Source organism: Eulemur rufifrons, chromosome 3 (genome assembly GCF_041146395.1).
Source record: "Eulemur rufifrons isolate Redbay chromosome 3, OSU_ERuf_1, whole genome shotgun sequence".
Classification (NCBI taxonomy): Eukaryota; Metazoa; Chordata; class Mammalia; order Primates; family Lemuridae; genus Eulemur; species Eulemur rufifrons.
The window spans coordinates 93,294,784-93,583,141 of NC_090985.1; positions in this window are offsets into that span (position 1 = coordinate 93,294,784).

Below are 288,358 nucleotides of genomic sequence, written 5' to 3' on the forward strand. Positions count from 1 at the left end.
GTCATTGTTAAAACAGTAACAATGATTACAATGACTTATGTCCATTGCACTGAAACTCAAAAGAACGGAAGTGACAGGAAAAAAAGCATCACACACATACAAGTAAGCTGTTTTTAAACCTAATAAGTGATAGATGTTGAGCAATAAAACATCATCCACTACTTTAAAGTTTTCACTTTGGAGTTCATTGATTTTGTAGTTTTGTTCATATTTAATTTTTTAATTAAAATATGAGATATAAACACAAGAAAATTTTATTAATTTTTGGTATATATTAAAGTTACATCTGAAAACAAATATTTTAAGTCAAAACTGTAGATCTATTAAAATTAATTTTGTATAAAAGGAAGCTACATATAATATAAGCTGTGTAACTGCTCTGCATGGTTTACCTCCAACAAAGAATTAAGACTTGTCTTGAGAAAGGATGATAGTGCCTATGTGTGGTGAATCAAATATGAGCTAAGAAGATTGAAAACTAAATGGGAGAAAGAAACATTTTCTGTCTTCTAAAATCTGTATCTAATATCATGAAATTTGTTCAGTATCAATGGATATAAGTTGATGTCATATGGAATCATATCATTCTTACAGAAGAGTTTCAGAAAACTACATACAGAGTAAAAATTAACCAAAGCACCTCTTTGGGGGCTAAGTCAGATGAAATTTTACAGTTTTCTCTAATAAACCCTTGAAGTGAAGAGTGCCACCTATTCTCTAGTTTTTGAAATATTCTTTCACTGTTTTAGCCACATGTGAAGACCCAGGTTGTTTAACGGTACTATGGTGATTTTAAGTAATAATAAATAATGTTTCATTTTAGGAGAAATGTTAACTTACAAGTGGAAGTACTTCCCAAGAAGTATTTGGGTGGGAGAATAGAAGCATACAATAAGAATTCTAGAAGAAAATATTGAAAAAACTCTTATAGACATTGGCCTAGGCAAAGAATTTATGAAGACCCAAAGGCAATCACAGCAACAACAAAAATAAATAAATGGGAGCTGATCAATTTAAAAAGCTTCTGTACATCCAAGGAAACTATCATGAGAGCAAACAGACAACCTACAGAATGGGAGAGAATATTCACATGTTACACATCCGATAAAGGGCTGATAACTAGGATCTGCATAGAACTCAGGAAAATCAGCCAGAAAAAAATCAAACAACCCTATCAAAAAGTGGGCAAAGGACATGAACAGGAACTTTTCAAAAGAAGATAGACTAATGGACAACAAACATATGAAAAAATGCTCAACATCTGTAATCATCAGGGAAATGCAAATCAAAACCACAATGAGATATCACTTATCTCCAGTGAGAATGGCCTTTATGAAAACGTCCCAAAACAATAAGTGTTGGCATGGATGTAGAGAGATAGGAATACTCATACAATGATGGTGGGACTGCAAACTAGTACAACCTCTGTGGAAAGCAATATGGAGATACCTCAAAGAGATACAAGTAGAACTACCATTTAATCTAGCAATCCTGTTACTGAGCATTTACCCGAAAGAACAAAAGACATTCTATAAAAAAGACATCTGCACTCAAATGTTTGTAGTAGCACAATTCACAATTGCAAAGATGTGGAAACAATCCAAGTGCCCATCAATACATGAACGGCTTAATAAAATGTGGTACCTGTATACCATGGAGTTCTACTAAGCCACAAAAAACAACGGTGATATAGCACCTCTTGTGCTATCCTGGAGAGAGCTGAAATCCATTCTACTGAGTGAAGTATCCCAAGAATGGAAAAACAAGCACCACATGTACCCACCATCAAATTGGTATTAACTGGTCAACACTTAAGTGCATATATAGTAATAACATTCATTGGGTGTCAGGCAGATGGGAGGAGGGAGGCGGGGATGGGTATATACACAGCTAATGGGTGCAGTGCGCACCATCTGGGGAATGGACATGCTTGAAGCTCTGACTCAGGTGAGGCAAGGGCAATGTACAGAATCTAAACATTTGTACCCCTGTAATATGCTGAAATAAAAAAAAAATAAAAAATAATTTAAAAAAATAAAATAGAAATCAATGTGGTTTTCTGGTTTTAGTGAATAAAAGACTCATTTGTGAAAAATGCCTCCAAGAGTTTTCCAAATTATACAAAACTATAGTCTAGATAAGAGTTTCCAAAATAAATGAAAAAAAAAAGTATCCAACATTTGTGATAGCTTAGATTTTTTAATGGATCATAGAATGTCAAAATTATATTATAGGAAGCCATGCAATTTCAGTAAAGATAGTTTATAATCCTGTTTTAGTCATTGGGAAGTAATTTAATGTACTGAAGTTTCCTTTCTGAAATCAAATTTCAGTTATAATCCAAATTTAGTATAAGTTGTTTTAAAAAAATCTGCTGAGTTTCTTTGTTCATTTGATGCAAGCTAATTTGACTTGAACCAAATATCACTTGAGCTCAGATGATTTCCATCTATTATTTTGAAAAAATATTGGACATGGGTGACAGTAGAGTTTCAGGGAGAATTATTATTAACTTTTACTAGAATCGTTTTTTATTACCAAATGGTATACAAATTATATTACCTGGGAACCAAATTATTTTTAGGGGAATAAACTTTTAATTCATATTCCCATGAAGTAAGAAATTATTTATTTTGAAAAAAACAAGTCTCTAGGGAATGAAGTTGCATAGAAAATAATTCAAGGTGTAAATATAATCTCAGAGCTGGCAGACTGCATTATTTCAAAGGTGGTAAATATCAGTGGTGCCTCAGAACTCGGTAACAGTTATTGGTAATAGATAAGGCAGAGGCTTTTCAGAGTAGGGAAGGGAGGACATCTATCCCAGGGTAGAATTGTAAATGTGAAAAGGAAGAAAGCAAGGGGAAAAAAATAACTTCTTAGTGAGTTTGTGAACTTTACTTTCATTGTAAGTAGCCTTGCCCGGGGCTAGAACCAAACATTTGTGGTTTAAGAATTGATCAAATTTCTCTTGACTTAAAAAAAAAAAAAAAAAAAAAAAATTGTTTCTTTGGAAAAGTCCAGCCAGTCAGGATGAATCTCACATCACCAATCATGAAAGAGTTGGGAACTATAAACATGACTTTTTAAAAATAACTATAGTGAGAAACGGGGAAAGGACACAGCATTTCCTGAATACCACAGATGTGCATTTAATTTTCATTACTTTGGCTATTGAACGTAAATGACATTTTACTCAATTGAATGTATTCAGAGACTTAGAGTTCACCATAACCTTTAAGTAAAGTGAATTATTTTATCTGGGAAACTCAAGAGCAATACGTGGTGAAGTACTGATTTTATTCTCATTCCTATAGGAAAGGGGAAAAAAATCAATTTCCTCACAAGTATTATAGTAACACATCCACCTGGGTTCTTGCTCCCATCTGTGCTTAAGTGAGGTCAAAGAAAAACACTCTTATAATAGTAGAAATACAAACTGAAATTTCACTGGAAGACTTGGGAAATAGGACTCCCTCTATTATTTACAATATCCTTAGGAGTTACAGATACGAGTTTGTCTTCTTTCCAAAAGAGGAGAAGTAGATGAATAAATCTTGTTACAATGCTGATATATAAAGTGCTGAAAGTTCTTCCTGAACTTGTAAGTTCAATCAGGTATGCTTTTGAAGTACTCATACAGAACACGTCACCAAGGAGAAATTCAATTACATGTATGTTAAAATGCTTTAAATCCAAATTTGTTTTTCTTTTTTAGTTTTGTAAACCTATAGGATTGTATAGTTTTGATATTTAGCTCCATATCTCTGAAGAAGATGTCTATATTGCTCATATAAAATTCTTAATTTTTAAACTTTTACATTATTTAGAGATTTTCCATTATGAAAAATGTGAAATTTGCCTATTTTCATTCTTGTGATTCTACCATACACAAATATTTTTTCCATTCCCCATTCTGTGTTATAAACATATAAAATATAATACTATAATATATAATATAAGCTATATATAAAAGTTCATTAATTCAATATTTAGTTTTTATATTATTGGGCCTAATATGTCGGATAGTCTCAGTTGAACGATGCAGTATATACATCATGATTACTTTCCCTTTCCTATATAATTTTTATTTGTTTGGAGGATTGGTAGAATTGTTTTTATATTAGATTAGTTTTCTATGTATCATTCATCCAATCCTAAAGTCCACCAATTGTCTCACTGTCCTCCATATGTTCAGATGTGTCAGGTGGTCTGTCAGTCTCTCCTGCGATCTTCTAACTGACCCTGGATGGACCCAGTTCTCTCCTTGTGTGTTGCACACTTATTATACTGTGTTATTCCTTCACCATTATCCTGGATATCTCCTTTGTTTTGCTCTTGTGTTGAAACTCTGCCTTCCTATAGTTGATGTCTTCCTTCATCTTGGGTCACGCTTTCCTTTTTAAGGAGTACATCCTGCAATAGCTTCTGGAGAAAAGATGCATAAAAAGTAAACTTTTGTGATTTTGCATATCAAAATGGCTTTATTTGATTCTCAGAGGAGTAAGAGCATGTCAATTCTAGGTAAAAATTTATTTCACTGAGAATTTAAGGTATTTATGTAGTTTCTAATGTTGTTGGGGAGAAATTGGAAGCCATACCAATTCCTAACCTTTTTTTAAATGGAAAGTTGTAGTAACTTCTCTTGTCCCTTGTGTTCTGAAATACATGATTATGTATGTTGGTAGGATCCTATTTCCATCTGTTAGGCTAGTGACAGTTGTACAGAGTGTAGATTTTTAATCCAGACCCTGATGTTATTTGATTTGGAAAATATTTGTTGAATTATTTCCCCTTCATGCTTTATTTTGTTTTTATACTGAAAATCATTGATTGGATGTTCAATTTCAGGACTGGATTGGAAATTCAATTTTATTTTATATTATTTTATTTTTATTTTTATTTTAAATTTTAAAACAATCTTTGGTTTACAGAAAAATTGAGAAGATATCACAGAGGGTTCACACATACCCCATACCCAAATTCCCTTATGATTAACATTTTATATTAGTAAATTAATAACTAATAGTACTTTTGTTAGATTCAATGAACAATGGATACATTATTATTAACTACAATCATAATTTATTCAGATTTTTTTTTAGTTTTTATTTAATATCCTTTTTGGTTCCAAGACACCACACTGCATTTAGTTGTCATGTCTCCTTAGCCTTCTCTTGACCGTGACAATTTCTTAGACTTTCCCTGTATTTGCTGACCTTGACCATTTTGAAGAGTTCTGGTCAGGTGTTTCATCATATGTCTGTCAATTGAAATTTATTTGATTCTTTTCTCGTGGTAAGAATGGGTTATGGATTTTGGGGAGGAAAACGGCAGATGTAAAGTGCCCTTTTCAATATGTCATATTAATGGTACCTACTGTCTGTTACTTACTTTCTGATCTAACAAGATGCTCCGGGTCCATCTTGTTTATTTCCTGCCTCAGTCCTTAAATCAGCCATTTCTCCATGGATCTCTGCTTCCTTTTATTGGGGAATAGTTTTAGAAATCAAGATCTAACCACTAGGTATGCTTGTTGGTACTAGAAGTGTCAGTGATTCTAGACCTCTCAAATGACTGAAAAAAGGAAATATGTATATGTATATACTAACCTGTATATATAATCATATCTATATATATTTCTATATGTAAACATTGTATCTTTATTAAGCTAAAAAGGAGTTGATACTGTCTCCAACTGTAACACATTTCCACATAGATCATTCTATCATTCTTTTGCTTAACTGAAACCTACCACTACAACAGTGAGAATCTATTCATTCACTTATTCAATTCTAGTATAAATGAATAGTTGTATCAAAATTGTTAACACATAACCTATAGAAAACAACTTTATCAACTAGAGTACAATGCTTAGTAACAGGTTTTTATTACCTTTAGTCTTACAGACCTTATTCATTTCCAAAGTTACTGAGTTCAGCACTTTTTTCCCTGGCTCCCTTACGTGAGTTTCCCTGCTCCCTTAAGTGTTTCATACATTTTTTAATACAGTTAGATTGTTCTGTCACATTCTGCATTGTATTCTGGAATCTCTGTCCTTCTCAATAATTTTTTTAAAGTTTACATACATTAAGGTTTACTCTTTGTGCTGTAAGATGCTATTGGTTTTGACAAATTGCTTAGTGTCACTTGCTGTCATTCCAGTATCATAGAGAACAATTTCGCTACCCTAAAAAATCCCTTGCATTTTACCTATTCAATCTACTCTCTTTTTTCATTCAAATTTTTGCTCTTACTTTATATTTTTTCTTCAAATTCTCAGGGAGAGTTTCTTAACATCATTTTCTAACACACTGGTATCAATTCTTGATTGCTACATAATACATTATCCCAAAACCTAGCATCTTAAAACATTTATTTTCCCATAATTTCTACAGGTCAGGAGTCTGGTCATGGCTTAGCTAAGTTCTCTGGCTCTAGGTCTCTCATGAGGCCACAGTATGTCAAAGTTCAACTGGGAAAGGTCTGCTTCCTAGCTCACTCAGTTAGTCCTTCATAAGATCCAATTCCTACAGGATATTGAATTGAGGGCCTCTGTTTCTCACAAGCTATTGGCCAGAGACCACTACTGGCATCCAGCCACATGGACCTTTCTGTAGGGAAGCTCATAACACAGCAACTGGCTTAATAAGAGTGAGCAAGTCAAAAGGCAGAAGAGAGAGAATACTAACAACTCAGAAGTAATCTTTTGTAACCTGATCTCAGGAGTGGTATCACATCAGCTTTGCTATATTCTATTGATTGCAAGTTGGTCATTAGTTCCAGCCCATATTCTAGAGAAGAGAATTAAACTGGTATGGGGATAACTGGGAAGCACCTTAGTGGTCTACTAATCACACTGTCTATAGAGTTGTTCATTGCCTGCTTATTTACTTTTTGGTTTTTAATTTCCAAGAGCTCTTTCTAATTCTTGAAATATTATTTTTAATGCAAACTTTTCTTGTTTCAGATGTGAAATAATTCTATCTGATAATATAAGTATTTGTGAAGATTTTATCTCCCTGCATATTCTTTCTTTCTTCAAGGTGATTTTCTCTATTTTGGTTTCTTTCTCTTATTCAGGATAGAAACTTTACTCAGATGTCTGAGATCCTTGGTTGTCTTGTCGTATATATGTGAGTCACCTTTTAGTGAGAATCTCTGACTGTATGGGTGGGACTTAACAATGAGCTTCACTTCATTGTAATCTGACTGAGCTGTTTTGTATGGGGAATCCTGACTTCAGAACCCTTAGCTCCTTTTACTCTTTAGCTGGTGAGATTCCTTAGAGAAGGATATCCCAATATTGCCTGGATGGCAGCAATTCTGCGAGTATTCAGAGAGTTGGGAAAAAGGACTGAGGAATCTCAGTTTTAGTAAATTGTCACTTGTTTCCCTTGTTTTCGTTATGTTACACTTACTTGGGCAACCCGTTGTGTCTCACAGATGGGTCATTGGGGACTGAATATGAGATCTATTTGCATCTTAAACTAACTTTCAGCTAATCTGCTTGTCATTAGCTATATCTTTACTCGCACTTCCAGAGGTACCTTGTGTTGCCAATGCCTATGTTAATTGGGATTCTGTGGTTTAAATATAATTGCTTCTCAGCTTTCCCAATGGCCACTAAGAATTCAGACTTCTTAGGTTTATATAATTAGTTATCACTCATCCATTTGTTTTTCATATTCCAAATGTTATTGTTTCCTTCCCTCTCATTCTGTTGGCTCTGTAGATTATGATTTTTTAAAATTTAGTATACTTGACTTTTAGAGCAGTTTTAGGTTTAAAGAAAAATTAAACAGAAAGTATAGAGTCCCCAACTGCACCCTCTCACTCCTGCCCCCACAATTTCTCCTATTATTAACATCTGGTATTAGTGTGATATCGTCGTTACAATTGTTGAGCTAATATTAATAAACTATTGTTAACTAAATTCTATAGCCTACGTAATAATGTTCACTTTCTGTGCCATACATTCTGTAGGTTTTGTCAGATGTATAATGACATGAATACACCAATATAGTATAGAGAAAAGTTACACTACACTAGAAATTTTCTGTGTCCCATGTAAATATTCCTCCAATCTCCTGGCAACCACTAATCTTTTTACTGTCTCTGAATGTTTTCCACTTCTAGATGTCATATAATTGAAGTCATATAGTACTTAGCCTTTTCAGATTGGCCTCTTTCACTTAGTAATATGCACTTAAGATTTTTTCCATGTCTTTTTTTATAGCTTATTTCTTTTATTTATTTTTATTAATATTATCTTTAATTGACAAGTCATAATTATATACATTTATGGGGTACAATGTGATGTTTTGATACATGTATACAATGTGGAATGATTAAATCAAGCTAATTAACATATTAGCACCTCATCTATCATTTTTATGGTGCGACATTTGAAGTTTACTTGCTTAGTTATTTTGAAATATACAATAAATTATTATTTATGGTAGTTACCCTGCTGTGCAATAGATCTCAAAACTTATTCCTCCTGTCTTTCTGAAACTTTGTAGCCTTTGCCCAACTACCGACTCCTTCCCCAACCTCCCCCAACAAGATTGATGTTGCTGCTTAGTTCAGCTATATCCTTACTCATTTTCTGCCTGCCCTATCTGTCCATTTCTGATAGAGGCATGTTAGAGTTTTCAGCTATCACAGTGGATTCATATATTTCTCCCCGTAGTTCTATCAATTTTTGCCACATGTATTTTGACACATTGTTGTTAGGTAAATACATACTAAAGGTTCTATCTTCTTAGTGAATTGACTTCTTTATCATTGTTTAATGCCCTCTTTATTCTTGATAATTTCCTTGCTCTGAAATCAGCTTTGCCTTAAACAATATAGCTACATCTGCTTTCTTTTGATTAGTGTTAGTGTGGTATGTCTTTTTCCATCCCCTTGTATTTATTTTATCTGTGTCTTTATATTTAAAGTGAAATTTTTATAAACATCATATAGTGGAGTCTTGCTTTTTTTATATCTGTACTATGACAATCTCTGTCTTTTAATAGGTATATTTAGACCCCTTGCATTTAAAGTGATTATAGTTATAGTTGAATTAATATCTACCATATTTGTATTTGTTTTATTCATTGTCATTTTTGTCATATACTCTTTTTCTGTCTTCTCTGGTTTTAATTATTTTATATGATTCCATTTTATCTCCTCTATTTTTCTTTGTCTGAGAAAGTATTCATTTCTCTCTCTCTCTCTTTTTTTTCAATTATTGCAAGGAATTGGCTTACTCAATTGTAAAGACTAGCAAGGCAGGTTCAAATTCCATAGGGCAAGCTGTCAGGAAAGGCAGGTTGGCACTGCCAGTCATATGTTGAGACTGTTATGCACAGGTGGAATTTCTTCTTCTGGGAAGACTCTGTTCTAATCTTAAGGCCGTTCAACTGATTAAATCAGGCCCATCCAGGTTATCTAAAATAATGGTCATTACTAAACGTTAACTGATTATAGACTTTAATCATATCTACAGTATACTTTCACAGCAACACCTAGATCAGTGTTTCATTGAACAACTAGGGACTATGTCTAGAGTTGCCATATGGACTATCTCACATTCTAGATATATCCATTTTCTTCCTTGTGGTGTCATATACCTTGTTCCTTTCCTCCCTGTGTTTCCTATAAATATAGTTTGGCTTTAGAGGATTGATTGGATTTGAATTCAACTATTTTGGCACAAACAGTTCATAGTTGGTACTGTGTGCTTTATATTACATCACATAAGGAGGCCCATAATATCTGTCTCCTTTGGGGTTTGTTTGTTTGTTTGTTTGTTTTTTTTTTGACAGAGTCTCACTCTGTTGCCCGGGCTAGAGTGCCGTGGCATCAGCCTGGCTCACAGCAACCTCAAACTCCTGGGCTCAAGCAATCCTTGTGTCTCAGCCTCTCGAGTAGCTGGGACTACAGGCATGTGCCACCATGCCTGGCTAATTTTTTCTATATATTTTTAGTTGTCTAGCTAATTTCTTTCTATTTTTTCAGTAGAGACGGGGTCTTGCTGTCCATATAATTTCTTTCTATTTTTAGTAGAGACGGGGTCTCGCTCTTGCTCAGGCTGGTCTCGAACTCCTGAGCTCAAACGATCCACCCACCTCGGCCTCCCAGAGTGCTAGGATTACAGGTGCGAGCCACCGCACCCGGCCTGTCTCCTTTACTTTTAAAGGATTATTCTTCTGGACACAGAATTCTAGGTTGGTTTTTTTTTTCTTTCAACACATTAAATATTTTACTCCACTCTCCTCTTGCTTGGATGGTTACTGAAGAGAAGGCTCGTGTAATTCTTATCCTGTTCCCCTTTAGGTAAGATTTTTTTTGTTGTTGCTCTCTTTTTTCTTTTAGATTTTTATCTTTCACTTTTTGTAGTTTAAATATGATATACCAATAACTAGGTGTAGGGGGGTTTTGTTGTTTGTTTGCTTGCTTGCTTTTGGTGTTTATCTGCTTTGGTATTTATTTGCCTAAGCTTCCTGGATCTATAGTTGTTTGTCATTAATTTTGAAAAAATTCTCAGCCACTGTTACCCAAAATATTTTTTGTTACTTTCTTTCTTCTTATTCTGGTATTCCCATTGCAGTTATATTACACTTTTAATCATTTTACACAGCTCTTGGATATTCTATTTCATTTTTTTTCTTTTTTTTCTCTTTGCTTTTCAGTTTGGGAAGTTTCTATGGACATATTTTCAAGCTCACTGTGCTTATCCTCTGCTGTATCTAGTCTATGGATGAGCTCATTAAAGGTATTCTTTATTTCTGTAAATTCATTCTTGGAATTTTCATCTCTCTACTTCCATTACACATGTTGTCAACTTTTTCTTTTAGCACCTGCAACATATTAGTCATAGTTATTTTAAATTCCCAGTCTGGTAATTCCAAAATCACTGACATGTCTGAGAGTGGCTCTGACTCTTGCCTTTTCTCTTCTGACTGGATATTTCTCTTGCCTTTTAGCATCCCTCGTAATTTTTTGATGAAATGTGAGCATGAAGTACTGGATAAAAATTAGGAAAATAGGACTTTAGTATGAAGTTTTACCACTATCTAGCTAGGAGATTGGCTGTAGTTACTGTTTGCTGTCTCTGTAGGTGTCAGAGCATAAATTTTCCTCTAGTGTCTTTGTTTTTGTCTCTCTTGTTATCTTTGGGTTTCCTCAGAGATTCCTTTATGAATAGAGTCTGAAGCTTGCAGTTTTTTCGGTTGCTATTTTACAGGAACTCAACTGATGCGGCAGTAGGCTGTGCGGGGTAGGGGAGGCATTCTATAGTCCTACAATTAGGCCTTAGTCCTTCATTGCACTGGTGGCCCTGAGATGTGACGAACAGAGCTTGTGACCTCAGCTTTATTTCCTCTTAGGTGAGACCGGAAGGGGAGAAAGGGCTGAAGTCTTGTATTTTCCTTCACCCAGGTTGATTAGGCTTTGGTGAAACCAAGTCAATAAGGCTCTGCTACAAGAGTTTTCTTTGAGGAAAGGCTTTGTAAAGGGAACAGAGAACTCTGGGATTATGGAAATAGGTTACTTTCCCCCTGCCACTACTGGAAGCATGGGATGTTTCACCTGGAGAATGTGTTGAGGGTCCTAGAGGTAAAACTCACCTAAGTGTGCCATGTCTGCCACCTGTCAAAATGTGGCCCTTCAAAATTTTTAAACCCTTAACTCTTTGACCCTAAACCCAGCAATTTATCAATTCCAGTTTAAGTGTTCCTATTGGTACACTCTCAAGTTGAGGGCATCTGATGGGCTTTTGCTCCTGGTAAGCAGTGATTCTCTATATTTTGCTGTCTCTCCAATTTTAGTGATGTTGGTTTAATGTGACTTCATTTCTCTGATGGATCTCAGAAGAATTGTTGATTTTCAGTTTGTTCAGGGTGCAGATGACTGTTGAACAATGCAGGGGTTGGGGTACTGACATCCTGTGCAGTAATCCAAGTATAACTTTTGATTATTTTTGTGATATTAAATGATAAAATAGACTATTACCTACATATATACAGGTTTTTTATATGCAGAATGTATATACATTTATATACATTCATGAAATATCTTCTTTTAATATTTCTTGGCTGTGGTTTATCCATGAGTTTTTTCAAAGTGTCTCATATCTTCAAAAAAATTTCCAATATATTTATTGAAAAAAATTCTGCATATAAATGAACTAACACAGTTCAAATTCATGTTCTTCAAGGGTAAACTGCATTTCGTGTTGTAATTTTCATTTTGTTCAGAATGAGAGTGACAACTTCCAAACTCTTTACTTGTCAGACCAGGAAATTGGAAGTTGGCTATGACTTTTTACATATCCTCTCTCTGTTCTTTACTGAAGTTTTCAGAAGAACAAAAGTAAAGGTTATATTCAGTGCACTGTTACTGAAACCCTGCATTCATTTCTTTATATTTCCTTTTATCCCATTCTGATTTCCTCCTTTCTTCTGTCCTTATTTACTTCCTTCCCTTCTTCCTTCTCTCTCTCTCTCTCAGTTTCTGTTGCCAGCACTAGATTGTCTTTAAATAGACAATAATGCCATATTTAAAAAAAGGTACTGGTCCAGTCATAGGTTTCATAGACACCAGAAAATTCTAGAGCTTTGTGGTCTGTTCAGATGCAACATAAAACAAGTAATTCTAGAATATTTTTATTGATATGTTATTTTTTGGCTGCATATTCATTCTATGTGTTAATTTTAATGAACATTTAAATTATACATTTAACTTACTCAATTATGAATGCTTTTATTAAACAAATGTTTGTCAAACAATAAGTGTCTGTTATGGTCTGGAGATACAAATATTAATAATGGATACTTTCTAATTAGTGATACTTAGAATCTTGGAAGGCAGTCATATCCTATACAAACGTAATGAGATGGTGCTGGGATAGGAATGCAAGTAGAGTGTTAAGGATACAGAAGAGAAATGTTCTATTTCTTCCAGAGTTCACAGGGACAGATTTACAAAAATGGAGCCATGTGAACTAGATATGTAATAATGAAGATAAGCTCACCAAATAGACAAGCAGGTCAAGAGCATCTTTTAATGCAAAGAAAAGAAAAATTTAGGAACAGAGTATAAAGAAACATAATGTATTGGAGACAGTTGATTTGTTGGTTTTATTGGTAGAAGGTTGTGGGAAATATCTTAGAATCAGATTATAAATAATTATTTGATATGCCAAGGAGTTTGGACTTTATCATATATGACGTGCAACAGAGAGAGAGTTAAATATGGGCAGTTTTGTTTTTATTGTTGTTTTACATTGTTTTAGAATAGTAGGCCTAGAGGCAATATAGTCACTGGATGGAGAAAGGGAGGAGCAGAGAGGGTGAAGGACATCACTCAGGAGCTATTCATAATTCTGGGTCAAAACTGTGAGAATCTGAACTAAGGCAAAATTTGTGTGTGGTGGTGAAACAACAGAGGGAGGAGCAAGAAGTTAGATCTGAGATACCATTCTCTGGTAAATCAATATGTCCTGGCAGTGAATTTCATGTGGTGGATAAGACAGAGGAGAGATAAGTGAAATCTTCAAAATTTCCAGTTAGCATGTCTAAGTAAGGCCATTAATCAAGATTGAATTAGAAAAGGAGGAAGGTTCAAAGCATTGGATTGGGTGGAAAACTGGGTAAGTTTAGAATATACTAATTATCAAAAGAGGAATGAATGTAACCAATAAATAGCTATAAAAACAGTTTGGAGATGAGGACACATTAAAAAGAAGTATTTCATTTTCCTGTCATTTAGTTCTTGAGCATTTATAGATGCTCAAAGTCAATAGTTGTCCCTAAAGCCATTAAATAAAATGTTTTGGATTTTAATTTCCATCAACTGGGACTCTGTCTTCTTTGGAATGCTAGCTATTAAAGGACACGAGTCTTTTCTTCTTTAGTTTTCTTTCCTCTAGAATCTGGTAAAATGTCTGGCATGAGTAGATAGATGCTCCATAATTATTTGATTAAATTGAGATGTAATATATAAGTTTAGTATCTCTTATCTGAAATGCTTGGGACAAGAAGCATTTCAGATTTCAGATGCTGGAATATTTACATTATACTTACTTGTTCATCCTCCCTAATTCTGAAATCCGAAATCTAAAATGCTTCATTGAGCATTTACTTTGAACACTATGTCAGTGCTCAGAAAGTTTCGGATTTCGGAGCATTTCAAATATTGGATTTTTGGATTATGAACACTCAATCTATAGTTTTAAAACATTTTTCAATGAAAATAGCTATTAATGTTATATTAGTAGAGGGTAGTGCTAGATAATATGGGACATTCCGGGAAATTGATCTATCTGTGTCAGCTAAATACATGAACTTTAAAGTAGTTCTCAATCAGATGACAGTTTACCGTTGCTGCAGACAGGGCACAGTAAAAAGGGTACAGGTCAAAAGTTCCCAAACTGGGCTACTATTGGAATAATACACAAATTGCTTGGAAGTTCATATTACTGCGGTTAGGCCACATAGAATGATCAGAATCACTGGTGGAGCTTGCAGTTTGTAATTCTTACGCAACTAGCCCAAGAATGATCTAGAACTTGAATTCATTTCCTTGAATTAGTTAGGCAATGTGCCATGAATTTCTGGTCAAATATATTTGGCCAATGATGGGTAAAATATTTTTCAACAGGTTTCTTTTCTGTAGGATTTTTTAGTCTTTAAAGTGCTAATATCTTGTAAATCTCCAAAAGTGGGATAGAACACACTGTATTTATGAAGCTTATTTGACCATCCTCCTTTGCAGATTATCTATTGGCATTGGAGTTTTGGAAAAAGTTTTGGATTTGGGGTATTTAGATAGGGATCTAATTACTAGGCCTGATGTCTAATTTCAGAATTATCAGCAAAGTTAATTTGATGTTAAGTCAAAGGAGTTACTGACCCAGAGCATTTTTAAAATTCCTCTCATAGAAGTTGAAATGGATTCCAGTGTTGCTTTTCACCTCAACTTCCAAAATTAAAGAGATCTTCCAAAGTTGGAAAGCAAAACATGTCCTGGGAACCGGGTATTTGGCTCCACACCTGGTTGCCTTAAATACCAGTTTTTGTTCCAAAGTAAGACATTCAGATAGAATCAAAAGAAAATGTTTTACTAGTTTAAAAAATGCATAAATATTTTTACCAGTTTAAAAAACAAAATTCTGTTGTAATAATTATTAGAAAACAGAAAAGTGTAGGTAATTTTAATAAAAAGTGCTTTAGGATCAGTATATAATTATTATAGAAATAAATTTGCTATAAGGGATCTATCATACATGAAGATGACATTTATCACCCAGCACTAGCAGGAAAGATATTTCACACTGGATATTGACAAGTGTTTACCAGTTAAACTAGCATCATAGGAAATAGACACTGTTTTTTTCTTTAGGTTTTATTTGCAGGGGTTGTTTTGGCCATGTTCTGTTTTCTATCAAAATGAAGAAAGTATCACAAACAAATGGTTTATCTTCATATCTTAAGCTATTAGATTATGACCAAATTATCTTCATTACATCCCACTGGGTTCAGCTCTCTGACTAGATGGCCACTATGAAATTAGCAGGAATATGATATTAAAAATAGGTTTATTTACTCATATGAAAAAATGCATTTCCACTCATAGTAAAAATGTTAAATTAATCTGAGGCTCTAATATTATTTGTTATTACTCATAAATAATATCACATTATTATATTCATACATAGAGTAAGAAATTGATTGTATAGGCCTATTTACTCACTAACATCATTAAGATGGCTGACTAGAGGCACCCAGAATTTGCCTTCTCCACAGAGAAAGGTCAAAACAACAAATAGATAACCACACATTGAATACAGTATGTAGGGGAGACACTGGAATTTAGCAAAAAAGTAATGAAGACTCTCTGAAGCATAGAAACTAGTGACAGCTGCATAGAGAGGGAAGCAAAGCGCCCAGCCAGGAGGGGCTCAGAGCCAAGAGGGACTTAGCACTGTGGGGAAAAGGTAAGCAGGTGATCCCCAGCAGGCCACATTTCCACCACAGACAACTGCAATTCTAGCTATAGACAGCCCACTGCCCTTGCAGGCCCTGAGCCCAGGATAGGGAGCTGCCTGGAGTCCACAGGAGTGCATTGTTTCAGAGAGAAAATTCAAGCTGGGTCTTCCCCACCCCCTGGGAAATAGCCTGCCACAGCACAGCACCATTTTGAGAGAGAGCTACCACAAGAGTATAATCTGCCCTGGAACCCAATGACCCATACCTCTCCAAATCCCTGGAGCCCTGCCATCATTCCACCACTTCCATCCAGAGGGCTGCAGCATCAGAACAGCAGCTGGACCCAGCAGTGCAGCCCCAGCCCTGGGGCACAGGGAGTCTAACAAAGTGTGAGGCTGCCCCCAGGACAGAGGTTGCTCTTCCCCAGAATCTCAGAACTGCCTGTCTGGAACCCACCATCATCACTGATAATCCTACATCTTCTACAGTCCATGCACTCATGCATGGCCTTCAGGACCCTGATTACTAGCCTGCCTGGCCCACCACCACTACTGGTGATGTTCCCAGAGAAGGAGTTGCTATGCACCCACATGTGCCCACTCCCCAAGAACCAAGGGCCAGTCTGCCCAGCATCCCCACCTCCAGCAAAGTTGCAGCACAGCCTTCATCAATAACCACAGTCTAAGCCACTGAGGCACTTGCACACACTGCTGATATTGATTACAGCTAAAGAAATCATATGAAGTCTATCCTACTGTGCCCATTCAGAACCAAAGCCAAAGTACCCTACCCAACTGACACTATAGGACACATCTATAGAAAAGTCTTTCCCTATAAAAATTACTCCATAAAATTGGAAGAAGTGATTGGCCCACCAGATGCACAAATATCAACATAGGAATGCAGGAAACATGAAAAAGCAAGAAAACATGACACCTTCAAAGGAACACAATAATTTTCCAGTAACAAAACTTATAGAAAAGGAAATCTATTAAATGCTTAAAAAGAAATCAAAAATTAATGATCTTAAGGGAACTTAGTGAGATATGAAAGAACATAGACAACTCACCAAAATCAAGAACACAATTCATTATTTGAATAAGAAATTTAACAAAAAAGATAGATATCATTTGGTTCTATTTTAATAGAACCAAACAGAAATCATAGTACCAAAAAATTCAATGAGTGAAATAAAAAATACAATTGAGAGCTTCAGCAATAGAGTAGATCAAATGGAAGAAAGAATTTCTGAACACAAAGACATGCCTTTTGAAATAACTCAATCAGATAAAAAAATAAAGAAATAAAGAAAGAGGAAAGTGTAAGAATATATGGAACACTAGTAATTGACTATGGGATTGAGAGAAGGAGAAGACACAGGAAAAAGACATGGAAAACCAATTTAGTTAAATAATAGCTGAAAACTTCCCAAGTTTGGAAAAGATATGAACATCTAGACACAGGCACATTAAAGATACTTAAATAGATACAACCCCAAAAATGTCCTTTTCCAGGCACATTATAGTCAAATTTTCAAAAGTCAAAACAAAGAAGAAATTCTATAAACAGCAAGAGAAAAGTGTCAAGTCACATATAAGGGAATACCCATCAGATTTACAGAAGGTTTCTCAGCAGAAACATTATAGGCCAGGAGATAATAGAATGATATATCCAATGTGCTGGAAGAAAAAACCCTATCAGTCAACAATACTACACTTAGCGAAGCTATCCTTCAGAAAAGAAGAAAAAATAAAATATTTCCCAGAAAAGCAAAAACTGAGGGAATTCATCACCACTAGACCTGCCTTACATGAAATGCTCAAGGAATTCCTCAATATAGAAGCACAAGAATGATATCTATCATCATGAAAACATGAAAAAGTTTAAAATCCACTTGTAAAACAGAAAGAAATAATTATCTGAAAGAAATCAAAAGTTATCACTACAAAAACCACCAAACCGTAAAGATAAACAATAAGAAGGAAAGAAAGAAACAAAAGATATACAAACAACCAGAAAATGATTAACAAAAGGACAGGTAGAAGTCGTCACCTATCAATAACAACTTTGAATGTAATGGCTTAAATTTCTCAATTAAAAAGAGATATAACTGACCAACACTGAAGTGCACATACAGTAGTAACATTCATCGGGTGTCTGACAGATGGGAGGGAGGAGGAGGGGATGGGTATATTCACACCTAATGGGTGTGGTGCACACCATCTAGGAGATGGACATGCTTGAAGCTCTAATTCAGGTGGGGCAAAGGCAATATATGTAACCTAAACATTTGTACCCCTGTGATAAACTGAAATAAAATAAAAGATATAGACTGGCTGAATATAGTAAAAAATAATACACAAGAACCAAATGTATGCTACCTCAAAGAAACTTACTTCACCTATAAAGACATATATGGAATGAACGTGAAAGGATGGCAAAAGGTATTACATGAAAATAAAAACTAAATGGAATCAGGTATAGCTATATTTATATAAATAAAATAGACTATAAGTCAAAAAACACAAAAAGAGACAAAGAAGGTCATTATATAATGATAAAGGAATTAATTCAGTAAGAATATATTAATATAACAATAGGATATATATATATGTGTGTGTGTATATATATATATATATATATACCGAATACCAGAACACCCAATATATAAAGCAAATATTAATAGAACTAAAGGGAGAGATAGACTCCAATACATTAATAATAAGGGACTTTGACATCCTGCTTTTGGCAATGGACAAATAATCCAGTCAGAAAATTAACAGAGAAACATTGTAGTTAAACTATACTCTACATCAAATGTACATAATTCACATTTACAGAATATTTCTTCCAACTGCTGCAGAATATACACTTTTCTCATCAGCACATGTAACATTTTAAGGGAAAAAGTATACGTTAGGCCATAAAACAAGTCTCAATAAACTCAAAAAAGTCAAAATCATGGCAACTATCTCTTCAGACCACAATGGAATAAAACTAGAAATCAATCAAGAGGAACTTTGAAAACCATATAAACACATAAAAATTAAACAACATGCTTCTGAATGACAAATAGATCAGAAAAGTAAAGGAAATAAAAAAAGTTTCTTAAAACAAATAAAAATAGAAACTGATTAGATTGTTTATTTTTGAACTTTCTGTCTTTTGGATGTAGGCATTTTATGGATATAAATTTTCCTCTCAGGACTGCTTTGGCTGTGTCCCACAATCTTTTGATTTCCAACTTGATTTCCTCCTTAACACTATAATTATTCAGCAGAAGTTTGTTTAGTTTCCATGACTTTGTATAGAAATGAGAGTTTCTGTTGGAGTTGATTTCTAATTTTATTCCACTGTGGTCTGAGACGATGCATGGTATAATTTCTATTTTTTAAAATTTTTTGAGATATGCTTTGTGGCCTAGGATATGGTCCATCTTAGAGAATGTCCCATGAGCTGATGAGAAAAATGTATATTCAGTGGTTTTTGGGTAAAATGTTCTATAAGTGTCAGGCCCATTTGTTCTAGAGTTCTGTTTAAGTCCATTGTTTCTTTTTCTTTCTTTTTTTTTTTTATAGATATTTAATGTTTTATTGAATCATTTTCATTAAAGTAAAATTTACATTCAGTAAGCTGCATCCATGTAAAGTATACAATTTGATTAGTGTTTTTTTTTATGGGAAATATTAATGATAAATTATTAAGTGAACAGTGCAAGTTAAAAACAATAGTTTCATATTTTTTACCCCACCCCCCCTTTCCCGAGTCAGCACCTTCAAGTGTTACCACTCCCCAAACGGTGCGCAATGCACTCATTGTGTAGGCATACCCCCATCCCCTCCCCCACCCCCCACCTCAGTCTGATGTCCAATTGGTGTCGTTCCCAGATTTGTATTTAGGTGATGATCAGGGAAACCAATTTTCTGGTGAGTACATGTGATGCTTGTTTTTCCATTCTTGGGATACTTCACTTAATATAATGGGTTCCAACTCTCTCCAGGAGAACCATAGAGATGTCGTATCTTCATCATTCCTTATAGCTGAGTAATATTCCATGGTATACATATACCACAGTTTACTAATCCAATCATGTATTGATGGGCATTTGGGTTGTTTCCACATCTTTGCTATCATGAATTGTGCTGCTATAAACATTTGGGTACATGTGCCTTTGTTACAGAATGACCTTTTTTCCTTTGGGTATATGCCCAGTAATGGGATTGCTGGGTCAAATGGCAGGTCTACTTGAATCTGTTTAAGATACCTCCATAATGCTTTCCACAGGGGTTGCACTAGTTTGCAGTCCCACCAGCAGTGTATTAGTGTTCCTGTCTCTCCACACCCACGCCAACATGTGTTGTTTTGGGTTTTTTTGATAAAGGCCATTCTCACTGGGGTTAAGTGATATCTCATTGTGGTTTTGATTTGCATTTCCCTGATGATTAGAGATGTTGAACACTTTTTCATATGTTTGTTAGCCATTTTTATATCTTCTTTTGAAAAATTTCTATTCATGTCCTTTGCCCACTTTTTGATAGGGTTGCTTGATTTTTTCTTGCTGATTTTCCTGAGTTCTAAATAGATTCTTGTTATCAGTCCTTTATCTGATGTGTAGTATGCAAAAATTTTTTCCCATTCTGTAGGTGGTCTGTTTATTCTCTGGACTGTTTCTTTGGCTGTGCAGAAGCTTTTTAATTTAATCATGTCCCATTCATTTATTTTTGTTGCTGCTGTGATTGCCTTGGGGGTCTTCTTCATAAATTCTTTGCCTAGGCCAATGTCTGTAAGAGTCTTTCCTACATTTTCTTCTAGAATTCTGATTGTATCACGCCTAAGGTTTAAGTCTATTATCCACCGTGATTTGATTTTTGTGAGAGGTGAAAGCTGTGGGTCCTGTTTCAGTCTTCTACAAGTGGCTAACCAATTCTCCCAGCACCATTTGTTGAATAGGGATTCTTGTCCCCAGAGTATATTCTTTCCCACTTTGTCAAAAATTAGGTGACTATATGAGGATGGTTCTATATTTGGATTTTCTGTTGTGTTCCACTGGTCTGTGTCCCTGCACTTGTGCCAATACCAGGCTGTTTTAAGAACCACGGCCTTGTAGTATTGTTTGAGGTCTGGCAAATTAATACCTCCCATTTTGTTTTTGTTGCTTAAAATTGCTTTTGCTATACGGGGTCTTCTTTGATTCCATACAAAGTGTATAATTATTTTCTCTCTGTCTGTAAAGAATGATGTTGGTAATTTAATAGGGATTGCATTGAATCTGTAGATCACTTTGGGTAGTATAGACATTTTAACAATGTTGATTCTTCCGATCCACGAGCATGGTATATTTTTCCATCTATTTGCAAGTTCTGCTATTTCTTTTCTCAGTGTTTCATAGTTTTCCTTATAGAGGTCCTTTACCTCTTTAGTTAGATATATACCTAGATACTTTATTTTCTTTGTTGCTATTTTGAAGGGTATTGAGTCTTTAATTTGGTTTTCCAATTGACTGTTATTGGCATATATAAATGCCTCTGATTTGTGTATATTAATTTTGTAGCCTGAGACTTTGCTGTATTCGTGAATCAATTCCAGGAGTCTCTTGGTTGAATCCTGGGGGTTTTCCAGATATAACATCATATCATCAGCAAAAAGTGAGAGTTTGATCTCTTCCTTCCCTATTTGGACTCCCTTGATTCTGCTCTCTTGCCTGATAGCTCTCGCAAGGACTTCCAATACTATGTTGAAAAGTAATGGAGACAATGGGCAGCCCTGTCTGGTTCCAGTTCTAAGTGGGAGTGCTTTCAGTTTTTCCCCATTCAGTATGATGTTGGCTGTGGGTTTGTCATATATGGCTTGTATCATTTTTAGGTAGGTTCCATCAATGCCTATTTTGTTAAGCGTTTTTATCATAAAAGGGTGTTGAATTTTGTCAAATGCGTTTTCTGCATCTAATGAGAGTATCATATGGTTTTTGTTTTTGCTTCTATTTATGTGGTGAATTACATTTATAGATTTACGTATGTTGAACCACCCCTGCATCTCGGGGATGAAGCCCACTTGGTCGTGGTGGATTACTTTTTTGATAAGTACTTGGATTCGATTTGCTAGTATTTTATTGAAAATTTTTGCATCTATATTCATGAGGGAAATTGGTCTGTAGTTCTCTATTTTTGTTGTGTCCTTTCCAGGTTTCGGTATTAATGTTATATTGGCTTGGTAGAACGTGTTGGGGAGATCTCCATCCTTCTCAATATTGGAGAATAGTTTATGTAGGATGGGCACCAGTTCTTCTTTGTATGTATGGTAAAATTCAGGTGTGAACCCATCTGGACCAGGGCTTTTCTTTTTGGGAAGGTTTTTTATTGCTGTTTCGATTTCAGTTCTTGATATTGGTCTGTTCAGGTACTCTATTTCTTCCTGGTTGAGCCTGGGAAGACTATGTGTTTCTAAAAATTTGTCCATTTCCTCCACGTTCTCCAGTTTGTGTGCATAAAGATTTTTGTAGAATTTATAGACGATATCTTATATCTCTGTGGCATCGGTTGTGATTTCTCCTTTCATGTTCCTAATGGAGGTTATTAGAGATTTTACTTTTGTGCTCTTGGTTAGTCTAGCCAGAGGTGTGTCTATTTTGTTTATCTTTTCAAAGAACCAACTTTTTGTTTTATTAATTTCCCTTATAGTTTCTTTGTTGTCCTTTTCATTTAGTTCTGATTTGATCTTAGTAATTTCTCGCCTTCTGCTGGGTTTGGGATCGTTCTGTTCTTCTTTCTCCAGCTCTTTGAGTCTATTCGTTAGGTTGTCTATTTGCATGTTTTCTGTCTTTTTGATATAGGCATTTATGGATATGAATTTTCCTCTCAGGACTGCTTTAGCTGCATCCCATAGATTTTGATAAGTTGTATCTCCATTGTCATTTAATTCAAAGAAATTTTTGATTTCCATCTTGATTTCTTCTTTTATAGAATAATTATTCAGGAGAAGGTTATTTAGCTTCCATGACTTTGAGTAAGAATGAGGGTTTCTGTTTGTGATCATTGTTACTTTTATTCCGCTGTGATCTGAGAAGATGCATGGTATAATTTCTATTTTTTTGAATTTTTGAAGACATGCTTTATGTCCTAGGACATGGTCAATCTTAGAGAATGTCCCGTGAGCTGATGAGAAGAATGTATATTCTGTGGACTTTGGGTAGAATGTCCTATAGATGTCAGCCATGCCCATTTGTTCTAGCATTCTATTTAGGTCCATTATGTCTTTGTTTATTTTCTGTTTAGAGGATCTGTCCTGTACTGTCAGTGGGGTGTTAAAGTCTCCAGCTATTACAGTATTGTTATCTATCATTTGGTTGAGATCTAGTAGGGTTTGCTTTATGAATCTAGGTGCACCTAGGTTGGGTGCATATATATTGAGTATAGTCATGGCTTCTTGATGAATTGTGCCTTTAATCAGTATGTAGTAGCCATCTTTGTCTTTTATTATTTTTGTTGGTTTGAAAGCTAAGTTATTGGAAATTAAGATTGCCACACCAGCTTTCTTTTGGTTACCATTTGCTTGAAATATCGATTTCCATCCTTTTATTTTCAGTCTAAATGCATCTTTGCAGGTTAGGTGAGTTTCTTGAAGACAGCAGATACTTGGATTGTATTTTTTTATCCATTGGGCCAGTCTATGTCTCTTGAGCGGGGAGTTCAAGCCATTCACATTTATTGAGAAAACTGATAAGTGAGACAGTTTTTTGTTCAGCTTGTTGGGTAGAACTTCATTGTGATGTTTTCTCTCCTGGGCCATTGTGGTATCTGGAATTTGATCTTTAGCTCTTGAGTAGTTTTACATTCGTGGATCCTTCTTGTGCTGATCCGTGTGTAGTTCTCTTTTGAGTACTTCTTGGAGGGCTGGTCTTGTCTTGGTGAATTCCCTCAACCTTTGTTTATCTGAGAATGTCTTGATTTCTCCTTCGTATAGAAAACTTAGCTTAGCTGGGTACAAGATTCTAGGCTGGGCATTATTCTGTTTCAGAAGCGTGAAAATGGGGCCCCAACCTCTTCTTGCTTGTAAGGTTTCAGCTGAGAAATCTGGTGTAATTCTGATGGGTTTTCCTTTGTAAGTTACTTGTTTCTTTCTCCTTACAGCTCGGAGAAGTGACTCTTTAGTGGATATTTTGGTCAGCCTGATGACTATGTGGCGTGGTGTTTTCCTATTTGCTATGAATCTCCCAGGGGTCCTTTGAGCTTCTTGAATCTGTATGTCTAGAGTATTGGCAAGGCCTGGAAAATTTTCCTCGATTATGTCTTCAAATAGCTTGTCCAACCCTTGCTTATTATCTTCTTCACCCTCAAGAATGCCAATAACTCTCAAGTTAGGTTTCTTCACATAATCCCACATTTCTTGAAGACTCAGATCATTTCTCTTACTTTTTCAATCTATCTCTGTGACTGACTTATTTAGTTGGAAGGAGTTATCTTCAATTTCTGAGATTCTTTCCTCTGTTTGATCTACCCTGCTCTTGAGACTTTCCACAGTGTTTTGTAGCTCTCTGAGTGAATTCTTCACTTCTAGGAGTTCAGTTTGGTTTTTCTTCAATATTTCAATTTCTTTAGTGAATTTTTCCTCCAAATCCTGTATTTTTTTTGTGTTTTCCTTGTGTTGTTTATCCATTGAATCTTGTATATTATTCAGCTTGTTTATAATCCATAATTGGACTTCTTCCTGTGACATGTTGGTGTTTTGAGTCTGGTTTGTGTCAAATGGTTGGGAGCTGGTATTTCTCTTTGGGAATGAGCTTTCCATTTGATTCTTTGTCCTCTCCGTGTTTTTTCACTGGGCCCTTCCCATCTAGATTTATCGTTGGATCTTTACTTATAGATTTAGTCTGGTTAACAGGACTCTTTGTGCTCTATTCTTAGGCTGTGAAACAGTCTAGGTATGTTGCTTCTTTTGGCAAGAGGGGGAGACTGTTGTGCATTGTTTAGAGATTTTTCTGTTTCCGTTGGGGGACTGCTTCCGATGGGTCCAATCCTAGAGGATTGGAGTGATCCAAGACCGCTTTGGTGAGTTAGAACACTGTGTTGTGGTCTTTCAGAAGGCAGGCAGGGTCCACACTAATAGTAGACCGAAATTCTCTTTGTTTGTTTGTTTCCCTTTGGTTCTTCCTCTATAGGGGAGGTTTCTGACTCTATCTGCAGGCAAGATACTAGCTATAGGGAGAGGATGGTGACCTCACTTGCTCAGCGCCCCAGTTGCTGTAGCTCCCATGGGCAAAAGTCTGTCTTGGCTCAATGTCCCCAGGGATCAGGTTCCACACTCTCGCTTCTGGAGAAGTATTCAGTGTTTACACTTGGGCGGGGATCCTATATAAGGTCCGTGGACCAGGGGAGAGGGCCGTCCAGGGAGCCTCTTGGTACTCTATTGCTCCACAGTGACTTGGCTGTGGGCCCTAGAATGGCGATAGCGTGCCCGCAGATCTCCGGCCCTGGGGGTGACTGCTCAGGATCCGGTATGTACCAGAGCCAGGGACCTGGCCCGTTCCGAAGCTCACCGTGGGTCCTCAGTTAGAAGGCGAAAAGAGAGGAGAAAGAGAAGAAAAAAAGAAAAAAAAAAAAGAAAAGGAAAGAAAGAAAAGAAAGAGGAGAAAACGAAAGAGAAAAGAAAAAAGAAGAAAAAGAAAGAAAGGAAAAGAAAAAAAAAAAAGAAAAAAAAAGAAAAGAAACGCAAAAAGCCAAACCAAAAAACACCAAAAACGCCAACAAAAATGAACAAAAACAAACTACATAGCACCTCACCACACCGCAAGGCAGAAAGATACACAAATCTGAAGTATATAATTCAGCGACTCAATGTTTTTTTGTTTGTTTGTTTGTTTTACGCCTTAGCACAGCTCCGCCCCTTCACTTCCGCTCGGCTGGGTCCGGAGCGGCCATTAGATGTTTTTGTTTTTACGCCTTAGCACTGCTCCGCCCCTTCACGCCCGCCAGGCTGGGTCCCGGGCGGTTTCGCAGTGGATTTCAAGATGGCGTCTGCGCGCCCGCACAGCTCCAAGGGTGGTGGGGATCCAACCTCCGCGCTCAAAAAGGCGCGGCAGCCAGAGGCCCAGAGGGCAAAGGTGCCCGCCGAGGCTGTCCGGCTCGTGAGCCGCCGGGAAAAAAAAGAAAAAGAAAAGAAAAGGAAAAAAAAAAAAAAAAAACACAAAAACACAAAACCAAAAAAAAACAAACACAAACACAAACACAAACACAAACAAACAAAACCCAGAAGAAATTTACCAAGAATAAAATATACAGTTCGGCGAGCCTATTCTTCTTGTTCGTGTTTTTTTTTTTTTTTATGCCTTAGCGCAGCTCTGCCCCTTCACCCCGAGCACGGCCCCGGCATATCCTGCACTCCTGGCGTTGGTTCAGAGACCAGCGGAGGGCACTGGGCAGAGAGAGCCGCTCGGCACTTTATGGCTCCCGAGCGGTTTTGCCCTCGCTTTCAAGATGGCGCCTGCAGAGCTCCGGGGCTGGAGGAGACCGGCTCCCTGGCAGGCAGAGACCGCCACTGCCCGGGGGCTGGCGAACAAGGACGCGCACTGGGGGTCACCGGCTGGAGAACCGCCGAAAAAGGCAGCACGGGCAGAAAGAGCCGCTGGGCACTTTTTGGCTCCCGAGCGGTTTCGCCCTCGCTTTCAAGATGGCACCTGCCGAGCTCCGGGGCTGGAGGGGGCCGGCTCCCCGGCAGGCAGAGACCGCCACTGCCCAGGGGCTGGCCAGCAAGGACACGCACCAGGGGTGACCGGCTGGAGAACTGCCGAAAAAGGCAGCACGGGGTACGACGCTATTTGCTGTCCGGGAGTCTTTTGTGTTTTTCCGCCCTGGGGCAGATCCGTCCCTCCTCACCAAGCGCTGTCTCAGCTGAGATCCCCCAGGTTCTAAGGTAATTTCGCAAAAAAGCCTCCTGTCTGCAATGCGCCACGTATCCCTCAGTGATTCTGCGCTGGCCTGGGTCAGGGCTCTATTCAATTGGGAGCGGAGGGCAAGCAGCTTTCCCGAGAGGCTGCACCCGCCCCGGCTGGGGGCGGGTGTATCCGACCCGCGCTCCGCTGGCTAGTGTCTGTCCCGCGTTCCCAATTTTCATTCACCTCAGACCTCACTCGCTCTGTTTGTCCCACGCTGATTCTCCGTGGATTCACACCGCTGTTCCTGTGTGGGAGCGGTCCTCTAGCGTTGTGGCAGGTCCGGATCGATGCCTTCCTTCCCGGGAGCGCAGATTCAGGCCGTCACCACCACTCCGCCATCTTTGATTCCCTCATTGTTTCTTTGTTTATTGTCTTTTTGGAGGATTTGTCCTGTTCTGTCAGATGGGGTATTGAAATCTCCGGCTATTACAGTGTTGCCGTTTATCATTTTGTTTAGATCAAGTAGGATTGAGAACCAAATCAAAGACTCAATATCCTTCACAATAGCAACAAAGAAAGTAAAATACTTAGGAATATATTTAACTAAGGAGGTAAAAGACCTCTACAGGAAGAACTATGAAACACTGATGAAGGAAATAGCAGAGGACATAAACAGGTGGAAAAGCATACCATGTTCATGGGTTGGCAGAATTAACATTGTTAAAATGTCTATACAACACAAAGTGATCTACAGATTCAATGCAATCCCTATTAAAACACAGATATCATTTTTCACAGATATAGAAAAAATAATTCTATGCTTTGTATGGAACCATAGAAGACCCCATATAGCAAAAGCAATCTTAAGCAAAAATAACAAATTGGGAGGCATCAATCTACCAGACTTCAAGCTATACTGCAAGGCTATAGTAACTAAAACAGCATGGTACTAGCACAATAACAGGGACATAGACCAATGGAACAGAACTGAGAACCCAGATATAAAACCCTCTTCATATCGCCATCTAATCTTTGAGAACTCAGACAAAAACATACACTAGGGAAAAGAAAGGCATGAAACTATAAGAATTCTAGAAGAAAATGTTGGAAAAACTCTTATAGACATTGGCCTAGGCAAACAATTTATGAGGAAGATCCCAAAGGCAATCACAGCAACAACAAAAATAAATAAATGGACCTGATCAAATTAAAAAGCTTCTGCACAGCCAAGAAAACTATCATGAGAGCAAACAGACAACCTACAGAATGGGAGAAAATATTCACATGTTACACATCCAATAAGGGGCTGATAACTAGAATCTATATAGAACTCAGGAAAATCAGCAAGAAAAAAACCAAACAACCCCATTAAAATGTGGGCAAAGGACATGAACAGAAACTTTTCAAAAGAAGATAGACTAATGGCCAATAAACATATGAAAAAATGCTCAACATCTGTAATCATCAGGGAAATGCAAATCAAAACCACAATGAGATATTACTTATCTCCAGTGAGAATGGCCTTTATGAAAAAGTCCCCAAACAATAAATGTTGGCGTGGATGCGGAGAGATAGGAGCACTCATGCACTGCTGGTGGGACTGCAAACTAGCACAACCTCTGTGGAAAGTAATATGGAGGTTCCTCAAAGAGATACAAGTAGACCTACTATTTGATCCAGCAATCCTATTACTAGGCATCTACCCAAAGAAAAAAAGACATTCTATAAAAAAGATATCTGCACTGAAATGTTTGTAGCAGCACAATTCACAATTGCAAAGATGTGGAAACAACCCAAGTGCTCATCAATACATGAGTGGATTAATAAAATGTGGTATATGTATACCATGGAGTTCTACTAAGCCGCAAAAAACAATGGTGATATAGCACCTCTTGTATTATCATGGGTAGAGCTGGAACCCATTCTACTAAGTGAAGTATCCTGAGAATGGAAAAACCAGCACCACGTGTACTCACCATCAAATTGGTTTTAACTGATCAACACTGAAGTGCACATATAGTAATAACATTCACAGGATGTTGGGTAGATGGGGGGGAAGAGGTGATGGGTATATTCACACCTACTTGGTGCAGTGCACACCGTCTGGGGGATGGACACACTTGAAGCTCTGACTTGGGTGGGGCAAAGGCAATATATGTAACCTAAACATTTGTATCCCTATAATATGCTGAAATTAAAAAAAATTTTTAAAAAAGAAAAATAGGAGATTAAACTCTTAATCAATGAGCTATTGCCAATTTCTTGTGCTAAGGTAAATAGTGTACAATAAATAATTTCATAATTGTAAAACATAATTTAAATCATTTCATAAAAATTTCCATATCAGACAAAAGTATTCTCTCACACTGCATGAAGAATTCTACTAAATGAATCTAAATATTTTCTTTGTGTTTGCCTTAGCATTGGCTATCAGTGGATTTTGTGCAAGTGATTAATAATAGCAACCTAAAGATCCAATCCAATAAATCACCTTCCCACTCCTCTAAGCCTGGTATAAAGATATGGTATTAAATTTGTTATAAAATGTCACTGAAGATATGGAGATTACATTTTATACCATAGCCAAGATTATGAATCTTCACTTGTTTATATCATATTATCTCATTACATAAATCCTTTCAATCTCTATGTAATACTTAAAACAAAATTTTTGATGAAAAAACACATTTAAAAGTGAATAAAATATCATGACTATAAATACTTGCTTTTTGCATATATGGCTTAAACTAGATATTGTCTCCTCTAAAATTGTCCTAACAAATTGGTTCTAAATGTAAGAATATACATGTAAACTTGGTATGTAGAAATAAAATCTTATGGCTGTCATTATTTTTTCTCATCACTCTGTGTTATAAATTTCTAAATGGAAACCATAGGACTTAGATGAGAAAAATGAGTTGCTAGAAATTATGACCACAGGAAAAATGTTAGTAGTTTCATTTTATGTTGTTTTCCCTAGAGGTAACATTTATTTCATAATGAAAATGCATCAGAAGAGCTATAATGTCATCAGAGGTAGGTAAAAGTAACATCTTTATATTGCTGAATATAGTTATTTTATTTTTCACATATAACTTATTTCAAATATATATATTTTCAGTTATCAGCTACTTTAGATGTCAGTTTCAAAAAAAGAAAAATAAAATCGGTGAAGGAGTTAAGCATTATTCTAAATAGTTTAAAAAGCCAAATCAATTATAACTAACATGATAAATCATATTATTCACTGCTGTTTATCTGCATAAAATGTTCAGATTTCCATGTAGAAAATAATGGGCTTTCTCCTTCCCTTTCCTTCCATCTTTCTTCCACCCACTTGTTACAGAAATATAAACAAATTTAAATATTAATAAAATAAAAATCTTTCACATATTGCTTTTTACATAGCAGGTTCTCAATAAATATTTTAAGTGAATGAATGATTAAAAATCAATAACTCCTCTCAATTTGGTGTTTTATATTACTACTGGTATTTTTTAGTATAAACAATCAAGAGATTATTATGGAGTCAAATCTGTATAAAATTATACTATAATATGTAATTATCTCCCCAACCCAGAGAAGAGTGTAAAACATAAATGTTGAAAGTTGAAGGGGAGAGTTAACTGTAATAGTGCGTGGCGTATTGCAAAACCGAGCAAGAGTGAATTCTGTTTATTAAAAGACTAAATTGGACCATGTACACGATTTCTAAGGGATAACAAGGAGGCTAATTTTGTAAGCTGTGTTGTGCTGTGAATTCTGTGTTTAAATCCCTTATTCAACTGTACGCGCCTCTAATCCTTGTTTCGTTTCCATGTTTATAGATTTATTAGTAGACAAAATTATATTTCTCTAGCCTTGCTTTTGCCTGTTCTATGAAAATTCTTACATGACTTTCTATGTTTAAATTGTCTCCTATACCAACTTATCCTGAAAATATCTTCTGCCACCACTGAGGTCCAAAGAAGCTTCCTATTGCCAGGACTAGTTGAGAGTACTACCACCGCGGCTACTGATGTATAACATTTTTCTCAAGACCATTGGTGCATGATGATGAGGGTTCTTTTGTCTGTGCAAATATAAGGATGTCAAGTATCCTTAATTGATGAGGGCATTCCTGTTGCTACAGATTCACAGCAATGTCCCCTATAGGCTGTTACATAGGACAACAAGAATCCTGACATCTGTGTCAAAAGTAGCACATCTATTCACTGCAGTATGATGCCTTCTTTCATTGTTTCTTGTGGGTTTGGGTAAAAATAACTAAATTTCAGTTTTTTTGTGCCTGTTCATTAAATTCCTTTGCTTTATCACTTAGACATGGATCCCTACAGGCGCTAGAGAGTGATACAGAACCGACACTAAGCGACATTTCAGGATTTTCTTGGCTCCATCTTTCTCTGAAACACTTTTATTCAGGCAGTGCCTCAGTCTCTGTAAGTAGAGCCCTAGTGGACCCACGAGACCGGTTCTCCTGACATCTCTGCAGATCCTGAGTCGTACGGTGAGCCGAGATGGCACTCAGTCTGGAGTTACCTGTGATGGATAATGTGCTCTCCCAAATCCAAATCAAATTAAGAAATCTTTCATTGCCATTACTCCCTTTCATTATTAGAAATTATCATACTGCTCTAACTATAAAAGTACAATCACTAAAAACACAATTTAATTTTAAGTAATGGCTAAGCAGAAAAATAGTTTAATATTGCCATTTTGTTCACTTTCATTCATAATTAATCCTATTATAGTTTCTCTCTCCTCTCCCCCCCAAAATTTTTCTGGCTAACAACAAATACTATGGACTAATATCTTTAGCGGGAAAGACTAAAAGTAGTTAAGTTTTGATAAGCACTAATTTTATCAATGCAGTTATTTTGAGCTCAAATTTTTCTGTCTTTATTCTAGCCATTCATCTTTATAGTGTATGCAAACCTAGTCATTAAATTCACATACATGCCTCCTTTTGACATAGTAATGGGTGCAGATTTTTCCACCTGTGATGATGGCAGAGATCCACTGTTTGCCCCTCCACACCCCGTCTCTCCTGTGCTTGCCCCCCTATGGGTGCAAGCTGAACCACATGATTATAGCAAAGAGGTATCCTAGCTAAGGTCCTCCAGGAAAGTTCAGCACATTAGGAGCAGGAAATCAGAGGGAAGGAGGAGGGTGAGGTCAGGATATTTAATTCTTCGGGTTTGCTGCCTGTGTGTTTGCGCCCCGCTGGCTATGTCCCCAGACTAAAGGGATTGCTTCTCTCCACACAGCCTTCTCTACATGACAGTCTCTTGTGGGTCCTTGTAACTTGTGGTTCCCATCCCCTCATCCCTTTGGGCTGATGGTAGGTAATAGCTCCTCTGTTTCCAGCAATGAGGGACTGCGCTGTCCCTGCAGTTCCTCTGTACTCCAGCCACATTTTTTTTTTTTTTTTTTTTGAGACAGAGTCTCGCTCTGTTGCCCAGGCTAGAGTGCCATGGCGTCAGCCCAGCTCACAGCAACCTCAAACTCCTGGGCTCAAGCAATCCTTCTGCCTCAGCCTCCAGAGTAGCTGGGACTACAGGCATGCGCCACCATGCCCAGCTAATTTTTTTCTATAGATATTTTTAGCTGTCCATATAATTTCTTTCTATTTTTGGTAGAGATGGGGTCTCGCTCTTGCTCAGGCTGGTCTCGAACTCCTGACCTTGAGCGATCCTCCTGCCTTGGCCTCTCAGAGTGCTAGGATTACAGGCGTGAGCCACTGCACCCGGCCTCCAGCCACTTTTACAAATAGTCCTTTTATAAATAAATTCTTCTTGAATTATTCTTGGTTGAAGGTGTATTTTCTTCTCGTTGGGACCCAGACTAATACTCTGAGTTAAGGCATAGGGTCTTAACATTAATAACATATTGTTAATCTTATAATTGTTAATTCCTTAATTGATAAATATCTCTCTGAGGCAGACATTAGTCTTTGGAGTTCCTAATCTTTCTATGTACACTAGACATTTAGCCAAGTGATAGAGATTGATCTTATACCAGAAGGAAATAAGATTGTCATTGGAAAAGAAATACAGCTTACAATTTGGTTTCTTAGGCACTGATTAAGGTTTCCCAGTCAGTAGAAATCACATAAGGATACTTTCTGATTTATGACTCTATCATGAGAGAATTCAAATTTAGTAACCACTAATATTCAAGGTAGTGACTTTTTGAAAAATCTCCACTATCAATGACTTCCTTCCTTAGATGTTTCTTGTTTCTCTTCCTAATTTGCATGACAGAAATTTGGCATAATTCTGGACTCCTCCCTCTTTCTCGCAACAGAAATCTAATCAACTATAAAATCCTTTTGATTCCATCTCCTGTTCTGGAATCTACTCTCCAAACCCTCTGCTAACAATCTAGGCTATACTCATCCAGAGTAAATTCTGAAATTGTAAATCTGGTCACCTACCTCTCCTTAATACCATCAATAACTTCTTTGCCTTTAGGATAAAATCCAAACATCATTACTTGGATTATAAGGCTCTCCATGAATTAGTTCATACCTATATCTCAACCTTATTGCTTAAAACTCATATTTTATGTACCAATCATACTGAATTTCTTTATATTTGCTCCCTGCTCCAGGCTATGCTTTCTCGTTAATGTCGGTCTTCACATCTCTTTGCAAAAATCTTCCCACAGGTGACTTCAATACTGTATGTTCCCCTTGTAAAATCCTGAACTATCTTGCCATTGGGACGAATTTAGTTGCATGTCACGGAAGAACTGAAAACCTAAGCAATAATGGCTTACACCAAAAGGGTATTTATGGTTTGCTAGAATGTTCTGAGGTAAACAGTGCCAGTTTGGGCTGCTGGCCCAACCGGGGACCCAGCTCTTTTTTTCCATCTTTTTGCGTCATCAGCATACTGTCTTGCTTCCTGAGGTTTGTTGCCTTGTGGTCACGTGTCACATGCTCTCATTTCTAACATCGAAACCATGAATAACCACATTCAGAAGCAGAATCACATTCAGATGAGCATGAGAAAGAGAATGCTGTCCTCATGCACCTCTCTATTATCAGGGAGAAAATCTTTCCCTAAATCTTCTGCTGGCTTTATCCTTTTTGACCAGAATTGGATGTTTTGTCCACCCTTAAAACAACTGCTTGCATAAGATTGAGGTGATTCACTCATATCAGTCATGATTCACTCTCCGTTTCTAAGCACAGTTAGGCCTGAGTAGAAATGGGGTTCTCCAGCAGGGAAGAGGGAGGAATGGCTGTGCATAAGCAACTGCTGGTGTCTGCAGCCCCTGGTTCCTCTCTGCAGCCCACCTCCTGGTGCTGCATGGTTTACCCCAGGCTCCCGGTGCCCTCAGCCTTCTCCTACTCCGACTCTGTATTCTAGTTAGACTGAACTTCTTTTATTTTCCAGAATGTTCCATGTGCTCTTGGCATCCCAGCCTGCTGTGCCTTAAACCTGGAATGGTATACTTTTTCTCTGCCAATTCCCCTTTGCCTGGCTAATGTCTGTTACAGTTGACCATTGAGCAACATGGGCTTGAAGTATGCGGGTCCACTTATACCTGATATCGGTTTTCTTCCGCCTCTGCCACCCCTGAGACAGCAAGAATAACCCCACGCCTTCCACCTCCTCCTCAGCCTCTCAACGTGAAGATGGTGAGGATGAAGACCTTTATGATGATCCAGTTCCACTTAATAGCACATCTGTTTTCTCTTCCTTATGAATTTCTTAATATTTCTTTTCTCTAGCTTACTTTATTGTAAGAATACAGTATATTGTACATATAACATGCAAAATATCTGTTAGTTGACTGTTTATGCTATACGTAAGGTTTCTAGTCAATAGTAGGCTGTTAGTAGTTAAGTTTTGAGGAACTCAAAAGTTATACTAGGATTTTTGACTGTGTAGGGGGTTGACATCCTGAAGCCCCCATTGTTCAAGGGACAACTGTAATCTTTTAGGTCTCAGCTTTGACATTGTTTGCTCTGTCATGACATTCTCCACCTAGAAACCAAGGGAAATGATTATCCTTGGAGCTAGCAATTCTCCCAATCCTAGGCCCTGCTAGATCACATTGCCTATCCAAATATTTGATGTAACTGATATCCCCTACTTCCTCCCTCATACTTCCTGCAAACTGTGATCCCCTTCATATTTTGTCAGTAAAGAGTTTATCTCAGGGAAGGGATATTGCAGCAGAGAAAAGTCTTTTTCATTTTAAAAGCTTAGTCCCAAGGGAACTCAGAAGACAGAGAATTGAGGCAAGGCTTCTGGTAGCTCCTGTTCCCAGTCCAAAAATGATTCCGTAGATTGCAGTGGGAGGAGAGTCTCAGAGGATGTCTAGAGTGGATGTGTGCCTGCAGAAGGAGTCCGAATGCCAGCAGCAGACAACAGATACTTCACACAGGTCTGAAGAAGAGAGACCTTGCCCAGGTAGACCTCTGAGAGGTGGCAAGGCCTCGGTTTTCCCCTATGCAGGTATGGGAGTAGGAATAGAAATATCCTTGCAATGTTCCTCGCAGAGGGACCTGGAACCTTGCTGGAGTCTGCCCTGCACCCTGTTGCAATGAGAGGATTTGAGTGATTTCTGAGTGTCAGAGATTATCATGGAAGAAAGAGGTTCTGAATTAGTCAATGTTCTTCAGAAAAACCAAATCAATACAATATATCTAGATATATAAGTGAGGATTTGTATGGAAATTGGTTCACATGACTAAGCCATCTGCAAACTGGAGGACCAGAAAATCCAGTGGTGTGATTCAGTCTGAGTTGGAAGACCTGAGAACCAGGGGAGTGGATGGTGTAACTCCCAGTTCAAGGCCAAAGGCCTGGGAAAGAGGGGGTTAGAAGAGAGACATTAGTGTAAATCTTGGAGTCTGTAGTTCAGAAGACCCGGGAAGCCAGCAGAGCACCCATGTCTGGGGCAGAATGGATGTTCCAGCTCCAGAAGAGAGCAAATTCTCCCTTCTGCCATTTTGTTCTAGTCTGACCCTCGGAGAATTGGATGAGACCCACCCACATTGGTGAGGGCTAATCTCTACTCAGTCTACTATTCAAATGCTAATGCCTTCTGGAAATACCCTTGCAGACAAATGTTTACCTGTTAGCTGAGCATCCCTTCACTTGGTCAAATTGATACATAAAATTCACTATCATGAACACAAATGGCTCTACATGACATACGACCAACAAAGAGAGTTCTGTGTACCCGAAGGACAGAGGATCTGACAGGGATTTGTGACCAGGGACAGAGTCCTTGGAGGGCCTGGTGAGAATGGATGAAGGACTGCTTGACAAGAAAAGGACATAAGGACATGTGAGAGAACACTGTTGATCATAGGATACAGCCGATGCCAGAGCTCTCCAGCGTCCCCGGGTACCTCAGGAACTCCTGAGAACACAGATGCATCCCAGAAATAGCAAGGAGGGTGGTAGGGAGTTGCTGCTAAATTGATTACATTTCTATCAACTAATGTAATGGAGATTAAAATAGACATTAATTTATTATGGAAAAAATGTATACTTCCTACATGTTGAAATTCTTTCCCACAATATCTGCCCTCCTTCCTCAGCCACGGGGTCCTTGGGGAAAGTATTGTGCCTTTTGTGTTTACCATTGTAAAACCAAAACCTGGCATGGCCCACAGCAGACAAATGCATGAAAAATACTGAGTGAATGAATCAGCAATAACGTTGCATGGGACTGAGGTAATATTTTAAAAGTCAGAGTGGATTAGATGGGAATAATAAAACTATGGATTAAATCCTCATTTAGTTTAGAAACAATATTGAGATTCCTACCACTATACCTAGTTTTATAACCGAAATACCCTACAAGAAAAAGTCACTTAAATATCAAATGTGCTTGTGTATTTCTATGCAATTCACACTTCATGTGTCAAAGAATATGCAAAACATAGTCAAAAACCCAAGATATGAGTATTATGATGGGGGTTGCACAATCAAGGTAAGCTTTTATGCACATATAGATGCATGTGCATTTTATAAATATATCCATGATACTGGAAATAAGATAATTACACTATATGCATTCATACTTTACTGAATTTGGGCTAGAGAAATATAATTTCAGTAGATGATTAAACTCTGGCTGAAATATCATCATGTTTCCAATAAAAACTGAGCAAATTTCACAGTTTGAAGAGAGTTGCATGTTACAGAAAACTAGTAACCTAATAACCAAGAGCATTGAGGATTCCAGTAAAATAATTCCTTGTTGTAATCATTATGTACCTGACTCTGTGCTTTCTCTTTCTTTACCTTTTACATGGGGCAAAATGAAAATGATAACTTCCTGCTCAAAGTATTCAGAAATAAAAATAACTCAGCAGCTCCAAGCAAACTTGTTTCCAACTTGAAAACATTATATATTTATATTGTTCTTCAAAAAATGAGGAAGGATAACTCAGAAATAGATGGGGAAAAGCAAACAAATAAAAAAGAGGAAGTAATCACACAACATATTACAACTTCCCATACGATGTTAGATTATTGTGGGAGAGCCAGCTGGCGAAATTATTGGTCTTTCACTCTTTCTCTGCTAGTTTCAAATTTGGTTTGTGCCTCTAGGGAAATGAGTTTGAATGTCTCATCTCATTCCTAGAAGCAACAAATCTCAGAGAAAAAAATCTGTTCAATTCTCAGAAGGAGTTTGCACTGACTATGAAGCTAGGAAAACCCACAGTGCCTACAGGAGTTCACTCACCTGTTACCTCGGGGTCTGGCGGGGCCTAGGCCTGTGCTAATGTGGAACTTTCTGGAAGAACTTACTGGCTCCTCAGAACCTCTGCCCCTCCATGTGGATTTCACAGGAGATTTCTCCTTCCGCTGCACTGGCATATGTCCATTTGGTGGTGGCTCTTCTTCCAAATAACTTCTTCCTTTAGGGAGAATTAATGATGTTTGGCAAAACTAAAATAAGATTATGGGATGGGTGCTAGGAAAGAATGCTCATTATTCCTTACACAAGATGGCCATTCTCGTCTTCATCATCACGATGGACAGATGTTGTCAGTTTCTTTTTGGTGATCAACTATTGCTTCATCCTAATAAGGAAATGACTTGGAGCATAATTATATGTCTTTTTTGTGTTCTTTATTTCTCTTAGTAATAAGTATATTAGTCTCATACAAAAGAAAAATCTGTTTAATATTCTTTTTCTGGCATGGAGCTATAAACAAGTACTCTGGTACAACTTAGGAAAGAACTGAGAAAAACTTTTGTGTTTGGGTATCCTAGTATTTCTGAGTCTTTACAGTTCCTCAGACCTTTGCAATTAAGCATAAGCAGCGTATCTTCTAGGTCTTCTCTGAGTGTCCCACGAGCAAGGGGACGTAAGCAATAGGAAATTAATTCTTCCTGTCACGTGTCTAGCCATATTTTATAATGTTATTCCTGCTACTTCATTTAAGTCTATGCAAAGCATCTCTAAAAAAGAAGATACTGTCCCTTCTGCCTCATTTTTCAGCTGAGGAAAAATGATTTTCCCAATTAATGCTCAGTGAGATAAGAACCAGCCTGCCCACTCTGGGGCCAGCCCTCCCTCATGATACCATGCCACGGGCTGGTATTATTTACTTGATTCACGAAAGAAATAAATAATATGTAATATCAGTCATAAAACCCTGCTATTATATAAAACCCAATTGCAGTGATGGCTTACAAGTGCTAAAGTTAATAAAAAGACTTAGAATTGGGTACTGAGAGATGTCTACCTATGTTTGTTTGGAAGCTTGTTGGCCCAGGTCTAGATTTTCAGCCTCAGATTAGAATTGGGGGCTCTTCTCAGTTAGAGATTCAAGAATAGCTGGGCATGGTTGTACCTTTGCTTTCAAAGCAATTATAAAACAAAACAGAACCACTCGGTGGTAATATTTCTTTCTTCAATTATGTAATTAAATTGTTTTTGAAGATTGGCTCACAAAGCCTGGGCTGTTGTCAATTATTTAAGCAACAGTAAGCTCAGAGAAACATGTTTTTGTTAAAAGAAAGAAATATTTCATGTAAATGGAGTATTAGCTGAGCTTTTGAAATGCATAAAATATGTAGAACATTCCATCAAACGGGTCATATTTGAGCCTTGTCATCATCCATATTATCCTTTTATTTTTTTGGCTGATAAACTATTGCTTCATCCTAATAAGGATATGACTTTGAGCATAATGATATGGTTTTTATGTTCTTTATTTTTCTTAGTAATAAGTACATTAGTCTGATATAAAAGAAAAATCTGTTTTATATTCTTTTTCTGGCACAGAGCTATAAACAAGTACAACTTAGAAAGAAAAGAACCGAGCAAAACTTTTGTGTTTTGATATGCTTAATATTTTTGAGTCTTTACATTCCGTTGGACTTTTGTAGTTAAGCATAAGCAGCATATTTTTAGGCCCATAGCATATTTAAACAGCGTACATCCACTCGATCCGTCCTGACCTCGATCCAGCCCCAGGGATTTTGCTTTCTCTCTGTATCTGATAAGCACCGCCAGAAAGGTTATGAAAGATGTCACTGGGCTCACCATCCCCTGAAAGCTCCTTGTTCTCCATCAGCTATGGTACCATCTCAGCCAAAACAGCTTTCAATTCATCAGAACTATTCTTTGTTGGTATTAAAGGCCATCAGGGTCATGCATCGATGAAAGCATTTATAATACAAGTTGAGCATCCCTAACCTGAAAATCTGAAATCTGAAATGCTCCTAAAGCTGAAACTTTTTGAGCATTGACATGATGCCACAAGTGGAAACTTCTACACCTGACCTTATAAAAGGGGTCAAAACATTGATTTGTAGCACATAAATTCAGAGTCAGGAATGATTCTGATGTCAAACAACCACAGATTATCCACATGAGTGGCTGGGATAGTGACACCTTTGCTTTCTGGTGGTTCAGTGTACACACACTGAGTTTCATGTACAAAACTATTCAAATATCGTATAAAATTAACTTTCGGCTATGTGTATAATGTACATAAGAAACGTAAATGCATTTCATGTTTAGACTTGGGTCCCATCCTTAAGATGTCTCATTACGTATATGCAAATATTCCAAAATCTGAAATTCAAAACCCTTCTGGTCCCAACCACTTCAGACAAGGGATATTCAACCCCTAGTCTGCTCACAAACACAGAAATAACATAATGCCCAGGGCACATGCAATTTCTTTTCTCATTACCTTTGTTAACAACTGTGAACATTATTTAAGCTTACCCAGAGTTGTCCTGAAGTTGTAGTGGGGCCTACCAGGCTGGGCCCAGAGAAGCCCCATCCAGCTGGGGTGATGAACTCTGCTGAGCTAAGAGTAGTCTAGGCATCTTGATATTATGGTCCACCCTCCACCCCCGGGATGGGAGAGGTCGGGGTTGGCCTACATGCAACTAAAGAAAGCACTTTCTAAAGGAGAGTACAACTTCTTTTTGTTCTGAGAGTGCTCCATTCTGCCTTCCACAGAGAAGACTCAAAAAGTAGAAACGAACAAAGTCCCTTGTGAAAGTTGCTTTAACTGAGCTATGGGGTGGTGAGCTTTGTTCCACAGAGAGCCCTTCTCTGCCACATGGCCGAACTCCAGGGTCAGCACTTGCCAGTTCCCACTGTCACGTTTCATTCCACTCAGCCAGGCGCTGAGGCCCTGGGCAGCTGCAGAAAGCAAGAGTTCTACAGAAGACGTGTGCTAAGTTGATGCCACTAACTCTCTTTCTGAAGGGTTTAGGACTAATTTCAGGCCTATCACAGGGAGAAAACTTCACTAACAGCACTTCCTGCCACGCTCTGTTTCCCAGCCTGAGGGGAGTCTGATCAGATTGCCGGAATCAGGTGAGCTTGAGAGCTCACCTCCAAGGTCCTTAAAACCACACATGACAGCTTGAAAGGTTGGCAAGGACAGGCTTTGTGATGATGACAGATGGCTTCACACCTCAAGAGATGTATTATCACTCTATTTGCAAATAAGTATACTAATAGTTGTCAATATGGCAGAAGAAACACATTACTTAGGCCTGCATCTCATCACAATAAACAGAGGAAAAGCAAAAATTATTGTTGACTTTCAAACCACTAGAAACGTCACACACCAAACACATGGGCTAAGCAGCTTGTCCACCCAGACCCAGGCCTACGACTGTGTGTACCGTACCTAACTTGTATTCCACTCCTTGGCCTTAAAACTTTGTAATGTATTCAATTGGAAAGGAACCAAGTCATTCAAGTTCAAGTCCTGTTTTGCCCTGATCCGCTGTCTCACTGGCCCTGGAGGTGGGCTGTTCGACTAATCTGCAAGGGAACCTGCTGGGAGGAGGTCGGGTGCTGGGAGCACCAGGTACTGTGTCTTCAGGTCCATGTAAGTGTTCATGCCAAGGCCACATTCGCTCTGCGATGCTCCCAGCCAATGAAGCACAGTGGAGGTTCTGGTGCTGGGCCATTTGGTCCCAATGCAGCACTCGTTGGACTTGATCTTTGCTCTGGGCCTCCCCATTAGCTCCAAGAAGGTCTTGGAGCAACCCTTGCAGTCTGGAACTCTGCTCACCTACTACTTCAATTCCTTTCTCTTTCCACAGATTGTCAGATCTTGAGGACTCTACCCACCTATTCCTGTTCACTCTCCCCTTTAGCCTTCACAGTTTTCCCCTCCATGCATCTCTTGCACCTCTAACTCTGTCTTACAGTCAGCTTCTTAGAGAACCTGGTCTGAAGCACTCAGCCAGGTAAGATTGGGTGGACTCCCTCATTGACACTGCTCCCACCAGTGGATAGCCCACGTCACTCTGGGCTGTAATGTGTGTCTCCCTTCTTAAAACCAGGGACCCTGGGTAGTGTGTTAGTCTGCTTGGGCTGCCAAAAATACCAAAAACTTGCTGGTTTAAGCAACAGACATTTATTTTCTCATGGAGGCTGGAAGTCCAAGATCAAGATGCCAGAGTGGTTGGTTTCTGGCTCACAGACAGGTACCTTCTCTCTGTGTCCTCACGTGTCCTTGCCTCTGTGTGTACCTGCAAAGAGGAAAGAGAGAGAGCTCTGATGGCTCTTCCTCTTCTTATAAGGACACTAGTCCTATTGGATTAGGGCCCTGCCCTTATGACCTCATTTAACCTTAATTACCTCCTTAAAGGCCCTATTTCTGGATACAGTCACATTGTGGGGAACACCACAGGCAGGTATCACATAGTAGGGGTTCCCATATTAACTCAAATAAAATGAAAAACCTGACCTTGGATAGGGCATTTTACCTCTCTGGGCCTCAGTCAAATAATAGTATTGAATTGGATGACAAATCTATGAGCACTAAAAAGGCGCACCCTTCCAGAATTCAAATTCCTAGAAGAGAGCAGTAGTGAGGTTACTGACCCTTTTTCTCCTTTCAAACAGAGCTTGGAATGAAGAACATGAGCTAATGCCCAATGAACAAGGACCTTGCAGCTTTGCAAGCCCACCTCCTTTTTTTATTGCAATGGAACAGTATGAATTCCACTGTGTAGAGAACATTTTTGTTTCTTGTGTTCCCTCTAGTGTATTGCCTTGCACAGCTGTTGTATAATTGACTCTATAAAGTTAATTGTGTGTGTGTTTAATAAAAACAGTTACCTACCCATTTTTATAAAACAATGCTAATCGGTGCTCAAAGGCAAGGAGATGTTAAGTATTAGAGCATTTTCCAGGTTTACCTGGCCACTAAATGCTATGCTCTTGTTGAGACCGTGGGCAGCTAAATGTGTGTTCTGCATGAAGTACATGCTCTGCAAGTGGCTGCCGAATGAATAGAAACTGAACGGTGAGTGAAATACAGTGAGAGCTATTAGATTTTAGATGAAAAACAAAAGCGACTCAGGTCCTTAGATACAGTAGTAACTGTCACAATGTTTAAAACATATACATTGATTGCTCTTCAATCTTTGCTGCAATTACATGATGTCTTTCTCTATTGTGAATTTAATTCCACGCATTTACCTTGATTTGTTAACTCTAAATACTTAAAAAATATTAAGCAATTAGAAGCAGTTGTTTTGTGGTCCAAATTGTCTATTTAGCCATCTTGCTACTGATTCCTATAAACAATTCTCAGAATATAAAATCTCCCTAAGCCATTCCCTCAATAAATGTAGCACTCTTGTAATTACATTCTTTCTATTTCTAGCAATATATATTCTATGTGTTCAGAGGATTTCAGAATTTAATAGCTAGAAATAGTATCTTGAAAATAAAATGTTCTTTTTTTCAGACACTCTGAATCTTTTTCTTATTACTATCTCAATCGCTTATATTTTAGACAGACAGCAAGACTGAGTGAAAGGAATATGATATAGTTTTCAATGCAATCGAATAGACTGTTAAGAGTGAGATCCATTCCTCTCATGTGGGAGACCAACCACAGAAAACAGTTTAGGTAAAGACAGACTCAGAAAGCAGCACCCCTCTTCTCTTAAAATGGCATTTGAAGATAGCTGATAATGTAGACGGAGGAAAATCCTTAGGAGGCTGTGACGAATCATCTCAAATTCTCCCCCCTTGTCATTGGAAGCACTGTGAAAAGCTTTGTCTAGTAGGACTAATGCCAAGAGAAAGAGAGTAAATGAAAGTATTTCTAATGTGTTTTGGTTTTGTAAACATGCATGCATTATATTCAAACACTCAGGCTAACTTGCTTTCTGCACAAGCCAATTAGATCATCTCCAATCATATGTGGAAAGAGCTCAGGCTAATCTAATAGGTTCAGGGATGCTCCATGTGTTTCTATGTTTCTGATGCCTTTATGATATTACAGGCTGATCTGTAAACATGCTCTCCAGCGAGGAGAGCTCCTGCTCTTAGCAATAAAAGTTCAGCAGATGATAGTTTGGGGAAATAGCAACCTCTTAGCATAATTCTCAGATTTGGAAAAAATTTTTATATTCTTCAAAGAATCCTTTTTCTCCCTAGGAAGTATAATGTTAGCTTATTAATTACTTAAACAAAAGTTGAGAGCTTTGTTTTTCAGATTTTGTTGAACTTTCTTGACCATTTGAGAGTTTTTCCACATGATTCCTAAGGAAGATGGGAAGATGGCAAGAAGAAGGGTTTTAGGTTCTGTAACCTCAGCAAATAGCATGAGTGCTCCACCCAGCTCCCCTGGCTCTCCACATCCTGTGTAAGCTCCTCTCTAGGCTGAGTTGGGGGCTGATGTGTGGTGGAGACCTCCCCTTCAGAGTGATGTCAATGGCCAGTACCCGTGGCTCTTGGAGGGCTTCTTCAGGCTACTGGAACCATTGTGTTTGCAGAGGCAGAACTGAAATTTAGTCACAGTGCATCTCCTAATAAAGTAATGGTCACATTTCAATGACTCATCAATGCTGCTTTGTCATTGCTTCCTTCTTGTCACTGCCCACACTTTCTGTGGTGTTAGGAAAAATTCTAGAAACTAAAAAATATATTCTGAAAGCCTGTTGTTTCAAGATCATACTCTTTCATTTTCAGGCCATGACACCTTAACTAGCTAGCATAGGGGGTCATGCAGAGCTTTGGTTGGGCTACAAATGAACTAGGAAATTCGATTTCCAATTCCATAAATCTGACCTTTTTCATTTGCTTTATATTAAAAGGGAGAAAATTGCCATCTAAATATAAATTATAGACCCATAGTCATTTTCTGTAATATAATGTATTAGACAAAATAATTAATATTTATTAAGAAATTAAGCATTAAAGAAAATGGAAAGAGTATTTTCATTGTTTTGTTAGGACTAAATTACTCATTGTAACTCTTTTTTGGTAGATTATGGATCTTTCTAAAGAGCTGTTTAAAAGCAGCTAGCTTCCAGGCAGTTAATGAACTAAATGCCTTTTGAGGGTCCTTCAAATGTACTAGTGTCAAGGCTGGATAGGACTCAGGTCCACATAGTAGGGTCCACAATGACACTGATCATTTGCTTACATTTGTCCATTCAAGAAAGCAATACCTGCATAAATACTCTCGAATGAAATAGTACATTACTCATTAAATCAATAAGCTCACTTCAATAAAGACCTGGAATGAGACACAAAAAGTTGCAAGGCTAATAAGGTAGATTATTATTTTTATTTTGTTTTGAAAGACATAAACACTTATAAGGAAAATCAAATGTCAGGAGCAATAAAAAACAACTTTGTGTTGTTTAGGACAGTAAAACATTGTTATAAATAGAGCTCATAAAGTATTTTGTCTGAAATTATACCCCAAACACCTCAACAACAAGAGGCATATCATCAAGATCTCTCTCCATAAATGCCAACTAATAGGTAAGGCTCAATGAAATGTGGGTTCACAGTGGAAGAAACTTTGAAATTACATAACAATAACAATTTGAATTCACATAATTATCTTTACCCTTCAAAGTGACTCATCTAGGTCAGAAGAAACAAAAGCTGGTCTAGAAGGACAGACTCTGATACAGCCACCTGATAAAATTGTCGTGAAGTTCAATAGAAACTAAATATTAAAATGCTTTACAAGCCAGAGAGGGAGGAGAGAAGGGTGGAGGAAAAGGGATGCAGTATGGCAGCGTGGTTGGCTGCAGGGTGGGGAATGGCTGGACTGGGGTATATATAATAAGGATGAGAAAGATGGTGGGCTCAGACCAGGAAGGGTTTGTATGTTATACAAAGTGTTTAGTATTTATCTACAGATGTTACTAAAGAATTTTAAGAAACAAAGCCACTGGATCATGTATGCAAATAGAAAAATGACTGTGTAATAGTGTGAAGGATGACTATTAGAGAAAGAAAATGGAGACGGGAAACTCAGTCACAGTGTTTTTTACTAACCCAAGTGTGAAAGGATGCCCTGTAGTAGGGCATTCATGTTTGGGGTGAAAAGAAAGGTATAGATTTGAAACATATTTAGAAGGGAAGACTGACAACCCCTGGTAGCCAATAGGATGTTGAGAAGGAGAAGTCAAGGATGAGGCTGAGACTCCCATTTTGGATAAAGACTTTCATGACACTTCTGCTATTCAAGAGAAAAATACAAGAATAGAAAATATTGGAGTATTGGGGGTGGGGAGTGATGAGTGATATTCAATTCAATTCAAATGCCTACTTTAGAATCACATACTAAAATTCACTTCCTTTTGAATGCAGGATTTATAAGACATCTTGGAAAAAGATAAATAATTGAAAGATTCATCTCAACTCTGATCTGATCGTCTCTGATCTCTATTCTCCTTGTTAGAAGTAAAAAAGAATTGTAGGTTTCAGCTCATATGTTGTTTGCAAACCCCAAATATTTATAGCCCCAATCATTTAACATTTCATAATTTTTTTTTCAAATCTGATCTCTTATTGCTTCTGCCTGTTTATATATTATTTGGAAAAATGTGAAAGTTAATTTTGTAAAAAATTTCTTAAACTTTTTTTTATTGTGGTAAATAAAGGTAACATAAAATTTACAATTTTAGCCATTTTGAGTGTACAATTCAGTAACATTAAGTATATTGACAAAGTTTTGTAAATATCACTACTATCTATTTCTAACTTTTTGATCATCCCAAAGAGAAATCCAGCAACTCAATATTCACATTTTTATCTCCTCACAAAGTGTATACATTCATTACTGTGAGAGGTAGGTAATATGGCTCTCAATGCTCCCCACTTGCTGTTATTTATGCCATTGTGTGATTCTCCTTTCCTTGAGCATGGATTGGACCTAATGATATGCTTCTAATGAATGTGGCAAAGTGGTAAGATGTCACTTTGAGATTAGGGTACAAAAAGACTGTGGCTTCTCTCTTGGGCACGCTTTCTCATTTTCTTACTCATTCACTCTGAGGGAAGCCAGCTCCGATGAGCTGCCAGAAGAAGCCTGAGTAGCCTGACAAAAAATGAGACCCTCAGTCTATCAGACCCTGAGAGACTGAAACCTGCCAAAATCCACAGGAGAGTTTGGAAGCAGATCTTTCCACTCAAGCTCACGTCAACTCTTGAGAAGACTGTAGCCTTAGACAGCAGTTTGAGTTTCACCTTGTGAACGACCCTGAGCCAAGGCCACCCAGCTAAGCTGTGCTTGTATTCCTCACTTTCGGAAACTGTGAAAAATAAATATTTGCTAGTTTAAGCCACTAAGTTTTGGAGTCATTTGTTATGTAATAGGAGATAACAAATACACTGTCCTAATTCATTATGTAATTTTACAGTGCAAAAATACACAGCAATAGAAATAAAAAGATGTGATTAAAAAGTCAATAAGCAATGTTTTATAATATCTTTATTTTAATAATGCTTTGTTCCAACTGAAATAGTATTAAGTGTTATTATTGAATATGATCAATAATATTTTAAACTTTCAACTTTTTGCAGTGCTGACATTTTGAAGGTCTAACTACAGATTATTTTGATACTTAATTTTAATAACTATTATAGATAAAAAATACTTCTAAAATAGATTAAAATGAAAGAATATCATTGTTCTTATCAAATCATAGTATTTATTTTTCAATATCCTAAGGGTTTTTTGAAAGTTCCTTAAATTTTTTTCACTTTTTATTGATAATAACCTTAACAGCAAAATCCTATGAAGTTCTTTATTTTGATTTTTTAAAATAAGCTATAATTTTTCCAAGTTTCTTAAAAGTATGTTGCAAAGAGTATTCATAGTTTTCACATATTATTTTTGGCAATAAGTAGCATAATGATGGAATTAGTCCAGATACTGATTCCAAAACATTCTTCCATAGCATTTCTTTCTTGTGAATAGCAGCTATTTTCTCATTCATTGTTAAAATATTTTCTTTATTTTGAGGACCCCAGTGAAATGTGGTGTTTATTTTTAATTTATATATCTATTTATTTGATGTCTATGCATCATCAACAACAATGTCAACAGAATTAGAAAGCTTGTTTATGTTTTTTAAAAAAGGAAGTATAACTTAACTTTAATAATTTTTTTAACACTTCACCAAGATAAAATTAGATAGAAACCTCTATTTGTTTCAAAAGATGGTAATGGCCACTCTCAAACTCATAATAGGGTGTTTTAAAGATGTTCTTGTGCTTTGAAGCTTTGGATTTTATGAATTAGTTGCATCAGTCCCCCAGCACTTGCTACATCCCTTTGCTCCAACAACTCCTCTGAGAGTAATGCTGGGGATAATTTCACTTATGGTACTATCTTTGCATATTTGTTCTAGAAACCTTTAAATAATATTGTTACTTTTATTTTCATCGGAATAGTTCCTCTATTGGCAGGTAAACTTACACATTTTTCTCCTTTAAACATTATTTCATTAATGAAATTTTTAAGGTTCAGATTACATCTCCTCTAAGATCTCTTTTCTTTAGTAATTTATGACAATTACTTCTACTGTATGCATTTCATTATTGGCACAGATTTTAGAAAATAACATGGTATATGCTAGAAACATCTGTACTGTTACTGAACTATATAGCACACCTCTTAGGCTGCATATTTTTTATAATGCTCATTTTTTATAAATGTTCAGCAATGTACTTTATGAATGATCCAATAGTATTTGCTGACTAAAGAATATGTTTAATTTATTGCCATATTTTCTATTTATTATTACAAAGACTTTTACCATGGCAGAAAGAACATTGTGTCTCTAATGGTGTGAACCTTTTTTGCTCCTTTCATTATTTATTTTAAATCTTAATGGGGGCTTCCACATACAGGGTGTCCCAGGTTGTTCAGGAAAAATTTTGTAATGACTACTTTGCAAGTAAGGGTACATTTAGCTACAATTTCCCATTTTCCCTATGTATGGTGACTTTTGGGACACCCTGTATTTATCAAATTTAGTGAAATTCTGTAAAATATTAAATCAAGTTTTGCATTACTGAAATATCACTTGAAATAACATAATCATTGTTTTTATGTTCTGGATGCAAAATTTATAATGTCTTTTAAAGCATACTAAATCCCTATTATTGTTAGCTAAATTCTCAATGTACAAATTAGAGTGAAAGTCATACTTAATTATAGTGGATATAAATCCATATTTAAAACATTCTTTTTGATAATTTTAAAATTTTGAGTATAATTTTTCAGCTAATTGCACTACAAATATAAATAAATATATATACATAGATACACATATATATTTAATTAAAACATGTATACTTATATATATCACTAAATTAGAATATATGTTTTTAATCAAAAAATTCTCATAATATGTCTGTAAACTTATACCACGAATTAAGGGTCAACTCTGCCTTGTTCTTGCTGGTTTTTGGTGCTGGTATTCTTCACATTTTCTTCTGGGCTGGAAACTTCAGGTTGACACTAGTAACCATGCCATTCCCTACTGGGATTTCCCTCGTACTACAGGGTCTGGAAGACTTTGCCAGACTCTTGCCAGCAGGGTTCTCGATACAGTTTAGGTTCTGAAAAAAAAAATGCACTTCAGAAGATTGGGAAGGTAGAAGGGGGCTCCAAGGCATTCCGTCTGTTCTAGCTTCGTGGTGGGTGCTTGGACTTTGGCAACTGAGAGTCATGACAAGGACTGGCCAGATGCCATCATCTTACTGTGGTCATGTCATCTTCTCAGGGCCATGGCCAGTGGTAACTATGACTTTGGTAAAAGTGTTCTGCACTTCCTGATCTTTGCATGAATACAGCAACTTCCTAATTTTCTACATCAACAATTGAGAACTAGCGATATTCTTAATTCTATTCTTTCAACACTTTCAGTGGTTTTATAATCACCTAATTCCTTGAATTAAGTCCGTTTCTGCTTGAAATACTTAGAATAATTTTTATTTTCCTGATTATTTGAAGCCACATGTCCATTTGAGGAGATTTTATTTCATAACACTATACAAAACCAGGCACATATAAACACATAAAAAAGTCATCACAAAATACTTACAAAAAGACAAAGTAGGATGCTTTTCTTAGGATAACTCTTTTTTTTATTTCAGCATATTATGGGGGTACAAATGTTTAGGTTACATATATAGCCTTTGCCCCACCCAAGTCAGAGCTTCAAGTGTGTCCATCCCCCAGATGGTGTGCACCACACCCATTAGGTGTGTATATACCCATCCCTCCACCCCCTCCCACCTGCCTGACACCCCATGAATGTTACTATCATATGTGTACATAAATGTTGATCAGTTAATACCAGTTTGATAGAGAGTACATGTGGTGCTTGTTTTTCCATTCTTGTGATACTTCACTTAATAGAATGAGTTCTGGCTCTATACAGGATAATATAAGAGGTGCTAGTTCACCATTATTTTTGAGGCTGAATAGAACTTTCTGGTATACATATACCACATTTTATTAATCCACTCATGTATTGATGGACACTTGGGTTGTTTCCACATCTTTGCAATTGTGAATTGTGCTGCTATAAACATTCTAGTGCAGATGCCTTTTTTATAGAATGTCTTTTTTTCCTTTGGGTAGATGCCCAGTAATGGGATTGCTGGATCAAATGGTAGTTCTACTTTTAGCTCTTTGAGGTAAATGCATATCAAAACAACAATGAGATATCACTTAACTCCAGTGAGAATGGCGTTTGTCAAATGTCCCAAAACAATAAATGTTGGTGCGAGTGTGGAGAGACAGGAACACTCATACACTGCTGGTGGGACTGCAAGCTAGTGCAACCTCTGTGAAAAACAATATGGAGATACCTCAAAGAGGATGCCTCTCATAGGAGTGTAATTCTTAACATTTTAGACAAAAATATAAATAAAAGTTTTGTTATTTTTCAGTGGTCCCCAACCTTTTTGGCACCAGGGAGCAGTTTGATGGAAGACAATTTTTCCATGGATGGGGGTGGTGGTGTGGGGGTTTTGGGGGTGTGGGGCCTTGGGAAGGACACAGGAGGGGGTGTAGATGGAGCTCAGGGGGTGATGCGAGCAAGGGGGAGTAGCTGTAAATATAGATGACCAGATGATGCCTTGCTGGCTTGCGGGCCGCTCACCTCCCGCTGTGTGCCCCTCCTTCTCAAGTTTCATAGAAGACAATTTTTCCAGGGTCTGGGGTGGGAGGGCAGCGCAGCTCTGCAGCCCAGTCCCTAACAGGCCGCAGACCAGTAGCGGTCCACAGCCCGGGGTTGGGGACTGCATAGTTATCTTGTGTTCTATACAATGAGTACATTTCACTTATTACTCAGCTATTAGAAATGATGGCGATATGGCATCTCTTTGGTTCTCCTGGAGTGAGCTGGAACCCATTCTATTAAGTGAAGTATCCCAAGAATGGAAAAACAAGCACCACAAGTACTCACCAGCAAACCGGTTTCCCTGAGTGCACATTTGGGATTCACACCAATTGGGTATTGGACAGAGGTCGGGGCTGGGTGGAAGGGATGGGTGTATACCTACTTGATGAGTGCGATGCGCACTGCCTGGGGAATGGACACGTTTGAAGTTCTCTCTGGGGGGGATGGGGTGGGGGGAGGGGAGGAGTGCACACCTATATGATGAGAGTGATGTGCACTGTCTAGGGAATGGACACAACTAAAGCTCAGACTCGGGGGGATGGGGAGGCATGGGCAATGTATATAGCCTGATCTTTTGTACCCCCTTAATGAGCTGAAAAACAAACAAAAAATGAAAAAAAAAAAATAAATAAATAAAGTCATTCCAAACACATTAAAAAAAAACAAAAAACCACTGCTTCAATTAGAAAAATAAATTTTCCAGACATTTTGACTCTTGTGATTCCTCAGTCAAAATAATAGGATGATAATAATAAGGCTTCCTTCTACACTTCTCCTTTAGTTCCCTTTTTCTTTTTTTTTTTTCTCTAATGTGTTGTCCTTTGAATCTTCAATTCTTAGCAAAATTTCCCCTTCTTAAGGCATCACTCAGACTCTTGAATCCTGATATGAAAAAGGTCTGGGAAATGACCAGGACTATTTTTTATTTTGATTATGAAAATCATGCCAACTAACTGTCCTTAGCTCACTCAATGCACTGATGTTTATGGACTATTTTCACTGTGGCAGGCACTGTGATACAGGGATAGGTGCTATGGGCTGAATGTGCGAGACACAGTGGCAGTGGCCAGCCACAAGCCAGGGAGAGAGCTCTTGTGAGAACCCATCGTGCTGGCACTGGACTGTGGACTTCCAGCCTTCAGAACTGTAGGAACATAAATCTCTGTTGTTTAAATCCCCCATTCTATTGTATCTTGTAATGACACCCTGAGCAGACTAAGACAATGAGGGATCTATAGAATGTAAAACATGTTTCCTGGCTTCAGTGATTTTAAAGTCTAATAAAAAAATAAGTAACAATACAAGGTAGAATAGTTCACAGATATTATAGAAATTTAGATAAGAGAGAGCATTTTGGCCTATGCCAAAGAAAAAAGGCACTGCCAGAAAAAAATTTATTCCTAATATATTATGCTATCACCCAGCTGATGACAAGGAGGCAGAGAGCTTAAATTTATTCCACAAGTGAGGACTCTTCCCCGTAAAATCTATACCTCTCTCTTATTTTTTATTTCTATTTCTTTTACATTCTCATTTCTCTTCTGACCTTTTTGTACTCACCAACACATTTCAGCATGCCTCTGAGATGTGACTGATACTGTGATGGAAAAAAGATCCGCTAAGAAAAACTCTGCTTACTTTTTTATTTTAATGATGAATCTGGAAACCTTCCCGGATGAAACATTTATTACACCAAATGTATTCTGCTGAGGAGGAAATTGACCAGAGAAGCATCGGGCAACTACATGTATTTACAGTATGTTGACCTCTCTTCCCTCCATTTCTGTGAAACATCTGTGAGTGATCTCACCAACATTTTTGGCCTATGACTGGGTATTTTAAATCAGACATTTCAATTTCAGATATGTGCATTTATATTTATGTAGCCAATGAACCATCTTCACAAGACATTTTGGAATCAAAATGCCAGTTGCCTTGTTTAATGAAGATTGACAGAAGGTTAGATTTTTGTTTGTTTGTTTCTCGTTATATATTTAAGCCATATTCCTTTGTGCAAAGACCTTCAATTTTATGAGAATAATAGTAGCAGTGCATTTCTTACTTATCAGTCATGCAGAAGAGACTATACTCATAGTATTGTTAGTCATTAGCAGAGAACCCATGGACATTTCTCCTGTAGCTCCAAGCTGATGGTTGCATAAGGAGAAAAGACCATTTCATTAGTCCATGGGAGAGTGGTTTATAGTCTGGGAGGAATGAGATAGAATATGATACAGGGGAGATGAGTTCCTAACAAAAGTAGATTCCAAGAGGACACATGAGGGAATATGATTTGCCACTAAAAGGGTTTTATATGGGGCCCTCAGATACCGGACCCTCTTGAGTCAATCAGAAAGGCAAGCAGATGGCATGTGAGCTGCCGTGCAGTGCTGTTGAAACCAGTTCCATCTTCCATAGACTGGGTTCCATGCCTCTTTTTTTGGCCAAGAGTGGAACTAATTATATGACATACTAGTTAGCGGCTCAATCATATTAGGCTTTAAATGGCCAGAATAAAAGAAATGCCCATAGACTAATATGACTGCCAACTATGAAATTTGATGGTGTGATTACTTCCAAAGCAAAATAATGTGCCTTGAAGACTGCTGGCTTGGTGTTGGATTTACCCAGAACTGAGTTCCAGATGCCACACTAACCATATGATCTTACGCAACTTCACCTCTTTAGCCCTCAACTTTCTTGTCTAAAATTGGGGGGAACAGGGACTGCCTCATCCAGTTATCATAAGGATGAATTAAATGATGCAAACAGGGTGATTACTAAGGTGTCTGACACACAGAAGGTCACATGATTCTTATTGTATGTTTTTATCATGACACTTTCACATTTGGAGTCTCATTTAATCCTGGAAACCGCACTTTATATCATACTTGAATACTGGTATTATAACTAGGGTTGATAATGGACTTTTATAGTGATGCAACTTCCATTTCCTTTAAATCTCCATATTTCCATCCAGTTGGTCCACTAAGAGGCGTTCACAGATACCTTGCAGAGTTCCACCTTTGTGAGGAGGAGATTCTCTTGTATTCTTCTTTCTGAGATCAGAATTCCACTCTCCCATGATCTAATAAAGGGAAGGAACATATGGAGAGACTTTGACTCAAGAGTTTTCTTAGAGTACACACACACACACACACACACACACACACACACAGAGTAACTGCCTAGATTAAAATAATAAATGGGCAAGGGGACATGTAAAGTTTATTTGCCTATGTTCTTTGTGCATGCATATGTGTGTTTGCGGTTCTGTAAAACTGAAGAGTCAGTTGTGTATCTATAATAAACATGGCAACAAGAATGTGAATAGCCTAAAATGCTATTCTTGTAATTCATTTTTTAAAATATCAGTTTTTCTAAAGGTGATGTGGTCTTTTGGTCAGCAATATCCACTTTAGCATGAGCCCCCCACCTCATGCAGGGCCTTAGAGCAACAGTTGCAACCACCTTAAATATCTCTAATAAAATACTTCATCTCCCCAAAGTGCCTGAAGAAAAGCATAACATTTAGCTCTGTACTGTACTTTAGTTGAAATGTAATGATCTGGACTTATAGTAAGTTAAAATCTTTTGTCATTGAGCAAATTCCATAGTAGGCAAGGTATACTGTGTGTCACAGGACATTAAAGTGATCATTCAACCAAAAAAAATAATAAACTGGCTAGATCATAAATCTCAGGCACCCTTGGTGACTATTAAAAATATGCCAAAATTCACTGTCTAATGATGTGATTCCAATCAACCCAATTTATCAACCTTGTGGGCTAATTAAAACTATATTACTCCATTAAGATTAACTCCTCACTTCTGGGAATTAGGATTTTGTGAAGTAAAACACCAGAGGGAAAGCCTGGGATCTAGTAAGTACAGATTGTTAACAGAAATTGTGCTTCTTAAAACTTTCACCTGATTAGGGAAAAAAGATTTTATGTTTTTAGGTTCAAAATATCTGGTTATATTTCTTCTATGGTTCAAAAAGCATGTATTTATCTTGAAATCAGTACCTTCCACATTACTCATTTTCAGAAGGATTCAATTCAGTCCAGAAACATCCCATCAAACCGCTCTCACCAAGTCTGTAGTCTTTGAGCTCCCTCAGGTATATAATCAGAAGTGTCTACTTACATATTGGAGGGGGAGGGGGATCCATTAATCACAGAAGAACATTCTTTATGTGGAAAAAAGAGCTTACTCCACACTTGTTCCACATAAAGACGTGACATTCAAGTAGAAATGGATGGAATTCTTTTTTATGAATAGGGCCCTTGCTGACTAATTCTTTTCAGGGTAACGGGCAAATGTTATCCAGATGCATTCCTCTGGAACTATTCCCAGTTTGGGGAAGTGAAAACTACTGTACTCGCAGTATAATAAAGAGCAGTCAGAGAAACACGATATCTATATAAATAGTGCAATATCATTCCTCTCCCTCCTGTCTGGTGTCATAAAGCCAGAGCTGTTGCAGAGATCTTCCATGTCACACTGATCACTTAGATTCATCCAACATAATTTACTCCTTCCTTAACTCATTCTCCAGCAGCAGCAAAATTGGATCAAAGTCATGTAAATCTGCCCAAAGCCAAAAGCAAGAAATTTACCAACATCTACTCATGTATTTTCCCCATCCAATTTGTAGGCAAAGGAAGAACAATTATCCTTTCTTCCCTCTGGAAACTTTCTTCCTGTTTCTCACACATTCTTCCCCAATTCTACCCCTCTTCCTCTTGGTCTTCTCTTTCTGCCTGGATCCTGTTGATTTTGCCTACCTATTGAATTAGATGCAGCTATTACTTCCAATTGGACTTTTATTTTTCTACCTTCTTATTGCCAGAGAGTACTTATAGCCTTGCTTTATTTATGTATATATTATTTGTATATGGGTTTAAGTATTTGAACTATGTATTGTTTGTTATTTGTACTTACCTGAATTTAACTATGCCAAAGCTACAATGAGATCTAATTGCAATTTCCATTCCCTCCTCACTGTAAAATTGATCACGCTTATTTGGTGTGGCTATGGAAACAGTTCTGGTCTAGGAGGGAGTCATATTTTTTTGGATTAGGATCTCTGCTCCACAGCTTACTGCTTGGTCATGTTATTTAACCATTCTGCCTCAGTTTCTGCTTCTAGGAAATAAGTAGAGACTTAAAAGTATTTATTGAAAAAACCCATAGTGTACCTAGGAGACTTGAAGGTCATTTCTAATGCATATCTGAGTGTATTAGTTAGCTCAGGCTTCCATAAAAAAATACCATAGACTAACTAGATAGCTTAAAAATAAGAAAACAGAAATGTATTTCCTTATAGTTCTAGAAGTTGGAAGTCCAAGATCAAACGTGTCAGCATAGTTGGGTTTTGATGAAGCCTCTCTTCCTGGTTTGCAGATGGCTGACTTCTTACCATGTCCTCACATGGTCTTTCCTCTGTGTGTGCATGGAGAGAGAGAGAGAGAGAGAGGACTCTGGTGGCTCTTCTTCTTATAAGGACACCAGTCCTATTGGATTAGGGCCCCACTCTTATGACTTAATTTAACCTTAATTGTCTTCTTAAAAGCCCTTTTTCCAAATATGGTCATATTGACTGTTAGAGATTTAACATATAAGTTTGGGAAGAGAGATAATTCAGTCCATAACACTTGGTAAAATTATTATATTTTAAGCCAAAAGTTAAAGTAATAGAATATATATCACAGCATCATTGGTGAGAATTATACTAATTAATATATTCTGATGGTGCCCCAAATTATATCTCTAACTTCATATTCTACTCATAGCTCCAGGTCCAGACATTCAATTGAATATCTTCTCATAAATATTCATGGAACACCTCAAATTCATCTTTCTCTCCACTTCTCCCATCCCATCTGCATCTGTGCACCACCTGTTTTCTCCTTTACCCACTGACTGATCTATCCACCCAAGGTAGATGCCTTGGAAATTGTACTGAACTCTCAGTATCTTAGTGCTTATATTTGATTAAAGTATCAAGCATAACTACTTTTATCTCCAGAATGCCTATTAAATTTTACTTGTTCTTTCTAACTGCAGTGATCTCATTTTAGGGTTCTCATAATCTTTTGATAGATTAGCATAGTTGACTTTGTGTTTAAAAAAAATCAATTTTTATAATAATCTACATTCATTGAAAAAAGTTAAAATAACTCTAATAAGTACAAGGAATATTAAAAAAAAATCTACCAACCAACCAAACATTATTGATAGCCTTTATTATTGTGAGGAAGATGTTTCCAGATACAATTTATTATATGCATATTATGTATATTTCATAATACCTATGGTACTTTATATGTCATAATATAGTCTGTTATATGTGGTACTTTATAATATACAGTCTATTATATATAAGAATGGAACATAAAATATATATTTTATAGGAAATAGAGTAGATATAATACTCTGTACTATATAAAAGTATATAAACTATGTTATATAGAGTGTACAATAGATATGTCATTATAAAAGAGTATATAATACATAGTTATACTGTTATACTATAATATAGTATAATATAATCCAATATACATAAGGTGCTCTGTAATAATATATAAGGTACTCTGTTTTATAATCCAGTGACTTAATTGTTTTGTAATTCATTATTAGATTTTCAGGATACCTGTTATTGGTCTCCTTTTCTCCTATCTTGTCTTTCATTCATCTGAAATCTACTTAGTGACCAGTGTTGACAGAATTCAGAAAAGGCTCCCTTAGACTTGGGGACAAAATACAAGTTCCTAGCATAGTACATAATTCAATAATGGGAGGATGGATGGATGGATGGATGGACAAAGGTATTTTTGATCTGCTCAACAAATCTTTCCAGATTAGTCTCTTTTCACTTCTCTGAATTCTATGCTACAATAGCACTGAACTACTTGTTACTTAATGAGTACACTAAACTACTGCACAAAATGGGTCTTTTCTCATGTGTTTTCCCCTAATTCGAATGTTCTTTTCCGTTGTATTTACCTAGAAAATCTTCAAAATTTCTTCAACATTCTGCTTAATCTAGTTCCCCTCTGTGATCAATATGAACACATGCCCCTTAACTTCTATTTCAAATTAATTTATCCTACATTTGGTGGTATAGCTCTATTACCAAAATTGTTTTGCATGTCATAATTACTTTTACAATTGTTTATTTCTCATTCCTTCTATTCTTCTATTCTATAGGCTCTCATTTCCTCAAGTTAGAAGAATGCCTGGTTTATAAGAGGTAATCAAATGTTTGCTAAAATGTTATTAAACTGATTTACAAGTAATTGGAGAGGGTTTTAAAAGTTATTCTTCAAATATGGCAAATATATATATTGTCAGGGTGAAATTTTTATTAGTTTTCTATTTTGCAGATGATTAAGGCTAAATAATTATCTATCTTCTTACTTTTGATAAATACAAAGAATATCCTTCCTTAGTAAATTTTAAATATGTATTTGTTCTATGGTTTAAAAATATCCTTAAGATGCATGTAATACTGTATACCCCCATTCTGACACCAACAATTTCCTGATAATAGGTGTAGACCTGGCCCTGAAAGCAACATAGAATATTTCTTATACCTAGGATTTCACTGAGGCATTACAAATTTATAATGCACCTGACATTTCACCTGAATCTGGACAGTGTTGTAAATACCACTCCTACAGCCTTGTCCATCTAGCTATGATCCTTGTCAAAACAAAAAACTCTCTTGTGGAGTTCACTGTAAAAATGTGTTTTTGTAAGCCCTAAACTTTGATAATTAAGACAGGAGAGAAAACATTAGCCATCTCATCACCATTCTGGTTTATGGGCCAGTAAGCTATCTGACAAAAAAGGAATAGAATTAAACTGTGTTTATTCCTTAAATTTTTATTTTTATTCTTAAAATATATAATGGGTGTTATTGAGAGAAGGCTTATTAAAGGCTTTTTGTTGCTCTATGTTATCTGTCACCAAAACAAAAGGAAATATTCATCACTTCGGAACAATGATCTTAAAAGTGAGAATAACATCTTTGTATGTATTCAGATTCATACAAGCTTTCCTTTACGTCCAGGAGGAGATATATTCCATTCCAATGTTTGTACCAAGGCCTTAAAAAATTGTAATATTTTGGAAAGAGAAAAAAAAGTCCTCAAAGAAATCATATGCCATTTCTTCAGAAGAAGATGGTAGAAAATTTTTCAAAGATGGAAAATAAACTAGATATAAAGCTAGACCCCTTAGGCAGGACTTAATGGTTCATGGTTAAATCATTAGGAGAGTACAGGAATAATTCCATAGTATTTTCTAGGAGGAGAAGTTTTAAATGAAACTTAAAAGAAGTTTATAAAGCCAAAATGAGTGAAAATTCAGGTATAAAGTTAAAAGAAAGCATAGTTGTGAGATATAGTATTAATTGGAATCAATGAAGCAACATAAGAATATGTACATATCTAGAGAACAATAATATATTTGACCAATAATATAATAATTAATGACGGGCACAATAAAACATCTTTGGAATATGTTTATAATTAATAAACCAGTACATAATTCACATTGTTGCATTATCAGAAACAAGGATCATCCATACTGAAGTCGAATTTGAGAAGTATAGCCTATTTTAAATATTTTAATTCATATTTTTTATAAAATAGTGAGAAGAGACATTTCACTGTTATGTCTTGATTTTGGACCCCTGTATTATACCTGTGGGAAATACAGAAACCTAAAGTAGTCAATGATTCAAAAGATAAACTTAGAAAATCCCCATGATACTGATGTAGATTGTGGAAGAGCAAGCAACGCCCCATATGATACCAGAGGGACTGACTAAACCAGTTCTTAAACAAATTTTGTGGGCCTTACAAACTTCTGGATTTTAACTTTTCCCCAGAACCATTTATTTCACAAATAAATGATGCCTTTGTCAAACATGAATGTGCCAGAGTATATGCGAAGTTCACTTGTTGTGCCATAGTTATGGATCGTCTCTTCAAAAGCCCAGTGGCAAAATAAGAGTGGTTTCTCCAAAGAAGAAAAGAAAGTTACCTGCAGAAAAGGCTGTGACTCCTGTTAGATCTCACTGGAGGCTCCATACAGCATCCCCATTTGCCACTCATACACCAGGCATCCAAGGGTCAGAAGTTCCAAGTGTCAGAGTAGTTTACATTGTGGCCTGGACTTACTGTGAAAACTGATTTTTCTTTAGATACCACTCAAAACTAGCAGTCTTAAAAATTACTCAGTAAATGAGTCAGAGCAGCACACTTTAAAGTGGTATAGGTTTCCTCTAAATTCTGAAGATATATCTGTTTAATGGTAGGAGTTGTAAGATGCAACAAACATTATTTCCCTTTAGAAAGAATATCATAACATGCTCCAGTCTATGCTTCCAGTGGTAGACACTTCAGTTTTCATAGCTGATGCCCCATACTCTGGCACACTCTTATTTGACCATTGTTAAGGGTGCTCGTACCATGGGCTGAGAAAGAATTCTTGACTCAAAGATTAAGATAGGTTTTGAAGCAAGAAGTTTATTTTACTTTCTGAGGGAGAAAAGGGCACAGCATGAAAGGAAGAAAAAATGCCACCTCCGAGGATGAGTGGCTTCGGCTTTTATTGGGGTGCTAGATAGCAGAACAGTAGCAATTGTGAAATGATAATGGAAGGCTGTTGTTTTCCAGAACAGTTGTTTTCTGTAGGCTGGTTTTATCTGACTTCTTGGAATGTGGTCTGGCAGACACCGAGGGGCTATGTGCCCTTTTCTGTTTGTTCAGTACTCGTTCAGTTCTGCAAAACAAGCTCCTAAAAAGAAAAAACAAGTTAAGCCACAGGTGGTCAAGCAAGAAGCAAGTAATGGGGGCCAGTACACTGTTGTGTACAGTGATGTTTTTATGTTGGATGATTTACTAGTAATGCTATCCTTTCAATCATGGTACTTACTGTGTGCTACTTTCTGGTTATCATGTCCAATCAGTATGATGTCATCAGTATAGCAGAAGTATGATGTTCTGTGGAGTGCCAAGCAAATGAACACCTCTACAATCTGAATTATGCAGAGAGTGAAAGAGTTGACTTAACATTGAAGCAAAGCTGAGGAAGTATATTGTTGCCTCTACCTGGTAAAAGCAATCAATTTTTGGTAATCTTTGCAGAGATAATAACTATATAACAGAAAAAACACACATACTACTTGTGAAATGAAGAAAAGTCCTAATAGGTTGGATCTACCTCTTGTTGTCTTATTTTTTATTTTATTCAGGCCAGAATAGGAGGGGCCTAGTGGGCCAGAGAAGGTAGTAGAAGTTTCTTATTCCATAGCTATGAGAAGAATAGCAAATTAAAATGTGAATTCTGTCTAAGAGAGAGAGCACATAGGGTCAAAGCAAAAGAGATATGTGCAAATGTTAATAACAGAAGGAGGGGCTAATATCATTATCAGGGACCTGAGGGTGATGCAAGAGGGTCCCAAATACAGATTTGACATAAAGAAATATCAGGTTAAAATGAGCTGATGTAAAAGAAATATGGAAATGTACAGTAAGAATTTTACTTGCTTTTTGCAGCTGTAAAATATGTATTCATAAGATCTTAGATAAAGCAAATACTTCTGTATATATAGGTCATTAAACATATATTCTCAAATACAGTTTAATATTTTAGAGGCAAATTGTAAACAAGATTTTGAAAAAAAATCTCTACCTGTTCTTCCTCCACCTTTGGATCCCTCAAAGACTAACTTGAGGGAGGGATGGAGTGTTAGTCACAGAATTTGCATTTGAATAAACACTGCACATTATTTTAGTTTTGTAGATTTTTATGGGCATCTAGTAATTGTGATAAGTTCCAAGATGTGTGTGTGTGTGTGTGTGTGTGTGTGTATGTGTTGGATTATATATACTTTTGAGACATACACCCTTATATAAACGTAACATGTTTGTAATTATATGTATATTCTGTATATTATAAATTGATACATAGTCTTCACTCTAATGTAATATGTATAAAATGGCCCAGATTACTTAATCCTACACTAGCCTTCAAACACAAGTAGATAATCATCAAACTACCACTATAACTCTCCATAACAATGAATAAATGAACTGACGAGGTAATGAATTAAAGAAGGTCCCTTTATTCAGGGCTTTTTTTTTTTTTGGCTTCCAGAATGTAAACACATAAGATGGTACAGTGAAATGATTTACACATTTTCAAAGAAAAATATAATAATATTTTATTTATTCTTTACCCGTTAAACCAATATTGTGTCCATTCAGTGGATACACTGATTTAATAGGGTTGAAAAAAGTTACATAATCAGAGGCAAACTGGATATATGTATGTAGAATCTGAAGTACTAACATAAGAATAATGCTAAGGAAAAGAGACTAAAGGTCTGTGGTGGGCTTAGAAGAAAGAATTCTTTTGCTACTATTTACGCTACTCCAAAATATTCAATTTATTTTTCTTCAGCTACCTTTCCACTGTCATCCTGTGGAGAGACATCCTCATCCTGTAGGAGAGACTTCTGTAGGATGCAATTGACTGTATCTTCCTCCTTTTTCTCCACTCTCTGCTCTTGAGAAGTTGTGCTATGATGTCTTAGTGTTTGGAACACTAATATCATAAGTCCCCCCACCCAAATTTAGGAATTAGTTATTCTCAGAAAAGATCCTAGTAATCAAATATATCATGAACCATCATCTTCAGTGTGGACACTATTTTCCCACGTGGATATAATATCTTTGTGTTTGGAAGTACTGATATTATTGGTAGTCTAAGTGCACAGGTTGAATACAGAGATCAATTAATTAACTGCAGCCTAGTTAGAACTAGAAGAACACAATTTCAAATCATGAGAATTACTTTAACAAATGACTTAGTAAGCATAAGTAATATCAATACCACATACTCACACATACACACACAAAACTTACATTAAATTTGACTTTGAAAATCTGGTGATTGGTAATTAGATCAATCCTAATTTAATTAGTGATCTCAGGTATGTCAGTATTGGGAAAATAGTAAGGTAATGACCTATCCAAGATTAGAAATCTCTGTCTAGAAGGAGAAATCAGGATATTGCTCAGTTCTTGGAGTCACATTTTCTTTCTAGTGAAGTAACTTTGCCATTGATCCTTGGCAAAGAAAGGTGAAATGGTATGGGATGGCATTAGCAGTTCTAGTTCCTTTTAATTGAATATAGTAGAAAAATATGTTAATGTATTGCTTTCAAATTAGAAATGAGTGATTCTATAATTTAGGATTATTATGGCATATAAGGTAAACATATGAATCTAAGTACAAGATCATTTTCTTCAGAGATTATTTATCTTTTTTTATTTCAAAATATTAGGGGGGTACAAATGCTTTAGATTTTTAGGTTACATGGATCACTTTTTTAATGCTTGAGTCCCAGCTATAGGTGTGCCCATCCCCAACTAGTGTTTACTGTACCCTCTAGGTAGGTTTTGACCCCTTCCCCCTCCCCCTCCCCCGGTTGATTTCCACTGAGTTTTACTTCCCTCTGTGCACGTATGTGCTCATCGGTTAGTTCCAATTTAATAGTGAGTAAGTGTGGTGTTTGTTTTTTCATTTTTGAGATACTTCACTTAGGAAAATGGTCTCCAGTTCTACCCAAATTGTTGCAAAAAGTATTAATTCGTCTTTTATTATGGCTGAGTAGTACTGCATAGTACACATATGCCACTTCCTTTTCTCCAGATTGAAGAACTTTCAGCATTTCTTGTAGGACAGGCCTGATATTGATGAAATCTCTCAGCCTTTGTTTGTCTGGGAGAGTCTTTATTTCCCTTGAATAAATTTTCTACCCCAATCTCTCTCTCTACCTCCTGTTTAAGGCCAATAACTCTTAGATTTACCCTTTTGAGGCTATTTTGTAGATTTTGTAGGCATGTTCCATTCTTTTCTTTTTTCTTTTTTTCTCCTCTGACTGTGTATTTTCAAATATACTGCTTTCAACCTCACTAATTCTTTCTTCTTGGTTGATTTTGCTGTTGAGAGATTCTGATGCATTTCTCAGTTTGTCAATAAGCCCAGTAATACTGTGACTCTTGAAGACTCCTTATGGTACCACCTTGGTGGCCTTGGGTACCACCTTGGTGGCTTTGGGTAAGATATAGGAGAATTCTCTGGATTACCAGGCAAAGTCTCTCACTCTCTTCCCTCACTGTCTGTGCTGTGCTGTTGAGTTGGAGGAGGAGTGATGTGGGCACTCCCTCATGGCCACCACTACCAGGTCACACCTGAAGCCAGCCCAGTCTCACCCACAGCCCTTGGAGACTCTTGTCTGGCTACCTCTGATGTTTATTCAAAGCCCAAGGGCTCTTTAGTCAGCAGATGGTGAATCCTGCCAAGACATGGCCCTTCCCTTCAGGGTGGCAGATTTCTTTCTGGCCCAGAGTGGGCCTAGAAATGTCTTCCAGGAACTAAGGCCTAGACGTAGGGGCTCCAGTAGTCTGCTTGGTGATTTATTTTCCTGTGGTTGAGCTGTACTCAAATTGCAATAAAAAGTCCTCTGATGTTTTGCCTTTCCTTTCTTCAAATGGAAGAAGACTCCCTGAGCTGCACTACCTGTAGTTGGGGCAGGGGGTGACATAGGCATTGATTTGGCCACCATTTCTGCTGTTGCACTGGATCAAGTGTTCCCCAAGTCCACTGGCTCTGAGACAGCACAGCTGCAGGAATCGCCCAAGAACAGCAGCTTTTGGGGCCTGCCTGCCTTATTTAGTCCAGGCCCCAGGCTGCTGCTTCTTACCTGGTAGTGGGGCTGGGTAGAACTTAGGTTTCAAGGTGGAGGATTCATCTCTGGCCAGGCTGACAACAAAATTCTGCCTTGTGCTGCATTCCCCTGTGCCAAGGTGACCCCAAATTTCAATGCAAATCCCACAGTCACTTCACTATCCTTCCCTGAGACACTTAGATTTTCTCTCCACTGGGTGTGATGGCTTAGCACTGTTGGGGCACAGCTAGGGGTGGTGTAGACAACGTCAAGATTATCTTTTCTGCCCTCTTCAGTACCTCTTTCCTTGATATAATGTTAAAAACAGGTAGTATGATTGCTAACCTGAGTTTTGTTTCCACTGAAGGTGCTTGTTTGTGTGTACAGTTGTTGAATTTGGTGTTTGTGCAGGGGAATGATTGCTGGAGGCTTTTGTTCAGCCATCTTGCTCCTCCCCCAGACCCATCCCTTTACTTTTAATATCTTCATATGTTTATATTTAACATGGGTTTCTTGTAGGTAATATGTAGTCGAGTTCTGCTTTTTATTTACGTTGACAGCTTCTGTCTTTTAATTGGTGTATTTAGACTATTAAAATTTAAAGTGATTTTTAATGTAGTTAGATTAATATCTACTGTATTTGTTACTCATTTCTATTCATAGCTCCCTTGTACACACACACATTTTTTCTAATCTTCCACTTTTATGATTTTAATTGAGCATTTTATATTATTCTATTTTTCTCTTCCCTTACTGTATCAATTATACTTTTTATAAAAACCTTTTTTAGTGGTTGCCTCTCTTAGTCTATTTGTGTTGCTATAAAGGGATACCCAAAGTTGGGTAATTTATAAAGAAAAGAGGTTTATTTAGCTCACAGTTCTGCAGACTGTGTAGGAAGCATGCTACTAGCATCTGCTTCTGGTGAGGGGCTCAGTCTATTTCCACTCATGGTGGAAAGTGAAGGGTGGCAAACTGTGGGGGTCACGTGGCAAGAGAAGAGGCAAGAGAGAAAGAGGAAGAGGTTCTAGTCTCTTTTCAACAACCACTTCTCACAGGAACTAAGAGTGAGAACTCACCCACGCCCATGAGACTGGCCCCAAGACACTCATGTGGGATCCACTCCCATGACCTAAACATCTCCCACCAGGCCCCACCTCCAACACTGGAAATCAAGTTTTAACATGAGACTTGGTTGTACCAAATGAATCATATTCAAATCATTCCATTGTCCTAAAGTTTGCAGTAGATATTACAACTAATCCCAGTCCATTTTTGAATAGTACTATGCTGCTTCACAGATAGGGCAAATAACTTAGGAACATAGTGTCAAATCCTCCCTCCTATCCTTTCTAACATTGGTGTTATTCATTTCACTCATCCATAAGCTATTATATAATTACCGAATACAGTGTTGCTATTATTATTTTGAGCACACTGTTATGTACTAGATTAATTGAGAATAAGAAAAATAATTTTTTTTTGGCTTCACTTATGTCTTCTATAATGTTCTTTTCTTTTATGTAGATCTAGTTTCTGAACTATATCATTTTCTTCTCTCTGGAGAACTTCTTTTAACATTTCTTGCAAGTCCACTGTTGATAAATTCCCTCCATTTTTGTTTTCTGAGAAAGTTTTTTATTCCTTATTTACTTTTGAAGGATAATTTCACCAAAAATCATCTAGCATGGTGCTTTTTTCCTTTTAACATTTTATATATTTCACTCCACTCTGTTCTTGCTTGCGTGGTTTCTGAAGAGAACTTTGATGTAATTCTTATCATTAGTCTTTTGTAATAAGATGGGTTTCACTCTGGACTCTTTCAAGACTTTCTCTTTGTCTTTTATTTTCAGCTGTTGAATATTTTATGCCTAGGTGTAAATTTTTTATCATTTAGTCTGCCTGTTGTTCTCTGAGTTTTTAGGTCTGTGGTTTGATGTTTCTCATTAATTTTGGAAGATCTGTCACTTGTACCTAAAATATTTCTTTTTTCCCTTTAATCTCCTAATATTTTCACTACACATATATTATACCTTTTGCAACTGTTCCACAGTTCTTGAATATTCTATTCCATATTTTTTCATCCTTTTTTAAATTTACATTTCAATTTTGAAAGTTTCTGTTGATGTTTCTCCAAGCTCACTGATTATTCCCTTGGCCTGTTCAGTTTGTTGATGAGCCCATAAAAGGCAATCTTCATTTCTTTTACAATATTTTTGATTGCTGAAATTTTCTTTGATTCTTTCTCAGATTGTGCAGCTCTCTGTTTACATTACTCACCTATTCTTGTATGTTGCCACTTTTTTTTTCTTTTTTTTTTTTTTTTTCATCTTATTGTTATGGGGGATACAGAATTGCAGGTTACATACGTTGCCCATGAACCGCCTTTCCCCCCAAGTCAGAGCTCCAGGCGTGTCTGTTCCCCAGATAGTGCGCGTTGCACCCATCATGTAGGTATATATCCCTCCTTTCCCCACCCCCCCTTCCCGAGTCAGCACTTTCAAGTGTTACCATTCCCCAAACGGTGTGCAATGCACTCATTGTGTAGGCATACACCCATCCCCTCCCCCACCCCCCACCTCAGTGTGATATCGGATTGGTGTCATTCCCAGATGTGTATTTAGGTGATGATCAGGGAAACCAATTTTCTGGTGAGTACATGTGATGCTTGTTTTTCCATTCTTGGGATACTTCACTTTAGTTATACTTATTGAAAATTCCTGGTCTGATAATCCGAAAATACCTGCCATATATGAGTGAGGTTCTGATGTCTTCTCTGTCTCTTCAAGTCATTTGCTTGTTGGAGTTTTGTATTTTAGTATGCCTTGTAACTTTTGTTGGAAAATGGTCATGAGGTACTGAGTAAAGGCAACTGAGGTAAATAGGGCCTTATGTAAAGTGTCATGTTCATCTGATAGAAGTTAGGCTGATTACTGTTTGCTCTAGCTTTAGGTGTCAGAAGCGTGAATTTCCTCTAGTGTCCTTGTTTTTGTCTCTTCTGTTCCTTGGGAGTTTCTCTTCTTCTTAAATAAGGCCTGGGATATACAGTTCTTGTAGTTGTAACTCAATTATTATATAGAAGTTCTATAAATGTGCTGATGAGGTGTAGGGGAAGGGAAATCATTCTATAGTCCTATGAATGGGTTCCGTCTTTTAGTGAGCCTGTGCCCCTAAGCTGTGACTTTCACAAGTGAGTCTCTGTTTGTTTTTTTCTCTCTCTTAGGTAAGACAGGAAGGCTAGAGGAGACTGGAGTTAGGTATTTCCCTTTTACCACTTGGTAAGCTAGACGAGCCTGAAGTTGGTTTTTTTCTTCCTCCATGTTGGTAAGGTTCTGGTAAAATATTTTCCCTTGACAGTAGATTTTTATTAGGTTGAACAGAGTGATCTGGGAATATTTAATAATTTTTTTAAAGTAACCATTTTTTTTTATTACTTTTGCCTTCCCCTTGAATTCTTATCCAACCTATACCCCGAGAACACAGTAGAATTCTTAGAGGTAAAGCTCTGAAAGTGTGGTGACTCTCCTACTATTGGGCTGCCCTGGAGTGTTTAGCTCTGATGATTGTTCACACTGAGCTGCCAGCAGTTTGTCAATTGTGGTTGGTTTTTTCATTTCAGTACTGGCTCCAGTGGCCAGCTTCTGCTTTGGTAAACTGTGATTCTCTGAATCCTTTTGTCTTTTTAATATTGGGGTTTGCAGTTCGTCCTATGGCCTCAATTCTCTGATGGATCTAAGAAGAATTGTTGATTTTTAATTTCTTGGTTTACTTCTTATTGTGAAGATGGGAGCAAAGAACCAGAAATGTCCTTATGTTGGACCAGAAACTAGTAGTTCTAAATTTGCTTTCTTAATTTGAAACTGTGTTTTTAAAATCTATTTATGTTGGTATGTACACATTTATTTTTACTGATGTGTGGTATATCATTGTGTGATTGTATCCCAATTTATTTATTTATAGGTGCATTTTCCCTTTAATTATTTATCATCATGTTGATGGACGTTTTGGCAGTTTTCAATTTTTTTAAGAAAGTTACCGTAAGCATTCTTGTGCCAGTCTTCTACAACACATATGTGAAAATTTCTTTCTGCTGTATTCCTATAGATAGAATATTTGGATATCAGTGTATAAAAATTTCAACCCTTCCTAATTTCTTTCCCAATTATTTGTACTATAATCTCAAAAAGAAAAGAATCTTATCTCCAGTGTTTCATGTAGGAAGTAAGAAATACTAAGACCTTTATGTCTTCTGTGTGTGTCGCCCACTGTTTGAATTCCCTCATAACCAAAGGAGGTTATATGATGCAATCCTCAGGATTTAGCCTGTAAGACTGAGAATAGGGCACAGAATGGAGGAGAAGAGATGAGGGACGAATGGGAAATAATAGCCAGAGGAATTGCACCGGTACATGCTCCCTTCAGCACTGTTTGAGTTTCCATTGTTCTGTACCTCTGTCACATTTTTTTTTAAATGGTGCTCTCACATTTCAAAAATGCTTGCGAATCTGATGGTGAAATCATATCTTGTTTTATTAATTTACATTTTTGTAGTTTTTATTGCAGTTGACCATATTTTTATATTTTGATACATTTTTCATTGGAATATCTCTGTGTTCTTATTCTCTCTATATATGTATATATACTTAAAATATCTTTATAAAAGTATATATTTTATATTAATAAGCATATATTAAAAATAATAAAACTTATATATATAAATAAGTATAAATTTATGTATGCATATAACATATCAGGATACTAATGATTTTGATTTGTGTGCTATATAAAAGTTATAAGTACTTTCCCCACTACATTGTAAATCTTTTAATATTGTTTAACATGCTTTATGCTATACACATGTTTTTTTTTAACTTAAATAGAATCAAATTTGTCTTTCTGTTCTTTGTAGGTTGTACTGTTTTGGCTTGTGTATGAAGTCTTTTCCTACCCCAACATTTATTCCAATTAGATAAACCAGTAAATTGTGCTTCACAAAGCTATATTTTTACTATTTTTTCTGCTCAATCTGTTAGTGTTTGACAAATATATGCTAAAATATTTCCTTGGCTGTGGAGAAGCTTTTTAATTTAATTTTTATCCCATTGATTTATTTTTGTTGTTGCTGTGATTGCCCTTGGGGTCTTCTGTGTAAATTCTTCGCCTAGGATGATATCTAAAAGAGTTTTTCAACATTTTCTTTTAGAATTCTTATGCTTTCATGCTCTATATTTAAGTCATTTATCCATCTTGAATTAATTTTTGTGAGTGCTGACAGAGATGGATCTTGTTTCATTCATCTACATGTGGCTATCCAATTTTCCCAGCACCATTTATTGAATAGGGTTTCTTTTTCTCAGTTTATATTGTTGTCTGCTTTGTCAGAGATCAGTTGGCTGTATGTGGATGGTTTTATATTTGGATTTTCTGTTCTTTTCCTTTGGTCTATATCTTTATTTTTGTTCCAATGTCATGCTGTTTTGGTCAATATAGGCTTATAGTATAGTTTGAAGTCTGGTAATGTGATAACTCCTGATTTGTCCCTTTTGCTTAAAATTGCTTTGGCCATTTGGGCTCTTTTCTGGTTTTACACAAAGCATAGAATTATTTTTTCTAGATCTCTGGAATATGATGTTGGTGTTTTGATGGGGATTGCATTTAATGTGCAAATCACTTTGGGTAGTATGGACATTTTAACAATGTCGTTTTTACCGATCCATGAACATGATACATTTTTCCACTTGTTTGTATCATCTGCAATTTCTTTCCTCAGTGTTTTATAGTTTCCTTGTAGACAGCTTTCACCTTCTTGCTTAAGTATATTGCTAGGTATTTTATTTTCTTTGTAGCAATTGTGAATGATGTTGACTCTTTGATTTGACTCTCAACTTGACTTTTATTGGTGTATAAGGATGCTACTAATTCGTGTACATTGATTTTGTAACCTGAGACTTTGCTGAATGTATTTCTTAATTCCAGGAGTCTCTTCATGGAATCTTTGGGTTTTTCTAGGTATAAGATCATACCATCTGCAAAAAGCCATATGCTGACCAGCTCTTTCCTGATTTGTATAACCTTAATTTCTTTCTCCTGCTTGATTGCTATGGCTAGAACTTCCAGCACTATGTTGAATAGAAGTGATAGTGAGCATTTTTGCCTCATTCCAGTTCTTAGTAGGAATGCTTTCAACTTTTTCCCATTCAGTATAATGCTGGCTGTGGGTTTGTCATATGTGGCTTTTATAATTTTAAGATATGTTCCTCCTATGCCTAGTTTGTTGAGAGTTTTTATCATGAAACTGTGTGGAATTTTTGTCAAATGCTTTTTCTGCATCTATTGAGATGATAATATGATCTTTGTTTTTGCTTCTGTTTATGTGGTGAATCACACTAATTGATTTACATATGTTGAATCATCCTTGCATCCCTGGAATGAAGCCCATTTGGTCATGTTGAATTATATTTTTTGATATGCTGTTGAATTCTGTTTGCTAGTATTAATATTTTATTCAGAATTTTTGCATGTATAGTCATAAGGGATATCGGTCTGTAGTTTTGTCGTTGTTGTTGTGTTCTTTCCTGGCTTTGGTATCAAGGTGATACTGGCTTCATAGAATGAGTTTGGGAGAAATCCCTCTTTCTTGATGTTATGGAATAATTTCTGCAGAATGAATACTAAATCATCTTTATAGAGCTGGTAAAATTTGGATGGGAATCCATTTGGTCCAGGGCTTTTTTGTTGTTGGAAGATTTTTTTTATTGCTGCTTCAATCCCATTGGCCATTATTGATCTGTTCCCGAGTTCTATTTCTTCATGATTGTCTCTTGGGAGGTTGTATGTTTCTAGAAATTTGTCCATTTTCTTCACATTTTTGAGCAAATAGAAAACCTACAGAGTGGGAGAAAATATTTGCAAGCTATATGTTGGATAAAGGACTAATAACCAGAATCTACAAAGAACTCATTCAAATCAGCAAGAAAAAAATCAAACAACCCCTTTAAAAAGTGGGCAAAAGACATGAACAGAAGCTTCTCAAAAGAAGATAGAATAAACATCTGAAAAAATGCTCAATGTCACTAATTACCAGGGAAATGCAAATCAAAACCACATCAGATAATCACCTTACCCCAATCAGTATAGCTTTTGTAAAAATGTCCAAAAACAACAGATTCTGATGTGGATGCAGAGAGAAAGGAATGCTTATACACTGTTGGTAGGACTGAAAATTAGTGCAACCTCTATGGAAAACAGTATGGAAATACCTCAAATAACTAAAAGTTCTCCTACCATTTGATCCAGCAATCGCACTATGGGGTATTAATCCAAAGGAAAATAATCACTTTTATCAAAAAGATATCAGCACTCAAATGTTTATTGCAGCACAGTTCACAATTACAAAGACTTAAATTTACTTCTTTTGTTCATTTTGAATTAATTGTTTATAAATGGTATGAGGTACAGATCCAATTCTATTCCTTTACATCATTTGCTTAAAAGATGTGTTTTCCTCCCATTAAATTATCTTGGCACCCTTGTAAAATCAATTGACCACAAATGTAGCAACTAATTTCTCAGCTTTTAATCTAACCAACTGATTTATATGTCTATTCTTATATCAGTTACACACTGTCTTATGCCTTGATTGAATACTATCTTGGTTACACTAGTAATGTAGCAGTGTAAGTCTTCCAACTGTGTTCTTCCTTTACAGTACTGTTTTGGCTATTCTGTATCCCTTGCAATCCTATATAAACTTTAGGATCAGTTTGTTTATTTCTGAAACAAACCATCTGGTGTTTTGATAGGAGTTGTGTTGTATCTGAAGATCAATTTGCAAGCGTATTGCCATTTTATCAATATTGTCTTTCAATCCATGAACATGGGATGTCTTTAGGTTTGTTTATGTCTTCTTCTCTAGTATATTTCAATGATGTTTAATAGTTTTTAGGATACAAGTCTTGCACTTCTTTTGTTAAATATACTCCTAAGTATTTTATTATTTTGTATGCTATTGTAAATAGAATTATTTTGTTAATTGCAGCTTCAGAGTATCCATTGCTAGTTTACAGAAATGTAATTTATTTTATATAGTGATCCTGCATTCTTCATTTTTGCTGAACTTATTTATTAGTTCTAATAATTTTTAAGTAGATTTCCCAAAATCTCTGTAGTTCTGGAGGCTGCAATGTCCAATATTAAGGTGCCAACATCTAGTGAGGGCCTTCTTGCTGAATCATCTCAAAGCAGAAGGAAAATGTGTAAGAGAGTGTCAGAGAGCAAAAGATCAAACTTATATCTTCCTCTAAGAGAAGTATAAGAAGAATAGAAAAACAAACACCAAATATACTCACCATTAAATTGGACTAATTGATCAACACTTACGTGCACATATGGAAGTAACATTCATTGAATGTCAGGAAGGTGGGAGGGGGAGGAGGGATGGGTAAATTCACATCTCATGGGTATGGTGCATGCTGTCTAGGGGATGGGCATGCTTGTAACTCTGACTCAGGTGGTGCAAAGGCAATTTATGTAACGAATGCATTTGTACCCCTATAAAATTCTGAAATAATTAAAAAAAAATCAGACTTACAACCTCAAACCCTTTTATAATCAGCATTAATCTATTCGTGAAAGTGGAGCCCTTGTGGCTTAAACACTTCCCATTAGGCCCTATCTTCCAACACTGTGGCATTGGGGATTAAATTTCTAAAACATGCTTTTTGGAAAACACATTCAAACCATAGCAACAAGGTCATGGAATCTGTCAATAGAGATAGTTTACTTCTTCCTTTCACATCTGAATGACTTTTATTAACATTTCTTGTCCAATTGTCTTGGCTAGAATTTCTTGTACAATATTAAATAAAAGTGATGTGAGTGGAAATCATCTTATTGTTCCTGAACTTAGGGGGAAACTGTTTTGTTTTTTGCCAATGAATATATTAGCTGTGTTTTCATAGATTCCTTTTATCAGATTCAGGAAGTTCTCTTCTAAGGTTTTGTGTGCTTTTTGTCATGAAAATTGGTTGGATTGTGTCAAGTGCTTCTTTTGCAACTATTATAATGATCTTGGATGTTTGGTTTTTATTCTATTGGTATGATATATTACATTAATTGATTTTTAGATGTTAAATCTACCTTGTAATCCTGAGATAAATTCCACTTGGTCAATGTGCATAATCTTTTTAATATTTTGCTACATTCAATTTCCCTGTGTTTGTGTTGACACATTTTGTATCTTTATTTATAAAGGTATTGATATACAGTTTCATCTTGTTGTGATAGCTTTGATCTGGTTTTGGAATGAGGGTAAAAATTTGGTGGAATTCACTAGTGAAAAAAATCTATGCTGAGCTTTTCATTGTGGAACCTTTATTCAATCTCTATATTTGTTATAGTTATATTCAGTTTTTATATTTCATCTTGAGTCAATTTTGGCAGTTTGTATCTTTCTAGAAAACTCTCCATTTCATGTAGGTTATATAATTAGTTGGTATGCAATTATCCATAGTATATTTTTAAATTCATCTTATTTCTATTAACATAAGGTTGGCTGCATTTTACCCTCTTTCATTCCTAATTTTAGTTATTGAAATCTTCTTTCTTTTCTCTTGATCAGTTTTGCTAAAAGTTTGAAATATTGTTGATCTTTTCAGAAAATCAATTTTTTCTATTGTTTTTCTAGTCTATATTTTATTTATTCCTGGTTTAATTTTTATTTCCTTCTGATTGCCTTGGATTAGTTTGCTCTTAATTTTCCAGTTTTTGTAAGTGAAAGGTTAATTACTAATTTGAGATTTTTTTCTTTTGAATTTAGGCATTTACAGCTGTAAATTTTTCTTATGTACTGTATTGACAGCATCTTATAACTTTTGCTATGTTGGTCTTTTTTTTTTTTTCCATTTAATCCCAAAGTGTATCCCAACTTCTCTTTTGATTCCTTCTTTGACTCATTCATTATTTAGAAGTACATTGCTTAATTTCCATATATTTGGGGATTTTCTAAGTTTCTTTTTAATATTCATATATAATTTTATTTTATTATTATCAGAGAATATAATCTGTGTGATTTCAAACTATCAGACAGAAAAGAGAAATCACCTACAAGCTATGACAATTAGACTGACCATGGATTCATGTGTGTGCTATTGAGTAATATACTCAAAATGCTAGAGGAAAAATAATGGTCAACATATAATTTTTCTCCACTGTGATGACTAATTTCATGTGTCTACTTGATTGGGTCATGAGGTGCTCAAATATTTGTTCAAAGATTATATTAGATGTGTCTGTTAGGGTGTTTTTGGATGAGATTAACATTTGAATCTCTAAACTGAGTAACGATTGTTCTCCACCTTCAGTGTGGCTGGGCCTTACCTACTAAATTGAGGGCCTAAATAGAACAAAAGTTCAGACCCTCCTATAAGTGGATGTGAAAGTGGCCATAATCTTGGGTTTCACGTTTTTATGTTTTATCTGTCATAACCATGTACCTGGAATAGATAGCACTGAGTGTGAACTCTCTCTGACAAGCATTTGAAAAAAATAATTTATCTCCTCCATATTTTTAATTTACAGTTTTTAAATCTTTAACAGTATATACATTTTAAAAGTCAATATTTAAAGTTTAGCTAGCTTTGAGTAAATGAATACAGGTAAATCCAGAAACAAGTGAAAATTTTTGCTTACTGGTTCCATTACTTTTTGGTGCCCCAAAGATCTGATTTGTTGTGCTTAGTAATATTTTTGTCTAATTGATTTTTATCCATATATACGTTAACCTTTTTTCTTTGCATTCTGTTTTTATCCTTGCCACTGTTCTAGAAAAGATTTAAGAGGGTTATATCATATGTTGAGCTTTGTGCTTTAAAAACAATTCCCTCACCATTATTTATGTCATGACGGTACCCTTGTTACACTGGCTTGTGGGAACTTTGATCTTAATTCTTCCAGATTACTGGAAACCAGTTCTGTGCATTGCAGAGACAGATATTAAATACACATTCAGTATACAGAAAGAGAACATAGAATTAATACATCTTTTAATGCAAATAATTTACCAAAGAATATTTAGTATCAGAATTGAAGCAGATCAGTATAATATATAGGGGTGCTAACATACAGTATACATTCTATCAATGTTCCTCTACCTACAGTAAATGGATAATTTCTACACCGGATAGTATACATCAAAGCATCATGAATAAAAGCTTTTGTAAGCTGAGCCAAATCTAAATGATCATAGTCAATACTCCTAATTTTAGAGTTAAGAAGTGTGATTAGGTAAAGAAGACCACATAATGCTAGAAAGAGCATGTTATTCTTTATAAGAGCATCATTTGTAAAGCAGAAATATCAGCTCAAATCCTCTGAAAATGTCTATGAAGCAGCCAGATAGCTGTTTCTTTGCCTGTGCCAACATATTTTTCCCAAAATGAGGTGTCCGCATGTTCAGCCAATCAAATAAACTGTCTGGCTGAACATCTAAGGTGCTTTAAAATTCAGTAAATAGTACTAATCACTTCCATTTCAGTATTGATATTAAAGGCCCTATTCATGCCAAAAAAGTGAAATGCAGCTGTTCTGTGCTTTCCTTTAGAATTTGTATGTGGGAGTCTGCTTGCATAATGAGAAATATGCCTGTATTTTGTGTTCATCTGCATTTAAGAGGTTTAGAGCAGGCATGCATAAAGACAGACCAGTGACACAGGAACTTGAAGGAATATACCTCTTTTGGCTCAGAGATAGACTGGCATAGAGGAGGGGGCTGTGGAGTTATCAGAAGTGGATGGTTTCCATTTTTATTGAAATACTTAAAGCATCTGAGCATTCCTTGAAAATTTAATTGGTTGTTGGGGTCAAATGCATCTTTGTTTGCAAAAATTTCAGAAATATTCTTAAATTAACACCAGCTTAAGTACCTAATGCAGTAAAGAGTTTCTAGATAAGTATAGTACATTTTAATAGTAATAACTCTGTATCCATTTTGATCCATTATTATAGTGGTAAAAATGTGCCCATGTTAAGACATTTTTGTTAAGAAATACCCTTAATCTTTTAAAAAATCACACTTTAATTTTTGTTCGGCACACTCATCTCCTAATTTTGTTATTCATTGGTTACAGTTTATATTCATTTTAGAACTCCAATTCTAATTACAACTGTGATATAATTTGATAGATGTACACACTGGTCCTTTTGATGTATTGAATAAAAGAGCCTGATTTTCCACCAACATAACTATCTGTCAAAAACCAGATTTCTATTTCTTTGAATTTAGTTTATTTATAGTCAAGAATTACTCATTTAAATTTCTTTTGAAAAGGACAGACCACATTTTAATTTGATTTTACTAGAACAAAGATTCAATTACAATAAGAATGAATGAAAATTCTTTCCTAATTATTCTTGCTTTTCATATACCACTTTCTTTTTGGGGTAGGAATCACAGCAATAGTTGCCGCGGGTCACTTGACTGTTAGGGATCCTTCTTTGTAAAAGAAGGGATTTCTTCACCTTAGATGGGAACATATCCATTCTCTGAAAAAATGTTCTGACAAAACTTTCCGAAGTTATTTTTGATTAATTATGGAGGAAGTAGAACACAAATAACATTTCATCTTTTCTTTAACTCTCTACACCTGAACCTCAAACACTTTATTTCTCCCTGGCCTACTGTGTCCCTCCACCCACCCGTGCCACCCTGCCACTTCACCCCCAGTCCCACATGACACATCTCTTTCTATGTAGCACAAGCATTGGAGCAAATTGCATATTGCATTTTTAACTCACAGGTGTTTGATCTTCCAGCACACTGAGTCTACCCTTTAATGTTCAAACAAAATCCTCAAGCTTCCATTGCCTACTCTGGAGGAAGACCAGCATATTTCTAAGTTCTTCAAAAGTGATAAATATTCTGTCGTCACCTTTTACTCTCAATTTTGCCTCCCCATGTGATTATCAACCCTACTTGTTATCGCACCTCCTGAAGCAGTTGTCTTTACCCCAGACAGTCCCAAAGGGAGGACACTCTTCCTTGCTCTTCATTCTCCAAAGTACCACTGATTAACAGATTTTTACTACCAGCTTGGAAATAACAGAGGATTATTCTAGAACATAAGAGGAAACAATTTATTTCCAACTGAATATTTGAAATCATTTTTTTCTAACAGCTCATCCTATAAGTAAATTTCTATTAAACCCTATGACTCAATCATTCATATGTAACTGAGACTTCCGTCTCTACCCTGGCCCTGGCACTCTTCTCATTTTTTGGACCAAGAGCATTTCAAAATTTCTATTACAATATTTTATTTTCTTCAGCAAAGTAATTACTCATGTAGCCGAACCAGGGGCTTTGCTGAACAGTTTTATCTAAAAAGCCCATCAGGTGTTTCTGCAAAAGAGAGTTGTCTATCTCAGGTCTGATAGCCCTAGTGACACAAAAGACTGGAAGTCATCTGAGATTAAAGTTTTGCTTTAATATACCCCAATAAATGATTGTGCCACAGCACTCCAGCTTTGGGACAGAGTGAGAGCCCATCTTTAAAAATAGTAATAATAATACCCCAATAAAATTCTTAGATTGAGTTGAAGGTCAAAATATGTGTGTTCCCTTTCATATAGATGGTCTAAGTGGATAGAGAACAGTTACTTTTAAAAAGTAGAATTTTCTACCTGTTTGCAGCAGATCTCAGCAGTTTTGGTTGCGTATGATCAGATTTCATATTTTTTTCCAACAGGCGGGCCCTGAGAAAATTTTGTCTTAAGTAGCTTGCTCTACATCATGACTTCCTAACTTTTTTGAGTATGAGGACTTCTCTTTTACATGAAAACTTTCATATACTTTCACAGGAAAGTACATGTGTTTCCAGTACTAGCTCAAAAATACATAAAACCTAAAGGAGCCTATGAATTCAGTAGCATTATACATAAAGTTTATTTTGTTAACCACACAATCTCCATATAAATGTATGTACACACACATCCTTATTCAGCTACAGACAATGTGTGGTTCATGTTCAGATTTGCAGACGCCTTATGATAATTTTGATGCAGCTGGTGTCCGAGGTTCACAGGTGGGGAAAACTGACCCTGATTCCACATGCCCAATTGGTTTCCCTTTGTTACATCACCAAACTGTCTGAAGATAGATCCTCTATGAAGCAAACACAAGCCAATGTGTTGGACTCCTTAGCCCTTTCTTCCTCTACTTGTATACCAGAAAACACGACCATTTTAATACTGATTTGGGGGCATAATGCCTTAACCCAAAATTAGGTTTCTCAGGACTGAGATGATAATTACAGGTGGTACGGGCCCTGCGGTACTGCTCAAATCTTGGTGATAGGGAGGATACATGAATGCATAACTCTTAGTATAGTTCACAGCAAATTTGCCTTATACTAACTGTAAGGTCCTGGAGAGAACGTGTCGTGTCTTTTTAACCTCTTTTTATACATCACATAGCAGTGTCCCTGTAGACAAAGATCTTAAAGGAAGCTTTTAATAATGTATTATTGCTGCAAATTGGAAATTTTTCATTTTAAAATGTAGACACTTTATTTTTAGCATAAATTGGTTAAAGAATAATAATTCCTCATCCACCAACATATGACCAAATTAATATGGTTTATTATATGTGCTATATGGGGTATGTAATTTTACACCAATATGTATAAATATAGAAATAGAAATTTTCCCTGAGGATGATTAAGTACATGGAAAAAGAACTTTTAAATATATGGCAAAAGCAAAGTCATACAGTATGTTTACTGATTTTTTTGTAAGATATTATTTTTTTTCATTTTTTAAGGTCTTCCTAAATTAATATGTGATACTTTTAAGGCTGTAGCACATACTATTTTCTGTATAGTGCAATAATAATTTTAGGTGTACCTCTACTGTGCATTTTTAAAAAATTCAACTGGAAAAGCACAAAAGAGTTAATCTAATTACTAAATCAGCCCAACTCAAGATCAGTGATTACATTATACTTAGAGAGAAGTTGTCCCATTTGCAGAGACAGGAAAGAATTGAGCTTCAACTCCTCACAAGCAATTGAGTGATGCTTTCAGAAACACATCTCAGATATATAAATTTTTTATCGACATGTTCATTAAAATCTCTAATTCTGCAATTAAAACTACTTGCTTCATAGAAATGGGCTTTTTGTTTGTGTGCTTTATGCTATTCTAAAAATCTTAAAATTTTCTGAACACCAATCTTTGATCCATAAAAATGATAGAGATTTTAAAGTACAGCAGAGAAAAAATAGGGCATTTTAGAAGAATTGTAATCTTCCAAATGTCTCTTTTTGTTAAAGCAACTATAAATGTTTTAGAAAGCAAATGTTTTAGAAACCTTTTGTAAGGGTTGCTGGGTATCTATATGTCTTCCAAGTCTTAGCTCTAAAAGAAAAAGAAAAATCAATGATACATAAAAATAACTTGAAAAAGATTCAAGAGCAAATTGACTTAAATTTAGCATTTTCTAACTTCTTCTAAAGAAAATCAAGTCTGCATAATTTTGTATAAGAATAAATGGGACAGAAACATCAATTCAACTAGTGCATTTTGATCATAATCTTCACACACACACAAAAATAAGTTTTATATTGTATCTGTGTCTTGGCAAATAACTTTGGCTCTCACAGTCATTCCTCTATAAGAGACACAGAGATTCGTCTAAAGGGTTATGCACATCGGACCCTTTGGGGATAAAGAGCTTTCCAAAGCAAGCAAAAGAAGTATTCAAATATTCAGATGAACATTTGGAAATCATGGACAATTATTAGTTCTTCAAAACTGAAAATCAAATTTCAATGACTCGTCATCGATCAGGGCTTGTGGTGTGCTTTAGTGTGTTGCCTACTAAATATCACAAACCTAGAGAGATACCATTTATTCCCTCTCCTGACAAAGAACTTCAGTCATTAATGACAGACTCTTTGTGTAAGTAGCAAATTTTTAAAGGTGGCATAACTTGGTAAATATAAAGCAGATATATAATGAATAATTTCTTCTATAGAGTCACAAGGGACTGAAATGTAAAAAAAATCATGTAAAAGATAGGTCTATCTTTAATAATAGTGGTCTTATAGAGCAGTGAAGACATAAATAGATGTGAGGCAGAGAAAGAGGAGAGATGGAAACTGGGAGGGGGCAGAGAGAAGGGAAAAGGCACCTGGTATATGTTCTGTGGACTCCTACTGAGTGCCCGCCCCAGGCTACCATCAGGCTGGGTGCTGGCACAAACCAAAAATAAGGCGTGCTTGTGCCCTCAGGAAACTCATAGGCTGGTAGTAAAGGCCAACATGTGAACAGGTAATTACAATGCAAAGAAAATAAATGCTGTCATAAGATTATACACAGAATAGAGAGGGAACACAGGGAAGAGAGTAACTGGGAGTTGTCATCCAGCTCAGCATAAAGTCACACAAGAGGATTCTAGCAAAGACACATGAGGATCTTTCTATTTCGGGGTCTCTATGCTTCTTTCCTTTTTAATTATTCCTATAGCACAGAAAGAAAATGAACTAGGGAGATGAATTTATTCTCACAGTGATTTGTTAGGAGAATTCCACCAATACGTTAATAAGAAATTTCTCTTTCTGAAAAGATTGACTTCTCCCCAGAAGAGATATTTTTATTTACTCAGTTCTTTCTGGCATAATCCTAGAAGGAAACAGAATAATTCTTTAGAAATAAGATAAAGTATTGGTCAGAAAAAAATATAGCCACTCACTAGAGGTACTAAATTGTTTTTGTCAGCGTCTTCGATGTGTCAGGTGCTATCCTAGACACTTTATGTGCATTGTCTCCTTTGAGCATTACAACAGACTTGCCCTAACTTTAATCTCGGGAAACAGAGGACTGCTTCCATTCTCCAGCAGCAGGGAAATTCAGGAAACCTCTCCTCCTTTTTGAAGTCTGGACATATGACTGGCAGGAGTGAAAACTCAAATGTCAGATGAGTCTAGATACCAGGCAGGGTGACAATGTCAGCTCTTAGGGCAGTCAAGCATTCATCTATTCACCAAGCACGCTCAAGTGCCATTGTCTTAAGGAGTTCTTCTAAGTTAAAACTGTCCCATGCAAGTTTCTAAATCTTATATTAATCATGCATTCTTAGTTTTCAACTGTTTTTCCCTTGCAGAGAAGTCAGGTGCAATCCCTAAAGGAAGGTTGTTTGGAAGCTGGTTATTTCATTGTTCTTTCTACCCTTCATTGTCTGCCTTGGGCTCCTGGGGGCCAAAGGCTAGGCCTCCCACTACAAAACACACTTTTAGTTTGTGCCATTATTGAGGGCATTAAGTTTGATCACTTGTTTAAGATGATCAATGCTAGATCTTTTCATTGTTACAACACACTTTATTTTTTATCTCAGCATATTACGGGAGTACAAAAGTTTAGGTTACTTATATTGCCTTTGCCCCACCCCCACAGTCAGAGCTTCAGGCGTGTCCATCCCCCAGACAGTGCACACTGCACTCATCATGTATGTATACACCCATCCCCACCACCACCCACATCTGCCCAACACCTGATTAATGTTGTTCCTAAATGTGCTGCTAGGTGATGATCAGTGAAACCAATTTGATGGTGAGTACATGTGGTGCTTATTTTTCCATTCTTGGGATACTTCACTTAGTAGAATGGGCTCCAGCTCCATCCAGGAAAATACAAGAGGTGATATATCACCATTGTTTCTTATAGCTGAGTAGTACTCCATGGTATACATATACCACATTTTATTAATCCACTCATGTATTGATGGGCACTTGGGTTGTTTCCACATCTTTGCGATTGTGAATTGTGCTGCTACAAACATTCGAATACAGATGTCTTTTTTACAGAATGTCTTTTGTTCTTTTGGGTAGATGCCCAATAATGGGATTGCTGGATCAAATGGCAGGTCTACTTGTATCTGTTTAAGGTATCTCCATATTGCTTTCCACAGAGGTTGCACTAGTTTGCAGTCCCACCAGCACACTTTTTCCTTTGTAACAAATAGGTAATCTACAGAGGGTTGCACTGAGATAGTGTGAATATCCCATTCCCAACAACATTTCACTTAGTAATTTTAGCATTTGTCAGTAATACTTTCTTAAATCATTTATACTACATATTGCAAACTGGTTCTCCTTTAATCTTATTGTTCCTTCTGCATTTATTACGTCATTATTCAATATAGAAAAGATTTATCTTCTTTCCCACCACTCAAATATGCATCCTAGGAATATCACTCTGACCTCATGGATTCATCTTTATCCAATATGTTCTAATATATCACTGTCTTTATCATTTTGTTACTCATATTGTTTCACATTTGGCCAGTGGGAGTTTCAACAAGTTATCTGTCTCCTGCATCCTTCTGACATGTTTGTGCTAATTGTGGACTACTTTCCAGTCTATTTCACTTTGTATTTTTTCTTCCCCAGTCCTGGTATCAGTCATTTCCATAAGAAAACTTAAAACTCTCTACTATGATGAATTTTGTTATTGATTTCCAAATGTAACCATCTTTGCACTCTTGAAATAAATCCCATGTGGTTTTTCAATCTGCTCCTTGTTAATATTTTATAAAGGATTTTTACATCAGTATTCATGAGTAAATTTGGTGTATGATTATCCCTTTTATGCTGTATTTATCAGGTTTTTGAATCCATGTTATACTTCCTCAAAATAAAAAATTTGAAAGCCTTCTTTTTTTTCCTAAGATCTGGAACAATTTAAATATCACCGGGGTTATCTGGTCTATGAAATATTACTATAATTCCCCTGTAAAACCCTCTGGGCCCAGTATTTTTTGTTTGTTTGTTTCTTTTTTTGGGGGGGGGGAGGTGGTGCTAGCTACTTCTTTGGTAATTTTCTTTATTTCTTCCACGAATATTAGTCTGTTTAATTGTTCAATCTAAATTGAATTCAATTTTAGTCAACCTTATTTTCCTAGAATTAACTACTTTCCTCTGTATTTAAAATTTATTTGCATGATATTGTCCAATATAGACTTCTATCATTTTCAATATCTCTCAATGATTATTTTTCACTTATTTATATTTGTGTTTTCTCCATGTGTTTATTTGTATTGATTACTTTAGCTATTGGTTTGGTTACTTTGTCATTTTTTTCCCCCAAAGAAATAACACTTTGATATATGTAATAATAAAATGCTAGTTAGTACCCTCTGAATTGTTTATTCTTTCCCCCAATGGGTTGTAATCTACAGTTTGAAAAGCACTGCTCCACGATCTATTCATTAGTATTAAAAGTTAGAAAGTTAACATATGCTGGCAACATTTTTAAAAGGCAACACTTTTGGAGAATATATTCATAAGGTATAAAAATTCCACCTGCTCCCTGCCAGTTATTTTTGGGAGTCCAAGGATGGATTCTAGTGTCTATTCGTGTGTGTGTGTCCTTGTTATAGTTGAATTCTGAGCCAAAATATACCTTAATAGTGAGGAGACTATAATTGATTATACCTTTGCCTTCAAACTTACCCTGTTTCAAACCAATGAGAATCTTTTCTATTTTTAAATGCCTGTGAAAAACAGGGTTTTACCACATTAACATTTTTAAAAGCATTAATATTTATTGATAATTGTCCCTGTATCCACCCCCATTTAGTTGTAGATATATGCATTTTATTCTTCTCCCTCCTGTTAAATCACATACAACTACAGCCTGGAAGTTTTGGGGACAAGAAGCAATGTGGACCTACTTCTACGTGCAGTTATCGACTTCCACTTACACTGGTTATTTTGCCATTGTTTACTGAATCCAAACACTTTCTTCAAAAAGAGCCTTAAGTGAAGTTCAGATATCAGTACAGCAAAATATATTTTTTAAAGGTCACTTTTGATAACAATAAAATGAAGTTAAATATACCTTAGAGCTTGCAGCCAAGGCAAACTACAGAGAACATGCAGCCAGTTGACATTTGTACAACCAGTGTCCAATAATATACCAAGTATTTAATGAATCTCAGTGGTGGTCTTAATAAAGTACAAGGCAAAGTTCTAGAGAAAGTCAGGAAAAGAGAAAAAGAACCTAAGGATCAAAGCACTGATCACCTATTAACAAGCACTTGGTTGTCCAGAACCCTGGTAATCTCAGCAGGGCTGCAGAGTTAAGCGTCTTTCTTCTTACTAACTCTTAGGTCTATTTCCAATTAAGTCGGTCGTTTGCTGTAGGAAGATATCTCTCATTTTTTTCATTTCTATTTCTTTTCTTATCTGTTTTTTCACCTCTTACCTACCTTGCAAATAATAGAAACCATACTCATGAATAAGAAATTAAATGCATGACTAAGTGTTAAATTTCTCTGCTTTTACATTTTTAAAACTATTACTTAGTATTGCAAAGTCTCCTAAAGTGAATACCTCTGATTTAATTTGGTAAATTTTAAGCTTTATGAAATTAAGTGGATTTTTATCAACCAATATCCTTAGCTTATTTCCATTCTGCTATGGCATTTATATATATTTGTACTGTGGCATCACCTCGGGTAGACTGTATCAAAATATTTTTTAAAAAGTTCTTATTTCATTTAATTTTGTTTTCAACTTTTACTTAACATGCCACATTATTATTACAATTGTATAAAAATCAGTTATAGTATTTATTTAACTCTAATGTCATTATCAATGTTTCTATATAAAATAAGTTGCCCAATGTACCCCAGAGAAACAAGCACAGCTACTTTTACTGAAAGTTAACAGTATTCTTAAATATAACCACCTTATTTAAGATATAGGTTTCAGTTTATGCTTTAATAAATATATCAGAATATGGTAAATTTCCTTTAATAAAAATGATAATATTCTTTTTTATGTACTCACATTTATTACAAATTAATTTTTATAATTATATACCTTTCAATAATTACTTTTTTAATACATATATTTTTTTCTCCTGCATGAAAATTTATTAGAGATAAAATACATCAGTACTTTTTAGATAATTGGCGTTTTATTTCCACATGTGTTTTAGTGAGTAAGGTAAAACATCAATTCAGATATAATTATATATGGGAAATAGTGCAAATGGAAAACAAATTTTGTAAAAATATCATGTTTATTTTTCAATTTACGTAAATAAGACTAAAGCAAAGATGAAGAAAGCATTTTTTTGAAAATCACACAGATCAATGTTTAAGGTAAAATTCTTTCATAGTTCTCGCAAGTTCAGTTAATTTTAATGAAAAGTCATGTGATATGCTATATTTAGCTATCATTCCTAAAAGAATTACATGATTTAGTTTTTCAAATAGATAAAATTATGTATGTACATATGCATGCATATATATAAATATAAATATGTGTGTGCTTGTGTGTATATGGCTCTGTGTGTGTGTGTGTGTGTGTGTTTGTGTGCATAATGCCAGGCACACATAAAGGTGATAACTCAGTATTGGATGAAAGTATGTTACCTGATTCAGTTACACATTTTTTTCCTCCCAACATTATATATAACTATACTACATAAAGATGAAAAATTTCTTAAAGATCATATGGCCCAACCCCCTCCATTTACAGAAGGCTAATAATCCCAGGGCCCATGATTGTAGAGATGTGATTTGCAAATGCTCAGATACAAGCTCTGGGCTACCGGGCAGGGGAGGAGCCTGGGGAGAGCAGCTTTCTAGGGTGTTGGATTAAAGCTCTGAGGTGTTAAAGATAGTGGCATAGCCTGGGCAGGCAGGCAGTACAAGGTTCCACATGCACAGGTACCACACTGGAGCAGCCAAGGCATGGTACAGGAACTCATTGTCAGGGGGCCTTCTCTGTAGGCCTAATGCTGAGGGCACTGCACGAGCCAGTCTGGGCTGACGGGTGACAGGAGGTGGAAGGAGAATATGAAAGGTGAGAGCCAGTTTAGGTTCTGGGGACTGGAAGAACAAGGAGCCTAGAAGAAAGGGCTCATGCAGGATACCACTGGGGAGGAAGGAATTAAAGCACAGCTTTGGCCTGATTCACCATTTTCCAGGGAGGAGAGGAAAAAGGGAGAAGCTATGACAGGGAAGCTCAGAGTAGGTGCTATGGTCTGGGTGATTGCAAAGGAGACCCCCAAGGGGGAGATAAGGGCTCAAAAACTGTCACTGTTGCCCTCTATCTTCCAGACCTCTAAAGCTTCCCATGACTCATGGTAGGAATTTATTTCATGAACACAAGACTCCCTCTCTGGCTCAGATTTGCATGGATTAGTGGCCACCTACTTAGGATGCAATGGAACATCTTATTTAACAAACAAATATCTTATTTATGAGACGTAATCTTGGAAGGGCAGAAAGGATGAACAGCCACTGTAGCTTTATTATCTCAGGGACTCAGCATTTATTTAGTTAATACTTTAGGCAGAGAAATAACAATAAACTATGATAATAAACTATGATAAATGACATAAAAGAGATAATAACAGGTATACTGAGTTAAACAGTGTCCATTTAAAATTCATGTTCACTCAAAACCTGTTAATGTGACCTTATTTGGAAGTGGAGTCTTTGCAAATGTGATCAAATTGAGATGAGTCATACTGGATTGTGGTGGGCCCTAAATCCAATCTCACTGGCGTTCTTCCAAGAGGAGGGAATTTTAGGTACAAACACATAGGGGAGAATGCCCTGTGGTGATGGAGGCAGAGATGGGAATGATGCATCTACAAGCCAAGGAACACCAAGGATTGCTGACAGCCACCACAGCTAGGAAGGAAAGGTAGGATTCTCCCCAGAGCCTTCAGAGAAAGCACAGTCCTGATTACACCTTGATTTTGAACTTCCAGCCTCAAAATTGTGAGACAATAAGTTTCTGTTGTTTTATTTCACTCATTTTGTAGTACTTTGTTACAGCGCTGAGGCACTTAATATAACAGGCTACTAGAAACGCAGAGGAAGGACATCTGGATCAGACTGGAAAAAGTATTTTAGAAAGATTATATCTGAGCTGTATTGTATGGTAAATAGAAGTTTCTATCATAGATGAAGAAGAAAGTGAGTATAGTTGGCTCTCCATATCCATAGGTTCAGCATCTATGGATTCAAACAACCACAAAACAAAAATATTAAAAAACAATCTGTGCTGAACATGTACAGATGTTTTTTCTTGTCATTAGTCCTTAAACAATACAGTATAACAACTATTTATATAACAATGCATTGTATTAGGTATTATAAGTAATCCAGAGATGACTTAAAATATGTGGGAGGATGTGTGTAGGTTATATGCAAACACGACACCATTTTATATCAGGAAATTATGCATCCACAAATTTTGGTATCTGAGGGGGTCCTGGAACCAGTCCCCCATGGATAAGGGACCACTGTATATGAAAGACACATATAAAAGTTTGGATGTAGAAATGATGTCCCTAAGCTCTGTATGACTCCAGCACAGGGTGGGAGGGAATGTTGGGAGTTGAGACTGGGAAGACACCAGGAGATAGATTACAATGGGCCTTGGACATGACCTAAGAAACATGAGATTCATCTGTAAACAATTGGAAATATTTAAGACAAAGGTTTGATGTTACTGAATTTGTGTTTTTGTGAAATCACTGGTTGCAGGTGGGAAGAAATATTTGAGAAACCAGATTTGTTCCAGGGAGCCTATTTAAGAGACTATTGAATGATCCAGGCAACAAACACTGAAAGCTGGAACAAAGGCAGCAGCCCTGGTAAATGAAAGGATGGTATGGAATCCAGAGATATCAGGAAGTCAGATTATGTCAAAAGTGTGGATTGATTTTAGGTAGACACGCATGATAAGGAGTGCTTTATAGAGCCTGAGTTTCTAAGTTAGGGATGCCCAGATTTGGAAAGCACTGGATGACTGGTTGGAACAGAAAAAGAGGATAAGTTTAGGTGAAACAGGGAGCAACTGAGATGCAGAGGGATGGCTAGGTGGAAATGTCAGACAGTCCAGCAGACTTATGGGAGAGAGATACGAACCTGAGGATCATCAAACTGGAAAAAGTAGTAGAAGTCATGGGTATGGGTGAGTCATTCCCAAAACACATAGAGGCTGTGAAAAGCAGTGCAAAGATCATGGAACCCCACAGGACGTTAACATTTGCAAAGGCAAGTAGAAGAAAAGGAGTATGAAAGGGAGTGCTCAGTGAAAAAGGAAAATGTAATGCCCTGGAAATCAAAAGATAAGAATGTTTTCATCTAGAGTGGTCACCAATGCAGTAAAGAGCCCAGCGGAACAAGGACTGATGTGTGTCTTTGGTTTGGCAGTGCAGAGGAGACTGGTAGTGTTAGAGTGATTCCAGTGAGTTAGTGGGGTTAACAGCTTGAGAGCTATGGATAGATGCGTCAATGGCCACTGAGGAAGTAATAACAGTAAATGTACAGGCAGTAAAGCAACTGGAGGGAAATATGAGATCCATGAGGATTTGCTTTACTCTTATTTTTTAACTGAACTTTCTTATTTGAGAAAATTGTAAATTTATATACAATTGTAAAAAATAAAAGAGAGATCCCACATACTCCTTACCCAGTTTCCTCCAGTGTCCTGCAAAACTGTAGCACAGTCCTCCTTTATCCACGATTTTGTTTTTTGTGGTTTTAGTTACCTGTGGTCAGTCATGGTCCAAAATATTAAATGAAAAATTCTAGAATTAAAAAGATCATAAGTTGTAAATTGGCACCATTCTGAGTAGCATGATAAAATCTTGCATCATGCTGCCCCTATCCTACTCAAGAAGTGAACCAGCCCTTTGTCCAGGGTATCTATGCTGTCTGCACTACCCACCCTTTGGTCCCTTGGTAGCCATCTGGGTTATCAGATCAACTGTCCTGGTGTCGCCATCACAGTGCTTGTGTTCAAGCACTTATTTTACTTCAGCTCTTATTTTACGTAATATGGCCCCAAAGCACAAAAGAAGTGATGCTAGAAGTTCGTTGGGTATGTTAAAAAGATGTCAGACAGTTCTGCCTTCAAGTGTAAAAGTGAAAGTTCTTGACTTACCAAGGAAAGAAAAAAGACGATATGCTGAGGCAGCTAAGATCTATGGTAAGAATGAATCTTCCATCTGTGAGGTGTGAAGATAGAAAAGGAAATACCTGCTAGTCTCACTGTTACACCTCAAACTGCAAAAGTTATGGCCACAGTGTATAAGTGCTTAATTGAAATTTAAAAAAAAGACATTAAATGTGTGGGCAAAAGACATGAATAGACACATGTCCCGATTGATGGCAGTCGACTTTGATACTGTCCACAGTCTCAGGTATCCACTGGGGGTCTTGAAATGTATCCTCAAGGATAAGAGGAGCTCCCAGGATTTCGGTATAGTCAAGATATAGAACAGTTCCATCACAACAAGGATCTTTCATGTTGGCCTTTTATAGCCACACCCAACTTCCATATCCCCATCCCTGATAATCACTGACTGATCTATTATCCATATTTATAATTTTGTTATTTCAAGAATGTAATATAAATAGAATCATACAGTATGAGACATTTTGGGATTGGCTTTTTTTTTCCCACTCAGCATAATTCCCTGGAGATTCGTCCAAATTGTTGGATATATAAATAGTTCATTTGTTTTCATTGCTGATTAGTATTCTATGGACTGAAGGTACCAAAGTTTGTATTGACATAAGCATTCATCCATTGAAGGGAGTCTGAATTTTTTTCAGTTTTTGGCTATTACAAATTAAGCTGCTATAAACATTCATGTATAGGTTTTTGTGTGAAACTAAATTTTTATTTCTATGGGATAAATGCCCACGAATGAAACTGTTGGGTCATATGGCAGTTGCATGTTTACTTTTGTGAGAAACCACTGACTGTGTTTCAGAATGTGTAAACAATTTTATTTTATTTATTCTATTTATTTATTTATTTTATTTTATTTTATTTTTTATCTTTCCACCCTCCTCATTTGCTGGCAGGTTGTACAATTTTATATTCCTACCAGTAATGTATGAGTGATCCAGTTTCTCTACATCCTTGCCAAAGGTGTTGTTGCTATTTTTTATTTTAACCATTCAGATAGGTGAATAGTGTATATTGTGGTCTTAATTCGCATTTCTCTAATGACAAACGGTGTTGAACATTTTTTCATGTGTTTGTTTGACATCTATATATCTGCATCAGTAAAGGTTTGTTCATGATTTAAGCCATATATATACACATAACACACACATATATACTATTGAGTTTGGAAAGCTCTGTATATATTCTAGATACTAATCTTTTGTGGAGTATACGGTTTGTAAATACTTTCTCTCAGTCTGTAATTTTTCTCAGTCTGTATCTTGTTTTTTCATCATCTTATCAGAGTGTTCCCACAAAGTTTTTAATTTTGATGAAATCCAATTTATCAAATATTCCTTTTATGAATCATGCTCTTAGTGTCAAGTTTAAAAACTCTTTTCTTAGCCCTATGTGATGGAGATTTTCTATGTCTATTTCTATTCTAAAAATGTTACAGTTTCACATTTTACATTTAAATTATTGATGCATTCTGAGTTAATTTTTGCACAAGGTGTGAGATGTAAGTTAAAGTTGATTTTTTTTGGACTAGGAATGTCCAATTGCTTCAGCACCATTTGTTGAAAAGTCTGTCCTTCCTCCACTGAAATGCTTTTGCACCTTTGTCAAAGATCAGTTGGATGTATTGATGCAGGTCTATTTCTCAGTTCTCTACGCAGTTCCATTGATCTGTCTGTTCCTATGCAAATATCAAACTATTTTGATTGCTGTACAGTCAGCCTTAATATTGGATAGAATGTTTTCTCACATTTTATTTCTTTAAGATTAAATTATCTATTTTAGAACTTATGACTTGCCATATAAATTTTAAAATAAACTTGTGTATAGCTACCAAAAATCTTGCTGGGATTTTGATATAAATTGAATTAAACCTATGGGTAAATTTGAGGAAAGAATTAACGTCTTTACTACACTGAGTCTTTTAATTATGACCACAGTATATGTCTCCCATAATTTAGGTCTTCTTTGATTTCTTCCTTCAGCAATTGTAGTTTTCACATACAAATCTTTTACACGTTTTGTTAAGTTTGTACCTAAATATTTCACTTTCTTTGGAGTGATTGAAATAGTATTGATTTTTAAATTTGGGTTGGCACATGTTTATTGTTAGTAGAGAGAAATGAGATTGATATTTTTTGTTGATTTTATACCCTGTAACCTTGCTGAACTCATTTATTAGTTTCATGAGAGGTTTTATTTGTTTGTTTGTTTGTTAGTTTCCTTGAGATTTTCTGCTGTAGACAATCATGTCAACTGCAGACCATTTTTTTTTCCTAACTTTTTCAATTTGTATGTCTTTCATTAATTTTTCTTTCTCATGGCACTGGCTGTAACTTCCAGTAGTATGTTGAATAAGAGCAGTGAGAGTATACCTTGTTCCCAATCTTAGAGAGAAAACATTTAGTCTTTTACCAAATATACTGTCGGCTGTAGGTATTTTATACATTTTTAAATCAAGTTGGGGAAGTTTCTCTCTATTCCTTGTTTGCTGAAAGGGTTTTCTTTTTTTTTTTTTTAAATCATAAATGAGGTCTGATTCTGTTAAGTGGTTTTTCTGTTAATCGATATGATCATATGATTTTTCTTCCTTAGCCTGTTGATAGGCTAAGTTACATTGATTCATGTTTGAATATTGAACCAGCCTGCATCCCTGGAATAAATTCCACTGGTCATGGTGTATAGTTATTTTTATATATTGCTTGATAGGATCTGCTAGTGTTGTGTTGAGGACTTTTAAATCTAAGTTCATGAGGGATATTGGTCTGTAGTTTTCCTTTTCTGTACTGTTTTTGTCTGGTTTTGGTAACTATGTAATTCTTTGGTCATATAAATTTAGTTGGAGAGGGTGCCTTTTTGTTTATTTGATGGAAGAAATTTTGTGAAATTAGTGTTAATTGTTTAAAAGTCTGGTAGGATTCAGCAGGGAAACCATCCAGAGCTGGAGATTTCTTTTGGAGATCTCTTTCATTACAAATTCATTTTTTAATGCTTATAAGACTGTCAGGTTGTCTGTTTCATCTTGGCTGAGTTTTTATGGACTGTATATTTTTAAGAATTTTGTGCATTTCTCCTGTTGTTGAATTTATGAATGTAAAGTTGTTCATAGTATTTCCTTATTATTCTTTCAGTGGTTGAAGAATCTGTAGAGATATCTCCTGTTTGCTTCCTTATATTAGTGCTTCACGACTTTGTCTTTTTGTCTTTGTCAATCTAGCTAGAGGTTTGTCAATTTTACTGATTTTTATTTTTAAAAAACAGCTTTTTGTTTCATTGATATTCCTTAACTACTCGTTTTCAATTTTATGATTTCTCTTCTTATTTCCTTCCTTCTGCTTGCCTTGGGTTTATTTTGCTCTATTTTTCTACTTTCTTGAGATAGGAACTGAGATTTTTGTTTTGAGAGCTTTCTTGTTTTCTAAATGAATATTTAATGCCACAAATTTTCCTCTCATCATTGCTTTAGCTGTGTACCACGTATTTTGATATATCATATTTTCATTTTTAATCAATTCTATTTTTTTAATTTTTGAGATGTTCTCTTTGACCCATAGATTATTTAGGAGTTTTCTGCTTAATTTCGGTTTTTTTCTGTTGTTGTTCTGTTACTGATTTATGGTTTGATTCCATGATGGACAGAGAATATATTCTGCATGATTTTTATTCTTTTTTTATTTGTTGAAGTTTTTTTAATGGCCCAGATTATGTTCTACCTTGAAGCACATTCTATGGAAGCTTGAAAAAAATTGTTTTCTGCTTATGTTGGGTGGAATGTTCCTATGTATGAAAGGCCCTGTTAGTTGATTTTGTTGTTCAGTTCTTTCATATATATTTGCTGGTATCCTGTCTACTAGTTTTGTCAGTTGTTGAGAAAATGGTGTTGAAGTCTCCAACTATAATTTCAGCTTTGTCTATTTTTCCTTTTAATTTTTGCTGAATATAATTTGAGACTCTGTATGTGATGCATATAAATTGTGGGTTTCCTTCGTCTGTCAGATTGATCTTTTTATCATTATATAATATCCCCCTTTGTCTGTAGTAATTTTCTCTTTTCTGAGGTCTACCTTATTTGATATTTACATAGGCACTTCTGCCTTTCTTAAGATTAATGTTTACATGATATATTTTTTTCTACCCTTTTACTTTTAACCTATCTGTGTTGTTATATGTGAAGTGAGTTTTCTGCAGGCAACACATCATTGGATCATTTTTTCAATCAACTCTGTTAATCTCTGTTTTTTACTTGGTGTATTTACAGCATTTACATTTATTTTATAAATAAAGTAATTATATGTATGTTACAGCTTAAGTCTTCCATTTTATTATTCATTTCTTCTTATCTCTTCTGTTTCTCATTCCTTTTTTTTCTTACTTTCCTATGGGTTATTTTAACATTTTAAGAATTTCATCTTGATTTATTTTTAGTGTTTTTGACTATATTGCTTTGCATAGTTTTCTTAAGGATTGTTCCAGGTATTATAATGTATCTGTAACTTTTCATAATCTACTGTTATCAATGTCTTATCCCTTTAAAGGGAATGTAGAGAACTTAGTTTCATTTAAGTACTTTTACTCTCCTTCCTTTAAAATATAATTGTATAAAGTATTTCCTCTACATTTTAAGGACCACATCAGAGTGTCATAATTTTTTTCCAAAAATCAAATATAATTTAAGAAATTCACTAGAAATAGGATAGTCCATTATATTTACTCCTAGTTTTACCTATTCTGGAGCTTATTTTTTCCTTTCTGGAGTTCCAATCTTTCTTTTATTTCTTTTTTTTATTTAGAGAACTCCCATTATACATTCTTCAAGAGTTGATTTGCTAGCAACAAATTATCTTTATTTTCCTTCATCTGAAAATGTCTTCATTCCTGAGGGATATTTACCAGATATAGAAATTGTGGTTTAAGGGGTTTTCTTTAAAGCATTGGAAAATACTGTGCCACTTCCTTTTGGCCTCCATGATTTTATATAAGAAACCTGCTGTCACTCAAATAAGTGTTTTTCTAAATTTGAGAGAATCTTTGATTGTGTTCTGAACATTTTGGATATTATGTCATGAGACTCTAGATTCCATTTAACCTTCTTATTTTTTATCAGTTCTTCTGTTGAGTTTCACATGAGGGCCAGGTGGATGTGTATGTTCAGCTTCCCAGTGGGCCCTGCTGACATCACCCTTAGGCACTAATCCACACTGCCACCTTGCAGATGGATGGGTTGGAAATTCAGCTCCCTTCCTGGCCTTGCTGGCACTTTTCCGGGGCATCAACTTGCTCTGCCATGTTTCCTCTGAGTGGGGGAGGGGGGTCACTGCTGGTCCCTGCTGTCATAGGGAAAGTTGTACTAATTCTCTATTGCTGATTCAACAAATTACCACAAACTCAGTGGCTGAAACCAACACAAATTTTTTATCTTATAGGTCTATAGATCAAAATTTTAAGTCTCACTGGGCTAAAGTCAAGGTCTCAGCAAGGCTGCATTCTTTTCTGGAGGGGCCAGGGTAGGATCTATTGCTTTGTCTTGTCTAGCTTCTAGAGATTTCCTACATTACTTGTCTTGTGGTTCCCTCCCTCCATCTTCGGAAAACAATGGGTGTTATAGTCATTCTCATAGTGTCACCTCTGTTGCCCTCTGCAGGCGGAAAAGATTCTCTACTTTTTAGGACCCATGGGATTAGATAAGATCCACCTGTAAGTATAGGATGATCACCCCATCTCAAGTTCCTTAACCTTAATCATATTTGCAAAGTCCTCTTTGCCATAGAAATTAATATATTCACAGGTGCTGTTAATTATATGTGGACATATTTGGGGCCATTATTCTGCCTATCACAGGAGGGCATAAGGGGAGTGAAGTGTCAACAAACGGGATGAAGGCTTCTCTCCTCACTAGTCCCTAGTAACATAAGGGATTTGGGGCCTGAAACCTAGTGATGATTAGCCCTGCCTCCCGCTGACACGCTAGGTCTCTTTGCTGCTGTAGCAGGTGGAGGTGTAGCTCTTCCCCAGACTCTGGCATTGAAGTCAAAGCACCACCTGACTCCTTGGGCAGGGAATGAAAAATTAGTTGCCTGAGTGCTCTTATTGACAATGCATGGAAAGGGAATAAAAATAATACTTGCTTCTTCCAGGCAAGCACAAGAAGATGAGCATGCTGCTCAGTTCTGTGGACACCACCTGGCAGGGAAATTGGAGCATGCTACCTGCTTCCCCATGGCTAGAAGGTGGGGGTAGAACATGAACTTTCAGCTCAGTCCTGCTGAAACCCTGACAGTGGTGTGTGTGTGTGTGTGTGTGTGTGTGTGTGGTTTTTCCCATTGGTGTTTGGCCAGAGTAGAACAGGTGTATTGCCAGAAGGGATTTCTGTTGTTAGGCCACACTTTTCTCAGTCCTATGGCTAGAAGGGACAGGCTTTTCTTGTATGATCCTGTACACAGCTCAGGGATATACAGAAGGCAATAAAAAATCCAGAGGATTCATTGACACCTCATTCCTCAAGTCCGCAGATCCCTAGGCAGCCACCATCTTATTTCCAACTTTCAGAGCTCTCTTATGCTTTTTCACTGAGGTTTTTTTCCCCCCAAGTTTTTTTAGTTAAGGAAGGTAGAGCTAGAAGAAAGACGGTTACTCTGTGTTGACAGAACTGGAAGTCTCTGCCACTATTTTTTTGTAAATAGGGGAGTTTAAGCATCTTTATTATTTATTTATTTCAGCATATTATGGGGGTACAAATGTTTAGGTTACATATATTGCCTTTGCCCCACTCAAGTCACAGCTTTAAGCATGTCCATCCCCCAGACAGGGCGCACCGCACCCATTAGGTGTGAATATATCCCCCACCCTATACCTGATGAACGTTACTACCATATGTGCACAGAAATGTTGATCAGTTAATACCAGTTTGATGGTGAGTACATGTGGTGCTTGTTTTTCCATTCTTGTGATACTTCACTTAGTAGAATGGACTCTAGCTCTGTCCAGGATAATACAAGAGGTGCTAGATCACCATTGTTTTTTGTGGCTGAGTAGAACTCCATGGTATACATATATCTCATTTTATTAATCCACTTGTGTATTGATGGGCATTTGGGTTGTTTCACCATCTTTGCAATTGTGAATTGTGCTGCTAAAAACATCCAAGTGCAGATGTCTTTTTTATAGAATGTCTTTTGTTCTTTTGGGTAGATGCCCAGTAATGGGATTCCTGGATCAAATGGTAGCTCTACTTGTAGCTCTTTGAGGTATCTCCATATTACTTTCCACAGAGGTTGTACTAGTTTGCAGTCCCACCAGCAGTGTATGAGTGTTCCTATCTCTCCATATCCACTCCAGCATTTAAGCATCTTTAGACTTGATGGAAACACAGATTGAAAGAATAGAAGAAAAATGATTGTTAAAGTACATGAGTAGGAATAAGGGATTAGAATTTCAAGTCATGGGAAGAAATATTATACTTGGACAGCTAAATAACTAAAACAGGAGAGGAGGATGGGCAGGAAAGGGTTAACTCAGCAGTCATGGGCTGTCCAGAGCCTGCACATTCCAAATAAAGGCCTGTCTTCAAGGCTGGGCCCTTGGCCAGCTCCTGGGAGATAACCTCTGTGATCTTCAAATATTTTGCCTAATAAAAGGATTTTTGGATGCCTCAGGCCTTGGGCCATGCTGTAGCAATGTGACCAGACAGCATTGCATGCCTATGTGACTGACCTCCAATAAAAGCCCTAGAGGCCAAGGCTCAGGTAAGCATCCTCGGTCAGTTATACTTTTCATGTGTTGCCATACATTGTTGCTTGTAGAATTAAAGGCATTCTTGTGTGGCCCCTGGGAGTGGATACCTGGAAATTTGTGCCTGGCTTTCTCTGGACTTTGCCCCATGCACCATCTCTCTGTACTGACTTTTACTCTGTATTGTTTCCCTGTAATAAACTGTAGCCATGAGTATAACAGTGTTCCTGAGTCCTCCCAGTCCATCTAGCAATTTATTCAACCTGAGATGAATTGGTCTTGGGACCCTCAACACAGAGAAAAAAATGTGTACAGATGTATATTTCCTTGTAGGTATTGGGGAAAGAAATTCAATCTTATTCCCTGAAGGTCTTGATTTTTCTCATGAAAGTAGAGGGGGAAAGATCATTTGAGAGTGAAGGGGATAGTAGAAAGGGTAGTTTTGAGAAGAGAAGCAAAGACTTGAAAAACCTATGGGAGCAGAGGAGAGGTAGCTGATAAAAAACTTGTAGCAAGATTTTCTCACAGTCTGGCGGACCTAGCTAAGAGGAGATTGCTGTGCACATGACCGTGTGGTATAGCTCCATCCACCCAGGGGTAGGAGTGAAGAAGTGACATGTTTGTACTGTTCCAATGGTAGGGTGCTGTGGAGAGGCAGGTGTGACAAAAGAAGAGAAGAAAAGAGACTTTATGGTATTTTGTTTCTCTAAGTCATTATCTGCTCAATCCCCACAACTGCTATTAGTTTAACCTATTGTCATTGCAGGGTAGTCTATCCTCTTTCTAGACTTGGAAACTTAGGCAACAAAAATCACTTGAGGCAGATTTGGAAAGCTCTTAAAGGAAATTTTTAATGACAGTAGTCTGTGCACTATCTTCAAATTATTTTCTTATATTACCTTATCCCTTACTTAGACTAAAGTTATGAGAAATAGGAATCATTCACTGTTTATTCACTCAAAATAGATTTAGGTTGACTTCTGAAATAAGCAAAAGTAGTTTGAAGCAATTCTTATGTTTAAGAAAAAGTATATTTACTTTAAGAAACTGAAAATAGGAATTTGCATCCATACAGAATAAAAGTTTATGTAATATATTTGCATATATATGTAAACACAGCATATGTCCAACCATGTAGTAAAATAATTTAGTGGCCAATAAGCATTTACTGAATTAGTGAGAATGTGTTTTTGAAGGCAGAAAGCCAGATGACACAATGTTTTCTTATTTTACTCTGCATTGAATGAATGCTTTAAGTATTTTTACATTTGAATCTCTATTATAACCTTTCATAGAGGTCTTTCTTAAGAATCTTTAATTTTTCTATTTATGTTTGCTGTGTGATGGCTTGTCTAGAAGTAACAAAACAACTGTAATGAATGATTGAAAAGCACATCCTGGCACATTGGATCCTTAGTTGGTGATGCAGACCACGGCTCACATTTCAGACATTTTTCTTTCAGTGAAATACAATCTGGATACTCATGGTTCTTTTGGTTTATTATTGCAGGTTTGTATGAGCTATTTTAAAGCCAAGAATTCTACTATGTCCCTGATACAGCTTTCTATATTTTCTTACTCTTATTATGTTTTCTCCTATCCAGAATAGGAGCTGGATTTTGTCTCAAATAAAATAAATTCAAAACTCTCTGAGGCTGGAATCAAGTTAAGATCTTTAAAAACAAAACTACATAACTTACCAAAAACTAACATATAACTGATCTTGCCTTCTCAGGTATATTATCTCAATTCCTTTAAATTAATAATTTTAAAATATCATTTTTGAGCACTTTGTTTCTCCCATCCCATCTCACATGTTATCTCAGTAAACATACCTCCCTTTGTTTCTTTGTCTCCATTTTCATTTCAAGAATTTGCAGCCCCTTCACTAAACCATAGTCATTGTGTTGATAAGCCTAAGTAAATCATGGTTAATATAACAAACCTGTACTACTGTAGTTGTTAATAAAACATAAAAATTTATTAATGTTAGGAATGAATATAGTTCCTCTTGTCATTACATTATCAATACTTACATTGCATTTAGAATTGTTATTTTCCATTTATATCTTCACCCAGGTAATCACATGAAGGCATTTTTAATAATCTATTTTTTTAGAGCAGGCTGATTGATTATAGCAAATGTAATTTTCTATCCTTCTTGAAGATCCATTTTCATATTACACAAAGCATTTGAATTCTGAGCTCATGCAGGATGGCAATAGCATGAGGATATTATTTTTCTATAGGAGGGAAAAATGCAAGCTTTTCTATTTTACAATATTCGGTAGAGGTCATATATGAATGCTTATATTATCTATGTTCCCTAACAATGCCATAATGTCATTACAAACTACTTTCTTTCTAGCTTTTCTTTTTCATGGGCAAAGAAAATTGTATACTTGTATTAGTTCTCTAGGACTGCTATTACAAAGTATCACAAACTCAGTGGTTTAAATAACAGAAATTTATCGTCTCCTAATTCTGGAGGCTTGAAGTTCAAGACCAAGGTGTTAGCAGGGTTGGTTCCTTCTGAGGCTGTGATGGAAGAGTCTGTTCCAAACCTTTCTCCTGTCTTAGAAATGACCGTTGTCTCCTACAGTTTTCATATCATCTTCCCTCTGCACATGTCTGTGTCCAAATTTTCCGTTGTTATAAAGGCACTAGTTATATTGGGTGAGAGCCCACCCTAATGACCTCATTTTAACTCAATTACCTTTACAAAGACCCTATTGCCAAATAAGGACACATTCTGAGGTACTGGAGTTAGGACTTCAGTATATAAGATATTTTTGGGGGGACAGGAGACATAATTCAATCCATAACAGTTGTTAATCTATGTTGTCATTTTCCTCGTAACATATCGTATTATTTCAAAATGGTTGGAAGAGAGGATTTTGAATGTCCTCACCACAAAGAAGTGAAAAATGGATGAAGTGATAGATATACTAAACATTTTGATTTGATTTTTACACAATGTATATATGCATCAAAACATCATATTGTACCCCATAAATTGGTGTAATTATTATGTGTAAATTAAAAACCAAATAAAACAATTCAGCTCTACTGTGTTAGGATTGTCCAGAGAATTTAGGCTTGGCATAAACAATTCAACACATTCAAACATTTACTGAGCATTTATTCAGGACTAGAGACATGCTAGTTTCTAGAATCAGATAATTCAAAGATAAATAGGAAAAATTGTCCATAGACTTCAAGTGAGGTGCAGAGACCAACTACTAAAATATAAAATGATAAATGCTATATTGAAGTTTTATACAGGCACCATGATAAAAGAGAAGAGAAAATGTGTGATTCATTTTGGGGGTGCTGAGAGATGTCAGAGAGAGCCTCATACACGTGGTAACACCCAGAGTGGAGCAAGGAGTTCACAGTAGTGAGAAGGTAAGTTTAGGGGGAAGCTAAGTAAGGCTGTCCTTCAAATCTCCTACCAACCTTGCATTTTATGTGTTTGTTCTTAGAGACATTGGTTAGCTGGATTGTGGGGAGTGGTCTAGAAGAATGTTTCTTGCTAGAAAACATTTGTTGAGTTCCTTATGTGTGAGAAGGGCTGTGCTAGATGCTCTGGAGAAACAGGTAAGAATCCAGTGCTGTTCTGGCTCTGAAGAAGCGTGTTATTTGCTCATGAACTCTAAGCTTTCTCTGAGCTCTGTCATACCTCTATGGAGCACATGATGCTGATGTCCACACTAACTCCTTTGCCACTGGAATAGTAGAAATGGGCTTTTATTTTTTTCTAAAAAAAAAGATTGCCAAATTTCCCCTTCTCCTTCCATGCAGTTATTAATCATCCAAGCTTTACTGTTAAAAGGAATACATTTATTTATTGGGTCAGTTAGCACTGAAGCAATTTACTGATATTCTTATATTTTGGTATCCATTGTCAGTTTTGCTGGAGGCATAATTTGCTCTCACATGCTAAAATTTGTGAGATCATGAGCTTTTTTTTTTTTTTATCACTAGAGTTTCTCTGACAAAATCTGTTAGATTTCAGGAACGATCATTTAGAACATGGGAAGGGGTTAGTAGCTGGGCCGTATGATGAAATGGCCTTTCTTTGTCAAACATAGTTGGTTTCATTTATGATTCAATGTGAAAAGACAGGTTCCTAAGGAAAGTTTCCACATTTTCGTACTGTTCATAAATATTTTAACTTGATTTTACTTAGTGCCCAAATGAATAACCCATGAAAGGATTTGATTTTAAACCATTAATTGTCACAGATTTTAAGCCCCTTGTAAGAGTCGACAGATGCAGCATTATTATGAATCATAAGGAATCTTAGTGAGATGCATTCCCATTGTCACCCAACTAGTTAAAGGCAGTGAGGCAAGACTAAATTGTTGTGACATTTTCCCAGCCCCACTATTACCTGTCAAATTGGAAAAAAATCAAGGCATCAGGACAAGCTTACGTATTGATGTGCTCACTCTTGTTATTAATTGAAGTAAATGGATAAGCTTGTCCATCAGCAGTAACAAACACATCTGCTCATTGTTAAAAAAAAAAATCTTTTTAACCTTCTGTTTCTTACAGGTCCCTGGGATTTGAAAAAATGCGTTGTCCTCTATTCAAGAACCATGATGACTATTGTGTTTGTTCTACACTTTTTTAATTTGCTGACAAAGTGAAATATGGAATACTGTATTCACTTATTTCATGTTTGGCTCACAATGGATTGAGTTATATAAAGTAGGACATGAACAAATTATAAAAACCAGAACAAGCAGGGTCCCTGATAGTTTTATATAACTGCAAACACTCTACATCTGCTTTAATCCATCATCTTCTTTGCTTCTCAAATAAAATGGTATGTGTTTTTCTCTCTCTGATTTTTAAGTTCAAAGACAACATTTTCCATGCTGTAAAACTGAAAACTTTTGAAGAGAAAGTACCTCAAAAAATGCAAAAGGAGAAATCTCTTTGGTTATTTCATTCGTGTGAGTCTATTAACTCCAAAAGTACATTGCAAGCTATGATAAAGCAAAGCTATTCTAAATCTTCTTTTGCCTGAACAAGGTGTTTGTGACAATATTTTATTGGCATGGAAATAAAAAATCCATCCCCAATGCCATGAAATGTGCTAGAATTTTCTTCTAAGTTGATAATAGAAAGACTAAGAGTAATGTGGGGGGGGGGAGAGTGGCAAAATGATTTAATTATGTTCATCTGAGCTTAATTAAGAATATGATGTTTGTTAAAGCTGGAATAAAGGATACATCAAACATCATGGTTTTTTTTTTTTTTATTGAAATCATATTAATGAAGACAACTGTTTTTCCCCTGCCTCCTGCTTATATTTAGAATTTCTACTGAAGGGTAGAAATAATAATTCTGAAGTGTCTCAATGTTTGAAAAATATTTGGTACTAAACATTATGAAGCCATAGAAAGTGAAAATGCAATTAAAATTCACTAATACAACATGTCTTGTTTTATATAAGAAAATAAGACAGCTGAAAGCAAAGTACTCATCCACTAGAGAGATGGGGAAAATTATACATATAGAAATGAAAGCAGCAATGGTTTGGAGGTTTCTCCGTATGTTTTTTGCATTATTTTATGCATATTATTGAAGAGTTCTTCCAAGTTTGACTAAACTCAAAGTCCTATAGATGTTTGAACAGACATGCAAGCTGATGAAGAGGGAAGAGATAACAAATTAAACCTTGTCTTACTTCATCCCATGTTCCTTATCGTGTAACCTATATTGGCATTTTTTCCTCTTCCAGCAGAGTCTCCCAAGCTTCCCAAGGCTCTGCCTGGAACTCCAGATTGTGGCCTTTGTAAATAACGTACATAAAGAAGGGCTGTTAAACTCTTGTTGAGTTATTTTTGTTTTGCACTTTGCACCTTCAGTGCATATGAGAACTACTCCCACACCATTTCCTGACAAACCAAATCTTGCTGTGAAGGCTGAAAACGTTAGTCAGTTGCACCCTATTTTTAGGACTTGTAATGAAGAGAAAATGTAGTGTTATAACACCCATCCAAATGCTGGCACCCCAGTAGACAACTGCAGAGTTTTAAGAGCTAATGTAGACAATTTATACAAAAAGGACCAAATTATGACCAATTCTGCAAATAAACAGACAACAGATCACTGGGAGTTGTGACGGGATCTAGCTGTGGTTTGGAAACGCCAAACATGGTGCTATTGAAGATCACAGATGGCCTAGAATAGCAACAGCAGTTACTCAGGAACTGGACTTGGAAGGATGCTAATTTTGGTATTAAAAGAGGAGAGTGGAAATAAGTCCAAAAATCTTCTCTGCTACTGCTTTGGAAATCACATTTGAAAATGTCTTTTGCTTTCCAAATAATAATAGCTAACTTTTATTGAGTGGTTACTGTGTGCCAGGCACTGTTGCACATGCTTTGTGCAATTAAATATTAACTCATTTAGTCTTATGGCAACTCTAGGAAAGGGGTACAGTTATTGTTCCTATTTTACAATTAAGTAAACTCAAGTACAGAGGGATTATCATGGCCAAGGGCTCACAGTAAAGAGCAAACTTCCAGATCCAGGTAGTCCGACTCCATCACTTGCCATTCTTCTGACTAGTTACCTACTGCTTTACAGATTGCTTTCACAAGATACCTTTCAGTTCTTGGTGCCTTCGTGCCCCTTCCTATCACTTCTTTGCACACATACGGAGGAGAAGCCGGATGTGGAAGAGAAGGGAGAAACTGGAACATACCCAGGTACAGAATGTCAAAGACTGTTAGAATTTCTACAAATTTAGGCCTGTTGTGTTTGGTAATGCAGGGTGTGCTACTGCTGGGCTGCAAGTGTGGTTTTTATCATAGTGAATGCATGCTGGTCAATCTGTAACCATCGGCATTGTAAACTCAGCCACTGCAAACCCTTGGGATTCTAGATTTAATCGGATTCTGACATTCCTTCTCTTTTTCACCATGGATTTGCTGGAAGTCTATAAAACCTCAAGCTTTAGGGTCCCTAAATAACATGGGCACTTCTAAGCCCATGGGAAAGAGTCTAATAATGGGCTCACATGATCACACATTTTACTTGCAATTGGTTAAGATTACTGTCTTTTCCATTTATATATTACTTCCCCAGTGTCATTGGAGTGGTCCAGGCATTTGGAGAACCCTGTTAAAGAAAGGCTGAATTGGGAATATGTTTAGTTTAGATAAAGTGGGATTGTATTTAGGTGGTTTGATGCTATTTCTACATTGCTTTGCTGGCTGTCCAAGTAGAAAGAGCTTTTAGTGATATTCTGATCATCCCCTGCATTGACTCACGTGGCTTCATAATCAAATTGTAGGACTGGAGGTTAAAGCTCCAGGTGAATGTGTGCTCTGGTGCCCAGCACCGGGAGTGTGTGGCTAGTGGAAAAAGCAATTGTATAGAAGCAGAAGCTAGGCTATTCCGTTTCTGGATGTTGTGATGTTTGTTGTACATGTGAGCTTTTTTCAATTTATAGTTTGTCATGATTTATTTTCTAGATGTATACTCACATTCACGCCTAAGATTTTATTCAAAACTTTATATTTGTTTCCTTAAAGAGTCCTCCCCAACAAATTGTGTAAATTTAGGCCTAATAAAACCTAGATATGCCCCTGCTCACAAGAAACTGATGTATAAATTCAGAAAAACAAATTATCAACTGACAATGCCAAACATAAATTCCAAGTGAAGACTTACGTGGATCTGCCTACCATATTTTTTTCCCTCTAGGCAAGGTATATTCTTCAGGTTCATTGGAATAAGGAATAAAAGAGTTGAGAGATATTTATTTGATTTGAATGTTTAAGAGCAGCAGATTCTGCTGGTTTAATGCAGTGGTTCTGCAAGTGTGGTTCTAGCACCAGAAGCATCAATCAGTATCACCTAGGAAATTGTTAAAAATATAAATTGTCACACCAGATCTGCAGAATCAAGAACTATAATGGTAGAGTTCAACCCCTCCATGTGATTTGAATGCATTCTAAGTTTTGAAAACATCGATTTAATGTATGTGTTTTCACAACGGTGAAAATGAAAATGTGACTGCCAGGCTACTCCCCCCAGAAAAGATTTGTGTGCACGTTGTCAATATTTGTTTCTCTGATTCCAGATTTTCTGTTTTTTGTTTTTATTGAAGATCTTTTCGTTTCCTTCTTGGTATCAAATCTTACATGATCGGATTGATTTTGCATATTTCTCTTGCAATCCCTTAGGCCAGGGCCCCATCTAATTGTCAGAAGACAATTCATTTTCCTCATTTCTCGTTTCTTGAGAGGCCCCACACTACTGTCTTTACATAGAGCAGATCTCTGACATTTGTGAGGAATATAATCAGAGGCGTTCGTGAGTCTCCAAATAACACTCTAACACAAAGTGCTTAGGAAACAATGAATTGTACCGCGACTAAAACTTCTCAGCTGAGTTGCTCCTCAGTGACCTGGGATTTGCAGAACAAGAGCATAAGCCTGAGTTAATAGGGAAACTTGTAACTCAATTACAAATCAGAAGAGTTGGGCTAACGCTCTTAATTCTCCTTCAATGTATATGACAATAAAGCATTTTCTTCTCATATACGCAGATTTCATCCATGTTAAATGCTTTTTCTTAACGAAAACCTTTCTGGTCTATAGACTGTTTTAGCTGTTCAAACTTCAGGATAAGAAAATAAACACGCATCTTGAAAACCTCAAAACAAAATTTGGTTCAGTTGTCATACGGGTAACTGTTGCTTTATGTAAATTTCAAAGGGCTATCTAACATTTGATGAAATTGCACTTTTTGCCAAAGGTCATATGCTCATGTACTTATAGCATAAGTTAACCATTTCTGCAGTTTTCAAAAAACATAAGTTACTTCATGATCAATTTTCACACTGATTGAAACACCACCTTTTCCTAATACCAGGAGCCCATGGAAGTTAAGGCCATTGAAGGACGCATTTATAATGTCACTCAAGGCTAGAAAGGCAGAAATCATTCTGTCAGTATTCTGAAGTTCCAGGAGAAATGTAAGCAGCCAGGTTTTCTAGTAGTTCATGATTCAATTTTGGTAGGTTGTATGTGTCTAGAAATTTAACTATTTCTTCTTGATTATCCAATTTGTTGGTGTATAAATGCTCAGAGTAGACGCTTATGAACCTTTTTATTTCTCTGGCAACAGCTGTAACGTCTCCTCTCCTCTATATTTGGGATCTAATCACCCAGCCCTAGACCACATGCAGCGGCAGAACTGGGTCTGACCGAGAAGCCCTGAAACCCTACCCTAAAGAGATTAAAAGGGGTGCGTGGACTGCCAGGGCGAGGAGGATCAGAAAACACGAGGGGAAGTTTGTTAAGGAGTGGGAGGACTTTCATCATGTAAGAGTGGTGGCTACAGGGTCATTGACTGTGACCTTGTTGGGGAATGGGGAAAAGTTGAGGAAGCCAAGAAAATTACCACAGGCCTCTAGCACCATGTGAGTTCTGTGAAACTGGAATATAACTCCTGAGTGTTGAGTGAAGACTGCATTTTCTTTCTTTCATAAGAAGTGGGATACTGAGCTGCCCCTGCACAAAGGAGATTATGTGAGGAAGTTGGGCCAGCACGGTTAGCCTGCACCTTCAGGCTGCAGTACTCTCTTCATCCCCTATGCTCAGATTAAGACATTTTGTGGGAAAAACCATTCTTACTAAAAAAAAAAAATACAAATAAATAAATATGAAAATACTGTAATAGGATTAGTTTTGTGTTCCATCAATAGCAATGAAAAAATTACTGGAAATATTTCTGTATTTTTCTTTCAGTAATACAATGTAACTGGTGACTTTGTCATCAGCTCTTAATGCAATTAGAAAAATATAACTAGAAAATTCATGGTACACAATTACCTATCCAGTGTGGTACCTAGCTAGTAGTTAGAAGACATCTTTGAAAGAAAACAGTATGTGTTTTATAATTTTGAACTCCACACTTCTGTTTAAATACTTTTGTAGTAAAATACTACCATATTAAAATCCAGACCTCTATTCTTCCCAGCAACTAAACTATGCATTTAAAACTTCCACGATAGATTCTTGTCTCCCTGTCATCCCTACAGAGCCCTTCTACACATTAAGCTCCTTTCAAAGTCAACAGAAATGTCATATGAGGTATGAAAAGAAATCAGAATCCAGTGAATTAATCCTGGGGAAAACTACAGTTTCTACAAACTTTATTTCATCATTTACATAACATTCAACTTGGTCCTTTGAAAGGAATAATAAAGGCCAAATATACCACTAAAGTTGTTGCAGATGTTGCAAAACACGCACACACACACACAGGTAGGTCAGGTTATAAAAACAATGCAACTTTAATTGATTAATCTTGTTGGTGTATACTTACTCAAGCATGAAAAATAATTATTAGGAAATGTCACATGAAAAACTCATTTTGATAAAATTTTCTGAAATACTTTGAGAATATTTGTTTTGTTTTGGACAAGTGGGAAGAAAAATATTCATAACATCAATGCGATTGTTTAATTTGGGTATGTGTATGAAACACACAGCAAAAGGGAGAAGAGGAGGAATCAAATGACTCTAACATTTATGAAATGCCCAAACCATGCCAGACACCCTACTACATGCTTCTTCATGCCACTGCCAAGGCCGCAAGGAGTGTGTGGTCACTCTCATTTTATAGACAAGAAAATTAAATCTTAGAGAGTGTAAGAAAATTACCCTATGACATACAACTCTGAGACCAAAGTTTATGTGATTAAAAAAATATTAGTGTACTTGCTTCTTACCAACACACAAGCGTTTGTCTTGCAAGTAGCATGGGTTTATAAAAAACTCCAGCTCATCTGAGCCACTTCCAACTGCCTGTGAAAATCCGTAGGCTCTGAGGCTCTGAGAGTCCATGAGAGCCAGTGTACACACAATACCACGACTTGGAGGGGCAGAAGACATGTAGTTTCAGAGGAAAAAGAAAGAAAGGCCCTGTGAAAATTAGTCACAATTAAGAGAGTGGCCCTGAAAGCATTGCTTTTGATTCTCTTGTCTCAAAGTATTTTCCCCTCATATTGCCTCAAACATTCTATTCATTTTTGTGTCCTGAAATTTTACATATCACAGATGTAAGTATACATAAACATAAACACCTTTTTAGTCATTCATATATCAGTAAGGATATGTTTAGATTGTTTCCTTTGTATTGCCTTGAAATAAACTAAACTGGAAGAATTAGAGTCTGATTGGGGAGGAAGAGAAGGAATTTTTGAGCACGGGACATGTTGTAGAGATGACAGCTACCCTGGGGTTACTGCTGCAGGAGGACAGCAGAGAGCAGGAGACTATTAGATGTTGGGGAGGAACAGCAAAGACGCAGGAAGGAACCCAGAGACAGTCCTCTAATGAATGTTTTATGAGAGTGACTTGTGCCTTAGGAAGCAGAACTGGCTTGGAGATGGGGGGCCCAGGGAGTATGCTGGCGGACCACTTACCCTTCCTCCATATTCACTCAGGACCTCAAATTTAGACTTTTGAAGTTATATCTTAAGGCTTTCTTGACTTCTCAGAGCCCTCGATGAATATACTTTTCTATGTTTTCCTCTCATGAACAGTGCTTCTTTTTACCTAGGAGCAGAATTTAGGATTGTATGACCCCGCTACATTATAGATTAAAAATGTCTTTTTGCAAGCTTGAGGACTAAACCACCAATTACAACATTATTTCTCTATAAAAATATGTTCCATATTTTAAACAATTAAGAAACTAAATTTTGTACAAAACATGTTCATTATATATGTGCATGTGCATATAATGTATGTATACTTACATGCTAAATATTTTATGTGAAGTTGTTTTATATATATATATAGATATAGATATATAAAGGCTGTCCAGAAAGCATCCAGCCATTGTTAATATAATGAGAATGGTTACATGGCTGTATACTTTGAATTACAATCTATGTCCGTGAAACATAATTAGCTGAAAAAAAGTCTAGGGCTTGTAACTGAGGTCATCGTGAGGTAAAGGGATAAATAAAATAGAGAAACAACCATAACTTTTTATTACATTCTCTGCCTCCTTTACAAAACATTATAAGAATGATTTTCAAGTAGGAAGATTGATGCATTTAAAGTTTTTTTTATTAGTTTTCTTTTATCCTCCTTAACTTGGGAAAATCTTGTTCAGAAGGAGAATGCCTAAATGACTAGGTGAGAATACAGAAAGATTGGAGGTATTTTCCTGGGTCCTATAATGAAGTTCTTAAAAGAAATTTCATTTGGGCTTATCGGAGAGAGTAGTGAATCTAGAGCTGGGAATCATGTGTTATTACTCTAGCTTAGTCACTAATCAGTCTAGAAAATTCTTTCTCAAGCTGCTTAACTCAGTGGTTACCAGATGTTTGATATCAAGAGCCATTCAATGTTTTAAAAACAAATATTGTGACAAACAAGCGATTGATTGTTTTATATATTGTTCAATAAGGATAATAAAAATAATTATAATCTCCATTATTCCTGTAATATGAACAATTTAACATAAAATAATAATATGAAGATTTTAAACAAATAAATTTAAGTCTCACAAAAGCTCATATCACTGAAAATTTCTTATTTTGCTACAAACTAATGAAAATGTATTAAGGATTATCATCATTCTTCACAGAGACATATAGACAGCACTGTCTTAATCTACCTGCTCCTTACTCTCCTCATTGGAAAATAAAGGAGTTAAGCTAAATAACCTCAAGATGATTCTGATTTTAAAATTTGATTTTATGACTACTTTATGAAAGAACTATCTCATTTCTTTATTTATTGCTTAACTGAATAAAACACAGTTCTTACCATGTCCTTTCTCACTCTAAGCACTGATTACTAAACAAAGTTCACCATAGTAATAGTATCATTGGGGTTTTGGGTTTTAAAGTCTTTGGACATAATATGCAATTGGCCATTTATTGTATGGGATCAACTGTACCTATAGGAATCCCTAAATTAAATATTTTTCTATGAAGTTCAATATTGGGAAAAATATCTCCTGCTCTCTTTTCATTTCAAGGAAGAATTTGTGCTTAGGAAAATAAAAGGTAGCTCAAATTACATCATTGGCTTGCATAAGAATCCTTTAGTGGACTGCTATGGTTTATTGAGCATTTACTATGAACCAAGTACAATGCAAACACTATTGTATTTAATCCTCACAATAATTCTATAAGGAAGATGACATTACATCTAATTTATACATGTAAGCTCAAGATGTTAAAAGCAAGGCCAAAGACTCAAAGTTCATGGTAGGGCTGGTATTCAACTTTTCTCTATTGTCAAACTATTTCTGCTTCTTATCTCTATTTTCAAAACTCATACCATTAAGCTTCTTTTGTCATGCCTTTGTTCATGCTAGTTTGTCTACCAGAATGGTTTCTCTTCTACTACTTTTCCTACCAAAACTTTATGTATTCCATCTCAAATGCCAGATCTTTATACCTCCAGAGGAATTGATCTCTTCTCTTCTGAACCCTCAGAGCACTGTATTTATAGCATTTCCTTGGCATTCTTCACAAATGAGCCTTGTAAACTCTAGTGTTCTTCATTATCTTTCTACCTCTCCCTAATGAATGATAAGTACTTGAAAAGTTTGTGGTGTCATCCTTACCAGAATAAAATGTATGTGGTCAGGTACAATGCAATCATCTTGTATCTCTAGGAAACATGAAAATATAAATGAAAAACAATTGGAACAACAAAAAAATCTTCAAGGATCCAAAGCAGTGAAATTTTTGCATAACCAAAGTTATGTTGTGACCTTGCCAGGTTTTTCACTATTTAGTCATTTTATTGTTCCAATCCCCTAGTCCAATTTGGCACATTCTCAGTGCCCATGTGGAAAGGCATCTAGCCCCCACATACCACGTAACCCTTCTCAGTCCTTCCTGTTCCTGAAGGCTATTGCGAGATTCTACCATCCCCAGCATCTAGTGCAAGGGAACTCTTCAAAGATCAAGAATTAGCAATATTTTTGAATCATAGATAAGCTGTGTTTTCTTCCTGAAATTCACCAACCTAGATATATAATGATCCTGTGAGAAAATATTTCAAGGGATCAGGATGGGTTTTTCACAAGGATTTTTCAGAACATATGAATGCCAAAGATAGCTGGTCTAAGAAAAGTAACAATACATTGAATTTTTGTTGTTGTTGTTTGCTTTTTAGCCCAAGAAGTAAAACACAGAAGTAAAATCTAGACCTCCAAACCAGAAATAGGAAGATTTGAAAGCTGATATGTGAATTGATGTGACCCTTTAGTATATCTCTAAGCAATTCATAAGGTTCATGACAACAGCTGGCCCCTCTTACAGTTCTTTTCTCACTGGTTCTTTTTCTTTTTCTTTTTTTTTCTTAAAAAAAAAAAAAAAACTATTCCAAATTTGTATGAAACAGTGTGTGGAAGCAAAATGTTTGATTTGAAGTACTTTAATGGGTAACATGCTCAGATGGCCACATACATAGTGACTGGAAGTTAAAGATGAATTCTATTATGGTTATCAAAAACAAGAACATTTTCAATTAATTCTAGTCTGTCTAGCTCTTTCATGTTAAGTGGCTAAATATATAGAATTATTTTTTAAAAGGTAAGTATCTGAAAAAGTGTAACTTGCCATTTATTATTTAAAGCATTTCATGGATTCTATCCAACAATATCACCAGTATGACCTATAAAATTAAAAGAAAATACTGTAGCAGTTCTAAGTCCAAATAAAATGTTTTATGTATAGATTAACTGGACCATTTTGAATACCACCTTGACATATGTGAACAGAAAGATTAGACGGCAGTTGTCTCTTGTTTTTCCTTAATTATGAAAAACTGTGTTAAGAGTGTTTTTTTTCCCCTGCCTCATTCATTAAAACTAATAGTGTTGAGGGGAGGAGGCCATAGTCGTGGATTTGGGGAGGACTTGCCTTTGGGTACCAGCAGAAGTGTGTGCAGGTACAGGCTAGAGTAGATCTGAATTAAAATGGGGTTGAGGTGCCCTTGTAATCATGCAAGCAGAGAGTCAGAAAACCAGAAATAAGAAAAGAGATTGGGATTTCACCTTCAAAATTGAAGTTTCCAATCTTGCCTGTGACTCAGAAAAATCTAAGATGTTACAAGAGGGGATAGCATAAGACTCTAAGGTCTGTCTCATACTCAACTTCCAAAAAACCTTGACTAACTTAGTCTTAATTGAGATCATTAAAATTCTCATTGTGCTTTGTTGAAGATCAGTTGATTGTAGGTAGATGTTTTTATTTCTGGGTTCTCTATTCTGTTTTTTGGTCTATGCCTCTACCTTTATACCAGTACCATGCTGTTTTGGTTACTATATAGCCTTGTAGTATAATTTGAAGTCAGGTAATGTGATGCTCCAAGATTTCTTCTTTTTGGTTAAGATTGCTCTGGCTATTTGGGGTATTTTTTGGTTGCAAATGAAGTGTAGAATTATTTTCTCTAGATCTGTGAGAAAATAAAATCTATGATGTTGGTATTTTGACAGAGATTGTGTTGAATCTGTAAATCACTTTGGGCAATATGGACATTTTAACAATGTTGATTCTACCAATCCCTGAGCATGGGATGTTTTTCCATTTGTTTAAACTGGGGAATGGAAATCTTATTCAATAAATGATGCTGGGAAAACTGATAGCCACATGCAGAAGAATGAAACAGGACCCCCATCTCTCACCATATATAATAATTAATTCAAAGTGGATAAAATACTTGAATGTAAGGCATGAAACCATAAAAATTCTACAAGAAAATGTAGGAAAAACTCTTCTACACATCTGCCTAGGAATGGAACTTATGACTAAAACCCCAAAGGCAAATATAGCAAAATAAAAGTAAATAAGTTGGACTTAATTGAATTAAAAAGCTTCTGCACAGCAACAGAAATAAACAACAGAGTAAATAGACAACCTAAAGAATGAGAAAAAATATTCACAAACTATACATCCAATAAAGGGAAAATATCCAGAATCTACAAAGAACTCAAACAAACCAGAAAGAAAAAAACCAAAATAACCCCATTAAAAAGTAGACAAAAGACATGAACAGAATTTTTTCAAAAGAAGATAGACAAATGGCCAACAAATATATGAAAAAATTCTCAACATCACTAATCATCAGGGAAACATAACCTACAATGAAACATTACCTTACCCTTGTCAGAATGGCCATTATTAAAAAGTCAAAAAGCAATGGATGCTAGTGTGGATGCAGAGAGATAGGAACATTTTATACACTGTTGGTGGGACTGCAAATTAATACAACCACTATGGAAAACAGTATGGAGATTCCTCAAATAAATAAATGTAGACCTACCATTGGATCCAGCAATCCCACTATTAGGGATCTACCCAAAGGCAATGAAGTCATTTTATCAAAAGACACTTGCACCAGAAAGTTTATCACAGCACAATTCATAATTGCAAAGATGTAGAATAAACCTAAGTGCCCAACAATTCATGAGTGGTTAAAGAAAATGTGGTGTGTATGTGTATATACACTTATTTTATTTATATATGTGTGTGTGTGTATATATATATATATATATATATATATCCCCCATGGAGTACTACTCAGCCGTAAAAGGGAATGAAATAATGTCTTTTGCAGCAATTTGGATGGAAATGGAGACCATTATCCTAAGCAAAGTATCTCAGGAATGGAAAAACAACCACATATACTCATTAATAATTGGGAGCTCAACGATGGGCACACACGAGCATGAAGAGATGCAAAGAACATTGGAAACCAAGAAGGGGGAAGGTTGGGAGCAGGTGAGGGGTAAAAACTTTCCTATTAGGTACAATGAATGCTATTCTGGTGATGGATACACGAAAGGCCCTGACTTAAGCATTATACAAGGTATCCATGTAACAAAAAGATTTGTATCCCCTTAACATTTTGAAATAATCACACACATACACACATACAAAATGTCATTGTGAATATTCACTGCCAAGGAACCAGGAGGTAAAAGTTGTAGGTCTTTTAAGATTAGAAAAAAGAAATCAATAATTATAAGGAAGAGATAAGTGTTTAAAGGGAGTATTCGCTACTCAGAAATATAAACTAAATGTACATTATTTTCATACATTTGTAACTTAATTTAATTGAAGGATGAACTTCTAAGTTGCCAAGAAAAGCATAAAAATATTTTAATAAATATGATATGCATTGAAACATACTCATGTTTCTCACATGCATCCCATAAAACTTTACCCCCGGGATAAATACCAACCTGAAATAACACTCACTTGGCTCAGATTTTTATGGGTATTAGGCACTTATTGAGTAGCCTTCATTTATTTTGAGAGCTGAAAGCTTGGTATTGCTTTTAGGTCAGTTGAAATGTGATTTGATGGAGAAGGAAGTTCCTAACTTAACCACTGTCTATTTTGAATTTAATGGCTTCTTTTATTAATAACTTCCTTGTATAGGCAGGCTCAATTGTTAAAAAAAAATCATGAGTTCCTAATTGGACAGTTAATCCTATTTTTTGCATGGGTAGTCAATTTAGTACAGTAGGAATCAGAGCAAGTGCTCACTGAGTGAATTAGTTGAAGTGTTTGCCTGTAGTTTTCCCTGTTCCCATCATGTGGAGCTGAGAGGTCCCGGCATGTACATTGTCAGACCAGCCTCCTGGTTCCAAAGAATGGACAGTGATTTTAGGGAAACTTGGGAAGTTGATTTTCTCTAAAGCATTTTAATGATGGTACATACAATATAATCATTAGAGATATGTTTATCCACTCCTTTTAAGTGCTTTTGAGAAAGTAAGCACTTTCTATAGATTCTATAAATCGTCATTTATATTTATGTGTGAATTGAATTTTCAGATGGCATAAATGAGAAAATAGTTCCTGCAGGTGGGGCTGCTAAAAGGGAGGCAAGTTACATAAAGGAGAATTGGAAAGCACGAGAGACAAGACTGCTGACTTCAGAACTTAACATGAGTCTGCCTCCGGGAGGCAAAACTCTCCAGACAGGAACTACTGGAAGTTTCTTGCGCTGGAGCAATAATACGTGAAAGAAGCACCCGGCTGTGCTCTGAAGGCGTGCACGCTCATTCCTTAAGAACTGGAATCAGATGCATTTTTTTTCTTTTTTCTTTTTTTATTTCAGCATATTATAGGGGTACAAATGTTTAGGTTATGAATATTGCCCTTTCCCCACCCGAGTCAGAGCTTCAAGCATGTCCATCCACCAGATGGTGCCCATGGCACTCATTATGTGTGTGTATACCCATCCCCTCCTCCGCCCTCCCATCTGTTCAATGCCCCATGAATGTTATGCCTATATGTGCACGTAGGTGTTGATCAGTTAAAACCGATTTGATGGTGAGTACATGTGGTGCTTATTTTTCCATTCTGGGGATACTTCACTTAGTAAAAAGGGTTCCAGCTCTATCCAGGATAATACAAAAGGTGCTGTACCACCATTGTTTCTTAGAGCTGAGTAGTACTCCATGGTATACACATAACATATTTTATTAATCCACTCATGTATTGATGGGGACTTGGGTTGTTTCCACATCTTTGCAATTGTGAATTTTGCTGCTATAAACATTCGAGTGCAGATGTCTTTTTTATAGAATGCCTTTTTTTTCCTTTGGGTAGATGCCCAGTAATGGGATTGCTGGATCAAATGGTAGATCTACTTGTATCTCTTTGAGGCATCTCCATATTGCTTTCCACAGAGGTTGCACTAGTTTGCAGTCCCACCAGCAGTGTATGAATGCTCCTACCTCTCCGCATCCACACCAACATTTATTGTTTTGGGACTTTTTATAAAGACCATTCTCACTGGAGATAAGTGATATCTCGTGGTTTTGATTTGCATTTCCCTGATGACTAGAGATGTGGAGCATTTTTTTCACATGTTTGTTGGCCATTATTCTGTATTCTTTTGAAAATTTTCTGTTCATGTCCTTTGCCCAGTTTTTGATAGGGTTGTTTGATTTTGTTCTTGCTGATTTTCCTGAGTTCTAAATAGATTCTAGTTATCAGCCCATTATCAGATGTGTAGCATGCAAATATTTTCTCCCATTCTATAGGCTGTCTGTTTGCTCTGGTGATAGTTTCTTTGGCTGTGCAGAAGCTTTTTAACTTAATTAGGTCCCATTTATTTATTTTTGTTGTTGCTGTGATTGCCTTTGCATCTTTTAATGCTTATTCACCTTCCTTGCAAAGCCACCTACTATATAGCAACACTTTAAAAACAGCCCTCAGGCTACGGCAAGGAACAATGGGGAGCAGCATGCAAGGACTCCTGTCTTCCCTCTTGAAGAGACAGCTTCTATCCTGAGTTGAGTTTGAGGCTGCAGGTCTGTATAGTGGTGGGTTCAAATGAGCATCGGGTAACTTAATACCACCCTTGGGATAATAAGGAACACAAGGAATTACTAGAGGCTTGATACTCCTCATGGGGTGATTCAGACTAGACAGCTAGAAATGTTCACAGAGCTGATTTAACACTCTAGACAGACTGCCAGAATGACTTAACCTTGTGTCATCTAATGAAGTGTAACCAAGGCTGGGTGACTAAGCACCCAGCATCTAGAAAACGGAAAAAGAAAGACCTTCAGGCTCATGGGGCTAGGATTGGCAAGAACAGATAGGATCGCAGTGCCATTTTCTTTCTGTGTTTGCTATACAAGAGAGGTCAAAGTTTCGCAAGGGGTATTAAGTGTATCCTTACAGCCGTCTTTTCTGCTTTCAATTCCTTTGATTCAAAGTGGAGACTGGTGATATATAAAGTGTGGGCCCTGGAAGGGTTGGCTGTGGGGGGAGGGACTGTTTGTTTCTAATCCACAAGAAAGTGAGGAACTTGCTCAGAACATGTGACTGCTAAGTCATGGAGCACACTGCTTGGTCACCCTGAGACCTCCTCTGTGGACAAAAGAAGCAGCCTGTTGGCACATCTTCTGGCTAAAGCTTTTTATCACATCCCTTTTGAGCACAACCGATAAGATAATTTTAAATTAATCAAAGAATCACTCTGAAAAGTGCTTAGCATGCAATACAAACAGTATCTTTAAAAATTTATCACATCCTACTCTCTGGACAAATAATAATAGCTAACGTTGATTGGATGCTCATTAAATCCCAGGGTCGGCTATTCAGATGGCCCATAGGAACCACTGGCTCTGCATCTGCAGGTTCAACCAACTGTGGATTGAAAATATTTGGGGAAAAAAACATAATAAAGGATAACAATACAATAATAAACAATAATACAGACAAAAAACAATATAGTAGAACAACTATTTACATAACATTCATATTGTTTTAGGTATTATAGGTAATACAGAAATGATTTAAAGTATACAGAAGGTGTGCATAGGTTATATGCAAATAAAACATTTTATGTAAGGGACTTACATAAAATTTTGGTGTCTTCTGGAGTCCTGGAAGCAATCCCCTGCAGATACCAAAGGATGCCTATATCCACAACTTAACAAGGGAGGAACCCGAGAAACTTGGAAGGTATCCAACTTGCCCGCATGTACAGCTAGTAATGGTTCGAAGCCTGGCCTGAGCACTTTAACACCACACCATAGTAGACATTCCTGGAGCAAATTATATATGATACATTATATTTTATGTTTGATTTGCAAATGCCCAAATCTCAGAGATATATCAGACTTTTTTTTCCTCCCTTACTTATAAAGGAGAAGGATATATTTTATTTTAATTCTTCAGCAGCCTCCTACCATCTTTGATGTCCTCACCATTATTACCCCAGGGCAGACCTTTTTACTCCTCATCTGGGTTATTGCTAAGGCTCTGGAGTGGTCCTCCCACACCCCACAGTGCCTGGCACTTGTGAAACATGTTATAAATATTGACTGCTATTATTATTATATTATGGCACTATAGCTGTTTACATACAAATCATATCTCATATGCTGGAGTCTAGACCGTGTCTTACATAAATGAGGACCTCAATGTGTATTTGGTGAATTTAGAGACAAATATTTTTAATAGAACAATTCTCAAAATGAGTTGCAAGGTAGAGATACAAATTAGCTAGTTAATCTTTATAAGTCAATATATCTTTGCTTTCTTCCCACCACAAAGTGCATTAGCTTAGTAAAAATTAAAGAATGACTATGAAAAGGAAACACTGGAAACGGAAGTTTTTTCCCTCTAATTTGTAATCGATGTCTAAACCTCCTTTTCCTATTGCTTCCAACCCTTATAGAGATATTATGATGTCCCTTAGATGTCTTGCTGCTTAAGAGCAAAAAAATGAGTTGGCGAATATCTGGCCAGGGGCAACTTTCTATGCCCAGAACAATTCAGCTTCAATCCACAGTGCCTGGAGGAAGATGCTGAAGATTGGCAGGAAAAACTAAAGGCACAACTAACTGAGACCTGCCCAGACAAACAACTGGAAATAAATAAAGTAAAACCTATTCCAGAGGTGAGTATGCAGAGTACCAGCACTATACTCACTGGAAGACAAATTCCAGGGGTTAATTTTATGAATATGCCACAAATTTTTGCATTGACCCTTTTGGTGGGCTTTAAAATGTACTAACTCAGACATTCTGAATACAATATGGGCAAAAATGTCTTTACCTGAAGCTGGTACTTTGATGCCTTCCTAGAGGAGGCAGCAGGGATTCTGGAATAATGTGTACACAAATTGGCCTTTATGAAGCGTCCTGAAGGCTTCCTAGAATACTATTGAAGTCATTTTCTCTCTTGGTCAAGTCATAAATTACAAATTAAGTCAGCATTTGTAGCAAATAAATTGAATCAGTTTAATAAACAATATTGAAACATATTATTTTTGCCCAATTGCTGGCATAATTCGAGAAGTAAGGAATGAGGGAGAGGGAGAGAAAAAGGCTTTTAAGAAAGAATGAAAAAGAAAGAGAAACAGCAACGGACAGAAAAACCATTATAAACTAATATTTTGGTTTAGTTCAAAGAGACTTAAAGAAAATCATTTTTTCATATCATAGATGCTAAAGAAACTTCACCTAAGCCGTATCTGTCAAAAGAATATCTGCATGCACTAAGTAGTTTCTAGCAAGATGGTCTAATAGTGAATAAGAAGACAGTGAGAAGGGTCTGACACTTGAAAGGTCTTTGACAGTCTGTGGCTGATTGCTGATAGTGTTAGAATAGACTTATTATCAGCTTCTATGCACCTTATCAGAATGAACATGCCTCTTTGAAAATTAAAGTCTATGAAAAAGGACATCTTGTATTTCGTTTTTGATAGTTTTCCCTAAAATGCACATTTTACAAAAAAGAGGAGAAACTCCTTATCGTTTAAAGTACTTTTTCTATTGATTGATTAAGTTCTCTTTTCCCCTTTATGCAAGGGGGAGGAAAAAAAAAACATGAAATATCTAGGTAGAGGCAAAAGCACATTGTTGGTATTATTCAACACTAGCATAGGAAAATCAGACCAGAGTATTTTAGATTTGAAACAAGGAGTATCATAAACCAAAAGAAAAACACAAACAGCAGGGATTTTTTAAGCTTTCTTTGTTTGTTCCTTTGTTAATATCTTGCTCTGCTAGGTTTACAAATCCTAAATAAATAGAAATTAGTGCTCCTTCCTTTGCAGTCCATTTGCTTTAGATGTTTGCCTTGAGGGACATTTGTGTATTCTGCTAATGGCTGCAGCAGAGTGCTGTCTCATTTTCATTCTGGCAAAAAAAGGCCGTCACCATGGTTACAGTTTCATTTGCTAGAGAGAAACTGATGGCTGTTAGTGATCCCATCATAAGCAACTTCTGTCAGATTTCTTATCAAGTAGACATATTTTGACAAAGTGAAAGATAACACCGTAATAAGAGAACTGAGTTGCTACTCTATGTAATGAACCATTTAGCATTAAATGAAATGTGAAACCACATTTTAAAAACTGAAGGTGGGGAGAAAAAGTAATATTTATAATTTACACACACACAAAAGGAATATTGCACAGTAGAGTAATGATAGCTTGTTTTCTTTTTGTTGTCACAGTAACTCTACCAGGATAACACTGATTTATATTGGGAGTTTCAGCAAGCCATCATGAAGCCACTCAGAGCTTGCAAGGGAAGATATTAAGCCTCTGCTTTGACCATTTACCTTAGTGGCAACCAAGGCTATGCCAGGAGCCAAATGCTAGGGTAGTAGGTCAAAATATTCTGACAAAAGACCCAGCAAAACATCGTGCCCATAACAGACCATAAATTTTTCTTGTTTTACAGAAAGGGTGTTCCAATCTCAAAGTAGATAATCAGAATCAGTTGAAGCACCTTGTCCATGGATGATGTTCCCCAAAGATGCCCAAGATGACATGTGCTGATAGGAACACAGAGAAACATCTAGCCCCATAGGTTCCATGGTGGGGCGGGAAGGGAGTTAAGGTTAGAAAAGTGTGAATTAAAAGCCATTAAGCAAAGCCCCTGGCAGTGTGATCTACTGGATTGTGGACTGGGCATCTAACGGACACAATTGATGTTATTAATATTTTCTCGAATTTAAAAGTAGAGACTGCTTTAGGAAAATCCGCTAAGGAAAAGTACTAAATGTCTTCTTTTTCCGACTTTTACAGTTTGACTCTGTCTTGGCTTGTAATGTAACCCAACCAATGATAAACAGAGTAGAGATTTGATGTCCAAGAAAAAAAAAAAAGATGGCCCTTTTACATGCAAGATAAAAGAATAGAGTTTCCCCACAGTTACCATCCCTGCTGGCACAGAGATATGGAACTGCTCATTAAAAATGCCCGTTTGTGGGCAGGTGGCACTTGTAGCCCCAGCTACTCAGGAGGCCGAGGCAAGAGGATCCCTTAAGGCCGAGAGTTCCAGGCTGCAGTGCTCCATGATCATGCCTGTGAGTAGCCACAGTAACAGCCTGGGCAACGTAGGGAGACCCCCATCTCTGGGAAAAAAAATAAATAAATCTGTTTGGAAGATTCTCACAGACTTTAGGTGTGGAAAATATAAGATGCTGATGTATTTCTATTTACTTTTCTGTTTATTGTTTATGCAAGATTTTTCACTACAAATGAATGAAAATATACAGGGTAAAATACAGTTTCAAAGTGTATTCTCTTTCTTTTCAGTTTTAAAGGAGGATTGTTTTATTTTATATTGTTTCATTTTGTATTTTAGCTTATCAATGAGGGTAGTAATGTGATTAGGGAGTGCAGACCTTGCCCAGAAGTAATTTGGATGGGATCTCCTTCCTGAAGTTGTGTTTTTCCATGTTGGAAAGTCTCTATCTGTGATATATCCACAGATGTGTGCATATGAAATGCAAAGAAAACCATGAAAACCACCAGTTGTTAGTATGACAGAGAACTACCACATTAACAGCCGGTAATAGAAATCTACTGTCGCTAAAGTCATACACTGACAACCATGTACTTTAGAAGTCAATGCTCTTTTTGATAATTTTGGAATTATCGATCATTACACCTTTCTCTAAAATATAGTATTGCAAGAAGTTTACCAAGTCACACAGTATCTGCACTTTTAAATATCCATTTCTAAACCCTTATAACACTGCAGAGTGACACAGTGTTTTTAATGAACATAAATATAAGTCCTTATTTGTGTTGCCAAGGGAACCTTAAAACTCATGCACTCATTTTTCTTGTAAGGTTCAGAGGAATGTTTTTCTTAATTTAGCCTAATTTAAAAGAGATGTCTTATTCACTCAGTAGCCAATCGAGAATAGCGATCCTGGTTTCAAAGTTTGTGTTATATCAGGTAGCCTATTACACAAAATGATATATGATTACATTTTAATTCAAAGAATATAATACCTTAGATTTATACACAAAAGAGATCAAATCACTTTATGAATGTTAGGTAGCAACAGCTCATCTATGCTTGTCTAACAAAAATGTGAAAAAAATCAAGGATATATAACTTGCAATACAGTTCTCCCTCAATTACAAAATGGCATTGTTTTCTGCTATTGTTGAAAATGTTGAACATAAATCCCAGTTTTCCTGGTCACATACAATAAATTGGAAGTTGTTTGCAAAAGAAAGAACATTTTCAATGGAAAAAGCAGTAAGCAAAGAAAATAGTAAGATGGTACATGATCCCTAGCTGGGGCTTTGCCCCAAGGACATCTGCTCTTGGCATGGTTTTCAGCGTAGGAGAGGAATTCCTGGAATCAAAAACGCTCAATTTAATACTTCTTTTAGATAAAGATAGATCTCACATTGCCTCTCTGCCAACTCCCAACACAAAACTGGCTGATCTGAGAACTATCCAACTTGGAAAACAGGAACAATCATACTAGGTATTGACTTTTAAACCTTCATAAACTCCACTCTAAAAATGTCCCTAATTCTGATTATTTTGAATTATAAAATAATCTCTTCAGTATATATTTGTACTAATAAAGGAGAAAAACAATACCTTGTATAGAGAAAATCAACATTTAAAGAGAAAATTTAGCTCCTTGAAAAATTCTAACAGTTTCCTTCAGAATTGTCATTGTCTTAGAAGTTTCCAACCAACCGAATTAAATTATGTTTTTCAATTTTTTGTAGACTTTGTTTTTTAGAGAAGTTTTAGGTTCATATCAAAATCAGCTGGAAGGCACAGAGATTTTCCACAGAACTCCCTACCACCACAGATGCATAGATTTCCCCCATTATCAACACCCCCCTGCCAGAGTGGTAGATTTGTTACAATTAATGAACCTACTTTGACACATCATTATCACCTGAAGTCCATAGACAATACGGTTTACTCTTGGTGGTGTACATTCTACAAGCTTGGAAAATGTATGATACGTACCCACCACTATAGAATCGTTCAGAGTGGTTCCACTGTCCCAGAAATCAACTGTGCTCTGCTTGCTCCTCCCTCCTTTCTCACCTAACCCCTGGTGACCCTTACCTGTTTAGTGTCTCCATAGTTTTGCCTTTTATAGAATGTCATAGAGTTGGAATCATATAGTATACAGCCTTTTCAGATTGGCTTCTTTCACTTAGTAGTGTGCATTTCAGGTTTCTCCATGTCTTTTCATCGCTTCATAGGTCATTTCTTTTTAGCACTGAATAATACTCCATTGTCTGGATGTACCACAGTTTCTTTACCCATTTACCTCCTGAAGGACATCTTGGTTGCTTCCAAGTTTTGGCAATTATGAATAAAGCTTCTATAAACATTCATGTGCAAGTTTTGTTGGGGGCATAAGAAATTGTCAAACTGTCTTCCAAAGTAGCTGTACAGTTTTGTATTCCCACCAGAAATGAATGAGAGTTCCTGTTGCTCCACATCCTCACCAGCATATGGTGTTGCCGGTGTCAGTGGATTTGGGCCCTTCCAGCAGGTGTGTGGTGGTATCTCTTTGTTGTTTTAATTTGCATTTCCCTGATGATATATAATGTGAAGCATCTGTCCATATGTTAATTTCCCATCTGTACATCTTCTTTGGTGAGTGTCTGGTAAATGTAAGTTCCTCAATTTTCGGGGGTGAAAAAAGCCCTTTCTTGTTAAAGTCTGTTTTAATAACTTTTACAACAGTGTTTCTTCTATTAATTGTGATGGTAGATGTATAATATTTCAACTTATTTAATATCATTTCACAAGGAAATCCATTTTGCATGTTTTAAACAACTGATTTACAATGAAATTAGGGATATCTAATTTTAAATTACATAGTTCTGACTATAAGGACCTTTCTAATTGCTAGATAATATAAAACTTCTGCTACTTCATATTGAGGTTGTTCAATAAAATTAGTGGGTTCTTTTCAGGGTATGGTAATAATTTAATATATTCATGTAATTTGTAAAAGTCAAATCAGGGTACTTGGGATACACATCACCTAAAATATTTGTCTCTTCTTTATGTCAGACATATTAGAATTATTCTTTTCTAGCTATTTTGGAATGTACAATAGATTATCAAACTATAGTAACCCTACTAAAATTATTTTTTCAATATTAGTATTTTTAAGGTAGTAAAGACTATATAACAGGATTTTTAAAACAAGAAAAATGCACCTATAATTTTCCCCAAAATTTTTCCCACGTCTTTAATTGAATCATTCCTAGTCTTTTTTCCACATTTAAATACATAATAACATAGGCACATACAATTTTGAATCATTTAAACATTTACTGAGTGCATAATGATCTGCTGAAATTAGATGCCATAATTTACTTAAGCTTCCATATTGTTGGACAATTATATTATTTTCCTATTTTTGCTATATTTCTCTGCAATGGACATCCTTCTGCATATGGGTTTTTGTTTTTGTTTGTTGATTTCCATCTGAGAAATTCCAAAAGTGAGATTATAAGAAGAAAGTGAATGAGTTTTCTTTTTATTTTTATTCTATTTGGAATTTTAAAAAATTTTGAAATATGTTTTTAATTTTTGAATTAATTTTTTAAATTTTCTTTTGGTATTACATTTCCTTTCCTTTTGATTTTGTACTTAAATTGTAATTAGATTTTATTTTGTTTAAGTAGTTAATAAAAAAAAGTTTTCTTTTACAGCTGATTGAGTTTAGCCAATACTTGATGAGGATTTTACATTTTCAATGAATGTGTACAATGTGTAAATATTTTCTACTTTACAGATTTCAAAAGAGCTAATTTTTGTATTCTTAGTCTACTTACAATAATGGCTATGTGTACTTTAAAAATCCTCTTAAAATATTTTATAATTATGTCAACATTCCCTTTATGGGAATTACAAATCAATATATATCAAATTATTAACAATAATAGAATTGTACCCATTTGTTTAAGGGAATGATGCTTGGAAGCCACAACTACAGACTTAAACCTTAGGTCGGAAACTATTAGAATTCTAGAAGAAAACGTAGGAAAGACTCTTACAGACATTGGCCTAGGCAAAGAATTTATGAGGAAGACCCCTAAGGCAATCACAGCAACAACAAAAATAAATAAATGGGACCTGATCAAATTAAAAAGCTTCTGCACAGCCAAAGAAACAGTCACAAGAGTAAACAGACAACCTACAGAATGGGAAAAAATTTTCGCATACTACACATCAGATAAAGGACTGATAACAAGAATCTATTTAGAACTCAGGAAAAATCAGTAAGAAAAAATCGAACAACCCTATCAAAAAGTGGGCAAAGGACATGAATAGAAATTTTTCAAAAGAAGATATAAAAATGGCTAACAAACATATGAAAAAGTGTTCAACATCTCTAATCATCAGGCAAATGCAAATCAAAACCACAATGAGATATCACTTAACTCCAGTGAGAATGGCCTTTATCAAAAAGTCCCAAAACAGTACATGTTGGCGTGGATGCGGAGAGACAGGAACACTCATACACTGCTGGTGGGCCTGTAAACTAGTGCAACCCCCGTGGAAAGCAATGTGGCGATACCTTAAACAGATTCAAGTAGACCTACCATTTGATCCAGCAATCCCATTACTGGGCATCTACCCAGAAGAACAAAAGTCATTCTATAAAAAAGACACCTGCACCCGAATGTTTATAGCAGCACAGTTCACAATCGCAAAGATGTGGAAACAACCCAAATGCCCATCAATTCATGAATGGATTAGCAAAATGTGGTATATGTATACCATGGAATATTACTCAGCTATTAGAAATAATGGCGATATGGCATCTCTTTGGTTCTCCTGGAGAGAGTTGGAACCCATTCTATTAAGTGAAGTATCCCAAGAATGGAAAAATAAGCACCACATGTACTCACCAGCAAACTGGTTTCCCTGAGTGCACATTTGGGAATAACACCAATTGGGTATTGGACAGAGGTCGGGGCTGGGGGCAAAGGATGGGTGTACACCTACTTGATGAGTGCGATGCGCACTGCCTGGGGAATGGACACGCTTGAAGTTCTGACTGGGGGGATAGGGTGGGGGGAGGGGATGGGTGCATGCCTACATGATGAGTGCGATGTGCACTGTCTAGGGAATGGACACACTTGAAGCTCAGACTCGGGGGGATGGGGAGGCATGGGTAATATATGTAACCTGAACTTTTGTACCCCCATAATGAGCTGAAAAAATAAAAAATAAAAATAAATAAATAAATAAATAAAAGAAAAAAGTTTTTTTAAAAAAAAAAAGTTCAAAATTTTCAAGCTAAGATGTCAGAAGCATCATCAGGCAGAATCTCAGCAACAGAAAATGAGAACTGGGGATTTAAAATGAACCTAACCCCTTCAGAAAAAAAAAAAAAAAGAAAAAAACTAAGTCTTGGAAGAATGTAGTTAAAAGCATTATCAGAATAAAAAAATCTATCATCCTAATGTTTAGTAAGGTCCAAGAAAGTTTATTAACAATTACATGTGTTTTATCAAGTATCTTATCAAAATGAAGAGTCTCTCATAGCACATAATATCCACCCACATAATGTACTGTTCTAAAAATAAGTACTCAAGACGAAAGATTTATCCCATCAAATATTATTTTTGTTGCCATAATATTTAATCTGTTTATTATAATTATAGAGATTGGTTTGTTTAAAAAAAACCCTTTATTCATATTTCCAAACTATCTTGGGCAATAGAAGATCAATGGAGAAAAGGAAATTTGGGTTTTGTCAAATGGCCTTTCAATTTCAAAAGCTGAAAAGAAATAACTATAACCCATTTACCCAAATATAGCCATCTTAATTATTACTTTAGAAGGGCCAAAATCTCTTTTGAATAAGCTAGTCCTTAAACCACAATTCTGTAGCCAACATTAAGAAGAATAGTCAGCCCACTTGAATTTTGCTTCTCTAAACCAAAGTTTTGAATTTTGGCCTCTCACCAAGGGGAATGAAACTGATGTTTAAACCAAAAATTAGCCAGAAGCATCTGTGGTTTGCCCACTCTGACTTCTGCCTGAAATTGAGAAATAACTTGATGGACCTCAGTTATTCTACTTAATCCCTACATCATGATGAAAAATAGCTCCAGTTTTATTTAATATTAAGCAACTGCAGAAGCATATTTGAAAAATTATCCTAATCAGCAATGGTAAAATTGAGATAATCTGAAAGGACATACATCCACAATATTTACTAAAAGCTTGCTCAGAAACAAACAAAAAAAGAGATAAACACTATCCAAAGCATAAACCAAAACACTAACTGAACTAAAAAGCTAAAGTATGAAACAAGAAAAATATTGGAAAGATGTCAATAAATAGTCGGAAAGCAACAGAACTTGGTAAAGCCAAGAGAATTAATGGTACGATAATAAAGTAGAGCTTTCTTCTTGCAAGGTACAACTTCCTATAAAGTAAAATATCTGTAGGTTTCTTTGGTTTTGTTCCTTTTAATAATAGTTGCATAGAATTGCACAGACAAGCCAAAATTCTCTTTGGATTTCAGCTTTATATTTAAAACAACTGGATGGAAGAGACCTTTTATGTGTCTTTCTATGCATTATGTTCTACATTATGTTCAATATGTCCATCACAGTAAAAAGAAGGATTTTTATACAGTTTTCAATTCTTGAAAAGAAATTTCACTGAAGCCACCAAAATGAGGCTGTAACTTCTAATTCCTGATACTATCTTGTAAGATTATAGTGCAAAATCCAATTTTATAGAGTGTTAGTTTTTGCCAAAATTACATTTAAAGCACAATGACTTTAAATCAGGCCACCTCTTCATCCTAGCTAAAAGGTGATCACTTTTCTGTCTGAAGTTGCAGTTGCTACAGTCATAATGGAAAATTGTAGAATACCGAAATAGAAACTGAGTGGTATTAACAGATGTGATCTCATCAGGGTTCCATTTGTTAAAGAAAACATTGAATATTAATTAAAAGTTAATTAGAACTAATTGCCAATTAGAAAGAAAAAGTAATTTGAAGCTACCCAAAGCCTTTCTATTATTACTACCTCTGAGAATCCTACATGCCTAAGGTCTGCCAAACATGGTACCTTTCCTTCCTCTGGTATCACTGCTATGCTTCATGATGTCACAGTTAACTCAGAGCATTAAACTAGAGATTATGGTACCCAAATACGTAATTGCATCACTCATGGAATACAATCATGAAGCAGGAGTTAGCATTTTACTAAAAGGGAATTCCATGTGCTACAGAAAACAAGAGCAGGAAAGCACATATAATAGTTTTTAAGTAAAATGGAATATGGGACATTGGCAATAGTGGTGGCTCTGTGTTGTGTGCCTCACCCACATGTATTTCTCCTTCTTCTAGCCACATACCTTGACTTTCACTTGAGGAGCCATGCTTCCTACGAGGCTCACCTTGAGGTTCATGTTTGGGGTGCAGCTATGTCACCCAGAATCCAGAGGTAGTGTACATAATGCAGGCTTAAGCTAGAATATCACATATTCCTCTCATCCCAGCGATTGTGTCTTCTTAAGTATGACAAGCAGAATGGATCTTTCATTCTTTTTTCTAGAGTTTCCATTAAAGAGATCACTCTTACCTACTGAGGTTGAAACTGAAAAGAAATGAGGCTGAAGCTGGTGGTCATTTTGTCACTAGGAAGTGCTGAGGCTGAAAAGTGAGATGGAGAGAGGCCCTCAGACATGCTGGAGCCCCAAAGCCAGCTGCGCCTGGAATCTGCCAATTTTTTTTTTTCCTGAAGCTAGTTTGGGTTGTGCTTCTAGTCATTTAAAACTGGAAAGTCCTACTGAGACAACAATCTTTTTTAGATATTTATAAAGTAGATGCAGAAGAGAATGTAATATATTAATATACTCAAATTTCCCTTAACATATTAATATTTCCCTTAGTATTAATAGACTATATTATAGTGTAATATACTCATATTTCCCTTAGAGTTTAGCAATATATAATCTTCCAAGAAAACTACTACTTCACACTCATTCCTTGGTTTTACTTTGAAGATCTCAAGTTGACATTCTCAAGAAGACCGTGAAGCTCTGTGAGTTTAAGTTTCTTTGCAGTTAGACTGCATTCTTCACAAGAATGCATTTCCTAGGCATTAGGTCCCCAATCCACAAGAGATTTTCACTCACTTAAGACTTGGGTAGAATTTAAATCATTGACCTAATAGAAATAGTATTTTTTTAAGAAGGCAATTTCATGTATCAGAGAAATGACATTTTGTTTTGTTTTTCAAGAAAATGCTTTGGATTGCACTTCTCTGTCCTCCCTGTTGTGCCCTAGTTTTGAGACTCTGACTCTAATCTTCTATACAGAAGATAGCTACTGAAAATAAGAAATCCACTTACATTTTAATATCCCTCTAAGTTAAAATGCAGTACTAGATGGCTAACATGGATTTGCTTCTTTTAATTTTTAGCTTTTATTTTAAAGTCCTTCTCTGATTCTTTATGAGCATTCATATAACATCTTATAACACTGCAACATGGTGAACCATGATGCCACAAAGATTGGTCCTCTCAGTTAGCCAATATCTTCACCAAATGAAGCCATGATTTTTGTCTCATTGACCAACATAACTTGAGTGACTTGACAATTTTAGCTTCATTTGACAACAAAACACATGGAAACTGATTAGAAATAATACTAAACATACTAATACCCATTTGACTTGCTTATTTATATGACTTGTGATTTAGGAAACTTTGCATAAAAAAGTATAGAATAATTCTAAAATTCATATTTTTCAAATTACAGACTAGTTTTTTGTTTTACTTGAGATTCCAATAACTAAACAGAGTATAAAAATGAAAGAAAAAAAATGAGATTTTTGCCTTTTCAAACATTCTTAGCTTAAATGATGGACTGAGTTCATATATTTAAAAAGCTTGTCATTTATTAGAAGTATTATTAGTCTGAGCCTTCAGGCAGTTCTAAGAAGGTTACACAATGAAATGAAATTCACATTACTGAATCTGGAAGTTTCATTCTGACCTAAAAGCTCCATCAATGAAGTTTAAATGTGGCACGGAAAGGTTGCTCAGATTTTCAATACCTTAATAGTATTTTTGCCTTGGAGGCTGTAAGAAATATTTAATATTTAACTTGTGATTCACAAAAGCAATATGCTTTTTTTTTTCAAGTTTCTGTATCTTTAACTTTTTGAGAAGATTCCATAAGAAATGTAAATGATTTCCAGATATAAAACTCTTTCCAATATACTGTTCTTTAATTATGACTATTTTAATAGCCTGTTTCAAAGGGATAAACCAAGCAATAAAAATATTGGCCAATTATACTTCTAGTAGTAACTTCCCTGGACTTTAAAGAAAACATCCTTTTTAGAGTTTTTCTCTAGCTATCAGAGGCTTCTGGTTAATAAAAGATGTCTGAAATTTATCATCATATAAAAATGGTTAAAATACGCACATATACGTATACGTTAAGCAACAGATCTAAATTATTTAGCTCTTACAAATTCCACCCTACATGACATTGCTGCATTTGCATATTTTAAAGAAACAATTGGAAAAATGCTCCAGTCCTGATATACAGTTCAAATTTAGGGTATACTTCTATTTTCAGCATAGAATTTATTCATTCAAATATGTCTGTTTAACACAATACTGAAAACCATATTTAACTTGTATTTTTAAATTACCCCTGTGCAGGGAAGTTTTTGAGATTTGCTCCTAAAAATGCCTAAATTCTTATTGTTGCCATTTATACAGTTTGATGTCTTTGTGTAACTTCAGTCAGCTTCGGATTATCCACGCCAAGGCCTGGGAACAGAGGCAGAGATGATGGAGCAACGGCAGATAACACAGGCGTCATTTATATCATTTATATATGCTGGAACGCATTTTCCGCCGCCCTCTCGCCCCTCTCCCCCTCAGAACATTTACCTTCCTAATTATGTTTTACTCAGTCTAATCTTTAAATTAATTTAAATTCCCTGAGCTCTCAACTGACAGTGAGAAGAACGGAGGAGACATTTTCCTGAAGGGGAGGCGAAATTAGATTAAATAATAAGGATCCCTCGCGCTCCTATGCCACTTGAGTTCACAGCGTGACTTTGTTTATTTTCCCCGCGTGGGTCCCACGGTGACGAGGTGGCGGAGGAGCGGAGGCAGCAGGGAAACACGCTGTCCGCCACGCTCAGCATCTCCCGAGCAAATTGGCGGCGGCTTCCCGGGAGCAGGGATTCCCCGCAAGGCCAAGGATTCGGGGCTCTTGGCTCGCTCATGTCAACAAAACCCCAAGTGCCTAGAACAGGGCCTGGCCATCATCCACGCACAGTCTGGATTTGATGAGGACACGAAGGCTCCACTTCCTGCTGAGGGGTCAGCCCCGTGCGGTCCTGCTCTGTCCCACGTGACCCCATCACCACCTGGCCGGCGCGGTGCACCAGGAGGAGGTCTGGGGACAGAGCTGCTGAGCGGACGGGGCGGCAGAGTCCTGGGGACAGCCTGCTCCGAGGCAGGCCAGAGGCTATAGAAGGACTGAAGGAGAAATTTGGCCCAACAAGGATGAGACAAGCCAACCCATTTCTCAGACCAATTTCAATTAGAAACCAAAATATTAATCATAATTATTGGGGCACATTCAAGCTGAAAGGAAAGCCACAGAAAGGCCCAAAGTTAATACAGAGCCATGAATGTTTCCTCTTCTTTATATATACATATATATATATATATATACACACACACACACATATACACACACATATATGTGTGTGTGTGTATATATATATATCTCATATATATCTTTAAGTCTAGTATTAATCATATCCCTGGTGGGGTAAGAGGAGGCCAGGACGGCAGATGCTATTACAATTGTGGCTGCTATTTTTGTGACACCACCCACCCACCCACAGATATATTCTTGAGGAAGCTAGAGTTTAAGGTAATTGTTTCGGGAAACTGATTATGGTATTTAAAAATATTATCAATACTAGAATTCTGAAACAAATGTTATCTTCCGAGATAGTTACTTTGCAGTTTTGATGTCTCTAGGCCGAATATAGTTATTCATATTATGTTTTTATTAATTTCTGATTCTAAGCAACCTCAAGAATTTCAATGATACGTTATTTAATATCCTTCAAATACATAATTGTCCACTGCCTACTTTCTATCTATAGGGTACATGTTAATAGCCACTGGCTGCATAATTTTTTTAACCTATAGCAGGTGTGAGTAACATGTTCAGTCTATTCTTTAAATGTGTTTTTCTGATGTTTTTATTAAAAGATTTCATCTTAGCTAAAATTATTATTAATGACAGGTCTTTTTCCATTTCAGTGTTTTATATTCATTTTATTTGTGTGATACTTTGTTTTCATGTAGAAGCAATGAATAAGTTTTAAAGCAATTTTATGATTAAATCCATTAAAGATGAAGCAAATAGCCACCATCACAATCAAATTACTATCATCGTTATAAACACATTGGTGCTCAAGCTCTGAAAATACATACTTGCATTTCATCTCCACCCTGCCCCCAGTGTTGATAAAATCCAGGCTTTACAATAGCAAAGACATCTTCTGCTTTTGGCAGAAATGGATTAATCATATTACAGCCAGCTAGTACCTGTTTCTAATGGAAAGGTAATGATATGTTAACAAAAAGGAGAAATATAGGTAGAGAGAGGGAGGAATTATGGTCAGCTATGTTTGAAATAGAAGTGTACAATTTTCTATGTGCAGTAAAATTTTCTCATAAATCTAAAACCTAGAGAATATAACATTTAGCTGCTTCTGTGTTTCCAAATGTAAAGTACATACAGCTAAAGATAGAATAAAGATAATTATACTATTCATAAATTCTTGAAAAAGCATAAAATAAGTTATTTTGCTGCTTTCATTTGTAGCATCATTGCATCAAAAATTAAACAAAAGAAAAATAGAATTGAGCTATAAAAATTCTGTTATAATCAAAACAAAAGATTTTTGACTCAATTTTCTCTTCCTATTCCAGCAAAATGTCCATCCTTTTGAGGAAATAGAACTCTTAGGTAATTATAAAAATATGTACTATAGTTTTCACATTATTGTTGAAATTTTACAATTTCTTTATGAATTTCCACTCAGGAGGATAAATTTGCATTTTATAGCACAATGTTAATATATTGGTTCTTCTTTTCTGATAGGACACACATATTGTTCAGATACATAGGTAGATATGGTGAGAAAAATCATGTATTTTTGAAAATGCTACACAAAACATACTAGTTTGAAGAATAGCTGATGGACTTATAACAAATTGCTTTATTTGGAAAGGCATTCTTTTTCTGTCTTCTTTATTTTATTCATATTTGCAAAGAAGATTCTTTGTGCCTTAATTATACACAAGGAGAAAAAAACATACTAAAGTATATTCATCAGAAGACACTGACTCATAAAACACAAGTGGAACACGCCAAAATGAAATAACATCTGATTCAAATAATTTACTGAAGATATTAGGACGATTGAAAATACTCTCTTACGTCTTTGATTTTAAGTACTATATTAAAGTCACTATGGTTTATAATTTTACCACATCAGAGAAGTCACTCTACAATTAATGCTACTTACTTATTATAATGAGTAATTGTTTACCATCTCAGGCTATTAGTTTAGCTTAGGGTCTTGAGCCTAAAAGCACTATTTTTCGCAAAACACTTAAGGCAATCATAAGTCCATAGAAGCCTTCTGTATAACCTATTTTACTGACAAACAATTACATTTTAGATTGAAGAGGTGAAATGATTAAGAATATTTGACTTAGTTGCCATGACAGCATGCATTTTTCATCAGGCACAGTGTAATTACTACAATTTCAATGATGTAAAATCAAGAAAGATGATAACAAACAGCAGAACCGTGGAGATATTGCCATTGCAACCAGGTTGCCATAGCAACAGTGATAATAATCCCGGTGATAGATGTTTTCTCTTGCTCTTTCCATTTTGTACGGTTATAACATTCAGAGCCAGTTTTTACCACAGCTTTTTATAGTTTATTAGACTGTCAAAATAGTTTATGAGATGTTGTTGCAAAGGAAATGACTGAGTTCCGCAGCCTAATAAAAATGCCAAATACTCTGTTTACATACTGCTCCAGCACTTAACAAACATTAAAAAATTGTATGAAAAATGATTTGATATTGTATCTGTATTAATCAATTTGCAAGGCATAAGCTTTGTCACTGAAGGTCAAATGAATAGTTTCCAAACACTACTTTTAGAGAGCCTTTTTAAAGTTTATTTTTTGTTGTAACACTGGCAACCCCCTTCACCTGGATATGAGCATAAACCACCCGCAGGAAATACTTTGCACAACTAAAAGATAAATAGTTATAGAAAATTAAAACCACATTTGCTTCTCAAATAGCTTTGGGGGAAATATTTAAAGTGTATGGCCAGAAATATTCTAAGTTAACTTTTTAAGGCAACATATTTTGAATATACACCAAAGACAAGGGATGTTAATGGAATGGGCTCAGAAATAAACACTGTGAGTGTGAATAGTTTGATGAGAAAGAATATGACAACATCACCTAACTCCGTAAAGTACATAGACACATGTAAAGGATATCATTCACCAATACACATACCGATGTCAATCATTATGTACAGTCTTTACGTGAGCTGTTCTTCCACTTTTAACAGAAACACATTACAGAGAATGTACTTCAATACAGACCTACTGTGGGTTTTATCTGTAAGAAAAGGCACCCAAAGATGCATACATTCACATGGATCTGGAGGCTTTATAATTTATTACAGTCATGTAGAGTATTCACAAATAGACTGCAGAAAATTGGGTAAGACATTAAAGCTTTGGATCTGCTTATATGCAGCAAACAGAAAGCACTGAATAGTTCCAAAGATGTGTGAGATTGTGAGTTCACAGGCAGTTCTAACAAAAAGTACAAAATATAAAGAAAGAATTTTCAATGATAAGTCCTACCTCTTTATCCATCCATTTATCCCCCACCAATGTTCTCCACTTTAGTGGAGTACATTGGATATAGTTGAATTAGTGTTTAAAAAAATTACACTAATGAAATTTAGGGTCATGGCCTAGACACAATAGACTTGTTATCTTAGCTTTGAAAGACAAAGCAAAAGGTTTTAGAATTCCCAAAGCATTTCTCGTTACTCTCATTTATTGATGGACTGCTATTTAACAGTTATATGCTTTTATTGTTTATTTTAAATGCGTATGATCAGCTGAGGCCTATGGATTTAGAGACAGGAGTTCTGGGTCACTTACACTTCTGTCAGCTTCACTTTCCTAGTGTGAATGGGCAATAGGAAAGCTTTATCACATATCGTTGGGGTACATTTGTGCCTGTTACGTAGTAAATATCAGCTGAATCTGATCAGGCTGTCCTGCCTGCCACAGAGGGATGCCGGGAAATCCACTCTTCCGGTCTGGCCGCCAGGGTGGGCATGTGAAGAGATGAAGAATGTGGGATTTTCACCATGCCTTCCATCAGGGGCAGCTCTGGAACATGAAGGAGGGGATTGCGGATCAGACATCCTGCAGCATGTTACTACTATGAACTGACTCTTCTAGGAAACCATTTACCCAGTTATGACTTTTAACAACTTAAATAGAAAGTTAAAATAGTTAACAAGGCTTTAAAAATGCATATTACTTTTTTCATTAAATATGACCCCAACACTGTTCCTGAACAACTAATCTATAGGCATATTTTATGGTTAGGAGCATTATATTCCTATCCCAAACACTGTCCGGTCATTAAATGAAGGTCTCATTGGAGCAGGTTCTTGTCTCCAGCAAATAATTACCAGTGAGTTTATGACCAAGAGTGGTCACTTTTTCAGTAAATATGTCATCTACTTAGAGAAAGATAATATCCCTCAAATTTAGCCTAAGAAACCTATTCTTAGTGTCATGTGGCCCTCTATTTCTATTCTTTTAATAGTTCCTCTAATCCATACCTTTCTGATAGTGACAAATGTCATAGTTTTTCACTATGTGGCCAAATAATATCAGACCTCTAGCTATTTATTGCATCTATTAATTGCAAACATAGCACTCATGGCAAAGTGCTTCTAAAAAGGAGTTAAGGAACTTAAAATATATACAGAGATACAGAGAGTCATTAAAACAATAATGAAGGAAAGATCAAAGGCCTGAAAAGAGAAGGTTGTAAGATGACCTAAGATTGAGGGCATGTTTAAATCCTCAATAGAAAATTCTCACCATTGCTCAAAGTCAAGTTAGCCTTTATTCCTTCCTTAAGAGAATGTTCTTTATCTATAATCTTAAGAGAATGTTCTGTCCCAGGAAGTAATATGTGTTTCTTAACTTGAATTGCTTTGATGTATGGTTATGCCATCATATGTAACTCACAAAACTGCCCTGCTGGGATGTTTGTTATTTAGTATCTAAAGAGCAATAGCTCTAATCCTACAGCATTTGAGTTAGTTGTAAAAAAAAAAAAAAAAAATCGATCTTAGAGCAGCGAATGTCTGGTTTTAATAGCTCAGAATATTGTGCACAAAAGGGCAGAATATTTTGTGGTTTTATTTCTAAAATTATTCTCTACTAATAGTTTTAGGTTTACACTTGACTTCATTTTTGATTGATTATATAAAAATGTCCATAAAATATATCTAAATAACTTTAGAGCTGATTCTATCCATTTTCTTTTTTTCTTAATAGTCAACTTTGAAACTTCCATTTCCTTACCCTGGGTATTTTATTCTATAGAGGTCCAAGACCTTTATGCATATGCACAAAGTATGCACAGCCTATTACATAGACCCAAGGCAGCTCTATAATTCAAGAAAAACTCCCTGGCCCCAAAACACATATATAATCCTCAAACAATAATCTAGAGAATTCAAGTGTGTGTGTGTGTGTGTGTGTGCGAATTTCTGAATATCTGTTTTCTGAAAAATTCCCTCAGTTTTCAATCTCTTATGGCATTGGGCCTAGTCCCAACTGTACCATTGAGTTAGTGTGAACCACTGAAACTCTAAGAACTTCAATATCCTCATTTAAGATAAGATGGAGAACATAATACATATCTGGTTTACCTTATAGGATTTTCATAAAGTTTGAAAGAGGTAAGAGATGAGAAAGTATTATAGAAGTTAAAAATGTAATTTATATAAATATGAAGCTAAGTACTCATAGTATTAATAATAATTATTATTAGGTGACACCTGCTTATTTAATTTTAAAACTAGCACTACAGGCTGTGTAGTTCATAATGCTTGGTCTTAGTGGAACTATGAAATCCTATGAAACTTGATAATAAAAACATGCAGCAGAAATGCAACTGAAGTATCATCAGCTTTAGAAGTATTATTACAGTGTTACTGTAAGAAACAAACTGTGCATAAGAGTGTGAGGACAAGCAGCATTTTCCTGGTAGTTAGAAGCAAACATGCTAAGAACGGGTAATGGGGTCAATTGAGATGCATCCAATTAATAGACTCAGTGTTACTCCATGGAGTTCATCTGATTGCATAAGGGGTGGCTCACATTAAAGGAAACTTGGAAATCAGACAGTGGCCTGTTTTCTCCTTTCCTACCCAAATCGTTTAAGTATCTTCTGACGAATTATCATCATCATTAGTTTGCAGAGATAGTCTTGCTGCAGAACATGTTTGAATGTCCAACCTTCATTCACATTTTAAATTTGTATGTTATGGTTTTCCTCTTGTCTCCAGCTGTGGCCTTCCTTAGTCTCTCAGAGCATCTATACTTGGTATATCATACGCCCACCTGGAAAGATCCAGGTCTGGTCCTGTACTTTGGCAAGCCTATAATTCATACTCTGAAAAATCAGGTTTCTAAAAACCCGTTCGCTGAAGAGAATTATCAATTAAATTAATCTAAAAGATGAAATGGAATGATCGGAGTTCCATTAGCTTCATTTTATAGTAATTCTCAACCGCAGAGGTTCTTCTGACTTTCAAGCTGTGTCAGAGCTTGCAATGTTAAGCTCCAAAGCAAAATATGGCCCTTTTGGAACTGTAAAAATAAAGATGTCCAGCCCTGCCTGCTATAAGGTAAAGTTTATAACGTTTATGGTCTTTATCGTCATTATGCCCTTATTGCAAGTAAAATTGAGATGACAGCCACTTTGCTTGCCCTGATGTCAGCTTATTTTCCATTTTCTTTTGCACGCTCTCCATGGAAAAAGAACCTGAGCAAATGTTTAACCTCCCTCATGTAAAATCATCTGAAGCTTGTTTTTCATATATTAGGTTTTTCTGTAAAAGTTTAGAATTCTTACAGTGAGGTTTTTCCGTAAATGGAACGTGTTGTGTTTCATAAATAGCTCTGATAGCACCCCAAATGTAAGTTTTTGAATTAGCGAAGCCTCGGCTCTAAAGCTGTTTGTGTGTGTGTATATATATATATATATATGTGTGTGTGTGTATAACATTGATATATGAATTTCTAAATTTTAGGGAATTATCTTAAAAATTGTTTCAACTAATTCAGAGGGAAAATGGAAGTGCTATATGGAAATCTTCCTTTCTCCTTCCAGATCCTCTCACATAGCATGTGCTTAAAACCAGAAACCTGAATTTTGCTAATATTAAAGACATTTTTACAATATTCAGTAATTTGTAACTCTAAAATATATGAAAAATTAAAACTAAAGATTTAACAATGACTGCTGAAGTTACAAATCACTTCTGTACATCTGGGATTTTACAGTGGATATTTCTGTCTTGTACATTTTATCTTGTTATATTTCCACCAACTGTTATTCCTTTTGCTCTCATTTAGCTTTATCCTGGATCACAGTTTGGAGGAGATGTAGTCTTATAAGACAGAAAGTGTTTCAAGATGCCAGAGTATATCTTCTGTTTTCTAGATGAATATTTTAAGGAATTTTGGGAACACCAGATCAGATTACTTCTTCTGAGTTATACAAACAAGTTTGATTTCCAGGCAGCTCCATAAAACTTTACATACTTTACTTCATAGCTCCTGTTTTCCTTGACACCTCATCTTTGGTTGTTATTGGTTCTGTATTATTTTTTTGGCCAGAAAATGCAAAGGAAATTGCAATGATTCATGCCATGTGAAAACTTAGCTATAATACTGACTATTCATTTCTTAGCGTTTTCTGAACTGTAAACCAAGGGGACTTGATTAGATCATTCTATTAATTTAATGCCAATCTCATGTTCAAAGACAAAAAAGTCCTTTAGCAATTAAAACAAAGAGAAAAAAATCAAAGACATAAAATTCAACTTCAAATGTTTTCTTTGGCTCACCAAGTATATTTGCCATTTTATTGGGTTCATTTCCAAGAAGTAGAATGAGACAATCTGAATTTTGCTAGGAGGGAGTGCTAAAAATGAGAAATCACATTGTCCTGAAAAACGCTCATAGACTTCTGGTGTGCACTGCCGAAATTCTGAGCCTCCCTCCTCCAGGGTCTGACAGGTTTCTAATCTCGACTGCATAGAAGTTCCTTCGTGTCATGGAAGAATTAATGCACTTCCCCCAAGAAATCTTAACTTACTAGAACATGATAACACTCCTGGTGAAAAACACCGAGGGATCTTAGATAACCATCTGTTCTTCTAGCTGTTCCTTTATAAAAAGATAAATGTGGGACAGGGTCAAACTTAGACACTTCATACGCTCACCGTGACTCCTTCCACAAAGAACGTAATAAGCACCTATCACTTTTACATCACACCATTTAGTGTCAACTATTATACTCCTTAAAATATATTGTATCAAGTCATAACTAGTGGTGATGTTTTAGATTGTTATTGGTTATCTTGCTGATAAATCACAGATTGTAGTGAACTATCCTTGATTCTTTCTCCTACTTCAATTTAGCATATAATCATCCATCAATAAATTGTGTCAAACAATTTCCTTAATACTTCATGTATTGTTTCCTTCCCTCCATCCCAGTGCCTGTGCCTGGTCCACGTCACCCCCCTCTCCCCAGTCTTCCTATAACCATTCTCACTAGCTGTTCTCCACCCCATCCTCAACCCCACAACCAGAGATAATTTTCTAAATGGCATCTAATCTTGACTCATTGCTTAGCATCTTTGAGACACCCAAGGTTTCTGATTCTGAATTGGAACGTCCATACTCGGACTTCCAAGTTAGGACATAATGAGAAAGCAGGGGAAAGCCAAGCCTCTAAACCTGTACACAGGGTAGGACTCAGTCACACCAATAAGGTCTAAGTTCAAATCTCATAATTGAATCATTAAGATTTAGAAATAACACTGACGGGATTTCATCCTGAGACGAAGATTTAAAAAACAAACCTGTCCTGGGTCTTTGGCATGAGGTCTCCAGACCAGCAGCCTGAGCCCCATCTGGGAACTTGGTAGCAATGCATGTTTCAGCCCCATCCCAGACCCGCAGAATCAGAGATTACTGGATGAGACCCTGATGGTCTGTGTGATAATCCACGCTTTCACAAGCCCTGCAGGTGATTCTGATGCCCGCTAAGTTTGACAATCATCATCCTAGAGAAAGAGATGAGGCTAAGCTTGCAAACTAGAATGAAGGGGCCCAGCTTTGGAGGAAGACATTCTGCCAAGTCTGCAAAGGAGGAATTTTATTCTGGGAGCATTAGGGCAGTGGTTCCCAACCACGCTGCACATTATGATCACCTGGGAAACTTAAAACTACTGATGTCTAAACATTACCACAGGCTAATTACATCAGAATCTGTGAGGGTTGGGGCCCTGGTAGTGAGGAGCATTAAATGTAGCCCAGGTGATTCTGATGTACAGTCGGGCTAAAAACTACTGATTGAGGAGGATGGGACTTGCCTTAGGATCCACCACTGTGTGGCTGAATAAATGTCCTTGTACCCCCATTTCTAGGACTGTAACTGAACTGATGCTCAAAATCTGGGCCAGTTTACCTCCCCCCACTTCTAGAGCCCACCTGCCCCTGCAGGGTCACTGTGCTGCTCAACATCAAGGGCACCTTCTGCCTAGACAGCGCTCCTGAGAAGAGCTGGTGACACGCTTGTATACACTCCTATACCTCCTCCTGTCCCCTGCTCCAGGCTGCTACAAATAGCTGCTCATGCATCATGCCCAATGAAATAAGCAACCCTCTAGTCACCCTTTACATTTTAACTCAGGCTGGAAAATATAAAGTAAGACCTTGTCCTGTCTCGTGACATGAATCTCCTCTTCCTAAAGTTGTATTACATCACTTCAAGTTTTAAGTCATAAATCACTTCAAACTAATCTTTCATAGTTTGAGATTGCTTTTAGTATTAAAACAACAACTACAAGAATGATTATCTTTGATGTTCTTTTACCTACCTCTTCTGACTCATAAATATTAATTCATCAGAAAAGGAAGAAACTATCAACTTGATAATTAATTGATCTTTAATTTTACACAACCATCATTGATACAGCACATCGCTTCTTATTCTTAGCCCCACAATAACTTAATGTACACAAGAAAAATTGAAGATTTTACAATATGAGCTCATGGTCTTGGGTGTTGCTAATCAAAGTGTGGCCCCCAGCCCAGCAGACTGGCACCTCTTGGGAGCATGTAAGAAAAGCAGAATCTCCTGCCCCATCCAGATTTACAGATGCAGAATCTATAATTTAACAAGATCCCAGGTAACCTTATTGTATATTAAGGTCTGAGAATGATTGGTCTTGGAAATGCTGAAGAAATTGCTTCACATTCAGATTAGAGAACCAATTTAACATAGTAATGATAAATTCCCCAAATATTTGGCACAGTAATTAAAATTACAAATAAATTAGATTTTTCTCCCTCACTGGAGGAGAAGGTAGATGGTTAGGTTGTAGGGGAGGCTGTCATTCAATTGAAAGGCTTTGCACCTAAAAACTCCTTCCCCGGTGAAGAAGAATACAAATTCTTCTTCCAGAAAAGAGTGAGATAGGCTGGAGAAGGTAGTAGAAGAGAGCTTTGCAAATCAAAACTGCTTTTTTTGGTAATGTGAAATGGAATTTATAGGTGATACTTAAAAAGGAGGTGGTGAGAACCATGTGTGGTTGGAAATCATGACTTTGTAGTAGCAACAGTCTTCCAGGTTGTGTAAGTTTTGTATAACAATGCTCAGCAGTGTGGATGTAGAAACATAGATACAGATGCTTGAGTTAATTGAAAGTTACAGGAGTGTGGTGTGTGTGCAGTAGAAAGACAACAATGGAAAGATCTTGAAGATGATGTCAAGAGTAACTGCTGTGGTATACTATGTACTTCTCAAAATTTAATGTGTACACGCATCACCTGGAGATCTAAAAATGCAGATTCTGATTCAAGTCCTTATTTCTAAAATGCTCCCAGATGATGTTTGTTCTATAGTTCCACAAATCACACTTCCAGTAACAAAGTTTTAAGCTATGAAAGGGAAGAATTAAAACCAAAAGTGGTGATGGACTGGAAAACAAAGAAAGGAATAAATATATCAAATGTCAAAAAGCAATTATACCACTTTGCATTGATTAGTATAGCTATTATAAAAGATATTTTTTTAAACCCATGGAAAACAAATGTTGGTGAAAATGTGGAGGAATTGGAATCCTTGTACACTACTGGGGGAATGTAAAATGGTGTAGCTTCTGTAGAAAACAGTATGACAGTTCCTCAAAAAATTAAAGACAGAATTACCATATGATCCAGCAATTCCGCTTCTAGGTATATAAAAGCTTCCTTCCGTCCCCAACCCCTGGTACTGGCCCATGGCTTGTTAAAGACCAGGCTGCAGAGCTCCATCCCCCCCCACCACAGGCCCGTCCGTGGAAAAACTGTCTTCCATGAAACTTAGGGAGGGGGGCACACAGCAGGAGATGAGTGAGTGGCCAGCAAAGCTTCATCTATATTTACAGCCACTCCCCATCACTTGCATCACCACCTGAGCTCCGCCTCCTCCCCGCCCCCCACCCCCTCCATGGAAAAATTGTTTTCCATGAAACAGTCCTTGGTGCCAAGAAGGTTGGGGACCATTGCACTAAAGAATTGAAAACAGGGTCTTGAACAGTTATTTGTCCATTCATGTTTTAGCAGCATTATTTACAATTGCCAAAAGGAGAAAACAACCCCAATGTCCACCAACAGATGAATGGATAAACAAAATGCGGTATGTATGTACAATGGAATATTATTCAGCTTTTAAAAGGAATGAAATTCTGACACATGCTACAACATGGATGAACCTTGAAGACATTATCCTAAGTGAAATAAGCCACATGGAAAAGGACAAACAGTATATGACATTCATAAGATAAGATACCTAGAACAGTCAAATTCATAGAGACAGAAAGTAGAATGGTGTTTACCAGGGACTGGTGGTGGGGGTGGTGGAGAAAGGTGTGGGGAATTATGAGGAGTTATTGTTTAATAGGTACAGTGTTTTCGATTTTGGGTGATGAAAAAGTTCTTTAAAAAAACACGAATGCCTCGCTTCTACTCCCACATGGTCCAGTTTAACTGGTTTGAGATGCAACCTGGGCAGCAGGCTGCTTAATGTCCTCCGGGTGATTCTAATATGTAATAAAATTTAGGAACCACTATATTAGAGGAATTTTAAGAAAAGAGCAAAAGAGTTTTAAAAATTCAGAGTTATAACCCTCGGAGAATATCCGTATATTCAGTTTTTGAGGAAACTTTGCAGCAGCCTTTAGGTGCTTTCTTTCATCTCTGGAGACTGGTTTTCAGAACTGTCTTAACAGAAAAAATGGGTCAGTTGGTCCAATTCTACTCTGTCACAGATTTCGACTGGCATCACACAAAATCTTCTTACCATGGGGCCTCTGTCTGGTCAAGACAAGCTCAGAGCCTGGACTAAGTTGGCACAAAGGTACGGAAGGGTCCCTGAAAAATCAACTGACAAAAGGCAGATTAATATAATAGAAAAAGCATACAGATGTATTTGACCTTAGTTTTATGGGAGCCTTCAGAATAAAGACCCAAAGATACAGGGAAAACTATCCATTTTTATGTTTAATGTCAATGAAGTATGAATAAGCTGTGCAGAAATATTAATGGGCAAAAGATTCTGATTTGATGCTGATAGACTGAGTGGGGAAACCCAGCAAGGCCTGTCTGTTCTGATTCTTCTTGGTGTCTCTGCAGCATCCCTCCCTGCTGGGTATGGGTAGGACACTTCATGAATTAAGGTCTTAATTTCTTCATGGCTAGCTGTTATACAGAAAGGCAAGGGCTGGGGAGAAGGTTAAGGCAATAATTTTAGGCTTTATGGCTGGCTTTGGGGAAAAGGGGTTCTGTTTTCTATGACCCAACCTGGGGAAATGGGATTCTAGTTTCTATGTCTTGCTTGGTGGAGAATGAGGGGTGAGAAACAGGAGGGCAGGAGAAGGTCAGAGACAGCTGGGTTTGCACGGTGCCTTGCTCCCCTTGTGGCTGCATTCAGCTTCTTCTGTTAACTTATTCACCTTTAAAGAAAAATAAGAATTGGAATCAAAAGAAAATCAGTGGGATGATAAACACTGTTACCATTTTCTTACCATCAGGTTTTTGTGTGTTGAAGTAAGTTGAAATTGCTGGGGAGACGGCCCATAGCAATACAAAGTAATCACTCAATAAATGTAGCTACCTGTAATATGTGGTTCAAAAATTACCTCGTCTGGAAAGGAAACCTTTTATTAACTAGCAACTTTCTGCAAATTATATTTCAAAAGTCCCTGAGAAGAGGTAATAATCGTGAAGAAGCAAACTAAGATTGTAGAATATACCAAGTCACACTTTGTTTCAAGATGTTTGATATTACCTTTTTCTAAAGAGTCCAAGAGGTCCTAACGTCAACTCCGATAGTTTCACTTAGAATGACCTTAAGGCATTTCCCTTCTGCATTTATACATAACGCCAGTGACTTCAGTGTGATCCCTGATAAAGCATAAAATTTCAGCACTGTCAGTTTAAAGACACTAGCCATTTTTTGGCTGCAGGGCTGAGAATTATTCCAAGTTGCTTAAATTCTATTTTGAAATGTGGAAATAAGGGAAGAGAAAGTCCTTTCTATTTTTTAATATACTTGTGATGTTAAGAAACACTATGTGTAATTTAGATTCACCTTTGGTGATAGATACAGGGGTCAAAACCAAACCACACTGGTGTAGGAACATGACCCAAACTATTTCCTTCTGACATAAATACTCTTAACACAAACTAACATAATTAGATTCAAAAGCATCTCTCAAACCCTGCAAGAAGGTAGTTATGTGCTTATTGATCTTAAGATAACAGAATAAATATAGGCAAGAATAAGTATTTCAAAGACATTTTGCTATATTTGTAATATTGTATATGAAATATAATATTAATAATGCTACCTGATAGGATAAAATAAAGCTTATATTTCATGAAGAAGTCTTTTCTCTATTTAGAATGCATCCTCTTTTATGTGGTCTTGATCTACACAACCATCCAAAGAAACTTTCCAGTGTGTTTAGCTAAATTCCCCCAGTTATAAGTTATTCCCTAAAAGTAACTTTGGCACTTTCAAAGGCTCATTAAATCTTTCTGGGCCCTGGGGTATCACTAAGGAAACTGCTACAATAATTTGCTAAATGGTATCCTCGGGACTTTAAAAAGTTCTTGTTCCTTACAAAAGGACTAACTTACTCTCAAAAAATTTACTTCCTACCAAGATATGGCTAAGACCCTTTGTTTATTGTTCCAAGAAGGATTTAAGGGGGTTAAATCAATTATTTGCTTTAGACACACTCTGTGATCTAAAAAACTACTATATCTTTTTATTATCAGAGTTTAAAAACAAAAAAGCACCAACCTGGCTGCAATCTTCCCACTAGTACGTCTGCCCAGGGGGAGAATCATTTATTTAAATGGTGTGAGGAGCTTGGTCTGCCTTTGATTCCAAATTAGCTGTCCTGGAAATGCATCAGCTGTTTCTTTAAGGCCCAAAGAAGTTTTATAAACATTGCTCTAAGTTTAAGTGAAACTAGAACTATCTTAAAACTCTTAAATGGCATAATCTAAATAAACTAAACTAACATCTCTAAAGGAATTTCCATTACGGTAATGGAAGAAGAGATGAAACACCGCATTAAAAGTTGTGTGATCTTGCTTTAGTGTTCTCCCAGTGTTTGTATTTGGTAATTTGCCTCCTCTACCATCTTGTACTGTCTTTCAACCAAATAAAGTACAGAATCAAGCTCGTGCAGCTTTATGTGCCTAAAGTTTCCCCCCAAAAAACAGTCCCATGGAAGTGGCAGTAAAAGGAAGAGCCAAAAGAGAGCTAGACCCCAAAATTAAACCCGGCATTCATGAGTGGATCAAAATTAAAATCACAAGGAGAAAATCAACAAAGGGCCCCAGTACAACCCCCAACCTCCTGCCCTCTTCTTGGCATTCTTCACAAAGGGGAGATTGGAATCTAGCCCCGAGTGTAGTCAGTGATACTTACACCACAAAAATACGGGTTTGGGGAAGTACTGGCATGAAAGAAAAGAAGTCATAAAATCTGGGCGTAGACAACACCCTCCCCATCCTCAGAACGTGCACACACCCAGGGCTCAGCTGTAACAAGCAAATCAATTTTGGTTCTAAAAATAACTTACCAGATACCACAAAATTACCTCCAGCAAAATCACTTATACCTGACTCGTAGGATGCTCATGACTTTAGTGTAAGTGTGGCATTTTACAAAACCACAAATGGTAGTATCATCCCAATTTACAAGTTAGCAAAGGGATACTCACAACGATCAAAGATCTTGCTGAGTCACAGAGCTGTAAATGGCAGAACCAAGATCAGGGATTCCTGTTTCAGCTAATTCCAGAATCCACATTAATTCCACTATATTGGTACATCTAGGGAAGAGTCAGTTTACTTTAGAATGTTAAATATTACCCATCCTCTACAGTATCTTATGTCTGTAAGTGTAAGTTACCAAGGCTTCCCAGGCCTTGGAAGCAGCAACATTATCAATAAGTGCAGAAAATGCTGAATCAAATGTGTCAGTTCTGCAGGACGCCCCAGAGCCCTTAGTATACGAATGTGCCCTGTGAGTCCCCAAAATGCGGTCATGGGAGGCTTTGGTTTTCCTCTGAAGGACATTTTATGGGACTCATATTCCAGTAAATACATTTGTGTTACGTGTCTGTAAAATCTTGCTGGCCTGGAAAAATCAGTTTCTTTACTATGAATTTGTTTATCTCGGTTCTCATCGGTTTTATGGTGATTTAAAGTTTAATTCTCAGAGATCAGTCTAAATTCCCTTATGTCCAATGTCCAAGAACTATGAGAAGACTCATTCTTCTCCTCTGTAACCTGCAAGTATTGGAAATATTTATGAAGACCTGAAATGTGAGAGCAGAAAACTTAACACTTCCTTACCTCCCCCCTTAGAGGCCTGGGGATAGCAAAGTTATTTTCAGCACTTCCTCTAGAGTTTGGGGGACCTACAGTCGACCCAGAGGAAGACCTTCTCTTGTTTCTTTCACACCTCTGTCCTCTGATTTCTCCCCCTGCTGCTCAATTTCGTTTTCTTTATAGATTGCTATTTCCTTTTCTTCCTCCCCCACTCTTTAAGCATGTGTCTGAATTCTATACAGAAGAGGGACGTGTGTACTTCTGAAGAGTTTTGTTGGAGGCTCTAGGTTAAATTAGAATAACATTGGGAGCCTTGACCTAGGAAAAATTTAATCTGTTGGTGACCTCTGTGTATACAGTGACGTGTACCAGTGGTGTGGGGAGTGCAGTGCAGTGGCCCTGGGTGAGCTGTGGTCTCTGGGTGATCTTGGGCCAGTTATGACTTATCTAGGCCTTAGTTTCCTCATGGTTAAAACAAGGAGAGTAGAAATACTTACCTCATCGTGTTCTTTTACATATTAAATAAGATACATAAGAGGTACTTAGAACAGTTTCTAGTATACAGTAATTACTCAACAAACGTGAGCTGTCACTATTTGTACGATGCTGCTGAGTTCCACAGGAACACCAGCCTGGAGCAAGAGTCAATGAATCCATCCTCCTGGAATCTCTGCCAACTGAAGGGACTAGTCCATCTTCAGATGTGAATGACCCAGTGTCATTCACATCTGAATGGACTGGAAGGTCAGTGTGGGCAAGTACTCAGCAGAAGTGTGCTGTGTAGTTAAAAGAAGGCTGGGGGTGAAAAAATTGTGGCCCGTGGAACTGACTCCTATCTCATGGATCAGGTGGGAGATCTCACTGCATCTCCTTATTACTTTGAGTAACTAAGAAAATCACTCTTGGTAAGTGTTGCTTATATCCACGAATTTTCCCTTTAGAATAAATTTCTAGAAATGAGATTACTGGGGCTATCAGGAAGATTAAATCCAAATTCATATTTTAAGACTTTGGTTCACATTAAAATTTTCCCACCAAAAGTGCCAGTTCTTGCTCCCATCAACAGCGCATGTGAGCACCTATTTCTTATCAACTTGACCACACCAGTTTTCTTACATTTTCAAACATTTTCTACTTGGTAAATAAAATGTAGCTATTCACTTTGTTTTTGATTACCACTTAGGGTGAACATCTTTAGGCGATCTACTGAATATTTGCATTTCTTCGTGAATTGCCTATTCATAGCATTTGTTAATTTTTAAACAACCCTATTTCTTTTTTCTTTTCAGAACACTATTCTTGTTTGCTTGGAAAAGGTTCAATCTTACATTTTTTTTTTCCAATTTTATGGTTTCTAATGTTATATTTTTTCATGTATGTATTTTCACATTTTTCACATTTTATTTTCATAGTTTATTCTCATGTCTTATTTTTCAGTTATCTTAAAGACTGAGCATCAAAAATTGTGATCCTTGCCAGACGCGGTTGCGCGTGCCTGTAGTCCCAGCTACTTGGGAGGCTGAGGCAGGAGGATCGCTTGAGTCCAGGAGTTCTGGGCTGCGGTGCGCTATGCCCATGGGGTGTCCGCACTAAGTTCGGCATCAATATGATGACCTCCCGGGAGCGGGGGACCACCAGGTTACCTAAGGAGGAGTGAACCGGCCCAGGTCGGAAACGGAGCAGGTCAAAACTCCCGTGCTGATCAAAAATTGTGATCCTCTTACTTTAATGGAAACACATTTAGACTTAATTCTATAACAGACTAATGATTTGAAATATATTATTTAACATATTAAGGAAGTATATATTCTAATAAGATCATTTGCCACATTAAATTGTTAAATGTTTAATTAGATTCCTTCATATAGTGTCCCCATATACTCATTATAAACCCTTCCTACTCATGACTAGTAATTACTTGTTTCTTTAAACATGGCAGTGGGTTCAATTTTCTACTTTAGTTGTGCATAATTTATAAATGCACTTATAATTTTTAACATTATCCTGAAAATTCTAATAAGTGAAAAATAGGAATTATAAATATTTTTACTTATATGGTTATATATAAACATACACACTAGAAAACATTAGACAATTGATCTAGCATTTTCAGTTTAGCATAATTAAAGATAATCCTATGACAAGATTTTTCTGAAGTAACAACATACAAATGTTCCATTAAAGTTTTTATCAATCTTAATCAATTTTTAAGAAGAATTAAAATAATACATTTTAATATTAAATCATCCATTTCATGAAGACTTTACCTTTTATTAAGATAGTGTTTTATGTATTTTTCTCATAATTATCTATTAATTTATATTTTTTCTACATCTATGTTTTCCATTTCTTATATCACACATTCACCTTATTGGTTTAGTTGGTTTTCGAAGAACACACTCCAGGATTTATTCATCATCAGTTATTCTATTTGTCCTAAGTCATTAAGTTTTTAGTACTACTAATGGCTTTTTTGTTCAATATTTTGATTTATTTTGTTATTCCCTTTAATATATGAAATTGACTGAATATTTTCCTTCTTAATTAGTTAAATACTAAAAAGCTTAGCATTAAGCTTTTTAAGGGTAATTTCCTACGAGTACATAAGTTTCTCTTAGGATTTTAATATGCACTCTTCTCACTACTGTTACTTTCTAATACTGTTTATATCTAGTAGTTAGGAAATTTTTAATCCTTTTGTTATTAATTTTATATACAATTTCTTTCCTCATAGAATATGACCTGTATGTTTTCTGCTTTAGGGGATTTCTCCTTTGCTCGAATCTATTTCATTTTCCTATTACTTTTAACTACCAACATTTCCTAAAAGCAAGAGCATTTTAGTATGCACAAATATATACACACATATACATATATGTATGTGTACATATTTATCATCATATATATAACCCTCTTATATATAATCTCATTAATGATATTCTTCAGATTTTCTAAAGTGATTTAATATTTTTTCCTTCTTCCAAAGTCTAAGAAATGCTCATAGTGTTTTTGTCAGTTGCTCTTTATATTTTTAGGAGTGTTTAGCTTTATATATTTTGATATTATGTTATTCATCTTAGGCAACAACTACAGATTTTATCTTCTTTAATCAGTAAAATTGTTCTCTTTATCCTGGTAAATGCTTTTGGCCTAAAATTCCACTTTGTTTGATGTTAATATAACCCAAATGACCCCAGACTTCATTAGCCTGTGGGTACTCAGGATGCTCCATTAATATTAATATCCTAATTTGCTAGCTCATTAACCCCTACCTGTATAACAGTAGGACCTTGACCTATACTTAGGAAGTCCCTAGGCAGTATCTGACTCGTAACTCTGAAATCAGTAATCTGCTCTTCATCTCTACTGGCTGCTCTTTGAAGACAGTCTCTGGACCACCGTTAACTTTTGCTGCTGCTGCTCTATATAATGGCTTCCAGGCCACAGGGAGACTCAGTCCTCATGGTGCATAACAGTGAGACTCTCTTCTGTGAAACAGAGAGCACATCTTTTACCGGGGTTCCCCCACAAAGTTGCTTCATTGGGGAATAAATGAGACCCCTACTTGAGTTAACATTTAGTCATTCTTTTTCCCAAGACACAAATTTGTTGAAAGAAATTTGAGTAACAAGTGCTCAACTAACGGCAAATACTCTTCTCTAAACTCTAGGCCTGATGACAATTCTGGTTCACCGTGCTGAATGATCTCTTTCCAAAGACGACTGTTCTCTCCAGGACCCACCTCCTTGCAGTGTGTATTCTTTTGGAATACCTGCTCTTACATTTTGAAAGATAAGATTGTAAAATAAAGCTTTTCTTTTTAGAGTGCCCTGTACTGTGTTAGGCATGTTATGAATTATCATATATAAATGTCATGGCAACTCAATAACAGAGAAGCTATTATTAGTTCCATTTTACAGATGTGAAAACTGAAGACAGAGAGGTTGAATGACTTACCCACATTCAAAGACCTAGCTACTCCCATAGCCACTGGTCTTTTATACTACTATTTCTTCGATCTTGGGTTCTTTATTTGATTCATCTTTCTAGTGCTTGAAATAGGTCGTCAAGTACATTTTTCATCAAAAATACTTTAGGTAGTTCACTTTAGGCTCTTAAATAGAGGCATTATATTAATATATTGTCTTTACTGTGACTTATGAATGACAATACTGGGTCATGATTTCTCTTGTAAACTGGAGTATGGCATAATATATAAAACTATAGCAAATAGTTTTAGTGTATATGCAGCTATAGCATATAGTAAGTATAGGATTACATATAAAAATGTATAAAAAGGATAACCAGGATTATTTCTTTAAAATGCAGATTCAGGAGGCTGTATAATTCTGATGCAGATGGTTTATGGGTCATACCTTGAAAGCCACTGTATGATGGTTGGCATTACTGTTTGGCATCAAAAGTTTGACATCAAAAGACTTGGAGTCCCTGCTCTCCTAATCATTAGTTTTGGGATAATAAATATATTTCTTAACTTCTCTAAGTTTCAGTTTACTCACCTATAGAATGTGATTAATGATAATGTCTATGTCTTATAGTTGTTTTGAAGACTAAATGAAATAATTCCTATAAACACTTACTTTTTATTCTTTTATTTTTTAATTTTTTTGAGACAGAGTCTTGCTGTTTCCCAGGTTAGAGTGCTATAGCTCATAGCAACCTCAAACTCCTGGGCTCAAGCGATCCTCCTGCCTCAGCATCCAGAGTAACTGGGACTACAGACGTGCACCACCACGCCTGGCTAATTTTTTCTATTTTTAGTAGACACGGGGTCTCATTCTTGCTCAGGCTCATCTCAAACTGCTTACCTCAAGCAATCCTCCTGCCTCGGCCTCCCAGAGTGCTAGGATTACAGGCGTGAGCCACTGCGCCTGGCCATAATGCCTATAAATACATAGCAGAGCTGATATAGTTTGCATGTTTGGTCCCTCCAAATCTCATATTGAAATCTGATCCTCAATGTTGGAGGTGGGGCCTAATGGAAGGAGTTTGGGTCATGGGGGTGGATCCCTCATGACGCCCTTGGTGCATTCCTTATGGTAATTGAGTGAGTTCTTGCTCTATTAGTTCCCAACAATCCAATTGTTAAAGGAGCCTGGCATCTCTGCCCTCCTCCCCTCTCTCATTCCCTCTCTTTTCAGGTGACATGCCTGTTCCCTCCTTGCCTTTCTCCATGATTGAAAGCTCACCCTCACCAGAAGCAGTTGCTGATGCCATGCTTCTTGTACAACCTGCAGAATTAGGAGCCAAACAACCTCTTTTCTTTATAAATTACCCAGCCTCAGGTATTCCTTTATAGCAACACTAAACAGACTGAGATAATAGTTCTGGAAAAAAATTAAGTGATTGGTAAATGTTTGCTATTTGAAGGCAGTGTCAATTCTTTTCATTATTTCTTGTGTTATTTAAGTTTTCTTATAGGATTAATCATTTTTCTAGTTCTTTCATTTGAACTGACAGATCTTCTAAATCTTCAATCTTTTATCTCACTTTCTTTTTTTTTGATAGAATTGACATTTTCTTAAATTTAAGATTTCAAAATAGCAGAAATCTAAAATTTATCTATTCTATAATAAATATCTTTCTCTGGAAGGAATAAAGAGATAGATCATACTTGGAGTTATGGAAGTAGGATTATGAATTTTTCACTTAGGTGTCTAAGAAGATGATGAAATCTGGAGGAGTAGAATCAGGGCCGTGGTGGAGATGGAAATTTTGAACTTAATGAATTTTGGTTATATGTGGGAAACCCAAACAGAGCTGTCCAACAGAGCATTTGATATTCAGGTCTGGATTTTAAAGAAATTCTCTCTAGGGATAAGTATTTCAGCTATTACTGCACACTTGGTAATGAGAGCAAACGAAACCAACCCGAGAGAAGCTATAGAGTGACATGAGACAGGGCTGAGAGTGGAGCACTGGAGAATAACCTAGACTTGATGAGTGAGGAATGGAGAATGTCAAATGGACTGAGGATTAGAGGAAGGGAAGAATTTAGGAAAGAAGACTGAAAAACAGCCAATCACTGACAGTGCTACAGAAACCAAACAGTATGAGAACTTGGAGAAACCACTGGATTCACAAAATAAAATATGGAAGAGAAGGTGTTGATGCAACATTAAAATGGATTTTGTAATACAGGAAAGGTAGAAAAATATCAACATTAAGTTTGGGCCACGCTTTCAATAAGTTTTTCTATGTAGAGAAGAGAGACAAAAAGATTAGATAGATAAGGAATCGACTGGCATTAAAGGTGAGGAGCCAACTGAAAGAAAAGCTGGAAATACAAGTAGCATGAGAATAATTAGTGAGGGGACATTCAAAGGATATGAGAAAGAATGGGAATAAAGTGTATGTGCAGATAGGTGTTATTCTTGGAAAAAGAAGACTTTCAAGACTGGACAGAAGGGAGAAGTACATGTGGACTCGACAGATTTGTTGGAGAATAGTGGCAGAACATTAGAAATATCTGTGTGAGAGTGTGTCAGAGAATTTAAAGAAAATTATTAGAAAGGTTGTATTAGTTCCATTGAGGGTGGTGGCATTAAGGAATATCAAAGTGATTTGAGTGTCCATATCATATTGACAACAATAGATTCTTAAAATCAACCAGTCTACACAGTTGTGTCAATTTTTTTCTAAAAGCATCCAGTGTCTTGGGTGCACCGGCAAGCAATTGCAGGAAAGGTGTGCAAGGGAAGAGTAAAAGGAACTGGATCAACATAGAAGAGTCTGATATCGTGACTAATAAGGGTCAAGGCCAGAGAGGTGTACTAGGTGCCTGCCGTTATCTATGGTGCTCTTCAGGAAAAATGTAGCCTTGAGTCGCCATGCTTTGTGTTGATGCCAACGCTATAATCCAGGCACCCACTGGGTCAGGAATAGACACTCAAAGGCAATCCACAATGGGTGAGGCTATGAGATGTACCTAGTATGAAAACTCTTCCCAAGAGTAGTGTCATAGTTTGTTGCAACATAACCAACTTGCTTTCTCTGTGTGGGGTAGATGATATAGTAGGGATATGCATTATAAAACAACACATGAACTACTGTATATAACTGTAACATGAAACTTAACAAAAAAAAAAAAAAAGAAAAGAAAAAAAAGAGGGGTTAGTTGGTGGATGGGAAGTGTAAAGAAAATAAGAAATATAAGAGAATGAGTTAAATTTAAAAATAAAAATTTCACTTGCAGTAGCTAAACTCTAAGTACAAAAAATTGGCAGTTCTTAACTAATTCTAGCAGAGAACTAAATGGAATTATAAGTTTGCATTTTTCTTCATAATAGTTTATAAGATTCTTGAGAACAACGACCATATATTACATATTATATACACAAAGGTAGCAATTTTGTATACCAATTTCTTTATTAGCAAGAGTAAAATATCTCAAAATAATTTTTTGTATATTAGAGTCAACTAATACCAGAATTTGGGGTGGGAGACTTAACTTAATTTTTAAAAGAAATATAGATTTAGAGACAGTTTACTACTTTCCATACTGATGTTAGCTTTCCAGAGCTGAGCTAGACTATTGATTTGGTTTTTTATCAAAATTTGTTTCTAAAAAATCCTATTTGCAAAATAAAAAACAGGATAATCAATATGGGTTATCTCTTATGTCTTAAATATCTTGCTGAAATGTAGTGGAATTGAGGTTGGAGAGACAGAAGAGGAAATCGACTCCCATTGCAAAGATTCTTTACAAAAGAATAGTAATAGCAATAATAACTGCAGTTGACCCTTAAACAATACAGAGGCTGGGAGTGCTGACCACCCCCAAAGCAGCTGAAAATCTGAGTATAACTTCTGAATCTCCAATCACCAAAAACCTAACTACTAATAGCGTATGTTGGACAGAAGCCTTATCAATAAGGTAACAGTGGATTAACACAAATTTTGTATGTTCTATGTATTATTATGAGAGAGAAGCTAGAGAAAAGAAAATGTTATTAAGAAAACGACAAGGAAGAGAAATATATATTTACTATTCATTAAATGGAAGTGAGTCACCATAAAGGTCTTCATTCTCATCGTCTTCACGTTGAGTAGGCTGAGGAGGAGTGGGAGGAAGGGCTGGGGTTGGTCTTGCTGTCTCAGGCGTGGTGGAGGAGGCAGAAGTGGAGAAGGTGGAAGGAGAGGCAGGAGAGGTGGGAATATTTGGTGTAACTTTATGGAAATACATTGTAATTTCTTACATTGTTGCTTTTTCATTTCTCTGAAAATGTTTCTACACTGTACTAATCCTTCTTCCACCATTTGATTTACTTGCAGTGCCTGTATCATAGAAGGGTTCATGTCATAAAAGTAGTCAAAAGCAGTCTTGAAAAAGCTGAACCGTCTGCCAGATTGTTTAATGTCACTTTGTTTTCTGGCACCGTTTCTTTTGTCTTCTGTCTGATCGTCTGGCACTGGTTCAGATGTACTCAACTCCATCAAGTCATCTTCTGTTAATTCCTCTGGTGTGGTGTCCATTAGCTCTTGAATTTATCCAAGATCCATATCTTGAAACCCTTTACTCCCCAGCTTTTTGCCATGTTCACTGTCTCTTTCATGACATTGTTGATTAGCTTTCTCATATTTCCTGCAAAGTCATGCACAACATTGGAACAGTTTCCTCTAGTAGGAATTTATTGTTTTGGGCTTGATAGCTTTCATGGGTGTTTCTATAGCAATGATGACATCTTCAATGGTGTAATCCTTCCAGACTTTCATGTTCTATCAGAGTTTTTTTCCATGGCATTGACAATCCTTTCCATAGAGTACTGTGTATAATGAGACTTAAAGGTCCTTCTGACCTCCTGATCTAGAGGCTGAATAAAAGATGTGTTTGTGGGCAAGAAGACTACTTGACACTTTTAGTGTTGAACTCATGGGGTTCTAGGTGGCCAGGGGCATTGTCTAACATGGAAAGAACCTTAAAAGGCAGCGCCTTACTGTCAAGGTATTTCTTGACTTCGGGGGCAAAGCATGGATGAAACTAACCCAATGAAAGGATTCTAGTTGCCAAGGCCGTCTTGTACAGTCAAAAGACTGACAGTTGATATTTATCTTTTCTCTTTGAAGCTCAGGGGATAGCAGCTTTATACATAAAGGCAGTTCTAGTCATAAACCTGATTGCATTTGTACAAAACAATAGAGTTAGGCTGTGCCTTTCTGCCTTAAATCTTGGTGTTGGCTTCTTCCTTACAAATGAATGTTTCTTGTGGCTTTTTTTTCCTCCCAGAATAGGGCACTTTTGTCTACATTAAAAACCTGTTCAGGCAGATATCTTTTCTCCTTAATGATTTTCTTAATGGTGTCTCGGAACTTGCCTCTTGTCTTTTGATTGATAAAATCTGCTTCTCCTGATATCTTGACATTTTTTTAAGCCAAATCTCTTTTGACTATTATCAAACCATCCTTTGCTGGCCTTGAGTTCCCCAGCTGTAGATCTTTCTCCTTCCTTTTGCTTTAAGTTGTCATATAATGACTTTGCTTTTTCTTGAATAATATTAGAGATGATAGGTATGCTTTCTAACAGCAATCTTATACCACCATAAATGCTGCATTTTTAATATGAGATAAAAAGGTATTTTGCCAAGAAGTGCAAGGTATTGCTATAGACCTATGCCTGCTGGTATAGCTGTAGCAACAGCATCACAAATTTTCTTTTTTATACAATGGTCCTTACACTGAATTCATCTTGAAATGGGGGGCAACTGCAGCTGCAGACCTCAATCTATGGTACATATCAAACCATTCAACTTTTTCTTATAATGTCATAACTTTGCTACTTGGGAGCACTTCCAGCATGACTAGTGGCAGGCACTTCATGTGGTTCCATGGTGTTATTCAAGGTTTATGGTATTTCACTAAACATGATGAAAAATACATAAGAACTGTGAGAGATCACTTTCTACTGCAACACATAATTTACTGGAAAGACACACTGCTCACACGGAGGTGATTAGCATCACATAGCTTTTTAAGCGAATACTCACAGCACTTGAGCTCACTGCAATAGCAACAGGAGGTGGCCATAAAATAATTACAGTGGTGTAGTTTGTCCTACAGTTAATTTTATGCAGTTATGATTTAATGCTACATCGGTACATTTTTTTACATTTTTCTTGACTGTGAATGGCATCATGCGTGGTCTGTTTATGTGCATAAGTTTTGATAAATTTTAACTTTTTAATAATAGATTTGTATATATTTTATGGAAGTAAACAATAAAATAGACTAGTACCTACATATATTTTATGAATTCATATCTTTTTCATGTTTTTAATATTTCTGTAGTACACAGTTCAACTATGAGCTTTTTCAAGTTTTCAAATCTCAAAAAAATTCCAAAATATTTGCGTGTAAGTGGACCCATGCAGTTAAAACCCATGCTGTTCAAGATCAACTGCACTATAGTGATGGCAACCACTGATCAAGCCCCTGCATTTTGTCCAGCACTCTGCTAAGATTTCATTACATATAATGTGGATATAATAGTACTTGCTATATAAGGTTGTTGTAATTATCATAGAATATATATGGTGAGTACTATTAATATTATAGCCATATTAGAGTTTAGGAAACTGAAGCTCAGAGATATTATATGTCTTGTCTGAGTTCCTACAGTTTCTAAGTGTTACATTTAAATTTAGATTTAAATGTAAAAATTCATCCTCTTCCCTCTCTTCTTCTACACCATCTGTTACACGTGACTTATAGTTCAACCAATAAGGGGGACTTAGTTTTCTGGAAATAGGGTATCTATATTCTTAAAAGTGCCAATACAATATCTGGAGTCTATTTCTAGGGGCATAATTATAGCATTCTAAGCAAAACCTTTTTAAAGACAATTCTTATTTTTAAATTATTCATTCTATATATACTAAAGAAATTGACCATTCCTTTAATATTTGTGAGTAATATAATATATATATTCAGTACAAGGCAAATAAAATTATATAAAAGGAGAGAGTGATTAACTTACATATAAAACTTTTAAAATTTTCATACAAATATGCTTTTATGAGTCAATTTTCAGTGAATTATATTTATCATATTTTAAAATGGTTTAGAAGTTTGTAATGTGTATGTATTTGTATGCAAGACAAAATATCAGACTATAACACCATTTCATTTGATACTGCTAATGTACACTATATATTTTGTAAAAATCAATTTAATTATATGGTGAACATCATGACAAAATTATATTTTGCAAAAACACTTTAAGACAATTACAGCTCAATTTTGCTTCTCTAGAATGACAAATAGCAGAATTGCCCCTCTTGCCAATAACATTCTAAAGTCAGAAAGAACCAGGAGATTAGATTATAAATTTGAATATTTCTTGCTATATTAAAATTTTAATGTCATTATAAAAGAATAACATTCAGCCCTCTGGTAATTATTAAATTAACTCCTAAATGTTTTATAGCATGTATGAACTTAGAATAGAATTTGCAGTATCAAAAAAACCTGGAAGGATATTTACTCTAACACTTCCTCAGCACCACCACCATTATCTGATAAAGGGTGGTTGACCAAACTCAACCTGAAATATTCAAGTTGATAAAATTCACTACCTGTTATGACATCCCATTCCAAGAATGTTTAGTTCCAATTCTTAGAAAGTACTTCTTTGAACTGAATTCTTTAAAAGTTATATTTGTCTGTCCTAGTTCTACCCTCTGTGGTTAAACTAACAAGCTATAATCATTTCTCCATATGGAAGTACTTTTGCTATTTGAAGAGTTTTCAGATCTCTTTGGATAATCTTATCCCACCCAACTCCTTCAACTATTTCTATTGATCTTGAACATCTCACCAACTTTCTCAGTCTCCCATTGAAAAGCTCCTCTAACTAAATGTCTCTGAATGATGGAAAGGAAGGTAGTGCTATTGCTCATTATTTGCAGACATCTATTCAGAAGATCTTTAGGGTGAATACATTTTTACATCTATAATTTTGAGTATTTCAGAGCAAATTCAAAGGCACATGACATGCAGTAATGAATAATTTTTCCAGTTGAAAATTTTGAATTGCAGTTTGTGAGGCTGCTGTGCAGATGCAAATGACTTAAGTGGTGAGAAGAGTGAGTGAGTAAACCTAAACAGTCAGCGTCCACAATTATTCTGTGGAGTTTTTGATTCTATAATCCTCAATGTGCATATAGAAAGTAATTTTTGTTATAGAATGTATGTGTGTGTGTGTCAGTGAAAAGTGACCACAAAAATAAATAAATGCCTTGCTGTGGTGCAAATAATGTAACACTAAAAAGTTTAAGAATGCCATGATGTCATGATAGCCACAAGAAAAGATTTTGATAGTTCATTCTTTAACCTGATATATGACATAATTGAGTCCACCATATATGTGCTACATAAATTTTTAAAAGAAAATTAATAAAAATGTCACTCATTGTCCAACCACTGTAAATTTTCTCATCTAGTGATAAATAACAATTCATGAATAGGCAATTAACTGCTGGGCTGATGATATGTTCAACAAATGTAGGACTCCATGCTGAAATGTGATTTGGTAAAGTGCCAAGATTTTAAACATTTCTGCCTATAGAAACTTATGGATTCAAGATGATCTTAAGATAATGTTCTTCATGAATATCAAAGATCTACAGAATTTTTTATTAAATAGACTGGGATAATATCAGAGACCCTGAAGTCACACACACACACACACACACACACACACAAAATTAACTGAAAGAAAAGGATATAGGATAAGAGCATGACAAAAAAAAAAAAAAAGTCCTCAGTATTGGATTCTGTAGTGTGCTGGATAACAATCACCTGAAATATCAGGTCAGAATATATAAAGTCTTACAACTCAATACTAAAAAGAAAAATAACACAACTTAAAAATGCTCAAAAGATCAAAGTAGACATTTCTCCAAGGAAGATGTACAAATGACCAATAAGCAATTGAAAAGATGCTTGACATCATTACTCATCAATACAAATGAAAACCACAGTGAGATAGCACTTCACATCCACTAGGATGGCTAGAATCAAAAAGTTAGATAACAACCAGTGTTGGCAAGGATGTGGAGAAATAGAAACTCTCACACACTGACTCTGCTGGTGGGAATGTAAAATGGTGCAATTGCTTTGGACAAAAGTCTGCCAGTTGTTCAAATAATTAAATATGGAGTTAATGTAGAGTTCCCATGTGATCTAGGAATTCCACTCCAAGGCTATATACCAAAAAAAAAAAAAAAAAAGAAAGAAAGTATATGCCCACACAAAACCTTGTACATGAATGTTAATAGCAGCATATTCATAATAGGTAAATGGTAGGAGCAATCTAAACATTCAACTCATAGATGGATACACAAAATGTGGCATATTCATACAATGGAATATTACACAGTCATAAAAAAGGAATGGAGTACTGACAACTTGAATGAATCTTGAAAACCTTATACTAACTGAAAGAAGCCAGTAACAGAAGTCCACATAGTATGATCTCATTCATATGAATAAGGTAATCTTTAAGACAGAAAGTATATAAGTGTTTGCTTAGGGCTGGTATGGGGAGACCTGGGGATAGGAGGCTATTGGCTAAATCATATGGGGTTTCTTTTTGAGGTGATGAAGACATTCTAAAATTGACTGTGGTGTTGGTTGCACCCATCCGTGATTATACTAAAAATCATTGAATTGTATATTTTGAATGGAGAATTATATTGTATGGGAAGTCTATCACATAAAAAAAAAAAAGCTGGGGGAGAAAAGATTGAGATCCATCTCTATGTGAAAGGAAAAAATTCTCAAGGTGCATTGCCAAGTTTTAAAAATGTTGCCAGAATGAAGGAAATCAGCAGTGCTGATCAGTGGTGGGATGTTCCAAATCCTACTAACAGATACGATGGTGTAATAGGTAGAAGAGCTGAAGGGATATGTCTGGTTGGAGGGATTTCTCATTCATCTTCATATCCTTAGTCAAATTAGCTAATATTAACCACATTGAGGTCCCATAAACTCTATAAACTGGGACAGGAGTTCAGGTGAGGGCCACACAGAAGACTCTTCTCTGTCCATGGAAGCATTACGCCATTACCTTCCAGCGTCAAGTGTGGCTGATGAGAACTTGGTTGTCCGTGTGAGTATTCTTTTGTATAAAAACTTTTATTTTCTTTTTCTTTTTTTTCTTATCAGAAGCTTTTAGAATCTACTCTTTATCCTTGGAGATCTAAGATTTCACAAAAATACTTCTAAGAATGGATTTTGTTTTTTATTCTGTTTAGTTCTCTAGCAGGCTTTTAATCTAAAGGCCTTTATCTCATTTCTTTTATACACCCCTCAATTCCCTTTTCACTCAACTTTGCCTCACAGCACTCAATTTCCTTTCATATTTTCAATCTGCATTTTTGTGTTTAAAATACAAGAGAGAGAGCTTCATTCCTATCTCTGAACACTACTAGCATTTTTAATTCCTGGCAGTCATATTTTTAATTTCTAAAAGCTTTTTCTTATTCTTTGATCTTTCCTTTGTTCATAAAAGTCTTTTCTTATTTTATGGCTGTAAAATCTTTGACTCTTTGGGTACATGGTGACTATATCAATTGGCTTATTTTACTAGGATATGACAGCAAGCAGAGGCACCTCAAATCAGAATAAGGCGGCCTATGTTCTGCCAGGGTAAACTCAGTAGACTCCTAGCTATCTCTAGGCAGATTGGTTCGTAAAGTTTACAGGATAGTTCTCCAGTTTTCCTCTCATAGTACAAACTTCAAGCTCACAGTCATGCTACATTTGTGGGGCCTTCGGTGGGACTGACACATTGTGGATGTTACCAGATGATCATTCCACTCTGTTGCCCCCCTGGTAGTGCCCCTCTTGCGTACCTGCTGACTCTGCATGGAGACTCTTCCCGGAGCCCCCAGGAAAATTGCCCCAGATAGCGCTTTTTAAAGAGAGTCTCTGTTTATCCTGTGGTTATTTCTGCTTTGTTTCCCCTGTCACCACACACACACACCCATCTGCTCTTTGTCTTTCAGAATTATATTACTAACTTTAGTCCTCAATCCTATTTTCTTACCATTGTGGGTTTATTTGCTTTTGTACATTTCAATGGTATTTTTTAAGAGACAGGAGGCATATGAATGTTCCCAAGCCACCATCTTGTACCAAGAGGTATCAGAATCAGGAATAATGTAAAATGGTGTTTTTTATAAACTAAATCTGTGAATACTAACACCATACGTGGAAGAGAAACAATGTAGTTAAGTAGATAATACTTCCTGGAAGAGTCATATTTTTAATGAAGTTGGCAAGAAAGCCAAGGGCAGGGCTTGGTCAAAACCCCAACCGCAAAACCAGATGAAGCCATGGGAAATTGTAAGGTGTTAGAGAACACTAGCCCATATAGGAAGGAAAGGTCTACAGGGGGGAAGAGTTTGAAAAAAGACCCTAGTGATGTGGAGCTTTGAGTGCTAAATTTTTGATAACATAGATAACAATGAGGCTCTGTATAATTTTGAAAAGGAGGCTGACAGGAGGAATGCAATGTTTGGAGAACACTATCGTACCAGTTGTATAAGCAGTAGACTTGATCAAAGACAGACTGGAGCAAGGGAGATTGCACGTGAGTTTGTTGATGTAGTCCAGGAGAAAGGGTCTAGGAAACTCGCAGAGGATCATAGCTGTGGGGACAGAGAAGCAAGAGATGAGCAGCCACACACTGTCCCTTTCCTGTTGCTGCTTGACTTAGCTCTATTTATTATATTTTACTTCCAAAGGGAAACAACAGCAGGAACAAAAACAGGATCTGAAACAAAATATCAGTATCTGTGAACTCAGAGTCAGGGATAAAATGAGTGGCTGTTATATTGTTTTTCTACTTTTCTATAATTTAAAAAGTATCACATTATAAAATAATATCAAGTTAAAGAAATAAAAGATAAAGGGCAGGCATAGAAAATTTAATTGCTAGGTGTTGTACCTTCAAATGTGCAGCATGGTTTAAATCCTACCTCTACAACTTGTTGATAAAACTGACAACTGACTTAACCATCTCTGAGTCACAGATACCTCACTTTTTATATGTGGTTGGTAGTCCTAGTGCCAACCTCATAGAATTATTGGGAAAATAAAATGAGATGATGCATGGAAAACCAAGGTTACCTATGACCATTACATAAGCCTCGCTAATTATTTTAAGATATGGAATCTTACAGATAAACAAGGCATATCTCAATCTATGTGAACTATTACTTAAAAATCAACAGTGTTCTGCCAGGATAATTTGCATTAGTAAAAAATAGAACTAAGAAAACTACATTAGATAAAACAATTCTAATTTTAAAAATTACTCACCTAATCTTGATTCTTATGCCAATTTAACAAAAACATAGTCATTTGACCATGACTAAGTCTCCTTATTAATTCAACAAATATAATTAAATTATTGAATGCATTATAGCTTTATATTTTATGTACTTCCAAATGATCTAAAATTATTGTTTCTAAATCTTCCAATATATATAGTTACTAGCATATGTGGTCTACATGGCTAATTCTGTCTATAACATATTGCTATGAGAATTTCTTATATTACACATTAGTTTTGAGGATAAAATTTCCTTCTGGAGCTAAAAGTCTCTGAAGCAAAACCAAGAACACCAAAGTTACCCAGAGGTAGGAAGACATTACCATAAAAATGTAGTGCCATTTATTGTGATTAATTTTCACAATGTTATTTCAATTTGTATTTTATGTCTAGGAAATACAATATCACCAGAATACAACACCTTGCTTCTGTTCATTCTTTACTCATGTGAACGACTATTTAGAACAACTGCCAAAAGAGGCCTGATTTTCAAGTCCTTGTTTTATGGCTAAGGAAAGCCATGTGGTTGTTATTGTTTTCTATGGTAAGTTGGAGGGAAGAAATAAATTAGGAAATTAGAGTAAATTTTCTCTTACTTTATACTGTTAGTATTCTCTTGAAGAGTTACCAAACCAAATCTTCCATGAGATATCAATTAAGCATTATAATCAATAAAATTCAGGGGTTTTTTTCTTGGTTGATTCACAATACTCAAGATTTTTCAGACATTATAATCATAATTATAATTAAGTATGATATCATTGTTAATTTAGTGACAAAAGAGTTCTAGATTTTAAAATTGCCATGTAACTGACAGTATTTGCCATACTTTTCTATTAAAACTTTACTAAACTATTAAAACTTTAAAATTGGGTCCAGATGTTAAAACTACATGGAAGTAGTTGAAATGAAAAGAAAAAACAAAAAAGGAATTAGGAGGTGGCCAAGGCTGTGTCACTGCATTTATGTGGCTCCAACACCATCAAATGACTTGCCAGACTCTACAAATACAGGGTCTGTGACTCCCATAAATCAACCCTGCATCCATCAAGAATGATATCATATTGCATACTGATGACATAAAATATTCCCAGCATGAAAAATTAAATATCAACCATCGCTATGATATGGACAAATATGGATGTTTGTGTACAGCAAAGAGATGAAATTTTGGTGCTACAACTTTCTTCCTCTTGGAATCTTTAACCTCTCTGAAACCTGTGGCATGCTTAGTTACAAAATAGGAGTAATCATAACTACTTTCAAAAGTTTGAATCAAAGAAAAAGACAAAAATGCACTATTTGTGTTACTGTTATTTTAGAATACTTTAGAATAAATCAATAAATGCCAAGTCTGTTTATCCATAGATTAACAAAATTAAGTCTTTTAAAAGAGAAAGAACTTTTGCAAGGAAATTATAGAAAATGCTCTAATATAACTAGGTTTTATTTTCTTGCATCTAGCAGCCCATGAATATCAGTGGATACTTGCCAATGAAGACATTTCTTCTAGGAAAGTTTTTGAAAGGGGAATTGGGTATTTGTGTGCGAGTATGAACTCAGCATTTGTTAGTGAAACCAGTTTGCACCATATAGATTGCTCAGGGGTAGGACATGATGGATAATTAAGCCTACTTGGTCCTTTGTGTCACACAGCAGAGAACCAAAACAGTGCTTCCTTTGAGGTGCTAGATCTCAGTTGGTGTTGCAGTCTGTTATGAAGTGTTATGCAATTTATTTTGATTTGGTGACTTCGCTATCTTATTTCAGTTTTATGCTCCATCATGAAAATGGGCGATAAACATATAATGAATTTGTATAAGAATCACTGGGCTGATCCTTGTGCTCTTGTGATGGATTACAATTTAGCAAATGCTGCATTTGCTAATCAAATAGTGGAATATCTCAGTAATATTTAGGCTTCATAGCTATGCTATACTATAAAAATAATGAAAAACCATTATTCTTAAGCATTCCTGGATGAAAAATAACTTTGTTATTGCAAGTCTGCTGCTCTGTAGTCCAAATCCTTGGGATTTTCATTAACATTGCTTTTGTGGCTCAAATATTTAATAACTTGAGATTTCTGCAGCTCTTGAGCTATACCAGAGCAAACTCTATCAAGCAGTAGTATATGGCATGTGAATCAACACCACTGACTATATGCTCCCAGTAACACATTTTCACACAAACACCACATTTCCAATCTGTATGCCCCTACAACAGCTTAAATGCTTGTGCCCTTCTAAATAAAGGGAAAACTTTAAGAAAAACTTTATGAAAAACAGCTTAATGTAAAATCTGTACAGAGCTTATGATGGAGAGCTGCTTCTCAACATTTCTCATTCAAAAGACAGTGGTATCATATCAGAGTGAATGCCAATGGGGCTATAAAATGGTTTCCACCTGTCATTAATTTTACCCTGGCCAGTTTGCAAACAAGTGCTGGTCCTATGGAACTTGCAGGAAACTTTCATATCCTAATGCATACTTTAAATATAAACAGCAATTCATCTTTCATGATGAAATATTGAGACTTTTTCTTACCCGTAATCTCCTGGTCATTTTCTAATCATGTAACTCTTCCACAAATAAGTAAGTAAAAATAATATTAATACAAATGGCACATTTTTTTCTTTACTTTTTTCTTTGGTTCAAACTTTGGGAAGTAGGTATAATTTTATAATTAAATATGCTACAGTATTCAGAGAGGTTAGATGACTCTAAGAGAAAGAATGTCAGTAACAACACAATTTCATCTCATTGCTGTGCACAAAAATCTATGTTTGCCCCGTATGATAGCAATGGTTGAGATTTAAGTTCTCATACTGGAAATATTTTTAGAATAAACTATAAATGTCCAATATGATATCAATTTTCTGAAGATCAACCTTGATGAAGATAGGGTTGATTTATGGGAGTCACAGACCCTGTATCTGTAGAGTATGCCAAGTCATTTGGTGGTGTTGGAGCCACATAAGTGCAGCGGTGCAGACTTGGCCGCCTCCTAATCATCTCTCTTTTCTAAGTGTTGTTTTTTAAGTTCTGTTTTGTTTTTTAAGTTTAGTTTCTTCTTTGTTTCAACTACCTCCATGTAGCTCTTAACATCTGGATCCATATAGCAGTTAAGTTTAATCACTGGTTTTTGGTGGTAAATGAAACAGACAGGGTTTATACATTTGCAAGTTGCCCTCAGAAATTACATAATGATATTTAAAGAATTATCTTCCCATTGATACAAAATCATTAAAAATATACTTTTTTCTGGTGCTGTTTAAAACAGGAAGCTCACATACACTCATATTACCTCTCCTTCCAAAATTCAAGTGCAATAATAACGCAAATATGCTAAATTCCTCAGTTTATCTTTGGATATATGCTTGGAATTAGTTTTCTAATATCTTCAGACGCACTGGATCATGTGGAAAGGAAAGGAAAAAGAGATTAACTCTTACTGAGCACGTGTACCACAGACACTATGCTACTTAACATTCACTATTTTATTTAATCTTTAAAACTATCCTTTGGGGAAAAAATGTTAATATTACCATTTTTATGGATGAACAACCTTGAGTGTAGGTTAGCTAAATTACTGGATTGACAGAATGGTGAAATACGGTATTGAACAGGACTGCACTCAAACTCCACGCTTTTCCACTTTGAGACTATGTTATTGAATCATAGTGGTTAACGGACTAAGGCTGGTGTTTTCTTTTTTCCATCATACTAGCTTTGAAGATACTTTTTAAAAATATAATTATTTTCAATACCTAAAAAATATGTTAGGAAGGATCCCTCTGATTTTTGACAAAATTTAAACTCGTAATTCCAGAGTTGCTTCATGTCAGGTAACAAAAGGTTTTTTTTCCACTTAACATTAAATTCATTAATAATACCACAAAATTACTTCTGCCTAAAACCTCATAAAACAGGAACTAATCAAAGCAAACACACTTAACAGCTAATGATGATTTTAATTTAGCTGTAAATGCCTCAAAGGCTAGTAATTAGAGAGCAGTTATACGCTTTTTGTTTTGCAAAATAAATTATTGCTGCATGTTTTCCCACAATTTTCTCTATTTAATTTTGCTAAAATAGTGTTTCCTCTGCAAAATTTTTAAATAGATCTAATGGCTAGATAACTTAACCATATTACAATCAATTTTATTTAAAATAACATCTCCTAAAGATGTTTTGAACAATAAAACTGGCCACAAATGTGCTATAAAATAACAAGAAAAAGAGCCAAGAAAATAAACTCTTTGCAGCCCTTGATTGCATGGTACTACTCATTTTAGATTTAATGAAGGGTTATTTGTTTAGGCATAAAGATGTGAGTCATACATCCTAATGGTATTATGGATCTGAACAATGAAGGTTAACCTAAAATTATATATTTTCTCCAAACAGATGTGATCATCAGTATTTTCTCTTTAGCATTTAGATCCATAGCTTCAAGATTGCAAAACTAAATTAGAGATCAAGGATATCAAGTTATCCTCTCATATTTGTAGGTGATGGTTATATAGATTTCAACACAAGGGGTTTGAGCAGGGAGTTTGTCTTCCTAAACGAGAACACTGAATGTAGAATTGTGAATAATGCCAACATTTATCCATGACAATATTAAATAAAACTCCTTTTCAGGAGAGTGACCACCAAAGAGTCAGGGAAAAGTGCCATAATTTGGAACCCCAAAAAAGAAAAATGGAAGCATTATTAAGTGGGATTGAGAGTATGTTGATAGCTTTCTTTTTTGTATGTGTGTTTGCTTAAAATATAAATGATAGATACACATTTAGAAGACTCAAATAATATTATATAAAGAAACAAAAGCCTGTGGGAATCTTCTGCCCTGGAATGAAGGTAACTTTTTAATGACTTTCCATTTGTGCTTTTTATTACACATATGTGCACAAACACATTGATTTGTACATAAGTGATAAGGCCACCTCCATTTATTGGATGGAAGTGGTGACCCCTGGAGGTGTGCGTGTGATGTTCAGATTCTGTAACACACAGACTGTTCCTGTTATCTTGTTGTTTTGGAAATTGTTTGCTTCTTTCCTTACATTAGTAGTAGAGTTTCCATCTCCTCCTGAGATGTTCTTCCATTTCATTAAGAGACATACTTGTTTTATTTATATAGAGAGAAAGAGACAGAGAAAGGGAGAGATAAATATATGTATACATAAATATATAATTTTGAGTCCAGTTGTCTTAAAAAAAGATCATATCATATAAAATTTTATTCTCCTTGCTTTTCTCACTTTTCTTTTTTTGTGGTAAAGCTGCTTACTATTCCATGTTGTGGATGTATCCCAATTCATTGACCCTTGTTGAGAGTTCCAATTCTTGCTCACTACAATCAATGCTGAAATAAACATCCTTTTAAATGTCTCCCCAACTCAGCACTTAACTTTCTATGGAGTAGACGTAAGGAAGAGAAATTTCTGAGTTGAAGTCTAGATAATTTAAATTTTAACAGGAAATCTATAACATTTTACATTTCTTGCTGCGTTCTATATGAGTAACCTTTTCCTGACATCAGCAGGAAAAGTTATGGATCTCATGGTACTTTCTAATTTTTTAATCTGATTGAACACTGGTGAATTGTGGGCATCAGTTCAGATGCTGATTCATTCTTTGTATCTGCCCTTTTGGGTTCTTTGCCCATTGTTCTATTTTGTGTTATTTTCATGCCAGTTAGTAATGATACTATTATACTAATAAAATTAACCCTTTACATCCACGGCAAATGAATAGTTTGCCATGTCTACTTTTTATCTTAACATTTTCGTCATGTAAAATTCTATAATTTTTCTGTATTCATTATGTAGATACAGATAGTTGTTTTCTTTTAGAACTTCTGGAGTATGAAGACTTACTGAAAATGGGTCTCTGGTACCCTTTGATTGTACATATAAAGCTTTACATTTTTTGGAGGGAAATTTCTTTTTATTATATTACTTTGTGCATTTAAGTTTATGTATTTGTAATTATTTTTATATGATATATGATGGAATTCATTTACTGTTTCTTCAAGAAACAATTTGTGGCAATTTATTCTTTTTTTCCACATTTTCTTATGTCAAGGATCTAATTCTGAATTCTTTGTCTGATAAAGTAATCTGTTCCTGTACTAAAACAGTAGTCCTCCCTCACTGATGGGAAGTAAGTTCCACGACCCCCAGTGGACGCTGGAAACCACAAGCTACTGCTGAACCTGAGTGCCATCAGTTGGGACACATTTCTGTCTACATCTTCCACCCACAAGTTTAATGCCTTTTCCGTCTTAACTAAACACTTATCATTCACTGTGGCTGTAACTTATGCAGGTTGAGGTCTGATAGCAAAACTAGCTCAAATTTCTTTTTCCTTCTTCATGATTTCACAGACAGAAGATTCTTTCTTACGTAGATTTTAGCAACCTCAGCATATGATATTTTTGTTCCTTAAGTTGAGAACTTTTATCTTTTCACTTGAAGGACGTACTTTACAGCTACCCTTTGGCATATCTGAATCCCCAGCATCGACACTCTGGTACTTTGGGGCTGTTATTAAGTAAAATAAAGGTTCCTTGAACACAAGCTCTGCCAAATGGTGACAGTAGATCTGATAACCAAGACAGCTACTAAGTGAGTCACAGGCAGGGAGTGTCCACAACATGGATATGCTGGACAAAGGGAAGATTCACGGCCTGGCAGGATGGGGCAGGACAGTGCAAGATTTTTGTAACCAGCTCTATGAACAAATTTCAATGACCTCTGTATATGTTTTTTTTATAATCCTCTCCCTTAACTACTTGACCTTTTGAGTTGTTTCCCAGAAATGGAGGATTTTCTGCAAAACAAAGGACATGAGATTCTAAACGCCTCTGGGCAGACTTCCCGACACCAAGACTCAACATCCCAATGTCCATCCCCTGTCCCAATGCACCTAGGCCTTTGTTAGTCACACCACAACCTGCCCCAAGACACGTGGCCCCTCTCATTAAAAGCCCATCATCTCCATCAGTAGAATAGATGAATTTGAAGCAGCTTCTCCCATTGTTCCAACAAAATCTGTTGTATTAAAAATTCCTTTCATCCTTGGCAATCCTCGTTGTCATAATAATTGGATCTTTGGGCGACAAACAACTGAACCCCCTTGCGGTTTTGACAATTTCATCACACTACTCACAGCAGGCACAATTTAAAACTTATTAATTGTTTATTTCTGGAATTTCCATTTAATATTTTAAGTTCATAGCCGACTGCAGGTAACTAAAATCACAAGAAGTGAAACTGTGGTTAAGAGAAATATTGTCCACACTGATTTGATGAATGTAGTATGTTCTGACACCTGGTAAGCAAATCTCCTCTCAATTGTTTATCATCATAACTTCATTATCTTTTCTAAGATATTTACTATCCACTGTGGACTTTAATTATTTTATGCACTTTCAAATGAGTCTATCAAAATGCTCATTGGACCTGCATGGAGCTTATATATAATTGTGGAAATATGACACAATATTTTAATGTAAATATTTTAAGAATCTAATTTTAATTATTTAAATGTTTAATTATTTATTAATTACATTTTGATTTAATATCAGTTAATATATCCTTAGCATTTTAATATATTAGAGGGGTTTTGTCCCCATTATTGATATAATTAATATAATTACAATGCCCTTTCCATTTTCACTTTTAGGACTTTATTACTGGAGCATAAAAAAGCTACTAATTTTGGATATTTATCTTGTACTTTTTAACATTTTGAAATTCTCTTAAGAGTTCTACTTTTGGCCGGGCGCGGTGGCTCACGCCTGTAATCCTAGCACTCTGGGAGGCCGAGGTGGGTGGATCGCTCAAGGTCAGGAGTTCGAGACCAGCCTGAGCAAGAGCGAGACCCCGTCTCTACTAAAAATAGAAAAAAATTATATGGACAACTAAAAATATATATATAGAAAAATTAGCCGGGCATAGTGGCGCATGCCTGTAGTCCCAGCTACTCGGGAGGCTGAGGCAGGAGGATCGCTTGAGCCCAGGAGTTTGAGGTTGCTGTGAGCTAGGCTGATGCCACGGCACTCACTCTAGCCCGGGCAACAAAGTGAGACTCTGTCTCAAAAAAAAAAAAAAAAAAAAAAAAAGAGTTCTACTTTTTCTGAAGATTTTTGGACTTTCTCAGTGTACAGTAATATCAGAAAAGAGAAATAAAACTATTTTTTCTTTAAACATTTATGTCATTTTTTTGGTATATTGAATTTTCTGAAGCCTTAAAGACAATGATAATTAGTAATATCATAGTAGGAATTCCCAATATTTCCTACATTGAATTAAAATAATTTTAGTGTGTCACCATTTTGTCTTTAATTTTTGATAGCCTTTATCATATTTAATAGTTCTTTTTTACTATTTCAAAGTGTTACAAGGCGTTAGTAATTTTGGTTACATGGATTGCTTTTATAATGCTTGAGTCCTGGTTACAAGAGTGCCCACCACCCAGATATTGTTCATTGTACACGTTAAGTAGGTTTTTGCCTATACCCTCCTGTCGCCTACCCTCTGGTTGATTTTCACTGGGTTTTACTTCCCTCTATGCACGTGTGTGCTCATCAGTTAGTTCCAATGTAGCAGTGAGCATATGTTGTGTTTGCTTTTCCATTCTTTAGATACTTCATTTAAGGTAATGATCTCCAGTTGCATCCAAATTGCTGCAAAAGACATTAAGTCATACTTCTTTATGCCTAAGTAGTACTCCATGGTACTACTTGGTAGTACCTATGGTATTACCTATACCACATTTTGTTAATCCACTCATGAACTGATGGACATTTGGGTTGATTCTACATCTTTGCAATTGTGAATTGTGCTGCAATAAACATTCAAGTGCAGGTATTTTTTGATAAAATGACTTCTTTTCCATTGGGTAAATACTCAGAAGTGGGATTGCTGGATCAAACGGTAGGTCGACTTCTGGTTCTTTGAGGAATCTTCATACTGTTTTACATAGAGGTTGTACTAATTTGCAGTCCCACCAGCAGTGTATAACCATTCCTTTCTCTCTGCATCCACACCAGCATCTATTGTTTTTGGACTTTTTAATAAAGGCCATTCTGACTGGGGTTAGGTGATATGTCATTGTGCTTTTAATTTGCATTTCTCTGATGATTAATGACGAAGTTGAGTATTTATTCAAATGTTTATTGGCCATTTGTCTATCTTCTTTTGAGAAGCTTCTGTTAATATCTTTGCCCACTTTTCAATGGGGTTGTTTGATTTTTTCTTGCTGATTTGCTTGAGTTATTTGTAGATTCCGGTCATCATTCTTTTATCAGATGTATAGCTTGCGAATATTTTCTCCCATGCTCTAGGTGGTCTATTTGCTCTTTTAATTATTTCTTTGGCTGTGCAGAAGCTTTTTAATTTAATCAAGTTCCATTTATTTATTTATTTATTTATTTTCATTGTTGTTGTGATTGCCACTGGGGTTTTCTTCAAAAATTCTTTGCCTAAGCCAATATCTAGAAGAGATTTTTCTAACATTTTCTTCTGGAATTCTTATGGTCTATTTGCTCTTTTAATTATTTCTTTGGCTGTGCAGAAGCTTTTTAATTTAATCAAGTTCCATTTATTTATTTGTTTTCATTGCTGCTGTGATTGCCACTGGGGTTTTCTTCAAAAATTCTTTGCCTAAGCCAATATCTAGAAGAGGTTTTCTAACATTTTCTTCTGGAATTCTTATGGTTTCATACCTTATATTTAAGTCCTTTATCCAACATGAAATAATTTTCATAAGTGGTGAAAGATGTGGATTCTATTTCATTCTTCTGCATGTAGCTATCCAATTTTCCCAGCACTATTTATTGAATAGGGATTCTTTTCCCCAGTGTATATTGTTGTTTACTTTGTCAAAGATCAGTTGGCTGTATGTGGATGGTTTTATATTTGGATTTGCTGTTCTGTTTCATTGGTCTATGTTGCTACTTTTGTGCCAATGCCATGATAATTTATTTACTATAGCCTTATAGTATAGTTTGAAGTCTGGTAATGTGTTGCCTCCTGATTTGTTCCTTTTGCTTAAGATTACTTTGCCTATTCAAGCTCTTTTATGGTTCCACATAAGGCATAGATTATTTTTTCTAGAATAAATATTACATTGGTATTTTGATGGGGATTGCATTGAATCTGTAAATCACTTTGGATAGGATGGAAATTTTAACAATGTTGATTCTACCAATCCATGAGCATGATATGTTTTTCCATTTGTTTAAATCATCTGTAATTTCCTTCCTCAGTGATTCATAGTTTGCTTTTTAGAGGCCTTTCACCTCCTTGGTTAAATATATTTCTAGTTATTTTATTTTTTTCATAGCTATTATGAAAGGTATTGAGTCTTTGATTTGATTCTCAGCTTGACTGTTGTTGATGTATAGGAATGCTACTGATTTGTGTACATTGACTTTGTAGCCTGAGACTTTGCTGAATTTATTTATCAATTCCAGGAGTCTCTTGATGGTATCTTTGTCGTTTTCTAGATCATAAGATAATATCATCATCAAATAAGGATAGGTTGACCTCCTCATTCCCCATTTGGATACCCTTAATTTTCTTCTCTTGCCTGATTGCTCTGGCTAGGACTTCCAGCACTATGTTGAATAGAAGTGATGACAGTGGGCATCCTTGTCTTGTTCCAGTTCTGAGTGCGAATGCTTTCAACTTTTCTCCATTCAGTATGATGCTAGCTGTGGGATTGTCATATATGGCTTTTATAATTTTGAGGTATGTTCCATTTATGCCTATTTTCTTAAGAGTTTTTATCATAAAAGGGTGCTGAATTTTGTCAAATGTTTTTTCTGCATCTATTGAGATGATAATGTGATCTTTGTTTTTGCTTCTGTTTATGTTGTGAATCACCTTTATGGATTTATGTTTGAACCATCCTTGCACCCCTGGGATGAAGCCTACTTGGTCATGGTGAATTATTTTTTGACGTGCTGCTGAATTCGGTTTGCTAGAATTTTAGTGAGGATTTTTGCCTCTATATTCATAAAGGATATTGGTCTGTAGTTTTCTTTTTTGTTGTGTCCTTTACTGGCTTTGGTATCAAGGTGGTACTGGCTTTGTAGAATGAGTTGGGGAGGATTCTTTCCTTCTCAATGTTATGAAACAATTTCTCCAGTATAGGTACCAATTCTTCTTTGTAGGTCTGATAAATTTCAACTGTGAAACCATATGGTTTGGGTCTCTTCTTTTCTTGGAAGACTTTTTGTTGCTGCTTCAATTTCATTGCCCATGATTGGTTTGTTCAGGAGTTCTATTTCTTCCTGATTAAGCCTTGGGAGATTGTGTATTTCACGGAATTTGTCCATTTTCTCAATGTTTTTGAGCTTATGTGCATAGAGATTTTTATAGTATTCACAGATGATATTTTGTATTTCTGTGTTATCAGTTGTAATATCTCCTTTTTCATTTCTGATTCAGCTTATTTGGGTCCTTTCTTTTCTATTTCCAGTCAATCTAGCTAAAGGTCTATCAAATTTGTTTATCTTTTCAAAGAACTAACTCTGTTTCATTAAACTTCTGTTATGCTAATCATGGCATCCAGTGTTCTTAGAGCTAATTGTATTGAGTTTGCCCTGTTTTTGTTAAGCAGTATTTTTAAAGTGGAATCAAATTAAATTTCAATATAGATCTTTCAAAAGAAATATATAGCAATGTTAGCATAGCATTAGCTTCCTTCAAAGATGTTGCACATTTCTCAACTCATTATGTTATAAAGCAGCAACGAATTTAAATAAGATAAGTATGCCTGTTATGATTACAATTTCTATCTACATTGGTTCTGAACTTATGTATAATGACCCGTTTGAAAATAAAATATTTTCTTCCCCCTTACAATAATGGAATTGTAATTTTAGTAATCATTGCTAGGGAAAATATAATAAAAATCTCTTTTGAATTAAGTAATATTTAAAATTTGTATACTTTATAAATACACATCTAAAAATTTTTATCCCTAATGTCACATCATTAGTCAAAAGCATTTGGAAATGAGTCCTCAGACACTGATTGGTATACATAGATGCACTTTTAGAACTCTTGTGGTAATTTGGTGACATCTTCCCCTTCACCAAGAGTCTATCAGACCTTGGTAAACACTGATCTCCACAAGGCATATTTTGAGAGTTTAACTCCATAAATGAGTTTTATCATCCAAATCAAGTTGTGTGTGTCTGTAAGTATAACCCTATTACACCACGTACAACTCTAAGAGAACCTTTCAAGAAAGCTAGCTGTTACTTGTCAGCTTGGAGCAAATTTGGCAAATTGTCAGTAACCCACCGAAAGCTCTCTTCTTGACATATTTCCAATCTGAACAGATTGTGAGTAAAGTTGCTTTAATTCAGCCTGCCATGAAACTCACTACTGTAAATCAAAGAGATGCACAGCCTGAGATCACACGTGAGAAAAAATTATGTACTTTGTAAAGGCTTGCTGGATAAAAATATCATCTGTTTGACATATCTACCATTAGAATTCATAGTTGCCAAAAGCAGGAAACAAACAAAAATAAAATGTCATTCTTTCTAATAGTGTCAGGAGTGCATCTGTAAAAGTCTCTTGTTATATCAGAGAAGCAGTGACACCTTTAGAATATTCCTGCCATACAAACTGACATCAAGAATATCTCCACACGTGTATTTTACTCTCTGAATTTTACCTGAGATATTTTACTTTCAAGATTTTAAAACTAAGTTTTATTCACTTTATTGAATATTCATTATTTTTTATTGTAGCTTAGAATTATTGGGATCTAGATCTGGGATAAAAATTTTTAGGAATATAATAAGTATTTAAGTTTGCTTAAAATTGCTAAGAATACAATTCTATTTTGGACAGCTATTTGATAATTAGATTTATTTTAATTTACATACTATCAGTATTTATAGAATACTATGTATGCTATTAGTATAGTATAGAAATAGTAAAATTCACTATTTTGGTATACAGTTCTATGTTTTTGTTTTTTTTTTTTAACACATACATAGATCCACCACCACAAACAGGATTAGAACAGTTGTACTACATGAAAATCCACTGTCCTTTCACTTTGTAGTCAAACCCTCCTATACCCCTAATCCTGGAAAACACTCTTCCATTTTCTGTTCCGGTAGTTTTGCCATTTCCAGAATCTTATATGACTGTAATTATGCAGTAATCAAACTTTAAAGACTGAATTATTTCCATTAGCATACTGCAATTAAAATCCATCCATGTTTTTGCACATACCAACAGTTCATTCCCTTTCATTGCTGAGTCATATTGCCTTGTATTGATGTACCACATTTTGTTTATACATTCACCAGCAAAGTGTATTTCATTGTTTCTATTTCTTGGTCATTATGAATAATGATGCTATAAATATTCACTTACAAGATTTATTATGAATATAAATTTTTATTTCTCTATGGCAAATATCTAGGGATGTGATTGCTATGTGCTATGGTAACTGTATGTTTAAGTTTAGAAGAGACTGCCATACTATTTTCTGGAAAGTGGCTGTACCATTTTGCATACCCACTAGCAAGGAATGAGAGTTTCTATTGCTCTGTATCCTTGCCATCATTTGGCATTGTCAGGTTTTATTTTTCTTACTCATTGTAATTGGTGTGTAATGCTTCCTTTGTGATTTTTATTTGCATTTCCCTGATGGCCAATAATGTTGAGCATCTTTTTGTGTGCTTAATTTCCCTTCTGAATAGCTTCTTTGAAGCGTATGTTCAGATTTTTGCCCATTTTTTAAAGTGGGTTCTTTGTTTTCCTATTGTTTTTTTATGTATTCTGGATATAAGCCCTTTATCAAATATATGATTTGCAAATATTTTCTGCTAGTCTCTGGGTAGGTTGGTTTTTAATTCTTTTAGTGTCTTTAGCAAAGCAAAAGTATTTAAATTTTAATGAAGTCCAATTTATCTTTTTTTTCTATTTGGACTTATGTATCATTTCTATGAATTTTTGCCTATCTCACAGTTCTAAAGATTTTCTCCTGTGTTATTCTATGAGATTATACACACACACACACACACACACACACATACACTCACACACACACACCCCTATATATATGTGTTATATATATATGTCAGTGTTCAATATTTGCATGTGAATATACAGTTGTTCTTTTCCATTTGTTGAAAAGCTTTTTACTTTTCTATTTAATTGCCTTTGGATTTCTGTCAAAAAAATCAATTGACTATATTTGTTTAGTCTATTTTTAGAGTCTCCATTATGTTCTATTTGTTTATGTGACTATCCTTTTGCCAATACCACTGCCTTGATTACTGGAGCTTTACACTAAGTCTTAAATTTTAAGAGTGGGAGTCCTCCAGCTTTTTTCTTTTTCAAAATTGTCTTAACTATCCTAGTTCCTTTGCCTTTCCATATAAATCATGGAGTCACCTTGTTTATAACTGTATAATTCCTAGGAGGATTTTGATTCAGATTGCATTAATTTCAGGAGAATTTTGATCTTAACTATGTTGACTATACCAATTAATGAACATAGTATGTCTCTCTATTTATCTTGTTTTTTATCTCGTTCATCAGTGTTTTGTGGTTCCACCACACAAATCCAACACATATTTTGTCAGATTTATACTTAAGTATTTCTTTTGTTTTTTGGTTGGGCGTATTATTGTAAAAGATACTTTATAAAAGTTAGATTTACAATGGCTTGTGGCTAGTTTATAGAAAGTCCCCAAGTACTGGGATTACAGGCATGAGCCACCACAACCAGTCTTGAATTGATTTCATAAATTGACCTTGTATTTTGCAACTTTTCTAAATCTCCTTCTTAGTTCAGAGATGGTTTTGGGTTTTTGTTTTTTTTTTTAGATTTGTTGGGATTTGCTGCATAGGCAATCATGTTGTCTACAAATATAGACAGATTTATTTCTTTTCTAATCTGTATGACAGTTATTTCTTTTTCTTGTCTTTTTGCACTGGCTAAAACTTATGGTAAGATGTTAAATAAGAGCGGTGGAAGTATATATTCATAACTTCTTCCTGATTCTTAGGAGGAATGAATTCAGTCTTTCATCATGAAGTCTAACATTAGCTGCAGATTTTCTGTAGATATCCTTTTTCAGAGTGAGAATGCCTCCTTCTATTTCTAGTTTGCTAACAGTTTATATCATGAATGGGTGTTGCACTATGTCTAAAGCATTTTATATATTTGATGTATTCATGTAGTTTTTCTGTTAGATTCTTATTTATTCTGTCAATATGGTAAAATGCACTGATAACTCCACAGATATCGAGCCTACCTTAGCAATTTGGTGGAAAATGTAGATACTTGCACTTTGCAAGTATCAACTCTGTAAAATCTGATGGTAGAAAATAAAATGCAATTTAGCAAGTATATTTCTATGTAGTTGAGATAATAAGGTTATATATGCATGTCTTCTCATGAAAAATTTGGCAGATATTTGGCATAGACTATCTTTGGTGGTTGTAATCTGTTGGGCCATAGGCCAAATATTGTACAAAATGTTTGATCTACAAAATATTTTTAAAAGTTGACTTAATGTCTGGCATTGAAACTTCAAATTTTAATTTTATTTCTGGATTTCTAGTTTTACTTGGAAGCTCTGACAACACAAGACCTCATTGCTAAGTGACACTATCAGTTGGGCAGCAACTATCCCTATTTCACAAGGACCATGTGCATTCTACTTTACTGTAGTACACAACATTCCTTGAGTTATTTTACTCGTTAATACTATCTGTTTTATAGCTATAGGCTATGGAGTTTGTAATCACTGCTCTAGAGAACTGGGTAGATTGTTACTTAATATTCTTTTAATCCAAAATAAATAGAATCTATTATAGTCAGATATTATTTTGTCTAATAGAATATCTACTTTAAAATGAATATATGCCATTGAAATTAACAATTCTAAAGATTTTGAGGCAAATATAAAAAGACATAGACACTGCTGACCTTTGAATAACAAGGGTTTGAACTGCACGAGTCCACTCGTACGTGAATTTTCTTCTGCTTCTGTCACCCTTGAGACAGCAAGACCAACCTCTCCTCTTTCTTCTCCTCCTCAGCCTACTCAATGTGAAGATGACAAGGATGAAGAACTTTATGATGATTCACTTCTACTTAATGAATAGTAAGTACATTTTCTCTTCCTTATGATTTTCTTAATAAAATTTTCTTTCCTCTAGCATCTTTTAAGAATACAGTATATAATACACATAACATACAAAATATGTGTTAATCAATTGTTCATGTTATCAGTAAGGCTTCTGGTCAACAGTTGGACAGTAGGCTATTAGTAGTTAAATTTGGGGGGAGTCAAAATTTATATGTAGATTTTAAATGGCACAGGGTATTGCTTCCACTAATTGCTGCATTGTTCAAGAGTCACTGTAGTTGATTTATTATGGTCATGTGTATAAAGAGCCTTAAGAAGACTTATGCCTTTAAACAATTAATTCTATTTTTTGGAATTTATCTTAGGGAGATTATTATTGACATGCACAAAAATTTGGCCATAAGATTCTCATTAGCATTAAAAATAGCAAAAAATTGTAAACATGATGAGTTATCAGGCTAAAAGAATGTTAATGACATAAAATCTTCCTACAAATTCCAACCATTCTCAAATTCCAAGGAAATGGCCTTTATTGCATTACCAAAGGCTGGTGTAAAACAAAACAAAACAACAATAACAAAACAAAAACAAAGCCTCCTAAGTAAAGCATACTCCCTGGGTATAACCAAACAAGTATGGACACATGGAAGGCCAAAGAACTGCTCCCTATCAGATCACTCTCTGCACTTGATTCAGGAGAACTTAAGGTCTGTGCTAAACAGAAACGTTGCTACCTGTCCCTTTTGAATGACATTGATGTAGGAAACTAACAAGGATCAAAGCCTTTCTATTTCTCTATTGAAATCTATGCAGAAACAATAAATGCAGAAGAAAAATGCATATTTTCAAAAGAAAAAGCATAATGTATATAATTGGTGATAAGCCTTGTAAGGAATTCGGGCCAGTAGATTTATGTCATTAAGTGCAATGTTTCTATAGTGGAAAATTCTTCTGTTTCTCAAGAATAGTTCAAGTACTTTAACATCAGAACCAAGGAGTCCACTGATGTTCAGGATATTCAATCTGAATGAATGTCTCCTACATATAAAAAATTGGACTGGGATTATGTTCATCAGCCTCTATTCTGTGTCTAGATTTTAGAAAGGCAGTTTGAACAATCCACAAGTCCTGTCTTTCAGAAAACTTCCCACATGGCTCCCTTTGTATTTAAGGAAAATTAATCTAAGCAGAAAGCAATAACAGCATGAAGACTATAGAAAAAGTCTATATGAAAAAGCAACAAAAAAGCTTTATCAGAAGAGCATAATTTTATAAATGATTTACATAGCATTTGTTTTCTGTAATTTTTGATTATTAAGAAAAGTGTTTAGGTTTAGGGAAGTTGTACCCTTTAAGTTTTTTACATTGCAGATAACTTCTAAATGCTTGACATTTCAATCATGGTTTACTATTTGACCTATGAATTAAATAAAAATTTCTAGTTGTTAGATTTTTACAGCCAGTTTTTAGTTGGTATTAAGTGGTTTCATTGTTCTTGTTTGTACAATACTATATTGGGGTCAGATTTGGGGTCTCTAAAACATCTATTTTTTCTTATGTAATTAAAATTTTATTTGTGGACTACTTTCTGATTCTTTTTCTAAGTAGTCTATGATTATTTGAAAATAGTATGCTTTCTTTGTTTAAGAGAAAGCACATAACATATCTTGCTAAATGGATTATTTAACATATTAACTGCCATGTGAGTTGTATATAACTCACGCTAGTTTTGAGCTCGGGGCCTCATGAAGCACATGTAACCTACATCTCTTCATCATGGGAGCCACAAGAACTATTTTTCAAGTTGCATATAACTTACACACAGAAAACAATAAAACAAATTTTTCATTCTATTAGAAAGGATCATTTTGTTTTTGAAGATTTCATTCTATTTTTGTAATAAAACACCATGGACCCGAGGAAAAGGTTTATTTTTCTAGTGTGGCAGTCAATGTGTTAAATGCTCTCTATGTGTTTTTAATGTTTCTCCTTATACCAGTATAGTTTGTCAAACTACAAACAAATGAAAAATTCTTATCATTCCTTATATCATTTTAATAGTATATCTCCTATAAATGCCATATAGTTAGATTTTTCTGTTCTAAAATTAATTTATTGTGTATAAATTTATGGGATACAAGTGTAATTTTGTTACATGTATGGCTTACATACTGGTGAAGTCAGGGCTTACAGGGTATACATCACCTGAATAACGTACTCTGCGCCCATTCTCATTATCCAACCCCCTCCCACCCCCACCTTTCTAAGTCTCCATTGTCTATCATTCCACAACCTACATCCAAGTGTACACATTGTTTAGCTCACATTTATGAGTGAGAACATTTGGTATTTGTCTTTCTGTTTCTGGCTTGTTTCACTTGAGATAACAGTCTCCGGTTCCATCCAAATTGCTGCAAAAGACATGATTTTGTTCTTTTTATAGTTGAATTGTATTTCAGTGTATATATACACCACATTTTCTTTATCCAATCATTCATAGATGGGCACTTAAGTTGATTTCATGTCTTTGCTATTGTGAATAATGCTGCAATAAACATATGAGTGCAGGTGTCTTTTTGATATATTGATTTATTTTCCTTTGAGCAAATACCTAGTAGTGGGATTGCTAGCTCAAATGGTAGTTCTATTTTTAGTTCTTTGAGAAATCTCCATACTTTTTTCCACAGAGGTTATATTAACTTACATCCCCACCAATAGTGTATGGGTTCCCTTTTCTCAGCATCATCACCACCATTATTATTTTTTGTATTTTTAATAGCCATTCCAACTGGTATAAGATGGTATTTCATTGTGGTTTTAGTTTTCATTTCTCTGATGATTAGTGATGTTGGGAATTTTTTCATATGCTTATTGGCTATTTGTATGTCTTCTTTTGAAAAAAATATCTGTTTGCATCCTTTGCCTATGTTTTAATGAGATTATTTGTTTTTGTTTTTGTGTTGTTTACTTGAGTTCCTCATAAATTATGAATATTAGTCCCCTATTGAATGCATAGTTTGAAAATATTCTCTCTCATTCTTAAGGTTATCTATTTACTCAGGTGATTATTTGTTTTGTTGTACAGAAGTCTTTAAGTCCCATTTGTGTATTTTTGTTTTTGTTGTCTGTGTTTTTGAGGTCTTAGTCATAAATTCTTTTCCTAGACCAATGTCCAAAAAAGTTCTTCCTAGGTTTTATTCTAATATTTTTATAGTTTCAGGTCTTACGCTTAAGTCTTTTAAGCCATCTTTAGTTTATTTTTGTATATGGTGAGAGATAGGGCTCTAGATTCACTCTTCTGCATATAACAATCCAAATTTCCCAGTGCCATTCATTGAAAAGGGTATCTTTTCCCAGTGGGTATTCTTGCTGATTGTGTCAAAGATCAGTTGGTTATAAATATGTGGCTCTATTTGTGGGTGTTTTATTCTGTGCCATTGTTTCTGTTTTATTTCTATACCAGTATCATGCTGCTCTGGTTATTATACCCTTGCCTTTAGCTTTGTTCTTTTTGCTTGGGGTTGCTTGTTAGTCAGGCTCTTTTTTGTTCCATATGAATTTTAGGATTGGTTTTACTGGATCTGTGAAAAATGATGTTGTTATTTTGATAGGGATGGCACTGGCTCTGTAGATTGCTTTGAGCAGTATGGTCATATTAATTCTTCTGATCCATGAGAATGGAATGCTTTTCCATTTTTTTGTGTCATCTATAATTTCTTTCATCACTGTTTTATAGTTTTCCTTGTAGATAACTTTCACTTCTTTGGTAAAATATATTTCTAGGTATTTCTTCAAAAAGATAAAGAAAATTGAAAATCACTAGCTAGACTAAACAAGAAAAGAAGAGAGAAGATCTAAATAAATGAAGTCAGAATTAAAAAGGAGACATTACTACTAATACCACAGAAATACAAAAGATCATCAATGACTATTATGAGAAACTATCTGCTCACAAAATGGAAAGCCTAAAGGACATGGACAAATCCCTAGAAACATGCAACCTCCCAAGATTGAACCAGGAGGAAATAGAAATTCTAAAAAGAGCAATAACAAGTAGCAAAATTGAATCAGTAATGAAAAAGCTAAAAACAAACAAAATAAAACAAACAAACAAAAAAATACAATACCAGATGAATTCACAGCCAAATTCTACCAAACAGACAAGAAATGATAGCAATCCTTCCAATCCTTCTGAAACTGCTCTCAAAATTGGAGGAGACAATTCTCTCCAACTCATTCTACAAGGCTAGTATCACCCTGGTACCTAAACCAACAAGTATACAACAAAAAAAGAAAAAACTACAGACCAATATCCCTGATGAACATAGACACAAAAATCCTCAACAAAATACTAGCAAACAGAATCCAACAGCACATCAAAAAGATAATACACCATGATCAAGTGGGTTTTATACCACAGATGCAAGGATAGTTCAACATATGCAAATCAATAAATGTGACATACACGTGAATAGAATGAAGGACAAAAACCATATGATCATCTTAATAGAAACAGAAAAAGCATTGGATAAAATTTAGCATCCTTCATGATAAAAACCCTCAACGTAGCAGGAGTAGGAGGAACATACCTAAAAATAATAAAGGCCATATACAACAAACCCACAGCCAACGTCATACTGAATGGGGAAAAGTTGAAACTGTGTCCTCTAAGAACTGGAACAAGACGAGGGTGCCCATTTTCACCACTCTTATTCCACATAGTACTACTGGAAGTTCTAGCCAGAGCTATTAGGCAAGACAAAGACATAAAAAAAGTATCCAAACTGGAAAAGAGCAAGTCAAATTATCTCAGTTTGCTGATGATACAATCTTATATCTAGAAAACCCTAAAGACTCCACCAAAAGAACTCCTGGATTTGATAAATGAATTAAACAAATTCAATTTTAGGATACAAAATCAATGTACAAAAGTCAGTAGCATTTCTACACACCAATAACTATATAGCTGAGAAAGAAATCAAGAAGGCAATCCCATTTACAATAGCTACAAAAGATAAACTTAGTCTTCCATCTTGTCATCGCAAAATTTAATTTTAGCAAATGTATTGTTGATCACTGATATTCTTGTCTTACTTATTTCACTTTTGTAATATAACGTGTTTAATTATGCTTTTTAATATTCCCCATTATTTACTTATTTTACATTTAAAGTTTTGTGTTCACATTTTCTTCCTGCGATATGTTACCAATAGTTACTTTTAGTAACAAATACGTCTGAACATATATATTTCAAAAGCATAGATAAATATTATGTATGTTCTTTTCATAAATAAAACAAGACCAATACTTGATATGACTTTGGATTTGAAAAATTTAGGTATTCACCATACTTTTTTGATTAGTGCTTCTCTTCTATTCCCTTCATATTTTCCCTCCAAAACTCCTATTATAGCTGTCTTAGATATCTTATTTCTATTCTTTCTTAGATTTTAGTGCATAATAGTCATTGCTCTGATTTCCTGTTTTTTGAGAGCATTAACTGAATTAGTTTTCTAATTTATATAATTACAAATTTTCATCAATATCCATTCTGTTTTTACAATCTTCTTTCATTACTTAGAGTATATTCTTCCTTTTTATTGTTCCTTTATCATAGAAGATTAGTTTTTTTGGTACCTTAAAAATTTTTTAAGTCAAGTTATTGAGGTTGAATTCATGTAGTATTATAAAATTCTGCTTTTAAAGGAATACAGTATATAATACATGTAACATACAAAATCTGTGTTAATCAGCTGTTTGTTATTGGTAAGGCTTCTGGTCAACAGTAAGCCATTAGTAGTTAAGTTTTGGGAGAATCAAAAGTTATACTCAAATCTTCAGCTGTTTTGGGGGCTGGTGCCCTTAACCCCTGTGTTGTCCAAGGGTCGACTATAGTTTAATGAGTAACCACCAACACAGTCAATATATAGAACATTTCTATAATATAAAGCCTTCCTTCACATCTCTTTGCAGTGAAGCTCCTCCTATTACTTCCAGGACCTAGGCAAGCACTTGACCTGACTTCTTTCCATATAGAGTGGGGTTCCCAGAATGTCATATACATTGAGTCATACAGTATGAACCTCCTGTGACAGGTTTCTTTTACTTTGTATAATGCTTTGAAGATTCATCCATATTGTTGCGTGTGCCAGAAGTCCAGCCCATTTGTTGCTGAGTAGTGGAATACTATATTTTCTTCATCCATTCACAGGTTATTGGGCATTTAGATTTTTTTCCACAGATTTTGACTACATGCATGTCTTGGAAATATTGTAGGTCCAGTTCTAGACTATCACAATAAAACAAATATTGCAATTAAGTGAGTCACCAAATTTTTGTTTCCCAATGCATATAAAAGTTATGTTTAGGGAGGAATAGAGCTGACTGGAGACATTGGTCACCAGATGGTCCCAGAGGGAAGGAAAGGTTTCAGATGAAGGATACAAGGGAAAAAACACACAGCTCAGGTGTAGTTCAGAGTGAAAGGTGCCAGAACCTACCGGAGATTCCAAGGGAAGAAGTTGCAGAGCAGAACAAGAAGAAATAATATCAGCAAGAAAGAACAAAGCAAAGCACAATAAAACAAAGTATGCCTGTATTATGAATAAAGCTGTTAGATACACACACACACACACACTATGTTTTCATTTATTTTGGCTAAATGCCTAGGAGAGAGATTGCTGGGTTCTGTAGTAAGTGTACAATTAATTTTATGAGAAACATTGCTACAGCATTTTGTAATCTTACCAGCAATATAAGGGATTTCATGTTGTTCTGCATATTCACTAGCATGTGGCCTGTCAGTCTTTATACTTTTGGCCAATGTAGCGGGTGGTTATGGCTATCCCATGTGTCCTCATAAAAATCCAATATAAGATATGTGTTCTACATATGTTCCAGATTCAAGTCCTTTAGCTGATACATGGTTTTCAAATATTTTCTCCCAGTTAGTGACTAGTCTTTTCATTATCAGAACAGTGTCTTTTAAAGAATAGAACCTCTTAATTTTAATGAGATACAGTTCATCCTTTTTTATATGGTTTGTGATTTGGAACTCTATTAGAGAAATCTTTGACTAAACCAAGATCATAAATATTTTCTCCTATGTTTTCTTACTGAAATTTTAGAGCTTCAGCTTTTATATTTAGGAATATGATACATTTTGAGTTACTTTTAAAGCATGAGATAGGTGTCAAGTTTCATTCTTTTGAATATGGGTAGCCACTTTCTACCACCATTTGTTGGAAACACTCTTCTTCACCAATATTGGATTTCTATCATTGATGCAACAAAGTACCACAGACTTAGTGACTTAAAATAATACCCACTTATTATCTCACAATTTTGTAGGTCAGAAATCTGACACCATGTGGCTGGATCCCTGCTCAAGGTCTCACTGTGCGAAAATTAAATGTGGGATGTAACTTTAGTTCTTCTCTGAGCTCAGATCCTCTTCCAAGCTCACTGGTTGTTGGAAGAACTCATTCCTTCCATCTTCAAGTCAGCAATGAAGGTCAAGTCCTACTCACACTTCAGATCTCTCTGACTCATTCTTTTGTTGCATCTCTGTGACTCTCTCTTTTGCCTTTTTCCTATTGTTTTAGGGGTTCCTGTGATGTCAGGACAATCTCCCTATTTTAAGGTCAGCTGATTAGTAACTTTAATTTCACCTGCATAGTCCCTTTTGTCATGAAATGTAACAAAACCGTATGGGTAACAACAGAGGGCAAGATTATGGGACAAAATTCTGCCTACAACAACATCTTTGTTGTAAACCAAAGGACCATATATTTTTGGCTCTATTTCTTGCTGTCTTTTTTGTTCCATTAATCTGTATATCTATTTTTATACCAACATTATTTGTCTTTATTATGATTTTATAGTAAGCCTTGAAATTACAAAGTTAAGTCTTCTAAATGTGTGCTTCTTTTAGGAGGTTCTGTGGGTTTTGTTTTTTTTTTGTTTTGTTTTGTTTTGTTTTGCTATTAAGCCCTTTACATTTCCATATAAACAATTTAGAATGACATAACTTTCTACCAAAAGAAAAGCCTCCTGCACATATTTTGTTATATTGATTTCAAAAGACTTCAGGTTTCCTTTTATGATGTTATAAATGATGTTGTTATTTAAATTTTATTGCCGATTGACCATTGAAAGTATACAGAAATACAATTTATTTTGGTATATTGACCTTGCATTTTGTGACTTTGCTAAGTTCATTTAGTAGCTTTAATAGCTTTTTCATAGATACCTTGAGAAATGTCTACATAAACATTCATGCCCTCCATGAATAAGGACGTTCTTAATTTTTTCTTTCCAATATATATTACTTTCTTTCTTTTTTTGTTCCTTATTTTACTGGCTAGGATTTCCTGTACAATGTTGAATGTAATTAGTGACATCAGATATTCTTGCCTTGTTGTAATCTTAGGGGAAAGAACTCAATCTTTCACCACTAATTATAGTGTTAGCTATGTGGATTTCAAAGATTTCCTTTAACAGATTGTGGAAGTTCTCTTCTATCCCTAGGTTGTTGGGAGTTTGTAATTGCAAATGGAGGTTGAATTTTATGAAATTTTTTTCTGCATTTGCTTTCTTAAAAGTAATACATCATACCAAGTAAATTCTATCTCAGAAAAGCCAGGTTATTTCAACTCAAAAAAAATCAGTCATTCTAATACTTTAAGTTAACAGACTAAAAAAGACAAAAATCATATGATCATCACAATAGATGCAGAAAATTGTCTTCAACAAAATTCACACTCCATTAATAATAAAAACACTGTAAGGTAGGAAGAGATGGGAATTTCTTCAGCTTGTTTAAGGGTATGTATAAAAATAAATTGAATATGCTAAGATTTGTATAAGAATTTTTCCCCTTTGTTGATGAAAAAATTGTAGTTTTTTGTTTGTAACATCTTTATCTATTTGAGTGTCAACATAATGTTGTTCTGATGTAATGGATGTGGAGACATGTTCCCTCCTCTTTATTTCTGAAATAGATTGTATAGAACTAATATATCTTCTCCTTACACATTTGGTAGAATTAACAAATGAAGCCATCTGTATTTAAAGTTTTTATTTTTAAACTACGAATTCAGTTTCTTCAACAGATATTAGACATTCGAGTTGTCTATTTCGTCTTGAATGAGGTTGGTAGTATGCAAATTGGTAGTATACGTACTACCAATTTCACATATTTCCTTTTAGTTGTACAATTTATTGTTCTAAATAGTATTGTCTTATTTTTCTTTTTATTTTTTTATTTTGCTTGAAGCTCTGAGATAATGCCCCCTTTCTGGTTAGAAGAGTATTATCAATTTTATTATCTTTTCAAAGGACAGCACTTGGTTGCTTTGATTTTGTTTGTTGGGTTTCCTACTTTAATGGTAATTTCTTATTTCCTTTTTTCGTTTTGCTTTGTATTTCCTTTGGTTTTTTTTTTAGCTTTTTAAACATAGAAGCATAAATAATTGATTTGAGACCATTCTACTTTTAAATATAAGCAGTTACTATTATATATTTTCTGTTAATCACGCCTTTAGCTAAGTCACTAAAATTTTGACATGTATCTTCATTTTTGTTTAATTAACTACATGCTATAATGTAAATTGTGATTTTTTTCTTTTACTTTTGGATTATTTAGAAGTGTATATTTTAATTTATGCATATTTGGGGATTTTCCATATATCTTGTTATTACTGAGTTTGCAAATATTTGGAGATTTTCCGGATATTTTCTGTTAATGTTGTGAGAGAATATATTTCATGTGATTTTAATTGTGTTAAGATTTGTTTTATGTTCCATAATATTGTCTACCTCAGTGAATATTGCTGTGCCTTTAGAAAGAATGTGTTAAGCTGTTGTCAGGTCTATAAATATCAAGAGGCCAGTTGGTCAATAACATTGTTCAGGTCTTTTATACCCTTATTGATTTTTTTTTTCTATGTTTTCTTTCAATTTCTGAGAGAAAAGTGTTGACCTCTCCAAATATAATTACTATAATTGTGAATTTATTTCTTCTTTCAGGTTTTGCCTTATGTATTAACAATATTAGTTGCATACAAATTTATGATTGTCTTGTTTTCTTAATGAATTGATTTCCTTTTTTATTATACAATAAATTTCTTTATTCCTTGTAATTTCCTTGTCCAAAAATATACTTTGTTTGATATAATGTAACCAATTTGGCTCTGTTTTGTTTAGTACTTGCATTATATGTCTTTTTTTCAACCATTTAATTTTAATCTATATCTCTCCTTCTTTTTAAAGTGGGTTTCTTAGAAAAAGAATACAGTGATCTTGCTTTTATATCCAGATTGAAATATCTGTAGTTTTACCGAAGGCATTTTTTAAGGCATTTATATTTAATGAAATTACTGATACAGTTCCATTTAACCTACCATCTGGCTATTTTCTGTTCATTCAATCTCATCTTTATTCTTCCTTTTCCTGTTTTCCTATCTTATTTTAGAGTGAACAAATATATTTTGTGATTCCATTTATCTTCACTATTAATGTATTAGTTATGTTTTTTGAAAAATTATTAGTGGTTACTTACTTTTCCAACATATATCTTTAACTTATTGTAGTCTAATTTCAAATAAATAATATTGTGCCACTTCAACATAGTATAAGAAACTTATAAGAAAAATCTTCCAATTCCCCTTATTCATTTTTTTAGAGTTTAGAGTTTTAATAAACTAAAAAATATTTAGAGCAGCTATATGTTCACAGCAAAATTGAGCAGAGAATACAGAGAATTTCTATATAACCCCTGCCCTACATGCACCAACCTCCCCACTATCAACATCCTGTACCAGGACCCATTCATTTTTACTATTGTCTTATATTTTATCTCTACATATGTTAGAATCCCCACAATATACTGTTAATCATTTTTACTTTGGACTGTCAATCATCATTTAAAACTTTATTTTTAATTAAATTAAGTAAAATTGATTTTTGAATATAAATTTTTATGAATTTCAAAACATGTATAGATTTGTTTCCAAAAACATAATTAGGATACAGAACAGTTCCATTAACACCAAAAAAAAGTCCCTCATAGTGTTTCTTTGTAGTTACACCCTTCCTGCATAACACTGGCAACCACTGATGTGTGTTTTCCATTTTTACAGCTTTGTCTGTTCAAGAATGTGATATAAATAGGGACCATACACTGCACAACCTTTTGAGATTGGCATCTATCACTCAGTAAAAGAACTTTGAAATTTACTCAAGTTGTCACATGTATTGATGGCTTTATATTATTTATGGACATAAATATTGTTATATTATATGGATATGCCACAATTTGTTTATTCATGGGCTCACTGAAGAACATTTAAGCCGTCTTTCCAGTTATTGGTGATTATGAATGGAAATGCTATACATATTGTTTAAAAATTTTATGTGAAACATAGTCTTTATATCTCTAGGTTAAGTACTTCAGAGTGGGATTGCTAAGTCATAAAGTAAGTGTGTATTTATTTTTATAAAAATTGCTGTAAGTTTTCCAAAGTGTCTATATCCTTTTGCATTTCCACCAAAGATGTATGAGTATTTCAGTTATTACATACCCTCACTAGTACACTGAGTTTTCAGAATGTTTTTGTTTTAATCATTTAATTAGGGGTATCTCATTATAGTTTTAATTTGTAATACCCTACTAGCTAATGATCTTCAATGTCTTTTAATGGGTCTATTTGCCGTCCATGTATCTCCTTTGGTCAAATTAGTATTCAGGGTTTTACCCAGTTTTTAATTGGATTGTTCGTTTTCTTATTGTGGAGTTTTGAGAACTTTTATATATTTTGGATGCAGGCCCTTTGTTGAATAAGTGATTGCCAGAGATTTTCTCCATTCTGTTTGTCTTTTCATTGCTATCTCACTGTCTTTCTCAGAGCCAAAGTGCTTACTTTTGGTAAAGTTCAAGTTTTTTTAATGCACCATTTCTAGAAACTTTTTCCTGAACCTGAGCAAAGAAAAAGTTTTCATTTTGCTTTTTTTCTAAAAGCTTTATTTTCCATTTTACATTAAATTCTATGATCTATTTTGAATTAATTTTGTGTAATATGTGAAATTTAGCTTCTTTTTCATATTTGGATATCCAATTGCTCCAACCCCATTTGTTAAAAAGACTATCTTTTTAATGTTGAATAGGCAATGCATTGTTGTAAAAATCAATTGATGATGTATGTGTAGGTCTATTTACGGACTCTCTATTCTGTTAGATTGTTCTACCTAATGATTCCATTCAAAACTATACTGTTTTGATTCCTTGCAGCTTTCTTTGAATGGGCCATACTTTCTTATTTTTCTGTTTGCCTTATGATCTTTTGTTGAAATAAGAAATTTGAATATTATAATGTGGTAACTCTGGAAATCAGAAATTACCAAAAATATTAGGGTGTTATTCAGTCTTCTCTGCTGCATATTTCTCATGCCTGTACCTGCATCCATAGCCAAGAAGTGGGAAGACAGCAAGAAAAAAAAATTAGGGAGTGGGACATTCATCCCAAACTGTTGGGTCCACAGTTTCCCTGGAGAGTATCATTCCCTCTTCTTGCTTTCTGTTGGTCCCTAATGCAACTTTTGTTGCTGTCATTATTGCCACCACCACAGGATTAAATAAGAGCTGGAATATGAGTGAATGGGAAAAAAAAAGAAAAAGAAAAATAGGAGGCTTCCCATAATTTCTCTGAGGCTTAGAAATTTACTTTCCTGATTCTAGATCCAGAAGCAGAGGGATCTCCTGGAGCTTTTACTATCCATCCCAATGCCCACATCTGGGTTTCAAGTTACTTTGAGTCCTGGCTGAAAGATTTGGAAGGATGTTATTGAACTCACTGCCAGAGCAATAGTGCTTCAATTTCTGTTCCTACTCCCCAATATCCACGCTACTGTTTATATTTCTGAATCTTTACAAAGCTGTTTCATGAATTCATTTTACGTGTTATATCTGCATCCAGTTGAAGAAGTCTGATGGATTGTGATTTCTCAATCTTATCCAAAACTGGGATAGATCAATCTGTTATCTTTTAAAGTGATTAAAAATAATCACTGGCTTCATTCAAGAATGTATTCTTTTTAATTGACAAGTAAAAATTATGTATATTTATGGTGCACAACACTATGTTTTGATATGTTTGTATATATAACACATAGTGGAATGGCTAAATCAAGATATTTAACATATGCATTACCTCACATACTTATCATTGCTTTTGTGGTGAGATCACTTAATATCTACTCTCTTAGCAATTTTAAAGTATAAAATATATAGTTATTAACTATAGTTATCATGACATACAATAGATCTCTTGAATTTATTCCTCCTGTCTAACTAAAATTTTGTGTCTTTTGACCATCTCTCCAATGCCCCCACCCCTAGCCTTTTCTAACCACCATTTTAATCTCTGTTTCTATGATTTTGACATTTTTAGATTGCACATGTAAGTGAGATTATGTGGTATTTGCTTTTCTGTGCCTGCCTTACTTCACTTAACCTAACGTCCTCCAGGTTCATCCATGTTGTTGCAAATATTTTCTTTCCATAGGTTTTCTCTTCACTCTAAATTGTTTCATTTGCTGTGCAGAAGCCTTTTATTTTGATGTAATTTTATTTGTTTATATTTGCTTTTGTTGGCTATGAGTTGGGTTCATGTCCAAAAAATCATTGCCCAGACAAATACCATGGAGCTTTGCCATATTTTCTTCTAATAGTTTTATAGTTTCAAGTCTTACATTTGTCTTTAATCAATTTGAGTTAATTTTTGTATATGGTGTGAGAGATGGTCTAATTTCATTCTTCATCTGGATATCTAGTTTTCTCAGAATGATTTATTGAATGACTATCCTTGGCATCTTTGTCAAAAGTCAATTGGCCATGTATGAATTTATTTTTGAACTGTCTATTCTCTTTTATTGGTTTAGATGTCTATTTTCATGCCAATAACATGCTGTTTCTATTACAATAGCTTTGTAGTAGATTTCAAAGTTGGATAGTATGATCCCTCCAGCTGTGTTCTTTTTGCTCAGGATTGCTTTGACTACTCAGGGTCTTTTGTGGTTATATGAAATTTTAGAATTTTTTTCTATTTCTGTGAAAAATGGCATTGGAATTTTGATAGGGATTGCACTGAATTTGTATATTGCTATGGCTAATATGGATATTTTAACAATATGTTTTAATTCATGAACTTGGGGAATCTTTCCCTTTGTGTCTTCAATTTTTTTTCATCAATGTTTCACAGTTTTCAGTGTACAGATATTTCACCTCCTTGCTTAAATTTTTCCTAAGTATTTTATTTTTTTAGATAGCTATTGTAAATGAGATCATTCTTGATTTCTTTTTCAAATAGTTTGTTGTTAGTTTATAGAAACATTATTGATTATTGTATTTTTTATATGATTTTGTATACCGATTTTGTATCCTGCAACTTTATTGAATTATTCTAATAGTTTTTTGGGAGAAATCTTTAGGATTTTTTGTATATAAGAACATATTGTTTGCAAACATAGACAATTTTACTTCTTCCTTTCTGATTTGGATGCCTTTTATTTATTTTTCTTGCCTAATTACCCTGGCTAGTACTTTCAGTTCTCTGTTGAATAGAAGTGGTGAGAGTGGACATCCTTGTATGGTTCCTGGTCTTAAAGGAAAAGTTCTCAAATTTTCATTGTTGAGTATGATGTTAGCTGTGGATTTGTCATCTATGGCCTTTATTGTGTTGAGGTACTTTTTTCTATATCTAATACGTTGAGAGATTTTATCATGAAAGGATGTTGAATGTTTTCAAATGCTTTTTCATCATCTGTTGAGATGATCATATGGTTTTTGTCCTATTCTCTCACTATGGTATATCACAATTATTGATTTGTTTATGTTGTACCATCCTTGCATCACTGGGATAAATTTTATTTGATTATAGGGGCGATCTTTTAAATGTGGTATTGAATTTAGTATGTTAAGATTTTGTTGAGGATTTTTGCATCTATGATCATGAGCGATATTCATTTCTAATTTTCTTTTCTTTTAGGGTCCTTATCTGGCTTTCGTATCAGGGTAATGCTGGCCTCATAAAATGATGTGAAAATCTTCCATTTTATTCAATTTCTTTGGACGAGTTTGAGAAGAATGGTATTAGTTCCTCTTTAAATGTTTGTTAGAATTTAGCAGTGAAGTCATCAGGAGCTCAGCTTCTCTTTGATGGAAGACTTTTTATTACTCATTCACTCTTGTTACTGATTATTGGTCTGTTTATATTTCCTAATTATTCATGATTGAGTCTTCGTTGGTTGTATATGTCTAGAAATTTATCCATTTTTTTCTAGATTACCCAATTTGTGGGCATATAATTGTTCACAATAGTCTCTTATGGCACTTTGTATTTCTGTGGCATCAGTTGCCATATCTTTTTTCATTTCTGATTTTATTTGAGTCTTCTCTTTTATTCTTAGTTTAGCTAATTTTTTAATTTTATTTTTCAATAACCAACTCTTAGCTTTCTTGATTTTTCTAATCTCTATTTTATTTATTTCTGCTCTGATCCTTATTAGTTCCATCCTTCTACTAACTTTGGGGTTAGTTTGTTCTTTTTCTAGTTCTTTGTGGTATAACATTAGGTTGTTTATTTAAGATCTTTCTTCTTTTTTGATATAGGTGTTTTTGTTATAAACTTCCCTCTTAAAACTGCTTTTATTGCATCCTATAAGTTTTGGTATGTGGTGTGTGTACATTTTTGTTCATTTTAAAATATTTTAAACTTATCTTTTAATTTTTTCTTTGATTAATTGTTTAAGAATATGTTGTTTAATTTCCATGTATTTGTGAATTTTCTAAAATTCCTCCTGCTACTGATTTTGAGTTTCATACCATTGTAGTTGGAAAAGGTATTTTATATTATTTCAATCTTCTTAAGTTTGTTAAGTCTTGTTTTGTGGCCTAACAAATAATCTATCCTGGACAATATTCTTTGTGAGCTTAAGGAAATGTGTATTATGCTGTTGGATAAAATGTTCTGTGTATGTCTATTAGGTCCATGTGGTCCAAAGTATACTTCAAGTTCAATGTTTCCTTATTGATTTTTTTGTCTAGATGATTTGTCCACTGTTGAAGATGGAGTATTGAAGTCTCCTACTATTATTGTAGTTTATCTCTCTCTTCAGATCTATTAATATTTGCTTTATATATTTAGATATTCTGATGTTGGGTAGATACATAATCATTATATCTTTTTGATGAGTTAACTCCTTTGTCATTATATAGTGACTTTATTTGCCTTGTTTTACAGTTTTAGACTTCATGTCTATTTTATCTCATAAATATATGTACCCCTACTCTCATTTTGTTTTTTACTTTCAATCTGTGTGTGTGTCCTTAAAGATGAAGTGAGTCTCATGTAGGTAGCATATAGTTGGTTCTTATTTCTTTATGCATTCAGCCACTCTGTATCTTTTGATTAAAGATTTTATGCATTTATATTCAAGGTAATTATTGACAGGTAAGGATTTACTACTGCCATTTTGTTAATCATTTTCTGGTCTTTTTTGTAGATCTTTCATTTCTTTCTTTCTCTCAGCTGTCTTCTTTTCTAACTAGATGATTCTAGTGGTGTGCTTTGATTCCTTATTTTTTATCTTTTGTGTATCCACTATAGATTTTTGCTTTATAGTTATGGGAGGGCTTACATAAAATATCTTGTAGTTATAACATCAAGAATATATTTTTAAATTTAGCTTAAGCACTTTGACTATGATGCTTCCTTGTTTTTTTGTTTTGTTTGGTGTTGTTTTGTTTCTTATCCATGCTTGAGGTTCTCTAAAAGTTTTAAACCTGTGATTTTTCATCTCTCATTAATTTTGAAAAATTCTTAGCCATTTTCTCTTCAAATGTATCTTTGATCAATTCTCTGTTTTCTTTCTGAAATTTCACTTACATGTATGTCAAACCACTATATATTTTCCCACAGCTCTAAGACTGTCTGTTCTAATTTCTCAAAACTTTCTTTGTTTCAGCAGAGATAATTTCTATTAAACTTACATTATATCAGAGGAAATATGTTTCTTGGAACTCACTGAAGCCATAGAGGAAGTATCACTTATTGAGCTTTAATCTTAGAGGGGTACCACAGCTACAGAATCAATGCACTAAAGCAGCCTTAAAGAGGTAAAGAAATTCTTCTCTATCTCTCTACTCAACCTCCAATATTTTGTTAATAACAACTGAAGTCAGTTGGCAGGGAAGTCCAAGGGATGTATGCTAGGAGTCATCTTCCAGGGATACAGAGAGGTGTAAAGGAGGGTAGGAAAGGGATGGAGCAGAAAATATAATTGCCATTCTCATCAATCTGAACATACAAAATAATTTATCAGCATAGTTTAATTTGTAATACTCTTATTATGCAAGAGGTTGTCATGTTTATGAGCCATATATATTTACTTTCTTTAGACTATTCTTTTTCAGATACTGTTTGTAGCCAAAACAATGGTCTGTTTTTATAAGATATGTATATAAAATTTTCTATAAATATAAGATTTTTCTATATTTTCTCTCTCATATATATATAAAAATATATATATAATTTCTTAAGGTTATATGAAAAATTACCACAAACATCGTAGCTTGAAACAACAGAAATTTATTCTCTCATGGCTGTCAGCAATCCTCATTTCTACATTGCCTCTTCCCCTGCATGTGGGTGTCTTCTCTTGTCTGTCTCAAACATTTCTTTGCTTTTCTCTTACAAGGACATCTCTCTTTCTGCACCAATTGCCTATTGCCCCAATGTTTCACTGCTGATTACACCATGGCATCCTTCTGTAAACTTATGCATAAGAAATCTTCTTTTCCATTTTCCTCATACTCATTTTTAATCAAATGTTATATGTGAAGTTAAAGTTTATCGTGTCTATATTCTGTTATGTCACCATGATCTTCTCGTGGGTTTTAATTTTTATTCTACATTTAAATAGATTCAATCTTCCCTGCTAAGCCTTTTCCTGTAGTTTTTCAGTCACCTTCTGTTCGGCTGATGGTTATCTTCTAGTAGAGTAAGTAAAAGGGGATCATGAAAACTATATTTCCAAGTTTTCTGGATATTTACAACTGTATACAACTTTTATACTTGCATTACAATTTTGTTTGGTTATAAAATACCCTAATCACTCTTTCCCTGAGAATTGTGTGGATGTTGCTCCAAAATATTTCTGTGAGAGAGTATATGTATTTTTCCTTATAAGTCACTTATTCCTTTTACTTAAATGTCCAAAGAATTTATTTCTGATGCCCAGAAATATTTTCTCTAAAAACAGTCTTTTTTCTTCTAATTTAAGGACTCTGTTCTTCAGTTTTATATTTAAAGATCAATCTGTGCTTTTCTCTACAGTCTAATTATGTGTATATTACATCTCTTTTGTTATCTGTTTCTATTACTGTTTTTGTAACTCAGTTAAAATTTTTATTCATTTCTATTTTATTTTTCTAGATTTTTCCATTTCTATTCTCTATTACCCTAAATTTGTGTTTAACAGTGATTTTTAATGTGTTATTTCTATTATCTACCTTATGTTGGAGCTCAGAAAATGATACCCTAAAGTGTAGGCCTCAGAAGATGCCCCAGAAGCAAATTCTCTCTGGCCTCGTCCTGCCCTCCTGTCTCTCACCCCTGATTCTTCCCTGAGTTAACACATAAAAACTAGAATCCCTCTTCCCCAAGGCAGGTAACAGAAACCAGAAACTTTTTTTCCCAAAACCATCCATAAAATTGAAAAATATTACTCTAATCTAAACTGGTCATAAAGAAATTCTCTGACCTACTGGTTTGATGGTAGCTCACAAGACCCCCATTCCCAAAAGTGTCCTGTCCCATACCTGAGAGAAAGAATGCCACATAGAGAGGCCAAGAAGAGTCTGTCTTGCTGGTTTGCCCTATCAGTCTACTCCCATTAGGTCATACTCTTTTATCCAATCACATTTCTACATGGCTGCCCATTTTTCATCAAATCTAAGTATTAAAATAGACAGTTTTCTTGAGGTCTTTGGGTCCTCATTCTGAAGACTCTTGTGTCATGTAAAACTATGATTAAATAAATTTCCTATGCTTTTCTCTTGTTAACCTGTCTTTTGTATATGAGTGTTGGCCATGATCCTTATGATGAGTAAGGAAATGTATCACCCCATTTTACCCCTACTCATATTTCTGTATTTTAAAATTTTTCCCATTACATATTTTCTGACCTCTTCCAGATGGCATTCATTTCCTCCTATTGTCCCATTATTTGTCCTCTGAGAGCTTGTAAATTTTATTTATTCTTTTTTTTTCATAGAGGCAGTTGATTCATTAAAGGTTTTTTTGTTTTGTTTTTCTTTGTTTAAGTTCATTGAAAAATGTTAGTTCACAATTTTCTTCTTCTTTGTGACATTTTTCTGGTATTTTTCTTATGCTATCTAGCTTCCCTATTCATTTGAATATGTTCTGTGCTGTTATATTTTTGATTCCTCATCTTTGAAGGAGAAGTTATTTCTGGACCATTTATTTATAGGAGTCTCTGGGGAAAGGTCTATGGCTGTGTTCCAAGCTGGCAGCAATTTTCCATAAGATGAAGGATGTGGTGTGTGAATTCTTTAAACTTTTCCTTCTCCCCATCCAACAGAGATATGAAGTGTAGAATTGTCCAGAAGACAAAGTCTCCTTTTCCTCCATGTCACAAAAATCAGCAGCTTCCAAAAATGTGGTTAATTCTACTGGAGTCCCAATATATGCCAGCCACCTCACTTTATCAAACTAAAATGGTCCAGAAAGCCTTTTCCTAGTGCTAGCAGTTTTTCACATCTTTTCTTTTGTTGCAAACAAAGCATTTTGTTCTGTATTAGAGGGTGCTCTATTCACCTTGGAAAAGTCTATGTTTTCTACTCTTTCTGAACTTCGAAGCAAAAGATATTGTCTATGTCTAACTCACTTGTATACCTTGTCTCCTACTACTGCGGGCAACCCTTTTACCCATTTTATACTTTAGGGTTTCAGCTAGATCCTGTTTCCTCCTATGATGGAGTTTGTGTATTTGTATTCTGATCTTCAAACCTTGTATAAGGCCTGTGATTTTACCATAGGTACAGGGGCTGATGTTGGGGAAGTTCCTTATCTTGTGCAAGTAAAGAATTAGATCTAGGCTCCTGGGCCAAAAGTTAAACATCAGCAAATGAGGAATATCTGTTCTATTATGAATAGACACACACACACACACGCACATGTACACATACTTATTATTAGAACAAAATCTTATGCAAATTGAAGTGTTTACTAAAACTCAAACTAAAGGAATTTATCTAAGCCAAGCTCCTCTTTAAGATATTTGCCATATTTTGAATCACCTTGGAGTAGGAGACCAAAAGATCTAAGCAGGAAGGGATGAAGATTTCGGAAAGTATAAATATGTTAAATTCAAAAGAACATTGATGGTTTGAAATAAGAATACTATCAATATCTTGTGAAATTTATAACATGTAGAATGCAATATATGACAACAATAGCACAAAGGGCCAGTGTAAATAAATGAAATTATACCATTGTAAAGAATTTACAATTTTCATGAAAGTGGTAAAAATACTAACTAAAGAAGTCAAAGACATAGACTATATATTTAATAGTTTAATGAAAGAATCATTATACACATATAAAATATTAATAAAGGAGATAAAATATATTTTACCTAACATTTAATATTAACTATGTAACTATTAATAATATTAAATATCAAATAATTTTTACTATATTTTTGAAGTATCTAAATAGGTATTCCTGAGGTAGAGGGGTGATGACAGCTTTATAAAGAGAAAGAAAAAAACACCACTTACAAAAATTAATTCAAGATGGATAAAGGACTTCAATGTAAGGCATAAAACCATAAGAATTATGGAAGAAAATGTTGGAAAAAACCTGCTAGATATTGGCCTACTCAAAGAATTTTTGAAGAAGAACACAATGGCAATCACAGCAACAACAAAAATAAATAAATGAAACTTGATTAATTAAAAATCTTTTGCACAGCCAAGGAAATTAACCAAGCAAACAAACAACCTACAGAATGGGAGGAAATATTCACAAACTATATATCCAATAAGAGACTAATAATCAGAATCTACAAAGAACTCAGACAAATCAGCAAGAAAAAAAATCAAACAACTCCATTAAAAAGTGGGCAAAAAACATGAACAGAAGCTTCTCAAAAGAAGAAAGACAAATGGCCAATAAACATTTGAAAAAATACACAATGTCACTAATCATCAGGGAAATGCAAATTAAACCACAAATGAGATATCACTTTACCCCAGTCAAAATCGCCTTTATTAAAAAGTCCCAAAACAATAGATGCTTGCATGGATGCAGAGAGAAAGGAATGCTTATACATTGTTGGTGGGACTGCAAATTAGTATGACCTTTATCGAAAACCGTGTGGAGATTCCTCAAAGAATGAAAAAATAGACCTACCATTCCATCCAGCAATCCCACTACTTGGTATTTACCCAAAGGAAAAGAATTTTATCAAAAAGACACCTGCACCCAAATGTTTATTGCAGCACAATTCATAATTGCAGCGATGTGGAATCAACACAAATGCCCATCAATTCATGGGTTGGATTAACAAAATTTGGTATATGTATACCATGGAATACCTCTCAGCCATAAAGAAGGATGACTTAATGCCTTTTGTAACAATTTGGATAGAACTGGAGACCATTATCCTAAGTGAAATATCTAAAAAATGGAAAAACAAACACCACATGTACTCAGTATTAAATTGGAACTAACCAATGAGCACACATGTGCATAGAGGAAAGTAAAACTCAATGGAAATCAAGCAGAAGGGAGGGGGCAGAAGGGATGGGTGAAAACCTACCTAACAAGTGAATGAATGCTATCTGGGTGATGGGCACACTTACAACCATGATCAAGCATTATAAAAGTGATCCATGTAACCAAAAATATTTGTACCCCCATAATACTTTGAAATAAAAATAACAATAACAAAAAAGAAAAACTAAAAATACAATCTGGTCACCTAATTTTGGCACAGTTTAAATGAAGTATAACAAAAAATAATGTGTAAAAATAAAATTAATAAATAAAGAGGAGGGGTTAGATTATAGTCCCCACAATTTAGCTAAGATATTCTGGAGTTTTGGCAATACCATATCCCCAGTTTGGGGGCCCTATCTTGGGCAGGCCAGGTATGTCTCTCCCAGTGAGAAGCAACTGGATGGAACCAGAAAAGTGACCAGAGGATGAATTGCAGATGAGATGAAGTGGCTTGGCTGTCCTTGGAAGATTATTATAAGAATTGTAGCTTTCTGAACCAGTTCCAAACATGACAGCTGAACCCAATGAGAAAGCCATGCAGGTGATTTCCAAGTGGTCATTACCGGATCACAAAATTTCAGTTTGATGACTGTTCTTTTTTAATTTGAATTATTCATTTCTGAAAAATGCCCAATTGTGTCTTCCAAAATTCATCATTCTAATGTGGATAAGTTTAGATTAATTGAAAGTTAAGTAGCCCCAGCACTATAAACTGGCAGTTCTGCCCCTGGTTGCCAAGCACTCCCTGTCCAGATTGTCCATCACAAATGATACCATAAGGAAGTGCAGGGCTAAAAGAGATTGCTCCTCAAACTGCTAACACAAGGGCTGGCTAGATGGCAGGAATAATATTCCATTGTGATTCAGACATCAAATGTGCATCATCTTCCTTATTCTGTCAAAATTCTTTAGAAATGTTAGAAATGTGACGGCATAAGAGGACACATCTTTTCAGTGTTTGGTTATTAAACATATAAGAGCACATCTACTTTTTATCTTGATTCACTGTTCTAATGCATGAAGAAAAGTGAGACGTTATCAAGTTGATTTTTGTGACATCATTAAAAACTTATGGCACCTCTAGGCATTTATTTATTTCTCCCATCATGGTTTAAAAAAACTTTTGTAAATGTTAAGTTTTAGTAAAATAAAATTTGTTATTTTTGATATAGAGAAATGAGGGAATTATTGGGAATTAGTTTATCTTATTCAGGAGGATGAGGATGATATAATATAGTATTATAACTAGTGAGATAAGCAGAATTCAATTTTATTTCTCTGTAGTGTAACTTATACTTGGAAAATAATATCATTTACAACAGCATCAAAACTATAAATTACATAGAAATAAATCTAACAAAAATGTGAACTCTATTGAGAAAGTTTAAAATTTCACTAAAAAACACTTTAGAAAACTTAGAGAGAGACGCCATATTCATAGATACAAGAATAAAAATATTATAGAGACACCAATTCTCCCCAATATGTTTGTATATTCAATACTATCTTTTTTGCTTTTATCATAGCACTTGATACAGCAATTTTTAAATAAAAGTGAAAAAATAGTAACCAAAACACTCTCACAAAATCAAAGACTTAAGTCTCAATATATCCTGACATATTATGAAACTGAAGCAGGTATAAAAAAAATAGTACATCAGAACATAGGAAGACCCAAGAAGCAGATCCACACACTTGTAGAGCTTTGATATATGACAGAGGAGTCTGGTAGATCAGTGGAGAATGTGGTCATTCCAAAAGATAGTACAGGCAATCGAGTATCATTTAGAACAACTAAAATCAGTCCCATACTTCATGACATATAAAAACACCAATTCCAGGTGGATTAAAACTTAATTGTGGAAAGAAAAATTATAAAGATTTTAGACGATATCGTAGGATAATGTATTCAAGATCTCAAAGTAGAAAATGATTTCCTAAATAACACACATACAGCCACAGCAATAAAAGAAAACTGATAAATTTGCATATGATAAAATTGTTTCTTAAAGACATCAAACAATCAGTGCAAAAACAGGTTGCAGACAGGTGAAGGCATTTGAAATAAAGCATCAGAATCTATACATAAAACCCTTTCAAATTAAAAAAAGACAATATACTATATAAAGGAAAGAGACCTTCACAAAAGTGGATGTACAAATGGCCAGTAAGGATATGAGAAGTGGCTCAATATTATTGTTCTTCAGGAAAATGCAAATTAAAATCACAATGAGATAATGCATACTTATTAAGCTAAAGTGGAAACATCTGGCAATACCCAGTATTGGTGAGGATGTGAAGGAATCAGAGCTCTCGTACACTGCTGGTGGCAACATACATTACTACAACATTTTTGAAAATAGTGTGTGTCCTCTAATAAATTGAAAAACATGCATACCCAGAATGTCTACTCCTAGATATATGAGGTGTGTCTGCAAAGTATCCAGCCATGTAACTGTTCTCGTTATGCTAACAATGGCTGGATAGTTTCTGGACAGCCCTTCTGTGTCCAAGGGAGGATTGTGCATATGCTCCAGAACACGGATGCATGAAAGTACATAGCAACATTGTTCACAACACTGGGTTGTATTGGTCAAGGGTCTCCAGAGAAACAGAACCAGTAGGAGAGATATATGTACACACACATATATATACACACACACACAGGTATATATTAATATATCTGACTGGAATAGGTCCACTAATATTATTGAGTATAATCTCCTTTATGTAAAGTCAGCTAAGTGCAGATGTTAACCACACCTACAAAATACCTTCAGGGTAACCTCTACATTGGTATTTGATTAAATAATTGGGCACTATAGCCTAGCCAAGTTCACACATGAAACTATCACATGAATACAGTGAAATAAGTAATAAATTGTGATATATTCACACATCATGCATGAATTTCACTAGCATAATTTTGAGTAAAGAAGGCAGCAAAGAAGACTATATTGGTCTATTGATATAAAATCCAAAAGCAGACAAATCTAAATTCTATTGTTTATAGGTATCTAATTATATAATAAAACTATAAAATGTAAGGAAGTGACTATGGCAAAATTTAAGATAACCTCTGGATATGAAGGGGGTTATTTTAAGTGTAGAAGGAGTTATTTTGGAGGAGGGACATAAGGCGGGTTTCTAGAGTGTGAAAAGAGTACTTTTTCCTTTCATTGACCGTGTCTACTCTATGTATGTGTTAAACCTTCCATACGTGTTCTACTGTGTTTTATTGTGTATACTGTATTTTATGAAAAGTGAAGAAAAGCAAAATATCATTCACAATACCAATTAAAACTATATTTCACTGAGGAATAATCCTAAAGATGTACAAGAACTTTATAAAGCAAAATATAAACATTACTGAGGACATTAAAGAGAATTCAAATGAGTGCAGAACTAGGCCACATTAATGGGTCTGATCCTCAATGTGAAGAGGTTTACTCGTCCCACACAGAACCTTTAAATTCAAAGCAATTCTCAACCAAATCACAACAGAGTTTACCAGAGAGGTTGACAAAAATAATTTAAATTTATTTGGAAAAATAATATTTCAAGAATAGCTAAAATCTTTCCCAAAAAGAACAAATATATATTGGTACAGAAATGTTACTTCAGTAAGGACCCACTTTCATTACCTTTAAAATGAAGTCCGAGATACTTAATGTCCTTTACAGAATGTACGAATATTTCTACTTTCTTTCTTCAAAGGACCTCTAAGGCAGGAAAATATAAAACTTCGGTCAGCATCCCATTACAACTGTTAGTGACTTTCATTTTGGAAAGTTATCTCTGAGGCCTAAACTCAATCTCTTGTTTCTTATTTTGTCATCATTATTGTTGCCACACTACTTCACATTCTGGAAGACAATTATTAAGTTCTCATAATTTTTTTCTCCCTATGGAAAAAACAAAGTAGTAGCTCCATAAACTTTGCCTTATTTTCATTCCTCTGCTGTTTTTCATTTGTTTGTTTGTTTTGGTTATGTTTCTCTCAAACTTGACTGGGGCAGATGGGCTGTAAGACAGTAGAGAGTGGGTAGAGGGCAGGATATATATGGCAGTTATAGGGGAAAATTTTGTTTTGAGAAGTGTGCTCGTTTTTACTGGTCCTGCAGTGTAAACAGCATTGGAGCAGAGTGTCATAATAACCTTGTTTTCCAAACTTGGTAAGCTCAAGCCAGTCGCATACTTATATAACACAATGTTTGAATAGCATTAGATGATTTCCAATATATTTTCACACACATGATTTTGCTTCATTCTCTCAACCACTCTTTTGAATTATTCCAGGTGTTAATCATTCCCATCGAGGAGGAAACTCAGAGCATTGATGCTATTTGCCCACGGTCACTAGGGCAGAGCAGAACAACTACTAGAAGCCAAGTTTTCTGAGGGTTTAGCTGGTGTTCTCTCTTTTTCACTTATTCAAATATTCATTTGATGCATTAAAGTTCCAGCAGCACAAAATAATTTGGACAACCTCCTGGCATTTATGTACACATTAAATTTTTAGGTTACCAGGTTATTTCTCTTGTGAAAGAATGTATTCCTTGCTATGACCACTTATGATAGCCAGAATAGTGGTACCCCAAAGACATCCACACTCTAAATTCCCCAAGCCTGTGTATGTGATATGTTAGCAAGAGGAAATTCAAGTAGCAAATGGAATTGTGGTTGCTAATCAGCTGATTATCCAGGGGAGCCCAAGGTGATCACCAGGGTCCTTTAAAGGAAGGAGGCAGAAGGGTCAGTGTCCTCGCCAGTAGTATGACGTGAGACAGACTCAACCAGCCATTGCTGGCTCTGAAGACAGAAGAGGGCATGAGCCAAGGAAAGCAGGAGTCCTCCAGAGAATGGAAAAGGCAAAAATGTGGATCTTCCCTGAATGGATTTTTCCCTCAACATCAAATTCACGGGGTCTTTTACAGCTCCCGTTCTCCACCTCTCTGACACCAACTTTGTATCTAACACTTTAATTCTGACACCAACTCCTGGAGTTAGTGTAGACCCTACAGAAGAGGGACTCAGTCCCAAAAGACTATTCTCACTTCAGAGGCTCCCCAGAGGTGAGGGTGGGGCTGGGGCCTAGAGTCCCCACCCTCCTAATCAAGGCTTGGTCTTTCTGGTGACCAGCTCCATCCTGAAGCCCTGGAAGGGACCCCACTCAATGTCCATTCATTAGCATACCAAAGACACTCTTCACTGTAAAGATTCCAAGGATTTTAGGAGCTCTGTGCCAGAAACCTTAGGGACAAAGACCAAATAATTTTTGTTGTACCACACTCCCCTAGAACCTCCAGAGAGGAACACAACTCTACCAACATCTTAATTTTAGCCCCAGTGAGACTCATTTTGGAATTCTGACCTCTAGACTTGTAAAATAATAAATGTGTGTTGTTTTAAGTTATTAAATTTGTAGGAATTTGCTAGAACAGCAATAGGAGACTAATACACCATTTTATAAACATTAACAACAGATTATCAAACCCATAGAGTGAGACAGAATTTCAGATATTAAAAACAGGAACAGCTTTGATTTGTGTTTTGTTTTGTTTTTTGGTTATTTATAAAGGAAAGATTTTATTTTTCACAGTAATTTTGCTCTTGTATGGCTGTTTATATCAATGCAACACAAAGTGACAGGATACCGACATTTGAAGGAAAATACACTATTTTCAGATCAGATATCAGCTGTCAAGTTGGATAGAATGTATTGCTTCTGATATTTCACAGCCCAGTTCACAAAAATTTTGCATGCTTACAATTCACTTCTGGTGTGAAATATTTGTTGAAATACGTTGCATATGGAGTTCACAATATGAAGGCTTGTGGACACAGCCTGTATAGATTATATTGGGTCTGAATGTGAATGGATACATGTTAATATGAAATAAAAGTGAAAAACTGAAAAAATACTCATTGAAGAAGTTAAAACTGGTGATTTATATCAATAAATATTCTCTAACACAATATTGAATAAATATTTTATATTATTTATTCACAATTCAGAATTTAGTATAGTCTCTTTAACTAGGGCTGAATTTATATAGTAGTCAAAAATCAGAAAAATAATGTTAATTAAGCCCTATTTTCTGTTGATTTAGAAAACTATGACTTATGCCTAGATTATGGGAATCTATAAACTAGAAATATCGAAAAGATCCTCTAAATAATATCCTATGTGTAGAGACTGATTACCTTCTATGGTAAAATTCATGCTTAAAGCACTTCTATTAATATTAACATACCACTTTCAATCTGAAAACACATGAAAATACAAAGTGCTGGCAATTATTGTTTTGATGAGAAGGACATAGATGAGTTAGCATTTCCTCTTCACTCTCAAGTAAATGGAGACATGGAAAACTTAAGTCCATTGAACAAGTTGATAATATGGGATTATTTTAAAAATCACATTTAATAAAAATTAGAGTTCTATTTCTTATCTGCAGAACCATGATTTTAAAAATGAATGAAATAGGCTTAAATTATAATATCACTTTCCAAAAGGAAAGATGACATTTTTTTCTTGGTAGATATAATTTATTATACTTATTACTATTATTTATAGTGATTCAAAATAATACATAAATTATTAAAACTGCATAATTACCCCAGTGTTTGCTTGTCTGAGGTCTTTATTTCTCCCTCATATAAGAAACCTAGTTTTGCAGGATACAAAATTCTAGGCTGGCCATTATTCTGTTTAAGAAGACTGAAGATGGAGCCCCAATCCCTTCTGGCTTGTAATCTCAGTTGAGTAGTCTACAGTTAGCCTGATGGGTTTTCCTTTGTAAGTTACCTGATGTTTTTGCCTTATGGCTCGCAGGAGTTCCTCCTTCATGTTAAGTTAGGTTAGTCTGATGACTGTGTGTCTTGGTGATTGCCTCTTTGGGGTGAATCTCCTAGGTGTTTGTTGAGCTTCTTGTACCTGGAAATCTAAATTTCTAGCATGACCATGGAAGTTTTCCTCAGTTATTCACTCAAATAGATTTTCCAACCCTTGTGTGTTTTCATCTTCATCCTCAGGAATGCCTATAATTCTCACGTTTGGCCTGTTTACATAATCCTGTATTTCTTGTAGGCTTTGTTCCTGCCTCTTAATTTTCTGTTCTTTATCTTTGACTGACTTGTTTAATTTGAAGGCATTGTCTTCAAGCTCTGAGATTCTTTATTCTGCCTGGTCTAGTCTATTTGTAAGACTTTCCCCTGTGTTTTGTATTTTCTTGAATGAATTTTTATTTCCAGAGGTTCTATTTGATTTCTTTTTAATAATTTTACTTCTTCAGTGACTTTTTCATTCATTTCCTGATTTTTTTTTTTTTTTTTTGGTGGTTTCCTTGTGTTGGTTTCCATTTTCTCTTGTATTTCATTGAACTTACTTATAATCCATACTTGGAGTCCTTTATCTGTCATTTCAGTATTCTGCTTTTGGTTGGCTTCCATTGCTAGAGAGCTGGTGTTCTCTTTTGAGGGTGACCTTTTGCTCTGATTCTTCATACTTCTGGAGTTCTTTCCCTGATTTCTTCTCCTCTGGAGCAGCCGTTGCTTCTTATTTTTGGATTTTCTTTTGTTTAGATAGGGCTTTTTCCCCTTGCTTCACTGAGAAAATAGACAACCTACAGAATAAGAGAAAATACTCACATGCTATACATCTGATAGAGGGCTAATAGCCAAAGTCTACAAAGAACTCAAGGAAATCATCAAGAAAAAATCAAAAAAACCCACTAAAAAGTGGGCAAAAGACATGAAAAGCTTTTCAAAACATCACTAATCATCAGAGAAATTCAAATCACAACCACAATGAGCTATCACCTAACCCCAGTGAGAATGGGTTTTATCAAAAAGTCCCAATATAATAGATGCTGGCATAGATGCAGAGAGAAAGGAATAGTTATACACTTTGGTGGGACTGCAAACTAGGGCAACATCTATGGAAAATAGTATGGAGATTCCTAAAAGAACTAAAAGTAGACCTACCACTTGATCCAGCAATCCCACCACTGGGTATTTACCCAAAGGAAAAAAAGACATTCTATAAAAAAGACACTTGCACTCAAATGTTTATTGCAGCACAATTCACAATTGCAAAGATGTGGATATCAACCCAAGTGCCCATCAATACATGAGTGGATTAGTAAAATGTGATATATATATATATATATATATACACACACACACACACATACACACACCATGGAGTACTACTCAACTATAAAAAAGATGAATTAATACCTTTTGCAACAATCTGGATAGAACTAGAGACCATCCTCCAAAGTGAAGTATCCCAAGAATGGAAAAACAAATGCCAATGTACTCACTATTAAATTGGAACTAACTGATCAGCACTCATGTGCACAGATGGAAGTAAAACTCAATGGAAATCATGCAGGTGGGAAGGAAGAGGAGCAGATGGGTGAAATCATACCTAATGGGTACAATGTACATTATCTGGGTGATGGGCACACTTATATCAAGCAGTACAAAAGCAATTCACATAACCAAAACAGCTGTACCCCTGTAGTATTCTGAAATAAAAAAGAAAAAGAAAAAACTGCATAATTAAAACTTCAAAAGCTAACATTTCGAAACACTTTAGGGTTTATATTTTTTATGTGTAAGGTCTCACTTGATCATCTTAGTTATTTCAGATTAAGAGAAATAGGTTGCTTTTAAAAACTTTTTTTAAACTAGTAAATAAATGTTTGAGCTCTGTTTTACTATATTTTCAGATTCAGGGGCTTAGTTCAATGTCAGGTACATTGAGAGTGCCTAATATATGTTTTTTGAACCTATCTTTACTTTACAATTTCTGGAAGTATTTTAATAATACATAAAAATAATATCACCTGTCTCTAACTAACAGATTCAAAATACGTTGAAACCTAACTCCAAACTAGGCAATATTAGTCACAAACAATTTCACATCTCTTCTGATAAAGGTTTAGCAGAGCCTCTATATCTGGTTGGCATTTTGTGCTCTACACATGTGCCCACGTTGGGGCAAAGGGAGCTGCTGTTCAGCGCAGGATGCCAAGCCAGGAAGAAGCACTGCCTTCTTGTAAGTCGTCCTCCCAGCAGGGGTGCCTTTTTGCAATTCATTAAAGGCATAAAGCCATCATGTGTGCCCTGGTTTAGGGCAACAGAAATCTCTTGTTAGTTTTTTTTAACCCTATTAATCTTAAATAACAGTTGTTAGATTTACCTGTTGACTGTACTGAAAACATGGTAACTACATAGTTTTATGTCTATGTTAACTGTAATTATTTTCTTCCAGGCATGAAGATATTTATAATATTTTCTAAAATTTTACAATGTTCTTGGGTCAAAATATTTCTTTGTGAATAATTCAGCACATGGATCACATTTTTCCACAACAACCTTGTTATAATAAAAGGGGTCCAGAGGGAACCAAGATGGACAGATACCCCATCAAATCATAACCCCCCTGTGATTGTCATAAAGAGATCAATAAACTTATATTCTGACACTTGGGATGGCAAATTTTTAGAGGTTCTTATAACCATATCAACTTCATGGATGGAAAGCCAGAGTTCATTAATCCAAAAATGTCTAAAAGTAACACTTTCTTCCCATTCAATAATGTTCCTCCACCTCCCATTCTAATGTCATCATTTAGGTTTAAGTCATAAATACTAATATAATATTCCCCAACTATTCTATTGATTGATTGAATAAATATTAATGTATTTCTTACTTGGGGCCACACACCTGTCTAATTGTTTTATAAATACCAACTCATTTAATCCCATTAAAATGTGGTATACATAATACAATTATTGTTCCCATTTTATTGATGAAGAAACCAAGACACAGACAGTAAATTCTCAAAGCACAACAGCTTGTAAATATCAGAATTGAGATTCAAGGCAGTTAGTCCGGCTCCAGGGCCCTGGCTGCTAACCACTACTTGGACTGCCTAAAGTCTTCCGCCTCATCTCCTTCCTTCCCTTTACAATTAACTTCGATTATTATGCCAGGTCAAATTCTATAAAAACTATTTTGACTCTTTATTTATTAAATACACTTTTATAACATGCCCTCTTTTCTCCCTGTCCTTGTGCCAGTCCCTGGGGCTCAGAGACCCTTCCCATCTTTCAGGACCTCAACAGCTGGGCGGAGGACGGAGTATCTGGATAAATGGTCGCGTGCATGTTAGGCGTTTGATATGCCTGGACCCTATTACTCTAACTTCTTTCAGATTTTTGGCTTATGGTATATATATATATATATATATATATATATATAAAAGGAGAGCAGACAAAATGAAAAATGAGATATGATTCTATTAATCTGGGAAAGCACCTCCTACACTAAATGTGTAGGGATTTTAGTAAACTATTTGTAATAAGCAACCAAGGCCTGAGGCACCCTCAATATAGATTTTGTGCACTACAGAATAAAGCATGCCCTGCAAATACCTAATTGGCCCCAGGTGGCCACATCTCCCAAAGCTACAGACCTGCTTCACAGACCTGAGACAGGACTGTGGGGAAGAAGAGCAGACACACATCATCCCCCTATGTGTTCACCACTAAAAATGGGGCCCGGTCAGTATCAGACACTGACGCAGCAGCTGGTCCAGGGCTGCAGACAACGGCCGTGTCCCATGCACTCTCTGTGTGTGGAGAGCAACAAAGGTTTCCTCCTTGCTGGGCCTGGAAGGAGAGAATATGGGTTTTCCCTAGCAATGGAGGCACACAATGCTGAGGGAGCACTGAGTGTAAAACCGCCCGACTCGGGGAGGGGAAATAGGAGATTTTCCAAAAGAGCACACTTTTAAGCTAATACTTGATGTAAATGTAATAGCTTAAATATTTACCACTAAGAGCAAAGAAGGAAAACATATATCCAGCAAAAGGAAGAACACGATAGTCACTGGTGGAGATCAGTACACACGAGCCCCAAATATGGCACCTTCGCATTTGAGAAAATAGCAGAAACAGGAAGGCCACTCTCCCCTCCCCGATTCTCGCCTGGGGCATGTCATAAACCCAGAAAGGGCTTTCGACTTTCCCTTGAAGGAGGTTGTAAGACTGTCATTGGAGAGGTGTCCTCCCTATAACTGGAGAGAAGCAGCATCCTTATCCCTGAAGACACAGGGACACAGAAGAATCTAAACAAACAGGTCTTGCTAAGTACCCCCAGCTTATTACCATTAGATCATACCCTCTTCATTCAGTCATACTTTCCCACAACTATCCACTTCATCAAACCTACCATAAAATTACACAGGTTTACCCATTTCTCTGGGTCTTCATTTCTGTATGAAAGCTCCATGTCACATAAAACTTACATTAAGTAAATTTGTGTCTTTTATTAACCCGTCTTTTATTACAGGGGCCCCAGCCAAGAACCTAAGATGAAAAACCAAGATATTCATAACTTCTTTTCCCATACAGTACACAAATGGAAAAGAATATGGAGGACCCAAGAAAATGCAATGACTGGACACGCCTTGGAAATCAACAGGACATGAGACCAGCTATGTGGTGTGGGCAGAGAATAAATGAGTTTGAAAAGTGGGTGAGGAGTCTGGACTTAATTCTACAAGTAGCTTTCAAATATGTACCATGAATTCCGAGAGTTCTGTGGAGTATTTTGGGGTTCCCCAGACATTTTATTCAGATGCCACTTAAATTGCATTTTAAATGGTTTTTAAAACCTGAGACCAAATATTACATAAACAAACAAAAAACACACCAAATTTTAACCTCTTGGGATCATTGATACAGTAGCTACAACCAAGTTATCTCACTGTGGTGTGTAGATTTGACTCCTTCTGTGCAATTATTGAAACTTCCAATGGAAAAAAAAGTTGTTGATTAGAGAGTTGGCAGTGCTGTATTGACCATTGGTAAAACACTCTATCTATCCTAAGCATGTCTGCTCAAATAATTTCAGGAAATGCTAGGATACATTCAAGCTACTTTTAAAACATATAATAAGATATACCTTTATTTTGTACAAATTTTATGTTTATAAATGCTATATTTTTATGTTCTGTGAGGTAAAATAATCATCCTTAAAGCTAGATATATATTTCTGCCTCAAATGAGGAAATGTAAAATAATTAAAGAGTTATCCTATAAGTTGGGTGAGTTTCAAGAAGAAATGACCAATCAAACTTTCCTATAGCCTGAACTGATATTGGCCAAAGTGACAACACAAAATAAAATAAATTTATTCTACTCTTACACAAAAATACTATGATCCTATTTATTTGTCCCTCCAGTTTATCTTTAATTGCAATAAAATATACTCAACTTTATCATGTTTTATGAAGTGAATTTTGCAAAAGAGTTCTTGCTAAGTGATTTTCGCTAAGTGATAACATCATTTTGTAATATATATTTACTGTGAATGGAAATAAATCCTTTAACTTCTGACTGCAAGAACTGAATAACAATGTTATTAAAAACATGATTTAAGTTTAAATTTTGTGATATTCAAATAACTTAATGTATTATACATGTTGTAAACCTATATTATCAGGAAGGCACTTATTAAACTTTCTGCTACTTAAATTGTAAAAATCTTATATGAGTCAGCTATTAGATAATGCAGCCTGCTAATTCAGGCAAGTCAGGAACATTCATTGTTCCTGCTTTATGTGATATTGTCACACAAATTATTAATATTTTGTGGGATGCTTGACACATATACAACTGGAGAAGAACCATAACATGAGACTTTTCTTGGGATTCTTCAGACCAAGCCTGTTGAAGATAAATGATATTTTCATAGTTTAGAAATCATAATTTCCAAAGAACAAAATGGCATATCATGATATTTTAATATAAAGAAAATGTTTTACATATGTAATTATAATCCAATAATATAAAACAGCTCTTAACCTCCACAATTTATAAATGACCACACTAGCTAGAACCCATGAATTACCCAGAGACCATCCTGGCACCCGCATGTTCATCTCCAAACAAACTCACTGTCCATATCACAGGGAATGAAAGAAAACATTGACTCCTAAGTGTGCCCAAGTGGTTCTACTTTTAATACCAATAACAATTAAGATGTTATCTTTCAAAGCAGCTTTGGTTAATACCATGTTACCTGGCCATTTCGTTAAGGCATGGTCATTAAATTGCAGGCCTTCAAGTTATTTTTGATCATTGCAGTAGTTTACAGGATTTCTATCATTCTGAATATTATTAGTTGTTTTGTGTTAAAAATGCCAATATTAATATTTCAAAAAAATAGAAGTATAACTTTCTACAAACAAAATACTCTTTGAGTAGATAAAGCAGATTACTATTTATCTATAAGCCTAAATACTGAAACAGCCAAACAATAAAATTGTTCTAAAAGGATTGTGTATAGTAGTATCTTTTTTAAAAAAGTTGAAATTATAATAATTGAAAGATAATTTTCTGAAATATAGGCTAAAATTTATGAAACTTCTGTGTAAGTATACTGGAACTGAACAAATAAATAAATGGATGGTGGGTGGTAGGAGTCGGATTTCTTAATTTAGAGAGGGAGTTTATGGAAAAGCAAGGGAGAAACACTAGAATAAACCATGTGGTGCTGCATTAGAATCAGAGACACCAGTAGGAACTCATGTTTAGCTTAATACAGACACAGATATATGGGTCCGGAAATAATCAGAGATACTTGTGTAGACATGATCAGTAGACATCTCATTGCTCTGCTCACCACAAGGATCTAGAAGCAATCACCTTCCTATAGTACGAGGCACACCCTGTGCCCAAATCTTGCTTTCTAATACCACGCTCCACTTAACAGAACCAGGGCTCTCTGTAAAACAGCTGGTTCTAGGACCAGGGCTGCAGCAAACAGATGAGCCTGGAGCATCTTGACGTGCCAGAAAGTAAGGAAGTGCTCAAAAATCCCAAAAGGAGGTGACCAGTCAAGAGAACCCGGGGGCTAACACAAAAGTGCTCTCAATGGCCGAACTTGAATTTTCACATGGAAGAGGCTCAGCAAGTGTCAGTTTAAATTATAGCAGAAAGATGCAGACAGACACAATCCAGCAGAGCTCTGAACTCCAAAGATAGAGAGAAAATCTTGTAAGTTTCTTGAGAGAGAAAGAGAGAGCTAACAAATGAAAATAATTAGACTGCCACCAGATTTCTCATCTGCAGCGCTGGAAATTGGAAGATAGAGTTTGAGGAAAGGAATAGTGTCCTTGGTATTTTCTGCCTAGCCAAACATTTATAAACATAAACATGCAAGAAAGAGGTACAATCACATTCCAATTTTCAAGATCCATAAGCACACCACCTATTATAGTTGTTTTTTTTTTTTTTGAGAGGGAAGTAGAAGGAGAGACCAAAGTATTCTACCAAATGAAAAATCTTAAAATGTAAGAATATAACACATATATGGAACAAGAATGAGTAAAGAGTCCTGTGACACTTAAGTCAGAATAAATTTTGATAATGTGTTTGCAAACTCTCAAATTTTTGTCCGTTAAAAGTAAATTAGAAATTGTCTAAAGGATTCAGTTGCTGATTCCCACCAAAATGCAGAAGACTTATAAACAGCTGAAAATAAAATTTACCACTATTCCTTTCAAGCTTCCAGATCAGTTAAATTACTTAAACCATGAGATAATAAACTGGTGTGTAAAAAACACCTATCATTCATGACTTCTTTCTTTCTGTGAATGAATATTGTCTCTATTCTGTACAAAAAAAAAGTCCAAAATAACTTTCATATTGAGACTGATAAAAGACTTCACAACCATTCCTAGCTGTCAATTTTAAATTATTATATAATACATTAAAATTACTATATTCATTAAAATAACCTCATTGTTATGTTCTTGCCTCATAATAAGTGTATGTTACAAAGTTGAATTTATGAAATATGTTGATGCTACTAAAATAGTGCTTTTTTTCTCATTTTATATGTAGTTTTTTTTAAGATTATCTATTAAGAAATGCTTGAAAACTGTGGCTGTAGACAAATGACTTTGAGTAGGAAAATTACATTAACAGAACTGTGGTTTATAAAAAATAATTCTAGTAGCAGTGCCTGGAATGCCTGGAAGAGGAGAGAGAAATACAAGCAATAATACAAGCCATGTAATATCCTATTAACTATTTTGATGATTGGAGCTATACAAGATCAGAATATGCCACCCCAAAGTATGACTGTAAGAGATCAGAATATGCTACCACCCAAAATTCCTCTTTGGTGTAAGGATTATTTGGAGCTGATTATTTTGAGAAACTGCAGACACAGGAGAAGCTCTGAAAACAAGAATGGAAGTTTCCCTTTTGTAAGAGAAATTTAAAACTATAAAGGAAATCTTTATTTGTAAGAATGTCTCCCTATCAGTACCAGGAAGAGAAGGATGGTTCTAAATCACGGAGACTCTTGTCAATGGAGAAGGCACTGCCTTAAACGCTGGTCACCTCTCCATTTCTGGGCTTTGCTACACCCTTCTTTCTTTGTTTCGGTAGACAGTGGTATTTAAGCCTGAATTCAAAACTCCCCCTCATTTCTCTAGGTTATCTCCTATGTAAACATGAGGTGTACATGTTATTAAATTTCTGTTTGTTTTTCTCTTATTAATCTGTCTTTTGTTACAGGGGTCCATCCTGACTAAGAACTATGGAGAGCAGAGAGAAAATTATTTTTTCCTTCCCTACTGAGCTACAATTTGTTGAGCATTAACTGTGTGCCTGGGATTGTAGCAGGTGCTTTACAAACAATATCCTTCTTCTCTCATTCTCATTCCCAGCCAGAAGGTATTATTACATTGCCTTCATTTTATTGGCCCAGAGTGGTGAAGTGACTTGTCCAAATGGAGCCAAAACTTGAGCCCCTGGACTAGCTGATTCCAACATCCAGGCTCTTCACATGCGATGGCATGGAACTGGTCCTCAGCTATTTCACAATACTGTGTCTGACTTTTAAAAAAAATTATTAAGGGAAAAAAGTATGTTATTTAGTACATTTGACGCAACCATAACACTTAATACAAGGAAGCAGCAAGTAATTAACATATATTTGTGGATAGATAAAAGAATAAACAAAGATGATCAAATCCCCCCAAATTCTCATGGTGTTTTGGTTTTTTAGAAAAATATCATGTGAAAATATTAGCTAATTAATGTATATGCTTTCCTAATACATTTTTTCCTTTTGCTGATTCTGTTTGAAATCTGAGTCAAATTATGAGTTGCAAAATCTACAATTCAGAAGATTTCAGCAGAATTGTCCCTCTCCATATGTTCATATAGTACGTGGCACTTTCTTCTTCATAAACTGAAGCTTCAAAAACAAGTTTAGTACTGAAATTTTATCTTAGGTTTTTTTTTTGAAGATAGTAAAAGTGAAAAAAGAGCCACACATTTGAATGCAGGAAGCCTTTAAGCGTCTTTTTCTCCCTTACCTCCCCTCCCCCACTCTTCCTGTAAAGCATCAGAGTAAACGCCCCATGTTTGAACTAAATCTGCCACTGTGCGTAACTGATATCATAAGCCCAGGCACATATACCTCATAACCAGAGCTCTTGCACCTTATCAGGACGTTCTCATCTGAAAGTGAGAGTGTTGGAACCCAGGCTTCTTTAATGTGGTCATATCAATTAGGGGTAGAGAGGAAAATGTGGGGTGGGAGGTGGGGGTGGTTGTTCGGGTTTGTTTAGGCTTCACTTAGCTTCAGTCTATGAAGGTCTAATTCCTTATGTGTTTTACCTGATGGCAAGCAAAGCAACTGAACATTGTATTTCTTTGTAATGCTGACATTTCCTTAACACAATTTAAAATTAAACCTTTTATTAGTCCAGGGAAGGCTGAGGCAGGAAACAACGGCAACTCAGGGAGAATAATTATTTCTGTTCCATTGTGCAGGATATTTGAGCTCTTGATTAGTTGCACTATATAGCACTTAACGGCTAACCAATCTTACCATGATTAACAATACATGAGAAGTTTGTTGTTTTTTGTTGTTGTTGTTTTCTTTTATCCTAGCAGCATGCTGCACACCCCTGAAATGTTGGTTTTATATGTTTCTTGGTGACTTAAATTTTGCTTTAAAAATTACCTCTCATTTTCTGGGGTGTGTTTGAAAACAAGCATGCTATCAACAGCATGGAGTAGTGAGCAGCAGGCAAGACAAGAGGGATAACTATAAAACGGATGCAAAAAGCTGTGGGTTGTAGGGCATTAAGTGTTCCCAGTGTGTTTCTAATGAGCTTATGATGGCCTCTCCGAATTACTGTTTCTATTCCAGCCCAGTAAATTACAGCATGCCCAAATTAAATCAGTGGGGCTCGATAGAAGCCGGTCTTCATCAGGCTACACATTTGTAAGAATTAAAAAATAATACTCAATCATACTTAACCACATCCATGGTCTCGAGTATTAGGCTTCCTTCCCCAAAAAAATATTTGGGTGCTAGAGAAGGATATAGTTGTTCTATGCTCAAGGAGCAATTTTACTTTGTTTCCTGTTTCACTAAAGTACAATTCTTATTCCACTTCTGGTCATTCCAAGCCACTTGCAGTGTGAATGCTGGAGATGAATTCCAATTCCATAATTATGATTAGGTAGTAATATTATCATGATCATATCTGTATACATACATCAGTTACCAAATATCTGTAGCTTTTACTTTGATTTTAAAGTGTCCTAAAAGCTGGGATTTAGTAAATTACATATTATGAGATAGCAATAACTTCTGTGAGTTGAGCTAAAAATGTTCTTTAAAAGTCTTGAGAAGCAGCTATAAAATGTGTCATCTGCTGTGTGGATGAAAGGCAATGTTGTGTAGATAAAATAAGCCACGCCACACAGATCAGCTTTTAAGACTAAAAAAATAAAATGCTACTAAGGTTTGAACTGGGAGAAATAAAATTTACAGAAAATGGGATAATCACTACTTTTTATTACTTCACATGACTTATGTCAGACAATACTTGTAGCACTTCTTGTCTAAGAGTTAAAGAAACATTATAAATATTAACCATTAACCAATTTTGATTCAAAGTCTTTTTTTTTTTTTTAGCAATTTTCATTGCTACATAAGCACTTGGTTTTGGCTACAAGAATGAAAAGGAAAAAAAAAAAAAAAACACCCAGAAGGGTATTTAAGTGGAATTGACTCCTAGTTTCCATTTTCTAAGACCAGACTGCATAATCCCTGTCCATTAATGTATTAATTGGTTATCATGTTACTAGTGGAGGCTTGAATTAGGCTATTTAATTTATAGCAGGAAATAAAATTGCTCTCCCCTTTCCCACAGAATCTAGCCGTCTGTCTTTCTGCCCAGCCTCTCCCCACCTGGCTCCAGCCACTCTGCTTTTCACAGAGAGCAGCTTAACAACAGGACTTTATACAGTTTTAAATAAATAATCCAGGTTTTCATTCCTAAAATGGAACGCAGCACAGAGCTGGTTTAGAAGTTGGCATCTTGTGTCCTGCGTATGTGAAACATCAGCGTTGATTAGCAAGGACAGGAGATCGGAAAACCATGAAAGGCTTTTGAAACCTTGATAGGAAGTGACTCTCTCCGAATGCAGATTTATTAATACTGACAACATTGTTTTTTTCTCAATTTTTAAAAAAGTGAAAGTACCTTGTACATGGAAAAATACAGAAACCAAATGAATAATGAAAAAGCAACAGCTCAGTAGTACTAAATGTTCTAGCTCCTGAAAGAACCTGTGTATGCACTTTGGGGTGGGGTGGGGAGGATGGGGGAGAAGGAGCAGGAGGGAGGGAGGGAGGAAGGGAGAAGAGAAGAAAGGAAGGGAGAAAGGGAGGGAGCGCTGGTTGGAAACAAAATGTTTTCAGCAGAATTTTTAAAAAATATCCTATATGTAATTTTTAAGTGCTGGCAAAAATCCAGTTCTTGGTTCATTTATTTTTTAAAAGGAAAGCCTATGATATTTAGCTGCATTAGCCTGAAACCTAGTATCTTTTGGGAAACATCATCTCACAATGACTTTATATATCCATACTGACCAAGGAAAGACGATGTAAATGGTGAATCTCCTAAAAAAAAAAAAAAAAAAAAAAAGTAAAAAGAAGAAAAAAGAAATAATGGCCCTGAAACATAGCAATCTTCCCAAATGTCAAAGTCTCCGGATTTTTTTTTTTTTTTTTTTTTGTCAAGAAAAGGAGAGGTTTTACCAACCCTTCCCAAATTTATTTGTGGTTCAGTCAAAAACTGAGTCACTGAATGGCTGAATTACGAGAAAATCCCAGTCCTGTAATTCAATCTTCCCCAAGATCGTCAAACACTCCATTTACTGACACCACAAGGGACAGGATGTAGCTAGAAATCACACACAATGTTAGAAATGACAAGGCCTCTGATGTTTAATCCGGTGTCGAGAGGCTGTCGGGTCCCACATCAGAACTGTGCTCCCAAGAGGACACTCACCTTTGGGTGCAAGATGGCAACGAGCCCCAGCCAGTCTACAAATGCTCCTCTGGCTCTTCCTCCACGGCTCCAGGCTTCTTGAATAGGCTTTCTGTGCCAAAGGCAAGATTTCCTTCTCCTTTATGACTGTTCTGTCACAGTAAACAGACTCAGAACAAGCAGACCTTCAACTACATGCTTTCACAGGGATAAAAACTCCCAAGTTAACCCTTCCTTACCCATGCAAGGCCCAAACATAGGCACTTGAAGGAATGTGGCTCTAAGAACCACCATATTTAATATAAGGCATAAAACCAAAGTCATGGGAGGGTGAGGACCCCTCAGGGACTGCAGAAAGAATGGATGACACTGCTGGTGGGAAGCATTGATCCAAGTATGACTGTGGCCATCTGTGTAGTACCATCCTGAAGGACAAAGATGCAGAGGTAAAAAACATGGCTGTCAGACATATGATAGAAGCAGGCCATTTCCTACTCCTATGGGTATAGACTGAGTTCCCTACACAATGGAAGGTGCATAATGACTACAGATGATCTGTGGCCAGTCATGGGATATGAAGTTACAATGGGAGGGATTTTACCATTTTTAAAATCTTCAAGTGATCAAAAATATTCTTATTCATCATGATGTTGGCAAAAATTGGAAAGGCTAGAGAATGAATATAGAAATATGAAGTTATCTTTTAAAAAATAAAAACTCATTACAATAAAAAGGGCTTAGCAGTTGCCACCAAAGTAACACATAAAGAAAAAGTGATATAAGACTTTTAAAGCTATAATATCTGTTGAATAAATTTTTGTTTGACATAATATTGTTATAACCTCTATTTTAAAGTTTTATTGAGTTATTTGATCTGAAGGAGTACATAGGTGAGGATAGACACAGGATCTTAATCCATTCCGTATTCAAAGTGCCTAGTAAACTGTTATGCAGATATGCAAGAATAAACAAGCTGGGGGACATGTGAACAAGAGAGGACTGTGAAGGCCTGCCCTGATCACTTGCTTCATCTTGAGTGGATCCTGAGCTCACTTTTAAGGCCAAAATTATTCCTTGTTAGACTCTCAGCATTCTAGGAGTCTAAGAGCCAGCTATGCTTTCATTCTTGAGATCTGCAATATTCGATTCTTTCCAAATCTCTTAGTACAAATAGAAAGCAGGGGACAGAAATTTAGAGGACACAGAGATGTAGGCACTGCTTGAGAAGGTTGGATAATATAATAACGACAATGGCCTCAGATTAGATTTTTTAAAGAATGGGATGCCAGACGACCCTACGATGCGTGTCTGCTACCTCATCCCTCAGCATCCCACAACTATGTAAAACTTGCCTAACTACTTTGCACAAGAGGCCCAGCTTTCAGGCTATCTTGGCTTTTGACATGCCTTCCTCACTAAGCTTAATCATTTCTTACTTTTGATTTGAAGTCAGAGACGTGCAACTTTCTTTCACTTGAACATTTAGAAGACATTGTAGGGTTATTAATTGGCCTAATTTCAATATCTGTTGTCTCAGAGAATAGGGAGACCTGAAGAGAGGGAGAGAGACAGGGGAACGGCCAGTGAAGTAGTCAGAACACACATGACACTTACTAAGTTTGCCATTTTATATGGGTGTGGTTCATGACACCCTAGAACAATTACAATAGTAACATCAAGATCACTGATTACAGATCACCATAACAGATATAATAATAATGAAATAGCTTGAAATATTGTGAGAATTATCAAAATATGACACAGAGACATGAAGTGAGCATGTGTTGCTGGAAGACTGGCACTGATAGATTTGCTGGATGCAAGATTGCCACAAACCTTCAATTTGTAAAAAGCACAATATCTGCAAAGTGCAATAAATCCAAGTGCATTCAAATGAGGTATGCATGTAACTGCCTCATATTGATAGTTAAATAATATAACGAAATAAAGGTATGAAAATAATCTATCGCTACACAGAATCTGAGTGGAGTGACCAATAAATGTAATTTGCTTGTCTTTCTCACACCCAAATAGAATCCTTATTTAGGAAAAGAAAAAGGGAAAAAAAAAAAAAAAAAGCTTGCTTTCTATTTAGAACAAGGCTCTGGTACTTGTCAGAAAATGAATTTGGTATGATTTTTTTTTTAAACTTACTGGCTACCCATATAAATTGATAAAAGATAAGAAAGGCTCAGTGCCACCAGAGGCAATTTAATACTCAATTTCAAAGACAACATGAGTTTGGAACTTTGAAGAAGAGAAACTGGTGATACATAATTTCATCTGGTTCTCAAGTGATTACATTTTAATTTGGACTGTTTCAACACCATTCATGAAACTATGGGGGCTTTAAACCACATCACAAATCACAGAATGAAGCACTTTATTTTTCAGGCAAGTTTATTAAACCTAGGCAGGTGAATGACAAGTAACTAGAGTAATCATGAAAACATTTTTTCCTGATTAAGATGGATGGCAGTCCTCTCAAACAGTGCAGTTAGAGTCAGGTTATACTTTCTAGAAAGATGTCATTTCTGAAATGTTCCTCCCTCTGCAGATAAGACTTTCTGATTCTGATAGAGCATTTAAATCTACCTTCTTGTGTATTTTGGTGGTTGAAAACAAATTTTAGGCATATAAGAAATGTCGAAGATAACTGCTTAGGAAGACAACTTCCAAAAAGGAAAAACAAACAAACATGTAACGGTCAATTTTGACCCCACATACAAATATCTCAGAAAGGATTCTAGTTTAATGAATTCAGACTGAATGATCACAATGAGATACTTATTATGTAAAAAGATATAAACACATAATAGTTGATTAAGTATGAAATGTCTAATTTATTTAAGTACTAAGTTTAACAGTTGGTATCGTTGACATTTCACTTTGACAATTCTTGTTATATTTTTATTATGAAGGTATATTCTCAGTCTTTCAAACACATGGTTGAGCTTGTGATTATCTTTCAAATTTTTTTTCAGAGCAGTTTTTGTGAAACCATACAGAAGTCAAAATTTCGTCTTATTTTCGAATATGAGTTCCATCATGGAATTAATGGAGGGCAGACAGCTCAAAATATCAACGAAGTATTTGGGAAGGATGTAGCTAATTTATGCACAATATGTCAATGGTTTAAGACATTCCATTCTGATTATTTTAATGTTGAAAATGAGCCATGTGGGCGACCTGAGACCAAGGTGGCTAATGATGAGGTAAAAGCTATAGTGGAAGCGAATCCATCTCATCCTACACATGAGTTAGCAGCAAGGTTTGACATTACTATTCATTCCAACAATATCAGACCATTTGAAACAAATCAGCAATGTAAAGAAGCTGAATAGATGGGTTCCACATGAATTAAACGAGCGTCAGAAGAGAAATCCTCTAAAAGCTCGCCTTCCTTTCTTTGCTGTCATGAAATAAGGCAAACCATTTCTACACCATATTGTTACATGTAATGAAAATGGATTCTTTTTAACAATTGTAAGCATTCAGCACAATGGTTGGATAAAGATGAAGTTCCAAAACACAGTCCAAAACTGAATATTCATCAAAATGCTAATAGTGTCTGTTTGGTGGTCCAGTGCTGGTATTATCCACTACAGCTTGATGAAACCTGGTCAATCGATTACAGCGGATGTCTACTGCAACCAATTGGATGAAATTATGAGGCTCCTTGCAATTAAGCAGCTGAAATTGGTCAACAGAGACAGGCCAATCCTCTTGCAAGATAACACTTGACCACATGTTGCACAAATAATGCTACTTAAACTCCAGAGGCTGGACTTGGAAAAACTCTGGCATCCACCGTATTCACCAGACCTTGCACCAACTGACTACCCCTTCTTCCAGGCTTTGGACCACTTCGTGCAAGGAAAAATATTGAATTCTCAACAAGCTGTGGAAAACACCTTTCTCGATTTCATTGCCACTCACTGTACAGGCTTCTTTGCTGCTGGCATAAACAAGCTACCGTTAAGATGGCAAAACTGTGTCAATAGTTTAGGTGCATACTTTGATTAATTGGAATCCTTCTTGTTTGAGATATAATAAACTACACTTTTGATTTGAAATCAGACATTTCATATAATAATTTATTTCATTAATTTGTATTCCTTCTTGTGTTTTGGTGATTTTATCTGGGATCATTTTCCTTCTGCATAAATAAGAGTCTATCATATATTTTAGCCTATCAGGTGGCAAAAAGTTTTCTCAGTTTTTGTTTGTGTGAAAATGTGTTTATTTCATTATTTTTCCTTCTTTTTTTGAAGACTACGAGGGCTGTCCTGAAAGCATCAGCCATGTGATATGAAAATTGCATATTAACAATTGCTGGACACTCTCCGGACAGCCCTTGTGTCTTCACTGGGTATAGATTTCTAGGTTGGCAGTTATTTTCTTTCACCATTTTCAAGATGACATTTTATTAATATTTTCCTCTGGCTTTCATCCTTTGAAATGTTAGCTGGCAGTCTTATTTTTGCTCCTTTTAAGAGAATTACTTTTCCTCTGGATGCTTTTAAGTTTGGCTCCTTATGCTTGATTTTCAACATTTTATAAATGTCTAGGCATGTTTTTTCTTTACCCTGCTTGAGTTTCATAGTACCTCTTGAATCTGTAATTTGATATTTTTCTTCAGTTTTGGAACGTTTTCAGCTAGTATTTCTTCAGTTGTTGCTTATATTCCATTGTCTCTATTCTGTATTTGGAATTCCAATGATGTGTGTGTGATAGTTTGTATTTCATCTGGCTTTGATATTCTTTTCCATAATTCTTATCTTTTTGTTTGCTGTGCTTATACCTGGATATTTTCCATTCGTATATCTTCCACTTCACAAATCCTGTTCCTATTCTGCTGTTTAAACCATTTATTAAGTATGTGATTTTAATTAGTGAATTTTTCAGTTTATATGCATTTGATCTTTCTTTTAAAATAATTTGAATTTTCTGGTAAAATTCAGATGACAAGATGCAGCATTTTACCAGAGAACTGTAGTCTATAAAACTGGTATGTTCGAGTCTGTGTCTACTATTTCCTATAAAAGGATCATGTGTCAATCTGTGTCTGTTGTTCATTTTTCCTCTTTATGTTCAGTCATTTGGTCCTGACACTGTGTGAAACTCAGATTAGACTATCTTCCTCCACAGAGAATTTGCTTTTCTTCTGGGAAGTAGTGAAAATAAATGCTGATTTCCTCAATCCGGTCAAGATTAGTAGTCTTGGCGAGGGCTGCTGTAGACCCACTGCTCTGACGCCTAATGTAGCCTCTCAGAGAATCAGCTGGAATCTGGGACATTTACCTTCTTCGTGGACCCTGATTTTCCACTTTCTTTCCTCTTCTCCTGACTACTGAAAACCACTGAAATTTTAAAACTGTACCTTTCTGCCTGTCTTTTCAGATTTTCATGTGATGCAGTTCAGAAATTGGAAACTACCTCAAGGGGAAACAGCAGAGAATATTGGGCTGACTTTAAAGCAATTTCTCTTTCCCTGGAATCTCGGCCCCTTAAAACCTTGTTGCACAAAAATTATTCTTCTCTTCATAAAGCAGCTACTTGCTTGTTTGTGTTTTTCCAGTTTTTATTTATCTGTTTTTGGTGAGGTCATGGGCCTAAAACAAGTTACTCTCTTACTGCCAGAAGCCAGATTATTGTCTTAAGGCAGGAATCCCAATTTATTATATGGTTGTAGTGAATAATACCAGCAGCCTATGTGAAGACACTCTTCTTGGAGAGTCTCTGGAGGTTTTGTTTCCCCATAATCATTAATACTATGAGTGCAAATGTCATACTTTTTACAAAAGTGGAAATAATACAGGAAGAAAACGTCTAGAGACCTCAAGAGATTATTATTATATAATCCACCCTTTTTTTTCCACCTCCTAAAATGCTACACAAAAGCACAGCCAGGTGATTATCTCTTTTCATTAATTAATTTATTCAATTCAAGCTAAAGTCTTTAAGCAAATATTAATTTCTTGTTACTGTGTCCCCAGAACTATTCTAAGCGCTGGGAGCTGATGGATGGGAAAAGTGGCTGTGAGGAAATAAAAAGACAGGTAATAAATAGTCCCTTTTGCCAATGATCTCACAATTCAGTTGGTCAGAAACGAGAAACAAGTATAAGAAATCAGAGAACAAGTAAATGTGAATGACGTCACCCTGATTGTAAGTGTGAAAGGAATAATAATATAAGAAAGATTCATGGAGTAAAAGACACTATGTAATGAGGTGTTAGAGCTGTTATTATGATAAACTTATTTGGTTATTTGCAACCAAAATTTCTGCTAAGATTAGTTAGTCTCATATCTTTTATGATCTCCTCAGGGGAAAAGTGCTCATTTATTCAACATGCTTATTCTTACATCATAATCACCATTACAAGTCCCAGAATGAGAAACTGTACATACATGTTCACACAAAGAATATTCCAGCTAATGAAAAAGCTCTAGGAACAAATTCTTTTTTTATGAGGTTACCAATCTCAAACAAATAACAGATTAAGGGCACTTAGTGTTATAATTATTTGTATTTTAATGTAAATATGAAATAAAATGAGAGTTTTTATGATAGTTTTCACAAGGAAATTGGACAATTTCTTATTGTGATGTTCTAGTTTTGTTGTTTGGGCCAAAGGTATTAAAGGTCTCAATTATCCTAAGTCATTTTTAAGATTACATGCTTTCATTTTCATATTTATTTATGATTTTACTCTGAAGCAAACCAGCATAATAATACATCAATGAAATGCTTTATTTTTAAATAACAGTAAGATCATAGGATTTAAACAGTAGATGCTTTATAAAGCCATTATTTTAAAGATAAAAATATCAGTTTATTTTGAAACATAACTAGGTAGAAAAGCATTGTAAGTATCATTTTTAAATATCTGCATTGACACGGCATTATGCTAATTGCTGCAGCAAAAGAGTAAGATGAAATCTCTCTCTATATGAATATATGTATAAACACACATATAGCAGAAAATACCACAATTCTTTGAGAACCACAATAAAATATACTGACTACTGCTTTAAAGTCTAGTTGATGCAAATAACCAGTTGTAAAATACAACGGGAGAAAAAAAAGAAATGATAACAGCAACACAATAGCTAAATATAAGCTTAATAAATATAAGCATAACAAGTTATGGGCATCAAGTGTAGAAGAAAACTTTAAAATGGTGAAAGACTCAAAAGAATATTTAAACAAGTAGAAACTTCTGTGATATCTTGAATAGAAAAACCCAACAATGTAATGAAGTCAGTTCCCTCAATATATTATTATTAATTAGTTGGTAAAATATAAATAATAATTCTAAAAAAAATGAATGGGACTATATTTGTAAATTATTAAACCACAGTATAAAGCTAACGATATGAAAACAGAGTGCTACATGCTTATTACTAGATAAAAGAGAATAAAAAATCCAGAAATGCATCTAAATCCATAAGGCATTTTTTTTCATTTGCTAAATAAAGCACTTCAATTTAAGTAAGAAAATGTGAATTAACAAGTAAATTAAACTGGAGCAGTAGGTTCATCATGTGGACAAAATAAATGAATTTGAATTCTTAATCTAATACAAAATAAATTCCATATGGGCCAAAGAATTATAAAAAAAATCAGCCATCAAGTGTTATGGGAAAACAAAACAAAACAGCAAAACATTTAGAGTTCTTTTATCATCTCAGAATGATGAAGGCCATTTAAGTATTGCACAAAATTCCAGAAGCCTCATAATAATATATTAATAAATTCAACTATACTAAAATATAATATTTCTGCTTGAAGAAAAAAAAACAAATCCAAGACAACTGACAAACTAGGGAAACATTCATAAAACATATCACAAAATATTGACTTCCCTAATATGTAAATATTTCTACCAAATACTAAAAAAATATTCAAAGACATTATGAAATTTGTGAAGTATATGAAAAGGCAGTTCACAGAAAATGAAATACATATATTTAAATATTGTATTTTAAATACATTAAATATAAAAAAGACACTTAACATTGTTCATAATAAGGAAAATGCAAAATTAAAATTATAAGAATATATAGTTTTTCCCTATGCATATTGGGAAATACCAAATGGTTTGATAACACAGAGGTACTTTCATACTTCTTGCTAAAAGTATAAATTGGTACAACTTTATGGAAGGAAGGCAATTTAGCACTAGCTAGAAAAAGGTTTTTAAAATTGCCCTTATCCATATTCCGCTATTGAGAATATGTCCTACATACCTATTTACATATGGCAAATGGTCTATGTTTAATATTATTCATTGAATTACATTTCGTATTGCAAGATCTTTGAAGGAGACCTGTTTTCATCACTAAGGGAAGGGTTGAGAATATTATGTCATATTTATATAATAAATTATGAAGTTGTTAGAAAGAATTAGGCAGAACTTTGTGTATTGTAAGAGATCAAAGATCTTTAAAATATATTTTTAAGGAAAAAAATAAGATGAGAAATACCTGTTATGGACTGATTTGTGTTCCCCCAAATTCATATGTTGAAGTCCTAAACCCCAGTACTTTAGAATGTGACTGTATTTGGAAATAGGGCCTTTAAAGAGGTAATTAAGGTAAAATGAAGTCATGCACGTTTATCCTAATCCAATATGACTGATGTCCTTACAAACAGAGGAACTTAGGACATAGAAAATGCACACAAACCAAGGGGTGACCACATAAGTACAGTGCAAAAGCCAACCACGTGAGGATAGTGCAAAAGCCGTCATCTGCAAGCTGAGGACAGAGTCCTCAGAAGAAATCAAATATGCCACCTCCTTGATCTTGGACTTCCAACCTCCATAACTAAGAGAGAATAAATTTCTGTTGTTGAAGCCACCTAGTCTGTTGTACTTTTTTATGGCAGCCCTAGCAAACTAATATATTACCAGTTGTGTAAAAATAATATATATGTATGTACACATGTATTTGCTTATGTGTGTCTAGGAAATCTCTTGCAGGAGAGATAAACTGGCTACAATGCTTTCTCTGGAGAAAATAACTGTATTATCGATGAAAAGAGAGAGAGATACTCCTGGAAAGAGAAATATCCTGGGAACAAGAAGAAGGGTTTGGGTAGTAGGCCCTGACCATTTATCAGCATGTTACCTGGAAGAAAGTCACCTAGCCATACAGTGCCTCAGCTAGAGACCTAGGGGACAGTATGACCACTGAATGACTTTCCAGTATCTGAAAACAAACATATAATTAATATCACATTGTTAGAGAACTTTCTATTTGCTCAGGAAAAAAGTGACAACCAAGGGATTATGAATATGTAAACATTCATTATCTAACCAAAGGACCAGTATTGTGTCATAAAAACTAAAGTTCAGAAGAAACTGAGGGTGTCAATGTGTTTTTAGTTCTGTCCTGAGCAGGACAAAAGCTGAGAAGTACTCCTCTTGATTATGAGAAGATGGCATAAAGTTAGCAAACAAGAAAAAGAGAAAATAGGAGTCTCCTATTTTATTTCTGTCCTCCCTGTCAAAGAGAATGATCTTCAGACCAGAAAGAGTAGAAAATATATTGGGTATGGGAAATTGGAACTGAAAGATAAGTGAAGAGATTGTAAGAGAGCACCCAGCTACTCAAAATGAATCCAATTTTCTGGACCCAGATGAATTGTTGTAAGGTGCTGAGAGAACTTGTAGCTGAGAGCCCTTGGCTACCATCAGCAATCATTAAAGAAACGTTAGAGAAGGATAAATGTTATCCCGGTTTCAAAAAGTTTCAGAAGGTACCATAGATGTGTGATCTTATTACTTTTATTCTTTTATTTCTCAGACTTCATTTTTTGTTAGAGAATTAAGGCAATGCTCTAGACTCAGAGCAAATGGTTAATCCACTGAGATGTGAGGTTGTGGAAAGGAAATTAGTAATCACCAGGAGCCATACTGGGTTCACAGGGAATAAATCACCAGTGGACCAACTACAGAGCTGGTCTGTCGCTTCTCTTTGTTCTTGCAGATCACTTTCCCCCATTTCTCTTTGATGGCCCTTGTGGTCCTGTGAGGCGGGTATTTGCTTACATATGTGTTTCCTTAAATGAACCGTGAACTCCTTGGGATTTGGAAGGTATTGTATTTTAGATTCTGAGCTTTTAACATTCTATTTGTTTTTAAAGCACTAGGAGACTGCAGATTTTGGATTACTATCAGCCACAGACAGAGTACACAGTACAGGTATAGCATTTGACAACATTTCTAATAGCAGACATGTGGGCACATGGGAGAAAACCTCTACAATTAGGATTCATAGCTGGTTAAATTGCATTACCCAAGGAGCATTGGTGAATAAATATCAACTATAGGGACATCTCTATTTACCTCATATAAAGTCTTATCTTCAGCTCACTCAGCCTTGTTTGAAGTTGTAGAGGTCCTAGGTACACTCAGAAAGTTTATGAATCATATAATATTGATTGAGCACTGGGGCAGGCTTGTGTTAGGGATAAAACAGTGGACAGGGAGGGGCTCAGTCCTTGTTATTAGAGCATTTTCAGCCAGACAGAGCAACACATAAGTACATTTAAATAAATCGAGGAAATATCAGTGACTGCTCTAAAATTTCCCCGTGGGATGAGTTTAGTGTCAGTATTCTGGTTGAAGGTGTGCCTATGAAGTTTGTCTTGAAGCTGCCTTTACACAGCAAGGAGATTGACTTTTACTTAACTATATGTTTATTTGGGAGCCTTTGGAGCGAGGGATGATCTAGAAGATTATGGGAACCTGGGTTGATATGAAGCTTCTTAACAGTGAGCGCTGTGTCAGAGAAAGTGCAGAGAGCACTAAGGTTACCTCATGGAGGCATCTAACCTAGTCTACAACCACCAGGCATATGAGCTAATGCAGTGGAATTGAGTCCTACCTAAGCCATGAAGATACGAAGAGGAATAAGTGGAGAAAAAACAAGTGTTGCATAGGGAAGGAACAGTAACTGCCAAGTTCTAGAGTCGGGGTCATGGCCCCTTAGAAGGTCTAGACATGTGCCGTGACTAGAACACAGATTGAGGCCGGGCGTGGTGGCTCATGCTTGTAATCCTAGCACTCTGGGAGGCCGAGGCGGGTGGATCGTTTGAGCTCAGGAGTTCGAGACCAGCCTGAGCAAGAGTGAGACTCCGTCTCTACTAAAAATATATACAAAGAAATTAGCTGGATAACTAAAAACATATATATAGAAAAACTTAGCCAGGCATGGTGGCACATGCCCGTAGTCCCAACTACTCAGGAGGCTGAGGCAGGAGGACTGCTTGAGCCCAGGAGTTTGAGGTTGCTGTGAGCCAGGCTGACTCTGTCTCAAAAAATAAAATAAAAATAAAACACAGATTGAGAATGAGGGAGTATAAACGTGATGAGCAAAGCATGACCATGAAGAGCCTTGTAATTGCAAAGGCCCAGTTTGTACTTTATTTCTGTAATAATAGAAGCAAATGCAGGTTTTTCATGCTAGAGTGTAACATAATACATTTCTGATTTTAGTAAGACTTCTTGGGATGAAGGACAGATCGGAAAGGCTACATCTGGAGGCAGGAGGAGCCCACTCAGAAAGCTGTCACAGTGGCAGGAGATGTTGAGTGGGAGTGGAGGGATGGAGGGTCTATGAAATATTTACATGGTTGTATTGAGAGAAAGCTGGGATCTATTGCATGGGAAGAATGAAAAGGGGGAAAGAGTCATGCGAAATTTCTAGGTTTCCAGCACAGACCCCTGTATGGATAGCGATGCCACTCACTAAGCTAGAACACGGGAGAAAAGCAGGTGAAGATTCTGAAGGGGAGATGAGAAATTCAGTGTGGTAGATGATTAGGAGAGAGGCTGCAATGGAGATGTGTATCTAGGAATCAACAATATATAGATCAATCTTTTTTTTGGTCATGCTTGCCTTTAAGAACCTGATGGATGTTATGGTACGAAATGAGTCTATGCACAGCAATGTTTGTGAACCCCCTGAAACCCCTCTTTGGATTCTAGATTAAGGAGCCCTGTAGGGGGATGAATAGAATCACCTACAGAGTATGTATAGATTGGGAATAGAATAAAGCCTAGTGTGGGACCTTAACAGCAAACAGCAATGAACAGAGAATAATGACCCTATAAGATGACCAAGGAAGGGAAATCAGAGGGTTCAGGGGGGTAAAAACAGGAGGATGTGTCATTAAAATCAAGTGAAAAAATGTTTTAAGCATGTGGAACTTGTTAACAGTGTAAAATATGCTAAGAATAACCAATACACTGAATGAATGAGGACACACATGTATTTCAAGCAGCTAGAAAAACACGACAAATCTGCTAAGAAGAAATTTAACATTATCAACTGCAAAATCTTACACTTCTGTCCAAATAGTTAACTGGAAAATGATAGGACAGGAACATTTTTATTTCCCAAAAATACATTACAGACTTTAGGGTCAATATGGATCAATAGAGCAATTTCGTCTACAAAAATGGACATAAAATTGGAAGAAAAAGTAATAGTTCCATTCCAAGGCCTGAGTAGCTTTCAATAGTTTAAGATCTGCCTTTGCAAAACAGATAGTTTAGGAAATATTGATGTCTTTGAAAATATAAGTTGAACCAATTTTGATTAAGTAATAATAATACTAGTAATAATAAGTTAATTCAGTAATTCAGAGAAGAATTCCTAGAAATTACTTGTGCCTAAAAATGACTGCTTCTTAAAATGGTATGTTCCTCAAGAATGCAGGAGTTCAAGCAGTGGTTAGATGGTGGAACATCTGCAGTATTGAAAGACTAATCAGCAGCGATTAGAGGTTAGAGCTGGATATCTTTAAGTTGTACGCTAATTTTGCTATTCTGTGATTTGAACATTTCTACAAAAATTAAAATGTAAGCATTATTAAATCTAGAGAAAACTATAAGTATTCTCTCAGTCATTTTATGGTTCTCTAAATTATATAATCTAGGTTTAGTCTTTATATACTGTAGTCATTCTGCAATCCCAACAAACTTTAAACACAAAGTTATGTTATGACCATACGAATGTTCAAAACAATGATGGATAGGTACATAGGTAGATAGATAGACAGGCAGATGAGTAGATGACAGATATAGGTACATAGATATATAGGTATATAGATATAGATTTTGAGTTTAACTACTTAGATGCTTTAAAATAAAATGAAAGACAGTTGCTAAAGTAACTGTTAATGATAAAACAAAGCAAATAATGAATATGAAAAGTTGTTTTCAGAATATACAGCACCAGAAATGTGTTTTTCAAGTAACATTTAAAAATAAAAACCTTTCTATTTCCAGAATTATGTCATCCATGTGACTTTCATCAAACTCTCAATACTTTAAATTGATCATTGTCTTGAAAATCTTAAGGAAAACAGAGACACAACTATTTTAATGAATAAAGAAAAAAGAAAGTTTCCATGAAAGCATAGGCAGTTTATTGTAAATAATAATAAAACCAAGAACTTTTTCCTGTATTCCACACAGTTTTATAACATCGTTGAGAAAGAATAGCTTAAAAATTAAAAGCAGCAAACTTTTAATCAAAAGACAGAATTTACACAAAGGGACCTGTATCTTCTGTGTGATGTTATTCATACATAGTGTAGGAAAAAATCCCAGTCTTGTCTCCTTTCCCCAACTGCTAGAGAAAGGAAGGTTGTACCTATATTGGGACCTGCCTCAGAACATCTACCCACAAGATTTGATTCCAGCCAGACTCCTAGGACCTTACGACTTGGCCAAGAAACAGGGGAAAAAAGATGCTTAAGATTACTTTTTCAATGTGGCAAAGAGAAAGAAAGGCTGTATATTTCTATGGCTCTGTGTAATTCAGGTCCAGAATGACTCATTCCTCTTAAGCAAGGAAAAGCTTAAAAAATTCGCCCATTTTCCTCTATTTCAGGCTTTAGTGTCCACATCAGCCAAACCAAGCACAAAGCTCACTTTGAAAAAAAAAAAAACCTACAGCAGACAGCAAATCCTGACCACAAAAGACTCATTTGTGAAGAGATTATCACCAAGGCAGCTTGTGGTTAGCCACTTTATGATTTGGGACAAAATAGATCCCCAGGAATCATGGTTCTTTTAAGCACATTTTTAAACTTTGGCTATATGAAAATTGGTATTCAATCTCATACCAAAAAAAAAAATGTGTATATAGATCATCTTCAAGTAAACTCATTCATAATGTAAGAAAGTGGTTAAATATAAATATTGCTAACCATAATTAACATCATTATTGCCAAAAACACTACTGATGTATCATATATACAAAAGCATTGGCTGTACCCAGACCACAGAACGTGGTCTCTAGTACCATGCCCACTAAAAGGAGCTACGGCTCCACAGAACAATGAGTGCTTCCCAGGCTGGGGCATAGAACATCTTTTGATGTCAGAAAGTAAAGAGGTCCTTAAAAAATGATAGGGGCATATCACAAAGATATAGGAGCCAGGTTGAAGGGGCTCCTGCTGGCAAAATCCAGGACAATTTGAGTGCCAAAATAATTAAGAGGAGTAAAGAATTTTAAACCACTGGGAGAAAATGCAATCTATTAGTCTATACCACTTACAAATAGATAGATGGGGTTTATGGATACATGATTGATAGGTAGATGATAGATAATATATAGATAGGTGATATATAGATAGATAGATACATATATATGAGGGAGGGTCAAATATTAAACACGAAGGTTGTGGTGGACTTGAAAAATCATGACTTTGTGAGCATCATCGTAAAAAATTGAATCAAGCAAGAGTCATCAATGAATGATCAATCAAGGAGGAATTTACATAAGAAGCAGGATATTTATATGATCATAAAGATTATACCCACAGACTGCCGAATGGTAACAAAACAGTGCAGATATTGGAGAAGATGCTGACTGGGCCATCAAAATTAATGTCACCAGTGAGGGGCAAATGGACATCATGAGTCTCCAGGTGTTTCCTCCTAAGAAGGGCACCACATCACTTATGCCCTAGCCATATCATGAGAAAACATGAGAAAAATCAGAATGAGAAATGCTCTATTTCAAAGGAAAGAGATTTTTATTCTCCAAAAATGTTAATGTCAAACAAGATAGTGGAAATGTCTGGGGTTAAATAAAAACTAAAGAGACATAATAACTAAATATAATAAATGATCTTAAAGTGGATTCTTTACACCATAAATGCATTATTGCATCAATGGGCAAAATTGGAATACAAACAGGAGATTACGCAAAAGTATTCTATCAAATCAATGACTACAGTGGTTATGCACAGAATATCCCTATTCTTAAGAACATGTATTGAAGTCTTTAAGGGTAAACGGCTTTGATGTATGCATCTTACTTACAAATGATTCAGAAAATAAAACACAGGTGAACTTGCCCATATATACAATAAAACAAATGGGGTAAATTATTAAAAATATTTTGGGTACTAATTGATCAACACTTATGTGCACAAATGGAAGTAACATTCATCAGGTGTCAGGCAGGTGGGAGTAGGGAGGAGATGGGTAAATTCACACCTAACAGGTGTGGTACACACTGTCTGGGGGATGGAGAGGCTTGCAGCTCTGACTCAGGTGTAAGGTGGTGCGAAGGCAATGTATGTAACCAAGGTGTTTGTACCCCCATAATATTCTGAAATGAAACTAAAATAAAATAAAATGAATAAAATATATTTGGGGTAGAAGTTGAACTTGAATAAAAGGCCTATGGGCATTCTTTGTACTGTTCATATTTTTTTCATCTTTGTACTAGTCTTACTTCTTGCAAATTGTAAATATAAAATTATTTCTAAATAAAAAGTGTTTTTTAAAAGCCCTATGTTAGATCTTTGAGGGCAAAGATGTATAATATGCAGTTGTGTCATCTTGGAGTACAAATTCAAATTAGAGTTGGAGGATCCAACACATATATATCAAAAAGTAATGTTAGGGATCATAAGATGACAAAATAATGTCAATAAAATACTTAGTTTTTTTTTTCCATTTTGAATGCAGACTGCTTTTGGTGCTGTAAGCCTTCAAAATAAAATAGAGATAACTTATCATGGCAGCTTAAATTAGTGTCTTTCCAGTAAATGGTTTTGCAGTTAATTTGATTGATCCTGATGTTAAAAGTGCTTTAAAAAATAGAAATCAAAGAAATATCTCACTTCTCAATGATGGTCTCAAGTGTTCCCAATGTGTGTTTATATTTAACAATTTACCTGAGAGCATAAATGTAGAGAATTCCAAAACCATTTTATCACAGAGCCAACGAAACGTGAAGGGCAGAGGGTGGAGAGAGACAGCAGAAATTAACCCATGTGCTCAGTTGCAAGGATGAACTTTAGCACTCACTCACCAGCTGTACCTCATTTCTGAAAAATTCTGTGTTGCTACGGGAACATGCAAGGGAGGTAGTCCACGGGAGCAACTTGAGAGCACCTAGTCCTACAAACTAAGATCTCAGGCCTGAAATGCTTGTGGTATGAGGAACCAACGTGCAAGGAAAGCTGCAGATGCTCACCTGATTCACAGTTGGGAAAAGGGCTCATTCAGGCATTAGGGTGTGGTGCTGTACACATGCTAAAGATGAAAGCAATGATTTGTCCCTTGAGGGTCCCACTCACTCTTGTCATGTCCTGAAGTTGCCCGAGGTCTCCTTTCCCTCAGGCACATGGTGTTTCTAGGCACACTGTCAGGTGACCATGTCCATTGCCCCAATTAGGCCCAGGAGTTGGACATTTAGTTGGCACCAACATGCACTCTCCCTCCCTCACAACACCACAATTTCCTTTTGAGCAATTACTTCTCCATCACATTGTGTAGTCTCGATGGAATGGTAAATCCATTCCAGTGGGGGAGCTGCAGATGCACCTGCAACTTTTTCTGGAAGCTTCTTCCCTCTCACCATCCCATATAATTAGCTGCAAGTTGTGCCCTCATGTGGGCCAACTGTATGCTCTTTCTGCGGACTTTGAACCTTAAGCAAATTATGTAAGACTGCAAGAAAATAAGGAGATAAAAATTAAGCAGGTTGGGTTTAATCTTCCGGCTGGCACTGGCTGTACCAGCCATTTTATGAGAACATTCCCATTGCTCAAGCCCTGTGCACAGGTGTTTCGTCATCAAAGTCCTTTATCCGCAGCTGTCTTATGGCTTAAGTCAAACACACACACATACACACACACACACACACACACGGGACAGATCTTAATGACTGCTAGACTTAACCCTCCTGAAAGGCCTTTTTAAGGGAAAAAAAAAAAAAGCTCTAAAATACACAGGAAAGAATACACACACAGAGAGATTTTACTTATATACATATATATTATATATATTTACTGCTGTAGAACTTTACCTGGATCAACATATAATATAGTTATAATATAAATATGTATTAAATATATATTAATATGTAAGTCTAGAATAATAAAACTCCATGAAGTGTACTGCTGTTATCTCTGTTTGTAGACTCTGGGGCACACAAGAGGAAGTCAATGCCCGATGCGTCAAAGATGGAAATGCTGCGCTGGGCTGGGGGCCACCTGGCCACCTGGCCCTGGAGCTGTGCTCTAAATTTCTGATCTGCCCGGCCCCTCTAACCTGGTATCCAGCTTTTAAACAATTGCTAAATTCTTGTCTAGCATTTAAAACTCAAAGTGCTAGGCTACAGCAATGATTAACTCAGTACATGATTCTGGTGAACTAGAATTTTGAAGGGAAACAAACTCAACATATCCTTAAAATCTAAACAAGAAAAGAAAAAAAGAAAGAGAAAAAGAAAGAAAGAAAAGAAAGGAAGGAAGGAAGAAAATTTCTCTGTGCTGAATCCTTTACCACCAGGATCCAGGTTTTCTCTCCACCATTACCGGAGGCATCATTCAGATGACTTCCCCGTTCCAGACAATCACCTGCTATCTCAGCCTTTGAGTTCCTCTTCAAGACTGATGGTAACGATACTCCAACCCACCTCAGCTTCCCACTCCAAACCCTAGACATTATAATTTCCATGAACTGTACCACTTTCAGATTTTTAACTCATGCATCTCACTCTCAGACCCCAAATTTCCAGCTCAATATTCCACCTCTACATTCTTTGCCACATCAGCATTTATTTTTCACAAGTTGTCTCCCAACCATTCCTTACTTCCTTCCTCCATCAACTTCCACAATCCAGCTCTCTAATCACCACCAAATTCCTTTCAACTCCTGTGCTCCTCTCTTCTTCCGAAACGTTGCTAGAAAAAAAATGCACCACTATGCTGCCTGGTTTCATTTTCTTTCTTAAGCCCAAAACGAATGAGTCCTTATTACTTCCCTGCGATTTACTGCTGCTCTCGAATCCACTGACTCTCTCATATGCCAAATGCCTCGTTCTTAATATCTCTTCTCCCTTCACACCGCAGCACTCCTTCTTCTCTACTTACTGTCTTCTCTTTTTTACTGAGAAATATATGGCATTAGAAGAAGTCTAAGTAACATCAAATTTGCTGATGCTTCTGCATCGCCTTCCTTCTGACTTCAGTAGGGGTGCCAGCCTTGACTTTATCTGGGGTAACCCACCAATTGCTGCACAGGACCCCTTCTGGTCTACTCAAGGACTTTCTTGCTGCCATTATTCCTTCTGTCTCTTTCATCCATAAATGCATACTCTCTACTATTACCCAATCATCTCCACTCTACATCTGCAGTCCATGAAATTCACCCCTCCATGTTCATTCTGTACAAACATAATATCGCCAACCTTACAAAAACAAAAAACAAAACAAAATATAACTCAAATCCCCCATCCAGCTATGGGTCCCTTGTGTCTGCTTCTATTCTAAGCAAAACTTCTTGAAAGATTTGCCTATATTTGCTGCGTTCACACCTCTCTTCAGGTTCTCTCTCCAACCGTTCTACTTCCTCTGTTTTCTTTCTCTCTAGTTCACTGAAACCATTGGCAAGGTTGCCAAATCCAATGATTATCTCGTATGTCTCTTTTAATTTATCAGCAGGATTTGACACAGTTGATTGTGCCCTTCTGGCAATATTTTTTTCACTTAGCTTCTAGAACACCATATTCTCCTGGTTTTCCTCTCGCTTCAATGACCTTTCCTTCTTAGTCTACTTTTCTATCTCCTCTTCCCCTTCATGACTTCTAAATATTGGAGTGCCCAGTGCTAGTTCTAGAAACTTTTCTTCATTCATTTTCTGCATGATGGTGACTTCAGACTTGTGCCCTCGGACAAGACTTTTCCCCAAATTCCATAGTCATATTTGACATCCACCTCGATTTGTGTTTCTCACAGACATTTCATGCTGTCAAAAAATAGTAACTTTTATCTCAACCCTCCCAAAATTGTTTTCCTTCCATTATTTTCTTTCTCAGTCAATGGTCCCATCTTTCATACAGTGTCAGAGGGTAAAAGCCTAGAAGCCTATATTTTCTCTTGCCCTGACCCAAGTCCATCCAATGTAGCTATTTTTTTTATATTCCTCCAATGACCACTATAGTCTAAGTTCCCATTACCTCTCGGTTTGGCACCTGCCATGACCTCTAACTGATCTCCTTCTTCCACCCATGTCCCCCACCTGCCACTGATTCTCTGTGCAACAGCCAGATTGATCTTTCTAAAAGCAACTTAGATTGAAACATTCTGCCATTTGAAATCCTTCAAGAGCATCCCATCAAATGCAAAATAAAATCCAAAATCCTTATGAGGGCCTCCAAGGCTTTTACCATCCAACCCCTTCCTCCTCTCTGACTGCATCTCTTCAGATTTCTGCCACCCATTCTAGCCATACTTGTCTTTTTGCTTTCCCAGACATTTTCCTTCCTATGTTCTCTGTAAGACTCGTCTCCCAGGTTTTTCCAATCTCAGCTCTCACTTCATCTAAGTCTCCACTAAAATGCTGACTCCTCAGAGAGAACTTCCTTGTCTATTCAATACAAAATAAACACTCCCCTTGTCATTCTCTAACCCCTACCTACTTTATTTTTCTTAAAATAAAACTGCCACACCTTGACATTATATCTTACACCAGTGTTCATTGTCTGTCTCCCACACTAAATGGTGTGGGAGGGCAGGGAATCAGATATACTGTGTATTGCGTATTCTCAGCACCCAGAACAATTCTATAAATATTGTTGAATGAATGAAGTGAGTTTGCTCTGGACAATGGAATTTTATCAAGCAAAAATATGATATTAATATGATGTTTTGAGTGGGAATAGGATGAGTGGATATAATTATTTTGATTATTATCTTCATCACCAAAGCATTTTAATGCCAATTACATGCAGTAAGTTAACTTTTTAAATAACAGAAATATAGTAGGGTAGGAAATATTCTCTCACTTTGTAGTAAGGGTGGGTTAAAAGTAATAAATAGTATTCTTTACCTTAAGGGCTATCACAATAATCTAATGCTAATATTTACTAGTAGCATCTACTGGTCCCTATACATGACTGACATCGTGCTTGGAGCTTGATGTAAATTATCACATTTATTTCTTATAAATATCCTTTAGGACAGGGATTTTTATGCCCAATTTTAAACCAAAAGAATGGAAGATCATAAATAATAACTAACTTATTAAAAGATCACACATCTGCTAAGGGATGAACCAGCCAAGCCCAGGCACTTCATCACGTCATAGAACCTCTTCCATCTCATGCCTTCACCTTTCAACCCAACACATTCCACAGTGATAGTAGAGACTAAAAGCAGAACTTGAGAAAAGTTTGTGTGATGGTACAACCTGAAAGCTACAGCATCTATCTCCGGTCAGTGAGAGGACTTTGAGGAGGAAATATTCAAGCTCCTCTTGAAAGGAAATATAATGTGCTGAAAATCCTGAGCCAAAAGTACGACAGCAAATGCGTATTTGTGATGCTGTGAGCAGACCAGTTGCCCACTGCTCATGCAGCAGCAAGATTGACATCAGGAAAGGAGATGAGACACAGTCTTCTTGACCTTGAAGGCCAAGTCCAAGAGTTTATACATTGTCAAGTGGGCAGTATATTAACCCGTTTTTCTGTAACCAACAACCTCTAAATCTCAGTGGCTTAAGAAAGCAGACACTGATTTTCCTGCTCCCCAGGCTGCTGGTAGACTGTGTTCCTGCTGACCTTGGTTCAGTTTTTCTGGGCCAGGCTAGACTACGGTTTTCCGGGTGAGCTGCCTGTATGCTCCCCATGACATTAGGCTGAGGCAGAGCCTGAGCATGCAGTGGCTGCCAGGGGCATGCTGCTTTTGTGATGGAGCACAGGGGCACAAGCCCACACTGGGAAATGTGACGCCCCTTCTGGCCTCAGCTCAGAACTGGCTGACACCCGCACTTTTGCTGCATGCCGTAGCCAAAACAAGTCACACAGACGAGCCCATGGTGGGAAGCACTGAAGAGCTCCATTGCAAACAGGGAGGGAACAGTAATCCAATACCACAGGCAATACACAGTATTTTAAGGTTTTTGCAATCATTAGAACGAAGTAATCATGAAATAGGATAGAGGTAGGGCTGGAAGGAAGAGACTAGAATTCAAGAGACCAGACAGGAAATTATTGTAATCATAATGATGACAGCTCCAGTGGTAAAAAGAAGCAAAATTAGAAGAGCAAGATACAATATATTACCAAGGAAGAATCAACAGGACCAGGTCACAGCCTAGATGCCAGGAAAGAGAAAGTAAACTCAAGAAGATGCCAACAACCTGTTGACAAAAATATTATAAGGGGAAATAAACATGGAAGAAAGATGATGGGTTTGGTTTCTTGTTCTGTAACGAGTTCTGGTTCCATTTTAGAATTAGGCACCTAATTCTATCTCATGGCAAAAACCCAGGCTCTCATGACATGTTTTGCACTTGGCACGTGATAATACTTTATTATTATGTTTATATCACTGGTACCTTCAGAGACTGTGGACATGAAACGAATGGGGAATGGCCAACCTTCCGGTGTGCTCCGCAGCCTGGTGCATGCACACTTCCTTACACTGCTCTTATCACTGTCTTTAGGGGCCTGTTTACCAGTTTGCCTCTCACCTACCCTGTTTCTTTGTTCACTTATATCCCCAGTGCCTTCAAAGCTCTGGGATTTTAGGACTTAGTTTTCCAGCTTCTACCACAGAAGCAGTCAAAGGAAAAGGGTGGTTGTAATGAGTGAGCCAAATGTAGTTTGTGCCACATTTAACAGTAACCAACATAATGTATTGCTAAGAAAGTAAAGCTCTCAGTTTATTTTAATTAATTTATTTTTTCATCTTTTGACTAACCAATCTAGGAAAATGGCTGGGATTGCCAAAAACATTCCAAAAATTGAAAATCAAATAGTTAGTATTTAAAATGGAAAAAAATGTCAGCTCTAGAGATAGCACTGTAAATAATGAAAACAATTTTCAAAGACAGTGAAAGAAATCTGCCCGTATGGCTACCAATCACCACTAGACAGGGAGAGAGGCGGTGGAGAGGATGGGAAAGCAACAAGAAGGCTAGGTTTATTTTTAGTGTGTCTTTGGTGCACAAGGAAATGAGGACATTTTTTATAACAAAGGCCATTTTATAAGAGATTGGATTGTGTCCTTCCTAAAGCTATAGAATCGCTTGAGAAAATAAAGTGTTGGAAGCCACCAGGAAAGTATAATACTCGGTGAAGTTTTCTGAAATAAAAAGTGAAAAAAATAAAGATATATATATATTAAAGTTTCTTGAAGAATTCTCCAAGAAAAAACAATTTAATTTATCATCATAGATAGTATTAGTGCTTGTATATGCTGAGCCTAGAATATCATCTTAAAGTGTTATCTTAAAAGTTGAGCACAAGAGTACAAATGTATACATCGTCAAAATATAATGGAATATTTTTGTAATATGTTTAGGTACTTTCTTAAATTATCCAACCTTTTTCTTTTTAGTTTGCATGTTTAAGGTAATCAAAAGTAAAACTATTTACTGTAGTAAACATTTGTTTTTCTTAAATTACAGTAGTAATTAATTTTTAATATCCTCCAAGGTATTTTTGGTAATGAACATTTTACAGTTTTTTTCCCTTGATCTATCTTGTATTGTTAACTGACAGAGGGGATGAAAGGATTTGGCATGTACATCAAAAACAGAAAAGAAGGAGGGCTCCTTCCATATTTCTAGGATTTTCCTCATCACCTTAAAGGCTATGCTGTAAGTTATCACTCTTGGAAATGCACGTAAAATGCCTTCAGAAGAACCTATTTAATTACTATTAAATGGATATATTTACACTGTGTTAACTGAATAGGTGAATAGTAAATATGGCTAATTTTACAATGAATGTGAGATTAATTAGATTGAATTTCCTGCTTAGATCAAGATTTGTAGGACACGCTGAAAGATTTTCAGGAGGCAATTTTATCTCTAGAACACTGAAACCTGAAGACATCTCATTTTTTAAAAATCTTGACCCATGCTTAGTAGGACTTGAATTTCTGCCATATGATCACAGTGATGTTTCCATCATGCCCTAGGGGACTTAAACATTTTCCCAGGTTTTTGTTTTTCCAATTTGCTGCTATTTGGTGACCAGGTACTTTTTACCAAGTTTTAGCACTTGGATGTATGTTCAAGGATGGCAAAATTGAGGATAAAAACCCCAAGCAATTCTGATCCCACAGCCATATCCACATGCCGTGAGATAGTTCCCCAGCAATTAATATAATGTTTATTACTTTTTCAAATTATGTATTTCAGTTATTTAAGCACAAATTACTCAACATTGGATACAAAGCAACATATAAAACAGTAAGTGTACCATACTTGTGCTTCTTATTTGATTTGTAATACTTTGGCTTGATTGGCTTAAACCAATCTATCAGAGTTTTGGAAACAAAGTCTCAGTGTTCCTATCATGTGATTAATGCTTATTTTCATGATTGATTAAGAATTATAAAGTCCTGAGTGATCACAATATGTCTTTCTTTGCTTCAATTCATCACTTCTTTTTAAGTAACTTGAATGGACTGTTCCTCTTGAAGGAAAACCTACCTTATGGAGCAAAAGTGCTACCTTTTGGAAAGCACTATAGTGTAGCAGAAACCTAAACACTAAGGGTCAGACCAACCCAAATTCAAATCCTGACTCCTCCTACTACCTGTGTGATCTTCAAAGAGAACATTCATTCCTCTGAACTTCAGCTTATTTGTAAAGTTGAGATAATAGCACAATTTATAGTTTCTTACTGAAATTGCTATACCCCAAGTGCCTACTACATTGTAGGTTCTCAATGACATATTTCTATCCTCTTTTCTTTTTTGTCCTTTATGGAAAAACATCACTCTAAATAACTAGGGTACTCTTATGCCTGTGTCGTAATATTACTTCTTCAAAGGATTCCAGTAAAAATCCTCAGACTAATAGTGAGTGAATAATTACCAAACTTGCTGATCAATTGGATCATGCTTATTTTTATGTCTGGAAAGTTTAAAAATAAATTGTCTAAAATGTGTATAAAAACATACATAATTTAAATACTTCACTATTTTGACAATAAAAATACTTTATCCCTCCATCCAGTGCAAAACACTGGTCCAAATAGACCATCTTCCCTCAAGTGTTCCTAGAGTGATAACAGTAGATAAACATTCGTGAATTTGGGAAAGTTCTTAAAGCCTATGCTTCCATTTTCTCATGTGTAAAATGAAGATGAAAATCATGGCTATTTCATAAAGTTGCATGAGGATTAAATGAGGTGGTGAACACAAAGTGCTGGCAAATTCCAAGTTGGCTTTTTTTGTCATTGTCATCATCAACATCATCACTGTGTGATTTGAGTTATGATCCAGGTTTTTTTTCATTTAGGAAAAGTTATTTTAACCCTTTGTATGTATTCTCTTCTCTAAAATAGGAGGGACAATTGAAACCCAGGTCTTAGCACAGTCCCTGGCATGCAGGGAGCAGTTAAAATGTTAGGTATGTTAGGTAAGCATTCCAGGCACACAGATCTATGTCTACATTTAAACTTTTTATGAAATGTATTATAGAAAATCATTTTGTTTGCTTTGATTATAGAAAATCATTACTTCTCTTGCAGGTAATTTTTTTTATGTTCTCTCAAACTCTTCCTCATTAGTTCTTTCTCTAAATAGACTTCCCTTTATTATTTCTTAACTAATTTGGAGGTATTCCTATTCCCCTGTATTTGGCTACTTTCTCTCCTCCTTCCTCCCTGCCTCCAGTTGTCAACTCCTTGAATCCATAGCTATAGGATCCCTAATGTTCTCCCCACACTCTGCTCAACCCTAACTGCCTACACTGAACCCTACAGCAGCATCACCCTCTGACAGACGTCTCAGTTTTGTTGTTTTCACTGTACAGGATGTGCACATCTCTTTTTATTGAATCTATCTCTATCTCTTTCTTCTTGAATGGAACTGAGTAGTTTATGCCTTTGAAGAAATCTGTCCATTTGATCTACATTATTGAATTTATTGGTATAAAGCTCTTTCAGATTATTCCCATGTTATCTTTTTAATGTCTATAAAAACTGTAGGGATGTCACCTCTCTCATTCCTGATGTTTATAATTTGTATCTCCCTTCTCTTTCCCTCTTTCTCTCTCCCTCTTTTTTTTTTTTTTTTTTTAATCAGACTGCCTAGAAGTTTACCAATTTTATAGATAGTCTCAAGTAACCAGCTTTGGGGTCATTGCTTTTTTGTGCTATTTTTCTGTTTTCTATTTCCTTGACTGTACATCTGATCTTTATTATTTCTTTCTTCTACTTAGCGGGCTTAATTTGCTTTACTATTTCTAGTTGCTTAAGGTGGAAGCTTAAATAAATGATTTAAGATTTTTTAAATGGTCATTTAGTGTGATAAATTTTCCAAAAAAATATTGCTTCAAATTTATCCTGTGTTTTTATTTGCATTCAGTTAAAAATATTTCTAATGTATCTTTGATTTTCTCCTTTGATGTGTGTATTATATAAAACTGTTGTCCTATTTTTGTATATTTGGGGAATGTCTAGAGATATTTCTGCTATAGTTATGAATTTATTTCTGCTTACATTTCTATCAGGTTTTGCTTCATTTATTTTTAATCTGTATTATTCAATGCATAAATAACACGTTTTACTTTATAAGATGACCTATTTTAGCCTTGGTAATATTTTTGCTTTGAAATCTACTTTGTCAAATAATGGTAGAGTCATTTTATTATTCTTTTGATTAGTTTTAGCATGGTGTATCTTTTTAAGCTTTTCTATTAACCTATTTTTGTTTTCATTATTAAAGTGTTTCTTGTAGGGAGCATATTGTTGAGTCTTACTTTTTTAATCCCATCTGACAACTGTATCTTTTAATGGGAGTATTCAGACCATTTGCATTTAGTGTGATTATTGGTATTGTTTCATTTAAATCTATCATTTTGCTCTTTTTTTTCCTATTTTTCCCACCCATTTTTAATTTCTAATTATCTCTTTTTTGCTTTTTTGAATTAATTGAATATGCTTTATAATTTTGTATTAGGGTCCTCTAGAGAAATAGAACCAATAGCATGTGTACACACACACACAAACACACACACACAAACACGCACAGATATTTTAAGGAATTGGCTTACACAATTTTGAAGGCTGGCAAGTTCAAAACTGGGCATAGTCCAGCAAGCTGGAGATACAGGCAGGAGTTGATGTTGCAGTTTGAGTCTGAAGGCAGTCTGCTGGCAGAATTGCCTCTTTTTTAGGGAAGCCAGTCTTTATGAAGGCCTTCAACTGATTGGATGTGGTCTAGCCACATTACCAAGGACAATCTCCTTTACTCATAGCCTGCTAATTTAAATATTAATCTTATCTTAGAAAAAGAAAACCTTCACAGAAACATCTAGAATGTTTGACCAAATATCTCAGTACCATGGCCTAGCCAAAGTAACACATAAAATTAACCATTACAGCTTTTAAGTCCTTTGTTGACTTATTAGTAATAACTATTTGTTATTTCAGTGGTTGATTTAGAATTTATAATTAGCATATTTAACCTTTTACAGTCTACATTCAAGTGATATTATATCATTTCACCTATACTATTAGACCTTTACAGTAGTATACTTCCATTACTCCCTTCCTGACCTTTGTGTGATAACTGTTACATATTTTACTTTAACATATGTTAAAATACCCACACATCATTATTATTTCTCTTTAGTTAATTATCTTTTAAAGATATGTAAATAATAGAAAAATAATCATATGTCGTTACCATGTTCAATGCTCTGCCTTCCTTTGTGTAGATACATGTTTCCATCTGCCATTATTTTCTTTCTGTCAAAGGACACCCTTCAAGATTTTCTGTAGTGCAGGTCTTTCAGTGATGAATTCTTTCACCTTTTGTATGTCTGGAAAAGTTATTCCTTTACCTTTATTTCTGAAAGATATTTTTGGTGGTTACAGAATATTAGATTGACAATTTTTTTTTTCTTCGAGTAGTGTAAAGTGTCTCCAATATCTGTTTGTTTGCATTATTTCCAAATTCTGCTGTCATTCCTATCGTTCTTACTACTGTGGTATTTGCCATTTTTTTCTGCCTGCTTGTAAAATTTTCTCTTTATCATTGCTTTGGAGCATTTTTTCATATGGCGTATCTAATTTTCTTCGTGTTTCTTGTGCTTGGAGGCTCATTAGTCTTCTTTGATTAGTTTGTTTATAGTTTTCATCAAATTTGGAAAGTTTTGACTATTATTTCTTTAAAAGAATTCTGCCCCCCTCTTGTGAGGGCCCCAATTACACATATATTATGATGCTTGAAGGGGGCCCACAGATCACTGATGCTGTTTATTTTTCTTAATTCTTCATGCTTCATTTTGAAATATCCTATTCCAAGTCTTCAAGTTTATAAATTTTTGTTGTTGTTGTTTTAACTTTTTATTTTTTTTATTTCAGCATATTACGGGGGTGCAAATGTGTAGGTTACATATATTGCCTTTACCCCATCTGAGTCAGAGCTTCAAGTATGTCCATCCCCTAGACGGTGCACACTGCACCCATTAGGTGTGTATATACCCACCCCTGCCTCCCCACTCCCATCTGCCCAACAGCAGATGAATGTTACTACTACACGTGCACTTAAGTGTTAGTCAGTTAAGTTAGTTAATACCAATATGATGGAGTACATATGGTGCTTGTTTTTCCATTCTTGGGATACTTCACTTAGTAGAATGTGCTCCAGCTCTATCCAGGATAATACAAGAGGTGCTAAATCACCATTGTTTTTTGTGGCTGAGTGGAACTCCATGGTATACATATACCACATTTTATTAATCCACTTATGTATTGATGGGCACTTGGGTTGTTTCCACATCTTTGCAATTGTGAATTGTGCTTCTATAAACATTCAAGTGCAGATATCTTTTTTATAGAATGTCTTTTTTTCCTTTGGGTAGATGTCTAGTAATGGGATTGCTGGATCAAATGGTATTTCTACTTGTAGCTCTTTGAGGTATCTCCATATTGCTTTCCATAGAGGTTATGCTAGTTTGCAGTCCCACCAGCAGTGTATGAGTGTTCCTATCTCTCCACATCCACACCAGCACTTATTGTTTTGGGACTTTTTGATAAAAGCCATTCTCACTGGAGATAAGTGATATCTCATTGTGGTTTTGATTTGCATTTCCCTGATGATTAGAGATGTTGAGCATTTTTTCATGTTTGTTGGCCATTAGTCTATCTTCTTTTGAAAAGTTTCTGTTCATGTCCTTTGCCCACTTTTTGATACGGTTGTTTGATTTTTTCTTGCTGATTTTCCTGAGTTGTACATAAATTCTTGTTATCAGCCCTTTATCAGATGTGTAGCATGTGACTATTTTCTTCCATTCTGTAGGTTGTCTGTTTGCTCTGGTGATAGTTTCTTTGGCTGTGCAGAAGCCTTTTAATTTGATTAGGTCCCATTTATTTATTTTTATTGTTGCTGTGATTGCCTTTGGGATCTTCTTCATAAATTCTTTCCCTAAGCCAATGTCTATAAGAGTTTTTCCAACATTTTTCTTCTAGAATTCTTATAGTTTCATGCCTTATGTTTAAGTTGGTTATCCATTGTGAGTTGATTTTTGTGAAAGGTGAAAAGTCCAGATCCTCTTTCAGTCTTCCACATGTGGGTATCCAGTTTTCTCATCACCATTTATTGAGTAAGGATTCTTTTCCCCAGTACATGTTTTTGTCAACTTTGTCAAAGATTAGATGGCTATGTGAGGATGGTTTTATATCTCAGTTCTCAGTTCTGTTCCATTTGTCTATGCAATTTCTTATTGTCCCTTTATCCTATCCAGAGTATTTCTATATCAGACATCTCACATTTCATCCCTGGAAGTTTAATTTGTAGCTTTTAAAAAAATCTTCTATGTTTCTACTTAACTTTTAAACATATGGGATATAGTTGTAATAACTGTTTTAATGTCTTCATCTGCTACTTCTAACACCAATGTTCGTTCTGAATCAGTTTCAGTTGACTGACTTTTCTCTCCATTATGGGTTATATTTTTCTGTGTCTCTGCATGCCTGATAATCTTTAACTGAATGACAAAACTTGTGAATTTTATCTTGTTGGATGCAGGATATTTTTATAAATATTCTTGAGCTTTGTTTTGAGATACTGTTGAGTGACTTGGTAACTGTTTGATCATATTGGTTCTTAATATTGAGATTTGTTAGGTGAGATCAGAACAATCTCAGTCTTGGGATAATTTTTTGTACTGCTAAAGCAAGATCCTCCTGAGAAATCTACTCAATGTCTTATGAATCAGGAGATTTTTCCAGTTTAACTGAAGAATCATGTCTCCATTTTTTTCAGTTGTTTACTTGACTTCCTTTATGATTTAGCTCTTAGTTTTCAAAACCCAGTAACAAATTCAAACCTACTTGTGTAAGAAAAACTATCAAGACAATTAGATGAAAGTCTTCAGGGGATCATCAGCTAGACAGAGTTTCTGTATTATAGTATAGGAGTGGACTCTTAGAACCCCTTCTAGAAAAGTTGGGTCAGAGCAGAACACTGTTATGCAGTAAAATGTGAATCTTCAGCATGAATCCTTATGTCAATGTTTTACTCATCATTTTGATTATCTGGAGCTAATTCACCAGTAGATTCCTTAGTTAATGCTCATGAGAAAAATATTCCCTGATGTCTTGGATATCATAGATCATATTTCTGTTCTTATTCATCACATGGTATTGCTTTAAAAATCTGATGACAATCTGATTTTTTAAATCACTTAGTATGATTTCCCTGGATGCCCAATAATTTCATTAGCATATATTTGGGTGTTATTCACTGCATTAGTTAACTTCTTCCTTGGCAGCTTAAAACAACAAACATTTATTATCTCCCAGTTTCTATGATTCAGGAATCCAAACTCAGCTTAGTGGGTGCCTCTGACTTGGGATCTCTCACAAGGCTGCAATCAAGGTGTTGCTGGAGCTGTGATCTCCTCAGTGCTTGACTGTAGAGCAACCACTTCCCAGCCACTCCCATGGCTGTTGGCCTCAGAAGGCCCAGCTTCTAGCTCATTCACATGACTATTGGCGGGTCTCAGTTCCTCACTGGCTGTAGGTTGAACACGTCAGTTTCTTGCTGAAATAGCCTATGTGTAGAACTGTGCATAACATGGCAGCTTGAGTCCCCCACAGTGGGGAAAGAAGAGAGAGAGAAAAAGAGAGAGAAAGACAACAAGATGAAAATCACATTCTTTTGTAACTTAATCACGTAAGCTCTAGTCTACCCATTGGAAGTGACTCACTAGATTCAGCCCAAGCACAAGAGGAGAACACACAAGGACATGAACACTAGGAGGCAAGGATCCTTGGGATTCATTTTAGAGACTGCCTACCATAGCCATCGTGTTGATTTTTCTAGGAAATATAGTGGGCTCTTTCAGTAAGTAGTTTCAAATGATATTTTCCTTTAGAAAATTGTTAAAATTATTGTTTTTTTAACTTTTAGAATTTTTTCTGTACAATTTCTTGGTTTTCTATGTTGGAAATATAGGAAACCAAATACATTTACAACATAGGAAATCTCTCACATGAAGAAAATGGAAAATTCATGGACAGAGATAGGAATATATCTTAACTGTTTGTTGGTGAATAAGTAAAATCCATGCTCACATTTGTTCTTCTTTTAACTTCTAAAGGAAAGATTAAGATATAATACAGGTAAGATAAGATTGGTTTTATTTACTGGTCTATGCACAATACATGGGATAGTTGCTTTAAAGGGGAGACAGCTAGCACATATGAAAAGTCTATTCTTTTACTTTGAATGAACATTTTCAGATTTCTGAGCAAAATAACTTACATTGAAAATGGCAATGAAATAACCTGAACTAAATGCAGCCCTGTGAATCTTCAGCATGAATCCTTATGTCAATGTTTTACTCATCATTTTGATTATCTGGAGTGAAATATTGATATTAGATTAAAAAGAATGAGATATTGTGACAAATAATAATGGCAAAAGAGAAATAAAATGTCTACTTTCCCCATGATTTTTAAAGATGTGTTAAACCTATGAACAGAGTCAATGTTCAGCTCTTTAAGCTAAGGAAAATTTAGTGAGAATATTTTGACATTTAAATAAAATACATTGAAATGATGTGAAGATTCTTTTCCTATTTTTTTTTTTTTTTATCACCAGGCTACTTTAGAGCTAGAAGGCAAAAATTTATTTTCTATCTTTTCTCTATGACAGTGTAGATTCATATCTAAAGGCCATTTCATGACACTAAAGAACAACTGTAATAAAGTTTTATATAAACCTGATTACCTTTCATCCAGAAAATATAGCTGCTTGTACTTCCAACTTTGTGTTCGTAATGGCAATTAATGAGGTAGAAAGTCAAGTTGATTTTAGAATCTTCTCCCTAAGGAGTGGTTATCCTAAGCACCAGATCCCAAGGCACAAATGATCTACCTAAGAAAATTCTAATTTTCTAAGCAAAGTAATAACTTTCTTGGTCAAGCATGAAGCCATATTAAAGATCAAACATGATAGCACCATGGTAAATTATGTCTACCTTATTTTTTTTAAGACTGTATTATAAAGCCTATATGTGTATATTCTTCCTATCAGTATTTTGGTTAATTACAAATTACAAGCTGAGTTTATGGGAAAGAAAAGGATAAGAAGTACATGTATTTCCTTTCAATTCAGTCATTTTAGATGGTAATAGGTTTGAATGTGCACAATACAGAATGTATGTTTATTTCTGAGGCTGCAATGTGGCAGTACCTGCTTATGTTTCCTGCCTTTCTCTCTGTCAGGCTATACTCAAAGTACATCCTCTGTTGGGCTAAACCAAAAGTAACAGGAATGTGAATTCTTTTTTTTATAGCTTATTTTTTTTATTTCAGAATATTATAAGGGTAAAAACGTTTTGGTTACATGAATTGCTTTTGTGCAGTTTGAGTCAAAGTTATAAGTGTGTACATAACCCAGATAGTGTGCATTGTACTCATTAGGTGTGAGTTTACCCATCCCCTTCTCCCTCCTCCCTCCTGCTTGACTTCTATTGAATTTTACTATCATATGTGCACATGAATGTTGATCTATAAGATTTAATTTAGTATTGAGTACATATGGTTTTTGTTCTTCCATTCTTGTGATACTTCACTTAAAAAGATGGTCTCCAGTCCCGTTCAGGTTATTACAAAAGGTACTAGCTCACCATTTTTTATGGCTCAGTAGTGCTCCATGGTACACATGTAACACATTTTATTAATCCACTCATGTATCGATGGACACATGGGTTATTTCCACATCTTTGCAATTGGGAATTGTGCTGCTATAAATAGTCATGTGCAAGTGTCTTTTCCATAAAATGTCTTTTTTTCCTTTGGGTAAATGTCCAGTAATGCAATTGCGGGATCAAATGGTAGTTCTGCTTTTAGTTCTTTGAGGTACCTCCATACTACTTTCCACAGAGGTTGTACTAGTTTGCAGCCCCACCAGCAGTGTATGAGTGTTCCTTTCTCTCTGCATCTATGCCAGTATCTGTTGTTTTGGGACTTTTTGATAAAAGCCATTCTCAGTGGAGTTAGGTGTTACTTCATTGTGATTCTGATTTGCATTTCTCTGATGACTAGAGATGTTGAGCATTTTTCCATATGCTTATTGGCCATTAGTTTGTCTTCTTTTGAAAAGTTTCTGTTCATGTCTTTGCCTACTTTTTAATGGGGTTCTTTGATATTTTCTTGCTGATTTGCTTAAGTTCTCTGTAGACTCTGGTTATTAGTCTTCTATTGGATGTATTGGATGGGTAGCATGCAAACATTTTCTCCCATCTTGTAGGTTGTCTATTTATTTCCTCTATTGATTGTTTCCTTGGCTGTGCAGAAGCTTTTTAATTTTATCAGGTCCCATTTATTTATTTTTATTGTTGCTGTGATTGCCTTTGGAGTCTTCTTCATAAATTCTTTGTCTAGATCAATATCTGTAAGAGTTCTTCTGACCTCTTCTTCTAGAATTCCTATAGTTTCATGCCTTAGGTTTAAGTCTGTTATGCATTGTGAACTAATTTTTGTGAATGGTGAGAGGTGTGGATCCTGTTTGAGTCTTCTACGTATTGCTATCCAATTTTCTCATCACCATTTCCTGAACAGGGATTCTTTTCACTGTTGTATATTTTTGTCTGCTTTGTCAAAGATCAGATGGCCATATGATGATGGTTTTATACCTGGGTTCTCAGTCCTATTCCATTGGTCTGTCTCTGTTCTTATGCCAATACTGTGCTGTTTTGGTCACTATAGCCTTGTAGTATAGCTTGAAATCTGGTAAAACGAAGCCTCATGGTTTGTCATTTTTGCTTAAGGTTGCTTTGGCTATTTTGGGTCTTTTCTGGTTCCATACAAAGTATAAAATATCAATGTCTAGAATGTGAATTCTAAACCTTACATGTTCCCCACTCTCAACTCTTAAAGCTGCTCTTCTACTCATTAGGAAAAAAAAAAAAACTGCATGAATTTCGATGCTTTTAAGTTTTCAGATTCTCTTTTGACACAGATTTAGCCCTCAGTTAATTTACTTCGTGGAAAAACAAGTGTTTGATTTGTACTCGTTTTGAGGGAATGTTGAATCATTAGATTTTTTTGTCTTTAGAGTTCTAATAAATATAATAATTATGCCAGATATTTTTGGTGCAAATTTTATAAATATTCCTTGCAGTTAAACTATTTTAAACAAGTCATCTGCTCTGTTTGGTATTTGGTAACTAGTATATTCACAGACAGTTACAAACTCATATTCTTTTTTGGTATAGAGCTTTATTTCCCTCTTGACAGTAAAGCACGGCTTGTTTTTGTTTAATAATCATGGATTTATAAATGGTTTCTAATTTTTTAACTGGAGTTTATCCACAGATAACAAAATTATGCTCTGTAAATTCACAAGTTTCTTACTGGAGCTAATGCAAAGCTTTAATAAAAATAAAACTCATGATTGCAACAAAATAATTTCAGGTTGTTTCTATATTTTGTTTAAAAATTGCAATGTTGATTTCTTGGGTTATTGGGTAAAGATGACATCATAATCAGTGCAGAGAATAAATTCAGACTTCTATATTCATCATCTCCCAGAATAGCTGTCCCCAACCTTGTTGGCACCAGGGACCAGTTTCATGGAAGATAATTTTTCCATGGACCAGGAGGTGGGGGGATGGTTTCAGGGAGATTCAAGTACATCACATTTATTGTGCAATAAAACCTCTCTGCTGATGATAATCTGTATTTGCAGCCACTCCCCAGCCCTAGCATCACCCCCTCAGCTCCACCTCAGATCATCAGGCATTGGATTCTCATAAGGAGCTGCAACCTAGATCCCTCACATGCGCAATTTACAGTAGGGTTTGTGCTCCTATGAAAATCTAATGCCGACACTGATCTGGCAGGAGGCGGAACTTATGCGGGATGTGAGCAATGGGGGAGCGACTGTAAATATAAAGGAAGCTTCACTGGCTTATCTGCCACTCACCTCCTGCCGTGTAGCTTGGTTCCTAAGAGGCCATGGACCAGTACTGGGCCACGGTCAGGGGATTGGGGACCACAGTCCCAGAAGACACTCTATAATGTATATATGCACACATATATACACACATATATTATATGAGAGATATATATAAAGAATATATTCCTTTATGAAATCATAAAACTAAATCCGTACTTAGGATGTTATTCTTTCTTGGTGGCGTTTTAAGCAATAGTTAAAGGCTGACATTTGGTTTTTGGTAACTGGAATGAAAAGCTGGCAAAGTTTTCTAAACTTGGTTTGCTACTATTCTGCTATAGTATGTGTGTAAAATAATAATACAGTAGCTTATGCATATTTCATGTACAAGGATATTTTATGTTCTAAATCTAGTGATTTATGATAAATTCACCTTTAATATTTATATCAAACTCTGTGCTCCATGCTTGGCTAGTTACCTGATATCTTTTTCCCTCTAGTGCTTTATGAACTATGATAATTATTAAAGTTACAGTAAAATAATTCTCATTTTAGGTTAAATAGTAAAGGAAAGCTGATATGTTTAATAACCAACATAAATTTTAACTAAAAATTTATCAAAAATCTCTCATTTTGCTATGCATCTTTTAAATTTTTTGTGAAATTTGGAAAATTATTCATCCCACCCTTAAAATTTAAACAGTAATGGTAGAGGAAAATACCCAGGATGATGTCCTGGACCTACGGCAAGCTGTCAGAGCCACAATGAAAGGAAGTGGGACAGACCCTTTGTGCAAAACCACCAAAAACAACAGTCATAATCAATCTCCACCTTTCTTCAACAATTCCTTAAAGACAAAACAAAAACTTTACTGGGAAGCTGAGTTACAGCCAAAAATATAATTGGTGGCTTAAAGAAGTAGATAATATGGAATTTGATTTGAAAAAATTAAAATCTTCATAAGGAGATAAAACAGAACAGGAAACAATTTGTTTCCCAGCCCCAGGAGGGTGGCTGGATTCCAAGGCTTGCCCTGCTGCTTCCTCTCAGGTTCTATTTACTAAGATCAGGCTCCTGTTGCCCCTGTCGTGGGTCCTCTTCAACGCCCTCTTTTCCTCCATTCCTCCTGAGAGGTTAAGGACCATGTATCAGTGTTTCCAGATTTCTGATATATGATGTTGAGAAATACCCTGATGGCCTCTGCCCAGTTGCACAGGCACTAGGCAAAAGCAAGCAGTCACAAAGTCTGGGTTCAATCTTGGACCCTGATGACTATTAGCTGTAATCAAGAGTAAATTCCTGAATTTCCTTGAGGCTTGGTTTGTTTATCCCTAACTTGGGGATAGTGCTACTTACTTTCTGAACTGACCCTGAAGATTAAAGGGGAATACATATAGATGGCTTAGCTCAGTGTCTGACACACAATAGGTGATCAATAAATAGTATTTGTTCCTATTAGTACACATCCTTGAGCAGACTTCCCTTCCTTGCCCTTGTATGTCCTCTTGGGTCCTTTATTCCAAGTACCTGAGTGCCCAGAGCTTCTTGATCCACTGGCTTTTACTCGTCATTTCCTCAAGCGCACTGGAGGCTTGGGAGGAAACCTGCTGGAGGTTTCCAACTCATTATCTGCGACTTGTCATTTATTTTTATTTGACACCCATGTCTCAGCTACTTGGCTCTGTTCCCATTCTCCCTAACTTCCCATCTATGAGATGGATTCCTAGGACAATCTGGTGCACGTCCCATCCTCCCTTTAAATCTCTCCTGCAGTGCGGAAGCTGTATGCCAGCATGCTCTTCTGGGTTGCGACTTCCCTGGACTGTATTTGCCCACGATCATTTTGACTTTGCAACTGTAGGCTTTCCTTTGCTTCCGCCTCTGCTTGGCCCAGCATTCCTGGTCTAAGCCACATTCCTTCTCTTTCAGCGGGGTCTCCTCCTCCTTCCCACGTGCTGCTTGGCTTGCACTGCCCTGTGATGAATTCCCGTCTCTGCGCGGGGAGCTGATGCTCATAGTGACAGAACACACACAAAAACAAGGGTGGGCATCCACAGAGACAGATTGTTTAGCTATTGCCTTAATGAAAACAAACCACCCAGTTTGGCAGAATGCCATCTTTTAAACTGAGGGAACATGTCTTCTACTAGAAAGCAGTTGAATTCAGTATGTTTTTATGGTGATATTATGGCTTTTAAGACATTCTTCGGTAAACACATGCACAACTTTGCTTTACCTCGAACTAGTTATGTTCCACTAGGTAACCCTGTGCTGGATCTGCAACTAAAGAGGTTCTGAGAAATTCAAGTACAAGCTCAGTGTTGAGAAACACCAATGCATGAAATGGAAGGGATGTACTTAGAAACAAAGTTAACATCACAACTTATTACTAGTAAGTTTCCAACTGATTACAAAAAACTATTTCACTAAAAATCGGAAAATGTTACTGATAGCAATCATTCTTCTAAATGATTCTCTCACCTCAATTGACTCTTCCTCTATAGTTAATGTACTTTCAAAGAAAAATATTATAAATTTTTTTCAGTTACTCTTTAGGGAGTAAAGCTCAATTTAAAATAAGACCTAAAATTTCCATACTCCATAGCAAAGAAATTTTTGCCTAACACATATGCTTTTACAAATTATTGGTTGCCACTGCATTTCAGCCTGAGCAAGAGAGCGAGACCGCCTCATCTCTAAAAATAAAATAAAATAAAATAAAACAAACCTAGTAAGTTGCATGCTGGCATGAATCACATTTCATCAAAATTATTTCCCCTAGGTAATAGTATTCATAAGGAAATGGCTATTTTTCTTTCTTACTTCCATCTTGTCTGACTCTCGTCTTTTATTATCTACTTGGAATTCAGTGTTTTTCACTTAGATCATTTCATGTGGTGTTCTAGAATTTACTGTTGTGGAATTCTTGAGCACCTGGTCATCTTCAGACTTCCTCGCCAATTGTAACTTATCAATAAAAGAACAAGATCAGTCAGTATCAGTTTAAATAAGTAAAACAAAACACCAAACAAAATAAAAATTTCATAAACTGGGGTGTAGAAAAGTATAGTTTGTCTCCTTAAATGGGAAGCATAAGGGAATTAAAAACTCTAGAAATCGCCTGTGCCTCAGGTAAAAAGCAAATTCAAACGTAAAGAAAGTTATTTTCATCTGAATGCAAGGATGTTGACAAAGTAAATCTTTCAGTCTTTTAGAACACAGCCAAATTGGAAGCTAATTTACTGCTAGCTGATGTCAGAAGCAATCTAACTTGTCCACTGCAGAAGCCACACAAAGAACATTATTCATAAGTAAACTACCTTGATAAGAAGCTATCCTCTCAGCATAATTAGGAAATACAATGGCCAGAACCAGAGATGGAGTTTTAATAATAAAAGACAGTAAATTCTCTTTATAACTTTCATGACATAAAAGCAAAATATAACAGAGGAAGTCAGATTATTCCAAACTGATGTCACCTCAAAGCAGTTAAAAATAGCAAATTATTTTTTTAAACTGAAAGAAGTGACCATATATTTTGAATGTCAAATATAGTTAGTTTACAGAGATCCCGATGGAATCCCATTGTCAACTCACTAATTTAAGTAGTAATTAATTACAACACAAGACTTAGCAAATAATTATTTTCCAGACTATTGGTGGGCATTTGTTGTTTAGGTCTGGCCAATATCTCCAAATAAAGACAATATTCACTATGTTCTGAATTTTGCTCTAGCTTTCGGAAACGTTACAGTGATACTTCCTGGCTTTTAGAAGATGCTTGATTCAAGCACTTATTTTTCATCACAGGAAATCAAATATCTGTATTCATTATGCCTCTAGCTTAATTAAGAGCATTTCTTGTGGCGCCTGAGTCCAGAATGGCTTTCCTAAATGTTTCCATGGGTTCAAGCCTCTATTTTTATCCTCTGTGATTCACAGGCCCCCAAGTTTAAGAAACACAACATTGTCTTGGTCCTCAGATCATTTTCCAGCAACTACACTCAAAATCTAATAGAGCCTGAGTTTTCATAGACTTTCACGTGGGTCTTTTTCATTCTAAGCCTACTCCTGATCCTCAGTTCATCCTAGACGTTCAGAAGTTACTGAATTTTTACCTACTTTTTATGCTGTGGTAACATCTGCATGGTGACTTCCACCTCTCTGTATCAGCTCTTTTGTTTTTTTACGAGCCCATTTGAAATTTTATTATTTCACAGGATAAATTTGTTTTACAACCCAATTAAAAGGACAACCTGATACAAGGAAAATGATATTAATGTTACAAATCAGACAACTTTGTTCAAATCCTATGTCCTTCAGCTTTTTGGAGTATAATCTGAGGCAATTGATGGGGAAAGAGACAATCTGTTTAAAGCACTGTTTTAATATTTACAGAATTCCTAACTAACTCCAGATTAAACAACAGCTTTCCACCACAGGACTCTACTATTTAGGGGACCTGACCACTCCAGGTAACTCCCAGGTCTGTAACCATTCGTGATACTATGTTTACTTCAGATACTGTTTCTCTGGGGAATAAGAAACCAGACTTGGAACAATAGCTGGACTTCCAGCATTGGAGAGATGTTTACCACAGTGCAGTTTCCTTGAATGTGAATCACATTTGGGCAGCCCTCAACATCTGCTGCTTAGTAAACATGAAATGGAGCTAACCTCAAGCAGCAAGACTAGAAGAAATGCTTTCAAATTTTACTTGATACACCAGAAATCTGGCCCATCCATAGGTAGTGAGGGAATCATTCAGCGGAACCTGGCATGGAGCTGGGAGACATGGAACGATCTTCTTTGATCTATGAGTTTTGCTAGGACTGTGAGCCTGACAGCTGGAGCTGTTTGTTGGGCAATATCACTGATGCCCAAGATCATTGGTCCTTACCCAGGTGAGGATAGGCCCGTACTGTGCGACTCTCTTCACTTGCACCCATAGATCATAGTCAAAGCAATCTTTATCCAAAGAGTCAGCTTAAACTGGGGAAAAAAAAAAAAGCAATCTTTAGAAAATAAGTTAAAATCTTTCATGGAAACTGTTAAACCATAAATTATTTAGTTTAAAATTGAAGTGTCAAAATAGATATGACTTAGTCATTTTATAATCACTGAGAGAATTACCTGTGTTAGTATGTTCTGATACAGATGAACTCATTTACTTTGTAGATTTCCAGTTTGGGAAATCCTGACAAGTGTTAATATTTGTGAATCAGCTAGACAGGTGGTTATTATCCAAACATCATCCTACAAACGGCACAATCCCAGCTATGGAGTGAGAGTGTTAGGCTAGTTTCCACTCTCAGAAAAAAGACTAGTAAGAGACTGTTCAAGTTAGATTAAGGCACAACAAGTTATTCTAAAAGTCAGTGGCTTGAAACAACCATTTATTTTGTTCATAGATATTGTAGCTCAGGCGCTGAAACAGGATGCAGTGGGGATGACTTGTGTCTGTTCTATGAGGGGACTCAGCTTGGGTGCTCCAATGGCCAGGGCTGACTTATGGCGGGTGTGAGAATATTGGGCGGTGTCTTCATTCACCTATCATATAGGTTCGCACAGGTTTCAGCTAGGACCTCTGCTGGGGCACTTTTATGTCACCAATTGTCCTGTACTTCCCACAGCACAGTGGCTCAAAGTGTTGAGATCCTTACCTGGCAGCCCAGGGCTCCCAAAGTGAGCGTACCAGAGAACAATGGGGGAAAATGTGTCACTCTTTCTGACCCAGATTCAGAAGTCATTCAGTGCCACTTCCTCTCAATTTTGTTGTCACAGTGAATCACAAGTATGCTCAGATTCACGGTAGAGAATACAGATACCACCTCTCCTGAGAAGAGTATCAAAAGCTGAATGGCCGTTATTTAGGCCACTGCAGATCCAAAGACAGCCCCAGAGCTGGGACACCACAGGGATGTCAGGGCCGATCTCACCATCCTCAGCAAAAGCAGAGCAGAGCAAGCACTCTGCCTGGAATTCTAATACCAAACCAAACCACACCTGTTATTTACCCAGACATTTAAAAATCTACCCATCTCCTACTTTTCTCCATCCCAGGCATTATTTCAGTTTTATTGAACCAACAATTGTTAAATACTTTTTTAATGTAAGGCTCTGTGTTTGCAAGTCTGGACACAATAGAAGAGCAGCCTTACTCTGTTGTGACCAGCGTGGAACACAGGAATAGAGGAGCAGGTGAGTTATAAAGCAGTTAGTGACTAAAAGGACTTCAATGGATGTCAAAGCTCTTATTTCAGTGTTTCTTAGTGACATGACCCATTAGTATTATTAATTTAATTGCCAAAAAGAAATCCAACATCTCTGTCTGATGTTTTCGGCCCATATAATACATCAACTAAGAATCAAAGGCCCTTTACCCAACGGCCATCTAACATGAAATCAAAAAAGAATAAGTGACATTCCATTTATCTAAATAAGGGTAAATAAACAAGTAAATAGATAAACAAACATCTGTTACCAATGATAAAAGCCTTTATTCAAACTTCTGTGCTGAACAGCAACATAACAATTGATGAAAGAAGCTATTTTTATACAAAATAAATGGAATACTCATAGTATTCAATCTCCTTATAAAAGTTGCTATCTCTATTGTCATCCTTTCCAATTTATGAACTGACTGAAAACAAATTAAAGATGAAACACTAAAGACAGAGAATCTCTACATCTAGCTAGTTTTCCACATGAACTACGGAAGTCAATAAACATGAGTATCATTGTAGGAAGTGCGGTAAATACATTAGTTTGCTAGACTCCCTGGCAATTATTTTGTTTCTAAAATGATTTTTTAACTGATAGTATGTCATTCTTTACCAATTTGTACCAAAAACACCTTCCCAAGTGGGAATTAAAAAACAACCTTGTCCCCTCTGGTGGTGACTTTCAACTCAGCTTACAATTTAGGGTACTGATAATGCAACATATCTGACATTTGTCCATGGAACCTATGGTGGGAGAGTAGCCTCATAATTTTCCTAAAATGTATAAATTCTACAAGTATAAAAGTAAATGATTTGTCATTAGGAAAAGAAGAAAGGAAAGAGAGAAAGAGGACAGGTGGGCCTGAGGAAATAGAACAGGGGAAAAAAATTAAGCATAAGGACTAGAGAAGGGTACAGTAGAAATACTGAGGCAATGTATGAAAAAGAGGAACAAAAATTCAATTTATATATTAAATCAACAAATATGGATAAAATACCTACTATATACCTTGACAAAAGTGAGGAATAGAATTAACAAGTTCCCGTAGTCAGGGAGCTCACATTTTAATGAGTAAGATACACGTTAAGCAAAAAATAATAGATAAATAAGATGATTAAAAATTACAACTTCTGGAAAAGATATAACCATTGCGTCTTACTAGAAAATAGCTTATATGAATAGGGAGAAGTCAATTTCTTTGGATGGGGTATCTAAAGCCTGTCTGAGGAGATGATATTTTAGTTAGACCTTTCCAGTGACGTTAAACTAGCCAGTCACAGAAGTGGGAGGGGAGCTGAGCGGTTACATGGAACATCAGGGACTCCAGGCAGGCCTTGGAGTTGCAAGGTATATAGAGAAAGCCAATGGGGGCTCACAGTTGCTGGGGAACTAATACATACCACACACTTAATATGTATTAACCCATTGACAAATACAAACACAACAAGAAACATAACAAAGTATGATGCAGATATTGGTTTGAACACTTCATCTCTATTTAGTGGACAAGTAAACTTGTGAAGGAAAGGAAAAGTGAAATAATCTTCTGAAGTCTACACAGCAAGTACCTGTTGTAGCTACAAATTGGGGCATTCTGACATTTTGGTTTTGTTTTTACTGAGATGGAAAATCTAGCAAAAGAAGAGTTGGGGAAGTACATCAAAAGCTCCATTTTCAAAATAATTAAGTTTGATATGGCCAGTAATAACCAAAGAGATGTAAAATCACAATTGGATATACACATAAGCTTACATTTCTGCTTTAATATTTATATTTAGAAAGTATAATATATAGATAGGCAATTTCTGCTTCCAGATAAAAGGGAGTGTCAAGGATTAGGATGCACTCCAGCTTGAAGGAAACAAAAAAATAGGCAAGATAAATAAAACAAGGGTTTTTAAGACACTGGATGTCAGGCAACAAAGGACAGAGCTACCTGAAAGACAGGAAATGAAACAATGTGAGCTCTAAGATTGTACCAGGGTGCTTTCTTGAAGGAGTTTCCAGGCTGCAATGCACATACAGGGAACTGAGACAAAGCCCCACAAACTCTGAGTTGAGGGCACAGACCCAAAAGTCCAGAAACACCAACATAAATAGACTCACATAACGGAGTTCTAGAGTGGAGAGGACTGTACAAAGAATTCACACAGTGCTGGAAATACTGTCTGTTTCAACCAGAAAGTTTGGAGAAAGCTCACCATTCACAGAGCATTGGGTAGGGTACTCACAAACACCTTGGCTCAGTAATGAGGGATAATTAGTCCTGTACAAAAAGCTGCTGTGGACTTACTTAACAAATCCTAAATCAACACTTAAAATCATCAAAGTGTTTTCATGTAATTTTTTTACATCCCAAAACAAGGCTCAAGAATATTTACAGGTTTACAATATTCAACACCCAGCAAGGTAAAATTTGCATATTCTGTCATTTCATGAAGGATTGCCAGGCATGCAAAGAAATGAAAAATACAACTCATAATGAGCATAAAAAGTTCAGGTGATCAAAACTGATTCAGAACTGACACAGATATTAGCATCAGGAGGCAATAACAAGTAAAACTATTATTGTTTTATCTGATATGTTAAAAAAATTAAGTAGTGACATAGGAAATTTTTTTTTCTTTCTTTCTTGTTTTTTTATTTCAGCTCATTATGGGGGTACAAAAGTTCAGGTTATATATATTGCCCATGCCCCTCCATCTCCCCGAGTCTGAGCTTCAAGTGTGTCCATTCCCTAGACAGCGCACATCACACTCATCATGTAGGTATGCACCCATCCCCTCCCCCCACCCCCATCTCCCCCAGTCAGAACTTCAAGTGTGTCCATTCCCCAGACAGTGAGCATCGCACTCATCAAGTAGGTATACACCCATCCCTTCCCCCCAGACCCCACGTCTGTCCGATACCCAATTGGTGTTATTCCCAAATGTGCACTTAGGTGATGATCAGAGAAACCAGTTTGCTAGTGAGTACATGTGGTGCTTATTTTTCCATTCTTGGGATACTTCACTTAATAGAATGGGTTCCAACTCTCTCCAGGAGAACCAAAGAGATGCCATATCACCATTATTTCTAATAGCTGAGTAATATTCCATGGTATACATATACCACATTTTGCTAATCTATTCATGTATTGATGGGCATTTGGGTTGTTTCCACATCTTTGCAATTGTGAATTGTGCTGCTATAAACATTCGGGTGCAGGTGTCTTTTTTATAGAATAACTTTTGTTCTTCTGGGTAGATCCCATTAAAAAAATAATGGGATTGCTGGGTCGAATGGTAGGTCTACTTGAATCTGTTTAAGATATCTCCATATTGTTTTCCACAGGGGTTGTACTAGTTTATTATACTTTCAGATATGAAAGTATAATGTGTAAGATGGAATATACACTGGATAGGATTAAGGGCCAATTAGACATGGCAGAATAACAGATTATTGAATTTGAGATACAGTTTAGGATATTCCAAAATGAAACACACAGAAAAGCAAAAAAAGAAAAGAGAATTTAGATAAATGAAAAGAGCATCAGTGACCTATGGAACAACTTCAGGCATCACCATATACTTTTTATTGGTGCCCCTAAAGGTGAGGGTAGAGAAAAAATATCTAAAGAAATAATGGACAAAATTTTTCCCAATTGTATGAAAATTATAACTCACCAATCCAAGAAGCTTAACAGACTCCAGCACAAGGAACAAGGAGAATAACACACCATGCTACATCATATCAATATGCGCAAAAGCAGTGATAAAACGAAAATCTCAAAAGCAGAGGAAAAAAAAGATATTACATATAAAGGAACAAAGATAAAAGATGGTGACAAATTTCTCATTGGAAAAAGAGAGTAGAACAAAATCTTTAAAGCATTAAGAAATATATTTTTTAATGTAGAATCCTACAAACACCAAAAATATCTTTCAAAAAAGGAAGGCAAAATAAAGACTTTATTAAATACACAAAAGCCAAAGGAATTTATTGCCAGCAGAGCTTCATTACAAAGGAGGAGGAAGCAGAGAAAAAGAAGAAGAAGGAGGAGGGGGAGGAGGAGAAGAAGGAAGGAAGGAAGGAAGGAAGGTAGGAAGGAAGGAAGGAAGGAAAAAATTGAATTTTTTAGGCAGGAGAAAATGATAAAAAAATTGATCTACACAATTGAATAAACAGCATCACAGATGGCAACTACATTGACTTCTTTCTCATTATTTAGTATTTCTAAAGGATAATAGAGAGTTTAAATAAAATAACTTTTTTAAAGTTTTCTGGGGTTTATAACATGTATAAGTAGAGGACATAAAAATAACATACAAGACTGGGAGGAAGGAAATGGAAGTATATTATAAAAACATTCTATATATAAAATGGTATAACAGCTAGATTGTATGGAGATATATTGAAGGTAGAGTGTGTTGAGTTACAGTTATATACCATAACTTTATAGCAACTACTAGAATATAAAAGCTAATAAGCCAATAGAATGGATACAATAGAATAATAAAAATATTAAATTTATCCACAAGTGGGAAAAAGAGGTAAGAGAAAATAGAGATTAGAAAAATAGAAAATAAAGGACAAAATGATAGAATTAAACTTTAACATGTTAATAATCACATTAAATTTAAATGGTCTAAATGCCTCAATTAAAATATAGAGATTGTTCGGTTGATTAAAGAAAGATACAACTATATGATGCCTATTAGAAATACAATTAAAATATAAGCCACAATAGGTTAAAAGTAAAAGCATAGAAATTTTATTATGCTAAAATTAGCTACAATAAAGATGGAGTGCCAAATTCGATTTCTAACTAGGGATAATAAAAGTCATTTTATAATAGCAGGACCAATTCATTAAGCATACACAATAATCTTAAGGATTTATATATTTTATAAGAGAGATTCAAAATACAAGATGCAAAAACTGGTAGAATTTCAAGGAGAAACAGGCAATCCACAATTAAGTTTGGAGATTTCAATACACTTTCTTAATAACTGATAGACCAAATACACAAAAAATCAGCATGCACATAGATGAGTTGACCACTATCAACCAATCTAATTTAGTTGACTTATATAGAACACTTGACTCAAAAATAGGAAAATATAGAAACTTTTCAAGTGCATATGGAACATTTATCATAATATGGGCCATAATACAAGTCTCAGTAAATTTAAAAGACTTCAAATCATGCAAATTATTCTTTGTGACACAATAGAATTGAATTAAAAATCACTAACAGGAAGATTATTAGAAATTCTCAAAATTTGGAAACTAAGTAATATACTTCCAAATAACTCATATATCAAAGGATAAATCAAAATAGAAATTAGAAAATATTCTGGCCTGGATTAAAAAAATTTATCAAAATTTCTGAAATGCTCTGAAACTAGTAATTAGGGAAATTTAAAGTTCTGGAAGCTTATGTTCAAAATGAAGAAAGACTTCAAGTCAATAAACTTAACTTCCCCTCTAACAAAAGTAAATTTGAAGAACAAATTAAACACAAAGTCAGCAAAATTTTAAAAATTTAATTGTAAATTAATGAATAGAAAACAGAAAAATAATGAGAAAATAAATGAAAGCAAAAACTAGAACAGGGGTGGGATACATTTTCATGTTGGAAGGCCATGTTAATTTAGCTGTAATCAAACAAGGCCACATTCAAGAAACTACAACTAGATACACTTAAAAATTGACATTATTTTGTAAAAATCTATCTATTTTGTACTTAATAATTTCAGAAAATGGAAACTCTTTGTTAATTTGAAAGTTAACTATCTTTTTAATGACTTTGTTGTGTCTGCTTTGTGTTGGAAAGTATTTAAATATTTGGTTGAAGCATGGAGGTCTGCAGTTGCAGTTGCGCTTCTAGATGGGTATCAGTCATTTGTGACCTTCAGGGCATCTTGATTTGTGTTAATTAGGAGAATGTAGATTCACAGCAATAAATGGTTGAAAAGCAAGAAAGCATGTTGCTGAAGGCAGGGGTATTCTACTGCATTTTTTCATATTTCAATTAGATCTTTCTTAGCATCAAACAATGATTTTAAAATGTCATCTACTGAGAGCTCAGTCATCTGTAGTTCTTTAGGTGCTTTGGTGATATCAACTAGGTGAGGCTGAAATGCTTATTTTAGTGTGTTGTCATGATTCTCAAAGTCAGTGAACCTTTCATTATATTCTGCAATTAATAGAGCTATAATAGCTGCGTATTCTTCAAGTGATTTGCATATATCATGCTGTTCATCAATGACCTTTGCTAACTTGGGAAAATGTTCATCTGAAATTTCCTTTTGAAGAAAAAGTGTTTGAAAAAAGATAGCCTTTTTTCAAAATGCTTGGATTTTTTGCCACATAACATATATAGTTTTACCTTGCAAGGAAATATTCAAGTTGTTTTGATTTGACATGATATCACAGAGAAATGCTGCATTCCTATAGACATCTTCTTTCCATAAGTCATTGCTGATTCTGTTCTTCATAAAATGTAAGTATCTGTTCTTTCAGAGATAAAATTTTGGCTAACACCCATCCCTGCCATACTCAATGCACTTTAGTTTGATATAGCAAATCCACACTGAGTATCTTATAGTTCTACTTTAGCATGTTATGAAACTGGTGATGCCATGTTGTATTTGCATGAATATAGTTAACAATATTTATAACTTGTTGAAAATTGTCACTTAAAACAGTAGCTTTAGCACAGAGATTTTGCTGATGCAAAGTAAAATGAAAAGAAATGAGAGCATCTGGATCTGTTAATACTTTTTTAATCTGTACAATAAACCCTTCATGTTTTCCCATCATGGAAGGTGCACCATCTGTACATACACTCACTAAATTTACCAAATTCAGTCCAACTTCATGACATTTATCTTGAAAGTTGTTGAAAATACCTATTCTTCCTGTTTTGTTTGCAAGAATACCCAAAGTGAGTAACTCTTCATAGCAAAGAAAATCTTCTGTTATGACCTGAATGAAGTATAAAACCTGTTCTGAGTCATTAGTATCAGGTGGTTCATCCAAAGCAATGGAATAATATATATTTTCCTTTTGAAGTATTGCATGGAATTATGTTAAGTTGAAGCCTAATTCATCCTGCTGATCAGTTATGGCTCTCCTTTAAAAAGGTAGTTGTTTGTACTTTGAAATGTTATCGGGGTCTAAGCATCCTATTACACAACTTTGACAATGTATTCTTTCACAATTTCTACATCACTGAATGGCTTCCCTTTTTTCCCAGGTATATAAGCTATTTTATCAATTGCTTCAGTGGCATTATTTCCAAATCTCATTGCTGCTTGAAAAAATGGTCTTTGCTTTTGCTTTTTATCTTTTAATTTCTGCAGTACAAAGTTTCATGCCTCTCCCTCTAATTTAAAATATTTGTGGTCCTTATGAGTACTATAATGCTGATGAGAATCGAATTTCTTTAATGCTGATATTGCAGTATCACAAGGCAAGCAAATCATCGTATCTTTAGTAGAAACAAGATAATATTGCAATTCCCATTCCTCATGTAAAGCTCTGTTTTCTTTCTTCACATTCTCTTGGTATTCTTTGACATGGTAGGCTGTTAAGCAGACAGAATTAAAAAACACTGTTGAGCTGTGCAGCTATTCACAATGGTGCCAGTCAGGCAGGGGAAGTTAGAAGTAAATCATGAGCATAGCAGCCGTCACTTCAGCCTTATGGTTTACTAATGTTCTAATTGTGCTTGTCAATCTGGGAGGATTATTTCATTGAAACTTATTTTATTCTTTGATATTTTAAATATATTCATTTTAGAAATAAAATAAAACATAAAAGATAAACAAAAATGTATTAATAAAAATAAAAGGATTTGTTGTGTAAAATTTGGATTCAGTCAAAAAACCGCACTTAAGGACCTAGAAGGCCACATATTCCCCACCCCTGACCTAGGAAATCAACAATATTGATACATTCTGGCCAGACTAATCATGAAAAACAGAGTGAAGACACAAATTAACAATATCAGGAATAAATGTGAGGATGTCATGGTGTCACTACAGATTCTCCAGACAGTAAAGTAGAGTCAGGGTACATTATGAACAGTTTGACAATTTAGATAAAAGGGATAAATTCCTTATAAGATACAACTTCTAAGCTCCTTCAAGAAAAGATATCATGAATATCTCTTATAAATAAATTTTTAAATTTATTTACAAATTTATAAAATGAATTGAATTTGTTGTTAAAGACTATCTACAAGGTAGTTCTCATTGGTGAATTCTACCAGTCATTAAGAAAGACATAGTACTAATTATAAACAAATTCTTCCAGAAATTAAAGTTTCCAAAATTGAAGACGCAAGAATATTTAGGATCTCCTTTTATGTGGCCTTTACTCTGATGAGAAAACCAAAGACACTTTGCCAAATAAGGAATAAGACAAAGATTTCTTCTCTTACCTCTTTTACTCAACATTGTACTAGAGGCTCTAGCTAGGGCCATAAGATAAGGAAAATAAATAAAAGATACGCATGTTGGAAAAGTAGATGTAAAGCTAATTTATTCACAGACTACATGATTTTCTATGTATAAAATCCAATGGAATCTAGGAAAAAAGTACTAATATTGATGACTGAAAGATAGAAGATCAATATACAGGAATCAGTTGTTATTTCCATGTACTAGCAATGAACAATTGGAAATTGAATTGCAAAGAACAATACCATTTATTGTAGCAACAAAAATATGCATTAGGGAAAATTCTGACAAAGACTGGCATGATTTGTGCACTGACAACTACAAAATATTTTTGAAAAAAATTAAAGAAGACCTATGTAAATGTAAAGGTATATCTTGTTCCTTGATCACAAGACTCAATGTTGTTAAGATCAATATTCCCCAAATTGATATATAGATTCAAAGTAACCCCAATCAAAAATCCTAGCAGACTTCTTTGTAGAAAATTTGTAAGCTTATTTTAACATATGGAAATGCCAAAGATCCAGTAAAGTTAAAACAACTTTTCAAAAGAACAAAAAATTTGGAAAGCTTATGTTGCCTCATTTTAAAATTTGTTATAAAGTTATAACCAAATAATATGGTATTAATATCAAGACAGATAAATATATCAAGGAAATAACATAGAAATCCAGAGATTCACACATATATGCTCAACTAATTTTTAAAAAATTGCAAAGGCAAATCACATTTTTTTAAAAAGTGGTGCTGGAACAATTGGATATCCTTATAGATAAACAAAGAACTTCAATTTGTACCCTATATCATAACCAAAAATTAATTCAAAATGGATCAACCTGAAACTATAAAACTCCTAGAAGAAAACATAAGAGAAAATATTTATAATCTTTATAACACCAAAAAATACAGTTCGTAACAGGAAAACAATAACTCTTTTTGAAATTAAGAATATTTGTTCTTCAAAAGATAATCTTAGAAACTAAGAAAGCAAGCCATGGAGTTGGAGAAAATATTTTCAAAGAATATATCTGATAAATGGCCTGTAATCAGAATATGAAAAAAATTCTTAAAACTTAATGAGACAACACACAATCTAATTTTTATAAATAATCTAAAAATTTGAAATGACACTTCACCAAGAAATATATATGGATAGCAAATAAACACAACAAAAGAAGTTCAACATTCAGTCATTAGAGAAATGCAAATTAGAATTGTGTGAGATACACACTAATTAGAATGGCTAAATAAAAAGACTGACCATACCAGGTGTTCGTGAGGACACAAAGGAACTACAACTCTCACATACTTATGGTGGGAAGGTAAAAAGGACAACCACTTAAGAAAACAGTTTGACAGTTTTGTAAAAAGGAAAATAAGTAAAAAATTTATATATATACCTACCATATATCCAGCTACTCCACCTCTAGATATTTGCCCAAGAGCAAAGAAAGCTTATGGTCATACAAAATTTGCACAAATGTTCATAGCAGCTTCATTATAGTAGCCCAGATCTTAAAAAGAACACAAATATCTATCATCATATAATGCTTACATCAATTTTAGGATGTCCATTCAACAGAATACTACTCAGCAATAAAAAGCAATGTCATACTACAACTTGAGTGAACCCCAAAATAAGTAAGGTGGACTAAAAGAATTATACTATATCCTTCTGTTTATATAAAATTCTTAAAAATGCAAACTAATTTATAGTGACATAAAGCAGATGAGCTGTTGCCTGGGAAAGGTAGAGGTGTGATGGGAAGAGATTAACATGCAGCTGTCTTATCTTTGGGTGGTGTTGGATATGTATATTATCTTGATTTTGTTGATGGTTTCACAGGTGTGTATACCTGTGTCAAACTTATAAAAAGGTACACTGTAAAGATATGCAGTTTAATATACATCAAAAACAATAACATATAGATGGCAATATAAAATGACATAAGATTGTCAAGACAGCAAATGTGATAAAAGAGAAAGTGTAAGACTAAGCTTTAAGATACCTGATATTTAAATATCACATAGAAGAAGATGAGCTTGCAAGAATTACATAGAAGAAGGCATGGGAGGGTTAGGAAGAAAAGAAACCAAGGAAAGAATTTTTAAGAAGGAAGGAGTTGTCAGCGATGTCAAATTCTGGTGAGAAGTCAAGCACAATGAGTTGCTATGTCCATTGTGTTTGGATTAAGGAAGAACATTGGTGGCTTTCGTAAGGTCCATTTTGTCGGAATCACGTGGGTGGAAGTCAGGTTGGAGTGGAATGAGGGGTGAGTTGGAGGTGAGGACCTGGTGATGATGAGTGAACATAAACCAGTTGTTCAGGAAGACGGCTCTGAGGGAACACAGCTATCTTTCAAGTGAAGGCTGTGCGTGTATGTGCACGTGTGTGCATGTGAAGATGGGAGTGTTTTGAGCATTTTAACAGCTCAAAGCCTGTTAAAATACAATGAAGATTCTATTAAAGAGACACAGAAAGAGAGAAAAAGAAAAGAGAAAACTAATCATTTGAGTACTCATGCCTCCAAAAGTGGGAGTAAGAACAGACAAAGCACAATTTGATGGATGGCCCATACGGTAGGATTTCTATTTGCGAGATAGTAGTTCTCTCTCTAAATAGTTGCTGGCATACTGTCAAAGTTCAATAAATAGTTATTAATAAATGGGTGAAAATGCAGAAAAATAACTTTAAATCACTCATACTCCAGTCACTGAAAGATTATATAAAAATCTTACTCCACCTGACCTCTCATGTTAAACTTGATCTCCATTCCAGTATATAAATATACTACAAATAGTTTTCCAATCAACTATATCTCACAGTAATAAAATACTGCTCAAAAAGTTTAGAGAGGAGGATGTCAAATTCATCTTTTGCATTGTATTAGTCATCTTGATTACTTACTTGCTGAAAGGATAGAATATGCCATTTGGATCCAAAATAGCATATTTTTAGAGGCTAGTAGACTTATACTTGTAGTATGAAGCTTCCCATGTCACTTTCCATTAATTTAGATTCTTGAACCTATTCCATCGTTGATGAAGAAGCTGAAATAAGAATGAGAAATTAGAGTACCATGCCTGGGGTTCAGCTTTATTTGTTTGTTTTTGGCCCCCCCAAAAACTATAAACTCATTTAAAATTCAAAGAGAGCGTTATCATTTGTAATAATTATTGAAATCATTTCAACAACCTGGGACCTTGTGCTCAGAGCTTTAAGGAAATGACTAAACCAAGGTTCATCTCAAAAAATATACAAATAAGGGGTTAAGCCTAGGCAAAAAAACAATTTGCTAAGCACGTTCACCAAGGTTACAAAGTACTATAAAAAGGAGAGAAACCAGGTAGGTTTGGTTACATGAAAGAGGTTGCTTTTAAGTTGTGTCCTTACTTGTCCCATACTTTGGCTTAGAATTTTTGGTCTTAGATGTGATCATTTTTATTTGTAAGAGAATAGTTATCTTGTTAAATAGAAAAGTTTTGATTTCATTTTAACCATGATGCAGCCTTTTGACTTTGGGCAAATCACATGACTTCTCAGATTATCTGTTATCTCACTTGACAATGACAAAATGGTAACTCCCTTTTTGCAGCATCATGAAGATTGCACACAGTACTAAAAGTGCTCAATATTTGGCACATGGTCAGTGCTCAATAACTAGCTTCTTTGGTGAGCTCTATATTATTCCCTATGGAAAATGCAGTCTCTAGGTGTTCTGCCTACTGTTTATAATTTCCAAGGGCTGGGCACTTTCCTCCAGTGTTCAAACACAAGGACTTTTAACTTTAAAGGAAAATCCAGTTTGAATATTTGAAAGAGTAGTTCCACTTTGTGAATTCAACAATTTGGGTAACTTGGATTCACTTTGCACAATGATTTTGATACCTGCTACCTGTTTGCTTTGTCAGTGCTCTATTGACCTGGCTGATAATGACTTTTAGACATGAACTGGGGGGTGTACACATTTTGAATATGACAGAGTCCATTATTGTGCATAAATTTCATTTTCAAAAACTTTCAGTGATTTTTTTTCTTCTCTTTGGGCCCTATTCAGATAGAGGCAACTGCTAGTGGCCAAGAGTACGGGAGATCCAGTTGTAATAAAAAGGCCTTTATGATGAGCTGTGCACACGAGGCTGAGCAAATACTGTGAGATTCCTTTTTACCACAAAAACTTTGAGAACATTGTCCTGAGCAAACAGGGTGCAGTCCTCATTAGGATTTTATTTTTGGCCCAGGACATCTTAACTAGGCTGATGTCGACTTTTTACCTTATAAATCTTGTTTGACTTTTCTAACTAAACACAAACTCGGGTGTGTGCCATTAGTGGCTTACCTCTTTTTTCATCCAAGATTTGCATAATTATTACCAAAATAGGTTCAAAAATGTGTTCTCCATGACTTTGCTTGACTTAAAGATGAATATAGTCTATGATTCTTAGTGAAATAAAAAGTTTGTACTTGTTTGAAATCTGAAGAATGTAGAGGAAGCATTAACTAACTCACTTGAGGAAAAAAATACTTAAAATGAAAAATACCTGAATTTGTTAGAACATTGTTATTTATATTACTAATAAAAAAACCTTCAGATTTGAAATGATAATTGCTCTCTAAAAATCATAACAGGAAAAACTCAGGGTATCAACTTTTTTGAAGACTTCAGAAATTCTTTGACGAAAGCTTATCCTCAGCCTCAACTCAAGCCAGAGGAAAATATAGTTATTACATGTGAGATGCGAAATGGGCATTAAACTGAATATATTTAAATGTTAAAATTATTTCTTAGCAGTAGGTATTTATTTACAAGAAAGTAGCCTCTTGTAAATTGTACAAAATTTCAAATGTTTAATAATTTTAAAAACCACATTGCTGATGTTTTCCATCAAGAGTAACAAGAAAACTATTTTATCTGCAATATTACACTAATACCTAGTTCTTTCATTGCTCAAGATAAACAGAGACACCATGCACACTGGTGTCTGTTAGAGACCATCAGGATGGATGACCACTTACAAAAATGATGTCAGCATCTTGAGAGAATAATGCTGTCTTCCTCTGTATCATAAAAACAAACAAGTTTAAAAAAAAAAACCTCTTAGAGGCACAAGAATTTTTTTTTTCCTATACAAATTTTTTAATAAATAAAAACAGAGTACACCGAAAATATTATTTAGAGAACTATTTGCAGGTACTAAAAAGAATTGTAATCTCATTGAGAAAGAAGATAAAAATCATGCAATAAATTAAATAACAATAAAATATTTATTTATTTATTTTTTACGTGTATTACTTCATTTAATCTTTTTTTTTCTTTTTTTTTTTTTTTTTATTTTATCTTGTTATGGGGGATACAGAATTGCAGGTTACATATGTTGCTCCTGTACCGCCTTTCCCCCCAAGTCAGAGCTCCAGGCGTGTCTGTTCCCTAGGTCGTGAGAATTGCACCCATCATGAGGTATATATCCCTCCCTTCCCCACCCCCCCTTCCCGAGTCAGCACCTTCAAGTGTTACCACTCCCCAAACGGTGCGCAATGCACTCATTGTGTAGGCATACCCCCATCCCCTCCTCCACCCCCCACCTCAGTCTGATATCCAATTGGTGTCGTTCCCAGATTTGTATTTAGGTGATGATCAGGGAAACCAATTTTCTGGTGAGTACATGTGATGCTTGTTTTTCCATTCTTGGGATACTTCACTTAATATAATGGGTTCCAACTCTCTCCAGGAGAACCATAGAGATGTCGTATCTTCATCATTCCTTATAGCTGAGTAATATTCCATGGTATACATATACCACAGCTTACTAATCCAATCATGTATTGATGGGCATTTGGGTTGTTTCCACATCTTTGCTATTGTGAATTGTGCTGCTATAAACATTCGGGTACATGTGTCTTTGTTAAAGAATGACCTTTTTTCCTTTGGGTATATGCCCAGTAATGGGATTGCTGGGTCAAATGGCAGGTCTACTTGAATACAGGTCTTCCTCTGTATCATAAAAACAAACAAGTTAAAAAAAAAAAAACCTCTTAGAGGCACAAGAATTTTAAAAATATATACAGATATGTGTGTGTATTTATATATATGTGTATATGTGTGTGTACATACACACACACACATAAGCAAGTTGCCCTCTAGACTTAAAAATTAATTTAAATGACTCATAGCAAACTCATTCCTCTTTTGACCAACTGGACTAGGAAGAAGTAGCAAGCTCTTCCAATCAGTAAGTTGGCTAATTGAGGTGGTCTCACTGAGTATGAATGTAAATAATTAAGTTCCATATCTTTGCCTTATCATCAGTGTTTCTTGTGTCTAGAAAATGTGACTCTATTATAATATACAATCTATAAAAAGATAAATCATTTATTTTAGATATAAATGAAATTGAGGGATTATGAACTCTACCCTTCTTATTTTACAGATGAGGAAACTGAAATGCCAAATTGGTTAGTAGCTGCCATGGTTACACCAGTAGTTAATAGAAGAGATCAGAATTTGAGCATTTAATTTAAAGATTTTTTTCCCCATTCAGTTTTCTTTTTGCCAATCTATAAGGATGTACAGTTCACAATAGCATCTGATGAGTAGGATTCCCACAGCTCAGTCCTAGAAGAATTTCTCAAAATTCCTCACTAAAATTTCCAAGAAAGATACACTGTACAACCTGGAAAATCAGACCTTCACAGGACATTGTGGCAGAATCTAGGAGGAGCTGACATTTACTACAATATATGTGAAACTAGATTAAGGAAAAAAAAAAAAAAAAAACACCTTCACTTGTCGTTTACAACATATGTTAGACACTTACTGGAAAAAAAAAAAAGTGATTCTTCAAATATTCCCAGACCTTTGTTTCTCTAATTATGGATTCTATCAATTAGAAAATTGAGCACCCAGCCCCTTTTGTTCTTAAGTACAGAAATGGAAAGCAAGTACTTCTTCCCTCACTGTTTTTCTGCCTTTTGGACATCTTAACACACCCCTACACACACATTTTCCTGTATCTTCAATGAGACTACCAATTGCATGGAACAACTAGATAGAAAATAAAGAGAGGACACAGGTCATGGTCTATCCTGTGATAAATAATCCCTACAGGTAAAACACTGTAGAAAATAAAAGAGGCTTGGCACTAGTATTTGGTGAATATTATAGCTTTTTTTGTTCCAAGTAAGCAAGAAATGTTGACCTTTTATAGCTTAGATGCACTAGGTAAACTCTTACCAAAAGCTGGGAATCAGACACTGAACTGTGCTTGTCAACTTGACATCTAGCTGTAGATCTGCCATCACATAAGTGAAGAGAGGGGTGGATCAAGTACAGTCCAATTACAAATGCTTTTCAGATTTTGCCTTGTTTGAGGATAAGCATAGAAGAAAAAGCAATGTGATATCTATAAACAAATTTTGTAAGACAAGAGATAGAAAATAGTATATGGAAGTCTTAGAAAAGACATACCTTTGAAAATCATTGGATACACAATCCAGAAAAAAATATCAAAAAATATTTTTTATTGTTTATAGATGCAAAAACCATAGACTATTGAAATACCAGCACACAGTAATAGAAAGAGGACAGGACCAATTGAAAACAAGATGGAAGACATAAAGAAAAATGGTATGGAAACTGACAAAACTGATATCCACACTGGAAGATACAAACAGCATAACTGACAGTGCAGAAAACTGAACCTGTATTATGAAGGACAAATTTTAGTTTTCCCAGATTTTCAGGAAAAATTAAGTCATATTTGAAAACCATGGTATTATGTTACAAATAACATCTCAATAAATGTATGAAAAGTTATGCTAGTCAACATTTTTGAAAATAATATTCTAAAACTAAAAATTAATATCAAATTTAAGCATAAAATAAATCTAACCATATGGAAAATAAATCCATTCACCTAGAGGAAAAACAAAATGCAAATACATAAGAGTCTTAACTTTTGATGATAAAATCAAAATTGTAATTACAGAATACTTAGAAGCTAATTGTAATAAGAACTACATATCAAATTTAGGGAATTCAGCCAAGTTTTTATTTAGAGGAAAACTCATAGCCTTGATTGAATTTCATTATTAAACAACTTGAGATGTTAGGCAAAGAAAAATTAAATTAACATGGGGAAAATCAAAGGAAATAAATCGGGGGAACATTGTATTGAAATGGCTAATATTTCCTGTATTCTAGTATCTGTCTAATGTTTTCCAAAGGTATACCTGGTAACATTGCAATGTCAGAAATCTCAATTTCCCAGACACTAGTCTTCTAATTGTCAAAAAATTTCTTGTCTTCCAGATGAGAATTCACCCCTTCCTATGGCCTATTTGAGACTCTAACCTCTCACTCACAAGAGTTATATCTATCATATTACCTTTTGTTACCATTTGTGACATTCACAGTTTCTAATTTACACCTCACTGGCAAAAATTTTCCTAAAAATCTACAAGCTGCTATATGCTGGTAGGATCACATTTCTTGGCTAAAATAATTCCTTTTCCCCAACTAAACATCTGCTACTCTTCTCAGGTTGCATATTGGGAATAAATCTTAAGAGTTGTTGCCTTATCTAGCAAGTGATTAGCTCTTTCAGAAAATATGTAGCTCTTACTTTTTAAAGTGCTAGAACAGGGGATATTTTGCATTACTGTAGGCCAGGAAAAACCCTAAGGCATTACATAAAGATTCAAAACTTTCTTTTGCAGAGCTTTAATTTTCCTGACATAACTGGTCTTAAATGTCATTTGCCCATAATCTGTGTCTTAATTCAGCCAAGATCATTTTTAACATGATTATTTTAAAAAAACGAAGGAAAGAAAGAAAAAATGGTCAATTGTGGGTAAAGTCTCATTCACCAGGTGACAACATACATTTTCTTTATTTCAGTTCCCAAGTGATCTATCATTTCTATCCATGAGGTTCTGGGATATATTATGCAAATTAAAAGTAATCCCCAAATTGGCATAATTAGTTATGCACGTTTAGGCTTAATATATGTTAGAAATAAATGTCTAAGTTGATAAGAAATGTGTGCATTTTACCAGATAAAGGCAAGGCTGATATGTCTTAATTTACCTGACTATTAGCAATATGCTTTGCAAGAGTGTTCTACACAATACAAAAATTAAATTGATTTCAATTTGTATATGATCCTATAATAGATTTCCATTTTTCTCTCTGGGAGTCAAAAAATGTAATAATAAGAAAACGACATAGAAACCCTTCATTTTAGTAATGGAAAGTAAGACATTTATATCACATTCCCTTTTATTCCTCAAGCCAATCAGAAAATTGACACAAATAATAACCTGAAAACAATGTAGCTCGATAAGGGGGCAGAGTTTGTAGCATGGGATTAGGTGACTTGAAAGTTTCACTGTCACCATTTTAATGCATGTGATATTAATTACTCTTTACCAGCCAAGAAAACCTCTTATGCCTTTAAAAATATCTTTTTACTAAAATCTTAATCAAATTGTCTGAAAATATATTTTAAATCTAAAATGCATTTATCTGAAGTAATATGGCAAAAAAGTACTAGGAAAGTAAGTTCAAACTGAGAAGGAAAGGTGAAATATTGTTATAATATCAGTGAAAAAGTGTGGCAGACATTTATATGATCATCTGTCCAGCATCCTCGCTATTATTTTCATGATTTATCTTCCTCTCTCCATGATACTGCCACGCACATCCAGCCACATTTCTATCATATTCTGGCATGAAACTGCCACCCTAAGCACAGTTGTTTCATCAAGAGTTGACACACCAGAAAGGATGGGATAATCTTAGCATGCCAACCCCTAGTATCACAATCAACTGGTCCACAAGCAGGCACGGGACTTAAATTGGGCTACATCCTTTACTAGTAGGTTTGCTATTTGAAACACAGAAATCATCAGGGTCTTGTCTCTCTTTTTCTCTCTCTCTAAGCTGAAGTCTTAAGATCTAACATTTGAGTCATTTTTTAAAAGATTTTTTTCAGGATACATATGGAGATCAGTAGAAATAGAGACAAAGAGCGTCCCTTGGGTTTTGGCAATGTTAGTGCCCCGGTGCTTAGCTTCACCCTTTCCCTTGGCGATAGGGAAATGCCTGACTGTCCTCCAATCGCCACTTGGATTCCAGAAGCCAATGTACTCTCCATTTTGCATAAACCAGCTGGAATTGAGTTTCTACCTGTTTTACATAAAAAAGAACTTATATTGAATGAAAACAAATATATGAAGGCTGGACAGCAAAACCACAACAGTTAGATAATTTCAGTCAAATAACTGGTAAACTCAGTGAAAAAAAAGCACAAAGTAAATTAACCAAAAATTTTGGACAAAATAATTTACTAGCTTTTTATGACATGATTTGGGTAAGAAATACATAAAGAGCATAAAATAATTGTAGGGAGAAATGGAAGTATGTGAATTATCTAGCAGGGTGGAGTCATTCATTATTGTGCCTTTAATAAGAACCTGCCAGTAGGTGTCTTCTAGAGTGTCCTGGTTTTACAGGGTTCTAATGAGAACAGTATCTGGCATCATAGAAAAAAATTTTCCAGCTGCTTTGAAGAGTTCTGGCACTGAATGTGAATCTTTGGTCACAAATAAAACTGAATAAAAGAAAAACACTAATTCTATGCCAACTAACTTAACCCCTAACCTCTTGGGTAGTGAGAACATGAAAATAGCAGTCGTGGGCCCTTTCCAGACTCACCCCGAGGGTCAGAGTCAGAACTGAAGAGATTAAAATGGAGGGGCTAGAGAACATGGTACTAGATAAGGAGCAGATAAAAGCCACCAATCCCACTTTCCCTAATTCCCCTCCCCTTATGTTTTCTTTCCTTGCTCTCTTTACCCCTAAACTGAAATCTGAGCTTACTTCATCTCCAACAGACAAAGTGGATTGGCCAAGAAGCTAATGGTTTGAGCTTCAGGGCCGCTATTCACACCAGGCCCTCTGGTTGCTGCTGGTGGCTTTAATAAAAACCTGCCAGTAGGCCAGGTCCTTCAGCTGTGGAGGCGAAGACGGGGGTAGGGGTCGGGGGTGGGGGGGATGCGCAGGACTCGGCAGCATTTATAAATAAGTTTTTCTGGTAAACTGCTTACAGAGATCTCAGAAGAAAGGCATTAAAACTTCAAGCCCCCAGTGATGTGTTGTGATTTATTTTCTCATTCTAAGTAAGTATTCACTTATGTACCTATGTTTGTGTTCATGAATTTGTAATTATTATGGACTCAAATGTGCACACACTCCCCCTAAAATTCTTATGTTCAAGAATCCTGAATGTGACTTTTGGAGACTAGACCTTTACGGAAGTAATTAAGGTGAAATGAGATCCTAAGTGTAGCCCCCTGATCTTCTAGAATTGGTGTCCTTATTAGAAGAGGGAGAGACAGCAAAGAGCTTTCTCTCTTTCTCTCGCTGCACATGCACAGAGGAAAGGCCATGTGAGGAGCAGAGAGAAGGTTGCCATGTACAAGCCAGGAAGACAGGCCTCACCAGAGACCAACCCTACTGACACCTTGATCTTGGACTTCCAGCCTCTAACACTCAGAAAATAAATCTCTATTGTTTAAGCCACCCAGTCTGCAGGACTTTGTTATGAAAGCCTTAGTAGACTAATATAGCGCTTGCTAAAGAAAGATCTCAAAATTGCATAAACTTAAGGTCCCACAACACCTGTATCTGACCTTGAGAACCAAATTAAAAGTAGGGAGTAGACAGGGTGGAGGACGTGGCAGTGAGAAGGATAATTCCGGTTTCGCACTGTTACCACTGTGTCTGACACTGCTTTTCCTCAATAAATTATCAAAATAGACTTTAATTTTGGGGAGTTTCAATATTAGAGAATGAGGACATTAGAATATTAGCTGAATTTTTCTATTCCTGTATAACGTCATGCTTTAATCTTCATCAGAATGTCCAGAGCTCAATCAATAATTACTATAATAATCAAAATATTATAATTATATTAATAGAATTGCATGAGCTCATTGCTTGTGATTATAGGTCTGATTTTAGTTTCACTACAAATAGAGCTTGGATAGATGGGAATTGATATGATTAAACATCCTACTTGCAAACATGAATATCTTATGAAGTGTTAATGTGGTACATTAATAAGTTATGTCACGGGTCATAGATTTGCTATTGGAATATGGAGAACATTTTCAATTTCTTTTTTTAACTTCAAAACAATTGATTTTGACAAATTTGTGGGGATTAGAATTTTTAGAGAAAATTGTTTCACACCACAGAGAACCCAAGATAAAAGGCAATCATTCCAGAGGTGCACCTGTCTTTTTGGATAACTAAATGTGGCATTTAAGTCTATCTGTACAAAGCCTTAGTTACCGAATGTGAAGCCATGAGTAGTTTTCCCTTTCTACCTGAGGGAAGCAGACCATAGGTGATAGAAAGTTCCTGTTCTTTGATACCTTAAAAACAATTTCCATTTCTTATGTTACACATCATCACAAAAAGCTACAACCCCAAATGACTTCCCAGCACCTTGTGTGGTTCATGGTCAAATATGGAACCTTAAATGAATTACAACAATTCTGGAATTAATCAAGAGACATTAAGTCTCCTCAAAGTGTCATATGCCACAGCACCAAGCACTCAAAAAACAAAGTCCAGTGACATCCTGTGTTCTCTAGGACCTCACAGTAGACCAGGGACCATCAGTACAAAAACAAATGTTATTATTTGCTAAATGCAGCAATATAAACTTATACATTCTAGAGGGAATCACAATAGGGAATGGATTTATGGAACCATTTGTGGATGAGCTGTTCTACAGGTTATATATTAACAGAAGTTTGCCTTATGGAAACTCTGGAAAATCAGGAAAAGGATCCCCAAAGAGATGAATCAGCCTACTCAAAGATGCAGTCACAAGAAACACAATATTTTCAATCACTGAGTAGAGATTTAATAGGAATCTATTATTAAACAGATTTAATAATAATGTATTATAGATCAGACATTATATGGAACCATGAAAACACATAGAGAAATAAAACACAATCTCTCAGTTGAATTTTGATGCTCATTCAATTAATGTGTGCCTTTCAATCTATTCTATGATACTACAATGGCTGCATTTCAATACATTGGAATACTTCGAATATTTTGTTAAAATGCACAAAGCTATACTATATTATATTTTTCTTAGTAGAACTTATATTACAGGAGAATATTAACAAGTAGCACATTTTTTCCTTACATGTCTTGAAATCATCTTTATCTACCAGAATAATCTTATTCCAATATCTGATTTTTCCTTAAAGTTGATAAATCAGGGCAGGCTCATGAAGCTCAGTTTTCTGAGCTAATGTAATTTTATTTCCAATAACAATGTAGTTATTTCTCTTTGAAGAACAAAGTTTTCATGCTAGAAGTGGTGATGTAGAGATTAAGGTGATATTGCACATGTCACAACAGACCTCAATGAGAATACATTTTGGAAGGGGAAAAAAGTAAAGGTGACAGTCAACATAGGTATTCTAAACTGGCAGGGGGTCTAAAACCACAGCAAAAAAAATTCTGGTGCTTTCTTTCCTGATTTCATAAACATTTTTCACGTAGGGTAGACTGTGAATATTGCCAGCAGTCAGAGAGTTGTCTCAATAACCATTTTTAAGACACCATGTCATATGGGATCACATTCGTACTTTGGGATCTCCCAGAGGGCTGTGCAGAAAACCTCATGCTCCTGTAAAAATTGGTAAAAATGTACAATTTGATCCCTTCAGTTTTTTGGATGCTTAAAAGTGATAGTACACAGTCCAGGGCATCCTATGCCAGTCAATAATTGTATATAGTTTTAACAAAAAAAAAGGAAGCAAAAGAATGTTGGCTTATTTAATTTATTACTGCTTGTCCCACAAAACAACTTGCATCCTTCTTCCACTTCAGTCCATTCAGATGATATATACATTGCATGGTATTTGAGTTAACGCAATTAATACTTTTCACTGTTTCACGAACATGATTGCTTGGTAGGGCACAAAAGTAACTCTATTTGATTCTCCCTGAAAAGAGACTTAAGAAGTAGCTTAAAGCTGGAACTAGTGAAACTGGAAGCCAACCACTTCCACCACGGTGAGCTCCACTTTCTCCGGACATCTTCCACTCATGGTCATTCCACTAGCAGGGGCTGTACTGCCCATGTGTTCTGTTTGGTGTTTTTTGTTTGTTTGTTTTTTGAGACAAAGTCTCACTCTGTCACCCCAGCTAGAGTGCAGTGGCATCATCATAGCTCATTGCAACCTCAAACTCCTGGGCTCAAGCGATCCTCCTGCCTCAGCCTAACGAGTAACTGGGACTACAGACACGCGTCACTGCACCAGGCTAATTTTTCTATTTGTAGAGACAGAGTCTCACTCTTGCTCAGGCTGGTCTTGAATTTCTGGCCTCAAGCGATCCTCTCGCCACAGTCTCCCAAAGTGCTAAGATTACAGGCCTGAGCCACAGTACCTGGCCAGCCCAAGTGCTTTGAATGGAGCTGGTGTCAGCATTCCAATGGTAAATGACAATGGATTCTAGTATTTTGACATATTATGTAAAAGGCCAGAAAATTCAGGCCATGAAAGGCAAGAAGAATTGACATCTGTTGAGCCCAAATGTTGGCTGTTCTAGAGAACTTAGACCTGCAGTGAGTAAGTAAGTTGTAGGAGGCTTAGTGATGGCTCAGGAATCTTACATGCAACTCCCATGCCCCTAGGGAAAGAGAACAGGCAGCTGCCATGAATAAATTTTGACAACAATTCAGTGGACCAGGAAAATTACAATCACTCTCCATGTAAATTGGGCCAAGTCACAGGTTTTGCAGTTTCCAATTATGCATAAGTAAAATGGATCATATTAATACTACCCAGTTGGAAAGCATTTTGGAGTAAGTGGAATATAGATATTGTGCAAATACAGTATAGACCTAACATATATAAGCTGATAATTGTGTTTAGCATTTTACCAAGTGTAGTCCATACTTAACACTTCTTTACACCTATTTAATTTCATTCATGAGTCCACTGAGAATTTATATATATGTATATAAAAATATCAATATTATCTGTAATTCCATACAGTTTTTCAAGTGATGACAAGCTTTTAGGAAATGTGGTTGTTCAGTGTATCAGTTTACTTTTGTCAATAGCAAGCAGAAATATTTTTTAAATATTATATTCTTGAACAGTTGTACTTATTTTATGCAGCTTCTATCTTCCTGCTTTTCTTTTCCAGTCTGTTCTCAGATCTGTCTAAACTTCACTACCTGTAGTGGATTCAGTTTTACCACTAATGAGTTATGTGGTTCAACCTTCATACTTTTTAGAATCTTAGTTTGTTTCTGAATACACAATAAAAGAAATCTTCCCTTACTATTCCAAACATCTCTTTGGGACCCAAATAATAAGCCTTCTCCTTTCTATATGTTATCATGCTTACAGCAACTTTTCAGTTTCTCCTGAGATAACTTTATGTAGCATTCGTTATAAGTGCACATTATATTAGATGTATTAATGGTCTCTTGTACTAGAAACACCAATTATGATTAATTTAATCAAAAATTATAGTCCAGCCAAGACTAGAATAGAACTTTTGTGGTAGGTGGAGAAAAAAGCCTTAGATTAAGCTGTTTTCTACCCACCAACTTGCTGTAATCTCACTTCTCTCTCATTTAGCATTCTAAACATTTCTTTCCTTTAATATTCAAAATGTTCTCATCCCTGCACCTACAAGAGGAGAAAAATTCCTGTCATCTTTAGTTCCGAATTCATTCTTAAGAAAATGTGATCATAAGTTTTAAAATTTATGGTAATGGCCATCTTCTGTAAAATAGCTTGGTATCTTTACAGTTCTGCATCTCTCTTGCCATTTAAAATTCTTATAACTCAATTCAAGTAAATCGCAGGGAGCTGATATGTATAACTTTACCTCATTACACATTTTAAGATGAGAAAGTGAAAATAATTGCACAAAGACTGTGCTGTTCATTGATTTCATAGGGTCTTTAATCCTTTTTCATAATGGCCACCTCCCTCACGTTTCAGTGCCTGTTTTGTATGCTGCAAGAGTGGTGAGAAGATTACATTTAGAATTCCACGAACTTTAGACAATAAAAAAGTTGCAGTATTTGTTCCCAGTTGTTTTTCAGTTTCTTTCAATTTATAATGAAAAAGAATTTCAATCTCTTCAGTCTTATGAAAAGGTCTTTGCCAGATATGTTTGTTGGATATATAACTATCAATCTGGAAAAAGTTTAGAATATACAGCAGTTCAGAAAGAACAAAGTTGGAAAAACTAAAATTTGCTATGAATTATTTTTAAAAGTATCAACCAAAAACAGTAGCTTTGACCAATAAATAAGTAGTTCCTATTGTAGTTTTAGACTCATGACTCCTATGTTTGTCTAGCCACCCAACAATCTTGCTGGCTTTTCTCAACAATAAATATCTTGTGATTTTGCTTTTCTCTCAGAAGCACAGTAATGTTAAGTAGCTCCTCTCAGATTAGGTTTTTTCGTGGAGACACAGAGGGACACTAAACCAAATGCTTTGAACAGCAGATGTCCAAAGTTACAAGACAAACTAGACTATGTATTTTAAATGTCTGTCTTACCATCTGAGGCCATACTTTCTGTTATTTAGGGGAACAATAGAAAAGAGCATGTATGTCAGAGGTCAGCGTCAATCTTCCTAAGTCAAATTGGTGTTCTGCCCTTCATTTAGTTCTGCAAGCTTGGCAAGTTACTTATCCTGCATGACTCAGTCTTGTCATCTGTAAAATGGGAATAATAGAAGTACCTACCTCACAGGACTATTGTGAAGATTAAATGGTTTATACTCGCCATGGCCTCTGTCAGTGCCTGACTTGTAGCAAGTACTCAAATGTTAGCTATTGCTGTCCAACAAGCAACGATTATACCATTTATTCCATACTATGTGGAATTACATTTTCATGAGCCCCTTGAGGATCAAACTTCATACACTAGAAGCAGAGCTGACCATCACCATCAGCTCAGCTCACACTCTACTTTTCTTGGGATGGCAGTTACTCAACATGCCATTCCATACTCAATGATTTCCAATCACTCACTCATAATTGCACATCACTTTGCATCAATCAGAAAAGACAATTCTCTATCTGATAAGAAGCTAAAGGGTGAAGTCAATTATAGTTGCTTGATATTTTCTGATTGCATATTCTTTATAAATATTTTGTGTATCTAAGTCATATTGTCACAGTTGTGTGCTGCGTATGTGAAACTACAAGTAATTAGAATTAAAGTTGGTAGAGCCTAGAGTAAATGATACAGACACAATATTTAGCAATGCTAAAAATACATGATTTTATGCAAACAAATTTACATCTTAAAAATAAGTCAAAATGCACTAGGCAAATACAAATAAAAGAGAATACATGGGAGAAATAGTTGAAATAATCATCATAGCATCAAGAAAAATTAATAAAATGAAAATAACAATTGTTTTGGATCTTTGCTGTTATTTTAATAGACTACTTTTTAAAGCAGTTTTACTTTTACAGAAAGTACAAAGAATTCCTATTGTT